Raw genomic sequence first — 288,358 nt, 5'->3', positions numbered from 1 at the left:
TGGTAGATGGAATTTTTCTAGTAGGTATGAAACCGGCTCCCTGACAAAGCAAAGGATACACTCTTTGCCTAAAATATAAACAAATGTAGAACCAACCTGGGCAGAAATCTTCCAGATGACATTGAAAATCAACAGTTTCATTTACTGCCAAGGGCTCACTCTCCAGGTAGGCACACAGGATGAAAGGGAGAAGCAACATGAAAATACCTTGAGGCCATTGCCTTATGTCAACATAAACATTATCATAATAATAAATACAGAAAATTAAATGGTTGATAAATGATAGCATCTCAAAGTAGATAACTCTTCCTCTCTTCCCCTCCTCTCTTCTGCTCTGGCTCATCCTGGGGCAGAGCTAGGCCCAGCTCAGCTTTCTGCTCATCCTTGCTGATTTAATTCAATGAGTCGACCCGCAAACACAGCCAGCGTTCCAATAATACAGACCAGCATGAAGACCCCAAGAAGGAGGTGGTCCATCACCATTGCAACATACTTCCATTCTTCGGCCGCCTGGGAAAGAAGAGGGTGTTAGACGGAATTTCTCAAAGGTGTTTATTGGTCTCCTCGTGTTCATGTTCATGCGGAAACCCTGGTGGCTTAGTGGTTAAGAGCTACGGCTGCTAACCAGAAGGTCAGCAGTTCGAATCCACCAGGCGCTCCTTGGAAACCTGATGGGGCAGTTCTACTCTGTCCTATAGGGTCGCTATGAGTCAGAATTGACTTGACGTCAATGGGTTGGGTTTGGTTTGGTTTGGTTTATGTTCATGCTGTGCATCACCAAGGGCGCTTCTATTGTCCATCTCAATGTCCTACACCACTGGGTGGCATTAAAACCAGTTGCTATTGAGTTGATTCCGACTCATGGCGACCCCTTGTGTGTCAGAGTAGAACTGTGTTCCATAGGGTTTTCACACATGTTATCGATATTACTATGGATTGATTGCTTTGGGTTGGCCTTTCATCTGAGGTGCCTCTTGGTGGACTCTAACTGCCAATTTTTTGGTGAGCAGCTGAGTGTGTTAACCATTTGTACCACCCAGGGACTCCATTATGATCTTTATTTTTGAATAGATTATTCAGAATGTGATGACTTGCTAAGGTGGCCTTGAGGTGCTCATCAAGGCACATCTTAGATTAGTAGCTGCCTTTTGGAAGTCAACCTACTAAACCCTAGCCAAACCCATCCATCTGCACCCGTGCATTTGATCATTTAACCCCAGAGATGTGGATTTCCAGCCCAGAGCTTACATTGTTGGACTCCTGGTCTGCCTTCATGGTCTCTGCAATGTACTTGACGCCCTCAATGGCACTCTTCACCTCCGGGTGTTTGATCAGGGGAGAATGGAAGCCCATGGGAGGGGGCCCTGGCTTCCCAGAAATGTCAGAAATATCAATGTCTTCTGTAAAAATCTTTTTGTCTCTTTTTTCTCTGGATGGCCTTTTCATTGTGGAGAAAAACATGATATTTGGAATAGTGTCGATAAAAACCTAAAATAAAAAAGAAATCCATGAGTGACAATTCCTGTTCAGGGGGCAAGCATCAAGTTCTGTTTTTTTATTAGCAATGCTACCTTGAGTGAGTCATTCAACTTCTCTGGGCCTCAGCCTCCTTGTCTTTAAAATAAGAGGACTATACCAGATTTTCTCAGATGTTCCTTCACACATATGCAGTGGTTTGTCAAGTTACCATGGTTAACAGCAATGACTGTAATGTGAGAAGCTCGCCACAGGAGGGAGCCTGTGTGAAGCCACTGGACTCGCAAGAAACCACTGAAGCTCAAGCTTGTCGAGCCCCTGCAGGCACCGGCTTCTTCCAAGGCCCTGGGAGAGGCCCTGGCAATGTGTTCTCAAGGTCCTATGGTTAAAGAGAGGCCACTCTCCCCCAAAATATATAGGCTTCTGGCCTCACAAAATAGCTAGATTGTTTTCTTCCATTCCTTGTTCCTGAAGACACTGCAACGTAGGTATTGCTAGGAGTTGCCTTGCAGTCTTTACAGAAGTAGGGGCTGTTAATTTTCTCCAAAAACAGTCCATCACAAGCAGTCATTCTTGATTCTGGACAAATTTTTTGCATTCTGCACAAAAGATCCCGGACTTTAATGTCTCTGTGAAGTTTTATATTGTGTATTAACACATTTTAAAATTCAGTAATATAAACATTTGAGACCAAGTTCCTCACTAAACTCACTTTTGGACAATCTCTTATCAAGCCCCCACCTACCTCCGTCTCTAAACCTTTTCCTAGTTCTCAGTAGATGACTCTAGTAGCAAAAAATAAGCAGGCTGTTCATAAAACAGAAGATATACACACAGAAATCTCAAGAATTTCACAGCATTTGAATAAAAAGACAGCAGACTCATTAATCTTCTCTAATCAAAAAAATTCTTTCAGCTTGAATTTGGAGTGGTATTTGTTCTGTTTTCCTTCCCTCCCTGGAAAGGCTGTAGTACATGAGTTATTCATTCTAGAAAGAGGCCAAAGAAAGTTCCTTCCAAAATTCTCCTATAGCCCAGAAAGGACTGTCAGCTCCTAAGTACCCACAGTGTTACTGGAATTCCATTGGTTATAAGAAAGGGAGCCTCCTGTCCACGTTCTGAATGTTGTTATAATAACCTTAAATCCTATAAGGTATAAGTCACTACTATGCTTTCAAAATACGTAGGTGTAAATAATCATAATATGAACTTAGACATAAAAACATGTCTATATTTGTGAGGCTCTCTAACATGAACTGTAAGTCATTAAAAACCTGTGAATTATAAGAAAGTTACTTAGAAAATTTCTGAACTTAGACCTAGAAACACAGAATTATGTAAAGAAAGTGGTAAACAACTTTTAAGTTGACTGACCCGACAAAAAACATGCTGTGATAAAAGAAGACATAACATAGTTCATCTTTGTAAACTAGCCTTGAGACATAAATCTAAGCAACCTCCTTAATCTCTAACCTTGAAGAAAAGATGTGTCATCCGGCTAATCTCTAAATCCTGGAGAAAAGACATAACATTCTAGTCTTTTACATCACACTGGCCCTTGTTTGTGAAGCCAAGGTGACAAATTCTCACATAAATCCTCAATTTCTACTCACTGTCTGAGAAAAGGCAAAGGTAAACATCAAGAGACTGCTGAGGCTCTGCCCACTGCTGTTGACCTTGGACTTTAGCTATGAGGGACCTCTGCCAAGTTTCAGCTGGTTAAGGCTTCCTCCGGAGACCTCTCATTAAACGTAAAAGCTTCAAGTCTAAAGAATTGGACTCTAGTCATTGAACTAACATTGTAATTGTTAAATCTGATTCTCTGGTTTTAAATGAATGTTTTGAGGTCTTATTTATGAGCTCTGCCATAGCTACCTTGCAATAAAGTAAGAAAGTTTATGCATGACAAACCTGAGTAACTATTAATTTTGTAAGAAAAAATCCTATAGTCACACGTCCTAAAGGGAAGGCTGCCCTGTGTGCGGTTTGCAGGGGCTTCACCCACCTTCCGCACCCACTCAGGCATGACATGTGTGCTGGGTGAGCGGTGGTGAGTGTTGATGACGATCACAGTGATGATGATGGACGTGATGACAAATACCATGGTGAACAGCATGTATTTCCCGATTAGGGGCACAGCACTGGAGGTGGATGGGATCAGTTCCACGATGACCAGAAGGAACACGGTCAAGGACAGCAAGACAGAGATGCTCAGAGTCATCTTCTCTCCTGGGAGGACAAGAAGAAACACTACAACCCACAGAAACCCAAGGGTGAGAGGAATGTGACCAGTATGTTCTCAAAGCATTATTCTAGATTCTTTGATTTTTTTTTTTCTGCAGTATTTCCTGTGTGACCCTGGCATCTTAATTCTACTATGGCAAGTGGCAAATATTTCCATTAGAAGCTGCCAAGCAAGAAACGGCTGCTTCATCTCATGCCCCAGAATCCCATTTCTTGGTGGAACCCAGGGAACCGAGAGGGGTTCTGGGAAGGCAAGCTATACCTGGGGCCGCAGGTTCTCCCTCTGCGGCAGAATGTGTGAAACCTCACAGAACTGAACTTTAGCCTGGCCTACTTGTTGCCCAGCAGATGGATGGGTAGCCCTACTACTGCTGCTGATGGGTCGTATATTTATATACATATATTATGTAACTATATATAATTGTATATATTATATAAATTATAAAATTATGTATTTATATGAATTAATAATATTATATAGGTTATATATAATTTTCTCATTATGGAAGCAAGTGGCAAGACCAAAAATGAGGAAAGGACAAAATCTGCAGGGTCAAGTTCTTCTTGGCATACTAATGATTTCACACCTCTCACTTTCTCATCTCATCTAAAAGGTAATTTGTCTTCTCACTTCTTTCTTGTTTTTTTTTTTCCCCCTCCCTTCCTATTAAGAGAACACGGATTCCTCCCGCATCCAACTCTTCAAGCCCTATAATTTCTAGGTGGACAATTCCCTGTCTGAGTATTGGTTGGGCAAGTACGGCGGGAAGGTGGGGGGTTGAATGACCCGGGGGTGTTTTTTGTGGGGAGTCACCCTTTTTAGATGCAGTAGAGGATGGTGGAAGGGACTTTGCTTGAGTTGCTGTCCCTGTTTTTGTTCTTGGGAAACCCTTGGGTTCCCCTGGTTTCTAGGGTGGAGGATTTTAACTAGTAAGTTATTAACTACTCCCATTTCCTATCTTGTTGACAACTTTTTTTCTTAAAAATCTTTTTTTTTTTTTCCCTTCCTGCTCCCATGAGCTAATGCAGTCCACAGATATGTGTGTTTGGTAATTATACCCTCACCCCGGAAAATGCCAGGAAAGCCTCTTGATGGCAAGCTGCTGCTAGGGGCAGTTCAGAGTCTCCGATCGTCACATTCAGAGTGGCACTCTTACTTGGGTTACAACCCGCCCCGATGAGGCTTCCAAAGGATTTACCAGGCAGCTGAGGAACTGTGGAGCTAGTTTATTTCCGAGTCCTACATTCCCTGATGGAGTGAGACGTGGGGGCAGGTGATAGTCTTGAAAACAAGCACACCAAATTTCATTTCTTCACGACATTTCCTCTCAACTGCTCCTCCTCCTCCATTACCCTCCAAAGCCCCTTCTGAGTTTTCTAACCCAACATCATTAACCCTGCAGCGTTTGGGGCTGTCATTGAAGATGTCCCTTCTGCCCTTCAAGGAGCTGACACTCCGTGAGGCTGAAGCAAACTTGTAAACCGAGAACGGAAATGAAGATGTCAGAACAGAAGTACATTCAGGGTATGGAGATGTTGGGAAAAAAAAGTCAATTCTACCTGAGTGGTTAGGAAAGCCTTCAAAAGGAGGCAACAAGGTGAAAAAGAAGGCATAAATACAAAACATTTATCGTTACATCATATTTCCTGATTCACAATAATAATGTTGTTGTTAGTGACAATTTTTGACTCATAGCAACCCCAAGTGACAGAGTAGAACTGTCCCATAAGGTTTTCTAGGCTATAATCTTTGTGGGAGCAGACCACCAGGGCTTTCTCTGGCAGAGCCATTGGGTGGGTTTGAACCGCCAACTTTTTGGTTAGCAGCTGAGCGCTTAACCATTGGACCACCAGGGCTTGTTAACAACAATAGCTGACATCTGTCAAGCACTTAGTCCAGTCACTGTCCTAAATACTTTACAAGGATAAATAATTTCATCTTTATAGCCACTCTGATTGGTTTTCATAGTGTTTCCTATATTCATTTTAAGAAGCTTCATTTGATGGAAAAATTGAGAAAACATCTGTGCATGTTATTTGTTTAAAAATGAGCACAGCCACTAGGACATATGCTCTGTGGGGTGAGGCACTGTCTATCTTTTTGTGTATCTTATGACTTCCACAGAATAGTTGCTCAACAAATATTTGCTGGATGAGTAAATGAATAGTCTTTTTGTCTCTTTGTTGGAAAGTTAGATGTAATCTTTTAAAAATCATTTTTATATAATTGCTCCCTGATATGAGTTCGAGGGTCTCCACCGTCTTTATTTTTCCCCTGCTTGTCTGCCAGAAATTGTCTATGAGCCGTGACTGGCTAGCAGGCGTGTATGCCTTTCCCCAACTTTTCTGTAGGTTGTTGGTGTTTGACAAAATTAAGTCACAGATGTGATTACTCAGTAGGATGGAAGCAAGTTGTGCAGGCTGATATGTGAGAAGGGATTGCCACTTGGTCTCATGTGGCAAAGATACTGCCACCTGGAAAACAGGCAAAAGTGATTTTCAAGCGATAAGCAGTGGGTAGAAGAGGCAAGGCTGGGTTAGTCAGTGCACAGACAGTGACATCATAGGGAAAGTGGGCACGAGGAGAATCTGTTCACACGACTCCTTCAGCACATTTCTCAGGACAAAGCAGGTATTTGGCAAATAGTTAAAAAAAATAGTTATTAATGGTTAATTCAAGTTAACCAGTTGCTGCCAAGCTGACCTCAACTCCTGGTGCCCCCATCTGTGTCAGAATAGAATGGTGCTCCACAGAGTTTTTAATGGCTGATTTTTCAGAAGAGTAGATTGCCAGGCCTTTCTTCCAAGGTACCTCCAAGTGGACTCAAACTTCTAACCTTTGGGTTAGCAGCCAAGTACATTAACTATTTACACCACTCAAGGTCTCCTCTATGTTAACTAAACTGAGCTATTCATGTGCCTCTTTTGGGTCATATTCAACTCTCTGTCTGTGTGTCTGCTCCAACTGAGAGTTGCATCCACAGTGACTTCCACCACTGCCCCTGGTTACTCGGCAAATGCATCTTCCCAGGGATGATGATTTGGGTATACCTGCCCATGTTTGTTTATTAGCACATGACTCTTCCTGGCTGTCCCCAAAGTAGCAGGCCAAGACCCATCAGGGCAAGCAGCAGTAGTCATAGCAACTGCACCCACCTGAGTCTGTGGGCAGGTAGAACACCAGGCCGGTTAGGAAGGAGAAGAGCAGGCAGGGAATGATGACGTTGATGATGAAATAGAGAGGCAGGCGCTGCATGACGAAGTGGTAGGTGATGTCTAGGTAGGGGGTGGCGGGGCAGCAGGCATAGAACACCCAGTGCTTCCAGCCCCGGGACTCCTTGATCACCCACTCCCCGCTCTCCATGAAGTTGCTCAGGTCAGGCTGGTCGCTTTCCTGAGAAGGTGGAATGAGGTTTTGAAAGCCCAGCCAACACACGCTGAGAAGGGCTAGGATTTCCTAATCAGCTGTGACAAGGCAACAGACTCCAGCTCTGTCTGTCACAGACCTGGAAACGAACCTGGGTCATTTCCACTTTGGGGGCTTAGATTCCTTTCCTATAAAATAGAGGGATCTGGACTATTGGGATTCTCCATTTTAGCTACACAGTTGAGTCACGTGGGAGATTTTAGAACATAGTGATTGATGCCCTGATATATAAATGAGCCAAGACGGCCTCCAACTACTGGCCCCGGGTTATTTCTTCTTAACAGGCTGAGGCCCATTAGCTCAAAAGCCCTCCTTTGCCAAACTCCAAATTTTTACATATCCGAATGTTTTAAAAGTAGCCTAGATAATCAAAGTTGTAACCATTTACAGACTGCCTGCTTTACATAGCCTTCATATTATTATTATTATAATAATAAGTACAGAAAATTAAATGCTTGATAAATGATAGCATCTCAAAGTGATAACCCTTCCTCTCTTCCCCTCCCTCTTCTGCTTTGGCTCACCCTGGGGCAGAGCTCGGCCCAGCTGAACTTTGTACTCAAAACTGCACCCAACATCTGCTAGCAACTGCCAGGTTGGTTCCAACTCATGGTTATCCTATGTGTGTCAGGGTAGAACTGTGCTCCACAGGGTTTTTGGAGGCTGACTTTTCCAAAGTAGATTGCCAGGCCTTTCTTCCAAGGCACCTCTGGTGGACTCCAACCTTGCATGAACCTTTTGTGCCACCAGGGGACTCCTCTGCTAGCTATTGATAAGATCAACTCTGTAGTTATAAAGACTCCAAGTTGCTGCTTCCCTTTTGGAGCTCTCTGACCCAGAGACTCCCCACCTTGCTGCTGAGGGACATTGCCTAGATACATAAGCCCCCTTCTCCACTCCCCACCGCTCTTGGGGTTCTCTTGCCCTCTTCCCCTCCTGATGGCCCTCTGTGTGCCTTGCCTATGGAAGATCTCATTGCTGCAAGGAGTTCTCCGGCAAACAAATCTGTCAAATCTCAGCCCCAATAACCAGCTTGCTTTGCAACAGTGCCATCTTGTGGTCATATCTTTTTTGCTTGATCAGCTCCCAAACCCCTCCACCCACTATGTGCCCTAGACCCACATCAGGCTGATTAAATCAGAATCCTTGGGCCCGAGCCTGGGCATTGGGTATTCATTTAAGGTCCTAGGTGGTTCTCATGCGCAGCGTATCAAAATCTCCCATGCAACTGAGAACCATCAAACTAAAAGATTCCGAAAGTTCTAACTGGTACTGAAAGCCAGTGATCTCTAGAGGGTGGGAATTCACAGACCTGAATCATAGCTTTCCTGAATTAGACCTCATCACAAGACGTCACCACGTACCGCGTTGATGACCACTACAGAGCCATCGTGGGTCCAGGTGCCCAGCTTCATGCTGCAGTTCTGTTCGTCAAAGGGAAAGTGGGTGACAATGATCTCACAGTAGCTTTTGAAGATGGCTGGAGGCGTCCAGGTGATGTGGCCAGTGTAGTCCAAGAGCACTTTGGTAAACTTGACAATGGCAAAGTCACCATCTGCACTACAATTGGGATAAAAGAGGAACATGGCTCCAAGTGACAGCTGAGCCTTCAGTTCTGCTTGGGAATGTTAACAGGAGACAGCTGTTAATTATTCAGGTGCTAATTATAGAAACTTTCTTTTGGGCAGCGTAGATTTTTATCTTTCACAATGTTTCTGAAACTTGTCTGATAATAAGAATCATTGGGATGCTTGGGGCGGGGGGGCAATCCTGGGCACTACCTTAGCCCTGAATCAGAATATCTGGGGGTAGCATATGGGAATCTACCTTTAAAAGAAATAACAGGTAACACTGATGCGGTTTATCCATTCTTTTTTTTTTCCCCCAATCTTCAGTAGTGTTTGTATTGTTGCTCTCCATCTGTCCCCTCCCCAATATACTTTGAGAGCCTACTGGTGAAAACAAAAACCAAGAATGTTTAGTAAAGTCACCTCCAGTGGCTCATTACTGTGATACACAAGTTGAGGAAGAGGTCCACTACCTTGATAAGAACTATTGAGAACTAGGTGGGTGTGGTCACAGACTAGGAGGCCTCTAGGGCCTGAGAGGTGAGGAATGAGCCAGGGTGCAGTAAGAGGAGGCTGGACTCTCATCTGAAAAAGGCCACCTCTCAGCTCTGCCCATGGTGACCATTGGGAACAGAGGCCTCATGTGGCCAAGTATTTGGATTCTTCAGGAGAAGCTGGAAATCCAGATTTTTTAATGTAAAATTTCCAGACTTTTAAATGTTGGAATTTTTAGAGAGGTGATATTTCCTGATTTTTCAAATGTTGGAAATAATTTCTTATTTAAGAAAAAAAGGTAGGAGCTAAAAAGTAACAATAAGCCACCTGTGCAGGCCTCATTCAGTGAGTGGTTACTTGCCCCACAAACAGCCTGTGTTTGAGGGGCTTGGCAGAGAGCAGAGTATTAGAACGAGTGTCCCGTGGGTAGGCTAGGGTCTGTCTCAGTGGGATTTGGGGACCTAATGTTGGTCCCTCACATCGTAAGGCAGGGGACTTTCTTCCCTGGGATTTTTCCTGGAGACTGATTTGGGCTCTTTATCCAGAAAACTATGTGGTTTGGACCCTCCCAAAAGAGCCTGTAAACAGAAAACTAAACCGGTTGCTGCCAAGTTGATTCCAACTCAAAGTGACCCCGAAGGACAAAGCAGAGCTGTCTCACAGGGTTTCCAAGGAGCGCCTGGTAGATTCGAACTGCCCACCTTCTGGTTAGCAGCCATAGCTCTTAACCACTATACCACCAGGGTTTCCAAAAGAGCCTGTAGAGAGCCTTAACAAGTGGCTGCGGAACTGATTCTGAGTCATGTCAACCCCCGTGTGTGTCAAAGTAGAACTGTGCTCCATAGGTTTTGGAAGAGGATCACTCGGCCTTTCTTCGGAGGTGCCTCTGGATGGACTCAAACAGCCAATCTTTCAGTTAGCAGCTGAGCTCATTAACTGTTGGCACCACCCAGGGATTCTACAGAGGGCTTTAGGATTGTCTATGTCTCTCCCTGTACCCAGGTAAAACAGGGTTCTCTCCCCAGCAGGGTGTTCCTGGGTGAACTTGTTAAAAGGCCCAGAGGATTTTAATTGCTTCCTTCAGATTCTTACTGAAAAAGACACTGAAGACAAGACACTCTGCTCTGTCAGTATATTTGTCCCAAAAGGTTAAGGAAATGATCGGGTAATTTGGTTGAAGATTGAGTTCCAAGTGTAACTGGAAAATATGTGGTAGAAAATCAAAGTTGGGGACTACCGGCCTTCAAGGGTATCCTTTTCATTTCGTAGCCGTGGCCACCTTCCCTGGTATCTCCGAGAAGGCACAGCCTGTCCTCCCCCAGACACATGTTGTGTCATGTCAGGCCGTAAATCCTCGAGGCCCGTGTGGAAGGCTCCTGCCTGAGAAGGATGCTCTTTGAAATGAACATTCCCTGACAAATGAAGGGCATATGATAATGAAAGTGTCATTAAATTAGAGGGCCTCGAATCGCATTATAATTTCACAACAAGCCGTCTGTCATGGAGCCCAGCGGATGGTAGCGCAGGCATCCCGGGCCTTCAGCAGCACGAGGCGTCTGGGGATGACGTGTTGGATATGATGAATAACCACCCCGGAAGGCACCGACCGATTTGGTAGGAAGGACATTTAATTCCAAGCAACTCAATTATATCAAGTTTGGGTTCCTTGGATAGTTGCCACACACCCTTCAGGAGCTCTCAGGGATTAAATGTCCCCCACCCCACCACCCTGATTCAATTTGGCTCCGATAATTGTTTCTATTCATAACATGAGACACCATATGGCACCCCTAGCGTGTCAACTTGGCTCTTGGTTTTTAAGGGTTATTTAATGTTAACTGCAGTGTGAAAAGCATAAAAGCCGGCAGCCTTTCCACTCGGCACTTCAGCTCCGGAACGGCCCTCCCCGGCTCCCACCCCCATCCGTCTTGCTTACTTGTTATAGAGAACGAAGTCTGGACGCCAGATCTTTTCGGAGGGAACGTGGATTTTTTTCACACCGCCATAGTCTTCTGGATTCCATTTTAGGTTGTAATCCACCCATTGCTAGAAGCGAAGACATTTAGTCAATTAAAAAGCTAAAAACTTAAAAAAAAAAAAAAAAATGTAGGGTTATCAAGAGCTCTGAGGGGCAAGTAATTCAGACACTGACAGATTTGTGCTCCTGTAAGAAAAGTTTGATTCAGAATTCAGCTTTCACTTTAGTAGACAATAACAGCTAAACATTTATGTAGCACAAAATCTATGCAGGCACTGTTTTAGGCACTTTCCTTCTATTAACTAATTTAATCCTCACAACAACTCTATGAGAAAGGAGTAATCATAGACCCCATTTTACAAATGAGGAAACAAAGGCACCCCCAAGGTTATACAGTGGGAGGTGGCTGATCCATCACTCCACACTGCCCACCCCCACACCTCCCCAGGAAAGGAAAATGATGGTAGCGTGAGCATATTCCTCAAGCAGGCAATATCAAATAAAAAATAACTGCATACTTTTCTATATCCTGTTTTGTTGTTAGTTGCCTTCGAGTTGATTCCAACCCATGGCAACCCCATGTGTGCACAGTAGGACTTCTCCACAGGGTTTTCAAGGCTGTGACCTTTCTGAAGCAGGTCACCAGGCTTGTCTTCTGAGGTGTCTCTAGGTGGGTTTGAACCGCCAGCCTTTCGGCTAGTAGTCAAGTACTTAACCATTTGCGCCACCCAGGGACTCCTTATATATGTATATGTTCGATACAGCAAATTTGTGTAACAGAAAGAGCTCAAAGTAAAAAAACATGACCACCTCAAAACATCCCCTTTCAATATTATAGTATATATCCCTGTAACCTAAATTGATTTGTTCTGGGCCCAGGGTGAAAAAAAACAATATAATGTAACCGTCTAGCAGAATTACCTGTTTCAGACGAACATTGGTTGTCACGATCTGATTTACTTCATCCTGAAAAAAGATAAGGTCCATCACTGTGGGCAGAGAGGGAGCCGAGGGGAGCATGCCTGGGCGTGAGGTGTGGGTGCTGTGGGAGCCTGGAGCTCTCTTCTCTCACCACGTTGATAAGCTGAATCAGCTGCAGGCCCACGGTGACCTCCACGGCCTGGCGGTGGTCTTCCACGGGCCGCACCACGCTGTTATAATTTTCAAATAGCTTTGCCACCAGACGAGTCTCATGCTCGGAGCCCAGGACAAGGCCAGCTAAGGCAGGAAATAGCATACACGCTCTCAGGTTCTGCTCCATCATCCCACTCATGCTAACGAGAGTAATTGAGACTCAGTCAGGTAATGGCAGGCATGCAGGCCACCTTGTCTAAGGGCTCCCTAATGCAACTATTAAGAAGCCCTGCTGGCGCAGTGGTTAAAGCACTCAGCTGCTAACCAAAAGGACTGCAGTTCAAACCCACCAGCCACTCCTGAGAGAGAAAGATGTGGTAGTCTGGCCTGCTCCAGTACAGGTTTACAGCCTTGGAAACTCTATGGGGCAGTTCTACTCCGCCCTATAGGGCCTCTATGACTTGGAATCAACTCGACAGCAGTGGGCTTTTGGAATGCAACTATCATTGCCTTAAATTACTCTCTGCGCACAATTGCTGATGTGGTCTCTTCCCAGGCAACACTGGGGGCATGCCAGATTAGCAGGACACTTGTATTTCGGCCACGTGAGATTCCTTAACACAGCTTCTTGCTGAATCAAGTTTGTCAGGAACACAGCACACACAAGAAGAAAGGGCCACATGAAAGCCAGCCTCGGTGAGTCACATTGTGGTGTAATGAAATCTCAGACAAACTGGCCTCAGATCTCATGATGCTGTGAACAGCCGGAAGTTGTTGCTGGCTGGTACATGTCCCCGTTAAGTTGTTAAAACAGAGTGAAAATTGTCGTCTTTATTGACTTGGGCTTGGGACTGCTATTTGAAACATGAGTTTTGCTCTCCAGAATTGAAGAGTAATATCATTTTACACATCCAATATCCACAGCTCTTTTGTGTCCAATATGTTGTTTGGTCTTTGCTAGCTTCAGGTGGGAGTTCCTGGTGGTGCAAATTGTTAATGTGCAGTGTTGCTAACCAAAAGGTTTGTGGTTCCAATCTACCCAGAGGCACCTCAGAAGAAAAGCCTGGTTATCTACTTCTGAAAAATCAGCCATTAAAAATCCTAAGAGGTAGGAGGAGGAAATGGAACGTGTGGCCAATTGCCTCCATGAACAGAGCTGCCTCCTTTGCCGTGAGACCAGAAGAACTGGATAATGCCTGGCTACCATTACTAAACATTTTGATCAAAGATTCTATAGAAGACTCCTGATCAAAAGGGGGGAAATGTAGAACAGAACTTCAAATTCTCATAGACTACAGACTTTCTGGAGCCTTGGAGGCTGAATGAACCCCTGAAACTATTGCCCTTAAACTGAAACTATCTCCTGAAGTCTTTTTAAAACCAAACAATAGTTTAGCTTAATTAGTAGAAAAAGTCTGCCTTGAGCATTATACTCTTATGGGATCAAATTGACAACAGCACTTGAAAAGATTAGATATGAACCTTAGGGGGCAGTGAGTTTATGTTAACGAGGGAGGAACAACTAGAAAATGAGGGTGAAGGTGGTGTCACAGCTTGAAGAATGTAATCAACGTCACAGAATTGCCCATGTAGAACCATTGAATTGGTGTATGTTTTGCTCTGTATATTCCCAACAACAACAAAAGAAATAAAAGGAAAACCCTATAGGGCAAAGTTCTACTCCAACACACATGGGGTCACCACAGTGGTGTCACTAGGTGGGTGTGGGGGGTATGGACACAAAAACAACTGTTTATAAAATTTTTGTGCAGTATTTCAGCAGAAATTTATTTATTTTTTAAATAAAAATATCTCTGTAGTTAGTTATAAGAATAAGAACATTTTTCATAAGCCCAGTTTACACGTATCAATATACCTACAAGGCTAAAATTCCATGTAATTTACTTTTTGAACCTTCTAATGTGTGTCTCATTGGCCCATAAAGCTTTATTAAAGGTCCAGTCTTTGTATCGCCTCACTTAACTCTTACAATAATCCTAGAGGTAAATTTTACCTCTACTTTTGTTGTTGTTATTAGTTGCTGTTGAGTCAGTTCTGATTCATGGTGACCCCACTTGTGTAGAATAGAACAGCTCCATTGGATTTTCAAGGCTGTGACCTTCCAGAAGCAGATCGCAAGCTATGTCTTCTGAGGTGCTTCTGGGTGGACAGAACTGCCGACTTTTTGACTAGTCACCGAGTGCTTAACCATTTGCACCACCCAGGGGCCCCTGGGTGGTACAAATGGTTAATATGCTTGGCTGCTAACCAAATGGTTGGAGGGTCAAGTCTAACTAGAGGCACCTGAGAAGAAAGACCTGGCGATCTACTTCCAAAAAATTGGCCATTTTCCTGGAGCATAGTTCTACTCTGACACAAGTGGGTCACTATGAGTCAGAGTCGATTCCATGTCAACTTCTACTTGACAGATGTGAAAACTGAGGTTCAGAGAGTTGAGCAGTATATTTGTGGCTTCCCAGCTAGTTCACGGTGGGATTATAAGCCAAGGCCAGTCTGACACCAGGGCCTGTGCTCATTGCCTCCTCCCTAAAGGTAAATATATTTATTTCTGTTAGGATTTTTAAAGCATTATATGTAGTTTAAGTATCTTCATTGTTACCTTTGTGGACTCCATGTGGAGAAACCCCATCTTAGTGTATCTCTTTATTTTTATTTTCCCAATTGTTCCAATCCAAAAAGGTTCCAAGGAGGCCCAAGGTGCCAGGCTACATGGGACTTTGCCAAGCTTTCACATAACATCTCCCCAAAACCACCTGCATTCAAGGGTCTTCAAAGGGTGTGCTTTTTGAAGACTCAATTTTTCCAGTAGCCCCACTGAGCCCCGGGGACATGGCAGTCCTTCTGCCTTCCAGGCGGCACTGGCATGGATCATGGAGTGCCTTGGCCATCTTAGGTCCTGGCAACTTAGAGTTTGAAGCTATAGATTTGACATTGCCCTGGGCTCCTTATTTTGAAGTATCTGTTTATTCCAGCCTGACAGGAAGAACAGACCAGAAAGCAATAAATAGAGCAGATGGTTGGCTTTACGTAGCAGGAAAAGCATGCAGGCCAACCCTATGGTCCACTAAGGGGAAGAGGATGGGAGACAGGCATGGTCAGCATTCCAGTGACATTCACTTCTTCCTCTCCCACGCAGCCAACCTACAAGGCGCCCTGTCCTTCCGTGAAGAATTTCTGAGGAGTTTCCAAGGAAATCTCCATTTTTAAAGACTACATTTGGATCATTGGTATTCTTTTTTTTTTTTTTCTCCCCAAAGCAGGCTAAACCAAAACCAAACCTGTTGTGGTTCAGTCAATTCCAGCAACCCTACAGGACAGAGTAGAACTGTCCCACAGGGTTTCAAGGCTGTAAATCTTTACCGAAGCAGCCTGCCACATCTTTCTCCCACGGAGCAGTTGGTGGGTTTGAACCGCCAACATTTTGGTTAGCGGTCAAGCAGTTTAACCACCAGAAATCCTTTCAAAGCAGGGTAGAGGGATAGAAAAACTACAGAAATAGAGAAGTCAGGAGTCTATGATTTTCTTCCCAACTCCAGTAACACGGTCTAGATTCAACAAATCTTTAAATAGGTAGGCTGTATATAAACAAACAAATAATTAATGTCAGGCTTCCTTTTTGGCAAAATTATATTGGTAATCTTCTTTACTCAGATGGTGGTAATATTAATTCATTCATCAAATATTTACAGAGCATTTACTGTGTGCAAATAATTTTTTTAGGAGCTTGAGAGATTCAGAGGGTACTCCGACACCACTCCTGTTTGCCTACCCTCATGGAGATTGCCATTTGTCGTTTACAGAAATAACTGCGAACAAGTTAGAAAGTAACATGCCTTAAGGTGGCAAGGAAGTACTTGGGATTCCGGAGGCGGAACAGGAAAAGTTTGCAGTGAAAGGTGCTACATAAATAGAACCAAGATCATTACGTGTTAAGTTAATCTAGGAAAAAATGTCCCTGATATGAATGAGAACTTTGCCCACAAAGGATTGATTCCAAGTAGGGGAACTCTGCCACAATTTCAAAGTGTTCTTTTTGTACCATAGTGCTTCAAATTATAATGTAGGGAAGAACCACTGAATTGGGCAAAAGGAATTTTGAACTCTTACCAGTTACTTTGGATAACTCTTATCTCAGTCTGATACTAGGTCTCTCACTATCTTTGGTTATTTCAGACTGTGTTTTCTGACTGTGCATGTAACAGATGGAGTCTCCAAATGACCATATCCCCAAATTTACGAACTAAGCAACTTTCTTAAAAAAAAAAAAAAAAGTTTTTGTTTGTAAGCAGCTTTCAGGAGATCAGTTCATGTCTTTCAGCTTCAGTTTCCTTATAATGAAAAATTGAGGATGTTACACTGTATGATCTAGCTCTAAGGTTCTATGAGCCACTCATGTGACTCAATACCAGCAATCTCTAGGTTTAATCTAAATATATATCACCTACTTCAAACCTTTAATAGGCAAACATGCATTTTTGGAGGTCCGTGGTGTTTTAAGAGATCTCCTGAGGATTTTTATATGGATCTCACATAAGAATTTTATTGAGGGTGAGTGTGGTGTTTGCAAACACACACACCCATGCACACACATAACCTACACCAGGCCAGCTTTGGTTGGATCAGGTCCAAATCCCACAGGATATAATTTATCTGAGTTTAGGCTATTTCCTTCAACTCTGCTATTGAAAAAAATTAATAATAAAGCTCTTTACCCCTTTTGCCCCAAAGTCCTGTGTTTGTCAAAGCAGTATTAGAGAAGAGAAATCACAGAACGTAAGGCACCTCGTTTCTCAGCTGGGATGTTATCACCAGTAAACTTTTATATTAAGCCATCAGCAAACATCTCCCATTTCCTCCCACCGGAAGTTTGGGATTCGGGGTAATGTTTCAGCTGTTGTCACACATTCCAGAATGGGATGCAGGTCACAGGCTGTGCCAGGCTTTACAGTTCCATCTCAAACTCCAACCTACATGTAGTAATGTCCCTCTTTAAAAAAGTAGGTGGGAATACTTTTATATGAGCCTTTCTTTCCTTCTAAAGTCAGAAGTTTAAAAAATTACAAAATATCTCACCTCTACAGAGAAAGTTTTATTACAATTATTAATAGATCTTGCTCACCAGCACATGTAGCTGTCAGTCAATCCTCTTCATTATCAGAATTCTCCTAGAGCAATAGAAACCAAAACCAACCCAATCCCACTGCTGTTGAGTCGATTCTGACTCATAGCAACCCTACAGGACAGAGGAGATCTGCCCCATAGGGTTTCCCTGGCTGTATATCTTTACTGAAACAGAGTGCCACATCTTTCTTCCTCAGAGCAGCTGATGGTTTTGAGCTGCCAACCTTTCGGTTAGCAGCCGCGTGCTTTAACCACTGCACCACCAGGCCTCCTAGAGCAATAAAAGGCCTTCTTAAATATATTTTTTGAGATTAGAAGTCGCCACTCTATGTCCCTATAGTTCAAATATAAAGGCAGCTCCAGAAGAGTAAAAGTGGTGCCAAGTCTGTTCATATGGCTGGGTGAGTCAGATGCCAGCTTAGATAGAGGGAGAGACCTGAATGTCTACTTTATAGGCTTCAGCCAGGCAGCTCCTATTTTAATTAGATAACACATACTAAAAATCTGTATCCCCAAACCAAACCAAGATTGGCAAGAAATTGACAGAGCAGCCTCTGGCTCGTGAAGCCTTGTCATTCTGTGTCCCCATCAGACAAGCAAGGCTTTGACTTGGGGGCTTCTAGTGCTTCAGCCTCATAGGAGAGGACCCCCACCCAAGCACTTACCTGAGCAGAGGCCAAGGAGCAGGAGAAGCGGCTGGTGCTCCATGGGGCTTGGGCACACTAGTGACACTGTGGTGGCCTGTGCGGCTTACTGGCACTCTGGCTGGATGCTTGGCTGCCAGAGAGATTGGAAAGTGGGTCTGCTCTGTGGAGCTATTGTTTTACACCACCTGTTTGTGGGAGTGACAGCTGGGCTGCCCTCAGCTCTGGAGCTCAAGGAGTCACTGAGGCCTTACACTATCTACAGGTGTGCCTCATTTTACACAATTGCACTACTCTTGAAAAGAGTGTAAACTGCTTCATATTTAAGGTGCACCACGAGTGAGGTATCAATAAAAAACTCAAAGTAAGGAAAGACTTATTTTGAATAGCGAGCAGCCCCCTCCCTATGGTGTAAGTCAGGATCTCCACTATTTGGATTGACTTAATTAGGGCCATTCGGACTGATCAGATAGGTGTTTGTGTAACATTCTGGTCATCCTAAATTGCGAAAGTTCACATTCTACAAACACGAGAACTCATTTCCTCTGGTTTAGGGTTAGCCTGAGAATGTCTGGGGCTTTTGTGACCTACTTTGAATGAATTTGAGAAGTGCGTGGTTGGTGCTGAATCCGCTGCTGGAGGGTTCTGTGTTTGATTGGGTTTAGCTTTTAACAAAAACAACTTCTTCCATAAACTGATTTACTGGCCCCTGGAGTGGCTGTTCTAACCCCTGGGCCTGGATCAGGCAATATCTATCCCAAGATGGGCCACAAGCTGCAGCAAATTGCCCCTCTTCCCACGTACTGTTATTCAAGTGAAACTCAGAGGAAGGGTCCAACCTCGTCAGCAGCTGTTCCAGGCCCCGGCTTCTCTCCATCCATTCCTCTGCCCACTCTCACCTCAGGGAAGCAACGAGCAGAGTGGTTCAGCTTTTCTACTCCTTTGTTTAAAAAAAAAAAAAAAAATCCTAAAAACCAGCAGTTAGTAATTACACAGTCTGAGAAGCATTTTATTTTTTTTAACCAAAACTAGGCTTCTTTGGAGGGTTTCAGATGGGTTAATAGAAGGAAGCAGTTATTTAAAGATATCCTGCCGAGTTCTTCCTTACCGCCTTCCCAACTGAATCAGGTGAGGAAGGGTCTCTTCCCTCAGGCCCAAGGACAGTATCCTTGGGCCCTCCACTGGGTCCAAGCAAATAATTAGAGAAGGAGCTTGGAGGGTAGAAGAGAGAAGCTGCAAGCTCATGTTATAGTCTTCTGTTTAAATCACCGGGGCTCAGCTAACTGTCCACTAAAAAAATTGGTCCTCTCTTTTCCACAGCATAGCATTATAGCTGCCTAGCCAGGAAATACATCCTCCCCCCATCTTGCTCCTTGCATCTAGATGGAGCCATGTGACTGAATTCTAGCCAATGAAATGTAAGAAAAAAATTTATGAGATTCACAAAACCTCCCACCAGAGCTCATCCATGCTCTTCAATCCTTCTGACTGGCTGGAATGAGCATGACCCCCAGGGTAGCCTCAGAAACTACTTATTTGAAGGTGACTTCATGGAGGAGAGTATCCCACTGGCCTGGGTACCACCCAGCATTATTTCATGGGTGAGAACAAAACATTTATTGTGTTATGCCATTGAGATTCTATTTGTAAAGCAGCTAAAACCAAAACCAAAAGCCAAACCCAGTGCTGTCAAGTCGATTCTGACTCATAGCGACCTTATAGGACAGAGCAGGACTACCCCATAGAGTTTCCAAGGAGCACCTGGCAGATTCAAATCGCCCACACTTTGGTTAGCAGTCGTAGTACTTAAACACTACGCCGCCAGGGTTTCCCCAAAGCAGCTAATGTTACCATAATTAATACAAAATTTAGTCCCTTGAACTTTAGTCCTGTGGTTAAAAATAAATTCTAAAACATGTAGCACTGCAGAGGGAGGCAAGAGTATTGATACTGGAGACTGGAAAGATGAAGAAGACCCCTGTTAAACAGTAGCAAATTATTTAGTAAGACTGTTGTTTGCAATTACTTGATGAGCAAAGTGTCTATCCAGCTTGTAGCTCTGGGAAAAGAGATTGGAAAACATGAAGTTCCTGTGCATTGGTTCTTACTTTTCTTAGCAAATCAGTACAAAAAAAAGAGTAAAGCTCAGGCGAGAACTGGCTGTTTCAAGAGCATAAATAAAAGAGACTACAGCAAGTCCAGAAACTTGGAGTCTTCTCCTTTGGACCCCAAAGAGTAATTGTTCTCTGGCATTCCATGGTATATTCAACAAAAAAGAGGGAGATCATCAATGAGATGGATTGACACAGTGGCTACAAAAATGGGCTCAAACATAGCAATGATTGTGAGGATGGTGACGGGCTGGACAATGTTTTGTTTAAAGGTCGTTTTGGGTCACAGTTGACTTGATGGCACATAACAAAGGGGGGGAGCAGGATTTCCTGAAGGCTTGGATTGGGGATGCAAGAGATAGAGAGGCATTAAAGATGATTTGCAGGGTTTTGGCTTGAGCATTAGGAAGGGCTTAGGGGACAACAAATGAGTTAGGGATGGAGCAGATTTAAAGGGGAAAGTCAAGAGTTCTCTCAGGGGCCATGATGAGTTCTATTCAGATATCTGAGTAGGCAGTAGGAGTTATGATTCAGGGAAAGGTCTAGGCTAGAGTAGATGGTGTTTAAACCCACGGATGGAAAGGATCAAAGGAATGAGTATAGGCAGAAAAGAAAACTAACATTAAAAAGTTGGAAGGAAGAGGAGGAAGCAGTAAAGAAGACTGAGAAGGAAGAATCAATGAGGCTGGAAGAGATTTATCTGCCCATCTGGAAGCCAGGTAAAGTATATGTACATGGGAGAGCGAGTGATTCCCTATATAAAATACTGCTAATTGGAGCTGGTAGATGAAGATAGAAATGGCCATAGGACTTAGCAATATGGACACCGCTGGTGACCTCAACAAGTATAAAACCTGACTGGAGTGGATTTAAGAGGAGAGGAATTAGAAGGGCTTTGTGGCAAAAGGTAACGAAAAAACAAGGCGCTAGCTGGTAGGGAAGGACAGTAAGTCCTCTGGGGGCTTTTTATATGTTTGTTTCCTTTTGTTTTAGGATGGGAGAAATAACAGTATGTTTGTCTGATGACCATAATGATCAAACAGTAAAGAGTAAAAAATAGATTATGTAATAGAGAGCTGGGAGAAAACACCCGTGGAAATGTTTTCAAAGATGGGACTTACTACATATGCTTTTCTATAACTTGAAAAATATAAATAAAGTATATTCCGAGTCAAATAATGTGGCTCTAGGAAACCCTGGTGGCATAGCGGTTAAGTGCTACAGCTGCTTACCAAAAGGTCAGCAGTTTGAATTCACCAGGTGCTCCTTGGAAACTCTATGGGGGCAGTTCTACTCTGTCCTTTAGGGTTGCTATGAGTCAGAATCGACTCGAAGGCAGTGGGTTGGGTTTTTTGGGGGGTTTTTTAGGTCTTCATTTTTAATGGCTTGGCATATATTCTTTTTGATTGTACCATAATTTGTTTAACCAATCCCTTGTTATTGGACACTAGGTTAATTTATTTTTTTTTGCTTTTTATAAACAATCCTGCGGTGGACATCCTTATACCTATAAATCAGTCCAATTTTCTGATTGTTACCTTAGGATATACCCCTAGAAGTGGAATTGCTGGGTCAAGGAATGAAATCATTTAAAATCTTAACGCATATCAAATAGCCCAAATCTCCATTTTAAAACCAAGGAAAGTTCTTAAAACAAAGCAAAACCAAACCCACTGCCGTTGAGTCGATTCCGACTCACAGCAACCCTGTAGGCCTGTCCTTATCACAGTTATATTCTTCTGTTCTGCCTATCACAGTCGCCTACTGTTAGATTCAGTATGTGATTATCCGATTACCCTCGGTCTCCCCAACTAGGCTGCAAACCAGGGAGGGTGGAGAGTGTGTATGTTTTGCTCGCTGTTCTGTCCCCAGCTTTTGGGGAGCCTGGCAAATAGTAGGAACTCAGTAAATACCTGTTCATGCATGCATGAATGAATGAAGAGCTTAATTCTATGAATAGGATGTAAGATCACATTATATATTGTCATTTGGGGGTAAAATGAAGTGAGACTAGAAATCACCCCAGTGCCATACAGGGCACCTGGTATATAGCTCCAAAAGTGTTTATAATTAATGAATCAAACAATGCATGAATTAGATGTATCACTAAAAGTCCACTTACTTGTGTGGCTTAGTAAGTGGAATAACTGTAGATCCTCCCAAGATGACTTCCTTGGAGAAAGCAGTCTGTGTTTACATTTTGGTCCTTTTTCCAGTAGCCTCGCCGCTCCTTGGCCAAAACCTTTTCCGGTTTCCAGCATTGAAACGCCTCAGTTCACTGGCCAGCAGGTGGCAACAGAGAGTTATTCTAAGTCGTATCAAAGCGCCTGAGGCCCTCGCCAGGCTGGGATACCGTTTGTCTTCCCCTCAGGGTCCACAACGACCAGCGAGCTAGCCCACCCGGCTCCTGTCCTGGGGGGCCGCGGAGCGGAACAGGCTGCTCAGGGTCATTCCCAGGGAACCCCCGGAGCAGCAGTCTCTCCTCAGGAGAGTCAGGAAATAGGGATCAGCTCTCAGCCCCTGAAAGTCCAACTCTGCTTTTCTGTAATTACAGAGTTTACCGGTCCAAGGAGCTCCATAGTGGACAGCTCAGGGGTCACGTGAAAGTCGTTTGAAAATCTGGACTTCTTCGGGCTGTGAGATTTTATCCAGGTCACACCAACTGACCTGAATCTGTCTTTGTCTCAGCCTGTCTGAAACAACCGTTTCTTTTTATTTTGCCTTTCGGCCAAGCTCAGTAATTATTGTTTGTGTAATCAAGGATTACATAAATGCTTCTTGTTACAAACAAAACGGGCTCCCACCAGATGTCGATGCTGCTTTTTTTGGTGGTGGGAATGGGTTTACCCTTCCCGCCCCCCTCCTTTGAGACTAATCCAAAACCCAAAACAACCAAACCCCTTGCAGTCGAGTCCATTCCAACTCACGGCGACCCTATAGGACAGAGTAGAACTGCCCCACAGGGTTTCCAAGAAGCTCCTGGTGGATTCGAACTGCCGACCTTCTGGTTAGCAGCTGTAGCGAATGGAAGGGAGGAAATCACCATTTGTTGAAATAATCCTTACAGCAACCCAGTGAGGTGGATGTTACCATGTCATGTGTCCAAGATTGCTCTGGTTTTAAGCAGCAGAGCTTACCAGGATATGAATCTGAAATTTCTGATTCCAAGTACAGTACTTCTTCCACTACACTAACGGTTCAAACTGTGCTCCAAGAAGCCCCTGTAGAGGGGGTCGTAAGAGAAGGGAAGGAGGAGAGATGGTGGAAAGGGGAGGGGTGGCCTAAAACTGGTGCTTCTGGCCTCCCACCCTCTCTTCATCTAGAACAACTGTACTTGTTTCTAAGTAATAGACTTTATTTTTTAGAGCAGTTTTAGGCTTACAGAAAAATGTACAGAAAGTACAGAGGGTTCTCATATACCCCTTCTGCTGCACTTCTATTATTAACTTTTGGCACGTTTGTCACAATTGAACCAATATTGATGTATTACTATTTTTTTTTTATTTTATTGTGCTTTAGGTGAAAGTTTACAGTACAAATCAATTTCTCATTCAAAAATTTGTGCACAAATTGTTTGTGACATTGGTTGCAATCCCCGCAATGTGTCGGTATTCTCTCCGTTTCCACCCTGGGTTGCCCAAGTCCATTTGTCCAGTTTTCCTGTCCCTTGTGCCTTCTTATCTTTGCTTTTGGGCAGGTGTTGCCCATTTGGTCTCATATACGTGACTGAACTAAGAAGCATGTTCCGCACATGTGTTAGTTTTATAAGCCTGGCTAGTCTTTGGCTAAAAGGTGGACCCTGGGAGTGGCTTCAGTTCTGAGTTAACAGGTTGCTTGGGGGCCATAGCCTGATACATTATTATTATTTTTTTAATTGTGCTTTAAGTGGAAGTTTACAAATCAAGTCAGTTTCTCATACAAAAATTTATATACACCTTGCTATATACTCTGAGTTGCTCTCCCCCTAGTGAGACAGCACCCTCCTTCTCTCCACCCTATATTTTCATGTCCATTCGGCCAGCTTCTGACCCCCGTGCCCTCTCGCCTCCCCTCCAGGCAGGAGTTGCCCACATAGTCTCACGTTTCTACTTGAAGTCTGATACATTATTATTAATATAGTTTACATTGCAGTCCCTGGGTGGTACAAATGATTAACACACTCAGCTGTTAACAAAGACATTGGTGGTTTGAGTCCATCCAGAGGCACCATGGAAGAAAATCCTGGCAATCTACTTCCAAAAAATTAGCCATTAAAAACCCTATGGAGCACAGTTCTGCTGTGACACACGTGGTATCACCATGAGTTGGAATAGACTTCATGGCAACTGGTTTACTTTCTTTGCTTATTGTTTACAACACTGTGTTGTACATTTCTATGGGTTTTAACAAATGTGTGATGAAGTGCGTCTATTATAGTTGATTTTTAAAAAAAGAAAGAATATATAGGGCTTTCACTTAAGCTTTATTTTAAGAAAGGATTCCTTTAAAAAAGAGAAAAAATGTTGGAGAATCATCTTGTGGGATATATTCACTCTGGGGTACATTTGGACACAGCTGACTCATGATAGAACTAAGTGTGTCCTGAGACTATAAAAAAAAAAAAAATAAATAAGGCAATGCAAATTTAGCAGGGGTGAAGCTAGGCCTTGGTCACTGCAGCTGCAGGGTCAAACCAATTGATTAATTCAGAAAATGCTCTGACAGCAAAGTCACTCTAAGGGCGGCTTCTCAGATTCTCCGGGACAGAGGTAAACTAGGAAAAAGGAATATGATGCAAATTCTTTTTTTTTTTTATTATTGTACTTTAGATGAAGGTTTACAGAACAAACTAGCTTCTCATTAAACAATTAGTACACATATTCTTTTGTGACATTGGTTACCAACCCCACAACATGTCAACACTCTCCCTTCTTGACCTTGGGTTACCCATTACCAGCTTCCCTGCCCCCCTCTGCCTTCTAGTTCTTGCCCCTGGGCTGGTGTGCCCCTTTAGTCTCATTTTGTTTTACCGGCCTGTCTAATCTTTGGCTGAAGGGTGAACCTCAGGAGCGACTTCATTAGTAAGCTAAAAGAGTGTCGGGGGACCATACTCTTGGTGTTTCTTCAGTCTCCGTCCAAGCCAGTAAGTCTGGTCTTTTTTTGTGAGTTAGAATTTTGTTCTACATTTTTTTCCAAGCTCTGTCCAGGACCCTCTATTGTGATCCCTGTCAGAACAGTCAGTGGTGGTAGTTGGGCACTATCTAGTCGTACTGGACTCAGTCTGCTGGAGGCAGCGGCAGTTGTGGTCCATTAGTCCTTTGGACTACTCTTTCCCTTGTGCCTTTAGTTTTCTTCATTCTCCCTTGCTCCAATACAATGCAAATTCTAATGTGCTCTACTCCTACCCCTTACCTGCAGCTAAAAAGTATAGTTTGAACTTTTCTTTCTTATGCTGAGTCTGGGTAATAGCAATCTGACAGGAAAACTAACAAAACTTGAGAGGCTCAGTTGAATGACAAAAGAAGAACTAGGGCAAAGAAAAGAGGAAGTCGAGAAAGAAAAGCCTCTGGCTGGGTATCTGTAGAGGTTAGAGGAAATAGAGAGGATAGAGAGGGAATTAGTCAGAGAGCTTGAGAGTGAAAGAGAAGGCTAAGCATTATTTTAAGAAGCTTTGCTGGATATTTAAAACTCATTTTACCACCTTTGGCATTTTCTCAAGAGACAGAAAAGATTTGAGTTGTTTTCAACTACGTTTTTTCCCTACAAAGTGGACTAATCCTGGGTTTACATATGTTACATAATCAAACTTCTATCTTCGCTGTGATTTGGTGTGATTAAAACCATGAATGTTTTTCACTTTCCATTTTATCAGCTGCTTGACTTTCTATTCTGAGAGGTGTTAACTGTTGTTAACTGGTAAACATTGTTATTCACTTGTGTTGCCTAAATAGCTTCTAATTAATTTTTGTTTGGACCAAGAATGTTCTACTGTTGACACAGTGACAGAAATTATTAAAAAAAAAATTAATAAAGAACTCACTTCCCAAAAAAACCCTTAAACTAATATTATAAAAAATAGCTACCTCAGCAGAGACACAGAAAACTTAATTTTTTTTTTAATGAATTTCCTCAAAGCAGTAATTGCTTTGGTAAAGAGGTTACTTAAACATTATTTTTCACCTTTCATGGATGTTTCAGAATAGAATTTTCCTATTATCTTTTAGTGGAATTAATTAATTTCATTGGTACAAAAAAATGCAATTACATCAGAGACTGTACTTAGCCCTTGAGATCTTGTGTCTAGTTGGATAGTTACTATATTCATTGCGCAGTGAAAAATTATGAGCAATAATCCTTTCAACTAAAAAACTGTAGAGATGAAGGTTTATCAGGGCTGTCAGAATATCATAAAGAGACAGTACAAGAAATTCTAAAATGCTGTTGGAGTTTTTCAGTCACATCCTCTCACTTCCACACCCTCCCCGATCCTTTAAGACAGTGGTGTTAGCTGTCCACTAATTGTTGATGACTAAGACCCAAGCCATGGTCTTTTCAATTGCTCATATGTATGTAAAAGCTGGACAATGAAAAAGGAAGATTGAAAGAGAATTGATACATTTGAATTGTGGTGTTGGTGAAGAATATTGAATGATGACTGCCAGAAGAATGAGCAAATCTGTCTTGGAGGAAGTATAGCCAGAATGCTTCTTAGAAGTGATGTTGGAGAGACTTCGTCTTGCTTACTTTGGACACATCAGAAAAGACCAGTCGCTAGAAAAGGACACCATGTTTGGTAAAGTGGAGGGCAGTGAAAACGAGGGAAACTCTTCATGAGATGGGTTGACACGGTGGCTGCAAGCAACAATGGGCTCAAACATACCAATTGTGAGGATGGTGCAGGAGTGGGTAATGTTTTTCTTTCCGTTATACAGAAGGTGGCCATGAGTTGGAGCCCGCTCCAGTGACTAAAACAATAACCATTAGTACATGATTCTAACAAAGACCTGCACACCCCTTTGGCTGAAAGGTGGCCAAATATCAAAAAATTAGTAATCTTGGGGATAGCCCTTTGTCTTTTCCAAAGCAAGTAAAGTCTTCTGAATCCTTTTGGGTGAAAATCGGCAAAGAAAAAAGAGAAGTTATTAAAGTTTTCTGATATATCAGTGAAATATGCCTGTGAGGATGCTACACATGATAATAATCCAAACATGCTGTAGTTTAGTCCACAGATGTGTGAAGTAATAAACGCACCAGTGGGTTTCTCTAGAGAAAGTCAGCGATATGCAGGGTCAGTTTGACAAGGGCAGTGATCAACTGTGATATTGTTTACGTTCTTGCTTTTATCATTTTCTTAAATTCTTTGTAATTTCATCTTGTGACTGCTTAGTTCATTATGGATTAGGAGGATGGGTCTTGTATGTTACTGTACAACTGACAGGTTCATTTTCTATTCTGCAGCTCAAGGGAGAAGAGTCTAGATGTGCTTGAATGCTGATGGAGTTTTGCCTTCTCTTTTGTTATGGAGGCCTTACAACAAATTAATCATTTGTATCAGCTCCATAATTACCTACCTAGATTTTGAAGATAGGCCAGCCAAGGCTGAATTTTATTCAAGCACTATTTAATCTGCCACACTACTCTTAAGTATATCAGTGTATAATATGGCCATCATCAGTACTACCTAAACTGTAAATTTCTATGTGTCCCTTCTGTGTGCCCTGATTCAATGCACTAGTGGTGCTGCCTTGGTTTTGTCACAACTCCAGGCACATTTGGTGTCTGGAACTCCTGGATAAGATGGTGCATCTGCCTGGAGCTTCAATTTTACTTGCAGACTTGGAGAAAAAAAAAATGTAATCAATTTAACCATTTATTTAATATGCTCCAGTTCTTTATTTAATTTGCTGTGAAGCAAACAAAATTATGCACTAGTTAATTTTTTTTTTATGATATGACTAAAAACCCAATATTGACTAATAATTACAGCGATAGAATAACAACTTGCAAACCATGAAGTATGTCTACTTAGCTGTCAGAGTTCCAGCCAGAAACCAACTGGTGATGCTGAGAAAAAAAATACAATGACATGTATCCTGCAGACAGATGGGACACAGCCCCACCTGGCCTCCAGGTAAAGCAACCCAAGCTCTACTCCCATCTCCTCTGTCATTGGACAGGAACTCTAAGGACTGTTGGAAGAAGGAAAAGGAAACCTTCAACCCAAAAGATCAAGATCCATCTTGCTTTGTGAGATTTGGAAAAACATGATGCTATGAGCAAAGGCAGAGCCATTGAGAAAGCTCCTTCCTCCCTTGGCTAACCCTACAATGGGCAGGGGTTACCTGAAGCACAAGATTCCCCCAAGTGCTGTTTCCATTACTATCCCAGACCTAGCCATGGCACCTACTAGAGTCCAACCTTTGATTGGGACCACGCTTTAGCAGCCCTCAGTGCACTCCGTGGCCCTCGCCAGCCTGCCCACTGCAGTGACGCAGCCTTGCTCAGGTTCAGCCTTAGCCCTGCTAGAGAGTTTCTGCCCTTGTCCCTGGTCCAGGTTTCCAGACCCTGTCTTTATGTGGTCCACTCCCAGGGCTGCCTGGGACCCCAGACACAGGCTGGGTTCAACTGACATATCATTCAAAGCCTGATTTTTCTGTGACTATAAATAAGATTGCAAAAAATTCTAGGAATGCTTAAGATACAGGACCTCAAAGAAAATGGGTGCTATTTGTGGCTTTTTTGAGCAGTCAGGGGCCTGAGCAGTCAGGGGCATTGGTGGCTCAGTGGTATAATTCTCACCTTCTATGCAGGAGACCGGGGTTGGATTCCTTGCCCTTGCACTTTGGCTGCAACCACCATCGTCTGTCAGTGGAGGCTTGTGTGTTGCTATGATGCTGAACAGGTTTCAGCAGAGCTCCCAGACTAAGATGAAGGAAGAAGAAAGGCTTGGTGATTTACTTGCAAAAATCAGCCAATGAAAACCCTATGGACCACAAAGGTCAGATCCACAACCCATCAGCTAACAACAACAATGAGTAATCAGTTCCTGGACACCCTAGGGAAGCATTCATTCTCCCCTGCCTTTAGAGAGCCACCAGCAGATGCATTTGAGAAGTGGGACATCAGTGCAAAGCCAAGGATACAGCCCCCATGTGAATTTCCCCTGCAAAACTGGAGACAGTAGACATATCCAGACACCTAGTAGGATTCATTTACTGGGTTTGAAGGCTTAGAACCGTAGTCTTGTGGGTCTGTATAACTTAGTTCTTAAAGGTAATGTTCTACATCCTAGATTGCTGAGTGCCGTCTAGGGTCTTAAAATCTTGTGAGCGGCCATCTGAGATACAACTTTTGGCCTCTTCCCATCTTGGAGTAAAGGAGAGTGATGGAAACCAAAGACTCAAGGAAGAAATTAGCCCATAGGACTAATGGGGCATGCAAACCATAGCCTCTTCTAGCCTGAGACTAGAAGAACTAGATGGTGCTCAGTTATCACCATTGACCACTCTGATCAGAGACACAATAGAAGTTCCCGGTTAGAATGGAAGAAAAATGTAGAACAAAACTCAAATCCATAAAAAATACCAGACTTACTGGACTGACAGACTAGAGGCACCCCTAAGACTATTGCCCTAAGATACCTTTTTAACCTGGAACTGAAGCTACTCCCAGAGGTTACCTTTCAGCCAAATTATAAGACAGGCCTAAAAAATAATAACACTCGTAAGGAACGCACTCCTTTAAACAGTCAGTTATAAGAGACCAAATGGTCAACATTTACCCAAAAGCAAAGATGAGAAGTCAAGGTAGGGCAGGGAAATGCACTGACGGAAACAGGGCAGGCAGGTCACAGAACAATCTTTGTGTGAGTTGTTGAGTGGGAAACTAACTTGCTGTGTAAACTTTCACCTATAACATAATAAAATATTAAAAAACAAAAACTGGAGACCGTGGTCTTCAGAAGGTACATGTCCTGCTGGAATTAGGGAGAAATTCCGTATAGTTCCAGGTCCCCAATCTCCTAACCAAACACTATGGAATTCTTCCCCCCCTCCTCCCAATCTGTGCAAAATGTCAAAGGAATAAAACATTTTTCTTTCTTAATAGATCCACAAAGTGGTAGGGACAATTTTGTGCAGCCTGGCCCTTTTCTCTATAGTCTTAGTCATCTAGTGCTGCTATAACAGAAATACCACAAGTAGATGGCTTTAACAAAGAGAAGTTTATTCTCTCACAGTCTAGTAGCCTACAAGTCCAAATTCAGGGCATCAGCTCCAGGGGAAGGCTTTCTCTGTCAGCTCTGGAGGAAGGTCCATGTCATCAATCTTCCCTTGGTCTAGGAGCTTGTCCATGCAGGAACCTGAGGTCCAAAGGACACGCTCTGCTCCTGGCACTGCTTTCTGGTAGTATGAGGTCCCCATGTCTCTCTGCTCTCTTCTCTCTTTTATGCCTCAAAAGAGATTGGCTCAAGACACAATTCAATCTTGTAGACCTCATCAGCATAACTGCTGCTCATCCATCTCATTAACATCATAGTAGTGATAGAATTTACAACACATAGGAAAATCACACAGATGACAAAATGGAGGAAAATCACATAATACTGGGAATCGTGGCCAACCAAATTGTTACACATATTTTTGGGGAACACAACTCAATCCATGACATCTATTTTTCAGTAAATTGTTTTTGGAAATAGGTAAAGTTGTTCTGGGGGGAATTCACTTTTATATAGCTTGTTTTTCGTTTCAAGAAAGATAAAGACACTTTTGGCTGGTGCTGGAGAAACTGAACTCAGAGAGTGTGAGATACGATGCCTTTTCAACTTCATTCCGAGGATTTGTAAAATGGGACACATAGTCCCAGCTCCACACCTCCTTCCCTGTTCCTCCCGCACCCCCTTTCTTAGACACCCAGGGAGCTCACGCAGACATGAGAAGCCTTCCTCTATCACAAGGCTCATCACTGAACTGAGTGAGGGGCTCAAGGATGACCAGGGTCCCCTTGTCCTGGACTGATAACTGCTGTCCATCACCTGCCTTCTCCTCCTTTCTCGTGCCCCTGTGGCCTTTCAGGATACATGCTGGGTGGGAAGAAATGCACTACAAGGGGTCACTAATTTGAAATTTGGTTGTGATTGCCTTTGATTTTAACCAGACCAGTTCCTGGCCTAATTCAGTTAATTCAAGATTAAAGTAGAAGGGTCTGACCCTTCCCAGACAGCCCCTCAAGCTCTGCTTCTTGCAAATGTAATTCCCACCCCCCCAGACTAGTCTTCAGCTTAGGTCCTCTACAGAAGCATAACTGGCAAATTTGGACGATTCTACTTTTTTTTTTTTTTTTAACTTCTGTGTTCACTTCTGTTCTGAAAGCTAAGTAGCATGTTGGTTTAAGGAGGATCTTGGACACTTATTAGAGCTATCACCCTAAGAAAGCATTTCCAGTGTCTGGCTCGGTGACAAACATTGCCACCCTCCCTGTGGCAGAGGGCTTGTGTATCTCTTTTCGTCCTACACCAGAGCTCCATGTTGTACTTCACGTATGAAGACTGGTATATTGGAAATGGAAACTCATCCCTGAGATGCAGTCAGCTCATCTCTCTTCTCCCATATGTTTTAGGAAGGGCGAAGAAAGGTTCAGAGGAACTAAGCTAAGAGTTGGGTTCCAAGGAAGAGCTAAGAAGCAAGTTTTAGGAACTGAGAGGTTGTCAGAGACCCAAGAGAGACACGCCGGGGAGTTTCCTAGGGGTCAGTGTGACCTGAATCACTACGGGGAACCTGGTATCTGGGAGAAAGCTCCCTGGGGAGTGCAAACAGTTTGCTCTCGACTCTAACCTAAAGGTTGGTGGTGTGAACCCATCCCGGGGTGCTGTGGAAGAAAGGCCTGGTGATGGATCTACTTCAAGTAAACCCTATGGAGCAGTTCTTTTCTGTAACACATGGGAACACATGGGGTCTCCATGAGTTGATATTGACTTGACAGCAAAGGGTTTTTTTTGGGGGGGGGAGGTTATCTGGGAGAAAGATCCATGCCTTCAAGAATAATGGGCTGAAGGACAACTCTGGATACCTTCAAGGGGGATTGAGTGAAGATGTGGGCTGGGGTTTGGGGCTGGGAGTTGGAGAGAGAAAGCAAGCTGAGGTTAGAGAGGACATTCAGGTAAGCCGGCCAAAGCTGGGCTGTACGGGGACCTGTGACCATTCCCGCATTCGTTGTGTTCAGATTTTTTTCACAGAATGGGGTAAATACACACCTTTCCCTCCCCATCTGCCACCCTCAAGGAGGTGCCCCTGTTTGGGGGCACAAGTGCTCCTATGTTCCATTTTGTAAAAATCAGTTTCATCACCCTAAATTTATGCTTGGTGTGTTCATGGTCTGCATTTATGCTCTCTGTATTTGCCTTTTCAAAGCCAGGCTCTTCTCCAAAACTCCACTCTGGCAGGAGATCAAGGGAGGGCCCGATGCTCTCCAGCTAATGATAAAATTCCACAGTGAAGCCTTCCCAGCCTTTCCCAGAAAGAACCCAGAATTAGCAATCTGGCTCTGACAGCTGCAGCTTATGGCCCCCAAACAGCCTGTCCACCTTTTCTGAGCAACATCCCTGCGCCCGCCACAAGAAGGACTGGCTTGGCCTGGCGTGGGCAGGTGACGTGGTCGCACACGCCCCCAGGCCCTTCTGTGTCGTCCCCACAGGCTGCTGTCTCGGAGCCCCCCTGCGCTGCCGCATCCACCATGCTGCGGCTTGCTTATTTGGACATATTCATCACCAGCACCCCCGAGATGAAAGGCAGGAAATGTGCAGTTCCAGTTCCCATGGCAGAAGCAATTGGACCACATCCCATCCCACTGGCAGGGCAGTCCTGGGATCCTGAAGGCAAACACAGCACAGGCCGACCTCAGGCCCAGGGTTGGGTCTGGCAGGGGACTCTCTGGGTGCTGCCCGCCCTTATGACATCTGTCCTCACCACGGACCAGCCGCAACCTGGCTCACTCCCTTCATGGCCTAGACTGCCTGTGACCAAAGTGACCTCCTTAGAAGGTTACTCTCGCTGGGACGCTCACTACGGGAGACCTCTGCCCCTGAGAGAGCCCACTTCCTCTGGGCTCCCAGGCCCTGGCGGCCTGCCCACTGCTGAACTTCCCTGCCCCTGCATTTTCCTGTGAGCAGGAAGAGCCTCAAGGGCCTTGGGGCAGAGGTTTGGAAACCCCCAGTATTCTAAAGGAGGGGCAGATGCTGACCTGCCAAGACCCAAAGCAAAAATAAAATAAAATAATGCCAAGGCCATGTTTGCCCCAAGTGACCGCTGGCCCTTCCCACAGCCACCCCAGTACCCTCCATGGCTCTTCTATAAATACACCATCTCTTCCGTAAAACATAAGACAGCATTGCTTCCACCCGAGCGCAGGGCGTTAAAACATTGGCAGAGTTATTTGCTCTGGACCAGAAAAAACCTTGCAGGAAGAATTCAGTTTCTTTTCCTCCAGGTGTGTGCCATGTGGTGGGGTTATGGAGGCAGCGGGGGCCATAATTGTCCATTTCCTGGCTTTGGTGCCATTAAACCAAGCCCTTGCTCCCCCTCATTATGCTGCAGGAATACCTGTTGTGCATTTCATTTCCTTATGGATGATTTTTTAAAGTGGCTTGAAAGAACCTGATCACATTCAGATGTGTTCCATGAGAAGCTGGCAATTTGAAAGTGCAGTAAGACCTGCTGACGGTGCCCAGATAGAGCCCGACTTCTTGTTCAACAGAAGCCACTAAAGACAGGTACTCAGGGATGATAATGTCCTTTAGTGCCTTTGTCTGGAGCTGCTCATTAAGGTAGGGACCTCCTCAATGTTGACAGGACAATCCCTTCCTGTGTGTTCTGGGAGAACATAATTGACTACAAAACCTTTTTTTTTTTTGATGTCGCCACTGCTAGATACAAACCTAATTAGCAGCAGAGTAACAGAGATGAATCCTGAGAACATGGAAATACCACGTTCTACAGCTAATCAGACCCCTAGAATGATGACACATGTCTTCAGAAAAGTGGGATTCCTGTGACAACAGGAGGCTGGAGTTACTCTCAGACTCTACGTGTTCTACTGATTTCAGAGCCTCCGTCTGGGCAAATTACACAGATTTAGAGGATTAACAATCAGAGACCAGTTCTGTCTCTCAGACCTCTGGGTCTAGGAGCATCACAAATTCATTCTGAGACCGGAGATATTCAAAGGAGGTTGCCCAGTCTTAATTCAAGTAGAGTTCGTTGACCCTTCCTTGGACTCTTTCCCCAAGTCTGGATGGATTTAACACCCTTTGTATCCCATTATCAAACCTTTCTCCCTAGGACTAAAGAGTCATACCTTTTGAGTCTCCTGGAGCAGGAGCAACAAGTAATATCAGGACACAGAGGGATGCTCTGGCCCATTCCTACCTCAGTTTAAACAATTAATATTGCCAGGCAACTGCTAAAAAGATGTGCAGAGAGAAAAATACCAAGTTCAGAAGGAAGTACTTACTTGCCTAGTGATGGAATTGTTAGGATAATGGGATTGTGGTGATTATTAATTATTGCAAAGTGGATCATAATGCTAGGAGAGTCAGTCTAGGCTCTGGGAACCTTGCTTTTAGTCATAAAAGTCCCATTTAGAAGTACAGTAGGCCACCTCCCTCTTATCCGTGGTTTTGCTTTCCCAGGTTTCAATCAACCTTGGTTGGAAAATGTTAAATGAGTAGCATGATGAAATCTCACGCCTTCCTGTTCCATCCCGCCCAGCAACCACATTCACATACTTTTATTACAGTATGTTATTATAACTGTTCTGTTTTATTATTAGTTATTGTTGTTAATCTCTTACTGTGCCTAATTTATAAATTAAACTTTATCATAGGTATGCATTGTAGGACAAAACATAGTAGATATAAGGTTTGGTACTATATGAGTTTTCAGGCAACCATGAGGGTCTTGGAACCTATCCCCCAAGATTAGGGAGCACTACTGTGGCTTTGTAACTGGATGGTTGGGCTTGAATCAAATCCATAAAAAGCCATGCGGAAGGCTAGCAATGGGACTTCTTAGGGCGTCAAGGTTTACCCTGGTCAAGGTACCCTGGTACCTTGTTGTTTCAGGATGTCATGAGGTGGCCATATGACATGTTATTTCTCAATCTGCTCAACTAATCAGTAGGAAAAAGCCCCCCTGATAGAGGAAGCCTGGCTATTGGGGCAGGATGGATGGGCAGGGATCCATTGAGAAATCTGAAGACGTTTATCCTTTTTGACACTTGAGGAACTTTGTCCAAGTATAGTAGGTCTGGAAAGAAGAAGTGTGGAAACCTCTGGAATCAGAGCCCGGAGGCCTGGGAAGACAGTCAGAACTTTCAGTTGTAAGCAACAGAAATTGATGGCTGTCTTAAGCAGAAAAAGAATATGTTGAGTGGATGTGAGATGGCTCCGGGTCATGGAGAGTAAGCTTAAGAAAGAAAGCAAGAAGCATGAGGGTTCTGCCACAGCCAGGTCCACAGGCAACATCACACCAGAAATCTAATCTGATGAGGACTCTGCAATCCCTGTTGTGGGTCTCGGAACATTATATCAAAGCACAGGTATTGCTGGTGCTGGGCCTGACCACTGTGGTTGATCAGCTGCCTCTGCTGTCCCTGGAGACACAGCACTCCACCCCCTCTGTGACCCCCTTCTCCTGCGATAAACCTTTCAAGGTTCCTACCACCGTGTATCTCACTCAAGTCCAGATAGTACCTCTAACTGGCCAAGCTCAATTGCTTGCCTATGTCCCTGCCACAAAATGATACATATCCACTATGCCTGAGCTCTGATGCTGACTCTACCACTTTCCAGAAAGGACACTACTTATTGTTTTTTTCATGTCACAGGGCTAGAATGAAGCTTAAGTGAGATAGCATCCTGGGCCTCAGAGGTTTTTCTTTCCTGTCCCTGTAACTAATCTTTTTGTTCTAAACTGAGAGTCTAATTTAGTGGAATATCCAGGCCCTTCGCCGCTCCTCCTCCCTCAGGCTGTGGCCATTTTTATCTCTCGCCTCAGAACCTCCATCTGGAGCCCTGGTCGCTCAGTGGTTAAGATTTCAGGCTGCTAACCAAAAGGTCGACAGTTTGAATCCACCAGCTGCTCCTTGGAAACCCTATGGGGGCAGTTCTACTCTGTCCTATAGGGCCACTATGAGTTGAAATTGACCCCATGGCAACAAATTTGGTTTGGTTTTGGTTTTAGAACCTCCATAGGGTGAGGAAAGGAAGGGTTATGAGGCAAATTCAAAGCAGCCATTGCTTTGGAGAGTGTTTAGAGGGGAGACAAGGGAGAATTAGTGACCGATAATACCACCAAGGCGAAGCAATGAGAATTGGTTAGAAAATGGTAAGTGCCTGCCAAAATTATCAATCCCAACATGCGAAACAAAGCTCTGACCAGGGTCAGAAGCTGGCATGGGGAGCAAGAGAACCTCCGTGAGCAGGGGGGCAGTCTTTCTGATGCAGGATAGAGTGACAGAAGCCAAGTAGTTAGAGTTCCTCCTCCAACAAGGTAAGAAGGAACTGAGTGGGCTGAGGAACACTGAGATTTTTGAAAGATTATAACAAGACTTCTTTGTTTATCTTCTCCCCAGTTTCTGCAGCCCGTCTGCAGTTGGGATAAATTCAGCACAGGAGGAAAAGGCAGCATTTCCTCCTCCTCTCTCCTCCCATTTTAGGTGAGAGGAGGAGGTAGCACGGGGGATAGAGAAAGATCTAGCAAGCTCACCAGCTGGTGCTGCTGCTGGGCTGAACAGAGTGCTGAGCGATCTTGCTCTCACTCCCACAGAGCAGGGCCCAGAGTAAGAACAAGAGGTACCCTCTCTTATCCCCTCCCCCAACTCCTTGCAAATCAGGTTGGTCTCAGGCATAAAGGGAAACGGTAGTCTCCTGTGCTGTAGGAGCCAAAGATCCCCAAAGCCCGTGTGCCCCAAACATAGCTCCACTGAGCAGGCTCGGAGCACGCAGCTTCTGGCCGGAGCCACGTTTTTGGAGTGCAGTACTGCTTTCAGAAGAACTCATTTGAAATGCAATCCTGTTGCCTGGAAGCAGGTAATGTTTTAACAGCTCAATCCCTTCACACAGACTTGGGCATCAGATTACTAAGAGATAATTATGGGACCCTTCTAAGAACGAAATCAGGAGGGAGTTGGAGACATTTCGGTGCCACTGAGGTAGCCGGGGGAAGGCATGCAATGATGGGTGCTCTGGGTGTAGGGTCAAATGAGGCTTTTGTATAATAAAGGGCACCTGGAAGACTGGAATGGATGAAGAATGAGGAATGGGCACTGGGGATAATCACATAAGGACTCATCATCACTTGGACGCAGCCCTGTAGCCCAGGAAAGAAGCTAGAAAGCTTTGGATCCAGCTCTTCAAGGCCTTGTTAAAGCTTGCTCCCTATAGGCTCTGTGTTGGCAATGGGGATGGTGGTGTGAGCTCAGAAGCCAGCCCACTTCACTGGGGAGAAATAACTCTTAGAGCTAGCCCCAGGGAGAGACTTAAGCAGAATTTTATTTATCATTTATGCTTCCTAAATGGTTTGTTTTTAAATTTGGTTCAATACCTTGCAGCTCTGGAGACAAGGTACACCTACTCCTCACTTATCGACTATCTTGCTATTCAGCATTTCGAATTTGTGACAACACTAAAAAAACCCTACTATACTTTGCACGTGAATAAGGTAGCAGGCATGGTGCAATGGCTACAGCGCAATCCCTCCTTGAGAAGGGTCTCCTGGTGGCCTCTAGGAAGCTGGGCTGAGCAGCTCCACACCCTCCTCTCCCTCCTACCGCCAGGGGCTGCAATGCGGTGCTGGCCTTCATGGCCATAGCCTCTGAGTCAGGGGGCACCTGTTCTGGGTTCCCAGCTCCTATGCAGTCTGAGGCCCTGCAGTTCAAAATTGCTGTAGGGTGGTATAGAGGAAAGAAAGAGGCATCAGAGAGGGTGTTTGGAAGAAATGCGTGTGAATTTAATGACATCCTACACTGAGCCAAACTGGGCCTGAAGCCTCCCCAATGATGGAGCTGATTTTTTGGCCAGGCTCCCAGTGCCCTTGCAGGAAGCCCTAAGCCTCAATGACTCACCAGGCCCAGAGAGCAGGGCAGGGCTTGCAGGGGTGGGAGTGAAGCCCTGGAGGTAGCTCCATGAGGGAAGCTCTGACCCAGCACAGGAGGAGGGTGAAGTGAGTAAGCCATAGGCCCTCTAGTCACACGGCCAGCTTTACCCAACTTTGTCTCCTCCAAGCCTCCTTCTCCGAAGAGGAATAATCCATAACTGGATTCCTTACAGTGATGAGCACATCAGTAAATCTTAGCTGTTATTATTTCTATGATCGCATTTTCGAAATAAAAACATCGGACAAATGGGTGGTCTGAAAACAAACAAAAAAACCCCTCTGTTTTCACATAACATGGATTTTCGCATAACAACCTGATCTTTGGAACCTAACCATGTCAATAAGTGAGGAGTGGGTGTACTTCAACTTAACATTGGTTTGTTTTGTGCCTTTTAGGAACAACACAAGAGGCTGCTGAGCCTGGGATGGTTGGACAGTTACCCAGCCTTGCTTCTAAGTTCCTGACGGTCACTTTGAGCTGCAGTGTCAGCACTCTGAGAGGAGGCCCTGACAGATGAGCTTTCGACAACCAGCTGGTGAACATCCTTTGAGGGTACTTTGCCCAGCAAGGCCCCTGGGTGCTTTTGCTGTATTTTCCAAGGAACATTTCCTAATGTCCTGAAGAAGTTTTCCTTCAGGAAATCCATACCTTCCTTCCCTTCTATTCTCCTTGGATTAGAACATGAACAAAAGTATCCATTCTAAATGTGTGGCTAATTGCCTCCATGAACAACTGCCTCCTTTGCCATGAGACCAGAAGAACTAGATAGTGCCCAGCTACCATTACTCAATGTTTTGATCAAAGATTCTATAGAAGAATCCTGTTCGAAAGGGGAAGATGTAGGATTTCAAATTCTCATGGAATCCAGACTATCTGGACCCATGGAGGCTGAAGGAACCCCTGAAACTATTGCGCTGAGATAATCTTTAAACCTTAAACCAAAAACTATTCCCTGAAGTCTTCTTTAAACTAAACAGTTTAGCTTAACTAGTAAAGAATGTCTGCCTTGAGAACCATCTACATGTGATCAAACTGACAACAGTAACTCGAAAGATTAGACAGGAAACTTAGGAGGCAGTGAGTTTATTTTAATGGAAGAGGAACAATTCAGAAAAGAGGGTGAGAATGGTTGTACAACTTGAGGAATGTAATCAATGTCACTGAATTGTACATGCAGAAATTGATGAACTGGTGCATGTTCTACTTCGTATATTCTCAACGATAACAAAAGAGTATTCATTCACCTGGTCACTGTTCTCAGTAAGCGTACCAAGAAGTAAAAGCTGTTCTGACTTCTACTTTAGAGGGAGGAAGATCAGTCTATGCAGACCGGGCCAGGGCCTGGTTAGAATCCAACAGTGGAATTGCCATATTTTCTACCTTGAAGTGGCTGTCACCTATGAGTATCCACTGGGCTGCTGATGTTGTCTGACACCCAGCCTGGGGATCGTTAATACAGTTTGTTGTCCTGATAATAAAATTATAGTTACATTGTTGGTTACTATTTAAAAATTATTGCCATTGCTCTTTCTCTGTAGACTGAACTATGCAGATCTATATACTGCTTATCACCATAAGTAATGGTCACATTTGGTTTGGTTTTCCTTTGGGTGCATACTTCAGTTTGTGGACAAGCTGAGAAACAAAATGCAGTCATCGGCCATTTGGCAAATGAGGGCTGGTCCACTGGTTCCTTTTGGCTTCTTATTGAGCATCATGGGATTTGGTTGTTACTGAGTCCTGACCGGGTAAGAGGGCAGGAGGAACTGTGAGGAGCTGCTGTCATCCTTGTGAGTAGGCCCAGCCTAGGACTCAGAAACCACCATTGCCCAGGAAGTCCTTGACCATGGGCAGGATGAAAACCTAAAAAGGAGCCATGGGAGGTAGGTGGCAGAAGCACATTGTATACTATTTGATAAATAAAGGCATTACATCTAAATGGTTATTACGCTCTGCACATATATACACATGCATACAGATGTGTCAATAGCAGTATCTTGTGGTGGTGGAATGTACATGATTTTTTTTTCTTTTTTGTTCTATGATTTCCAGATTTCTGCACTGAGAATGTCTTACTCTAGTAATAAAGCAATAAATTTTAGTTTCTTTAAGAGAAGAAATACATTTTTATTTTAAAATAACATGTAGAGTAGAATTTTTTTTTTCTAGAATTACACCTATAATCAGTGTGTCCATCCATCCATCCTTCCACCTGTGTATATGCCCAGAGGGTATCTGGAATGATGTTGACCAAATGTTTGTAATAGTTGTTTCTGGGTGGTGGGATTTCAGATGATTTTACTTGCTTTCTTTGTACTTAACTCTACTGCTTGGAATTTTAAATGATAAATATCTAGAAAATTTTTTTAAAAATAATTTTCATTGTTTTTTTTAAGGAAAGGCATTGCTGAACTTTTTGCTTGCATGCACATAGGTGTCTGCCCTTCGGTTCTGAGATAGCCCCCATCACCCCAATCAGGCTCAGCACGACTCCAACACTGTGAGGCCACCTGCTGAAGCCAGGGTGTGTGTGCAGCTAGTGGGGGCAGGGAGGGAGTTTGCAGGCGACACCTGGTCTCCATTTAAATCTCCAGCCCGCACCTTGAGCCTTTGAAGTACGTTTTATGACCAGCTGTCCCCCAAACCCCCCGGGTCTGTAGCTGGCTGGGGCTCTGCATTCACAGGTCCAGGGTGAAGGCGACGCGCCCTCAGTGCCCCCTGCCGGTCTGCGTTGCTCCTGGCTGCAATTCTCATCCTCCCGCCGTGCCTCGCACACTCCCTCCCCCGGAAACTGGGGCAGGGGCTCCTTTGGAACAATCTCCAAGGGCGCCTGGGTTTGGAATTCGCTGAAAGAGTAAACCAATCCGTTGCAGTCGAGGCAATTCCGACTCACAGCGACTCTATAGGACAGAGTGGAACTGCCCCATAGGGTTTCCAAGGAGCGGCTGGTGGGTTCAAACTGCAGACCTTTTGGTTAGCAGCCTGAGCTCTTAAACACTGTACCTCCAGGGCTCCTGGATGTTGCCAAGGTCCGCTAAATGTGTACAGCCCTTGTGGCGCAACGGTTAAGCAGCCAGAATGACTGTTGGGTTCGAACCTTTTGGTTGGCAGCAGAGCACTTTAACCATTGCGCCACCAGGGCTCCTCCTGTAAAGATTAAAGCCTAGAAAATTCTACGGGGTAGTTCTACGCTGTCACATGGGGTCGCTGAATCAAAATTGACTCCAGGGCACCCAACAACAGAACAGACAGGCCAACCTTTCAGGTTTATGGATTCGCAGAGCACCTTCCAAGTGTTGGAGAGGAGCAGAGCGCAGACATCACTCTCTCCTCTCACCCTGCCGTGGGAGTGTGAGCCACACAACAGCTCAGGCAAGCAGCTGACGTTCTTTATCTAGTAGAGGCGGAGATATGCAGACACAATGACCTAGCAATCCGCTCTTAGGCACGTGTCTTGCTTCTGCAGCTGTCTAAGGATGATCATAGCGGTGCTTTTCCTAAAAGCCCCAAACTGGAAACAACTCAAATACCATTAACATTTATAGCACTGTATTTTTATGTAAATAATGACTGCTTTTACAGTCTTTTGCCAATCAGCCTCCCCTGTCCCCCACCCTGCCCGTATTTTCTCGAGCACCGCTATAAAAAAATCTGGGGAGGGGGGCTGGGGAGTGGGAAGCGGTTGGCAAATGTAGAAGGCTGGCTTTATTTGCGTAAAAATATGGTATATGCCCTAAATAAATCGAGGTGTATTTGTACAATGGAGTGTTTTACTAGCTGTAAAGATGAACTAACCACAGCTAGGTGCAACCACGCAGAAGTGTCTCACAATCATAAAGTTGAATAAATACAGCAAATCCAAAAAGAATACACACAGCATTATTTCATTCATGCAAAGTTCAAAAACAAGCAAAACAAAACCATATTTTTTAGGGATGTATGCATAAGTAGTAAAAATATGGGAAAAAATCAAGAAAAATTATTATAAAATTCAGGATAGGATCAACCATGAAGGAAGGGAGGGAGCTGTGAAGACCAGCATTCTGCAGGGTGAACAAGGACTCCTGGGGCTCCTGATCACCGTCTTATCCTGGGCCTTGGTCATAAAGATGTTTGCTTTATCATTATTCATTAAACTATTCAATTATGTTTCATAGACTTCTTTGAATATATGTTATATTTGACAATAAAAACACTACAAAGTAAAATGTAGCAGAGGGGTTTTTCTTCTTCCATGTCTAGAAACTGCCCCTTCTTTTACCCCTTGTGTTGTTAGTTCCGTTTAGTCGGCCCCTGGCTCACGGTGACACCATGTACAATGGAATGAAACTATCTGATTCTGGGCCAGTCTAATGATTGGCTGGGGATAGGACCTTTGTGATCCACAGGGTTTTCATTGGTTGATTTTTCAGAAGTAGATCACCAGATCTGTCTTCCTAGTTCATATTAGCCTGGAAGCTCTGCTGAAATCTGCTGAGCATCATCGCAACACGCAAGCCTCCGCTGCCAGATGAATGATGGTTGTTCATCAGGGAGGAAATCGAACCTGGATCTCCCACATGGAAGGTGATAATTCTACCACTGAACCACCAGCACCCCCAGCTTTTTTACCTATAGGATTCCTTTATTTCAGAGATCTCAAGCAGCCTTTTTGCTCAACTATGATCAGAGTCGTAAATTAATATGATTCTCCTTCCCCCCCTTTTTTCTTAAACCAAGTTCTACTGTGAGTTTAGCTTGAATTAGATACTGGAGGAGCTTGGCAGGGGTGGAGCAGGGGGGTGGTCAGAGCAAGAATGTCTTGCCCCAAGAAGACAAAGTATTGGAAATAACAGTGAAAACACGGTGAAGCTATAGAAGCTTCAAGTGCTGTGGAAGTTCCGAGGGGAAGGAGCTCAGTGAAGGTTGGAGTAGCCTCGATCAGCTCGTGCTGGTCTTGAGGATGGGTGGGTGGAGACAGAAGGGGGGGTTGGAAAGAAAGGATATAAGTGAAAAGTGGCAAGGAGTCTTGGAGAGTTGTGGGCAGGCTGGAGAGGCCTGCCTGTCCAACACCCAGCTCATCTGGGTGAGTAGTGGAAGCCAAGTATTGCTGGATGGACAGGGTAGCTCAGGAGGGTTTGGAAAACCAGGAAGATGAGTTTGTTACTTCGCTTCCACCTTGTTGCTAGTGTAGGTCTAATCATCAAACAAGTCAGGGCTGCTCCAGACACATTATGGCCTAAACAATCAATAGAAGAAAAATGAACTAAGTAGACATGCAAAACGCTTGGAGAAAAATAGGTAAGTAAATATGAAAGAATTCAAAAATAAATTCTTGTTAGCTGCTGTTGACTCAGCCCCTAACTAATGACAACCCCATGCACATTGGAACTTTGCCTGGTTCTGTGCCATCCCCATGATTGATTGGAGATTGGACTGTTGTGATCCACAGGATTTTAACTGACTGATTTTTGGAAGTAGAACTCCAGGCCTTTCTTCCTGGTTCATGTTAGCCTGGAAGCTCTGCTGAAACCTGTTCGGTATCATAGCAACATGCAAGCTTCCAGTGACAGACAGGTGGTGGCTGCACTTCAGATGTATTGGCCAGAATTAAACCTAGGTCACCCACAAGGGAGGCGGGAATTCTACCGTTTCGCTACCACTGTCCCCAACCCAAATAAATACAATTAGGCCCATTGCCAAACTTCATTAGAAAACAATTCCTATGTGCCCCACTAAACACATTCAATGAAGTCCACAGGGACTTAAACAATTGTTCCTGCATGTTGGGATAGAAGAGTGAGGCCGGGCTGTGGAATCATTCGCTAAATAGCAGGAAAGATAGAAAACAAGGAGAAATTTCCTGATTGAAGATTCATGAAGAAAACACTGTCCTTGGTCTCTCTCTGGAGCTCCTCATACTCCTGAGCTAGCCCTCTTTAAACATCACAAAGGTGTCCTGATGTGGGGGACCTGTGTGCTTTTCAAATGTAGCCTCACTCTCTTCTTGCTGCACTTCTCACTAAACAAAAGCTGAATTCCAGCTAACTTCTAAAGAACTATCCCTGGAATATGACCTTATGTAATTCTTCCTTTGATGTATCAGCTCCCCTCTGGTGCTATTTGAAAGAAGAAAAATAATTTAAAAACTAAAATGCTGCAATGCGTGTACATATACAGGATGGAAAATTTGCCTCTTGAACAGCTTGAGCAGAAAACCTTGCATTCCCATGGCAACCAGATTCCGCTGTGACCACGCATCCCTGCCAGTTCACCCACCCACTTGTGAGCAGAGATGCTGCTCCCATTCTCAGCTTTCCTGGCAAACACATGGGGCCCAGATGATGCCACCCATTGCGGTAGCTTCATCAGCTCTGGAATTGCTAGGGTAAGGCTCTGTTCTAGTCTCTAAAGGACATTTGTGAGGACCCATCTAACCTGGGGGCAGGGACCAGCTTGTCCTGGAAGTCACTGAGAAGCAGGGGACTCTTGAACAAGCCTTCCTGTGGAAATGCAAGACACCTGCAGGCTAGTCAGAGGCTCAGAGCATTGGGATGATTCGATGGGATTCAAAATAGTTATCAGCTATTGACAAAGAAGTCAACCCTTTCATAATCACAAGAACTGATCCCACATTTGGTTACAACTCAAATAATTAGATCCTTAATGCTTTATTCCCTTGAACAGACATTGTGACATGCTCTATGTCATCTTCCCCTTTGGCCTTTAGAACAAGTATATCTTTCAAATGTATCTTAAGGGCTTGGCTGCTAACCAAAAGGTTGTTGGTTCAAAGCCACCAACCGCTCCACAAAAGAAGGACGTGGCGGTCCACTTCCTTAAAGATTACAGTCTTGGAAACCCTGTGGTGCAGTTCTGCTTTGTCCTATGAGTCAGACTGGACTCGACGGCAACGGGTTTGGTTTTTTGGTTAACCTATATTTGAGGGTCCCTGGGTGGTGCAAACAACTAATGTGTTCGGCTGCTAACAGAAATGTTGAAGGTTTGAGTCTACCCAGAGGCACCTCGGAAGAAAAGTCTAGTGACTTACTTCCAAGAGATCAGCCATTGAAAACCCTGTGGAGCATAGTTCTTGTCCAACACACATGGGGTTGCCACGAGTCATAGTCGACTTGATGGCAACTGGAACTGAACTGAATCTCTGTATGGTAAGGCCACCTTCCCCTTTCCTGCTGAGCTTCATGAAGTCCCATCTTCTCTTCAGGAGTGACGTGAGGCCTATCCTCCCCTGCTGACCAGCAGGAAACCTTTGTAGGGGTCTACAGTATAAAAGACAGCCTATAATTTTTCTGTGTTAAGGAACTGGCATGTGGTGGACCAAAGACCCTGCTGGCCAGCATTTTCCTCATCCCTCTCACAATGCAGTTTTTATAATTAGCAAGTCTCGTTTTTAAATTCCAAGCCTGAGGTCTTTTCTCCACAACATTGTAGAATTCCGTGGGTACTCTGAGACCTAACTGTACTCTCTGCCTTTTGGATTGTCTTTGATTGGGCCAGGCTTCTGGTATAAAGAAAACATGCTAGGCAGAAAGAGATTTTCCAGATTCTCTATGGGTCGTAGAGATTTCTTTTGTTACCACTTTGAGAAGGTATAAAATGGGCGGGAAGTAGCACCTTCTAGCAGGGTGAATGTCTCTGCATCTTAGGCTAAAGCTGTACTGGGCCATCCTCTCCTTGGGCCATTTTGACACCCCACTGTAGAGTGGTCAGGAACATTTGGCATTATGTCTTACAAGAAATTTCCACTCAGAATGGGCTTTGACTAAACCCTTTGCTTTCCTCCATTATAAAGGTGGACCAAGAGGAAAGCACAGTGGTTCATGGGGCAGGAAAAAAAAAAAAAGAGTTTGGCATAACCCAAACTCAGCTCCTAGACCTGGAGCAGTATAGATTTTGCAGAATGAAAATCTCTGACTTCCTTCTGCAGAGGGACAGCTCTACAATCTGAGAAACTAGCAGCAGATCAGAGTAATGTTTGAGTAGAGGAGAGAGGGAGACAGAGACAGACAGGGAGAAGGACCCAACAGAGGGAACTCTTAACTTTTTACTCATGCATTTGACCAGTATCCCAAGGAACTCGGATTTTCAAATAATGCCTGTATTTTTTCTTTCTTTCTTTTTTAAACTCTCTAAATGATAGGATGAAGTTTCTTCTGTTTGGCAGCTATGTTTTCTCTTGTTACACCCAGCCAGAACTATAAGGATTCATGCCTGTCTTCACAGACTTTTTTAAATCTCTGTAATTAATGTTAATGACAATTAATTCTTAATGGAACCATGTCAAGGAACACGCTGATAAAATGCTCATTGATCATTTGAATAACCTTGACTCTGCGAGGCTAATTGTCCTTTTTCCTTGGTTGCTTGTTTCATAGACAGTGCATTGGATCCTGGAATTCTATGATAATGCATCAATTTCTTCTCCCAGACCTGGGGAAAAACCAGGGTGTTTCCACAGTGGAAACAACAGGGAAATTAGCTACCCTGATTGATGTCTCCTCCCACTTTCTGAGAAAGCCAGGAAATTACTAGATGGGGATTTCCTCTGGTTTTCCAGTAGCATCATCAGGAGCAGGACTTGTACCTGGTGAGCATTCACTGAGCACTCATCCTGTGCAAAGCACCATGTTAGGCAGCAGGCAGGTGGTAGGTGGCCTTTGGGCTGCAGGGCAAGAAGGCATTCTGAATTATTCTACTGCAACAAAGTGGGTGATATCTTTTTCCTGGGCGCCTCAGTGAACATGCCCGCTGTAGATAGACTGGTGGGTTACAATAAACCCTCCCTCTTGGACAATGTAGAAAATCACTGAGGCTCCCCTCCACAGGGCATCTGGCCCTTCCTAGAGGCCTCTGATGGTGGCATGAGGACATTCCAGTATGGGAAAGCCTGGTTGCCTTTTCATTCACCATTCACTTCCAGATGTCAACATTCTACTTTAGGTGCCTAGAAAAAACAAAACCAAACCTGTTGCCATCAAGTTGATTCTGACTCCTAGTGACCTTATAGGACAGGGTAGAATGGCCCCATAGGGTTTCCAAAGCTGTAATCTTTATGGAAGAAGACGGCCACGTTTTTCACCTGCAGAGTGGCTGGTAGGTTTGAACCATGACCTTTTGGTTAGCAGCCAAGCACTTACCCACTGCGACACGAGGGTTCCTTTGTAAGCCTTGTTGTTATTAGGTGCCATAGAGTCGGTTCTGATTCATAGCCACCCTATGCATAACAGAATGAAACACTGCCCAGTCCTGTGCCATCCTCACAATCATTCCTGTGTTTGAACCCCCTGTTGCAGCCACTGTGTCAATCCATCTCCTTGAGGATCTTCCTCTCTTTCGCTGACACTATCCTTTACCAAGCATGATGTCCTTCTCCGGTCCCTCCTGATAACATGTCCAAAGTACACGAAAGGAAGTCTTGCCATCCTTGCTTCTAAGGAGCATTCTGGCTGAACTTCTTCCAGGACAGATTTGTTCATTCTTCTGGCAGTCCATGGTATATTCAATGCTCTTCACCAACACCATAATTCAACGTTATTAGTTTTGTTGGTATTCCTATTCATTGTCCAGTTTTACATGCATATGAAAATACCATGGCTTGGATCAAGCGTACCACCTTAGTCCTCAATTACATGCCTTAGCATTCCTTAATTTCTCATGAATCATTAATGCATTTATCTGAATCAGTATTTTCAAAACAAATCTTAAGGGAAAAAATGTTCTTAAGGGAGTGAAGAAGTTTGCAGAAACACAATGATTCCCACACACAAGTTGATAGTTTGTTTAATTGTCTAAAGTTTTTATTTTTTAAATGCAAGACTTTTCAGAAGCCTTAATAAGTATGCTAACATGATTGTAGTTTTCATAATAACTGGTATGTAATATTTTCCAAGCTTATTTGACTATGGAACCCTTTGCTCTTGAAATAACTGTTGACTCCCAATATATCACCAGACTACCTGCTCACAAACGGAGCTAAGTTTATTAGAAATCAATGCAGTAAAAGAGAACTCCACTGAGTCTAAACAGTGTCTCAGAATAAGGAAATTCAGAGGAGGATTATGTACGGTTTTGGGGCGTGGGTTCAGGTGGCTTAAGGTGGGTCTTTCAAGGCAGAGAGAATACAATAGTTTAAGATTGGTGACATGGTGAGGATCTTGAAAGTAGTGTTAATAGGTAAGCTACTGTGTGGTAAGCAAGCTGTTTGCCCAGGTGAACAGTCTATTGTCTGAGATATACTGATCTTCAAGAATTGCCTGAAGCAAACAGTGAAGTTATTTATTAGTTTACATTTGTACCCTCCTGGGCAAAATTTTTCTGGAACAAACAACTGAGTCGTATTGACACAGGTAATCTCTGTTCTTAGACTTTCTGTTGCATTGTTGTTGTGAGGTGCCATCTAGGGGATTCCAACTTGGAGAGAACACATGTGACAGAGTAGAATTGCCCCATAGAGTTTTCAAGGAGCGCCTAGTGGATTCGAACAGCCGACTTTTTGGTTAGCAGCCATAGCACTTAACCACTATGCCACCAGGGTTTCCAAAAAATTGGCCAATGAAAACCTTACGAATAGCAGCAGAACATCATCAGTGCGAGATGATGAGCCCCACAGGTTGGAAGGCACTCTTAACACCACTGGGAAAGAACAGCCTCCTCAAAGTAGAGTTGACCTTAATCATGTGGATGCAGTAAAGCTTTTGGGGCCTTCATCTGTTGATATGGCAGGACTCAAAATGCGAACAGCTGCAAACATCCTTTAATAATCCGAACATGGACTATATGACGTATGTATGCTAAAGGAGGACAATGAACAAGGGAGACCGAAGAAGAAGTGATGGCTTTGAATTATGGTGTTGGTGAAGAATACCGAATACACCATGGACTGCCAGAAGAATGAACAAATCTGTCTTGGAAGAAGTACAGCCAGAATGTTCCCTAGAAGCAAGGATGGCGAGACTTTGTCTCACATACTTGGGACATGTCATCAGGAGTGACTAGTCCCTAGAGAAGGACATCATGCTTGGTAGAGGATAGGGTCAGCGAAAAAGAGGAAGACCCTCAAGGAGATGGATTGACACAGTGGCTACAACGATGGGCTCAAACATAGCAACGATTGTGAGGACGGCGCAGGACCAGGCAGTGTTTTGTTGTACACAGGGTTGTTATGAGCCAGAACCACTTCTATAGGCCCTAACAACAACAAGAACAACATGCAATTTAGGATAAAATTTGCACAAGGAAAGGAAGCTGTGAAGGCAGAGTCGGGCTTAGGTCAGAGACTGGCAGGTGAGAAATAGGACATAGGGGTAGCCAACAGGAAATGATGTCAGTAACCCTGGGGTTACTGCACACAGGAGGCATTAGGATTCCCTGGGCAGCTGTCTGCACAGGCCCTGCCCACAAAGAGTTTGATTTAATTGGCTGCAGTAAGGTCTCAGCTGATACTCATGTACATACAGGACTGAGAAACATGGGGCTAGTAGTTGCCAAGGTGTGATCCTCAGACCAGCAGCACCAGCATCCCCCGGAACTTGTTAGAGATGCAAATTTTTGGATTCTTCTAACTCAGAAATTCTGGGTCAGGGCCAGCAAACTGTTTCTCAAGTTCTCCAGGTGATTCTGAAGGATGCTAAAGTTTGAGAACAACTTTACTGGGCTAAAGCAAGTAGAGTCAGAGAAGCAGGCCACTAATGGGATGAGGGCCTGGTGTCCTGAAATTTATGATTATGTTTAATGCTATGCCCTGGTGCTGAGCAACAGCTTCTTTTACTCCTAGAATCCTGGGACAGAAACACCTGTGCTGATGTATGTGAACTTAACCTTTGTATGCCCGTATCATCTGCTTTCTGTTTGGATACCAAAAAAAAAAAAAACCCCAAAACTTTTGACCAAATTATTCCTCACTATAGTTTACCATGTATTTTCCTTGGTAAGGATAAAAACCACCTTAGGAAAATGTCCATTCATATGGAGAAGCAAAGGAATTCAAATATCAGGCCAGACTTGATTCTTTGCCTGGACAGGGCCAGGCTTGTGCCCAAGATGTGTCTGTAGACACATTAGAGGAAAACCACTAGTCTAAAAACCAAGATGTTTGATATAATGACAACCAAAATATTTTTATTTTTTAAGTACAACATTCCAAGTTCATGGCATTTTACTTCTAGAAGGTCCTTTTGGCTAATTCCCTCCAATGAGTCATTTTAATCCCTAAAACATGACCCCCTCTGCTTTTTTGTGTCTGACCACAGTTGGGATGGGGGACTAAGCAGTTATGCTTCCGAACTACAAAAAGATCCTAAGATAGCTTCACATGCTGATATTTTCTGCTACAATATAATTTTGCCCCTATTTGAAATACAATAAAACCCCCAACTCTTTCAAGTGTTTACCAGGGTTCCAAAAACCAGGTCAGGGACACGGTGCTTAGACCTCGTGGTGTTGTTTTGTGCTCTTTACTTGAATAAGCAATAAAGGAAAACACATTGTGAAATATGTTATGACTGAAATACTGTTTTGAAATCTGTCTTCAGTAGGAAACAATAAAACTCATATATCGGGATTATCCTTACAATATATGGTGATGAGTCTTAATTTTTTAGATTAGCTGTCTTGATTTTTGGGTTCAATATGTGTAAATATCAATTGAGTCAAGATCTCTGTGTGACATGCAGGGTTAGTGAAATATAATTTACTTTAAAATTATTTGAGCATTTGCTGAGAGGCACTGATGGCTTTAAAAATGCAGAAGTGTTGGAACCAACGAACGTTTGAATCTATAATAAAAGCATTAATACAACCTTTATTAATACAATTGCTAATTGGTCTTAAATGGGATTTGATGTTTTAGTTATAACCTAATTCCCTGACAACACATAACCAAGGGAAAACAGCAACGTCAGTGTTTTTCTTCATTACCATCTGGGAAATGTATCTGCTGTAGATAAATGGCGAGACTCTGAGGTGTCAGGGTGAGATCATCACTTGTTCCAGAATGACTAGCTGTGCAAGGAATTGGCCCAGATGAGGCCCAGTGCACAGGATGCCATGGTAGCACCATCACTGGCGTCATCTGAGACCGAGGGAGCAGTAGTGCATCCATGGCAGAGGATCCCAGGGCTCTTCCACGCTGTCTGTCTCATTATAGGTAATACACGCTCACCCACAGGGCACACAGCTGAGTAGTTAGGCTTTTGCTGCTTCCATGTAAACTCACACTGGGTCAGTGTGAAGTCATTTTCATTGCATATCTCCTTTCTCTATTGGTCAAGTTAACCCAAAGAAAGTCAAGCACATCCTCACTGTCTCCTTTGAGCCTTCTGTAGAGGTAGGACACTGAGGCCCAGAGGCAATAACATGCCCGGTAAGCAAAAGTACAAAATGCCAGTCTGACTAGGTCAAATTGACCCAGCAAGTTCCTTGGGAACTGGAAGTCATCTTGTTCCCAGACTGTTATGGATCGTGTCCCCCAAAAATATATGTTGTAAATCCTAACCCCTGTATCCGTGGTTGTAATCCCATTTGGGAATGGATGATTTTTGTTATGTTAATGAGACAGGATTGGTGTAGGGTGTTATCTTAAATCAATCTCTTTTGAGATATAAGAGACTTAAACAAGCGAGTGAGAGAAGCAGAGGTGGGGAAGATGCCAAGCCACAGGAAGATCACCCAGGAGCAAAAGCTCAGAAGAGACAAGGACCTTCCTCCGGAGCTGATAGAGAAAGAAAACCTTCCCCTTGAGCCGGCGCCCTGAATTTGGACTTCCAGCCTCCTAAACTGAGAAAATAAGTTTGTTAAAGGCACCACTTGTGTATTTCTGTTATAGCAGCACTAGATGACTAAGACGAAGGGCTAGCATGGTGCCGGGCACACAGGAAATCTTTGTGTCATGAGGAGTGCAGATGCACCAGGGGCTGCAAGGCAGAACTAGGTCTCTTAGTACGGAACCCTGACAAGGCTGCACTGTTCTCTGCCTTCTACAATCCACTGCAGTGCAGGCCATCAAGGCTCACAATCATATGTTCAGTGAAAGTGTGACACGTGATACTGATAAATTCAAAGATCACTACTTCAGCTGATAAAAGGAAATGTCTTTCACTTAATACTAACAAATGTGATTATCTATTAGTATTAACAATCTTTATATTGCAAATCAAGTTATAAAGCCACTTAAATGTTTCCATAAGAGGTTAACTTTCCAATGACTAAAATACACAGTTGGGCGAAGTTTTGGGTACCCTGATTTTCCAGTGTGCTTTTTTTTTTTTTTTAATTTCTGCATTTTACCAATAATATCTTATTAGCTTTGGGGAGATAAACTCTAAAATATTTTGTTAAAAATGAATAGCATTAGAACTCTGAACTCAATTTACTCAGAGATCTTCCATCTGAGCTCATCAAGTAATCAAAACCATTCTAATAAATATCCATTCTTCCACTTACAGACATGTTTTAAAATTCACTGAAGAACCACTTCCTCTGGGCAGCTGGCCTAACTAACTGGCATTAAAAACAAACAATGTGGAAAAGGGAAAATCTCTGATTTCTCAATAATTTCTGTAAAACTATACACAAAATACTAAGACATGGACACTTTACACTCAGGCAGGGAATCTGCAGTGCTGCCAAACCTGTGGGTGATCATGGAGAGGTTTATTTGGCTCTCCTCCCACCCCTGACCGTGGTGGTAACACATAGAAACCTCTGCCTCTTCATAAAAGGTCACGGTTTAAGAAATCTCCCACTGACCACAGAAAGATTACAGTATATACAAAAGATTATTGAGCAAGGGCCTCCCTGAGCAACTGGGAATTGTTTCTTCATTTCAAAGAAGTATCACCCGACTGTCTCAGAGTGTTTACAGATGATGTAGCTGTTATTTCTATCTGCATGTCCTAAGGGTGTGAACCACACATTCAGCTAGTTAAAAATGTACTGAGTGCACATATTCACTGTGCTGATAAACAACAGCCTTGTCTGAAGACACACTCAAAACCTTACCTGAACATCTGCTTAATACCCACTATGACCAGATTGGGGTGTGTGCCTCAGTATTTGCACAGACATTGCTACACAGCTACAGGTAAATGTCTAATTTTAGTAAAGTACCTACTCCGAAGTCAATCATGTATGTCTGTTTCTTTTAGGGGAAAAATAGAGTGATTACATTCTAGTAAAGCACATTCCTTTACAACTGTTTGTCTCTTTTAAAACAACTTCGTACAGAACAGACTTCAGCCATGAACACGTAGGATGTACCTGACCCAGGGACAGATTGATTTGATCAGAATTCTCTGACAAATGTATTTCACGGGTCAAAAGCCTCCATTTTAAACAAAATTTCTCTTATATAAAACAATTTTGTAAAGTACATTCTCTGTACTTTACCAATCTGTGTATCCAATGTTGCCTAGCTCAATGACATTTTTCATAGGTCTGAGACTGTGGCTGAGAAGACAGCTATGATTGTCTCCCGAATGTTTACGAATGTAAACGTTAATTAAAGCATATCATCAGCTTCCTACTATACCCTAGAGGCAAAAATATGGAAAAAAGTCCACACTTCTCTCAGTTCCCCTTACCTTTTTGAGATAAGCATAAAGGACTGAGACGGCAAAAACTGAAATGTGTCTTGTATTCTTCTATTTGTAAAGCAGGGTACAACCTGAGCTCTGGAAGGTGCTCATGTGACAGATAAAGCAGCAGACTCTGGGGGGTCATTTGCTCAAAGTCACACAGATGGCTCATGACAGTACCAGGCCCAGAACCGGGTTCCTGGCTCTGGCTTTGACCACCCTTCTCCTTCTCCACAGGGGGTACTCATCTCTCGAAGTTTTGTCAACTCATTTGTAAGGAGGCAAAAGACATTTTCGTCAAACTAAATACTTAGAGAAGGTCTCTCTTTTTAATTAGCCTTTTTTTCTTTTTCTATTGGTTCCAGAGGGAATGCCTCCCCTCCCTTTAAAAGGCACAGGGAATATTCTAAATTTCTGCCAAAGTAGTACAAGAAGAAAAATAATTCCCGTGAATTGGTATACTAACTCTAAGCAGTGTAATAATTATTATTTAAGGAACTCACCACAAAAATTCTAATAGTAAACAAAAGAGGTGAGGGGGGTACTCAATATTAAGTGAACGGTCAAACACATTTTCCCAAACACTCTCAATAACTGGAAAAAATAAGCTATAAATATTTTTGGTTTCTAAAAGCCAAATTTAATAAATTAACATATGCATGCCAGATAAAAATACAAAATCACAACTGAAAACCAATAATAATTTAACAGCAAATGCTCTGTTGTACATTTTTTATTGGTATGATAACTTATTAAAGTAACAAATCCAAAAACACATTTTGCTTTTGCTGCAAAGAAAGTACTCTGTTATAGAAGGACTAAAGAAACCAGAAATAACCATTTGAGAAAAGTAGGCATAAGATATAGTCTATGGCAATGCAAGGGCCAGAGGTGCTGTTTTATCCACTTGTGGGTGCATGTTTGAATAAGTATCAGAGACCAATGACACAGAACCCGAAAGCAAAGTCACAACAGGTTTACTCTGTGAAACATGCTGACTTACAACCACAGACTACCCAGGACGAAGGGGCTGTGCAGGTTTGCTGTTTTCTTTGAATGGGGTTCTCTTGCCATATAGGGGGCTAATCATGCAATAGCTTGAGTTTCTCTTAACATGATAAACACCCAGGATACTAGAACTGGAAAGCGTGTGTTCACTGTTTTACAAGGACAGCTGAGCAGCACTACAAAAACAACAAAAAGTTCCTTCATTTTAATCTGGTTATATGCCCAAACCTCTAACCAAGAAATAATTCAGCTATAAGAGCCAATTAAATTACTATAAAACATTCCTTCATCTGTAAAACATTTCTTTTTTCCCCTCGAATTAAAAATTTAAAATAAAATGTCTTCATTTTTGATAAGCAGCTCCACCACCAGTCTCTGGTATCGTATATCATTCAACGCAGCCATCGCGTCTAGTTCTGGGGATCTCATAAGAGTTGGTCCAAAAACAATTCCAAGGTTCTCTGCATTCATAAGATTCTCCTTTTCATGAAGGGTCACTCTGAAAAATACCAGGAAAGGAATAAATGACTTCGCAGAAGCCATGCGGTTCTTCATTGTGCTTGAGCACTAAAAAAAGTAAGATTCACAGTAACAGTTTGTGCCCACTTAAAATGTATCAGCTCTTCCACTAAATTATTCCTCTGTACTTCTCCTTACCCACAAAAGTACTGACTTTCCTTAAAGTAAATTACATTAATAAACAATTTAAACTTTGGGTAACTCACTGGGTTTCAAGCCTGAATTAAAGCTTTGGACTGTGTGGGCTGAGTTCTATTTGAGGTTTATCTGCCACAGCCTAGAGCTGCAGGGGCAGGTGTGCACATAGCAGAGAAAAGCCTGGGTCATCCTGGTGATCCCCCGCACCCTTCCTTTGGCTATCTTGTTTCCCATGGAGTGTATCTGCAAGTCCACCAGTTTATTGAGTGCCTGGGGAGAGAGTAACAAAAGGGAGTAATAGGAAATAGCTCAGGGCATGCACCATCGTCAGGGTACCTAAGCATTCATATTGTTTTTACCACTATGGTAATTGCACAGAGACTATAATTTGGGACTTATTCCTTTGTTTTAGAGAGGAGTACTTAATTGTATCCGAATATGAAGCAAACTTGATTTGCCAAGTGAAGCTGTAAGCGTATTATACAAAGGCTTGAACTCACGGATCTTTTAAAGAGGGAAAATGTGGATATCCCTGCACTAACTATTCACTGCTGTGTAACTCATGAGTTACATAGAGATGTTCAACTCACTGCAGTGAGATCTAATCTCCTACTCCAAATAAAAATTATGCAAAATAGATGTCAAGTTCTGCTGTCTTTTATGTTTCTGATTGGTCTTATAACTTTTAAACCTTTAAAATTTGGTCACAAAATTTTGAAAACTGTTTCAATTTGTAGAGATTAAGGGTGACCAGGCTGGGAAATAAAGCTACGCTACTTTAAAACATTAGACCAGAACTAATTCAAACATTATTTTATTTTCCATTCTTCCCTTTCCCTACTCCACTACTTTTTATGCCAGTTTTCAGCACTGGCAACATTAATAACCTAAAATCCTATCACTAAGTGCCTACTTGATAAGCACATAAGAAGTAGCTTCTTGCAGGGTGCTTTTCTCTTGCTTATTATATGCTAGTGTCCTTACTGTTTTGTTAGGTGCCATCCAGGTGGTTCCAACTCACAGTGACCCCATGTCCAAGAGAATGAAACCCTGCTTTGTCCTGCACCATCCTCACGATCATTGCTATATTTGAGCTCACTGTTGCAGCCACTGTGTCAATCCATCTCGTTGAGGGTCCTCCTCTTTTTCGCTGACCCTGTACTTTACCAAGCATGATATCCTTCTCTAGGGAGAAACATCTTTACAGCTACAACCTTTTCCCCTTCCATAAAAATTAATGCACGTCCTCCTTAGCAAAATATAGATATCTCTAGCATATTTGCAAACATATACTGGAACTGCAAATACGTTTATGTCGGAATCAAATCTGCATTCAGTATTGCAGTGCAGAATTTATTTTCAGCATTCCCTCTCAATTAGGGCCACTTCACCCAAGAAGACAATATAGCTATGCGTTTTTTTATTCATTCAATAGATCATGTGCCCTTTCTTTCACCTTTCATCTCATTTTATTCTTAACACTGGGATGCAACACAAGTATAAGATTAAATGTCTGTAACTTGCCTCTTCAGATGCGCCATGAGGTACCGGAGGGTTTCGCAGTGAGCAGGCGGCAGTAGTTTCAGTGCTTCGTGAAGGGTTTCCAATTGCTCATCGGGATCCATAATTTCTGAAACAGCAAGTTGAATACTAAGGGGAAAGTTAACAGACTCCTGATACAAATGGTTCATTTAATTTTCTTGTGGTGCTTTAAACCTGGCGAGAAATGCTCTCTTACAGATCCTTGCCCACAGCTTTGGAAAATATTTTAAAAGTTCAAGTCCCAGATTTCCAAAGGCTCTGACTTTCAAATTGGCAACACTGTTCACTCAGACTTTTTTGGGGGGGGCGGGGGGAAGAGAGGGAAGCATCTAGTTTTTTCATTTGAATGTTTTAGAGTCTGGTAACTAGGGAAAAAAAGACTCCTGGTTGCACAGTGGTTAAAGTGCTCAGCTGCTAATTGGAAAGTCAGCAGTTTGAACCCACAAGCTGCTTGTGGCAGAAAGATGTGGCAGTCTGCTTCTGTAAGGATTATAGCCATGGAAATCTTATGGGGCAGTTCTACTCTGTCCTATAAGGTCACTATGAGTTGGAATCTACTTGACAGCAATGGGTTGACTAAGGAAATTAGACACTGGATACATAGGGTTTTTGTTGTTGTTGTTAGTTACCATCAAGCCTTCTGACTCATGGTGACCCCATGTGTTACACAGTACAACTGCTCCATAGGGTTTTGTTGGCTGTAATCTTAACAGAGGCAGGTCGCCAGGCCTATCTTCTGTGGTACTGCTGGGTAGGTTCAAACCACCAACCTTTTGGTTAACAGTCAAGTGCAAACTGTTTGTGTTACACTGGGACCTCAATATATAGGGTATAGGTATAAAAAATTCAGACTCATATGTAGACACAGATTAAGAACTTATATATTAAATGAGTCATCTCATTACAGGCTTATTATAGTGATGTTATGTTGTTCAAAATATTTGGAAAATTCTATTTTAGCAATAGTGTATAAGCCAAGCCTCTCCCCCTTCTCCATGCCACCTCTACCAAAGTTTTATTACTTGATATTCACGATTTTTTCTTTTTAAACCAAGAAATACATCATCTAACATTTGTTTCCCTTATTCATTAAGCTTAAGTTTTAAATTACTTTGGGTTATATAAAAAAATCAAATCTTCTGTCAAAGCACAAAAATTTTCTACTACTTAGGATATTCAGAAGAATGTACTGCAGACTTTGAAGGCAACTCCAAATGCTTTGAGTGATGACAAGATCCCTGAAATAAGTGTGACTCTTCCAAAGGTGCAAACTTTGAAGGGGGCCATCGTCATTTGGATATTTTCACTCTGCAAAAATCTGGCTACATTCCCCTGAGTCACAGACTGCATTCAATTCATCAAACATTCTAACAATCAGAAATGACAGACATCTTCGGAATTCTGTGCTCCCCAAAAGAGCACCCTAGCACATTCCTGCTTCTATCCAAATGTCAGGAAGATAGGGTGCTTTTAAATGCTGGGTTTCCAGACAATTGCAACAGGACCCCATACTGCTGAGCCCTAATGAGGAAGCAGCTTTGAACTGCAGGGAAGGCGACACTGGAGCAGAATGGAACAGTCAGGACACTAGACCAAGGAGCCTACTCTTTCTATCTTCTACTTCTAGAAGAAACTAACTTAATGGCCATGCATTGGAGTCAGGTGAAAAATGAGCCTAAATGTGAAAAGTTCTTAGCATTGGCAAACACACAGAGATGAGCAGATTTGACAAATCTCAGAATGTGAACAATGCCTAAAACTTTTTAATTCAAAGAAATTTTATATTTTACAATCCCTGGCCAAATCTTCCTCAGTTTCTGGTTTACTTCTTTGCAATAAAAAATGTATTATTTGCCATTTGCCCTGATGATGCATGGTCTTCGAACCCTGGGGCCTTTAAAGAGTGCCAATTCATAGGATAGTAATACCATCTCCGATACTGAACTTCAATTATTCAATTGCTAGAATTAAGAGAAGAAAATTCCATTTGCTATCTACTTAATTTTTGCCATAGAATTATTAATTTGAAAATGACACTATTCTGGATATTGATAAAAGAGTAATTCAGTTTCCACTTAACTTCCACAAAAAATCTTTGTAGGGATAATGTGAGGCAGTGTGAAATTAAACATGGTGCTGGTGGGGTAACAAACAAACAAAATTCCCTGCTCTTGGGGAGCTTACCTTCAGTTGGGGGGTAACTGACAATAAACAATGAATATGATAAATAAGCAAATTTAACAGTATATTAGAATGAGGCAAATGCTATGGAAAAAACAGCACAATAAAAAGCACTGTAAGTACTGGGGGTTTGCTATATTAAATGGGGTGGTCAGGGTAGACCTCAATGAGAAGGTCTTGAGCAAAGACCTGAAAGAAGTGAGGGAGTGAGTTGTGTGGAGATCTGGGCGATGATGGTTCCAGGCAGAGAGACAGCACGGAAAAGACTCTGTAATGTTTCAGGAAAAGCGAGGAGCCAAGCGTGGCTGAAATAGAGTGAGCAAAGAGGTGAGCAGGAGATGAGGTCAAAAAGGCACTCTATCATGTGAGGTGATGCAGGCTATTCTAGGGATTTAATGTTTACTATGAAAGGAAAGGGTCTGAACAAAGCAGGGCTAAGGTCTGGCATACATTTTTCACATATCTCTCCTTTGGCTGCCATGTTGAAAACAGGTTAGAGAAGAGCAAGAGTATAAGCAGAAAGACCATTCCAGTAACTATTATAAAAATCCAGATGAGGAATGACAGCAGTTTAGACCAGTGAAAAGTGATGAGAAGTTTTGGATTCTGGATGTACCTGGAAGATCGAGTGCACAGGATTTCCTCCTGAGGGATGTATGAGAAAGAGATGAATCAAGAATGACACAAGTTTTGGGCTTAGGCACCAGGAAAGGGGATGGAGTCTCCATTAACTTAGATGAGAAGGATGTGGAGAAGACCAGGAGTTCTGTTTGAGATGTCTATCAGACAGCCAAATAAACACGCTGGCTGTGGATTAATCTGGTGTTCAGGGAGAAGTCTAGGCTGGAGATATAAATTTGGGAATATATGACAAAATGCATTGAATATACTGATATCAAAAGTGAGAGATTTTCCTTAGAATTTATTTCTCCTTTACTTCCACTTACAGGAATATTACCCACTACCAATTTTTCAAAGCATGCAGATCTTTAGCCCTGACAAGACCATAGCATAATCTAAGAGGGAGATACACAAAATGCAATGCATTCGGAGATGAATGACCATCATCATCAGGACGATGGTCAATGGGAAAGAGTTAAAAGCAGGCAGATTTCTGTTGTACACGAGAAGGCTTTACGGCTATCACATCTGTCCACCAGTGGACTGGCTGCTTATTGAAGCACAGAATTTGTGGTTATTGGGAATTTCAAAAAGAATGTGGTATAAAAGAAATCTAGCTATATGACCATGCATGGATTGAATTGTGTCCCCCAGAATTATCTGTCAACTTAGCTGGGCCATGAGTCCCAGTATTGTGTGATTGTTCACCATTTTATGTGATTTCCCCATGTGCTGCAAATTCTATCACTATGATGAAATGAAATGGATTAGTGACAGTTATATTGATGAGATATACAAGATTAGATAGTGTCTTAAGCCAATCTCTTTGAGACATAAAAGAGAGAAGCAAGCAGAGAGACGGGGGAACCTCATATCACCAAGAAAGCAGCACCAGGAGCACAGCGTGTCCTTTGGACCTGAGGTTCTGCGCTGAGATGCTCCCAGACCAAGGGAAGACTGATGTCAAGGATCTTTGTTCAGAGCCGACAGAGAGAGAAAGCCTTCCCCTGGAGCTGGCACCCTGAATTCGGACTTCTAGCCTGCAGGACTGTGAGAGAATAAGCCCCTCTTTGTTAAAGCCATCCACCTGTATTTCTGTTATAGCAGCATTAGATGACTAAGACAGACCCCTATGAGTATCTAAAAACTCTAAGATTCTATGGTTCTCCTCAATGTAAAATTATAAGTTCACTCATCCAACAAGTATTTATTGAGTACCTGTTAAGTAAGTGAGGGACTATGAGGCACCGTGGACACAAATAGGAGTGAGAGTTAGTCTAGTAGGGAAGATAAGACATAAATATAATGCAACATGAAAGAAAAAGGCTGTAGAAAAGGCCTGGGCCAAGTGTGATGGGACTACAGAGGAAAACAATGGCACGCGGCTAAGAGATCCAGAGAAGAAGAGATGGCATTTGAGGAGGGTCTGGAAGGATCTAGAGAATTTGGACATTGTGGGGGCAGGAAATAAACACTCTGAACCTGTATCAAGAAACAATTAAAAGCTCTTTTAAAATATGTATTTTCATTTCTTAATGAGAAACTCAAATACAAGAAGAATAAAATTTAGCTAAGCCAAAGGGGTGAGTCAGTGGCAGGGTTGAGGGCAAAACTCAACAAGTTCTCATACCCACGCTTCTCTTCAGGAAATTTTAAGATGTTTGGGACAAAGAACCCTGGGTTTTATTTCAGAGTTTATCTGACTCATTCAAGGTTATACACCAACTGAGTCATGTAGCTTAAGTTCTTCTGGGAAAACAGGACTCAGACTGCCTGACCAGAGGAAGATTTCCTACACTCAGTACTATTAGCAGCTCGATTTTGGTAGCGTTGTTTATTCCTCGTTGTCAGGAATCATCCATAAATGCTAGTTATTGAGCACAGGCCCAATGAGAAACACTTGTTTTCTAGGCCTTTATATTCTAGCACAGCAATTTCTTAACTGGTAGGGAGAGGAAGCAAGGAAGAAGGGGCGTGTAGACCAAGATTGCAAGGTAGGTTCACACAGGAGTTTCCCGGGGATTATGAAGATCTTCGAGCCTCTAGATGGGATGACTGGGCCTCCTCCACTCCTTGCATCCCTTTTCCATTTTCTGTTTCCACTCCCTTTTAGCTTTCAAGTTGCAGGTTCCCCAAGAGAGGCTGTAGAAAACAGCTTTTGCACGAGAAGCTTTAAGGTAAACGCTGATTTTTTGTTGGCAAGAGATGCTAATGAATGCCAGAGACACCGGAGACCTAAAGAAAGAACATGGCCCAAGTCCTTTTAGGGCCTGAGAGATAAAAAAGTTTAAGAGGAATGGCTTCAGGTGGAGTCATTTCCCTGTTCTTCATTTGGAAGGGGTTCTTCTTCTTTGTCGTCTTTCTCTGTGTAAGTCTTTCGTTCCTGGTTCAATGAGGTGAGCCAGGCAGTATGGCACAGTGGAGAGACCAAGGGCTTTGAAGTTACACAGATGTGGATATGAATGCCACTGCTATCTTTCCTAGAGGTGTGACCTTGGACAATTTACTTATACCCTGTTTACACCTCTTCTTTTCTATAATAATATCATGGATGTAAAGTGCCTAGCATGATTCCTAGCACATGGCATATACTTTGTAAATGTTAGCTTCTCTCATCTTCTTTATCCTGCCTTTTAAGAGAATGACTGTATCTGTATCTCTAAAGAATGAAACAGACTTCACTGCTAGAAAAGACATGTACAAAGACCCAGTGTTCCACAAACAATTATATCAATATCAAACAAGAACAAGGATTATGCCAAGGTTTTTGGTGTCACAGACATTACACATGAAAAGAGTTGATAGTACAAGAAGAAGGAATTTCTACCTTGATTTGGGGAAGTTTCTTTCTTATGATGTGGTTTCAAGAGCTCTCCGGGGGGGTGAGATAAGGGAGCTTGCTGATTTCAGACAGGAAGGCTGTTTCAGACACAACCCGTGGAACAATGACAAATGGTTTGTAAGCTGAATAAGAATATTAAAATAGGGAACATTTTCCTCAGCAAAATAGGGTGCGTGTAGAGAAAGAAGGTGAAGTAATTTGGGAGTGTGGAGTAAAAGGCCTTGGAATCTACCAAGAAAGGCTCGGCTTTTTCTCTTATTAGGTGAGACGGTAGCGTAGAGTTCAGAGCCTGAGTTTTGAGTCCTTGTTCTGTCCTGTGCTAATTGTGTGCTCTTGGGTCAAGCACAGAACGAAGTTTCAGTTTTACTACCAAGCACGATGGGGATAGGAACATCTATCCAGTCCACCTTAGTGTTGTCCTGGGGATCAGAGCAAGCTACCAACCAGCAGCCCTTTACAATGCAGGTATGTGTGAAGTGCTTTCTAGACTAGTGGCAATCGGATGTGTTCTCTCTCTGAGGAAGAAACCTTTGCCTCACAAAACAAGAAACAGTAAGAGCCCTCAGTTTCCATGATAGGCACTGAGTCCATTCCAAGAGAGAGGAGTTAAATTCCTATGGTAGAAACCTAGGCTCTTCATGCTTTCTAACAGAAAACATTGTAAAAGTCAGGGTAATTCTCATGGCTGTTCTCTAGACCAGGGCTTGAACTAGCCTGAAATCAGGATTACATGAAACTAACCACAAAAATTCTCAACAAGAGCTCTGAAAGGAAAACTAAAAATTAGAACAAAGAAAGCTTGTACTTCATAACAAAGTCAAAAAGCAAATCAGTGTTACTAAGGAAATGATGTTATTATTTAAATATTAAGGCAGCATATGGCTTTAAAGAGAGAAAAGCAAAATGACAGTCTATCTTTTCTAAAAAACAGTAATCCCAAAACTTAAAAAATCTGTTAAGAATTCCTTCCTTTAAAAAATGAGATGTGAATTACAGGTATGATTTTTGCAACAAAAACAAAATTTGGCAAATAAGCCCTTGCTTCTTTTCATTTTTTTCTCAGAATTTAAAAAGTAACTTCTTTCTTCATTATCTGAAATGGTGCTCTATGAAGTGTGATTTACGGCACTACCAATTGTGATCTGTTCGTTAATGGTCTGTCCCAAGGTAAGTGTGGAAATTGAGAGCGTGAATTCAGAAACTTTTATGGCAATCTGACAGAGTCATTTTTCTGTCTGTTGCATCTAGTAACAAAACATTGTTTTTGTGTTTTGTAAGTTTTTTGTTCACTTTATGGTTATTCATTTTTATTTTTTATAAAAGTACATATGTGAGAAGCACTACAATAGCCTTATTTTGGAAAATGAGATTTAGCACATTACAGAGAAACTTCTCATGGCAGAAGTCACAAATGACCTATCTTAGAGAAAAGTGTCCGCAAAATTCGTGGGAGTACATTAACCAAGGAAAGAGGCAAAGGGGAAATATTTCATAAAATGTATTTAAGATATTCACCAGGAGAGCCAGGAAAACGGTTACCATGAGGAGGCATTTGTCAGGTTGTTCTGAACGCAAACATTCATACTTACTAGCAGACTCTATGAACTTAGGGTAGGCATCATATGTGATGAGTGGGATGGGCAAATCCCTGAAGTACAGTTTGAGCGCACCAGTGATAACGTTGATATCTTCATACATGTTCACAGAAATATCTGCTTTCTCACCATCTTTTAAGAATGTTAAAAGAAATAAAAATAAATAAGTTGACCCAGAGCACTGTTTAAAAAAAACATGTTTGTGTATACAATTAGTTTTTAAAGATAAGCAAACTTTCAGTTTTTAAACATCAAATTTAGGGAGCTAAATTATATATAGTAATGACCAATTTTCAGAGGGACAGCAAAGTTTGTGCTGTGAAGTTACTCGTTTTTCCATGCTTTTTACTACTGGGGGGAGGCGGCGTGGGAGAAGGGTGAGGTCAATAGAAATATGTCCCAATTTTTATGCTACTTGAGGCTCCTAGGGGAATGATGTACATTTGCTTTTAAAAAAATAAATAAAAAATAAAACAGAATGTGAAAAATAGCCCCAGAAGCAATCCCAATCTACAGAAGAGGAGACTGCTAGCACAAAAGGCTGTCTTTGTCTCACCCCAGGCTCCTACACATAATGTTTGGATCTTGCCTGAGCCCGGGGGGAGGGAAAGTAGTGAAAAGTAAATAAAACAAAACTTTAGAGTTTTGAAATAACAAGAATAGTAGAAATTATAAAATGGGGCAGTGCTTTAGCAGTACTGACATTGGAGACTCTCCAGCAAAGCTTGCCTGCCTTCTGAGTGGCCCCTGCTGTACACATCTGCGTTTAGTACTTTATTTTGTTAAAACATCTTTTTTATCTACTAAAGATTTAATTAGTGTCTGCTCTGAGCTACATCTTATCCTAGATTTCTTTGATTTAATTTGGCTTATAAAAGATTTCAATGGGTTCAAAAGCAGCCTCTTTTAAGATGCAAACACCTCCACTATCAGGCACATCCAAGTATGAACTGAACTAGGTCACTGCGTCCTTCTTTCACACGTGGTTTGAAATCAGATGCAGTGGCAGTACAAGCTGGGAGGAAGGGCTTTCTGGAAGGAAAAGTGAATTGACTGCTTCAGTGGGGGATGCCTGGGGAAGTATGAAGGTGATGGGGGCCTAAGGACCTGTAGATGGGGGTGGGAATCATGAAGAAAGGTAGAAGAATGCCAAAGGCAAATACCAACATTTTTACTCAGGAAAGAGGAAGAGTAAGGTTCCTTATATTTTGCCATATGGCCCCTGTTCCAATACCAATTAGTTGTTTTTCTAGAAGAATTCAGATTTCAAATACCCTGTCCCATTATAGGTCCAATTTTTAGAATGGAAAATAAAGTCACCATTAATACAGTTGAGTTACATGATGGGTTAAATAAACAGGATTTGGATGCTGGTCTGAGAACCTTCTACTACTCAGGTCATTTCTTCTATGGGAAGATACTGTGTTCATATCCCAGTCCACTCTCCCTTCACTCAGTATTCTCTAAGCTCTAGTACCGTTCAATGCCTCTACAGGGTCTGCCTCAGGGCCTTTGCATACTCCTCCTTTCGCAGAGCCTTTACATATCCTGTCTTTGCTACTCAACCTATATACAGCCAGCTTCTATTCACCTTTGAAGCTTTAGCTTAAATATTTCTTTTTCAGGAAGACTCTTCTGATCTCCATCATCCCCCCATCCCCACCCCACAGTCTAGGTTAAGTTTCTTCAGTTATTGTTTCCCTTATGACACTGATATCCGCCAGGCGCTCCTTGGAAACTCTACGGGCCAGTTCTTCTCTGTCCTATAGCGCCACTATGAGTCGGAATCGACTCGACGGCACTGGGTTCTGGGTCTTATGACATTTTATTAAATAAATAATCATTGTGATGTGAACCCTACATGAGTGCCAGGACCAAGTATACATGGCTAACTGCTGTATCAAAAGTAAAGAATATTTATTAAGTAGCTGCTTAATAAATATATTTGAATTAATGAATCAACAGAAAATAGATTTAAAAAGCTAAGAGCCTAAAAGGTAAACATTCTGGGACTCACCATGTATATTATAATTGAGCTGATTCTTTAGGAAGCCGCTTTTTCATTAGACTATATATTCCCTTCCATCAGTCTTAAATATAAACATATTTTTAAATTTGCTATCCACACATTATATCCTAATAGTGTTATGAAATACTGTGCACTCTGTAGCATCTTTGTTCCCTGATTGTTTCACTAGTTTTGGTTCCTAACTCTTAGGCCAGACTGGGGCTCTCCGGGGCCAAGGCTCAGGGTTTTTATTTGCTTTGACCTTCCCACAGACCCTGCACGGTATGGATCACAGAAACATTTGCTGTTCCAGCAGAAGACAAATGGGGCAAAGCTGTAATGACATCTGCTGGCCTAGGGGTAGTTAGCTCTCCATTCAGTGACTGTCTCCTACACTAGGGAAGGTTTTTAAAATTCTGCTTTTTCTCCTTGACATTTGAATTAAATGAGTTCATTCCTGCATTCTATGGATCCTGTCTTTTTCATAAGATTTTTTTTTTTTTAAAGAGTACTTTTAGGTTTACAGAGAAGCTGTACAGAAAGTAGAGTTTCAATTTATCTCCCCTCCCCCTACCATTGTTTCTCTTATTAACATCTTGCATTCCTGTACTGGAAACCCTGGTGGCCTAGTGGTTAGGAGCTACAAGCTGCTAACCAAAAGGTCAAGCAGTTCAAATCTACCAGACGCTCCTTGGAAACCCTGTGGGGCAGTTTTACTCTGTCCTATAGGGTCATGGTGAGTTGGAATCAACTCTGCAGCAGTGGGTTTGGTTTGGTTTTTTATTCCTGTAGTACATTTATTACAACTGAACCAATACTGATACATTATCATTATTAACTAAAGTCCATAGTTTACATTAGGGTTCACTCTTCATGTTGTATAGTCCTATGGGTTTTGACAAATACTTATATGTTATGTGTCTACCATTAGAGTATCATACAGAATAGTTTCACAATCCTGCAACTGCCCTGTGCTCCAGCTATTCATCCCTTCTTTATGACAACTACTCATCTTTTCACTATCTCTATAATTTTGCTTTTTCCAGGCACATACTGGATGATTCCATATTGTTGGAATCATTCAGTATGTAGCTTTTTTGGACTTGCTTTTTCCACTTAGCAGTATGCATTTAAGGTTCCTCTATGTCTTTTTGTGGCTTGATAGTTCTTTTTTTATTGTCAAATAATACTCGATTGTATGGATGTACCACAGTTTATCCATTCATCTATTGAAGGACATCTTGGTTGCTTCCAATATTTGGCAATTATGAATAAAACTGCTATAAACACTCGTGTGCAGGTTTTTATGTGGACATACGTTTTCATTACACTTGGGTAAATACCTAGGAGCCTTCTTTTTTTCCGTGGATCTCATTATTTGACGATTAAGCCTCCCAGTGTGATTGCTCTTAATTATTTCAAATCCACTTTGCTTCCTTTATTTGATAGCACATTCCTTTGAACGCTCATGAATTTTGAGCAGCATTTCTGGTTCAGAATTAAGTTATCTGAGCCACTGTGTTAAAAATCTTTACATCATTCTCCAGATCCTACACATGACTGCAGGTACACATCACTAGGGTCAAAGCCTTGACCCCAACGGTGTAGCTATTCGCAACAAGCTGAGCTCTTCATGAATTTTCAAATCTGTTGTTGGTGATTTGAGGGCATAAATAGGCTGTCTTATATCTTTAGCGGGAGGAAACGGTGTCATTTATTTGCTTTCTGGGGTCCATGGAAACACTTAGTTTCTTTGTCAGTGTTGGCTTATTTCTGAGAATCATGGCCAGTGGCTGGAAATGGACATGCTCAGTTGCTGCCTTCCAGAAAATAAAGATCCTTTTGACATTTAACTTGGCATGGATTCAGGATTGTTTTTCTTGATGCTTATTTGGGTTTAACACACCTCACTTTTATTTTTGTTCTTATCGAATACTTGGGCTAGCCTAGATTTCCTTTTATCAGGTTGGGTAAAAGTCACAATTTAAGTTAAATATTTAATTTCTTTTTGTCTCCTGCCTCTGTTGCCTATAAGAGGCTTGTGAATAGGGGAGGAGTGAGATGGAATTAGAAAAATATACTTGCAAAGGAAAGAGGCTCTTGAAAAGATCACTACTCTTTTTTTTTTTCATTCTTATTCTGTTTTTACTTTCAGTATTCGGGGCAATAAAAAAAAAAAAAAAAACAAACCCAGTGCCGTCAAGTCGATTCCGACTCATAGCGACCCTACAGGACAGAGTAGAACTGCCCCATAGAGTTTCCAAAGAGCGCCTGGTAGATCTGAACCGCCGACCCTTTGGTTCGCGGCCGTAGCACTTAACCACTACGCCACCAGGGTTTCCATTTGGGGCTATAGCTCATCTTTAATATTACCTTATTCCGGTACTTAAAGACAAATTTGAGAACCTTGAAAACAGTTCTTTAACTTAAATATTCTTTAAAAAAATTAATAAGTGCCACTGTGTTTCCTCTGCTTGGTCCCCTCCTCCCAGAGTGGGGCGGGTTATGTGCCAGAAGGCCCTCGTCTCCTCTCAGGCTTCCCCCCCACCACTCATGAGCCAGGACCTGGATCTTGGCTCACTCAGAGATGGTGACGTGGGTGCAGAGAACAGATGACAGGCAGAGCTAGTGGATCAACTCAAGCCAGGGAAATTCAAGATTTGTAATGACTTACAACCCTTCCCTTTTTTCTTTATGGGTTTTGGTAAATTCAATCGCTTTCTATGTATTTTGGTGAACACAAACCAGCCTTGGTTACTCAAATATTGGTAATATTGTTAAATTTTATGCTTCTTCCCTATCCTAAAATTTGACAGTTTAATACCTACAAATAATGAAAAACCTATAACAAATTATAAACTAAGAACCTGAATCTGTTTTATTTGGTATAATAATCATCAATAATTTAGAACAATAATGGAAAAAGAAAAAAAAAAAAACCCATAAGAAAAAGTGCTTTTTTGACAAAAAGTATCATTGCCTTAAGGGAATGAACATGCTGAAGAACACACCTCTGTCAAAAGCCATCTTGACGTCTTCAATCAGGTCACTGAATCCTGACACTCGGTATAGTCCTTCAGAATTTAGACCTGGAAAGGAAAACCATGTGAGCTGATAAGTCTCTTTGGAATTATGTCTTTACTTCGAGGCGATGTGGCAGAGAGAATGATGAAGTATACATGTTTAGAAACCTTGTCACACTTTTCTCCTGAAATAAAACCACTTCACTCACACTTCGTTAGCTCTGACCTACTGTCACCTGAGTGTCTGTAATCTGGCTCATCGTCTTGTCTAATCAGAGCAAACACATTACGCCTGAAGGGAAATCATTTATTGCCCCAATTATGTAACATGTTACATAACAGAAGACTAAGGTAAACTATATTAATAGGCTTGCAGCAGTTCTTCCCAAGTGGGGAAGAATAATTAGAGTGTTGCTCTGGTTTTTGGCCTTGGGTAATTTTAACAGAGTATTTACACCTTTGCTCTTAGACTTAAAAAACAATATGAAAACTGAACTGAATTGGTCTCTGTGGCAACTGTAGTAGACTGGAAGCGTCTTCGGTAAGTACATTTTTAAGCACTTTCAAAAATAACTGGTTTCAAAAATAACCTTGAAATCATGCTGTTTGATAACTTGTTAAATTAATTCATTTTAGACTCTCAGGTCATTTGACATCTGAAACCACTCCACTCAGAAGACAACCAGTGTTGTGTAATGAGGCACCTGGAAAGGTAACAGGACTCATTCGTGGTGAACGAAGACTTGCCTAATCTGCAGTGGAAATGCCTTACCTCTGGATTCAATTTCTCTGATGCACATGTCCACCACCATAGGCCGCTTAGTGATATGTGCTTTTACGAGCGTTGTGAGGTCACAGCTGTACACCTTTTTGACATGCTTCAAGTCTGGCTTACAGTCATTTGGGACCATCTTGGAACACTGCTTATGAACATTCAAACCACAATCTACAAAAAAGAATAAAGAAAGAAAAAAATCATTACTGTTTTCACAAGATTTGAGCATTCTGGAGTGTTTATTTTAGCAAAAGACATTCCAGCTTGAATTAGGTTTAAAAAAGCCTTCAGCAGTTCCTTCAGAATGGGGAAACATTCTTCTCTTTTTTCTCTTGGAAAACTCTGGTTATACATCAGGAGACCAGAATCCTAGCTGACGCATCATCATTTAACAGCTGTATGATTTCAGGATAATACAAAAAAGGCTGAAAACCAAAATTAATAAGTGTTTACTTACATGTTTACAAAATGTAATATCAGCCAGCCAACTAAAAACTTAATCCACTTATTTAAACCTACATACAAATTAATTTAAAGTGGTATATGGATGTATTTTAAGACATCTGACATGATATGGGATTGGACCTCCAAAAGTGACAGTACGCAGGGGCCCTCTTAAAATGGTGCTGCTCACATTTACTTATTGCCACATTCACAATTCTTTGTATAGATATAAAGTAATACAGAATTCATCTCACGTGAAACCTGTACATAGAGCAAGAGGCAGTTGTCCATACAGAACCAAGGGGTACCGTGTGTTTTAAAATCAGGAAAGGTATGTGTCAGGGTTGTATCATTTCATCACACTTATTCAATCTGTATGCAGAGCAAATAATCCAAGAAGCTGGACTATATGAAGAACATGGCATCAGGACTGAAGGAAGACTCATTAACAACTTGCCATATGTAGATGACACAACCTTCCTTGCTGAGGGTGAAGAGGACTTGCAGCACACTTGCTGATGATGATCAAATACTACAGCCTTCGGTATGGATTATACCCTCAGCATCGAGAAAACAAAAACTCTCACAACTGGATGAATAAGCAACATCATGATAAATGGAGAAAATATTGAACTTGTCAAGGATTTCATACTACTTGGATCCATAATCAACGCCCATGGAACCAGGAGTCGAGAAGTCAAATGATGTATTGCGTTGAGGAAATCTGCTGCAAAACATCTCTTTAAAGTGTTAAAAAGCAAAGATGTCACTTTGAGGACTAAGATACACCTGACCTAAGCCATGATATTTTCAATTGGCTTATACACATGCAAAACTGGACAATGAATAAGGGAGACTGAAGAAGAGTCAATGACTCTGAATTACGCTGTTGGCGAACAATACTGAATATACCATAACTGCCAAAAGAATGAACAAATCTATCTTGGAAGAAGTAAAGCCAGAATGCTCCTTAAAAGCAAGGATGGTGAGACTTTGTCTCACGTACTTTGGACGTGTTATCAAGAGAGATCAATCCCCGGAGAAGGACTGCTTGGTAAAGTATAAAAAAAAAAAAAAATAGAGTCAGTGAAAAAGAAGAAGACCCTAAACAAAATGGACTGACACAGTGGCTACAACAATGGGCTCAAACACAGCAATGACTGTGAGGATGGTGCAGGACCGGGCAGAGTATTTTGTTCTGTTGGACACAGGGTCGCTATGAGCTGGAATCAACTTGATGGCACCGAACGACAACAATATATAATTCATCTAGTAGCTAAAAATAACTATTATTTTTACTTCCACTATTACCACCAGCTAACATTTATTGAGGGCTTATTAGTGCCAGGCATTTTTCCAGCTGCTTTATATTTATTATGTCATTTAAACTCAAAAAGCTCTATAAAATAGGTACTATTATTCTTCTCATTTTATAGCCGAGGAAACCAAGCACAGAAGTCTTAAGTAATTTATGCAAGGTCATGTGTTTAGTACATAGTGGAGCTGGGATTCAAGCCTCAATATGGTTTTGGAGTTCCTGATTTTAACAACTATACCGTATCACTTCTACTGAAGTCAGGTTTTTGCTAAATTAAAATTTTACTGGATTATACCCTGTAAGATGCCAGAGCCCATACATTTTCTAGTTAACACCTGAGACACTTACACTTTTCAACAGAAGAGTACAATGAAATTTTTAGAATAGAGAAAATACAAATATTTTGCTACATTAGGCTGAGAAGTGATAAATCATAAGCTGAATAATTCAATTAAAGTAAATCATTGTCATCCTTATGTTTTTAGAAACATAACTCATTTGCTTTTAAGTTCATGAAAGCCAGGTGTTGATGTCTTATAAATCAAATCGAAGTGGGCAGATAAAATTTACAGCCAGGTCCTAATGAAACCAATTTGAAAATCATACAACGTCATGGCCACTGTCTGTGATCCTTGGGCAAGCCATAGTTTTGCTTGCTTTTTTGGGCAGATATTCTTATGAGATGTTATGAGAATTAAATAAGCCAATGCATTCAAGCTGCTTTACATATTGTAAATGCTGATCAGAATTAAGACTTTCGGTAAAACTTACCAGCTGCAATCTAGTTATATATGCTAACAGAAATTGATAGACACAAGGAAAATTATCCCAAAATTTATAAACAGAATTGTTCTTTAGTTAAACATGTAGACAATGTTAACTTGAAATAAGAACTCTAAGGGCTATGGTGCCTCCAAGGGAGGAATCCATATGTACTAAGTACCTCCTATGTGCAAAGATAGGTTAGGTGTAGAGGGAAGCCCAGGCCCTATTACTCTGGGTCTTGCTGTGTCTGTAAGTAAGTGAACAGCGCTAGAGATGGCCCTGCCAGTGCTAATAGTGCCCAAGCATTATCATCACTAAAGAACAGCAGCTTCTTCTCTGAATACATAAATGCTTCCAGAGCCAAGGGCTTAATCTACACGGTCTCAAGAATTGACCCAACATTTTTCTGTACAACCAAATAACGTGCAAATGACCTCATAAACAAAAACCCAAATTCCTCTTAATATCCGTATTAGGTAATATATAAAAATTTAGATTCAATTATAGGGCAAATCAATGGCAAAATGTCCACTTAAAAGACGTTATGGTTTCCCATGAACACTTTAATATTTTCAGTAATTTGTACAACTTGCAGTTAGATGTAGAATCTATTAGCTGTGTGATCTTGAGTGAGTTACTTAGCCTTCCCATGCCTCAGTTATATAAAATGGGGATAATAATAGTATGTTTATCTACGAGGGATCATGTAAGGCTTGAATGTTAATATGTGTAAAGTACTCCGGAAAGTCCTTTACACATAGTAAATTATAATTATCTACCATGATTATGCAGCTGTTATTATTTAGAAGAACGAAACAACATTTTGAGAGGCCTTTCCTATGTCGTACCCCATAGCTCATTACACAGTATTGGCATAATCTGCTTGTCATGGACTGAACTGTGTCCCCCCAAAGTATGTGTCAACTTGGTTAGGCTGTGATTCCCAGTATTGTGTGGTTGTCCTCCATTTTGTGATTGTAATTTTATGTTAAAGAGGATTAGGGTAGGATTGTAACACCCTTACTAAGGCTACAACCCTGATCCAATGTAAAGGGCATTTCCCTGGGGTGTGGTCTGCACCACCTTTTATCTTACAAGAGATAAAAGGAAAAGGAAGCAAGCACACAGTGGGAGACCTCATACTACCAAGAAAGCAAGAAAGCAGCACCAGGAGCCTGGCATGTCCTGTGGACCCGGGGTTCCTGCATGGAGAAGCTCCTAGTCCAGGGGAAGACTGTTGAGAAAGGCTTTCCTCCAGAGCTGACAGAGAGAGAAAGCCTTCCCTTGGAGCTAATACCCTGAATTTGGACTTCTAGCCTACTAAACTAAAAACTAAATAGGCTGTGAGAAAATAAAGTTCTCTTTGTTAATGCCATCCGCTTGTGGTATTTCTGTTACAGCAGCACTAGATGACTAAGACACGGCTTAAACTCAAAGCAAATTCTGCGTTTGTCAGACATGATTACCAGGTCCTGAAAAAGGACTTGGACGACTAGGGTTATAGATGCTTCTACGTCTACACGGTTCTAAACACATTTCATTTACTTAACAGTATCTCCAAGTATAATATCTCTTGCTTTAAGAGGTAATCCACCATTCTTCTCCTGACTGCTTTTCAAGGTTTTTTCATTGTCTTTGGTATTCACAGTTTTGATTATGATATGTCTGGGCATGAATTTCTTTGAGTTCATCTGCTTGAGGATCAATCGGCTATTTAAATCTACATGTTTATTTGGGAAGCTCTTAGTCATTATTTTTTGAATTTTTTTTTTCAGCCTTGCATCTCTTTTTCTGAGATTCCAATGACACAACTGTTAATTTTTTTCTTATTGTCCCATAGGTCTCTGAGGTTCAGGTCACTTAAAAATCTATTTTCTCTGTGTTGTCAGCCTGGATACCTTGTACTGATCTTCAGGTTCACTGATTGCTTTCTCTGTCGTCTCCATTCTGCTGCTGAGCTCATCCAGGGAGTTTTGTATTTTTCGGTTCTAAAATTTCCATTTGGTTCTTTTTTTATACCTTTATTTTTTGATATTTCCTGTGGTTTTTTTTTTTTTCCCCACTTGTTTCAAGAGTGTTCATCATTGCTAGTTGGAGCACTTTTATAGCTGTTTTCCTTGTCTGATAATTCCAACAACTGTGTCATCTTGCTGTTGGCATCTGTTGACTGTTTTTTTCACTCAAGTTGAAATTTTACTGGTTCCTTGTATGGTGAGTAATTTTGGACTGTAACTTGGACATTCTGAGTGTTATAAGACTCTGGTTCCTATTTAAATCTTCAATTTTAGCACGTAGTTAACTTGTTATAGGTTTAGAATGCACATCCTGGCTTGCTTTTGTAGGCTGTAGTTAAAATGTCAACTTGGTTTACAAAGCCTTTGCAGGGCTATTTGCCTGCCCTGCTTATGTTGCCAAATGACAGAACATTATCCCACATTCTCTGCAGTGGTAGGTGGGGAAGGAGAGGGCCACCACCCAGTTACTGCAGGGCCACCACCCAGTTACTGCAGGGCTTCAGACTGACTCGTTGGAGAGGTGTGCTGTGTGGCCTGTTACTGCTGGGTAGGGATGGTAGTCAGAGTTGTGGCCATGGTCTCAGCTGCCCCATCACTGCAGGTCAGGGATAAAGACAGGGCTCTACCCATAGATTTGAGCTGGGAGAGCACTGCTTTTACTGCAGGGTAGGGATGAAAGTCACAGTTCCATCCACAGGCTCAGCCAAGGAGGGGTGACACTTTCTTACTGCAAGGTAGGGATGGAACACAGGGCTCTGTTCACAGGCTTGTAGAGTGGGGTGGAAAACAGCATTCTACCCACAGACTACTGCTGCAGCACCCACTGAGGAGGAGGAGAGAGGTTAGCCTGGTGCCTGCCTGGAGGATGGCAAGCATGGCTAAAAAGTTTCTGTCCTGCTGGGCCACTGTTCACCCAGTCCTTCGGCTAAGAAGAGCAGGCTTTTCTTGGGATTATTCCTTGCTTGCCCTATTGGTGTTTATGGGCTGTGGTTCCTCTCCAGTGCCCAAGCTGAGATATGCAGGAGGTTAAAAAAAAAAAAAACTCAAACAAAACAAAACCTGGAAGCTCACTGCTGGGTTGTTCCGTCCCCTAGTCAACCCTTCTTTCCACCTTCAGAGTCTTCTTGTAGTTATGTATTTTGTCCAGGGTCTTTAGTTACAGTTCTTTGGAGGAATGAAACAAAATATATTTATTCCATCTTGTCCAGAACTGAAAAAATTCTTACATGGTATTTTAAAAGCATAAAATTCAGTAAAGTTTCATATTCTAATAATAATGTTGATTCATTTCATACTGTAAGTATGTACACACACTTGTCCCAGATTGAACTGGAAGGGGCTCTTGGTGGCAACCTACCTGTTATGGATTAAATTGTGTCCCTGAAAACATGTGGGCCATGATTCCCAGTATTGTGTGGGTGTCTACCATTTTGTGATCTAATGTGATTATCCTATGTACTGTAAATCTTAACCTCTGTGATGTTAATGTGGCAGGATTAGAGGCAGTTATGATAATGAGGCAGGGCTCAATCTACAGGATTAGGTTGTATCTTGAGCCAATCTCTTTTGAGATATAAAAGAAAGAAGCTAGCAGAGAGGAAAGGGACCACTAAGAAAGCGGAGCCGGGAGGAGAGGGCATCCTTTGGACCTGGGGTCCCTGTGCTGAGAAGCTCCTAGACCAGGGAGAAGGTAGATGACAAGGACCCTCCCCCAGAGTCGACAGAGAGAAAGCCTTCCCCTGGAGCTGGCACCTGAATTCGGACTTCTAGCCTCCTAAACTGAAAGCATAATTTCTGTTTGTTAAAGCCATCCACTTGTGGTCTTTCTGTTATAGCTGCACTAGATAACTGAGACACTACCCCAATATTTTCATTTCACAGATGAAAATAATGAAGCTAAGAGAAGCTAAATGACTTGTTCAAGTTACTCAGCAATAAGGTGGTGGCACTGAGATTTAAACCGTGGTTTCCTGATTCTCAGGGCCTGTGCTCTTCCCATGAGCTATATAAATCACTTTTCACCAGCAGTACACCATGTGCTCTGAGTTATTTTTTTCAGTGCTGGAAATGAATGTTCTATTTTCAAAGTCTTGTTCAATAATGTATATTGTACTCTTTACTTGCTGTATGTACTTGAGCTTAAAAGACATTGCTATATTTTACCCAAATGAATTTCTTACAGATATCCATATGTGATTGATCTGTCATATTCCTTCCTTGTGTATACACCCTAATTGGAAATTCAGTAGAAAATAAAACAGTAAAATTTTGATGCATGCATATGATATCAAACTATCTGAATGGCACTAAGCATCTGATATTAACTTCTTCCTTTGATTGTTTGGTGTCATCTCTCATTTCAAACATCAGCAGGCTCCTAGGCTTATCTGTGATTCAGGGAAAACCAGATTAAATGATGACTGAGCTCAGATTTAGGTATTTAAGGAAGAGGGAATGTTTTATAAACCGATATTCTCTCTTTCATTTGTGTAAGATGAAACCTTGGGACAACAAATTATGCTAAATACTGGAAATAAATTTCAAAGGTCAAATTTTGTGTAGGACTGGATATGAAGTCCTTCGGAAGACTAAAGGATAGGACAAAGTCATGAAAATAAAGCATTTTTTTATACCCTTAAATTCACGGTGCAATACACCAGCCCTGAGCTTGTTCTGAAAATTGCTGCTTCAAGGACTAGCTGTATATCAATATTTCAGTTTGCCATTAAGGCTTTATTTGGTTTTCATACTTATTTATTAAAGTCATATAACTCCTATATAGTTCCATTTCTCCCAGGGAAGTGCTACACTAAAAATGGAAAAAAAAAAAAAAAAAAAGAACCTTCATAAAAGAACATTTCATTTGTTGTATCTCTTGCTTTGGAAAGTTATTTTTATGTTACTTAAGCCACATTTTGCCCTCCCAATTCCTCAAGTTAATAAGCAGAGAATAAACATATGAAAAAGAGGAGTGAAAAATCCAAATCATATTTTATGTACTTTATTTCTATTACTTAGACTACTAACTTAAAAAAAAATAAACCCATTGCTGTTGAGTCAATTCCGACTCATAGCGATCCTACAGGACTCACAAAGTTTCTAAGGATTGGCAGGTGGATTTGAACTGCTGACCTTTTGGTTAGCTGCCAAACATTTAACCATTGCACTGCCAGGGCCCCTGACTTTAGGCTACTCTAAAATTTTCTGTGGCTTGATTTCTCTAAAACACCTCTGTACTTTAGAAAGCACAGAGATCTATTTTTTGAAATGAGTATCTGATACTATTTATATTCTATTGTTAGGCGTAAGGGGTAATATAATTATGCCAATGTGCATTTTGCAAAGAAAGATAATTATTCTTCCCTGATGGAACAGGAGAAAAGTGGGGTGCAGAACTCAAATTCTAGTAAAAAGACCAGACTTCATGGTCTGACTGAGACTAGAGGGGCCCCAGAAGGCATGGCCCCTGGACTCTGTTAGCCCCAAACTAAAACCATTTCTGAAACCAACTCTTCAGACAAAAACTAGACTGGACTATAAGACACAAAATGATACTCATGAGGAGTGTGCTTCTTAGCTCAAGTAGATAAAAAGTAAAAGAGACTAAATGGGCAGCTCCTGTCTGGAGGCGAGACGAGAAGGCAGAAAGGGATAGAAGCTCGTTGAATGGACACGGGAAATCCGGGATGGAAAGGAGAAGTGTGCTGTCACATTACAGGGAGATCAACTAGGGTCACATAACAATGTGTGTATAAATTTTTGTATGAGAAACTAACTTCAACTGTAAACTTTCATTTAAAGCACAACAGAAAAAGGAAAAAAAAAAAAAGGAGAGAATCTGTGATTTGGGCCCACACTTTGGGCCAAACTAATACCTCTCTTGTTACAAACAGCTTTCACATACTTTAATCTAATCCTAATAATTCTCCAAAAGGTAGATGTTCTTGCCCATTTACAGAAGAAATAACTTTAATGTAGACTGGTTAAATGAATTACTTCAAGGCAAAAGGTAAGAGACGTTAGTTTCCATAAACATCTGTCCAGCTGGGAAATAGATTACACATTCAAGTTCAGTATTTTGAAGAGTTTAAAGGTCTATCGACAATGGAGAACTGTTACTACTCTAAGAGTGGTGTGGAGAAAGCCACCTGACAGGAACTATGACCTTCGGTTGAGGGGTGAATCCAGCCTGTAATGAACTCTCAAAGATGGGGACTCACTACACTGACCTTTTCCCCTCTCTCCTCTACCTCCTCATTGTCTGAACTCAGCTGGAGTCCAGAGAGCAAGAGAACCCACCGATGTAGTCACAGAGGTGAGCCTCCCAAGGCCCTAAGGCAGGGTGGAAAATGGATCTGGAGGCACAATTGGAAGATGTCCAGCACAGTTACGGACCTCAGAGAGTAGTCTGACAGTTTTGACTATATGACTAAAAACAGAACTCTTCGCATAACTATTGGGAACAAGGTAAATATTTTGTGTGATTAAAAACTATTGAGTGGACTTGCGTGATTAAAAATTGTTGAATGAAGTAAAAAAAAGATAATTATTCTTCTATAAGAAATTCATTTTAAGTAAATAAAAATTTTTTTTGTTTTTAAACACACCTCTTAGTCTGCTCCCCCACCCAGAAAAAATGGGAATAACCCATACTCTGATATACATCATAAGTCATTACTGTCATAAGCAAATTTTTTTTTGAATATTAATGGAAACATTGTTTTCAACTAAAAGGGGCTACACCAAAGTTTTCAGCAAGCCTAACTGTTTTTTCACTAGCTTAACAGGACAAATTTAACTTTTCTGGTAGTGAATCAACGCAGTAATTCAAATAAAGGACATTACTTCCACTTCTTTCCTTCAACCCAAATTAAATGTTTATATACTTAAAGTAATACATTCTACAACTAGGAAAAAAAAAATGCTGCCATTTCCATTTGGGGGCAGTAATGATAATGGTACACTGAAAAACTGAATCCACCGTAACAAATAAACCAAAACCAAACCAAACCCATTGCCGTCATGTAGATTCTGACTCCTAGTGACCCTACAGGACAGAGTAGAACTGCCCCATAGAGTTTCCAGGGAGCACCTGGTAGATCTCAACTGCCGACCTTTTGGTTAGCAGCCATAGCTGTTAACCACTATGCCACCAGGTTTCCCTGTAGTAAATAAAAAAAACCCATTGCCAAGTCAATTCTGACTTGTAGTAAATAACCAACACTAAATAGATGTGTCTGATTTAAAACAAATATCACCCTTCTTAATTTCTTGGAATATTCTGATAAGAGTAAAATAAACATTTAATTCAGGAATGCTGGTAGAATAATGGTCTTTTTAAGGGGAGAAATGTTTGACAGTCTCAAAGATTATATGATAGTAATAGGTTCCTTTAACCTATAAGCTTTCATTTCATACAGAAAGAAAAAATAGTTTGGGGAAACTATGCTTTCTAAACAATGACCACCCTTTGAACTCTACTTTTAAAGGTTATCTACTTCAGTCATATCGAGTCCATAGGTAGCACAAGTGGGTAAGTGCTTGATTACTAATCAAAAGGTTGGCAGTTTGAACCCACGCAGAGATACCTCAGAAGATAGGTCTGGTGATCTGCTTCGGGAAGGTCATAGCCTTGAAACCCTATGGAGCAGTTCTACTTTGCATGCATGGAGTTGCTATGAATTGGAACTGACTTGATGGCGACTAACAACAATAACACTTCAGTCATAAATATTTTATTAACAGGAGGATTGCTCCCAAACTGTAGTTAGATCTTCCCTGGCAACATTATCTTACTTTAAAGGAGACTAGAGTGAGGGAGACTTTGGTAGATGAGAGTAAGTTTAATGCCTAATATGTTCTCTTGTGGAGTTCCTGGGTGGTACAAATGGTTAAGCACTTGGCTGCTAACCAAAAGGTGAGCGGTTTGAGTCCACACAGAGGTGCCTTGGAAGAAATGCCTGGCAGTCTACTTCCAAAAAGCCAGCCATTGAAAACTCTATGGAGCACAGTTCTACTCTGACACAAATGGGATTGCCATGAGTTGAAATCGACTTGACAACTGTTATTTTTTTTTTTTTTAATGCTCTTTTGTATTGCTGTTTTGAAAAGATGCAATGATTAGCACCCACATGGTCATCCCTGCTGTTCCCTCTGATGTCCTTATTGGATCAGTGTGGTCAGCAGCAAGTCTAGAGCTTTCTGTCCTAAGGGCCGGATTCACTCTGATTCCATAGCAATTTTGCCAGTCTGGTGGTTGAAACTCCACCCAATATTTCACTCAATGTTTTTAAAAAAAAAAAAAAGGAAGTGGCAGTGGAAAGATACAAAATTGCTGCTTTTGGCAAACATCCCTTTAAGAATTCCTGACACATTCTCTTCTGCCTTGGGGGATTTTTTAAAAAGGGAAATTGAACAAAGCAAGCTGTCTTAGGGATCACAAGCATTTCTTTTCTGAATAGCAATGAGCCTGCCATTTTTCCTTGTAAGCATGTCTTTAATGTTTTTTTTTTTTTTTTTTAAAAAACCCATTGCTGTTGAGTCATTCTGACTTCTAGTGACCCTACAGGACAGAGTAGAACTGCCCCACAGAATTTCCAAGGAGCAGCTGGTGGATTTGAACTGCCAACCTTTTGGATAGCAGCCATACCTCTTAACCACTGTGCCACTACGGTTCCCTTTAATGTTTAGATGGTATATTAGTGTATTAGTTTCCCATTGGTGCTCTTTAACAAATTACCGCAAACTTAGTGGCTTAAAACAACATAAATGTATTATCTTACCAGTTCTGGAGGTCAGAATCCAAAATCAGTTTCACTGGGCTACAGTCAAGGTGTTGGCAGCCTTGTGTTCCTTCTGGAGGCTCTAGGGGAGAAACTGTTTCCTGGCCTTTTCCTGCTTCTAGAGGCTGCCTGCGTTCCTTGGCTCGTGGTTCCCCCCTTGATCTCCAAAGCTGTAACATCTTCTATCCTAACTTCTGCTTCTGTCCTTACATCTTTTCTCTCTGACTGATCTTTCTGCCTCTCTGTTATAAGGACTGATGTGATTACACTGGGATCACTCTGATAATCCAGGATAATCTTCCTATCTCAATACCGTAATTTATGTCTGCAAAGTCTGTGAAAGGTAATATAGTCACAGGTTCCAGGGATTAGGAAGAGACATTTTGGGGAAGCCATTATTCAGCCTAACACAGCTAGCTCATTAAAAAAAACAAAACTTAATTCTTTGCTTTCTCTTCTGGATACATTAGATGGCTCAAGGGCAAGATGAGCCTCAGAGTGACTTCGGACCTAAGAATCTCACTGTCAATCCAAAAGTAATTAATTATTTTAAAAAACAGAACTAATTTGAATTCAATTCCTTCACATTTTAAAAAATGGGATCTGTTCTTATATTACACGTGAACGTGACTCAGATTACACAAATATAATCCTTTCAAGGACAAGGAAAAAAAAAAAAAACTCAAGGCTTTTCTTTCAATCCCTGCCCTTTACTCACATTAAGAAGTGAAGGCTATTAATGTGGGTGGCTGCAGAGATGGAGATAGTTTTATTTCTCCTTCCCGTCTCATATTACTATTATAATACATGTTCTAAAACATTTCTTTCAAACATGATTCAGGATTGCAGCATTTTGCTAAATATTATTTATCTGTGTTGTACCTGTTCTCTGCAAACAGCTGACTCAAAATTCTTATGAAAATGGCCTTCATTCTTCCAAAAAGTAAACGATACACACTGTTACTCTAGTAAACGAAGAGCTTTTATGTTAGTGACAGTCACAAAATGTTTAGAAAACTGTTGCAGAGTCTCAGCTGGTGAAGGCTATCTCACAAAGGGAAACCAGGCTTACTGAAACCATCATTTCTTGAGTAGGCGATTTGTACTTTAGAAAGAACATGCCACTTGACTTTGAAGAACCACAACAATGTTGATGATCCATCAACGTTTTATCTTCTACTTTGTGGAAAGTGGGAGGCTCAACCATCCTAATGATGGTTCCTCATCCTGGTTCTGGGGAACCACCAGCCATAACAATAAGACTTTCCTCATTTACTCTCCTGGCAAAGAGACATATACATGGGGTTGTTCATCTAAGAAGAGGCAGGGTTCGGGCTGGACTCTGAGCTGAGTCTCTCCTTGACTTAGTAGTTTTCTAGGGCTGCCATAACAAAGTACCAAAAACTGAGTGGCTTATAAGAACAGAAATGTACTGTCTCACAATTCTGGAGGCTTGGAGCTCCAGAGCAGGGTGTCCTCCGTGTTGATTGCTTCTGAGGCTTTGAGGAAGACAATCTGTTCCATGCCTCTTTCCTTGGTTCTCGCGGCTCCAGGTGTTCCTTAGTTTGCAACTGTAACATCACATGGCATCCTTCCTCCGTTTGTCTCTCTCTGTCTCTTCTCCTCTTTTATAGGATGCCATTCATATGGCGTCAGAACCCACCCCACTCAGGTATGACCTCATGTTAACTGATAACATCTTCAAAGACCCCATTTCCAAACAACGTCACATTCACGAGGAATGGGGGTTAAGACTTCAATATATACTTTGAGGGGACATAATGTAATCCGTAACATGGACAAACACTTTTGCACAGTTCAAAGTCAGCACTTTTGGAATTCTCATCCCACACTGGTGGCAGGGATGTCCTTGAAAATATGCCTGGAAGCTTTTATGCACCTCTGTGACGCTAAGGGGTGAAAGAAGAGTGACTTTGAACATGCACATGCAATGCACATTGCACCTTGCTTGTGTAAAGAAAACATAATTTAGAAATAAGAAAAATCAGACCTCAGAAGCTTTTGCAAATAATGGACAATCAAAAAGTTCCACTGAAAAATCATGTGACAAAAGAAATCAAGATTTTTACAGTGGTAAATCTGACAGAATTACCGAAGTTACTATCCTGGAATATTTTATTCTTAGTATACTTCTCTAGTGTAAAGCTTCACTCTAAAGGCATGTACAAAAGGTATTTTCTGGTTCTATAATTTAGATAGTAGAAAGAAACCTACATGTTTAAAATTTAAATGATTGTTTTTAAGCTTATGCCAGAATTTAGAGTAGTTTGAATGAAGGGTTTTTATCAGTATAGTTGTTCTATATAAATGAATTTTACATGATGTGCCTAATGACTTTACCTTATAAAGCATTTCAATAAATCCCTGAATTAGTTATTTCTTTATGTGTAAATCTTAAAGTTTTACCATAGTCATACTTTATAAAAGGATTTGGTATATTCAAGATTTCAAAATGTCACAAAGAAAACTGTGACTAAGTAGTTTTTCAGAATTTAGCCAACATCTTTAAAGATAAGCTCATAGATTTTTAAAGCTTCAATTTGATTTCACAAAAATTTAGTAAGGACAATCCAGCTTAACAAGTTATCTTTAAAATTCAGTTTCCAAGGCAACAATCAGAAATTTCTGTACACTGTGTTTAAAAAAAAATCCTTTTTATAAATTTAGTTACCGCAACATTAAAGGCAATTGTTAAATGTAACTGCTTCACTTTTAACCTCTTTTATCAGATTTTTTGAACAAGTTAACCTCTCTTTATAATGGGCTAAATACCAGGTTTTTTAATACCAGGTCCCTAGTCTGCTTCCATCAAGGGCAAGAAGGCCTTAAGGGCAGACAAAATCATATTGATTTCCAAAATGGAAGCCTGAGAATCTGGCCAACTGCATGTGCACGAGAGCAAACCCTGATCCAGCCCAGCACACGTGCATGACAGCAAACCTCCACTTACTCAGTGACGAGCTAAGGGAAGGGCTCTTACCTGCACATTTCACTCCCTGAGCAATGAGCCCCCACATGAAGTTCGCACAGTATTCACACCAGTGTGGCCCTCTAAATGTATGGACCTGAAAAAGAGTAAAGTGGAGAGAGAGGAAACACATGGATGAGGACATGGTTTCACAGCAAAACACCAACACTGATATACAAGCCAGAGTTACTACTGAAGAGGCAAGACGGTTGCATTTAGAAAAGCCTTGTGTAAGTGGAACTGACAAGCAGTTAGAACTTTTTTTTTTGAGCTTTATTTCCTTTTTGTGTTTTACAAACAGTGATAAATCAAACCAATATTCTGTCATTTACTTTTGAAAACAATTTCTACAGTGATGTTTTCCAGCCAGTCCCCTCAGGCCACAAGCAGCTTCATCTATGTGACATACAAATACTGGGGTTTTCTGTGTACTATGACATGAAGAGAAGGAAAAGAAGCAATATAGAGTATGTCTTGGGTCCTGTGAGATTCTGTCAAATGACCCATCTTCTGAGGCCACCGTTAGGGTCACAATGTCAAAGATGGTACTTATTGACTGGTCACAGCTAAATCTTCAAAAAGGACCCATTTCTATTCAAAGCAATTCTGTACTTGTCATGTTAACAAAGAGAATGAATGTATTTTAGAAGCTGTAGAAGCACCAGTTACTAAGAAAACATGTTTGACTATAGTGATTATTCACTAGTCATTCTAGCTCATAAAGGTTTTACTGCATTTGTCCCTGGGACAGAAAGAAACTCCCCAAGAAGATTCAAATGCTAATATATCTATAGACTTTTATGCATAGGATAGAGAAGGCATTCTGGCTTAACTCTGGTGAAAAAAATATTGGTGGAACAGAGAAGCAATGAATCCAAACCCCAGCCATTAAATATTAAAAGAAAAAAAAATCTTGAATATTATTAGTAAAAATTTAAGATTTCTAAGCAAATATTGGTCGAAAATGTATTCAAGAAATAAAAGGGAGAAGGCACAAAAAAGTCATTGATCTGTATCAAATTAGATTTACTTGTGATAACTTATCTATATGATTTCCTCCTGCAGAAGACAGTAAAACAAGAATGAAAATCACAAAGTGATGATTTGGTTACAACAGAAACATGTGCCAAAACAGTTATTGCAAAATAAATGAAATTCGCAGCTAAGATTGTCATTTTTACCACTGTTATATTTATGTATTAAACACGTTTTAGAAACCAAGTAAATGATTTTGATCTATCGATCTATCTATATCTTATTTCTTCAAACTTAAAATGCCATTGAATGTAAGACATTTCATTAATGAAAAAAACATGCTAATTAAATGTGACAAACCATTGATTATAAGCTAAATTCCAATTTAAGAGATGTTAAAATGTAAAAAAAAAAAAATTTACATATTACTATCAGTGAAATAGGGTATATCAGAATTCAAACTAATATTATTGGCCATAATATCCATTTAAGGCTGCAATGCATAATCTAGGTTTCATTCCAACTGGGTACGTGCTTGTGACTCTGGTCACTACACCAAGTGAGTTTGGGTACAAAATGTTATGGTGATTTTTTTTGAAAAGTAGGCCATAATCCCTTCCATGTCTTTTATAAAAAATCATCAGGAATGCAGACACCATTGCTTCTGGATTTTAATGATGTTCAGAGCCTGTAAATTAAAAGTATTTCCTGAAGTTCGAGAGAGAGAACCCAAGATCAGCATTCAGAAACTGAGCGATGTCTTTGCCTCAGTCTATGTCCCCAGAGGGAATAAAACGGGATAACGGATGTAGCCTTGTTTTACTCTGTTGGGACCAGCTGAAGTAGACAGCCTTGACTCATACAAAAAGAGTTATATAATCACGAAATAGCTACAGAATTATTACTTTTAGGGAATGTCTTTAGAACATAAACTGACTTATAGGATGACAGATTGCAATATAATCCAGTATCACTTACTATGGGTAATAAAAATACAATAAAAGTCTTAAGGAAGTCCCAGGAGTTATTCTGTACCTTACAATACAACTATCATATGATAAAGGGTCTTAAAAGTCATATTGGGAGAGCAAAATACAGTAGATGGTATGAAATAACTTAAACAATAGAGTTCTTGGCAAGTAGCATTTAGCGCTGAGATGCTATAATGAACCAATTCCCTTTCTCAGCTGAAAGTAGTAATGAATGTGGTATTGTGAAAATCATGGGGCATTTCTTCATATTACATAGGCTGAAGAAAGGGTTCTAAGTGTCTGAGCAGGCCCAACCAATCCAATCAACCAGTTGCCATCAAGATGACAATGACTTATGGTGACTCCATGGGTGTTAGAGCAGAACTGTGTTCCATAGGGTTTTCTCTCTCTCTCTTTTTTTAATAATTTATTTTTTGTTACTGTTGAGAATATACACAGCAGAACATACACCAATTCAACAATTTCGACACGTACGATAAAGTGACACTGATTACATTCTTTGAGTTGTGCAACAATTCTCACCCTCCTTTTCTGAATTATTCTTTCTCCATTAACATAAACTCATTGCCCCCCTAAGGTTCCTATCTAATCTTTCAAGTTGCTATTGTCACTAAAATATTGCTTAGTTTTAAGAAGAATTCAGGGGAAATTTTTGGTTTAATGTTTAAAGATTATCTCAGGGCAATGGTTTCAGAAATTCATCCAGCCTTTGTGGCTTCAGAAAGTCTAGAGTCCCTGAGAATTTGAAATTCTGTTCTACATTTTCCCGCTTTTGATCAGGATTCTTCTATAAAATCTTTGATCAGAATGTTCAGTAATGGTAGCCAGGCACTGTCCAGTTCTCCTGGTCTCATGGCAAAGAGGAAGTTGTTCATGGAAGCAATTAGTCACACATTCCATTTCTTCCTAGTATTCCTGACTCTCCTCCCTCTGTTGTTCCAGGTGAACAGATACCAATTGTTGTACCTTGGATGGCTACTCCATAGGGTTTCCAGTGGCTCCTTTTTTAGAAAGTAGATCACCAGGCCTTTCTTTCAGATGCCTCTGGATAGACTCAAATGTTCAAACTTTTAGACTGCAGCCAAGGATCATGCATTTATCTCAGAAAGCAAACTTTAGGAAATTTTTATTTATACATTTCATTCCTGGATAACTTCTGATGGCATCCTCAGCCATTTGGGGCTGATTATTTTTTTAAACTGCTTAGAATGTAGATTAAGTAGCTCTCCAGGAAGCTGTTCTAGAAATAGGCCTTGCAGCACTAGACGTTTACTAACTTTCTGTTTCCACAGGATTTTACTTGGTTCCCTTTTGTATTTTTATACCTAAAATTTATATTTCTTAACTTTCCTTTGCTTTGACCTTTATCTTCTATCTGGATTGTAATTTTTTTAAAAATTAATTATTGTAGCCTTTTTGTTCTTTTTCCCCCTTGGAGGTCATCAAAAACAAAGAGATTTTGTTAATTAATTAATCATTTTATTCATGCATAAACATTTATTAAGTAATGAGATATACAGAGATAAAAAGGAAGTGGGCTTGAGGAACTCACAGTGGGATTCTCCCATTAAATGCAGTGTGAAAATGTTCTAATGAAAGTGTCTGCAAAGTGTGAGGGAAGGTGGGGGTAAGGAGCTGCTCAGGTTAAGAAGTAACCCATGGTATAGAAAATGTTGAATGGGAACCTGTTTTGCTGTGCATACTTTAACCAAAAACACAATTAAAAAAAAAAAGCAGTGGCAGAAGAAGCAACCCGTGAGAGGAGTCTTGCGGAATGAGCGGTGTCAATCAGGTGGGTTGACTGGGCCTGTGGGGTAGAACAGGTGTACATGCTGGCGGTGGTGGGGGGTGCGAGCACAATGGGAAAGGCCCTTTCAGGCAAATCACAGGCAAAGAGCCCGGAAAGAAACAGTGAGGTGTTTGGAGAGCTGCAAGGAGTCCAGTATGGGTGGTGGTGGGAATGACTGGCTGACAGGAGACTTGTAAGGCAGACAGGGCCTTTCCCATGCCCATAAATTCAGGCTTTGACTAGTGAGCAGTCAGGGCCATTGAAGATTTGTAGGAAGAGTGACAAGGCTGGAGGAAGACAGACTAGGTAGGATGCTATGGTAGCAGTCTAGGTAAGAGATGAAGGGAATGTGAACTCCGGCAGTAACATCTGAGAGAAAGAGGCAAACGAGTTATTTAGGAGGCAGAATCGACAGCTTGGTAACTAGCTGAATCAGAGAGATGAAGGAGAGAAGAACCTGGGCTAACTTTTATGTTTTTTTTTTTAATATGATTTTTATTTTAAATCGCCTCAGAGTTTTGTTTTCATGAGTTTGTGTTTTAGTTTTCATGTCTCTTCTCATACGCCAAGGTTTTCAGCTCTTTTTTCTTCCCGTTCACTCCTCTTCCTATTTCTAATCATTGCTGCTTAGTGGACTAGGAAATCTGATAACAGAGCTTTGCTAACACTGGATGTAAATCCAGAAACTGTGTCATCTATTTTCCTGTTTGAAGCCTTTAAAAAAAATCTTCCGGCTGCTTGTCTGTGTTTCCTGTAGGTGAAGCTGAAGAACAGTGATCTTGTGATAAATGAGGTGTGAAGTCTATGCTATCCAATACGTCTTCAGTTAGTGTGTCTTAGAAGCAGAAGCTAGCCACTGTTTTTGGTGTTTACTGTATGAACTTATACCGGAGCTTTGGAAGGTGGGGGAGTGACCAATTACTTTATGAACAGTACCATTCTTTTCCTTAGAGTTATTTAAGCAAATTATCAATTTAAAAACACAGAATTCCTTTGTGGAGGGTGTTTTGGTAACAGTGTCGCTTGAAAGAGCAATCTCCTTCAGTAGATCACATTATTAGTAAAGTCAGGGATGGCCCCAAGAAAGGGCGCCCTTGTAAGTTGGCCACAGGTATTTTTTCTAGGCCACCGCCAAAGCTTTTGGTACATCTTGACAAAGGAAAGTGACAAAGGACATGGCATGAATTTACCTTAATGAATCAAGGGCATAAACAAGTAGTTTTAAAGGCCTTTTCTCTTGAGCAACTGGAAAAAAAGACAACTTTATCACGATGACATTTGGAGATTGCTTTGTGAAAGAGGTGTGACTGTGCACACTCCTTTCATGTTAATCACCCTAAAAACAGAGATGAAAGATTAGGTTAATTAATGGCTCTCCAATAAAGTCTCATCACAGAGAAGGCACTGGGGAGAACAAGAAGGTTGGAAAGGACTGTAGGGTGGGACATGGTGGGCTACTGAGAAGCCCATGTGGCACAGGCCAAGTGTCTGTCGCGTGTCTTCTGGGCAATGACCAGCGTAAAAATTGAAGCCATGTCTTAATCAGACCTGCTGTTGTACTGACCGAAACTCTGGTTTATACAAGGAAACTAATGCATCTGGTTATTATCTATCTAGCAAAAAAAAAAAAAAGCACTCACATCTTTGGTTTGAATGCCAATAACAGAAATAGCAGAAAAGAAATCCATGGTACGGGAAGATAAAGACGAATTCAGCATATCTTCATCATTCCTTCCAATCCAAAACCCTGCCTTTGGATATAAGCATGAATGCACACAGGCAAAGAGCATGCCTTCACAGCTTGCTGCCAACATGAACATTAGGGGAAATGGCATTCTGCTTGGGAAGGCAGCAATGACATGTTGGCAGAAGCTCTTCATTTGGGAGGCTCTGATGAGTCAGCTCTCCAGCATGCCATTGGGTGACGAGGGGAGAGAACAGATGATCAAAATCAAACTGAAAAGAACGTAGGTAGGCAGGTAGCTGGGCAGGAAAGCCTTTTCCTCCTTTTTTTTTCATTTTTATTCTAGGCAACTAGAATGTTTTAAGCATCCAATTTTAGCTTCACCAAGATAGTCTTTGAAATTTGCAGTACAAAAGATTTGAAGTTTAGAATTTTAGCCCTACTTTTGCCACTTCAGTTTAAATATTCTGATTTATACTATTAAGCTATGAAAAGAGAATGTGTAACACTGGCTGTGACCACTAGCAGCAAATATTGAAATTTGGTAAGTGTTCCCTGCAACAAGTCATGGGGCGAGAGGGAAAGGGGTACTTAAAATAGGAGATCTTTAGTAGCAAGAATTATTTATTTAAATCTAGTCAAAATGAACTGCGGCCTTAAAACTCTTGAGGAAGATTCTATAAAAGAGCGAGGTTTTGGGGCCAGGTAAGCCCCCAGCACTGACATTATGCCGACCTGCCTCATTCCTCTTGTCCTGAAGGAATGGATGTGTAATGTAGGGACCACACCAGGAAAGGCAGAAGAAACCATCAAGCGCTTGGTGAAGCACAGCTTTAGGCAATGATCGGAGCTGGTAAGAGCCTGGAATAGGAGGAGGGCACACCCACTGGGCAGCGGTGGTGCACAGAGGAAGTGGGGGAGGTTCTTTGTGTGCGGGGAGGCATGGGATGGCCTAAGCAGAGGCCCAGGTGCTAATATAAGGGCCTCCACAACTCGCTGCTACAGATGACTGTGCCGGGGGGCTTTTGCAGTCTCTGTGAGTCACATACTTAACCACACAAATAGTTAACACAGTCAGAAACATCACTTCGAACAGGATGACAAATGGCAGAAAATCGGTGGCCTAATGTTTCAAGAGTGAGAAAAATGTTCTCAATTGAGGGAGATACAGTAAAAGTTTACTAGACATCCATTGGCTATACCACAAATACATGATGTTCCCTTAAATGTGAGAAATAACTACAGGTAAAAGCTGATACATTATGGTCCGACTATAGCCACCAGGACAACACTAGAGTTTAGTTCTAATCCCACAAGAAGAACACTGTAAAAACAATTCTTATTGATTGGTGTATGAAACAATACTTTAAACATGAACAGAACAAATAATAAATCATCAATTCCAATCATAATACATTCACCACAGTTCTACACAGGGCCATATCAACAGAGTTTAAATTTCATTTTGGCTTCCTTCACTATCTAACCCTTTCCCCTCCAACTCCCCCTGCCACACACCCATATCAGCTATCCCAGTGAGGGAGTTAATGAGGCACAGACAAGTGAACTTACTTGCTTTGAATCACACACAACCATTATTAATGTTGGAATACAAAACTAGGTTCTAGTGTCAAAATCAAGGCTCTCTGTTCTAAGCTGAAAGAGTGGCCCTTTACAGGGAACCACCACTTGAAACCCAGGAATCAGGAAGTAGAAATATCGAGGTTCTCAAAGTAACCCTTTTATTTATTTTTTGATCACGCTACGGAATACAGATTGTATAATACGTAACAGTAAACAGGACCAATAATTAGAAATACTTTCCATTTCAAAATATGGGTGTTTGAAGTATAAGAAAACCTGAAACTTTAAGGTTTAGGTTTTTTTTTTTTTTTACGTTTTAGACGCAAATTTCCTTTCCTTTCATAGGAACTCTAGGAAGAGTGTTATCTTTAAATTTAATCATGGTTAAAGTTTAAAAATGTCAAATGCCATAACCTGAATCACTTTCATCTTGAAAGTTTAGCCTTCTTACTGGAGTGAATGAGTTCACATTCAAATATCAGGAGTAAAAATCAACACAGTGAATCAATATTTCAAAATAACAATCCCCTAAAGTTTTATCACACAGGTATAACAGGAAAAGAAAAGAAATGAACCAACTTGGTTGTGTAATGAAAATCACTTTACAAACCACAATTGTGTGACAGAAAATCTCTATCCCTATGTTATAGATTGGTAGACTGAACAACGAGAGACAGAAGTCCCAGATCAATCCACATTATATTGAGATCCACAAATCCTCCAAGCCAGGACTGCACTAGTGTTATCGTTTCCACACAACTAGGATTCAATTTCTCCTTGGCTTGGTTGGTTCCTTTTTAAAAGTATCATTGTCCTAGTTTTCTAGTGCTGCTGTAACACAAATGCCACAATTGGGTGCTTTTAAAGAACAGAAATTTATTTTCTCACAGTTCTGGAAGCTAAAAGCCCAAATCAGGATCCTGGCCACATATCAAATCTTTGCTTGTAGGTAGTCCCAGGCCTTCTTTGGATCCTGGGCTTGTGGAGGGTTCTTGTATGGCATCTTTTTCCCCAGTATGTGCTCGAGTGTCTCTGTGTCTTTGCTGTTCTTTATTTGACTCAGAAGTGATTAGGTTTAGGATCCACCCCACCCTGGTATGATCTCAGGTGATTAATTGCATTACATTAGGGTGCACTATGGAATATGATTACATTACATCCACAGGTACAGGGGCTAGGATTCCAACACATATTTTTGGGGGACACAATTCAATACCTAAGTCATCTAAAGAACTGCTGTCATTACCATATGAATGGCAGTATTCCTGTAATATAGGAGTGCAGCAGTTAAAGCACTCAGCTGCTAACTGATGGGAGGAAAATGTGGCAGTCTGTTTCCATAAAGATTACAGCCTTGGAAACTCTATGGGGCATTTCTACTCTATCCTATAGCTTCATTATGAGTTGGAACTGACTTTACTTGAGTTTAGTGGTACAACGGTTAAGGGTCTGGCTGCTAGCCAAAAGGCTGGTGGTTCAAACCCACCTGGCGGCTCTGAGGGAGAAAAGACCTGGGGATCTGCTCCCGTAAAGATTACAGCCTAGAAAGCCTTATGGGGCAATTCTACTCTGCCACTTGGGGTTGCTATGAGTCAGAATCGACTCAATGGCACCCAACAAGATCAACCTTGTAATATATCAGGGAAAAGATTTTCCTGCACAAGAAATTATTAAATTGTGTGGTTAAAATTCCTGGAACTACTGCCCTGAAATAATCTTTAAAACTTAAACCAAATTATCTCCCCTGAAGTCTTCTTAAAACCAAACGATTGTTTAGCTTAACTAGTAAAAAAGGTCTGCCTTGAGCATTAAGCTCTTTTAAGAACTATGTATATGGGATCAAATTGACAACAGCAACTTGAAAGATTAAATAGGAATCTTAGGGGGCAGTGAATTTATGTTAATGGAGGAGGAACAACTTAGAAAATGAGGGTGAGAATGGTTGCACAATCAACGTTACTGAATTGTACATGTAGAAGATGTAGAACTCATGTATGTTTTGCTGTGTATATTCTCAACAAAATACATAGAATTTAATAAAAAGAAACAAACATCTTTTTAAAGCCCTACTAAAATAGATTCCTGATTTTCCCTCTTGTTTCTCCTCTATTTCATTGATTTCCGCTCTTTATTATTTCCTTCTTTCCATTATTACTCGGTTTATAGTTTCTTAAGGTGGAAGCTTAGCTCATTGATTTAAGATCTTTTTTTTCCAATGTAAACATTTAATGGTATAAATCTCCCTACAAGCTCAACTTTATCCACATTCCACAAATTTGATACATTGTATTTTCCTTTTCACTTTGTTCAAAAATATTTTCTAATGTCCCTTGTGATTTCTTCTTTAATCCATGAGTTATTTAGCAGTATGCTGTTAAATTCCTACAATATGAGAAATCTTCCAGATATCTGTTACTGATTTCTAATTCAATTCTGTTGCAGTAACAGGACATGCTTTATATTATCTTAATCTTTTTACATTTATCAATACTTGTATTATGGTCCAGAATATCGCTTATCTTGGTAAATCTTCCATGGTCACTTTAAAAAGTATGTACATTCTACTATTGAAGGGTGAAGTACTCTATAAAAATCAATTATGTCAAACTGGCTGATAGTGTTGCTCAAGTCTTCTATACTCTTACTAATTTTCTATTTGTCCTATCACTGTGACAAAAGTGGTGCAATCACCAGCTATAACTGTAGATTGGTTATTTTACATTTCAGTGCTATCAGTTATTGTTTTATATATTTTGGACTTCTGTTGCCAGGTGCACACAAATTTTAAATTATGTCCTCTTGATGAATGTACCTTCTTTATTCCTATTAATGGAAATCCCTGGCGGTATAGTGGTTAAGTGCTATGGCTGCTAACCAAAAGGCTGGCAATTCAAATCTACCAGGTACTCCTTGAAAACTCTATGGGGCAGCTATGAGTCAGAATCGACTGGACGGCAACTGTTTTTTTTTTTGTTTTTATTCTTAATAATATTCCTTGTTCTGAAATCTACTATGTTTGATATAAATATAACCACTCCAATTTTCTTTGAATTATTGTTTGCTTCCTCTTACCTCTTTGTCTCTTAATATTTAAGGGGGTTTCTTGCAGATAGCATATAGTTGTATTCCAATGGAGTTTTTATACCATTTCCATTTACTGTAACTATCAATATGATTTATATATATATATATATAATATGAGCCCCCCCCCCAGTTGGATTATATATATATAACATGAGCCCCCCAGGCTGGAAGGCACTCAAAAGGTGGCTGGGAAAGAGCTGCCTCCTCCAAGTAGATAGAGTCGACCTTAATGATGTGGATGGAGTAAAGCTTTTGGGACCTTCATTTGCTGATATGGCATGACTCAAAATGAGAAGAAACAGCTGCAAACACCCATTAATAATCGGAACCTGGAATGTATGAAGTATGAATCTAGGAAAATTGGAAATCGTCAAAAATGAAATGGAACACATAAACATCAATATCCTAGGCATTAGTGAGCTGTAGTGGACTGGTATTGGCCATTTTGAATTGGACAATCATACAGTCTACTATGCTGGGAATGACAACTTGAAGAGGAATGGTGTTGCATTCATCGTCAAAAAGAACGTTTCAAGATCTGTCCTGAAGTACAACGCTGTCAGTGATAGGATAATATCCATATGCCTACAAGGAAGACCAGTTAATACAACTATTATTCAAATTTATGCACCAACCACTAGGGCCGAAGATGAAGAAACAGAAGATTTTTATCAGCTGCTGCAGTCTGAAATTGATCGAACGTGCAATCAAGATGCATTGATAATTACTGGTGATTGGAGTGCAAAAGTTGGAAACAAAGAAGGATCAGTAGCTGGAAAATATGGCCTTGGTGACAGAAACAATGCCGGAGATCTAATGATAGAATTTTGCAAGACCAGTGACTTCTTCATTGCAAATACCTTCTTTCACCAACATAAACGGCGACTATACACGTGGACCTCGCCAGATGGAACACACAGAAATCAAATCGACTACATCTGTGAAAAGAGACGATGGAAAAGCTCAATATCATCAGTCAGAACAAGGCCAGGGGCCGACTGTGGAACAGACCGTCAATTGCTCATATGCAAGTTCAAGCTGAAACTGAAGAAAATCAGAGCAAGTCCACGAGAGCCAAAATATGACCTTGAGTATATCCCACCTGAATTTAGAGACCATCTGAAGAACAGATTTGACACACTGAACACTAGTGACTGAAGACCAGATGAGTTGTGGAATGACATCATCCATGAAGAAAGCAAGAGGTCACTGAAAAGACAGGAAAGAAAGAAAAGACCAAGATGGATGTCAGAGGAGACTCTGAAAATTGCTCTTGAGCATTGAGCAGCTAAAGCAAAAGGAAGAATTGATGAAGTAAAAGAACTGAACAGAAGATTTCAAAGGGCCTCTTGAGAAGACTAAAATATTGTAATGACATGTGCAAAGAGCTGGAGATGGAAAACCAAAAGGGAAGAACATGTTCGGCGATTCTCAAGCTGAAAGAACTGAAGAAAAAATTCAAGCCTCGAGTTGCAATAGTGAAGGATTCTGTGGGGAAAATATTAAACGATGCAGGAAGCATCGAAAGAAGATGGAAAAGGAATACAGAGTCATTATACCAAAAAGAATTAATCGATATTCAACCATTTCAAGAGGTGGTATATGATCAGGAACTGATGGTACTGAAGGAAGAAGTCCAAGCTGCTCTGAAGGCACTGGTGAAAAACAAGGCTCCAGGAATTGATGGAATATCATTTGAGATGTTTCAATAAACAGATGCAGCGTTGGAGGTGCTCACTCGTCTATGCCAAGAAATATGGAAGACAGCTTCCTGGCCAACTGACTGGAGGAGATCCATATTTATGCCTATTCCCAAGAAAGGTGATCCAACCGAATGTGGAAATTATAGAACAATATCATTAAAATCACACGAAAGCAAAATTTTGCTGAAGATCATTCAAAAATGGCCACAGCAGTATACTGACAGGGAACTGCCAGAAATTCAGGCTGGTTTCAGAAGAGGACATGGAACCAGGGATATGGTTGCTGATGTCAGATGGATCCTGTCTGAAAGCAGAGAATACCAGAAGGATGTTTACCTGTGTTTTACCGACTGTGCAAAGGCATTCGACAGTGTGGATCATAACAAAACATGGATAACACTGCAAAGAATGGGAATTCCAGAACACTTAATTGTGCTCATGAGGAACCTTTACATAGATCAAGAGGCAGTTGTTTGGACAGAACAAGGGGATACTGATTGGTTTAAAGTCAGGAAAGGTGTGCGTCAGGGTTGTATTCTTTCACCATACCTATTTAATCTGTACACTGAGCAAATAATCCAAGAAGCTGGACTATATGAAGAAGAACAGGGCATCAGGACTGGAGGAAGACTCATTCACAACCTGTGTTATGCAGATGACACAACCTTGCTTGCTGAAAGTGAAGAGGACCTGAAGCACTTACTAATGAAGATCAGAGACCACAGCCTTCATTATGGATTACACCGCAACATAAAGAAAACAAAAATCCTCACAACTGGACCAATGAGCAACATCTTGATAAACAGAGAAAAGACTGAAGTTGTCAAGGATTTCATTTTACTTGGATCCACAATCAACAGCCATGGAAGCAGCAGTCAAGAAATCAAAAGACACATTGCATTGGGTAAATCTGCTGCAAAGGACCTCTTCAAAGTGTTGAAGAGCAAAGGTGCGCCTGACCCATGCCATGGTATTTTCAATCACATCATATGCATGTGAAAGCTGGACAATAAATAAGGAAGACCGAAGAAGAGTTGACGCTTTCGAATTGTGGTGTTGGCGAAGAATACCGAACATACCATGGGCTGCCAAAAGAACGAACAAATCTGTCTTGGAAGAAGTGCAGCCAGAATGCTCCTTAGAAGCAAGGATGGCGAAACCGCATCTTACATAGTTTGGACATGTTGTCAGGAGGGCTCAGTCCCTGGAGAAGGACATCATGCTTGGCAGAGTACAGGGTCAGCAGAAAAGAGGAAGACCCTCAATGAGGTGGATTGACACAGTGGCTGCAACAATGAGCTCAAGCATAACAACGATTGTAAGGATAGCGCAGGACTGGGCAGTGTTTCGCTCTGTTGTGCAAAGGGTTGCTATGAGTCGGAACCGACTTGATGGCACCTAACAACAACAACATCATCAATATGATTGTGTTTGTATCTACCATCTTGCTATTTGTTTTCTACATATCCTGTTTGTTCTTTATTCCTTTTTTTTCTTTTTTGCATAATTTTGGATTAATTGCATATTTGTTATGATTCCATTTTATCTCCACTACTGGCTTGTTAACTGTAATCTCATTTCCTTTTACTTTTTTGGGTTTGCTGTAGGGTTTACAATATACATCTTTAACTTTCCACAGTCCACCTTCAAATAATATATCATTTCATGTACAGTGTAAGATTTTTACAGCAGTATACTCCTTCTCCCCCTCCCCGTATTTTATGCTACTGTTGGCAATCATTTTACTTGTACATTATAAACTGTATAATACATTACTATTTTTGCCTTAAAGAGTTAATTTCTAAAGATGAAGTATAAGACAGCATAATATCAATTAAACAAGGTTTGAAAAATAGAGATATAATATTACAAATATATTCCTCCTACTAAATTACAAAGTAAGCAGAATAGGACTAAGGTTTAATCAGCAGTTAAAAAAGCAGGGGAGAGTGAATATATGATACAAGTGACTAAAAAAATTGCCTTTAAAATATTAACATGTCCCAAATGTAGAAAACCAAATCTTGAAAGTTAGATTACTATGTGGACACATAAACCAAAGTATTAAGAGAACAGAATTCTAGAAAAGCTGTTTTTTTGTTGTTTTGTTTTTGCTCTTTTAGTGTACATTCTTCCTTCGGGTTTACGTCCTTAACTTGTTGTGTTGATGTAGGAGTCACATGCCTGCCTGATTCTCTACTGAGGTCAATTCTGGAGATACTGAATCTTCTAAAATATTGTTAGTAAATGGACACAGATGCTGGAAATAATCAATACCATATCTGATGTAACTGTCTGCCAGAGGGTCTCAAATTAGGGTATTGGCTGGGAATAAGAATCAGGATTGGTTCTAGTGAGGGAAAGCCAGGCTCCCTCTTAAGGTCTTTAAAAGTAACAATCCTATAGCTTGATTTCAAAGCCTTGTTTGAGGTTCTTTTTGTTTTGTGTGTTTGTGTTTTAATTCCATGAAAGAAACAGGACATCTAGTAAGTTCCACTAACGGCCTCCTGGGGAGAAAGAGAAACTTGTAATTATCTCCCCAAATTTTAACCTACTCTCTAAATATTTCAAATTATACTCAATTCTGGCTGTCAAACTGATTCAGGTAGCGATGTCATTTTAGGTAAAAACCATTTGACATATTATACTTGTATGCTGAATGCAGAACCACGAAGAATATGGCATCATTATACACACACGACGCATAATATTATAAGTATTATAAATGGTCAGTGTTCATGCATAACAACATTACCGTATTTCTTACATTAATTCTTCTCATTATATTGCTATTTTCTTTCTTTTCAGTTAGTCTGTAAATGTCCTGAGGTCAAGGATCGTATATGACATATTATTGTATACCTCCCATGTCTAGCAAAGTGGTATGCACATGACACTTGTTCAAGAAATATTTCAGGAATGAATAATAGGGAAACACAGCACACATGTTAATCTTGTCTTAGATCAGAGGAATAGTGGGTGCATTGTTTCAGTATTGTTAATAGGACTTTTTCTCTGAAGATTTAGTTTGTATGTTCACCAGTGACTCATCACATGTGTATTAAAAGAGTCAATTCTGGGCCCATGTGGACATGGTAGTGACCTCTGCTATAGACCCAAAGGTTGGAAAGAAGAGTGCCCTCAATACAAAATGATTCTCCTACCCAAAACATTTTTTAAAATGATACACTAGAAATTTTTAATGGAAGAAATAAAAAACATACTGTTACAGTTTTACAAATGGCAATTTGTAACAGCAAGGCAGTACAATGGGGAGAAGCAAAATTTTGAAATTTGGGGAATAAAAGGTAGATTATGAAACATTTTGAGAATTAAGGATCACGGTCTGTGAGAATAATACATCATGGGTTTCTCTTAAGTATAGTGGTTTAAATTCTGTAATTCATAAAACTACTATGAAGATAACAAAATGTATAAGAAAACATTCTGCATCCCACTTTTATGAGTGGCATCTGGGATCTTAAATGCTAGCAAGTGGCCATCAAAGATGCATCGATTGGTCTCAACCCACCTGGAGCAAAGGAGAATGAGGAACACTTGGGTCGATATGAGCCCAAGAGACAGAAAGGGCCATATAAACCAGGAATCCATCAGCCTGAGACTGGAAGAGCTAGATGGTGCCCAGCTACCACCTATGACTGCCCTGACAGGAAACACAACAGAGAATCCTGATGGAGCACGATAACAGTGGAATGCAGACCTCAAATTCTAGTAAAAAGACCAGATTTAATGGTCAGACTGAAACTGGAGGGACCCCGGAGGTTATGGCCCCCAGATCATCTGGTAGTCCAAGACTGGAACCATTCCTGAAGCCAATTCTTCAGACAGGGATTGGACTGGACTATAAGACAGAAAATGATATTGGTGCGGAGTGAGCTTCTCGGCTCAGGTAGACACACGAGATTATGTGGGCAGCTCCTGTCTGGAGGGGAGATGAGAAGGCAGAGGGGGACAGGAGCTGGCTGAATGGACATGGGGAATACAGGGTAGAGAAAAGGAATGTGCTGTCACATTAGGGGGAGAGTGGCTAGGGTTACACAGCAAGGTGTGTATAAGTTTTTGTATGAGACACTGACTTGAATTGTCAACTTTCACTTAAAACACAATTTTAAAAATTGCTATAAAGAAGGACATGTAACTATGAGCAAACCAACAAGAACCTTGTAAAATTTTTCTTTTTAGGTTATTAACAGCAGGTAGTAACCTTTCTGATGACCTTAATGGTTAGATTTTCATTCAGGATGTCTGAACCAGTTCCCCAGCAAGCATTACAAACCGGGTCTAAGGTCGAGAAGGCCACAATGCTGACGGGCAGTGTAGAGGCCAGCAGAAGCACATGAGACTTTGTGTCCTCCTTACCAAGAGCAGGAGTGAATGTTCACCATTTTCAGTTTCCACAGCATCTAATTAAGTATGAAACCAGAGAGCGATAGAAATACAATGCCTACAGGGACCTTTCAGATGATCTTGTTGAATCTCCTAGTTTTTCTCCATCAACCCTTTCTATGTCTGACTGCCCTAGGCAGAAAGAACTTACACTATACACAGATTTTTGCTATTTTTATCTTCTCTTACAACTGACCCACATTCAGAATAGGGAACTGCATTTTTTCTTTATATATACATCTAAAGCGCCCGTGGAAGCAGCAGTCTTGAATTTGCCTGTGTCCTTTGAGGGAAAGAAAAGACCAACTTCAGCAGAAGTGCTGGCCATTACATCCCTTCAGTTTGTATCGAACAGCAGAATGTCTGTTGGACAGGATCGCCAAGTTCACTATTACCGCACTATCCTAGGAGGTCTTTATATGTATAGCGCTCATGGAAGCAGCAGTCAAGAAATCAAATGATGTGTTGCATTAGGCAAATCTGATGCAAAAGACCTCTTTAAAGTGTTAAAAAGCAAAGATGTCACTTTGAGGACTACGGTGCACCTGACCCAAGCCACAGGATTTACAATCACCTCATATACATGTAAAAGCTGGAAAATGAATATGGAAGACTGAAGAGGAATTAATGCCTTTGAATTATGATGCTGGCAAAGAATATTGAAAATACCATGGACTGTCAAAAGAATGAACAAATCTGTCTTGGAAGAAGTACAGCCAGACTGGTCCTTAGAAGGGAGGGTGCTGAGACTTCGTATCACGTACCTTGGACATGTTATCAGGAGGGACCAGCCCTAGAGAAGGAAATCATACTTGGTAAAGTAGAGGGTCAGTGAAAAAGAGGAAGACCCTCAATGAGATGGACTGACACAATGGCAGCAACAACGGGCTCAAACATAGCAATGATTGTGAGGATGGTGCTGGATCGGGCAGCGTTTTGTTCTGTTGTGCACAGGGTCGCTATGAGTCGGAACTGACTTGACCACACCTATCAACAACAACAAATACACAATACATACGTATATACATATACACACACATTGCACACACATATACTAAATCTGCTTAATTTCGTATTTGAAGAAAACACTATTCCTTTAAAATGTTTATGTTGGACATTCCATGCTCATATTCACAAGAGAAGCCATGATGAGTGACATAATTGCTAAAGCTTAATAATGAGACAGTCTGGGTGCCTTTTCCATTTTGTCTTATCACATTTATCCTTTTTCACATTATAATTGACTCAAAACAGTATTCACGATCCTGAGCATTTAACATGTGAACACATATTCTTCAGTCAAATATTGGATAACACGATGACATCTTGGGTTTATTTCATTTTTAAAAATTGCATGAATCTGGTTAAAAAGAAAACCCTGTGGTAATAATTTGGTCCTAAGATCATTAGAAATACCTATTTTTGTGGTACAAATTTCCTGGTCATGACAAATGGTTTCAAAATAACAACAACAAAAGGTCCCCCATGCCATATTGTGTACTCATTTATTTAGTCATTTAACAAACACTTCTTGAGCCTTTACTAGGTATTTTGAACAGGGAGTAGGTATTTTACTAGATGGGGGGAATGGGAGAAAGACTGAAAAGAGAAAAGGGAGGTGGTATTATAGTTGGTGGGAAAATACAAAGAAGGTGGTAGCAGGCACGGTCCTTGAATGTGACATTTCACTAATTGTTAACATAACTAGCTTTTAAAAATGTTGTTTTATTTGTCATTAATCTTAGTTCCTTTTCAAATCATCATATTGGAAATTTGTCCCTATATAGGCTTTAATAAGGTTTAACAACGAAAAATGTAATAATTAATACAATTAACGCATCCCTGATTAAAATTAGAGAATGTTAGAGCTGTATGAACGTAGAAGTCATGTAGTTTAACATTAAACCTATTCATTTGTTGGTTCATTTTGTATTTTTTCTCAAATATAAATCAAATTAAAGACCAGAGGGCTTGAACTTGCCTGCACCCTTTGAAAGAAAGAAAAGACCATTTTCAGCAAAAGTGCTGGCCACTGTGACCCTGCAGTTTATCGGGCAGCAGAATGTCTGGTCTGTTGGTCAGGATTGTCAAGTTTACTATTATCATACTATCCTAGTAGGTCTTGAATCCGTAATTTTATAACATATTATAAGACTTATGTTAAAGTGTTATTTTAATTACTGTATCAATTCACATTTCAGGATTCACTGCTTGCATATGATCTTGGCAATATTAAATTTATTAGTACAATATCTAATATCTTTCAATCACATATAGAATGCGAGTATGTGAAACTCTAAAATGAACTACTGAACTACTCACCATGTCAAGACCACCTTTAAAAAAGAACCAAACCCTATTTGAAGTATCTTTTATAATTCTTAACACTGTATTCTTTTAATTGTTCAATTTGCGTAGGTAGCACATCTGTTATTATTATTATATCTAATCTTGGGTATTTATTTTATAGAGATATCCGAATTAAACAACATACCAAATGAAACATTTACTAGTTTAACTTGGAGAGAAAGAAGTACAGACGATTTCATCGTTTTCTGTGGTGCGTGAAAAATGCAACTGCTCTTATATAACACCTAACTCTGACTGAGAGCAAGGATAGAAGAGCTTTCTTCAGCCCCCACAATCATGACAGAGTACTCAATCGCATCATAATCTCTGCAACTGGACAAAAAGAAACATAACAAAAACCCCTAAAAAGCCCAGGATTCAGATTAACCCTTAAGTCTAAATTTCTTGGTATGAATTCAGAAAAAACAAATCACCCATATTTACCCACTCAGGAGTAATGTGGAATAACAAAAACAGCGGCTACCATGGACTGAGAGCCTACTTGTACCAGCAACTGAGCTGATATGCAATGCTAAAACCAATTTTTTCTGATGTAGACACGAAGGTTTAGAGATTAATCAATTTGTCCAAGGTCATATAATCAATAAGCAAGCTCCTAGAGGGCAAGGAAAAAACAACAAAACAAAACCCAAACACACTGCCACTGAGTTGATTGCAACTCATTGATGGCAAGGGATAGGTCTTATCATTCTATCCCTGTAGCCTCAGAATGTAGGAGGCGATCATGGCTGACAGAGTGCCTGTGTTTTACTTTTAATCTCAGGGTTTTTTTTAAATCTGTTCAAGGAATTATCTGTGTGTGTGTTGTGTTAGGACTGAGGCAGTTCTTAAAATGAGAGACTGATCCAGGGTTGTATTAAAATTATTTTTGCTCTAACTTATGTTGACAACTTATAGGGTAACAGTTTGTAAAGGATGTACCTCGAATCTAACATTTACCTCTAACATGATGATGATCTCCCTAGATGATGTAACTATGCTGCTTGTTATATATTCTTTACCAAATCCTTGTAAGTAACAGCAAAAAGGGGATGTGGGGGACCATGTTACATAACACAGCAAAAATGTGAAGCCCTCCTGTTTTTCTATTAAAAAACAAAAACCTTAAAAAATAAAAGTGTGTCTAGAGTTAGGTCCAATTGATTTTTTTTTTTTTTTTGGCTTTCACCTCAGTGAGTACTGTCACCAAAGGTATAGGGAGACACTCTAACTTTACCCCTTGAAATGAGATCTGGCAGCTGTTCCAACACCAGAGCATAACAAGGAATTCAAGAGGCAAAAAAGAAAACCACACTGAAATGAGGCTGGTGAGTGGGCTCATGGCTAGGCAGTTCTATCATCACGGAAAATAGTTAATGGCAAGGCTACTTGTATGGTTATCATTTTGTAAATGTTTAGGGTTTTTCCCATAACAAATCTCTGAACTGTACATACTTACGTATCACAGGGACCTTCTAAGTGAACATTTGTGTGGGAGTGAACTGCTCCAGCCACAAAGTCCGAATTCTTTTGGGGATGTTTTTGGAACTCACATGAGACTTTCCCCCCTTTCTTTCATCTTATTTTATAATGCCACCACACAAAAACATTTTTTTTAAATGACAAGGTAATTTTAATGGGAAGAGTCAAATTCTGAGACTTCTGACCTTATTACCAACCCTAAAAAATATGTAATGCAACTCACTGGTCTTAATTTTTTTGGCTCCAGAGAAGAAGAAATCTACTTTTCACAAGTTTTCTTTTTTTAAACCAAGAATTTTCAAAACAGTTTGGTTATCTAGGCAGGAGTCATAATTGATTCCAGTCAGCACTTTCTGGATATAGAGAATTTACTCATCAAAGTCATGTTTTAAGTTAAAATTGAGAAATAAGTGGAAGATAAAACAAAAACCCTAGAAAATGTGCTTGTCTATACAAATTCTTAAATAAACCAATGACTGGTTTTTAGTCAATACTGATAGAAAGCGTGTATGATAAACTTGAAACGGTATCCTTACTAGGTCAATCTGCTCCAGCTTGAACAAACCAGGGGGTACATCTTAGGAGATGTATTTTAAAATCTCAGCTGCTTCCAAACACTGTGAATACAGTTTCTCATTTAGGAGCCTAAATGACTATTATTGTGACCTAAGAGGTACATGACTTTATGCTTGCAAAATAATTTATTTGGGGTCATTTTCCTAATGAAAATTCTGCAAGATCAAGTTGTATGTCATCATGCAAAAAGAAACAGAGGCCTAGTAACCTGGATGCGGTATTTAGGTTCATAAATGGAGATGTGGTTGACAGAGGATACACACATGATTTCTATGTTTGCTAGTAAGGTATTAATCTAATGAGCTCTCTCAGTTTAATTTTAAATCGGAGATGCTGGTTGAAAGGATAAGGTCCTCAATAACACAGTTAAAGAGGAAAAAGAAGGCGTTATGGGGCTTACCTTGAAATATTAGCTATCTATTATCATACATTTTGGAAACTTTTTTTATTAATTTATCTTTTATCTTAAAATGGTCTGGAAATTTTAAAAAATCCATCCCCCCACTGTGGAAAAAGAAAAACATATTGGGGCTTAGTATTTAGTACTTGAGTAAAATAAATGCTGGAATTAAAAATAAGGATGAACTGCAAATTTGGCATGAAACTACCTAGTACAGAACCTGGTGCATTCCATGTGCTGAGAATATTTTGAATAAATTAGTAAATGGAAGATCATGATTTCTATCTTTACCACCTTTTGAAACCAAATACTCCCTTTCTAATATCAAAGCTAATGATATTTTGCCTAAACTAAAAATATTCACATCATGAGAACTTCATCATAAAGTTGTATAACTGCTGGGAAGTTACCATGGAAATGCCAGTGCATCCACCTATTCAGTGGAACTGGCTCTCCTTATGCAGAGCCTCCCACTGAATGTTCTCGGAGTTCGGCTGTAAAGGACCGAACTTCACGGCTTTATGTTGTGCTATAAAATACATGCAAGATCTATACACAGCTTTCATCAACACACATACCATCCTGATGTAAAAAAATGGACGTACAGTTGATAAAACATATTAACACAATAATTAAAAACTGCACACACAAAGATGAAGGCAAATACTCAAAAAGTGAAGAGGCTGCTGGTGTCAGCAGCATGAACAGTCCCATGGTGGCCATCCCCCTTTCATCACGGTCAACTCGTTAACAGAGGAGAAAAGACAGAAACTAAGGGAAATGCAGACCATCTGCTCAATCCAGGTGAAACAGCACATGCCTCTTATATCCAAAGCTTTTTACCAGAAACTGAACAGAGAGAAGATCTAATTCTCCCAGGAAAGAGCCAACAAAGGTATTTAGACACATTTACATCACAAATAAAAAAAACACCAAAATCACTGTTAAACGAGATCTTTCTAATATCAGCCAAGGCTTTTATCAGTGAGCACATACTGGTTAAAAAGAATGTTAAAACGGCCTTAGAGAAAATGTGGTTGGATTTCTATTAGCTTTATTCAGGTATTTCTTAACTAAAATCAAGCTTAAAACATTCTCATTCCTTAAACAGCAAGAACATCTTAGTCCAGTCATTCCAGTTTTAAAAAGGCATCAGAAGATGTTCCCTTAATATCCTATTTCAAGTAATGTGCATTTCTTTTCTTATAAGAAAGGTTAGAAACAATTATTCTTACCTTGAAATTGTGAACCTTTTCATATTTTGGAATTTGCTCGTTTTCTTTCAGAGTTGCTCTTCTGACAAGTGATGTCAACTGCGAATAAGCAAAGAGTTTCAGAGGTTGCCAGATTGTCACAGACGACTTTTGAGAACCCAGTTTCATTCCCAAGGCTGCTATCAATAAATCTTGCTGACGGCCCTCTTGTTTTGATTTGTGAACTGTAGCTCTATTAGTTTTCCTCCCCGACCAAGACTCCTTGGATGGCATTTTGGAATTTACAAGGAAGAAATGAAACCTGTATTGATCTATGTCTGTGGATGAACTCTACTGAGCTAACAAATGAGCATGCTGCCAGCCAGCGCAGAACCCTAACCTACAGAGAGCTGCAGAGAGACATCACGGAGAGGTGGAGGAGGATGATGAAGCACTTCTTATAAAAAGAGGTCGACTAACCAGACAAATTTTTCTTGCTTCCTTTTTTTTTTTTTCCTTTTAAAGGGCTCTATATTTAAGCTTCTGAAAACTTCAGAGTCTGAATAGACAAAAAAAGTCTACGCTAACATAAACACTCAGCATCTCTCATCCCTTTTAAAAGCCATGCAATTCTGACAAACGTTACATTTCTAAAAGCTTTCTTCCCTAGTCAATATATTAATGTCCATTCTGAATGAAAGATTCCTGGACTGCCTGCAGCCAGTTTCTAGCAACAGACACCCCGTGAAGCCCCCCGGCAGGGAGCGGGGGAGGGGAAGGATCTGACAGGGAGGCTGGATTAGACTGGCCACGGTAAGGAAGGAGATAACCAATGAAAACCAAGCAACAGTATTTAAGTACAGTACTCCTCAACTCCCTCTCTTTCTCCCTCCTCTCATGCAAGATTTTCTTGCTGGCTCAAGGAAGCGGGGGAGGGGATCAGTGGGAAGATAACAAGCAATGAATGAGTCATGCATCATTACAAAATGAAAAAAATTTTTAGGCCTACTTAACAAGTAGAGGAAAATTAACATACTGTACTAGGTTTCTAAAAGAATGCTCCACTGCCAGGTAAATTATCAAAGGCTAATTTATATTCCTCTTTGTGCATGATAGACTGAGGTTAGTTAACTAAACACTGACAAATAGTGTAAGGAATAAAGAAAAGGGGTTTAACTAGGCATCATCATTTTTCACACAGAACAAGGAGCATGCATGTAATATTACCAACACCCTGGTCAGTTTTGCCTCTGTCTACGATGAGTAATTTTGTTGTGGATCTACACTTGAGTAGATCAATCATTATTTTAATTCTCTAACCTCAACGTTCTTTATTTAAAGAGTTTTAGGCCAGGTTATAGTGGGGGTGAGTTGGAAATAATTTCTTAATTACACAGGTACCAGATGCAGTGTAAATGTGTTTGTAAGACCTTGAGTCTTTGTTTGCTGATGCAGAAAGAGGAGTGTAGGGTAAGCGGCTCCTAAATTTAAAAGGAATACTCACATTTTTTACTAAAGTGCCACAAGAAGCTTAAATTTTCCCACTTGTCCTTCCCTAACAATCTCCCATCTGACTTATTTTTCCTCTTGCTATAGTAATATGGAAACCCTGGTGGCGTAGTGGTTAAGTGCTATGGCTGCTAACCAAAGTGTCGGCAGTTCGAATCCACCAGGCGCTCCTTGGAAACTCTGTGGGGCAGTTCTACTCCGTCCTATAGGGTCGCTATGAGTCGGAATCGACTTGACAGCACTGGGTTGGTAGGTTTTTATAGTAATATGGAGCCCTGGTGATGCAGTGCTTAAGAGCTACAGCTGCTAACCAAAAAGTTGGCAGTTCAAATCCACCAGCCACTCCTTGGAAATTCTATGGAGCAGTTCTGTTCTGTCCTACAGGGTTGCTATGAGTCAGAATCAACTCCATGGCAATGGGTTTTTTTTTTTTTTTTTGGTTTATAGTAATATAATTAAATTTAATCAATCATGATTCTAATATTATACTATATTTAAAGAATCTAAACTCTGCATTTAAATTAAACCAGTCTATCTGCCTACCATCAACAACTTACCTCAGATTTCATTATGTATAGAGTATGTGTCTAATACACATTCTAGTAATTAGGGCATGAAGTGGTCCTTAAACCAACCTAGATATCTGAAATACTGAATGATTGATTTTTCAAACACCCCTGAATTATTTTTTATTTGAGTGGCTAGTACTTTCTATTCTTTTAAAAATATTGCTAAATAAATAAAAGGCAGAAATTAATATTTACATCTACAGACATTTCATTTCCATAAATTCATAACCTTAGATGATTAATATGACACAAAAAATGCTCCTATTCCAAGAAGAAATGCAGTTGAAGAATGTCTCCTTGCCTAACCTGAATTACTCTCCAGCTTAAACCTAGTTTGTCATGTGATGACTAAAAATACAAAGGCCAATCAGCTCTTTAGACTTGCACAGCCTGAAGTGAAGTTGATCCAATTCTCAGCAGGCACCAAACAAAAGAAAACAAAAACCCCAAAGGCAAGTTCAATATTAATTTTTTTTTTTCTCAACAACATTACTAAATTAAAGAAAATAATCATACATGTGGCCAAGTAGCTTTTTTTTTTTTTTGCTGAGTAGTATTTCTGATGAAGATTCTGTGTTAAAGATCGTCCCAGTCCTTCAGCTGTAGTAACTGAAATCCAACCAAAGCCTAAACAATATTCATGGTACAGTCATCAAAAAAATTCATGGCCGGGTAAAGGTGAACATTTTGTTACTAAGTCTGCTGCACACTCTGCGATCATATTGTCTTTCCTAAGCAATTTTTCTACTTAATCAAGAAATACTGGGTTAATTCCAATTTGGACTGCTACCTAGGGCAATGAGGGGATAGAAAATGAGAGCTCAGGATGTTAACGGTGGGTTTGGCCATTGTTACTCCTTCAATACGGAAGCTACCCCATTTCTCCATTAATTTTGCTGAAGAGCTTGCAAGTCACAAGAAATGCTAACTCTCAAATTCTGAACTAGTTATCAATGTTCTAATGTTCTAGATAATGTATATCACTCATCCTCATATCTATCTACTTAAATAGTTACAGAAAAAAACCAAAACCAAACCCAGTGCCGTCGAGTGGATTCTGACTCATAGCGACCCTATAGGACAGAGTAGAGCTGGCTGGTTAGCAGCTGTAGCACTTAATCACTACGCCACCAGGGTTTCCTAAATAGTTACAGAATCTATTAATCATGGCTATTACTCATTAATTATTGAACACTTATGCTCCAGGTACCACGCTAAGCACTTTACATACGGCATCCCACTAAATCCACAGAAAAACCGTATGAGGCATATATCATCCCCATTTTATAGCTGAGAAAACTGAGGCACAGAAAAGCTGACTTCACCAGGTTGTTCAGCGAGTAAGTGGTATGCTTAAGAGTCACTGGACTCTTAAACGCTATGTTATATCCACCCAGGTGAGGAAATGAGAGGAAACTCTGGAGTCTGAGGTAGTTTTTCTCCTTCTCGCTGATTCTATTCAAGGTAGCTTCTCTAGTTAAAATAGATGGTAACACTGCTAAGAAGAATTGGTAAGAATAAGTGATAGTAACTAGACCTCAAATTTAGCATGCAGTGCATGTAGAAGAAAATGCAGCCCTCAAGGCTCAATTCAAAAACCTCCTCCTTCATAAAGCCTTTGGTGATTTGCACCAATTGAATGTGAGCTCACCCTCCTGTGAACCCAGAGCCCTTCACTTGTTCATTAACTATAAGACATTCTTCCTTATATCACAGTTATCTGTGTAGCTGTGGCTCCTTCCCAGGACTGTCATGAGCAATAAATAGTGCAAAGAATGTGAAGCACCTAGCAATGTTCTGGCACTTCAACAAACCCGACAGTCTTTCCTTTCTACTTTGGATCCTATCCCCAACCCTGTTCCCTCAACTAACATATGTATCATGGTATATCTTTTAAAAGACAGAATTATAACTAGAATTTGAGAAATTGGGCAGAGATCATAATACAAAGGGAAGGTAAGGAGTGTTCAGGCATGTTTGTGTGGTATAGACCAAAAGCAGATTATAACAGAAGATTCTACAGAAGAATCCTGATCATAAGGGGGAAAAATGTTGAACAGAATTTCAAATTCTCATAGAATCCAGACTTTCTGGAGCTACTGAGGCTGGATATATCCCTGAAACAACTGCCCTGAGATTATTTTTAAACCTTAAACCAAAAACATCCCCTGAAGTTTTCTTTAAATCAAACAACAGTTTAGCTTAATTAGTAAAGAATGTTTGTCTTAAGCACTGTGCTCTTTAAACAACTATCTTTATGGGATCAAACTGACAACAGCAACTCAAAAGGTTAGATAGGAAATTTAGGCAACAGTGAGTTTATGTCAATGTGGGAGGTACAATTCAGAAAAGGTGGGTGAGAATGGTTGCACAACTTGAAGAATATAATCAATGTCACTGAATTGTACGTGTAGAAATTCTTGAACTGGTGTATGCTTTGCTGTGAATATTTTCAACAACAACAATAATTTAAAAGAGTAGGAAAAAACTGTGAGGTGTTAGGGATATAGCCCCTCTCATATTCTGACTCTATGAAAATGGCTTAACTTGGGGGGGGAGGGGAGGGTCTAAAATGACAGGGCACACATCCCACAAAGTCATTCTTGCTGTAAATACCAGCAGTATTTAGCTTTCTCTTTTGATTGGGAATCTCTGTCCTCTCCTCAGACCTGACTCTATCCATCCTTGATACTGATGTCACTTCTACAGTTCATCTGAAAGAGGGTGACTGGCCCGGCATAAAGGGATAGGGGATGGGCAGATTCCAGAACCCTCTCTGTTTTTCTCTTTGCCCATGCCACCTGAAATATAGAGAAGTGGACTATAAGAATGATAAAAGGGGCGTGGGGGAGGGAGCAGTATGAGAAATAAGGAATGGGTGGGGGGGGTGGGGAATGGAAGGGGAAAGGAATATACTCATTTTTCAAATAAGGAAATTTCCACCACTGACCTCACTAGCCTGTTGTTTGACCAATAATAATATTGGATTTGTGCTGAGCCAGCCTCTCATTTTCAGCAAGTGTAGCCCAAAAGAAAATTCATGGGCTTTGGAGCCATCGTTTATGAGCTGTGTCATGCCCTTGGTCGAGCTACTGATGTATTTCAGTCTTTGTTTCCTTATGGGTAACATGGATTTAAAATATTTGCATTATAGAATCATTAAGAATTAAATGAGATAATATGTGGGAAGCATTTTGCATTATTCCTGGTACACAGAAAGTAATCAATAAATGGACGTTTCTTCTCCTTTCCCGGTATCCAAGGGCCTATATTTCCAAGATCACAGTTGGTATAATGTGTGACTAGGATACAAATTAAAGGCCCAAGGTTACTGTCCTACACAGTGTGAGCTTCATGTCAAATTATATCCGGGTGGCTTCAGGACACATCTTAAGGATCTCCATTCTGCAATCTTCACCTTAGTCTGTCCTGGCAGTCTGACCCCCTGTACTCAAGCTATGGAGTAACACTTTTCTCTCCACCTTCCCACCATCGAACCCTGCTTACAGGAAAGGGTCTTATCAACTTACTCACAAATGATTGATTAAAATTTCTTTTCCAGGAGTATCTGGATTTTGAGGCCAAGACTTAAGCCAAAGAAATAAATCTCTAGCTACTGAATATCAGGCCTCATTAATGGTAGCAGTGTTCTCCAAGGAACTGAAAGGGCTTCACGCAATGCACAGAGTCATCTCCTTTGTAATATCATTGTCATGCCATAAGACTAATGAGCACAGTGCTCTGGGGTTAACCAAGCTAAGTCAACATTTCATTCACAAAGAGACCGTAAAGGAATATCCTGAGACTTGGGGAGGTGAGGTAAAACTGGATTAACTCTTGTGGTAATTACCGTCACTGGTTTAGGTTTAGTGAAATCCTGAAATTTCTAGAAAATGTTAAAACTGAGGTATAAATAAGTTTTTTTTTTTTTTTTTTTTTTTAGAACTTCCAATAACAAGGTATATCATGAAGATTTATGGGTTCAAGCAAACTCAACTCACTATAGTTACACAAATTATTCCTACCCTCATATTCCAAATCATTATTTGTAACCTTAATTTCTCTCCATTACAGCCAAGTGCAGAATATATTCCAGGGACTTAACAATAATACTGTCAGCTTCCATTAATTAACTGACAACTAACTGCATGGCACCATACTAGTAAATGCTTTACACGTATGATGTAGGTTAGTTGTCAAAACAACCAGTAAGGTAGATATTATAATTCTCATTTTATAGATGAAGAAGCGGAGTGTCAGAGAGGTGAAGTACCTTGCCCAAGGTCATCTAACTTGTATGCAATGGAAATAAGATTTTCAAATTGTGTCTTTCCTCTAGACTGCCCTGCCTCTCATATTATCTGTGGTTAACATGAAATTTTGAAAGGTTATTATCTGAGTAAATTTCTGAGTTATTTATATTCTAGTATCCCTCGGATTGCTTGCCATTTTAGCACTACTTATATTGGAATTTATAGTATCTACCAGACTCTTTTTTTTTTTTTGTACCACCAGGTTCATCACTTAATGAAAAATTTCAAATGCATTTTAAGTCAACCATGAAAGACTTCTATATCAGAACTCCATAAACTCCTTAAGTTGTGCTGGGATAAATAACTTTTTATGTTGCACAGGAAATTCTTACATTCTGCCAGGGCTCTAAATTTTTACGCTTCTGGCAACAGTAATATCATAATTCTTAACTCAGTCTTCATGACATAGCTCCGCTAGTATTAACATATTATTCATTTAGCAGATAACAATAAAGCACATCAATGCATTCATTTCAGTGTATAACAAATTTAAATTACTCTATACTAACATTTCCACTATCGAATCTTGCACACTCTAAAATGCTCCCTGACACATATATCATAATATTTAAACGTTAAGACATTTGAAAACACAATTCAAACAAAAAGTACAGCCCTAACATTTCTTTTGTGTAAGAAACAACAACGATGTGATAAATTCTCCAAGAGACAGTTTGAAGGGAGCGTTTGCACTGCATGAGGAACACCAAGCTTGGGAACACCAGCCTGGCTGAGGTTCAAACTCATTCAGCACACAGTGATGTCTACAAGGGAAAGGCCAGCTGACCATCTCTAGTGAGTCCTCACAAAGTAACTCTGGCAAATTTTTTTTGGGCTTTGATCTGGCAATCAATAATGAGGACTCAGAAACTTATCTGGCCAGCACAAGGAGGTTATATGTTTCTCAAAGAGAGATTAACATTATAATACCAAGCTCATAAAATTGATAGGCAAAACCAGAATGCCAGTTGTCTAGTGTACAACAAGATATAATGAGATATAATTATCACAACGTGGGTAACCAACATGCTCTTTTTTGGTAGCACACCTACAATAGAAGCAAAAAATAATTACGCAATTGATGAAAATGAAATCAGAACAAGCGAAGTGGGTTAGATGAGCTGAATAATTAATGGCATAAAGCGATCTGTGGAATCCTCCACAATTAAGATAGCCTTGCCAATGGACTGGAATACTCACTGTCCATTTCACTGGGCCTTCTTCACTTCAGGTCAGTGCTTAGGTAAGCATAAGCAACTTCTACCTCTTTGGGTTTCCTTTTTTTTTTTTTTTTTAATTTTTTAAAGGTAATTTTGAATATCAAATATCTTATATGTCAATCTTGAAGCTAATTCTCAGGACACAATCCTATTTTTTTCACTTACAGATTCCTAGAGGATGCTAGACTGTGGCCTGATATACTGTTTAACAATTTATATGGTAAGCGGTGCTTTGGGAAGATAAAATAAAATAAGTGGAAGATGATGTCCTTGTCCTGAATTATGTAGCCATGTTAATATATGCAAAATTACATAGTAAGTTCACTGCCATTTACGACTATATGGTGATGATCATAACAACATTTTTCACTGGGTCTTCTTAATAAAAAGCTGAAATCTGTCTCCATGAAACTTCCACTATGTTTTTTCCCCCTAGATGAGTCTGAGAGGCTACTTGGGAAGATGTGTCATTAACATCTTTATGTTTGTTTACCCAACATTTTTGATGCTTATTACTTGTCAGACTTAAACACTATTATTGTTCTGTAATAATAGAGAAGACAAAATTAGAGAAGCTCAAACTCTTTATCAATAATTAGACTTCAAATCCAGGGCAAAACTCTCAAATTCTAGATGTTTTCACTTTTTTGAAAAGCCTTTTATTGTATATACATATTGAATATACAACTTAAAAAGCATACTCGGATTAATGTTAATAACACTGTTTTCAGATTTTAAAAGCCATATGAGGTTAGTAAGTTATTGCATCTCGGTGAATATTATCCACCACCAGTTTCACAAGGGCAAGCCAGTGTAACTGAACAAAAGTTAAGAACTACGTTTTTAGTTTTATCGTCCCTCCAGTGACTTCTGTTGAATAGGCTAGGATGAAGTCTCTGTGATTTGGTTATTTTTAAAAGGAAGTGTTTTAGGCTTAATTAAACCTAAGTTATAGGAGCAGATTTCCTACATATGACAAAAATAAACTATAATTTGACCAGATTATTCCAACTGTAATTTATTTTAAATATTCATTTAAAGCCTCAACAAGGATAAACATTGACTCATCGTGTGAAGTAAAAGATTTGTGAAGTTCAAACGCACCTGTAAAATGAAAACCCAATCTTATTACTTGAAATATGGCAACAGTGGCCTAAAGGCAAAAGATTTAACTTTCACAAGCAATTACTGTGTAAGAAGTGTAAGTATCAGCTTAATTCACAGATGTGTTAATTGTCCACCTCACTGCCTGACATTAACTTGTCTTTTCTTTTTAATGACACTGCTATGTTTTATTCCAAAATAAGCTTTTCACATACCCATAATATTTCATTTTATAAAATTCCTATTGTCTCAAAGGATTCTAATGAAATTAAGAACTTTAAGAAACACCCACGTGGGTGCTCTCCTTTATATGGAGATAATCATTAGATCCTTTTTTTATGTATACTGCATCCCCTATGGAACTTGACATCTTATCAGTTATTTGAGGCACTTGGGCCCTTCAGTGACCAGTAAGTTAGAAAACAAAACACAAAAAAATGAGGCTGTACCAACTGGCTTTGTGAGGAGGAAGAAGAAAAGATTAAAGGATGATTTAATATGTCTCTTGGTGACATTTTAATGTATTGAGAGGAATCTCCACCCATATGTTCCTCCATAAAAGACAGGTCAAGAGGAGATGATTTAACCACACGATTGAAGATTAGACTAATAAGGTAGAACGTTATTTTAGGCTATCTGGCCAGTAGGGCCTAGACTAGTGCTTTACTAGCTTTTCCACCAAAACACCCCCTAGGACAGAGGACAGTGAATAGAAACCGAAGGGAGTGTGTCTCCAACTCCTTGTAATGACTCATGCTTGCTTTATATAAAAATGTTCCAATTAATTACCACTGAGTAAAGCTGATGCTCTAGAAGATGTGTCATATTTATCTTTAGGTTTAGCATATCCCTGCCAAGTAGCAGGGAAGGGCATGTTCTAGCTTCAGGAAAACAGGCTTGGGTGCCTGAAAGAGACCTTAGGAAAACCTCTTCTAGCTCTAGGCCTGATTTTATAATCATGCTGCTTATCAAGAAATAACCTGTGAACCCATACATCTATGGTCAACTGATTGCTGACAAGGGTGCTAAGTCCATTCAATGGAGAAAGAAGAGTCTCTTCAATAAGTGGTGCTGGGAAAATTAGATTCCCACATGCAGTAAAATGAAACAAGATCCATGCCTCACACCATACACAAAAACAAATTCAAAATGAATTAAGGGCCTAAATGTGCAAACTAAAATCATAAAGTTCTTATAAGAAAACGCAAGGACAATGCTGTCAGGCCTAGTTTTAACAAAAGCACAAACAGCAAAGAACAAAATGAACAAATGGGACTTCATAAAAATTAAAAACTTTTGTTCATCAAAAGACTTTACCAAAATGTGAAAAGACAAGCTACAGACTGGGAGAATATCTTCAGAAACCATATCTCTGATAAGAACCTAACAACCAAAATATATGTAGAACTTTGACAATAATGAAAAGACAAATAATCATAAAATGAGCAAAGGACTTGAATAGACATTTTACCAAAGAGGACATTCAAATGGCCCCCAAACACATGAAAAGATACTCAACATCATTAGTCATCAGAGAAGCGGCGATTAAAACGCTATTAAGATACCATTCACTTCCACTAAGATAAAAAAATAGCTAAGACTAAAAACAAACAAACAAATTTTGGAAAGGATGTGGGGAAATTAGAACCCTTATCCATTGCTGGTAGGACTGCAAAATGGTACAGCCATTGTGGAAAACAGTGTGACGGTTTCTCAAAAAAACTAAAAACAGAACTACTGTATGACCCAGCACCCCTAGGTATATACTCAAGACTTGAAAGCAAAGGCTCAAAGAGAGACTTGTACACCAATGGTCATGCAGCACTACACACAATAACCAAAGAGGAGAAACAACCTAAATGCCCATCAACAGATGAATGGATACACAAAATGTGGTGCATATATACAATGGAATATTACTTAGCCAGTAGAAGAAGTATCGATACACGCTACAACAGGGATGGAGCTGGAAGACATTATGCTGAGTGAAATAAGCCAATCACAAAAGGAAAAACATTGTATAACCTCACATAAAAAGAAAAGGCAAATGCACAAAGACCAAAGTATATTAGTGGTTAGCAGGGACTGGGGCAGGGGCGGGGGGGGAGAAGGAGGTTACGCTTATGGAGAACCGAGTTTCAGTTTATGCTGATGGAAAAATTGCATTGATTAAGGGTGGGGTTCACAACCGATTATTGTAAATGCTGACAAAAAGTTGTACATCTGTAAAAAGTTGAATCGGCAGAAGTTGTGTGACAGACATATTTACAACAATGACAAAAATAAAGAGCGGCTGCTGTGGCTGCTTACGTACAACCAAACATCTCACGGGATTTGGTTCCTTGGTTTGGAGATTTAGGGCCATGGTTTCATGGGATATCCTCGTTAACTGGCCTAAGAATATGTTTAATGCCTCTGTTCTACCTCCTACTTCATTGCATACTGCCTGGGGTCTTAAAAGCTTGCAAACAGCTACCCAAGGCACAATAACAGCCTGATGCAACAGAGGAAGAAGGAGAATCAGGAGTAGGAGGAGGATATGGAATGTGTGGCTAATGGCCTCCGTGAAAAACTGCCTCCTTTGCCAGGAGACCAGAAGAACTGGTTGGTGCCTGGCTACAATTATTGAACATTCTGATAAAAAAAATTCTATAGAAAAACGCAGAACAGAATTTCAAGTTCTCAGACTTTCTGGAACCATGGAGGTTGAATGAATTCCTGAAACTATTGCCCTGAGATAATCTTTAAAATTTAAACCAAATATATCCCCTGAAGTCTTCTTAAAACCAAACGATAGTTTAGCTTGACTAGCAAAAAAAGTGTCTGCTTTGAGCATTATGCTCTTTTAAGAACTATCAATGGGATCAAATTGACAACAACATGAAAGACTAGATACAAACCTTAGGGGACGGTGATTTTATGTTAACAGGGGAGTGACAACTCAGAAAAAGAGGGTGAGAATGGCTGCACAACTCGCAGAATGTAATCAATGTCACTGAATTGTATGTGTAGAAACTTGAATTGGTGTATGTTCTGCTATGTCTATTTTCAACAACAACAAAAAGTAAAGAAGTAATCTGTGAGGTAAATGGCTTAATATACCTGTTGTAATTCTACTTCACAATAATGTTAATTACTGTATTCTTCTGCCAATTTGGTTAAAAAAAAAGAACAGGCCCAGCTCTTAGTGGGCCCAAATATGTGTCCACTAATCACTATCACTTATATAGAATTTTAGAGTCTACAAAGTGCTTTATCAATACACTATTTCATTGTATTCTTTCATTTCTGTTTTTCAGAAGGAAACAAAAATTCAGTGACGTTGAGGAATATGCTCAGGGGCACATAATTGGTAAGCAAAGCAGCCATGATGGAAACCAAGGCCACCTAGCTTCACACAGCATCCTCTTTCCACTCTGCTGTACTTCCCTCAGAGCCTGGGATATGATCACTCAACATCTAATGAGACTGACTCCTTTCTTCTTTCATTGTTGTAAAAATATATATAACACATTTGCCAATTCAATGTTTTTCACGCAGATCCTTTGTTAGGTGTCTACTGGGGGTTTATGGGCAGTTACTGTGCAGGATGCTTTTGGTTGGTTGGTTTGTTTTCACATTGGCTTTTCCTGCTCCTTAAATAAAAACAAATCAATAAAACTCCCCTCAAAACCAATGAATTAAGACAGTAGTCTCTTGAGCAACTAATTAAGCTATCTTTAGAAATAGGTAATTAAGCTTCCATTAAAAGTTACCTAACAGACATACACAATTTACAAGGTAGAAAGTCATTTCAGTCTCATGGGTAAACAATTAACCAGGTCTTATATTTATAACAGAGACTCAGGATGGCCAATGTAGTGAGTATATAGTCAGGATGAATTTTATCTTTAGAAGAACATAATATAAATAAATGAGGATTTTGGGTGCTAGACATGCAGCCTGAGAAAGTGCAAATGCTTTCTATCATCCACAAATTCATTAAATGAAAATACAAAAATGCTTAAAGTATGTATACACAGTACTAGGCTCTCATAATATTTTATTCATTGAACAAATTTTATTGAGTGTCTACTATATACTAGGCATTGGTGAAACTGTGGTGAATAGCAGAGAATAGAGCCCTGAGCTATTTTTCATAAGGAGGAGGTATTAAAGAAATAATTACATATTTAATGAATTAATTATAATTGGGATAAGTATTGGGTAGGTAATGGACTTTTTCTATCCTAAGCTGCTCCCTACTCTCACAGTCCTACTGAGACTAACAGGTAACTGCTGAACTTCCTCCACTCCAGATCGCTTTCTTCTTCCAAAATGGATTTGCCTTCAAGAGCCCTCTAAGGTTCAAACCACAGTGTAGTTCACCTCATGAAATCAATCCTGAAGTCCAGTTGCTTGCTTCTTTATAAAGTTAATTTGGAATTGAAGGTAGCAAAGGAATCACCTCTTTGGTTATTGTGAATAAATGACTCTTACAGCATTCTTTTTCTACCCAGAAGTAAAATGTAGAGAGAGGATGGAAAAAAGGGGATAGGCATTTGGCTAAGCATTCAGTTCTTCTCTGCCTGACACATTCAGCAATTACCTAGTTGTTCAGAAGCCTAGTTTGGATTATTAGGACCAATCTTGTTTTCTAAATACAAACAAACTAGCTGGCAACATTAGAGAATACAAACAGACTAAGGAAGACTACAAAAACATAACCCAGGGCCGCCTATAGGACAGAATAGAACTGCCCCATAGAGTTTCCAAGGAGCGCCTGGCGGAATCGAACTGCCGACCCTTTGGTTAGCAGCCATAGCACTTAACCACTACGCCACCAGGGTTTCCATAGTTAAGGTATAATTCCTGCCAAGAATTTGGTAGAGTTCCTAAAACATAGACGGTCTTCAATGAATTTGACCCAAAATGATCGGTAAGTATAAATCAAATCCTTTTATCAGAAATAATGCGGACAGGGAGCTGCTGATACTAAACCCTCCCCCTCAGTATGCCTAATTCTCTCCTCCTCCACAAAGAGGTTTGCTTGTTTACGTATTTAACTAATGGGGAACCTAGTTCCCTTTGCTTCATCTAGTACGTGGCCAATTCTTTCTCTTTTCGAGAGAGCTGTTCAAATGCAGAGTTGCAAACCTTTCAAGTTAATATAATCTAAAGCAGAGGAAACAGTTAAAAAAAAAAAACAAAACCATGTGACCCACCTTAACTAACTTACTATGTTATCATTGATTAAAAGCAGTATCATTGCTACAAAATGATACATTTTGTATTTAGTATCTCAAAGACTAGGCGCTTTTAAAAGTGAAAACAACAAAGAAACATTATTCAATGATGACATGGATTGTTGCCACCAACAGTAAAAAATGTAACAAAAGCATTCACTTAAAAAATCTTTATAGAACTTTCTGTACGAGATATTTTAGTTTTTTTTTTTTAACATCATACTTTATATTTTAATGTCTTCCATTTAAGACATGCATTTGACAGGAATGAAAATAATTTGTCTTGAAATCCTATAGTAAGTTACAGGTTTGAGTTAAAAGAAGAAAAAAAAATTTCAAAGAAAAAACTTTGAACTAGTCTTATTAATGTAGATATTGCCCAAGTTTCCTTTTCCTTCTGATTTTCTTGAAACTCGTCATAGCAGAGGGTTTTCATTCATCCATAAACTTTCATGCACTTTGCACTAACAGTGGTTTTGGTCTGGCATATTAAACTACAATGACTCAACAATCTTCAGAAGTCAAAAAAAAACAAAACTGCAGTTCATGAAGCCCAAGCCTTCTTCACATTTCAGGTGACACATGCTCTCTTGGTACAACAAATGTTTTCAGTTCAGTCTCATCCTTTAGTCAGCTATGTTGCTAAGATACCGATGTCAAAATTTTCTTTCTAATATATTTTCAATTCATATTTGCACACATTTTGGCTGTCAAATAAGGAAACAGTTTTTAAAATACCTTTCTTCCTCCCAACTCCGGCCAGCTGTTACTTTAACAAAAATCTAGCTATAAGAGAAAAAATTAGCTAGTTTCTTTGTATTAAATCTATTCTGACACTAGAATACTCAGTTATGTGTCTGAGGTGTTCAATGCGGCTTATGAATGTGCCATGATTTCTGCCTGCTCATTCTTTCAACATTCATTTAGCACTTGCTATGTTCCAAACGGAGCCCTGGTGGCTCAGTGTTTAATTGTTCAGCTGCTAACCAAAAGGCTGGCAGTTCGAATTTACCAGCTGCTCCTTGGAAACCCTATGCGGCAATTCTGCTCTGTCCTACAGGGTCCCTATGAGTCAGAATCAGCTTAATGCCAATGGGTTTTTTTTTTTTTAAATGTTCCAAGCATTGTGTTGAGTGATTAGGCTGATGCTAATGATGATTATCAACACGTCACTACCACCACCTGGTCATTATTGAGAGCCTTCTCCGTGCCAGGCACCGTGACACATGTTCTACATACCTTATCTCACCTCATCCTCCCAACAGCTCTAGGAGGTAGGCACTATCATCATTTCACTTTTACAGATGAAGAAACTGAGACTTGCCCTAACATTCCCATACCTAGTAAGTGGAGCTGAGATTCCTTTACAGGTAGTCTTGACTCAAGAACCAAGCTTTTAACCACTTAACACTGGATTTAACTGCTTCAAAACATATGGGAAAACTGCAGATTTTCCATTGCCTTTATGCACTTGCAATAAAAAAAGAACACATTTTACTTAAAAATACACTTGATGTAGTAGTACACATTAGTAGTTTTATTAAATCTTCACCCTTGAATACATGTCTTCTTAACACAGTTTGTGTTGAAATGGGAAGTACACAAAAAGCACTTTTGCTGCATACCAAAGTACTGTGGTCCTCTGGAGGAAAAGCTCCCACGTGATTGAGTTGCAAACTGAGCTAGCTACTTTTCCACATAACGCCATTATTTACTTGAAAGAATGATTAGCATAAATTTTGGTTATTCAGACTTGGGAATTTGGCATTTCCTCAAAAATGAACAAAGTAAGCCTGTCACCTCAAGGAAAACAACTGACAATCAATGTAAAATTCTGTTTCAAGTGAAAATTAGAATTTTGGGAAACTTGTATCTGCCACCCTGAACTTGACAGCTTTCTGGTACTTAAAAGCTTGTTCTGATGGGATTGGTTGGTGATATTAACAAATGTGATTTTTTGATATCATGTAAGGATAGGTGTCAACATTTGGAAGACCTGAATAACTCAGTGAACCAATATTTTCCAAATAACGAATGCATGATGTTACAAAATCATGCATGAGTAAATAATCCATTCAAAATTCAGAATGAGCCAATAAATTTTAATATCACAGAATTAAGAAATGCTTGTTGATATGGTTTCCAATTCCACATTGCAAGTAACCTTTAAGAAATTACTACATGTCCAGCTTTGGTGTAATAATACATCCACAATTATCTGAAAAGGCTATTGAAATACTTCTCTCTTTTCCAAATACATATCTGTGAGGCCAGATTTTCTTCACATACTTCAAACAAAGCAGCGTATCACCACAGATTGAATGCAGAAGCATTTATGAGATTCTGGCTGTCATCTATTAAGCCACACATTAAAGAGATGTATTGTTATTAGGCGCTATTGAGTTGGTTCCAACCCATACAGCCCCTATGCACAACAGAATGAAACACTGTACAGTCTGTGCCATCCTCACAATGGTTGCTATGTTTGAGCCCACTGTTGCAGCCACTGTGTCAATCCATCCTGTTGAGGATCTTTCCCTTATTCGCTGACCCTCTACTTCACCAAGGATGACGTTCTTCTCTAGGGCTGGTCCCTCCTGATAACATGTCCAAAGTATTTGAGACAAAGTCTTGCCATTCTTGCTTTTAAGGAACATTCTGGCTATACTTCTTCCAAGACAGAATTGTTTGTTCTTCTGCAAGTCCATGGTCTATTCAATATTCTTCACCAACACTGTAATTCAAAGGCATTGATGGTTCTTCAGTCTTCCTTATTCATTGTTTTGCTTTTGCAGGCGTATGAGGCGATTAAAAATATGATGGCTTGGGTCAGGTGCACCTTAGTCCTCAAAGTGACATCTTTGCTTTTTAACACTTCAAAGAGATCTTTTGCAGCAGATTTGCCCAATGCTGCTTCCATAGGTGTTGACCGTGGATCCAAGTAAAATGAAATCCTTGACAGCTTTGGTATTTTCTCCGTTTATCATGATGTTGCTTTTTAGTCAAGTTATGGGCATTTTTTGCTTGCCTGATGTTGAGGTGTAATCCATATTGAAGGCTGGCATCTTTGATCTTCATCAGTGAGTGCTTCAAGTCCTCTTCACTCTCAGCAAGCAAGGCTGTGTTATCTACATATGGCAGGTTGTTAATGAGTCTTCCTTCAATTCTGATGTTGTGTTTTTCTTCATATAATCTGGCTTCTTGGATTATGTGCTCAGCATACAGATTGAGTAAGTATAGTGAAAGGATACAATCCTGATGCACAGCTTAATCCTAATTTTAAATCACACAGTACCCCCTTATTCTGTTTGAACAACTGCCTCTTGGTCTACATACAGGTTCCACATGAGTAGAAGTAAGTGTCCTGGAATTCTCATTCTCCAAAATGTTATCCATAATTTGTTATGATCCACATAGCCAAATGCCTTTGCATAGTCAATAAAACACAGGCAAACATCTTTCTGGTACTCTCTGTTTTCAGCTGAGATCCATCTGACATCAGCAATGATATCCCTGGTTCTAAGACCTCTTCTTGAATCCAGCTAGAATTTCTGGCAGTTCCCTGTTGGTGTGCTGCTGCAACTGTTTTTCAATTATCTTCAGCAAAATTTTACTTGTGTGCAGTATTAATGACAATGTTCAATAATTTCCACACTCTGTTAGATCACCTTTCTTTGGAATGGATACAAATATGGATTTCTTCCAGTTAGTTAGCTAGGTAGCTGTCTTCCAAATTTCTTGGCATAGATGAGTGACAGCTTCTAGCACAGCATCCGTTCATTGAAACATCTCAATTGGTATTCTGGAGCCTTGTTTTTCACCAGCTTCTTCAGTGCAGCTTGGACTTCTTTCTTTAATACCATTGGTTTTTGATTTTATGCTACCTCCTGAAATGGCTGAATATTGACCAATTCTTTTTGGTACAGTGACTCTCTATATTCCTTTCGTCTTCTTTTGATGCTTCCTACAGTGTTCAATATTTTCCCCATAGAATCCTTCAGTATTACAACTTAAGGCTTGAATTTTTCCTTCAGTTCTTTCAGCTTGAGAAATGCTGAGTGCGTTCTTCCCTTTTGGTTTTCTAACTCCAGGTCTTCGAACATTTCATTATAATACTTTGTCTTCTTGAGCCGTCCTTTGAAATCTTCTGTTCAGCTCTTTTACTTCATCACATCTTCTGTTTGCTTTAATTACTCCACATTCAAGAGCAAGTTTTTCAGGGTCTCTTCTGACATCCATTTTGGTCTTTTCTTTCTCTCCTGTCTTTTAAATAATCTTTTGCTTTCTTTATATATGTGGTCCTTCATGTCATACCCCAATTCATGCAGTCTTTGGTCATTAGTGTTCAATGCATCAAATCTGTTCTTGAGATGGTCTCTAAATTCAGGCGGGATATACTCAATAAAGTAAGAGATTTACAGAAGTGTAAAACAATGAATGCCACTCTTCTAACTCAATTTTTTTGTTTCGTAAAGTATGGCCATTTTTAAGAATAATATTATTATGTTAACATGTAATGGGTTTTTTTTTTTTTAAGAAAATTAATAGATATTTTAAAGTTTGCTTTAATTTCCAATATAATAAATACCAGTAGATATCACCCACATAAACAAAAGGTCTTTAAAGTCTTCAATAATTTACAAACTGTACAGGGTCCTGAGACCAAATAGTTTGAGAATCACCAATCTAATCCATTAGTGGTAATCTCAATCTCTTTCTCTCTCACAAATACACTCACTCACTTACACACAGACACACACACACACGTCTGTGTATATAGAAAGATAAACATATCAGTGTAGATGTGTGGGTGCCCCATGATGATTCTACTGAATCTCTATTCTTTACAAAGCTTTATTGGTGAGAACAATGATCTGATTTGGCTCTTTAATCAAAAACTATCACTGCATATTTTATAGCCTCTTAGAAGTTTATTTTATATTCAATACAGTGCTTTTCCATTTTCTTCATTATTTTATTTCAAATCTTAAAAGTACTACCATTAGTAATAACACATTTGATTTTTTGCTTTTATAATTATGAATACTAATCCCTATTTATTATTATTGGCTTCCCTGCTTCTGGTAGATACCAAAGAAAATCATAAACCATTCGAACTGTGTTAAACAGCTGAAAGTTTTTCTTTGTTTTAAATTACAATAAACTCTCTATAGTAAGTTTTACATAAAGTCTCTGGTGTTTTGATTTGAAACACGCTGCACCTACCTTAAATTTTTTTTTTAATTTAAACTCAGAGGTCTTTTGTCAGTTTCAAAGAGCTAAGTAAGCTTCAGCTTTGACAATTAAATGCTAATAAGCACTTTGAAGGCTGAAATGAAGATGTCAACTTCAATTTAAGTCAACTGTTGAAAATATAAAAGTGTGCTGATTTATCTTAAAATATAAGACCAATGTGCTTTATAGTATTATCATGTCTTAGTTATCAATGTATTTCATTGACATATAGATAAACTTTATTAACCATTTAATATAGTTCAATTATAAAAAAAATTTGAGGAATTTACTCAGATCTCACGTATACTGCTATTGGATAAAATTTACATATTGAATTATTATTAGCTTCACACATCAATGTGTGATTTACACCATCACAAAAGTATAAACCCATTCTTATTTATTCTTGTTGTTGTTATTTCTATGAGAAGAACAAGACTTAAATTTGTTTATCTGTAGTACTTAAAGAAGGGAGGGTAACATTTGAGACTAGCAACCATTAGAGAACTAAGCTACACTCCAGGAAAAGACATTTTGTTTTATTTTTGCATATTAAAAAGCTCAATATTCATAGGGTTTCTTATTCTGTAAACTGGGACTTTTTATTCTTTTAGCGTTGGATAAGAGTTTATTTAATAGATTGAATGAATGTAAGAGTTTCAGTTCTAGAGTGACATGCCTCAGTGAGTCAAGGGCCCATATGAACCATGCTTTAGCTTCCTTTGGACAGGTGCAAGATGTTTTAACTTCTCTCTTTCAAGTCATCCAAAACCAAACCCAAACCCATTGCCACTGAGTCGATTCCAACTCACAGCAACTCTACAGAACAGAGTAGAACTGCCCCATAGGTTTTCCAAGGCTGTAATCTTTTATGGGAACAGACTGGCACATCTTTCTCCCACAGAGCAGCTGGTATGTTCGAACGGCTTACCTTTCAGTTAGCAGCTGAGTGCTTAACTACCAAGGCTCAAGCAATCCAATTTCTCAAAATACAGTGATCCACTTAGTCTAAATACACAGTGTAGTTTAGGCTCAATGGTCAGTCTCTACAATGAAACCAAGGGGCATTTGATTTCATTTTGAAAAATAAGGAATGCACTATTAAAACACGCCTAGTATCCCTTATGGAAACCCTGATGGCACAGTGGTCAAGTGCTACGGCTGCTAACCAAAGGGTCGGCAGTTCGAATCCGCCAGGTGCTCCGTGGAAACTCTATGGGGCAGTTTCACTCTGTCCTATAGGGTCGCTATGAGTCGGAATTGACTCGATGGTATTGGGTTTGGTTTTTGGTTTTAGTATCCCTTATAGGTTTGCTATGAGTCAGAATTCAACTTGATGGCAATGGGTTTGGTTCTTCTGGATTGAGTATCCATTGATAGGAATCCTAGTAGCACAGTGGTTAAGTGCTCGGCTGCTAACCGAAAGGTCGTGGTTCAAACCCACCAGCAGCTCCAAGGGAGAAAGATGTGGCAGTCTGTTCCTGTAAAGATTTACAGCCTTGGAAACCCTAAGGGGCAGTTCTACTCTCTTCTAGTGGGTGGCTATGAGTCAGAATCAACATGACAGCAATGAGTTTTGGTTTCATCCCTTGATAACTTACCATAAACCTATCATCCCAAAAGATACCCATGTTACAATAATACCTACTCCAAAGGATTACTATATAAAGTTTAAAGGAGATAATCTGGGTGATGTATTAGCACAGTTCCTGACATATAAAGGCTCAATAAATGTTATTTATTTCTGTTACTATTTTTAGTTTTTCAACCCTTACTGGGGAACTAGAAGAGGCCTTTAATTTCCTGAGGCCAAAGGATATTATGTGACTGGCTCAAAGAGACATAATCCTAGTTGGCCTCAAAGCCAAGACTATACTTAAATCTGCATTTATTTTCAGCCTGTTCTACCTCTTGGGAATAACAAGTACTCAGAAGTATAGAATATTAAGTCTGAAAAGCCTCTTGAGGATTTTTCACATGAATTATGGTTAGAGAATCTTGCCAGTTAAAACGGATTTAGAGGTTCTTCATGAAGCTAGGTCCTTCATTTTACAACTGAGGCCCAGAGAGGTTAAATGATGCACGTATAGCCACATCATTAGTTATTTTAAGTCAGAAATGAAGATCCACATCTCTTTTCCCAATGAGACTTTGAATTAAAAGAAACTTTTTTTTTTTTGTATGTTTTGGAGGGAGGGAGAAAATGGCTAGATAATTAGTATACATAACATGATAATCAAAGCTCCTTTAGAAGCACTTTTATTAGAGGAGGGAAGGTGGATCTTTGTGGGAAATGAATCATAAAAAACTAAGAAATTAAGAGAGGAAATCAAGAGCAGAAAGAGAGCATTTGAACCAGATGCTGTAGATTACTGTAAAGCTATGGACACTAGCATACAGGACTACAGAAATTCTTTTATGAGTCTTAACACCAGATCAAATATTAAAGATCAGTTACTATTTAAGTATCCTGTTCTAGGGAGAAAAAAGTAAATTTAGCTTACAGGTTTAGAAGGCCCTGGGTGGCACAAACGGTTTGCACTTGACTACTAACTGAAAGGCTGGTGGTTCAAACCAACCCAGCAGTGCTCCAAAAGAAAAGCTTGGCAATCTATTCTGTGAAGACTGCAGCCAAGAAAACCCTATGAAGCTCAGTTCTACTCTGTAACACATGGGATTGCCATGAGTCAGAAATGAATCAATGGCAATGGGTTTGTTTTTTTTTTTAAATAGGTTTAGAATATTTTTGTATGAAATTGAAAGTGATATGTTAACAACACTTGTTTATGATCCAATATCACTATAAAATTTAAAAAGGAAATATTAAAAAAAAATCGACCTCCTTACAATAACTATGAATATTACTTCCACACAAAAACAGCTGTCCTATTCATTCATTAGGTGAAGGCATTTTGGGGGCTTTACTTATAAGGGACTATTCACACTGAAATAAGCAGTAATTAGAATGTTATGTCCACAAGATAACAAAATAGGTCTGGTTTAAATGACTGCTTCAGCTAAGTCCCTCTGTGCACAGGGCACATGGATATTAAGGAAATTCTTTCCCCTCCAAATGTTAGAACTAAGTTAGAACTAGGTGATTCTAGAGAGTAGACAAGCTTGGCTATGACTACATACAAATCTAACATACAAAGTTCTTATATTCAATAAATTCAGAAATACACTTTTCTCATCTAATAAGTTTTGTACATTTTAAAGATAAAACTCTTCCAAGAAAAACAACTGCAAATGCTTTTAACTTATCTCCAAAGTTAATGAACTTGTAAACTTAAACTTCTGGTTTGTTACGCTTCTTCCTAAGAAATACTGATTTTTAGGGCACTAATTTTTTAAATATTCTGGCAACAATTCTTTTGTTTGAAGGAGAAAAGACATTATGCAGGAATAAACAAAATTCTGACTCTAGAAAGTCTACTGCAAGGACTCTAGCCAAAATGCTAATCAGAACTAAGCAAAAGAAACATTTTTATTTAATGTTATTAAAAAAAAAAGATTATTTAAAGAAGATTTATTATAAATACACAGATGCTCAAGAAAACATGCAGAAAAAAGAGCACTGGTTACCAGCCACTAAAGTGAGCAAGCTGTCTTAGCAAAAGAGTTTTTCTATACTTCAGCTTCTTTATCCTTTAAAATGATGAGGATAATTTACTTTTTATCATCTGTTATTTAAGACAGAAAATTAGGTTCATGAGCAGATCCATGGTTTCTTGTTCAACTCTCAACAAGTGTCTAGCCCGCAACAGCTACTCAATATAAAATATAGAATGTAAATATTAAAGGATTGGCTAAATAATTGTTATATATAAATAATGGAATATCATAGAGAAATTAAAATGATAAAGCAGAAATATGTTTATTCACATGGAAAGACTTTTCATAACCTAAGAGTCAATAAAGTAAGTTACAAAATAGTATGTTCCTGTTCCCTCTCTCTTCCCGCCCCCCCACAACTGTGTGTATTTTACTGTATATAAATTATACCTCAATAAAGTTGATTTAAAAAAAATTCTTGGAAACATGAAAATATGAGTCCATTTATAAATTTTCCCAGTACAAGGAAGATCAGAACTTTTTCAGTGGATAGGGAACTACAGTTTTTTCCTGACTATGAACTTGGGCAGCAGTCCAAAGGCAACCAGAAGTTACTAAGCAAACTACACTGAGAATAGGGACCTCTTCCTGTTGAGTGGGAGAAAAGAAGGGAGGTGTAAATCTCTTAAGAAAGTGTTAAACAACCTGCAGCTTATATAAAGGCCTCTGCTTTTGGACGGAAATTTTGCAGCAAACCACGCTGATCTTTTACAAAATGTTACTGGTAAGTACAAGCTGTAGTAACTTAGAAATGCTAAAGGGAAATATTTATGTTGGACAGGATGTAAACTTTAATAATGTAAATTAGGTAGTCAGCAAACCTATGGCAGTTAGTGAACTTTCACTGAATAGTTTCAGAAGGTAAGGAAATAAGAAGATAACAGGGCTGATTCACTTAAGCTACTGAACAAACCACAACAAAAATAATGTAGCAGCACACTTAAAAGAAGACATATAAACAAGGGGCAAGATCAGTAGCCATAGATACATAGTTTTTGTTGAAAGAATCTAATTATTGCAATATAATGTTCAGGTTTGAGCATTTTCGACCATTTGTTGTAAACTGAAGCAGGTCCAAGAAGAGTTAAGGACTAATTTATGAGGTTTTATAAAAACAAGTTCTCTTAAGTAAAGGTTCTAGGGCTGATAGGTCCAAATGTTAAAGGAAAAGAGACGATTCCAAAAAGAGGAGATATGATGGAGCAAAACATGTAAGATGAAAATTACAGACTGAAATAATTGGGCAGGAGATCTAATGTAATGATTTGCTGAAACTGTAGAGGTGATTCTTTTAGAACTGCCCACAAAGTCAGCTTGTGGGCAACATGGGAAGCCCAGAATTATTGCTTGATAGTTTCATCTTGCTTTGGACCCCAAAATGGTATTACCCTCCTTAAACCAGCAGAGCTGATTTCTGTTTCAAAGTTAAATGGATGGAGATTTGCCACTAATGATTATTTCCTTACCAAAATAAAGACTCTGAAATAGCAATTGTGAGAAAATTTCTAAAAGCTTCCTTTTCCAATCTCCAAACCAGTTATTTAAAAGTTATTTTATTTGTTTAATTGGCCCATATAATTCTTCCAAAACTGCAGCTGGCTTGGAAAATTACAATTTGGTCTTCTGCTGGCCTGGTTCTTTGAAGCTGAAGAACTGCTGTTTATCTTTCATCTTCCTCTTTCCATCTGGTTTTCCCCAATGATTTTCAATTACTCATCCTTTCTGTGGGTGATAAGATGGAAGTACGATGAGATTCACACAGATAAGTTCCTGGGCCCCTTTTGAGCTTTCTTTAAACATTACAACATGGGATTCTCTAGTGGGATCTAGACTGCCCCAATACATGACTATTACAGTTACAAGCTTGGGGAGATGTCACTCCACATCCAGCCACTATGCTCACAAATTATTTTATGTCATAAAGACACTTTTCTGTACCTGAAGTACTTTAACTGTGGATAATGGTCTTCCCTCCATTACAGGGACATTCTAAGGCTTTTACAATTTAGAAATAAATACATAAAGGGAAAAATACGTAGTATCAAATCCAGTTGAATTATCATACTTTCCTTTCTTAGTCTCAGGACTGGTATATATTAGGGCCTTGGATTTGGCTGAATTAAATATTTTCAGTATTTTATTTACTCATTTATTTGTTCATTAATTTAGTTAGTCCAACTGTTTACATAAAACTCAAGATGCTGAATCAGAAGTAGAACAATACTGAGGGATTAAAGTCTTGAAACTGGTATGGAATGCCAGAATTTCATTTTAATTTCTAATCCACGATTCTGAAAAGTAGTGCTCTTGTCTACAGAAGTGTTTTCTGTAATCTGCTGGGGTATTACAGTAGCAAACTCAAATCTGAGTAAATTCAGTTTAATATTTACTGAATTCCTATAAATACTATATACATGATACAGGTAGCTTGCCTCCTGCTATATAGATGCCTGAATGTTAATTAAATAAGGCAGAAATAATGAAAACATTAAAATGTAAGGTCTTTGAGGCAGGGCTTATATCTTCTACATATTTTATCCCTTCCAGAACCTAGTCTGCTTCCTTGTATAGGGGAGGCATACAATAAATGCTGAATTAAGTGCAATTAAGCTTAATAGGAGATGAGAGTTAGTTCATGGAAACTGAAGTAGAAAAGGGCTCTGCTCTTGTTTAATTTCTAAGAAGACTTTTGAATAACATGAAGAAATCGTCTATATAGACGGCTACTGAAAGATTATTTAGAAAATGGAGTGTGAAGATATTAAGGGAAAGGGAGAAAGAGGGCTTACCTAGCTGTAGCCAAGAAAATAGGTAGACTTAGAAGTTAGGGGGAATTTGGGAGATCACAATGGGCTCAACATGAAGTGCACGTTCAATAAAAGCTCACTGACAGGTACGGAAGCAGGCTACCTGTCTTACATCCAGATAGAGTTAAAGTACTGGTCCATACTAAAATGCAAATACCACAGAAAATAACACATTTTAGTACATTTTGGGCAAAGCCACATGCTTCCTGGTTAGAGATAATAAGAGGTAATCCAGTATTATTAAAAGAGAAATTATACTTTCTTAATGAAGCATTTAGAAATCTTTCTGATATTAAGTTGAGAATTTAAAAGGCAGTTCAAGCACTGAAAAGATGGATCCTGAAGAGGAACCTGAACATATTATCTCTAGCAAAGGCTAAGGGATAGTGCTCAGAACAATGAGCGAGCACTGGTTGACTGCTTCATGTAGTACTTAACACAAGGAAGGCTACATCATAAATCTGATTAATTTCATAATCTGATTAATGCAATGATATCCATAGCCCCCTTTTTACAGATGAGTAAATTGAGTCCCAGGGAGGTTAAGGGCTTGTTCAAGACCACATAGACTAATTTATACTGACCATGCAGGCTTTTCTTTTTTTTAAACTTTACTTGATTTCTTAAGGAAGATGTTCACAAAGAAGGATATATTCACTCATAGAAGTCTGTATCACAGTTATAATTTTCCTCATTAATTACTAAATTGGCATCTTAATGCAAATCAGTGGCTCTGGGCACATCTGGCAGTTCTCTAAAGCCTGTTCATCCCTGGAACCACTGATCCTAACTTTGCACAAACTATAGTAAAGACCTGAGTTTGTAAATTTGACTGGGGAAAAGAGGGAGTAGGAGGTGGATAAAGGCAGGGCTAAGGAGAAGAACAAGAAGAGGAGTACTGCTTGGGGAGGAATAACAAACAAAAATGTATGGGCCCCTAAACTGGGAAGGTATGAAATCAAGAAATCAAAAGTTTTATTGTCCCCCCCCGCAACTCATGGTGTCCCTGTGTGTGTCAGAGCAGAATAGTGCTTCATAGGGTTTTCAATGACTAATTATTTTGGGAGTGGATTGCCAGGCCTTTCTTATTAGGCACCTCTGGGTAGACTTGAACCTTCAACCTTTTGGTTAGTAGCCAATCATGTTAATCATTTGTATAACCCAGGTGTTAAACTCAGTAAGTCTCCTTATATTTCTTTTTTAATTGTATTTTAGATAAGGGTTTATAGAACAAATTAGTTTCTCGTTGAACAATTAATACATACATTGTTTTGTGACATTGGTTGCCACCCCCACAACATGTCAACACTCTCCCTTCTGGACCTTGGTTTCCCCATTACCAGCTTTCCTGTCCCCTCCTGTCTTCTCATTCTTGCCCTGGGCTGGTGTGCCCATTTAACCTCATTTTGTTTTATGGGCCTATCTAATCTTTGGCTGAAGGGTGAACCTCAGGAGTGACTTCAGTACTGAGATAAAAGGGAGTCCGGGGGGCCTTACTCTTGGGGTTTCTCCAGCCTGTCAGACCAGTAAGTCTGGTCTTTTGTGTGTGTGTGTGAGTTAGAATTTTGTTTTAGATTTTTCTCCAGCTCTGTCCAGGACCCTCTATTGTGATTCCCGTCAAAGCAGTTGGTGGTGGTAGTCAGGTACCATCTGGTTGTTCTGGACTCAGTCTGGGGTAGGCTGGGGTAGCTGTGGTCCATTAGTCCTTTGGACTAATCTTTCCCTTGTGTCTTTGGTTTTCTTCATTCTCTCCTGCTCCAGACTGGGTGAGAACAGAGGAGTATCTTAGATGGTTGCTCACAAGTTTTTAAGACCCCAGATGCTACTCGCCAAAGTAGGATGTAGAATATTTTCTTTATTTAAACTATGTTAAGCCAACGCAGCTATATGTTTCTTTAGACCATGGTCCCCGGCCCAGTAACTGGGTCCCCCTCAGGGAGTTCGGATGTGTCTATGGAGTTTCCATGCCTTTGCCTTGGTCAAGTTATGCTGGCTTCCCCAGTATTGCATACTGTCTTACCCTAAAATCAACAGTTTTCTGCAGATTGCTTCATGCCAACAACTCCTTTGGTACTGTTATTTTTATTCATGATTAAATATGGCCTTCCTATTGATTTCTACATTGAGATTATATGGATATAGATAATGTGCTACATTTTTTTTTTTTTAAAATAAGTAAAAACATTTAGAATAGTTTCTTTGTCAGAGATTAAGTCAATTAGCAGACCAGACCATCCATGCCTCTTTTTCAATTTCAGGAAATAAAGATTCCTCTTATTTTACGGAGGCATCTAAAGAATTCCAGTAGCTATGGCAGCTTTTGGTAGGGCCCCAGTTACATTTCAACTTCAAATTTCACAAGGCTTTTCAATATATATGTAGTCTGGTGATCCCCCAAAAAAGTCTGTAGAAATGGAAGTCAATGTAAAAGAAATTCCTTAAAGATAAATTAATATGCCAATATATCAAGCATTGTATTCATTCCAAACTTCCAGGGGAAGAAAAAAAATACACACACACGCACACAGATATACACAGGTTATTTGGCTTGGTGAAGTTCGACAAAACCAAGACCTTCATTTTGAACATCCCTGCCATCACAGGTCATCCTTATATGAGACACAGATTTGGAGGTTAGACTGCTACATTCAGAAGTAAAGACTTCTTGGCTAGATCCAGAGTTCTACCTCACAGCATAGTTTTTGAAACACCAACGACATATTTTACTTGAGGATTTATATTATTAACAGTTACATGTGACATTTTATAAAGTATGGTTTTTGGGAATTTAAAATCATATTATTAATAAACAAAATTATCATAAAAACAATTGCATTTGGCCACTGGTCAAGTATCTCTTGAAGTAAGCATATATTCACTACTTGGAAAAAGAGACTGTTCAAATACAAAAAAAAAATTGTTCAAATATGGTTCCAAGATAAACAATGGGAAAGAAGTAACTTTTAAAAGTTGAAAAAACAACAAAATAAATAAAATTATATTTAAATAAATAAGAAAGAAGTTGGGCTTTTAGCCAGTCTAGACTACCAAAGTTAAGTCATTTTAGAAGAGAAGTAGTCTGGCTTCTCAACATGCTGCAAGTTAAATATCTCTCTGTTTATTTGTTTATTTCCTTAATTATTTAATGAAAAAAATTACAGGTATCACTTGGAAAAAATTTCCCTCACAATAGGCCTTGAGGTTTCCTAGGAACATCTAAGAACATCAGGATTCACTTCCTGTGGCAAACAACTTCATGGCCATAAAGCCATTCTGCCAACCTTTCACAAAAGCTCAGATGCACAACTTACGCCCTAAGGACTGCAAAAAAAAAAAAAAAAAAAAAAAAAACACCCGGAATTCTCATTGTACAATTTTAGAACAAAGAAAGACTTTAAGGGATCATTTGGCTCAAAATTTTCCGAAACATTATTTTCCCAAACTGCCCTTAAAAGTGGAGGGAGTGAGTTTCAATTAAGTTTGGGAATATTCCTGGAGAGCCAACATGCACATTAGGTCATTAACGAAGCTGAGAAGGTCTACGAAAAGGAAATAGGCTTTTTTTTTTTTTTTTAAACTCAATTTTTATCAAACCAATTTGACCACAGAACTCTTTCTGCAACAAATATTAAAATTTTGTGAAATTAATGTGTTACAGAAAACCCCCTATATGTAATATGAAGAAACTGACGTTCAGACAGACTGTGATTTTTCCGTCATACAGTTAGCTGGTGGGTAAGCTAAAAAACAGATCTCACCTTTCAGGAGCCCATTTCAATGCTCTTTCTAGTGCACTGTGCTATCTCTCCTACAATACCTATATTCCTTGAAGGACCACAGACTATAAGAACCACATCTTAGAGATCATCTAGACCAAAGTCCTCCTGTTAAAGGTGGGAAAATGCAGAAAAGTGAAGCAGTTTGCCTAAGGTAACACATAAATTCAATTCCTATGCTAGAACTAGAATCTAGCTCTTAATTCTAACACTAGTATCCTTTCCACAACAGCATATTAACTCCCACAAAGCCAATACTTTTTGCTTTGAGGTAAAGGAGTTATAGAGAAGGGGGTTTTCTAGCTATTCAGGATGCAGTAAAATATTTATTAAATCATACTTGTGTCAGTAGGTATTTTAAGTCAATTAAAAAAAATTCTCTTTACTTACAAATGTCATCCACTGTGACAGGGAATCAATGTTTCAAGCTGTTGAACAGGTCATCATCCCTGTCCTGTTGGATGACACCTGTAAATAAAATAAATCTATTTTTGAGTGAGTAGATTTTAAGTCAACTAGATTTAAGATGCATGCAATTTAAAGCAAAGAGCAAATTTGAAAATGATTCTTAATCATGTACTGCTGGAGAAAGTTACTTCCCAATGCCAGCTATTTCACTCTACATAGCTATCACTGGCCATCAGCACAAGAGAATCCAGGTAATGCAACATGTAATGCTGCCAGAAAATACAGGAAACCATGTATGCTAGAGCTGAGAATCCTCAAGACATTACCCAACTCAGTCTCCTGCCTCTGTGAACAAATGTTCCATAAATAAAGGTCCCATGAAGTTTAATAATGACTAGCCCAATGTCAAATAGTTAAGTGTCCTTAGGTCAAGTCCCACTGATGTTGTAAGGTATATACAGAACACATCAGCAAAGGTGATCAACTCTGAAAGGCTCATAGGTACACATTTTTAAATACTTTACATATGTTAACTTAGAATATTCTACCATAAAATATAATGTCAGTATTAGATACTTAAATACAAGCTTTATTGAAAAGTGTCATGAATGGAAAATCAACGTCAGTGAGAAAATGGGAACTACAGAGTGAAAAGAACAACATTAAATACAGCACGCATTTAGGATTTTAAATTCTGGCTACTTCCAAAAAGGACTTGTACCTCCCTACAAATTTAAGCATACGAAAAACCATTTTCTACAGTCTCTAATTTAAAATGTTGATTTTTTTCCATAGCCACAAAATGCTGCTCTAAGGAAGACTTGCCAGAAACTAAAATCCGGGTTGGACAACGAACATTCTAACTTTTCATTCTGTACTTAAACACTCCAAGACGACTGGAAGTATTTTAAGATGATGCTCTGAGGTAATATGGCTGTTAAAATAACATTACCACCAAACTCATACTGAGTGCTTACTATGTGCCAAGGCTGTTTACCACACACTATGTAATTTAATCCTCACAATGAGTCAGTTATTATTACCGTTTTACAAATAAGGATATCAAAGCACACCACAACTAACTTGCCTAAGTTCACTCGACTGATAAATCGTCAGAACTTGGATACATGTCCATTTGGCGACTGAATCCAAACTCAAAAAATACACAATTCTGCATTTTTTAACCTAATAACCGAAGATTATTGAAAATACAAGAATGCATTAACACAGTTCAGATAGAATACATAAAATTCCCCAAATAAAAAACCCAACAATACAAAACATAAGGAAATTCTCTCACTCTCTGTCTTGGGGGTAAAGGTGGAGGTGGCTGGGGATAATTTTTAAAGTAAAATAATCTTAATGCCAAGGAATTAAAACTTCAGATGTTAACTTGAAATATATCACAATTAAAATATGACAACTGAAAAACTGTCTTTTATAATTTAAGAAAAGTATCTTTTCTTGACCATATGTTATGTTTCTGACCAAAATCCCTGAACTTTTTTTTACTACGGGTCATTTTCCCAACATACTTTTAAAAACTGTGAAACTGACAAAAGAGGAAATAATCTGGAGTACAAAACAACACCTGACATATTTTAACTGAAGAAGAATTAGATATATGCAAATGTAGCACCGCAGAAACTAGACATTAAGAAAAATCCACATCTTTTAAAGTACTATGGAGAAGTCAATCTCTTCTGGCAACAATGGCTTTCTTAAAAAGACCCCCAAACAGAAAAAGATAAAGTGTGGTTTCATAGTAGCTTACCCTTTTCTCTGATACCCCATCCTGGCCTGTAGAATCTTTCTCATCATGTGTCTCTTTCAGGACTGGCATATGTTTTTTGTATGCTGGCTCTCTGTTTAAAGTTGTGTATCCTATGTGCTCATAAATTGGGTTTATCGTCATCTTGGCAATGTATTCTGCTGCCTTGGTTTCAATATAGAGAGTAATCAATCCATCAGTCACCAGATCGTGGATGGACTCAAAGCGTTTCTCCCCAACAAAGTGCTTTCCATCGTAGTAGAGCCTGAAGTTTCTGGTTTGACTTCCAAATCTGCCTCAATGAAATGGGAAAGATGTTTTTAAGAAAAGTAAGCAAGTGAATTCTTTCTGAAAAAAATTAAAAACTATTGGTTTGTGTGTGTCTTCTTTGTTTGTTTAAACAAACTGTGGCTAATCTCTGTGAATCATCTGGAAAATAGAAAATTAAACTTTTGAACAAAAAGAACGAACTGGCAACAACTAGGGATAACAAGACAGAAGTATGCCTACCCTAGAAGGAAAAAAATTGTTCTTATTTATCTTTCTAAGCCACTTCATCATGCCTGCAGAAAAACACAAAAACGGGAAAAATAAACCTCATGCTCTATTAGAAACATTCTATATTCAATAGGTCATCTCCATGATACATGAAATCTCCACATTGACATTTTCTCTTCAAGTTGATGGATAAAGATATTCCATGTGCTTTAGACTCAGTATTCATGTTTTTTAATGGGAAAGCTGCATTTAGGACTCATCTGAGAATGATGCCAGCAATCATTTCAGCAGAGCTGATTCCAGAACCTGAGCCACCCAGGGCAGGATGGCACATAAACACACTTTTGCCATTTCTGGCCATGGGCCAAGGACTTGCTCCTCCCTTTTTACATAGTCGTTCTCTGTGTCTGCTTGTTAAGTCTGAGTGAGAAACGTTTGCAAAACATAGGACACATAAGTCATAAACTATCGGGCTCTGGAAATTCTGTTCTCAGTTTCGGGTCATGCTTTGGTGACATGCTTTAAAAACCAGAGAAAAGTGGTTAACTTTTATAATAATTTTAGTATTTGCTTCCTGCAGCAAATCTCAGAGACAGATGGAAGCTGGTATGACTAATAACATCAGTGTCCTTGCAAGAATATACAAGCAAGAATTCAATGAAAGTTAATAACAGAAAGCACCAAGGGCTGCCAATGTCATGGTCTTATGATGGTAGCCCCAAGTGAGCCTAATCAAAAACTAAACAAACCAGAAAGGATACATTCGATTTCATTCTTAGGAAATCCATGTGTCACATGTTAAAAATACAAAGAACAGGGTTTAACTAAAATACTATAATGATAACTTTTTAAGCAAAGTATTTAAATATGATTGCAAGCTTGTTATAAACCAATACTACTCTAAAAGCCCATTGCCGTTGAGTCAATACAGACTTACAGCTACTCTACAGGACAGAGTAGAACTGTCCCACAGGGTTTCCGAGGAGTGGCTGGTGGATTCGAATTGCTAACCTTTTGGTTAGCAGCCGAGCTCTTAACCACTGCATCACCAGGGCTCCATATATTACTCTGGTATAGGTTATATGATAAAGGATAGGAGATGAAAAATTTTTTATGATTTCATTTTTTAATATATCCTTAAAAAGGAAACATTTAAAAAATAATAGTCTGAGTTACTTCTGTTTCTGTGGTTCAAATTACACCTTAATAATTATTTAATCTAGAATTTAACAAACTGTCCATGTGGTACTTCTTCTAAAATATAATTTATGCACTTTTAGTTCTTTAAAAACAATCAAATTTTGACTTATAGTCAAGTGAATTACCCATATAATTCTACTTTCCCATTCTTGATTTTCATCCAATGTTAAAGACGTATTTCTCCCAAGTAAATTTTCACTCTAATGTAAGTCTAAAAAGTTAGGAAGGTAAAATTTCTAGATCAAAGGTAAACATAAGTTTTTTCAGTTTAATATACTACTTTAATTATATTCTTCTTTGCTAACATATATTACCTGTTATTTACAAATAAATGTGGAAAGCAACTTCTATAATGATTTTTCTAAGGTTCATACAATAAACAAACAGAGCATTGTTGACCAAGTCCCTCAATATCCTGAAGCTATTCAACGAGGGGTCAAGACCATTTTACTCCAGCCAGGGCTTATGATTTTACTGTGGAAATTTCCACAATGGGTATGGTACTTAAAATAAAAACTAAGCAATGGCGTCAAGGAGCCCTGGTGGTGCAATGACTAAGCACTTGGTTGTGAACCAAAAGGTCGGCAGTTTGACTCTACCAGCAGCTCCGTAGGAGAAAAGACCTGGAGATCTGTTCCCATAAAGATTACAGCCTTGGAACCCCTGCCGGGTAGTTCTACTCTGTCCTACAGAGTTGATATGAGTCTGAACCAACTCTATGGCACATAACAACAAGCCACGATGTCAAGCATTTTTCGTTTGTCTTCTGAAATCTGAGAGGCGTGGGGAGCACGGGGTGAGAAGGAAAGATGGTAGAATGGGCCTCACCTGCGCTGGGAATGGTTCGTTTGAAACAGGAGACAGCCTACAGTTAGACTTCCTAGTGAGTTACAATGGAGCTATTGCTAATCCATCCAAGAGGATTTTCTGACTACCTCTACCTGGGCAAAAAGATTAAAAGCAAGCTTGTCCTTTTCTCTTTCTCAACTTAGTGACTTTAAAAACTAATATCCACGATTTCCACTTCCTCCTCAGCCTGCACTTCAACTCTAGTCTTCCAGTCTAATCATACTTCTGCTCTTAAGGGGGCTGATCATATAACTAAAATAACTCATCATATGGTTTGATTAAAACTTAACCTCAAAGGACATAAAAAAGAATTTCCATTTTAGAATTATGATTGATATTTTTTAGAAAAATTGCATTATTTTTATTAATTAAGGGAACTGAAGAATTTCCCTGCTCAGAATCATGACTCTCTTTTACTTAGGAAGTTACATAAGGCATCACATCACAGAATGCCAGAGATTTCTCCTCTTTCTCAATCTGAATGGCATATGTTGTTAGACTTTGTAGAATCGGAAGCAGAGAAAGAGGACAGAAAATCTTTGAGCAAAGTGGGGAATGAATGTCTATGCTATGTAAGAATAAAAGAGAGAATGCCAAATGCAAAGGCAAAGAAAGAATCCTTCCTTACAAAAGTTTACCACTTACAGATTGTCATTTATTCAACAAACAATTAACGAGACAACAAGGCACTCTGTTAAATATCAGGTGTTCATAATAAAGTTCTGTTCCCTTGGTAACCCCAATGGGAAGGCAAAATAAAACATAAAACTATATCAATACAAAGACAACGTGAAATGATGAATTTTTTTTAAAGCTCATCTTTAGGTTATTTTTTCAAAAATAACTATACAAATGTGTACAATCCTGTTTGGTATGGAAAAGTCAGATTTCTTTAAAGTGATTTACAAAACTAAGTGAAACCAATATGTCTGTTACACTATGAAAACCAAGAAATTCACCTGCTAATAAAAGAGCCTTTATACACAAACTTACATAAGATCTTAGAGCTGCTTCTTATATTCAAATACAAGTACCCTCGCAGCCTTAAAATAGGCAAGGGGCAGGAGGCAGGTGCGGGTCTTATGTGCTTGACAGAAAAACCTCAGGCTTTGGCATCAGACAGATCTGAGTTTAAATTCTGGATCTGCTACTTCCTAGCTGGATGACTCTGGGAAAGTCATTTTTTATATTCTACATTTAGAAAAAGGGAATAACATCATCTATCTCACATGGTTGTGATAATTAAGTCAGATTATTATTTAAGTCAAAGCTAAATGTATAGTAGGCTCAGTAAATGGTAGTTCGCTTTGTTTTTCCTTCTCTGTTAGCTTAAGCCTCTACAGAGAATGAGTTACCCAAGTAAAGACAGAAAAGATATTCGATAAATGTGCATTGAAGAGCACTGAATAAATAACTGGTAATAAGTACTGCCAATAAAGCAACATCTCTGCATTAGTTTATTTTATAGTCAACAAAAGGTGAGGAAAAGCTCTTCGTGAGTTTTTCTTCTGGATGTCCAAAAAGAAGTTTATACTACTTGGTTATACAGAGTAGGGTTGCAACAGAGTGCCAAGAGGGAAATAGAGGGGATCTCCCATAGTACCCTTGGGAGTTAGGTCTCTGAATTCAAAGGAGAAAGGTCAGTAAATACACTAATATTTAAAGCAGGACATAATACTAAATGGATTTAGTGACAAATGTATCTACTCTAGACTGCAGTGTACTGAGTTGTAAAAATGTAAAAACAGTGAAAGCTAAATCATTTTACCCCCATTTTTTATGAGAATTTTCTTTTCATGCTTTCCTATTTGTATTATTTGCCTCTGCCCTTTATTTTTAATAGCTGCTCATTCCTTGGTGAACATGCTTGAAACTGTATAGGCCCAATTTTCACCTACAAGAGTTCAGCAAGACGAAAATTCATTTTCTCCAAAGTGGTACTGTAGTTAACAAACAGAAAAGAAAGACTGGGATAATCTGCTTTGAACAACTACTGTTGAACATAATTACCACTTTCTAAAAAGAACGTCTGTTCTCTACTTAAAAAGCTGTTTAATGCTGTGCCCAGTTGCATTCAGATGAATTTTAAAATACATATTTCTAACATCTAACTTTAAAAGTAAACAATACCCTTAATATTATCCCTTCTTTTTTTTAGCAATTGAATTGTACTCATAAAAAAATTCAGGTTAGAAACTCAAAATAATGAAAATATATAAAAAGAACAGCCTTTGGAATTTCACTTTTTTTTTTTTTAAATGAAGAACTAGTTATGATTTGAGGGCAAAGTACTTTCAAATTGTCTCTTCAAAGGAAAGCTCCAAGCTAACAGATGTTTTCTGTTAGCAAACAGAAAATAAAACATATACAACATACTTGTCTAAGTTAACAATAAAATGTTAGATGTATTTCCAGCAATCAATATACAAAAACAGTTTTATTTCTCATAAATACATATTTGTGTGTTGTTTACCAGGGTGAAAGAAGCTAATCTAAAGATGAGATACAAGTATCTTATCAATGCATGTAATCATAAGCATACCCTTGGAAGGAAGGTTAAAACAGAGACAAAAATATGACAAGGCATTGATTAGATATTAAAAAATAAATTTGTGTAAATTCTACAAAGTAAGGAAGAGAGCACAGGACTATATACAATTTTTAAATATTTTCTCCATCTAAAATTTCGTTAGGATGCTACTTCATTCTATCTTGTTACATAATTTGGGATGACAAAGTGGGGTGAAGGTATTCAACTGTATGAACTCATGATGACGTTCCCTTGGCAGAGTAAATCATCTTCAAGCTACAAAAAAAAGTACACTTTAACTTACTAAATGATTTATTTTATAAAGGAATTTTAAATTAATTTGTTTCCTTGTCCAGTAATGCCTTCAAAACTACAATAAGATAAAACTACGATAAGATGAAATGACATTATTTACATATATAGACTGAGGACTTCTGGTCAAAGATGGCAGACTGAGCATACTCATCTCCTCTACCACATGAAACTCCTACGATAACAATTAAAGGATTTTTTTTTTAAAAAAGGTAGAAGCCCATATACCTAAATAATTTGGGAAACATCAGCAATAAAAATTTGAAAACTGAAAAGCAGAAGAATGATAATTCCCTTAGAAGAGCTAAGATAACTGAATCTTAAGTCAGCAGTGGAGAAAGCCAAGAAGCAAATCAATTTGTATAACTAAGCCTCCAAAGGTTTTGGTGGCACCAGGTATCTCTGAAAGAAGAACTGATATAAAAAGATTAGTTGAAAGTCTGTTTAAGAAGCAACCACCCCTTGTCCCCAATGTCACCCTTTCCTCTCACCCTGGTAGAAGACTTAAGATCTGTTCTCTGGATTGGGTAAAACAGAGAGATTCTGACCTGAGGAACACAGGCAGAACTGAAGGCAGAGGTACCATTTTGAAAAGTGAAAGTTTTAAATACCAAAGGCTGAGACCTCTATCTCTCTTCCCAATCTGGTTACCAGAAGAATTACCCTGGTAGTACAGTGGTTAAGAGTTCAGCTGCTAACCAGGAAGCTCGGCAGTTCAAATCCATCAGCTGCTTCTTGGAAACGCTATGGGGCAGTTGTACTGTCCCATAGGGGCGCTATGAGTTGGAATTGACTCAACAGCAATGGGTTTTTTGGATAGGAGACTAGAAGATTCTTCTCTGGGAACCTAACCAGCCTAGGAGAAAAGACGTAAGGATACAGACATCAAGAGCTCCCCAGTAAAACAGGTGGTACAGTGATTAAGAGCTCGGCTGCTAACCACAAGGTAGGCACTTCGAATCTATCAGGCCAATCCCTGGAAATCCTATGAGGCAGTTCTACTCTGTCCTATTGGGTTGCTATGAGTTAGAATTGACTCAGTGACAATGGGTTTTTGGTATATTTGGCAAGCTTACCCTATGCTGTGAGAACTACCAGTCCGCTTTTCAGTGCCAAATGCACCTAAAAACAAGCAGTCAGAAGAGTTTGAAGCAAGATGGTCAAATGAACTGCATACTCCTGAACTCCCACAAAACAAGACAATCAGAAACTGGCAAAACCAACTTTGTCAGAACTCTGGAAACCAGTCAAACTGTTACAACAACTAAGCGAACACTGAATCAAGAAAGCCGCTGTCTAAACAGTAGAAAAGTTTTGTTTTTCTACTTGCCTGCACCCCCACCCACTTCCCAGCTTGGCATGGCCACCTTAAAGAAGCAGCCGCCTGCACTTCCAGAGAGGGAGCCTACTCTCTGGTACTACATGGAGCAGAGCAGACTTTATTCACAAATTATTGTGTATCTGTTCTAGCCTATCTGGGGTCTGTCAAAAGGACTGAAGCAAGGTGCTTATCCTAGTCTGGCCTGTGTCCAAGCTCACACAGGGCTAAGGAGCAGCAGGCAACAACTTAAGACTGTAATTATAGCCTGCTGGTATATAAACGGAAACCCTGGTGGTATAGTGGTTAAGAGCTACAGCTGCTAACCAAAAAAAAAGGTCGGCAGTTCGAATCCACCAGGCACTCCTCGGATACCTAAAGGGGCAGTTCTACTCTGTCCTATAGAGTCACTATGAGTTGGAATTGACTCGACGGCAATGGGTCTGGCTTCTTTGGTTGGTGTATAAATAAAGGCATACAATAGGTCCCAAAAGACTGGAAAAAAGAGCTGGGGACACAGTTTCTTTTGGAAATTAAGGTTTTGGCAAGGACTGTGTATATGGGAAGATTGAGAAAGCCATGCACACGCATAGGGCAAAATGCATGCTCAAAAATTACCTGTGAAGACTCTATGTTTTCGTAGTGGGCTGACCCCTAGTCTCAGTGCAAGCTGGGCTAAGTGTTGAAGGAGGGTCCAACACAAGACCAATTACCAAAGAGGCTCCCCCACCCCTGTCATGTAAGGAAATCTCTATCAAAACACTAGCTGAACACAAATTAAGGAAAAAAGACTTCAGTGTCCACACACATCTACGAATTCAGTCTTTGCAAAAATAGTTAAGGGAAGTCACTAAACAGACTACTACAGACTGAAACAATTAAAAAACAGAAAACCCTGAGGAAGACAAAGAGTTTGATTTCCAGAATCACCATATTTAATATTCAAATGTCCAATTTTCAACAACAACAAAAAATCACAAGGCATACTAAAAAATAAGAAAAGATGGCCTATTCAAAAGAACAAAAGAAAGAGAAACACCTTCCCTGGAGAATCCCAGAAAATGAATTTACTAGAAAAAGACTTTAAAACAACATTCAATATGCTTAAAGAGTTAAAGGAAAACACAAAGAATTAAAGGAAGTCAGGAAAACAATGCATGAACAAATGAGCATATCAATAAGGAGAAATTATAAAAGGGAAGCAAACAGAAACGCTGGAATTGAAAAGTACATTAGCTAAACGAAAAATTCACTGCAGGGGTTCATCAGCAGATTTCAGCACACAGAATGAATCAGCAAAATGGAAGATAAAACAATTCAAATTATCAAGTCTGAGAAGCAAAAAGAAAAAGAATGAAGAAAAGCAAACAGAGACTATGGGGATTGTGGAACACTATCAGGTAGACTGACGTGTATTATGGGAGTCTCAGAAGGGGAAGAAAGGGACAGGAAGGATATTTGAAGAAATAATGCCTGAAAACTCCCCAAATTTGATGAAAAACATGAATCCACATATCCAAGAAGTTCTAAGAACTCCAAGTAGGATAAATTCAAAGAGATCCACACTGAGACACACTATAATCAAACTCTCGAAAACCACAGACAGACCATCTTTAAAGCAGCAAGAGAGAAGCGAATCATCACATACAAGGGATCCTTAATAAGATTAACAGCCAATTTCATCAGAAATCATGGAGGCAGAAAGAAGTAGGATGACATATTTAAAATGCTGAAAGAAAAAAAAACTGTCAACAAAGAATTTGGCAAAACTGTCCTTCAGGCATGAGGGTGATATTAAGACATTTCCAGATAAACAAAATCTTGCCATAAGACCTGCTCTACAAGAAATGCTAACGGGAGTCCTTCGGGTTGATACGAAAGGACACTAGACAGTAACTTGAAGCTGTATGAAGAAAACAAGATCTGCAGTAAAGGCAATTTCATGGGTAAATATAAAGTCTGGTTTTGTTATTTTTGGTTTGTAACTCTACTGCTAGGGCCTATATCATTTGGAAGAAAAGCACATAAAAATAATTTTAAAATTATGTATAAAGGACATAATGTGTATAAAGATGTCATTTGTGGCAACAACATAAGGGGGGAAGAGAAGTGGTATAGAAACAGATTTTTCATATATTATTGAAGTTAAGTTGGTATGAATTTGAACTAGGTTGTTATCATTTTAGAATGTTACATGTAATCCCCTTGGTAATCACAAAGAAAATATCTAAAAACATACACGTACACACACACAAGGAAATGAGAAGGAAATCAAAATGGTTCACTACAAAAAATTAACTAAACACCAAAGTAGGCCGTACTGGAGGAAATGAGGAACAAAAAAGGTATTAAACACACAAAAAACAAAGAGTAAAATGGCAGAAATAAGTCCTTCCTTACCCGTAATAAATGTCTATTAACAGATAAATGGATAAGCAAAACGTGGCACATTCATACAATGGAATATTATTCAGCCATAAAGAGAAATACGGTTGTGACACACGCTACGATATGGATGAACCTTGAAAACATTACGCTAAGTGAAATAAGTCAGTCAGTCACAAAAAGACAAATATTGAATGATCTCACTTTTATCAAATATCTAGAATAGGCAAATGTATAGAGACAAAAGTTTATTAGTGGCTATCAGGGGTTGTCGGGGAGGGGTGAACAAGAAGTTATTACTGAAGGGGTACTGAGTTTCTGTTTGGGGTTGTCTTAGTTATCCAGTGCTGCAAGCAGATGACTTTAACAAAGAGAAATTTATTTCCTCACAGTGAAGTAGGCTAAAAGTCCAAATTCAGCAAGTCAGCTCTAGGGGAAGGCTTTCTCTCTCTGTCAGCTCTGGAGAAAGGTCCTTGTCCTCAATCTTCCCCTGGCTGAGGAGCTTCTCGAGCAGGGACCCCAGGTCCAGAGGACGTGCTCTGCTCCTGGCACTGCTTTCTTGGTGGTATGAGGTCCCTGTCTTTCTGCTCGCTTCTTTCTTTTATATCTCAAGAGACTGCCTGAAGACACAATCCAATCTTGTAGACTGTGTCCTGCCTCAAACAACAACTTCCGCCCATCCTCCTTCATTAACATCATAGAGGCAGGATTTACAATATATAGGAAAATCACACAATACTGGGAATCATAGGCCAGCCAAATTGATACACACATTTTGGGGGAACATAATTCAATCCAGGACAGGGGTGATAAAAAAAACTTTTGCAAACGGATACCAGTGTTGGTTTGACAACATAGCGAATGTAATTAATGTCACTGAATTTACACTTAAAATGGGAGAAAAAGCCTACAGCAAACATCATATTTAATTTTTAAATACTAGACGGCACTGGCTTTTTAAAATAACTTTATGTAAAACCAGCAAAAAAGAGCAATTACGCAAGGATCACTTGCAGCAAACTGCTATCAGAGCTCTCAGTGAAAAATTTTAAAGCCCTTTTTTAATAGGAGTAGTCAATCTGTAGCTTACAGAATGACCACAATTGAGAGCAGAAGCAGAGCCAGAAGCTAACACAAGTGCCTGTAACAAGAGCAGATGGGGAGCCGGAAGGGGAGGAATACTCACTCAAAAGATGACAAGAACCATAGGGCAGCTATTTTAGCCTGGGGGTAACATGAGACAGTCATAGGAAATCTGTTCTACTAGACTCAGGGCAGACAGGACAATTTAGGGGTGAAAAAGGGCAAACCAGAGGAAATACTCAGTATATCTAACAAGGTAAGCAAAAGGTAATATATACAAAAACATATAAGAGTAGTTCAGTAAAAGGAGGATATAGATTAGGAGTATCAGAAGGAAGATCCACTGAGACAAATAGCCACCATTCCCTCACAGCAAATCCAAATACATCTCTTTAAGCAAGGCAAAAAACGTATTTACCCTGGATATGTATATTGAACATGTGGCTATTTGAAAAATTGTCCCAATTCATCCCAAAGAAGGTTTCTGAAATCTCAGACATTCTCGAGCAAGTATTAATTGTAAGTATACTTTTTTTTATACATGTAAGGTTTTGATTTTCTCTTCAGCCTAACTCACAAGTGATTGTGGTTTGGTTTTATTGACAGAGAAGAGCTAAATGTTTATATTTTCAGTCAGTAGAGGATAGATATAAACATGATTAAAATATTGACAGTGCAACATTTCTGGTGCAAAGGGAAAAATAAAAGACTTCAATTACGATAATTTAAAACAACATCTACACTGAACTCTAAAGCAACATGTTTGCTTACATGTCCTTTATAAAGTTTTTAACTAATATCTTCCTTTGATTCTTTTTTTTTTTTTGTCATAAAGGATAGAAAACTGAAAAAGACATAGAAGTCCATATCTGAAAAAACAACAAAAAAACCCTTCATTTTATATGAGATGTTCATTATTAGCCCCAGTAGAGTATAATAAAGAGCCTAGTTTGTATTCCAAGGATAAAAATGTATACTACATAACACATTAGCTTCCCTATGTATTGGGTATGCCATTTCACTAAAGTATATTCATGATTTTAATGTTGATATGGCATTTACAGTGTAGATAAAAATATAATTTATACCATTATAGCTGTATATTATGTATATGGTTGTGAGATCCATTATAATTCAATCAGGAAATATGAAATTTGACCAACAGATAGGAATTTTGAAGGCTTATTGATAAATAGAATTAAGTGGTGTTAGAATTAGGAAAACTGGAAGCACCAACACATATGACCATTAAAGGTTACATAAAAGTTTGATGTTGTGTAGAAAAGTGGAGGATGGAGAAGGAAAGGAGAGAGAGGGATTTCTCTTCCCACCTTCTGTTGGTGTATTCGAGTAAACTCTAAAGTTAGTGTATTCTGAAATCTGTATGTTCTAGCAAAATCTGGCTAAAAAAAGGCTGGATAACCCTTTGGAACCTCAAGCTTTTCTTATTTAAAACAGATGTTCCATTTTTTAAATCCACTGGAATTCAGAGTATAAAAAGATAATACTACTGAAATAAGCAGTATCATAATCACTTTGTATAATTACTAACAGCACATTACAATCTAAGAGAAAATGCACCCACTGTTCTGTGGAAGAGTTCCATTTTTAAATGCTTACCCTTTGAATAGCTGTATAGAAAACCAGTTGATTCTGGCTCATGGCAACCCCATGTGTGTCAGAGTACAACTGTGCTCCACAGGGTATTCAATGGCTAATATTATTCAGAGGTAGATCACTAGGCCTTTCTTCCAAGGTGCCTCTGGGTGGCCTTGAACCTCTAACCTTTTGATTATGCTCTATGGTGTTTGGTGATATATTAATAAGTGCTATCCTTGGAAACCCTGGTGGAGTACTAGTTAAGAGTTCGGCTGCTAACTGAAGGTCAGCAGTTTGAATCTACCAGGAGCTCCTTGGAAACCCCGTGGGGCAGTTCTACTCTGTCCTATAGGGTCACTATGAGTTGGAATTGACTCGATGGCAATGAGTTTGTTTTTTGTTTTTTCATCCTTGGTCAAAAAAGTCAAGGAATTGCAACAATTTAAAAAAGTAAAAAAAAAAAGGAAATGCTGGATTATAGAAAGTTGAACAAATTATCAGTTTTTGTGTGCACATGTGTGTTCATTTTGTTTTACTGAAAGACTTCTCAGAGCCTTTAAAAAATCCCCAGGTCAGGGATATAGCATTCCAAATTTATTCAACCTTACTTCTGCAACGTCTATTAATATCTTGAAGAATATATTACATGAAATACAGTTTAGTAAATACTTACCTTATATCAAAATAAATTTGTGGTGGATTAAAAAGTTTAATGCTTAAAATATGTCATAAAATCTAAAAGAGAATCAACATAACTATCAAATCTCTTGTAGGGGTGGTGTTTTCTAGGCTAAAGAAGAATGGAATAAATCACTAAGAAAAAAAGTCACTGAAAGTTAAATAATGTAAAAATTTAAATATTTGTCAAAGACCAACAAAAGTAGAAAAAAACATTTACATTAAATGCAATAAAGGGTTGCTATATTTTTATATATAATATATAAAGAGTTTAATGGATACAAACAGGTCACTAAGAGAAAATATAACAAGTAACTTCCTTGCGTGCATTCACTATTGCCCTCTTTGGCTGTCTTCCCACTGAAACCAAAAAGAAACTCAAACTTGGGTCATGTCACAACCGAGCTTAAGCGTCTGCCACGGTTCTCACGGCTCTTAGGATAGAGAGCTAAATCCTTATTAACACGGTCTACAGGAAACAGATTATGCGGCCTCATTCATTCATACTTTGGCTCACTGCGCACACCAGGCACCGCCTTCTTGCAGTTTGGAGGCACCAGTGGCTCACTCCTGCATTTGCTGGTTCTTCTATCTAAATAGCTCTCTCCCTTATCCACTCATTCTAACCTTCTTCCCTTAGTTTACTCTCATGCATCCTTCAGATCTCAGATCAGACTTTGCTTCCTCAGAAAACCTTTCCTGAGCCCTGGTAGTACAGTGGTTAAGAGCTCGGCTCCTAACCAAAAGGTCAGCAGTTCAAATCCACCAGCTGCTCCTTGGAAACCCTATGGGGCAGTTCTACTCTGTCCTATAGGGTCACTATGAGTCAGAACTGACTCAACGGCCATGGGTTTTTTTTTGGGGGGGGGGAGGGAAAGGGGTTAGATTAGATCTCCCTTATACTGCCATAGCTCTCTCAGTCTGTAATTTTATATTTGTGGGACAATTTGATTAACATGTCTTTCACTACTTGATAAACTGTAAGCTCAAAAAGGCCAGGGATCTTGTTTGTTTTGTTCGTCCTTGTAACCCCAGCACCCACAAGAGTATCAATACAATTTTCTTAAAAACAAAGCTCAATAACAAAAAATACATATAAAAAAATGCCAAAAATATTATTTGTCTTTGGGACGGTGAGGATACAGGTAATACTTTCCTTCTCCTACTTTTCTACATTTTACGTATTTACATAGGACATATGTTAATAAAAAACAAAAGTTTAGGGATGGATCTAAATTTAAACAAGTAACATAATAAGTAAAAATCTGAGTTAAAAAAAATTAGAAGGTGAAACGTCAACTTATAAAAGATTAATTTACAGCAAATTTCCCAGATATTTACCAACCACGGAAAATGTTCATGATACATGGCTAAGTGAAAAAAAAAAAAAAAAATACTGTACTTGGTATGAAACCATTGTTGTATAACCCAGGAAAGTCCTAGAATTTCAAATTAAAATTTTAACAGTGCTTATCTTTAGGTAGTGCTATTAGAGGTGATTTTTAATATTATACACGTGTTAGGGGAAAACTAGGTCATTTCTTTAAACAGGTGCATTTACAATATGGCTTAATTTGTGACACATTTTCAGGGATACAGCTATTTTTTCAAGTAAAGGATGCCTTATATTAAACTGCCCATTCCCTACTGGGTCATATAAATTATTTTCTATAGTTTGTTTTATTAAAGCACACCTCAGGGTCCTTCACATTAACTGGAATTATTATACAATTTTTTTTAAAGCTTATGTTACTGACAACACGGTAATACATTTTAAAGTAAATTATGCTATTCTTTTTATCAATATCAATTATCTGTTATCATACAGCTACTAAATTCTACTGTTCTCATCATGGGCATTATCACCTACTCTTAGATCCAGAAAATTTCCCCAAAAGTAATTCATAACCTTAACTAAGAGTAGCAGAAAAACATGTTTGAAAAAATCATTCTGTAGAACATTATTTTTCACTTATTCCAAATAGCACACAACAAGAAGGTTTGCAGGAAATGAAATGAAACCATGGTAACCAACTAAACCTATCATGAGCTATCAGATCAAAAGAACACATAGTACATTACACTTCACCGCCTACCCACAGCATAATCCTTCCCTGGTTCCTTTTGATCCTTCTTCCTAAACATGAAGAAAGCTTTCATATTTTAAAAATGTAAAAGCCCCTTCACCAATATCAACTATCATTTTCTGGCTTTACCTAGGAACTTTTTGGCTGAGTTCCCTTTAAAAGTGAACCTAATATTCTCAGATTCAATTAGGAATTGTTGGTTCTTTTCAATCATTAGCAAAATTGGATTTTTCACGTCAATGAATTTTATCATTTTCTAATATACAGCAATAGTTTCTTCATACTAAATCTTTGCTTCAGAGCTGTAAAGATTAAGTAACATTTTCACAGGTATCCCTTGCTTAACAGAATCCTACCATCATTGTAAACTCAGCCATAATAAATCATAACCACATTTACAGAATATGGAGGAAGCCCATTTACCAGCTGGTCATCCATTCTATCACCTGTCATCAACCTCCATCTTAGGCACTGAAGCTAAATTCACAGAATCTGGTTCAATGTACTCTTAAACCACCAAACATCAGCTACAGCTAAATAAACAAGGTAATGATGGCTTCTGTCAAGTATTTAGCTGTATGTTACACAACTATATAGCCAGACAGACAGTAGGGCAAACTTTTGCAAAGACTAGAGAGATCACTTTTGCTGTTTTGGATAGTCATCACCTAACAATAATGATTTAAAATAAGATACAATATACATACATGCCATAAAAATATATGTATGTTCTAAAAATGAAAAATTTCTGGAAGGATAGACAAAAATTGTGGACAGTATTATCTCTACAAGTCTGTGGGGGGAGAGTCCTGGAATTTATCATTGTATACACATTTCTCTTACCTGAATTCTTTTCTTCACCCTGCTCAAAGTGTTGTTTTGATAATCAAAATAAAGATGTAATAAATTACACGGATGCAAATATGCTTTATTTTTTTATAGATAATTATTGCTGCTTTTCCTTATAAGTCATCCGAACTTATTATAAAATTATTTATACAAGTACAAATGATCACCAAATACTTTTACAATGGATTTCTAGTTTAAATTATTAAACTTTAAATACACTTAATTTGGCTTTTTTTTTTTTAGTGAAAAGTTTACCTACAGAGTTAGCTGGCGTAAATCTCTTCCTTCAAAGCTTTAAACAAAGATTTATCTGCTTTATAAAAATGATAATGTGTTGATAACTTAAAAAAAACTCACGAATTTAAAAACAAAGAGTTTACCCTTGAGTCATAACCTTTGTCAAATTAAATAAAGTGCTACATGATTTATTATTATTTTTTATTGTTGCTATCATATTTTGTTTAGTTTTTTATTTTTGAGTGAGTTAAGCCTCAGTTTCCTCATCTGTAAAATGGGAAAAATAATAGTATCTACCACATGAGTTTTTTGTGAAGACAAAACTGAGTTTTCCAAACTGTACGCCATGAGTAGAAGTTACAGGTGTGCCAAATATCAAAACCGTCCAGCCTGTTTGGAGATCGGGAAGAATCTGAAGCAGCTGAAACCTTTGGGCCAGTCAAACCTGGCCATGATCAATATCAGTGTATGATACATCATTTTCTGTGTGTGTTATAACATGAAAAAGGCTGGAAAATACTAAAAGAAAATTCATATATTTACTGTAGTGCCCGGCGTACAATAAATATTCAGTAAATGTAAACTATTATCATATTTATAAAACTGTTTGCCTATTTTGGTATGCCAAGCCATTCACAGAAAAGAAGTTACATTATCAACACATTCTGGGGCTTTATCTAGTTGCCAAAAACTAGACTGTCATAAATTAAGAGAATGTAGTACATTTCCTATTGCACCTGAAAGTACATGCACAAGTCAGATTCCTGTTTCCCTTTGCAAAGTAGGTACTCAGTGAGTCTGAGTCATCCCTCTCATACCAAAGTTTCTGTTGATTAGCCCAAAATGTACTTGAAACTCAACTCCAATCTAAATGAAATATGCAACCAAATTTGTCCTAAGTGCCTTAAATATACAACCAACAAAAATATCTTGAAATCAGCTGTTTAAAAATCTCTCTACCTCCTGCTTTAAACTCATTGCTATGTATGCATACTATTTGGACAGAAAGAAACCATGAAACCCCTCCTGAGGATAAAAAGCCTGAAAAATGAAGTATCATTATAGAGAAAGGTGCAAATCAAAACCACAATGAGATAGATACCACTTCACACCCACTAGAATAGTGTGATGGTTACTTTTATGTGTCAACTTAGCTAGGTTATTAAAAAACAAACAAAAAATTTAAACCTGTTGCCGTCAAGTTGATTCTGACTCATAGTGACCCTATAGGGCACAACAGAACTGCACCACAGGGTTTCCAAGGAGTGGGTAGTGGATTTGAACTGCTGACCTTTTGGTTAGCAGCTAAGCTCTTAACCATTGTGCAACCAGGCCTCCTGTCTAGGCTATAAAGCACTCAGTTATTTAATCAAACACTACTCTAAGTGTTAGTGTGAAAGTATTTTTTAGATGGTTAACATCTACAATCAGTTGACTATAAAATAAAGGAAATTGCCCTCAATAATGTGGTTGAGCCTCATCCAATCAGCTGGAAGGCCTTTAGAGCAAAAACTGGTTTCCTGGAGAAGAAATTCTTCCTCAAGACTGCAGCATCAACTCTTCCTGGGTTGCCCTACAGATTTTAAATTTACCAGCCTCCACAATCATGTGACTCAATTCCTTAAAATAAATCTCTTTATATATATTATACATAAAAAGAAATTATATATATTATACACATACATAATATATGAAGACCTATATATGTGTATATATGTCTCCCCTACTGATTCTGTTTATCTCGAAACAGATTCACAGCCATTCTAGATGGCTATAATCAAAATGACAGATAACAAGTGTTGGCAAGGATACTGAAAACCGAGAATCTTTATGTATTGCTGGTGGGATTATAAAACGGTGCAGCTAGTTTGGACACTAATTCGGCAATTACCATAAAAATCAGTTGCCATCGAGTGACTTATGGAGACCCCATGTATGTCAGAGTATATACTGTGCTCCACAAGGTATTCGAGGGCTGATTTTTTGGAAATAAATGGTCAAGCCTTTCTTCTGAGGTGTCTCTGGGTGGACTTGAACCTCCAACCTTTTGGTTAGGAGTAGAGTGCATTAACCATTTGTACCACCCAGGGACCATATGAGCCAGCAATTTCACTTCTAGGTACATATCCAGAAAAATAAAAACTTGTGCACAAATATTCACAGCAGCATTATACATAATAGTCAAAAAGCTGAAACAACCCAAATGTCTATCAGCTGATTAATGGATAAACAAAATGTGGTATATTCATACAATAGCCTGTTATTTGTCAATAAAAAGGAATGAAGTACTGATACACTCTACAACATGAATAAATCTAGAAAATGTTATGCTAAGAGAAAGAAGCTAGTCACAAAAGATCAGATGTTGTATGATTCCAGGTACATGGAATGTCCAATACAGGCAAATCTATAGAGACAAAAGTAGTGGTTGCCTAGGGCTAGGAGAATTGGGGCTTAATGCGGAGTGACTGGAAACCTTGGTAGTATAGTGGTTAAGAGCTACGGCTGCTAACCAAAAGGTTGGCAGTTTGAATCCACCAGGCACTCCTTGGAAACCCTATGGGGAAGTTCTACTCTGTCCTATAGGGTTGCTATGAGTTTGAATGAATTCGACAGCAATGGTTTTTTTTTGGTTTGTGGTGTGACTGCCAATGGTTATGGAGTTTCTGAAGTGATTAAATGTTCTAAAATTGATTATGGTGATGGATGCAGAACTTTGGTAATGTACTGAAAACTACTGTATTGTGCACTTTAAATGGGTGAATTGGTATATGAATTATACCTCTATAAAGCTGTTTGAAAAAAGAGGACCGTGCAAGAACATGTGAAAGTCATGCTTGCAAATAAAGTAAGAAAAAAAAGTTGCAATTCTGTAGTGGAAACTTTGCCACAGGATAGGTAGTTTCATTGGTCAAAAATATCTATGTGAACTTGCCAAACAAAAAAGATGTGGTAGATTTTCTTCTTTTCGCCCCCCCCTCTACTCCCAGCATTTAATTCTAATTTATTAAGTGAAAACAAAAAGTAACTCACAGGCTCTTAATATGGTGATGCAGTGGTTGAGTTCAGCTGCTAACCAATAGGGTGGCAGTTTGAATCCACCAGTCGATCCTCGGAAACCCTGTGGGGCAGTTCTGCCCTGTCCTACAGGATCTCTATGAGTCAGTATCGATTTGATGGCAAGGGGTTTGGTTTTTCTGTATCTCAAGTTTTCTCTCACTGTGCACAGATCACAGAAGGGAAGCCATTAATCAGAAGGTTACTTGGTGAGGGTAGAGTCCAGAGCAAGAGGCAATGAATGAATCAAAGGTCTACATGGAATTTTTCTCAAAGGGTGTTTCACAGAGATACACCATGAGAAGAGGATCTCATGCTCAAATGAGTCTGGGACTGCAACATGCCCCTATTAACAATACCTATAGGCTCTCAGAGATGTTGCAGGAATGAAACCCAACTGATTAAGCTTACTGGCAGGGAGACCAAAATGGCTGCTTGAAACCATCTCCCTAAACACTTCCAGTATTGACCAAAACTCCCAAACTTGACCCTGGATGGACAATGGAACACTGGCCTTTGTAACATGACTTTCAATTTATTGTTCCCAAGGCTGACCAATCCTTCTTCTAATGAATTATTTAAATAAGTTGGTATATTCAGTTTATAGTCAAATCTCCAGAGATTTAGGAGGCACTGTCTTTCATTTTGACCCAAAGTTGCAGCTAGCATCTTCATTTCTTCTCAAAATGGAAATAACTCTATTCATTTTTTTCTCTAATTGTTAAAATGATATTCATGCATTGAAAAAATAATCAAGCAACTTAGAAAGGTACAAAGGAGTAAAATCACCTTTAAGTTCATCACTCAGAGATGATCTCTATGAATATTTTGTGATCATCCTTTTAAACCTCTTTACTTTTACTTACATATATACCCACAGATTTATAGTTTTATATAAATAGTACTATTTTACACAAACTGTTCTGAATAATGAATTTTATTTCTCGATTAACACAGGCTATATTATCTTTCAGAATTTATCAAACAAGAAATGTGACATATATTTAAAGAAAATATAAAAAATATGACCAAACATTATGCTTTTTTAGTTTTTAAGTTCTCATTTATTCTCTATTACCTGAAATTTTTCCAAATACTTTTTATCTTAATGATCAGCATAAAAGCAACAGGAATGTGCCAAGAACTGTGTGTATAAGTCATGCTCTAGAATGTGTCCAAACATGTCCCAGAATACCTGGATACAGGATTTAAAGATTTTAAGAATCTCGTATATATGTCACCATGTGCTTCTCCCAATTTAGAGAAGATGAGTCAGATTCAACAGAAATGTCTCTAGAGTTACCAAATTTAGCATTTCTCCTCAGAGTGAGCCATTAAAAATCTGTACTCTTGAAACTCTTTTAAAAATCAGTTCTCCATAGCCAAAAGAAAACTGATTACCTCAATAATTCTGGTACAACTTAGTTCCCACCACCCTTTCTCCTCACCGTATTATTGTTCCCCCAATGATCTTTCTAAGTTGCACATGTAGCCATCACTCTTTTTTTTTTTAAAGCCTTGAGTGATTCTCCATTTCCTACAGATAAAGTCTAAATTCTTAGGCATGAAATACCAGAGCTTCCTGGCACACCTAAGTTTCCTGCCCCCGCCCACAAGCAGCCTACCATACATCAAATGCTCCATGCTGTGCCACATGTCCCTAGCTTGGCCGCTTGTTCTTCCCCAAATGCTCACTTTCATCATATACACCGTCCTATCTGGTAAACTCCTAGACTATGTTTAAGAGCCCTCAAATGTCTTCTTTCTTGACCCACTTGGATAGTACCTAGCCAAATACAGAAGTTCAAAAAACGCTGTTGTTTTTGATGACTCACTTATCTGGGGAATTATTTTAATTACCCAATTTGACAATAAAGACCAAGCCACTAACTTCCAAGAGAGGCCTTGACAAATATTAGTGACACACCGAGATAAATATTTTAAGGATATATGTTAGTCAAAAGTACTATATGGATTTCACTGAGCTAAAATCATTAACATAACTAAGTTTTTCATCTCATCTTTAAAATACCGAATTATTTTAAAGTCATTTCGGAAAACAGTATTTTAAATCAAATTTTTAGAGTATTACAGGCAAAAGAACATCATCAAAACACAATTTACAGTCCAGAAATAAACCCACACATCTATGATCAACTGATTTTTGACAAGGGTGCTAAGTCCATTTGATGGGGAAAGAAGAGTTTCTTCAATATATGGTGCTGGGAAAACTGGATTTCCACATGCAGAAAAATGAAACAGGATCCATGCCTCATACCATACACAAAAACAAATTCAAAATGGATTAAGGACCTAAATGTAGACTAAAACTATAAAATTCTTACATGAAAATGCAGGGTGAATGCTGTCTTGCCTAGCTTTTAACAATGGATTATCTAATATAATAAAAGTACAAAGAGCAAAAGACAAAATAAATGGGACCTCATAAAAATTAAAAGCTTTTGTTCATCAAAAGACTACCAAAAAAGTGAAAAGACCAACTGGGAGAATATCTTTGGAAACCATATATCGGACAAGATCCTAGTAACAAAGATGTATGTCAAACTTCAGTAACTTAACAAAAAGGCAAATAATCCAACCATAGAAACTGTTGAACTGGTGCCATGTTTTGCTCTGTATACTGTCAACAACAGCAAAGAATTCATGGTACAGTGTTTATGTGATTCATAGCATAACAGTAATTTATAGCCAGCAACTGTTTTGATAGGTTATAGTTCAAGAAAATAGACAAAAATATGGAGAAAACTGAATTAGAATTTCATTACAGAATTAGAATCTAAAGAAAAAAGTGAAGTTAAATTCTAGAACTAAATAACAATATCTGAAATTAGAAACTCAGCAGATGGGTTTAACAGCAGATCAGAAATAGCAAAAGATAGGACTAATGAACTGAAAGATAAATAGAAAATATTCCAACTGAAGTTCAGAGAGAAAAAAGTCAGAAAGTCAGAAAAGAGCAAACCTACAGTAAGAGAAATACTAAAAGGAATTTTTTAGGCAGAAAAAACATAATGCCAAAGTAAACACAAAATTGCAAGAAGGAATAAAGAGCAATAAAAGGGGTAAATATATCGGTGAATATAAATACTAAATATTAACTATTCAAAATATAATTAGGTCTTGTGGGGTCTACAATATATGCAGATATAAAATACCCGAAAATAGTAAGGAAGAACTAAAGTGTTCTGAGGGTCTAGCATTAGGAAAGTAGTAAAATATAGTGGAGCTCTGGTAGCACAGTGGTTAAGAACTTGGCTGCTAACCAAAATGTTGGCAATCTGAATCCACCAAGCTCCTTGGAAACTATAGGGCAGTTCTATTCTGTCTTATAAGGTCACTACGAGTTGTAATTGGCTCAGCAGCAACGGGTTTGGCTTTTTTGCTATAAGAACACAGGTCTTAATCTCTAACTATCAAAAGATAGCTCTTAAGTTAATATATATATAAAAAAAAAAGGAATAATTAAAAAAATTGATTTATCTAAAGTAAGACAACAAAAGAAAGAAAAGGAAAACATAAAACAGGAGGGTCAAATAGGAAATAAATAATAAGGCAATATTTTAAACCCAAATGTATCCATAATTACATCTACTATAAATGGAATATGTACTTGAGCTAAAATTAAAAACTTAAGAACACCATAAATAGGAATAAAAGACCACCACAAATCTGTAGAAGACATTTCAATTTATACATAACCAAACAATTAGTACCAAGAACAAATAGCTGTTATGAATAAACAAGAAAAAGCTGTATAACACAACAGAAGTAAAGGCAAAGGGTTTGAAAAGGATTTCCCAGAAGAGAAAATACGAATGGTCTATTAATGTACGAAAAGATGACGAACCTTGTTAGGAAGGGAGACATACAAATTAATCACCAGACAACATCAGATTGGTAAAAGTTGAAGTCTGACAGTATTAAGTGCAAGTATGAAAGGGAAACAAAAGAAACTCTCATGCGCTATTGTAGAGTATATGTTAGCACAACTACTTTGGAAAAAAATTGGTATTATCTAATGTCGTAGATTGAATTGTGTCCCCCCAAAATATGTGTCAACTTGGTTAGGCCACGATTCCCAGTTGGTTTTCCTCCATTTTATGATTGATATAATTTTCCTATGTGTTGTAAATCCTAATCTCTGCCTGTGGTTAATAAGGCAATATTGGATTATGTTAAAGAGGATTAGGGTGGGATGTAACACCCATCAGGTCACATCCCTGATTCAATGTAAAGGGAGTTTCCCTGGGGTGTGGTCTGTACCACCTTTTATCTAACAAGCAATAAAAGCAAAGGGAAGTAAGGGGGTGGGAGGGGACCTCAGGCCACCAAGAAGGAAGCACCTGGAGCAGAAGGTGTCCTTTGGACCCAGGGTTCCTGCGTGGAGAAGCTCCTAGTTCCCAGGAAGATTGATGAAAAGGACATTTCTCCAGAGCCGACAGAGAGAAAAACCCTTCCTCTGGAGCTGATACCCTTAATTTGGACTTCTATCCTACTAGACTGTGAGAAAATAAATTCCTGTTTGTTGATGGCATCCACTTGTGGTATTTCTGTTATAGCAGCACTAGATAACTAAGACATCTAATAAAGCAAAAGATGTATACACTCTGACTGAGCAGTTCTACTTCTAAGTAAATATAATAGAGAAATTCTTACACAAGTGTACCAGGATACATGTACAAGATTAGAGCTGTTTATAAAAGCTCCAACCTAGAAGCCACCCAGATGTCCAGCAATAGCAGTATGGATATAAATTATAGTATATTTAATTAATGGATTGTTACATAGTAGTAAAAATAAATTAATCATAGCCATGTGCTCTATCAGAGCTCTAGTGGCGCAGTGGTTAAGAGTTCAGGCTGTTAACCAAACAATCGGCAGTTTGAATCCACCAGCTGCACCTTGAAAACCCTATGGGGCAGTTCTACCCTGTCCTATAGGGTCGCTATGAGTTGAATTGACTCAAAGGGAATAGGATTTTTGTGTGTGTGTGTCTACTATATCAAAGATAAATCTCAGAAACATATTCTATTTATTTGAAATTCAGAAGCAAATAAAAATAGATTACGTAGGGATACAAACTTATAAGCTTAGAAAGAAAAGCAAGGGAATGACAACCACAAAATTCAGGATAAGACTGCCTCTGTGTGGAACAGGGGGAAGCAGGATGGCAGCGGGGGGGCACACAGTACACAGGGGATTCCAAAGGTAATGGGTGTTTTCTTAAAATGTATGTTGGGTACATGACAGTTATGGTATGATAATATTTAATAATAAGGATAATTTAAAAAAATGGGTTAACCGTATGTCTTCATTTGTCACTCCATACAGCACTGAAACTAAAAAGAGAATTTTTTCTTCTAGTGAAAAAATCATATAAAGCTTTGTAAAATATTTTTTAAAGGGTTAGTTGTAAGACTATGAAAACCATAAGGAAAAAAGTTATCAATCAAACCTTTTAAATTATTTTAGGTTACTCATAAGTGATATTTATTATGCTATTTCATTAATCTAAGCATTGTCAAAACCAAAATACAGAAAAAACCCAAAGTCACCTTGAAAAAGTTCATGAGATCCTGTGCCTGGGCTAGCACATCATGATTTCAATGACACATTGAAACCATATGGGTGCCTGTCTATAGGTTCCCTTTGTACAATAAACTTTCACTGAGCAGCTACCATTTTTCCAGAACCAAGGACTCAATACAAGCAAAGGCAGCAAAGTCAGACAAGGCCTGGACTGGAATTCAAGATGATATGGGGCGTGGGAGAAGATGCAGAAGATGAAAGTCAGACCTTAACCATAAAAGACCTTATATGCCATGTACTGAGAACCTCCTGCATGACTGCAGAAAACTGACACTATGACAGCACAATATAATAACATTCCTCTAAATATCACCTCTGATTATACACAAACATTCTCAGTGGAAGATTAAGGCCCTCTGCCCAGAGGTGAGGGGGAGATGTCAGTGATGAAGGGAGGTGTGTTGTTTGAAACCTGGTGCCCTACTCAATACTGCACCTTGCAGATCACTGCATCAGATGTTAAGATTTTAAGACTGATCATTTATGTTACTGTGAAGCACACATTGGAGGGAACAAGCAGGCCACACAGTGACTGAACTAGCTCAGGAAGTGACTTGGAGAAGAAAAGTAAGGGAAATATTTGAGATACACTTAATAAATTACTTTGCTGGGTTTGGCTGTGGGAGATGAGCAAGGAAAAAAGTCCTCTTAACCATTAGGCCAATACTGGCATAGTACCTACTGCTTTCCAGGATGTATAAAAATGTTTGAAACATGGAAAAAAAAAAAAAAGTGTAGCTCCAAAATGCAAAAGAAAACCTACAAAACTAAAATTAACTTCAAAAGCAAAATTACAAAAAACAATTCTAAACAACCTTAACAAAAAACAATATATATTAAATGTAGCATACACTGTTTGATATGATATAAGCTACCCATTGCTGTCGAGTCGATTCCGATGTATAGAGACCCTATAGTGCAGGGGAGAACTGCTCATAGGGTTTCCAAGGCTGGGAATCTTTCCAGATGCAGACTGCCACACCTTTCTCCCATGGAGCTGCTGGTGAGTTTGAACCGTCAACCTTTTGGTTACCATTCAAGTGCTTTAACCATTGCACCAATGGTGCTGGGGCATATACAGGTCTTAAAATAGCCCTTAGGGAAAAATGAAAAATGATGACTTGGCTTCTTTCTTATGGAACTGATTAGACAACAGTGGCACAAGCTAATACAGGGCATACAGATGTTACAGCATACGTGGGAGGAAAAGCGGGAGTTCTACTCTGGACGTACTGAGGTTGACATGCCTACGGAACAACCTGAGTTCAAGGACTTATGCCTAATTCCTATTTTTGGAGCCACTGGTTGCCACAGTATAGTGAACAATTATTGCTACTGACGAGACAAACTGGGTGTCTCCAAATAGATTGTTCATTACGTTAAAAACAAATCGATGTGAATTGGGAGAGACATCAGCTGAAACGGTACCAGAAAAGAGTAATAGATACGCCAATACAACCTCTACGTCTACTCTGTTTAATACCCCTCAACACACACCTAGTTCAAAACAAGGAAAAGGTCAAATTTCTGCACATAAATTACAGTGCGTATTTGCAAATTCCTTTCTCTACCCCCACCACAGCCTCTTGTGCCCACTATTTCTTTTCCATGTAATGATTTTACGGTGATTTTCAATGACAAAAAAAAAAAAAAAAAAAAAGGCTGTATGTCATCCTAGACCTATAAGTTAAAAATGTTCCCATCAATTTTATGTCCATCTATTTTCCAATTTCTATTTTAGGACTTATAGCACCACAGTCGGTGGGAAGTGATTATAAACTTAGAGTCATGAGCAGCATGAGAGAGGGGAAGAGGGCAGGAATGACGAAGAACTTGGAGTTTTTGGGTGCTGCATTTCTCCAAATTAAGTCCTTGGCCCTAGGTTGTTTGTCAGCCAGCGAAAACTGCATGACGGCCATGTTACAACTTGAAAGGCAATATTGTGTAATGGAAAGTACCTAAACTTGGCAATGAGGCAGAACTGAGTTCAAATTCCACTCATTAACCATGTGATCTTGGAGAGAGGTAGGAAAGACAAGGAAGGAGAAAGAAGACAGTGTTAGATAGATTTCTCTCCCTCCACTTACCACAACTCCTTCCTCCTTATTCACTGGCCTTTACATCAAGGCTTATTACCTCAGACACTCAGATGATGAGATTATTTGCAGACTCCTATAATGGGTCGGAGTGGGTTTATAGTCACAAAGGGAAACCCTGGTGGCATAGTGGTTAAGTGCTATGGCTGCTAAGCAAAAGGCTGGCAGTTCAAATCCACCAGGTGCTCCTTGGAGGTCGCTATGAGTTGGAATCAACTTGACGGCAACTGTTTTTTTTGTTTTAATAATCATTAAGGAGCCCTGGAGTTTCAGTGATTAAGAGCCCAAGTTGCTAACCAAAAGGTGGACAGTTCGAATCCACCAGCGCCTCCATGGGAGAAAGATGTGGCAGTCTGGTTCTATAAAGATTCCCAGCCTTGGAAATCCTATGGGGCAGTTCTACTGTCCTATAGGGTCACTATGAGTCAGTCAGCTCGACAACAATGGGTTTGGTTTTGATTTTATAATCATAAAATGTTAGCAGTAAGAAGACGAAGAAACCAACTACTAGAAATTCTGTGATTTGCCCCAAATTCGTGTTCTAGTTCGTTAGTGGCAAAACTAACATGTATTTGAATTCCCAGCCTAGTTTTCTTCCCTGCATAACACAATTTAAACCCAAGGAGCTGTAAAATTAATTAATTAAAGGTTGATTTGCACTTAATAATTTGTCATAAAAAGCAAATTTCCATGAACTCCCATACCAAGTCTATTCTCCAAGTATGCAGTTGATTCAGAATTCAATATTAAATATAAGTAAATTAATTCATTCCTATTTATCATAAAGATTAACGTTAAATCTTGTGGTCAGAAATAAGAGTAACCCCCCATATGCATGTGAAAACTGGATAATGAAAAAGGAAAATGGAAGGAGAATTGATACATTTGAATTGTGGTGTTCGCAAAGAATATTGACTATACCACGGACTGCCAGAAGAACAAACCACTCAGGTTTTGAGGAAATACAGCCAGAATGCTCCTTAGAAGTGAGGATGGTGCAACTTCATCTGGCTTACTTTGGACATGTCATCAGGAAAGACCAATCACTAGAAAAGGACATCATGCTTGATAAAGCAGAGGGTCAGCGAGAACGAGGGAAACCCTCCATGAGATGGGTTGAAACAGTGGCTACAACAACAGGCTCAAACCTATCAACAACTATGAGGGTGGAGCAGCACCTGGCAATGTTCATTCTGTTTATGTGTAAGGCTGCCATGATTCGGACTCAACTCCACAGCAACTAACAACTGTTCACTCACACAGGCGTAGGTGTTTGGAGGAGTTAGACATGATTGTATTAGAGTTGTAAGCACTAATATCAGCTTTTCATTCTTTTTATCCTTTTTAAGGTTATGGCTACCAAAAGAAACATCATTTCTTTGACCTCTTCCTTAGGAAGTTGCTACTTACGTCTCTTCCAAGAATGAATGAATGAATGCATGAAGAAGCATACGGAAGAATGAACAAAGACAATGGATAACTATTCCAAGTCTCTGCAAAGTCAGCAATGTAGAGTGACTAGAGTGCAGTCTCTGAAGCCAGAGTGTTTGGGCCCAAATCCCAGCTCCATGAATTACTAAACCTGTGACCTTTGGCCAAGTTACTCAACCTTTCCGTCCTCTGTTTCCTCATCTGTAAAGTGGGGATAGTAAGAGTAGATACATCATAAAAGTTGTTGTGAGGATTAAAAGAGGTTAGAGGCCTGGCATGAGATAAGCTCAATGGATAAGCATGTTATTGTTATTACTGTTATATTATTGCAGGGTTAATGGGAATATTTGGTTCTGGGCACTGGAGTACAAACTAAAACAGTCAAAATGCTTGGCAAAATTCATTGACTGGAAAGAGCCAAGAGCTCCCAAGAAAAGCTGCTTCAACTGAAAGCCACAAAGATCTTTTCTCTTAGTCCCTTCCTTATTCAAGAAATACATGGGAGCTGACACAGCAGGAGCAACGGCAAACAAGGGTAAGATGCAGTGGAAGGAAGCGGCTACTATAAAAATGCTTTAAAGGTTTTTCTATTCTTAATTAGTAAGCTGAGTGCTGCCATTCATGAGGAATTTTTAAAGGTCTCAAAGCTATTAAAATGGTAATTAGGCCCCAAGAAAACAAGAACCAATTCAATTACATGCTGGATGCTTTTAAAATTTAAAACCCCCTATTAAGAGGGTTTTAAATGAAGCACAGTTATAATTACAGGTCCACAACCAACCTTAAAGCCAAAGTATAGGTTCCTGGCTGACGCTGGCTCTCCCGAATGAGGTAGCTCCCCTCAGCCACACTCAAGAGCTGGTCTGCTGCTTCTCTGGAGATCATGCCATGGAACCTAAGAAACAAAGTCAATTCAGAAACTGTATGCTTTCTACTTTTTTCATTAAAACAAGATAAAACAAAACCCCCTACCTTCTGCTGTTGTTTTCTAGACAAAGTACTGCCACAATGGAAGGGAGCGGTTGGGAGCAGTTGTGCTTAACTACGCTTGTATTTCTCTGGGCCTGGCCTCTGGCCAGCTTCTCGATGGTGACTAGAACAGCAACAAAGTAGCTACCCAATCCACTTAACAACCACAAAATCAAAATGCACATCCATCTAAGGGTAGATCAGTCATTCTCTTGAGAGGACAGTCCTTTTTTTTATGTAGCCATTTGACCATATGGACATACTAAAAAAATGTACAGAAATGTGTCTCATTTCCTTTCTTCACACTAGTGGCACTGCTCCAAAATTTTGGCTTCCAGTCTATGTTGGCAATTTTCCAGGATCCTGGGTTGCCCTTAATTGGCATGATTGCCCAATAATGTGCATAATGGGCATTACTGGATACTCAAGCCAAAAGCAAACAACTGTAATACTTGCTTTCACTCCCTGCTAAAACCCTATCTTTGATTAACAAAGAAAAAAGGAGCAGAAAGAACAAACACAAATAACACACTCTTTGTATGAACAGATTTATCTATAACACTGACATAAAACACTGAAAAAGAAAACAAATGTCAGTGGTGGCTGATCATCATATTAAAAATATAAAACCACCTTACAGCTATATGGTGATTCACGGCTTATCAAGAACTTACACATACATTATCTCCTTAAAGATAACTGAACAGAGTGATGGCTCAAATGAAACTCTGCAGCTTTTACTGGCATAAAGCAAAACAAAAGTCACATGAATTTGGAATGATATATTTAGAAGGTCCTAAAATGGTACCTTATCATTTAGGAACTTTACTAGGGGGCAAAGAGCAATTTTTTTTTTTTTTTTGGCATTTTCCTCACGGTAGTGGTTCAGTCTTTCTTAATTTAAGTCTTAAAACAGGTCATGGTAGGTATGTTCCAATCATGGCTGTTAAAACAGGCAGGTATAACAATGGGTTCCTGGGATTTATTATCTCTATAAATTCCTCAGTCTTTCGGAACCAGGTCCAGGCTCAGGCCCAGACTCTGAGTACTGAAAGGAAGAATATGATAAACTATCTCTATATTAGCAATGAAGACACTGGATTAGTTTATTAGTATATATTTTAAGGTTCCATGACATCAATTAACGAAGTTAGCATATTTTAATATCTGTTTGTTTTTTTTTTTTTTTAAATGACTCAATTTAAAAGAATATCCCTCGGAAGGAAACACATTTTGGAACAAAACTTGACAATGATATTTAAAGAACCTTAAAACTATTCATACCAGCTGATCCAAAATTTCCACCCCAGAAAAAGCTTTCTGCACTAACTTTCTTATCATACTACTTTTAACAGGGAAGTTTAAAAGCAACCTAAATGCAAAAGCAGAAGAGTGACTAAATAAATCGTGGTACAACCATAAAGAAGGTCAATGGTTTTCAAATTCGAATCATTCTTCCCTCAATTCCGAAGTGTCTGAGTGCCATTCACAAAAGTCTTCAAATTTTATATTTATATAGATTTAAAATAATTTAAAAATGTTTGCTATGCATATTATTATCTGATATGATCTCAAGTCATGAAAAACAAATGATTACGTGACTATAGGTGATTTTTATTTTTTCTTCCCAAAGAGCTATATTTCTCTTTTTTAAAAAAAAATCAGAAATATTAAGGAGTTTAAAATTTTTACAGTATGTTTCATAAAACACAAAAATACTCACTATTAACATTAAATGGAAAGATCAGACTACAAAATTATATCTGTAACTACGAAGAAATGGAGATTTTAATTCTTGTGGAATCCAGACTTTTGGATCTATGGAGGTTGTAAGTGGCCCACCCAAATAATTGTCCTAAGATACTCTTTAACCTTAAACTCCTAGCTGAAACTGGTATCCTGGAAGTCACCTTTAAGTCAAATAATAGCCCAGCTTAATTAACAATATCGATATCCTAAAGAAGGTATCCTAAGCATAAGTGAAATGGACCGGTATCGGCATTTTGAAATGGACAATCACATGGTCTACTAGGCAGAGAATGACAAATTGAAGAGGAATGGTGTCACATTCACTGCCAAAAAGAACATTTCAAGTTCTATCCTGAAGCAAAACGCTGTCAGTGACAGGATAATATTCATACGCCTACAAGGAAGAGCAGTTAATATGAATATTACTCAAATTTATGCACCAACCACTAACGCCAAAGATGAGGAAATTGAAGATTTTTCCTAACTTCTGCAGTCTGAAATTGATCAAACATGCTATCAAGATGCATTGACAATTACTGATGAGTAGAATGCAAAGTTGGAAACTGATGTAGGATGTAATATTGGAGGCATTATACCCTGTCCTAAAATGTGACCCAGCTGAAGCTGGACTCACAATGACTTATCAACTGGGCCCTGAGGTATAAAGACAGAAGCTAAGACAATCTTGGAAAACATCTTTTAGGGAACTTTTCAAATAAACAAATCATAAACAGAGCACAAATGACCCACATACTTTCTACTCTTATGTTTTTTTATTAGCATTTAGTGAACAGTAAGATTTGTTGGACAAATGAAGACCCTCCTGATTGTCTTTACTAAAACCTGTACTACTAATTATTAAGAAAGACAATTCAAAATGCAGAATCGCAGTGATTTGACAGTTTCTAGCCAATCTGTGAAAAGGTGAAGCTTTCAATGGTTTTGATCAATGGATGTCAGAAATACTCTGAACCTTGTCTTGAACATAGAGTAGCTAAAGCAAACAGAAGAAATAATGAAGTCTAAGAGCTGGACAGAAGATTTTGAAGGGTGGCTCAAGAAGACAAAGTATTATAATGAAATGTGCAAAGACCTAGAGTTACAAAACCAAAAGGAAAGGACACACTCAGCATTTCCCAAGCTGAAAGAACTGATGAAAATATTCAAGCCTCAAGTTGCAATACTGAGGGATTCTACGGTCAAAATGCTGAATGACGCCAGAAGCATCAAAAGAAGATGGAAGGAATACACACAATCACTATACCAAAAAGAATTGGTCAACGTTCAACCATTTCAGGAGATAGCATATAGTCAAGAACCGATGGTACTGAAGGAATAAGTCCAAGCTGCACTGAAGGCACTGGTGGAAAACAGGGTTCCAGGGATTGAGGAAATATCAATTGAAATGTTTCAGCAAATGGAGGCAATGCTGTAAGCTCTCACTCATCTATGCCAAGAAATGTGGAAGATAGCTACCTGGCCAACTGACTGGAAGAGATCCATATCTGTGCCCATTCCAAAGAAAGGTGATCCAACATAATGCAGAAATTATCAAACAATATTATTAATATCACAAGCAAGTAAAATTTTGCTGAAGATGATTAAAAAATGGATGCAGCAATACATCAACAGGGAAATGTCAGAAATTAAAGCCAGATTCTGAGGAGGATGTGGAACGAGGGATATCACTGCTGACGTCAGACAGATCATGGCTGGAAGCAGAGAATACCAGAGAGACATTTACCTGTGTTTTATTGGCTCTGCAAGGGCATTCGACTGTGTGGATCATAATTCCCACTGCAACAAATGGAAATTCCAGAACTCATGTGGAACCTTTATGTAGACCAAAAAGCAATTGTTCAAACAGAACAAAGGGATACTACATGGCTTAAACTCAGGAAAGGTGTACATCAGGATTGTATCCTTTCACCATACTTATTCAATCTATATGCTGAGCAAATAATCAGAGAAGCTGGACTATATGAAGAACATGGCGTCAGGATTGGTGGAAGACTCATTAACAACCTGTGATATGCACATAACACAACCTCACTTGCGGAAAGTGAAGAGGACTTGAGGCACTTACTGATGAAGATCAAAGACCACAGCCTGCAGTATGGAGTACACCTCAACATCAAGAAAACAAAAATCCTTACGACTGGACCAATAAGCAACATCATGATAAATGGAGAAAATGTTGACTTTCAAGGATTTCATTTTACTTGGATCCACAATCAATACCCATGAAAGCAGCAGTCAAGAAATCAAACAACGTAATTGTCTTGGGCAAATATGCTGCAAAAGACCTCTTTAAATTGTTGTAAAGCAAAGATGTCATTTTGAGGACTGTGGTGTGTTTTACCCAAGCCATGATATTTTCAATCGCCTTATATGCATACAAAAGCTGGAAAATGAATAAGGAAGACCAAAGAATTGATGACTTTGTATTATGGTGTTGGGGGAAAATCTTGAATATATTATGGACTGTCAGAAGAACATAGAAGTCTGCCTTGGAAGAAGCACAGCCAGAGTGCTTCTTGGAAGCAAGGATGGTGAGACTTTGTTTCTCATACTTTGGACATGTTATCAGGAGGGACCAGTCCCTGGGGAAGGACATCATGCTTCACAAGGAAGAAAGTCAGCAAAAAAGAGGAAGACCCTTGATGATATGCATTGACACAACGGCTGCAACAACAGGCTCAAACACAGCAATGACTTTGAGGATGGCACACCACCGGGTAGTGTTTCGTTCTGTTGTACATAAGGTCGCTATGAGTTAGAATCGACTTGATGGCACCTAACAATAGCAATTAGCAAAGACCATTTTGCCTTGGGCACTGTGCTTTTTTAAAGAATCATCTATGTGCAGTTTCAACAGAAAACCCGAAAGTCAGATTAGACTATGTTTTTGGGTAAATCAGTAATTACCTGTATTGTTCTTCAAGAAAATGTTGTATCCCCATGAGTTATTATGTCAACGCTCTTTTGGTCCTGTTTCCTTGGTAATGTATAATTACAAACGAAAATCTGGATCATAAAAATCTGTAAAAGATCTTTCTTTGGAACACTGTTGACTTTCCAGTTAGAAATGCTGCCACAATTTGCAAATCATGTATTAAATAAACTTCAATCCATTTCTACTACTGACTTAATATGATTTTCGTGTTAATGCTATACAGAAATGGATCTCTCAATTTTAAGCAAGGTGTTACTCAGTTTCCATGTACTGGATTTTTTTTCTTCCTTGCTACCTCCTGTTATTGATTTCAACTTTTATAGTGTGGTGGTCAGAGAAAATGCTTTGTATTATTTCAGTGTTTTAGATTTTATTGAGGCTTGCTTTGTGGCCTAAAATGTGGTCTGTTTTGGAGAACGACCCATGTACATTGAAAAACAATGCATACTTTGCTGCTCTTGCATGGGGTGTTCTGTATATGTCTTTGAGGTCAAGTTGGTTGATTGTGGCAATTAGATCCTGTGTATCTTTTCTGAGTTTCCTTCTAGATGTTCCATCCTGCATAGAAAGTGGTGTGCTGAAATCTACTATTATTGTGGAACTGTCTATATCTCTTTCCAATGCTGTTAAAAAAAAATTTTTTTTCTAGAGTTTGTGTATTTTGACACCTTGCCATTGGCTGCCTATATATTTACCATGGTTATGTCCTCTTGGTGGATTGATCCTTTAATCATTGTATAATGGCTTTCCTTATCTTTTATGGTGAATTTGGCCTTAAAGTCTATTTCATCATAGATTAATACTGGCACTCCTGCTCTTTTTTGGTTATTGTTCTTTTTTTTTCTTCATCCTTTAAGTTTTAGTTTATTAATATTTTTGTGTATATGGTGCATCTCTTATAAACAGTACATAGATGGATTTTTTTTTTAATCCATTCTGCCACTGTCTGTCTCTTTACTAGTATGGATTTAAGCCATTTACGCTCCATGTGATTATCAATAGGTTACTGCTGTCCTTTTGTTGTTTTTTTTTGTGTGGTGTTGAAGCTTTCTTTGTATGCTTAACTTTCTGTGATTTCTTTTTGTTCGTGCATGTTCTTTTCATTTCTTTCATTGTTGTTGATTTTGTGAATACTAAGACTTTGTTCTTCTTTTTTCTTTTGATGAGTAGCTTTACTAAGTTTCTTTGTGGTTACCTTGAAGTTTACCTTTATCTGCCTAAATTTAAAGCAATCTTTTATTTCTTGATACCTCCTTGACTTCCTCTCTATACGAAAGTTCTGTAACTATACCGTTTATTCCCCCTTTTTGTTTTGATGTTGTTGTCATTTGTAGGTTGATGTCTCTGGTTCTTTGTTTTCAGTCTTCTGTTTTTTTAGAATTCTTTATCTGGGTTGGTATCTGGTTGATGCTGCACCTATGTCCTAATCTCAGGTTGTTGTCAGTTCTCTGTCCCAAGAAATCTCTCTAGTATTTCTTGTAAATTTGGCCTGGTTTTTACAAATTTCCTTAATTTCTGTTTATCTGGTAATGTCTGGAAATTTTGCTATCGTCAATATTTGAGAGACAGTTTTGTTGCATACATAATTCTTGGTTGGCTATTTTTTTCTTTCAAGATTTTATATATGTCATCCCATTGCCTTCTTGCCTGCATGGTTTTTTGCCAAGTAATCAAAGTTTAATCTTATTGGTTCTCCCTTGTAGGTGACTTCATTTTTCCTGAGCTGCTCTCAGGATTCTTTCTTTCTCTTTGGTTTTGGCAAATTTGATTATGTCTTGGTGACTTTCTTCTGTCATCCGTCTTATAAGGGGTTCGTTTAGTTTCTTGGATAGATATTTCTCGTCTTTCTTGATATAAAGGAAGTTTTCCTTCAGCAAATCTTCAACAATTCTCTGTGTTTTCCATGGCCTGTCTCTGTCCTAGAAATCAGATTGTGTGCAAATTTTTCCTCTCGATAGTGTTCCACACATTTCTTAGGCTTTCTTCATTCTTTTTTTCTGATTTTTCGTCAAACTGGTGTTGAAGGGATTTGTCCTCAATTTCACTAAGTCTGCATTTCAATAATTCACTTCTGCTCCTACATTCTTCTATTAAGTTGTCTATTTCTGAAAAGTTACTGTTAAACTTTTGGATTTCTAGTTGGTGTTTTTGTATGGTTTCTAATTGTCTATTTATTTTGTCATTTTGTACTTGTATTGTTTTCCTGGATTCTTCTATTGTTTTGTCTGTGTTTTCCTTAATTTTGTCTGTGTTCTCCTTGACCTCTCAGAGAACCCTCTATATTAGACTTTTCAATTCCTTTTCTGGTAGTTTCATTACCTTTTCTTCCTCCGGAAGGTTTTCTGGTGCTTTATTTTTGTTACTTGCTGGAGCCATCTTGACCTGCTTCTTTATGTGATTTGATATTTATTGTCTGCTTTCTCTGAGGCATTAAGGGGTTATTATATTTATTGGTTTATTGTATGTTTGTTTGCTGCATCCTGATTTTTTGATATATCCGAGTAGGCAGAGTGTATGTGCTACTCTGGTTGCTAGTCTGGCTGCACTGGAGCTCTCGTTTCCTGTCTCCAGATGGGTGGGGCAGTGAATGGGTGTGTGAGATGGTTCTCTGTTCGCTGGTCTTGTGGGGCAGCTGAGGATGTAGCTAGTGCTTCTGGTGAGATGCTATGTCTGTTTCGCTGGTCAGCTGGGTGTGGGTGCAGGGGGCATTCTCACTGGTCACTGAGTTGGGTGTTGTCTGTGCATACTGTTGGTTGCTAGTGCAGAAACTCCCACCAACAGTCCCAGGCAAGCTGGGCATGGTCCCTGGTGGTCTAGGCTGCAGGGATATGTGTGTGTATGTATGGAGGAGGTTGTGTCATTGATTACCTTGTTTCACTTTGGGTGTGTTTTCTCAGTTTCTCTGTGTCCTGATGGGAATTCTGTGAAGCTGCCTTCTGTGTTCCTCAACCAGGATCAACAATGTCCTTCTATCAAGATGGCCCTGTTGTGCAGCCCAGTTGCTCAGACACTTTTCTGCTCCATTCTTTCTTGTTCACTGTTTTCAGTTTCTTCTTCCATTAACTGTTTGTTCTTTATCTAGTTCTTTATCTCTTCTTCTGATGCTCAGGGTTCCAGGACTGACATCTGTATCTGTCTTACTCGTTTTTTCAGGCCTCTGCTGCAGAGACACAGCATGTTGTATCCGACTAGTCTGCTGTTTGGGCTCAAGACTCTCCTTTAACGTTTTGTGGGTATGTTTTCCCATGCTATTTTCTTCTTTATACTTGCTTTTATTTTCTGTATTTTTCATCAATTAGAACAATTATATTTGTAATCAGGAAAAAAAAGTAAGGTAATTTAACTCCTTCAAACTGGAATGCCTCCTTTATCTTGCTTTTATTTATACTGACAAAGTTGAATTTTACCTGAGTCCCTTGTTAAAAGAAAAACCCTCACTCTTTTACGTGAGAAGGTTTACTGTAAATAACTGACAGAGACAGACTTAATGATATACTCTGTTTGAGTAACTTTAGAAGAGATGTTTCCCACAGATTGGCAAACCAAAATAAAAGATATTACCCATGAGTATGATTATCCATTAAAAAATCATCTCTATGTGACCAAAAGGTCAATAATTGCTCTAAAGCAAAGATGAGAAGATAAGGAGACAGGGAAACTACCGCACTTGAAATCGAACAACCAGAATGCTATTAAAGAGAATGTCGACACACCGTGAAAAATATAACTAATGTCACTGAACAATTTGTGCAGAAATTGTCAAATAGGAACCTAATTTGTTATGTAAACTTTTACCAAACACACAATAAAATAATATTAAAAAAAAAAAAAGAACAAATGTTTCCCTTCCTTATTTCCCCAATCTTCCTCCTCTCCTTTAGCTTAACCCTCATCTCACTCTTCCCCTCCTAGAGGTCTCCTAGGTTCCATGAGGTCTTTGTGAATCACTAGCCCATCCCAGTGGTCATCCCCACAGATTTCTTTTAAATGTATCTCAGTTCTTTGCTTTAGCAGAGTTGGAACTCAGATTTAGTTCTTATTTCTCTTTCCCTTGTAATGGTCTCATTACAATAACCCGTTCCCCTTTTTCCATTAGTCCTTCCCCTGTTCATGTACTTTCCTGTTTCTTACTATAACCTTTTAAATAAAAGTTGCCCTTACCTGTTTTAACATTGTTTGGTAAAAATTTTTTTCTTCGACAGTACTAAAAGCATCCATTTACCTGTCTTTCTTACATAATCCAATCTATAAAATGTTTTCTGATAATCCATACTTACTCTCTTCCATAATACTTTGGTCTGTTTTCTACCTATTGGGAAAGAAAAAGAAAAAAAAGGTATATTTGTGAAAATACAAATGTATAGAACATAACCCAACATTTTGTATATGTGAGAAACTAAAGCATATATTAAGATAATAAATTAGAATAAGATTAAGATTAAAGATCAATGTCTTAAGTCCCAGTTTTACCAGCTGATGCTTTTGCCATCTGTATTGCTCACTTGATCTCTCTAAATCCGTTTCTTATCTATGAAGTACTGTGTATGTAAATAGAGTTGAACTAAACTATCTTTCATTTCCAGAATTTAATGATTCTGAAAAAATATTTGCATCACTATATCCAAAGAGCAAAGCAAAACATCCAAAAATGTAATGCCACAATTGTGTCACAACAGATTGTAGCTTTCTCTCCCACTCTAACCTACTATTCCTGTTACAGCCTCCATTTTGTTAACATATTGATATAATCTTGCCATTTTGTTCTCCCATTAGCATTTCCCTCACCACTGGTGATCTTCCACTAACGTTTCTTCACTTATGTGATCATATTTCTAACTTCTCATAACACAGGGCATTAGAGATAATCAGGACTAGAAAAAAATTCTCCTTCCTTCTACAGATAATATATGTGTTAGCTGAAGCTAAGAAAAAGCCCAGCAGAATAGATTCTGAGGAATTTTTACTGGAGTAGACAGAAATATAGAAGTCACTTGCACCATTCATTGAAGAAACATTTATCAAATGACAAATATGTGACAGGAATTATTCAATCTGCAGGGGAAAATTGCTGAATAAGACCAAATTGTCATTCTTTTAGAAATTACATTCTAATGATGGGAGGCAGATGATAAAGAAGTAACAAGAAAATGTGTAAAACAGACAAAATAGGAATTAGCGATAAGTGCTATGATGAAAGTAAAACTGGACAAGGCAAAAGAAATAACTAGTGAGGTGTTTTAAATTGGACGGACAGGAAAACCCTCTTTGAGGAGACATTTAAACTGGGTTTAGAATGACAGAAGAAGGCAATCCTAATTGCAAAACCCTAACAATGGAAAAAGCTTCTCCTTAGGAGGTACCTGGGTGACACCATGGATGATATTTATTGCATCCTTGCTATGTGCTATGTGTTTTATATACATTTAAACTTCATTTAATCCTCATAATTGGTTAGGAATTATTCTACTTCATCCCCGTAAGAATCGTGCTATCACTCTGATTTTACTGGTAAAGAAACTGAGCGCTATGGTTATGTGGCCCCTCCCCCTTACCTGTGAATTTACTCTTGTTTGAGAATAGTTTTTTTCCTTTGTTACATTAATGAGGCCATACCAGAGTAGGATGGGTCCTAAAACTAATACCTAAAAGGGAGTACAAACACAAAGACACAAGCAGGGGAAGACAGAAGCCATGTGAAGATATAGCCAGGGAATGCCAGGGGCTGCTAACAAGGAAGGACCTTCCCCTAGAAGGATCCTTCTCTAGAGCTGATTCCGATTTGGACTTCTAGCCTTCAAAACCGTGGGAAAATAAATTTCTGTTCTTTAAAGCCACCTACTTGTGATATTTTTTGTTACAGCAGCACTAGGTGCTGATATACCAAGTATCAAAGAGGTTAGATAACTTGCTCAAGGTCACAAGTGGTAGAGCCTAAGGAAAGACTGGGACTGTTACTCAGAAATAGGAGAAAGGACCCAAGCCCTTTGTTTATTTCCCACTGTCTCAAATGAATTAAGTTGAACATGGCAGCTCTCAAAGCAACTCAAAGCCTAAAATTTCAGTGATCATCTCCCTTTAGCCTCTACACAGAGCCTTCCTGCCAAGTTCTTTCCCAGGTTACCTACTCCCTGAGAATCAAGGTCTCATATCGTTTTTAAGAAACTTGAAATATTTATTCATAGCAGAAAAAAAGATTGTGTTTCAATGGAAAACTATGTATCATCTACAGCACATTCTACTGGGTTGTCAGATTCAAGCCTTGCTTATTAAAAAAAAAAAAAAATTGAGTTATTTTGGAACTCTATGGGTAACTAATAGATATGAGGAGCCCTGGTGGTGCAGTGGTTAAGAGCCATGGCTGCTAACAAAAGGGATGGCAGTTCGAATCTACCAGTCACTCCTTGGAAACCCTACGTGGCAGTTCTACTCTGCCCTATTGGGTCACTATGAGTTGGAATCAACGCAACAGCAATGGGTTTGGTTTTTTTTATTTTTATGGATATGAGTCAGAACCGACTCAATGGCAACGCATTTGGCTTGGTTTTTTAATAGATATGTGAAGCCCTGGTGGCACAGTGGTTAAGAGCTCAGCTGCTAACCAAAGGGTCGGCAGTTCGAATCTACCAGTCGCTCCTTGGAAGCCCTATAGGACAGTTCTATTCTGTCCTATAGGGTTGCTATGAGTTGGAATCAACTCATTGACAATGGGTTTGGTTTTTGGGTTTAACAGATATGCAGGAACCCTGGTGGCAAAGTGGTTAAGCATTCAGCTGCTAACCAAAAGGTCAGCATTTCAAACCCACCAGCTGTTCTGTGGGAGGAAGATGTGGCAGTCTGCTTCCATAAACAATCACAGCCTTGGAAACTGTATGGGGTAATGCTACTCTGTCCCATAGGGTTGCAATGCGTTGGAATCAATTCAAAGGCATCAGGTGTAATGGATATGTAAATTCTGTCCTATCTGGTAGTGATTTAATTGACTTATTTCCTTTTACCCTCACTGTGGAAAAAGCAATTTTGTATCTATTTGCAATTCGCCCCAACATTCTTTTACTCCATATAAATTTGTGCAGTTCTGACTTTTCCTTTGAACTAGTTATAACACCTACCTAGTTCCCTCATGTCATATGAGTAAAACAAATTTCTTAACATGTATTCATTTTTATATCTGTATGGTGGTTATGATTTTTATCTTTCCTAAAGGTTAATTTTAACAATGCTTTACCCTTCAGGAATCTTCTGTTGCCTGCTAAGATTGTAGTAAGGTTATTTATTGTCTCCCCAAGGTAAATTCCACTTGACTTATCTCATTCTGTAATTCCTTTGCTCATAAAACTCACTATACTAAAAATACACCAGTTGTTTCTCCAACTACAGATGATGGCTATTCTATTTTTAGGTCCAGGGCTTATTAGAGTAGGGTCATGCATCTGCCTGAGAGCAAACTGCTGCTTTTGAGATAAAAACTCAATGCTCAGGTCTTAGCTTACAGCATTAATTTAAGGCTCAACAATACCATATGACAAAATGTTAGAACAATTTAGCAGGGTCTGTTAAAATAAAAAATGTACAAACCCTCAGTATTTATTCTAGAGGAACACTTGGCATATGCACACAGAAGATATGCATAAGGATGTTCACTGAAGCACTGCTGAATATAAATAACTTAAATATACATCGATGGGGGAGTGTCCAAGCTGCTTTACAGTATTAATAATAGGCATAGTCTGAAGGAATGATGTAGACCTATAGGGGCTAAAACGAAGAAATCACTAAGACAAACTATGAATACAAGTTATGGAATAATAATACAGTATGACACCACTTAGGTAAACACACACAGGCATACAATACCATAATACATATGTACAGCACACAGAGAGAGAGAAACATCTAGAAGTATATACATCAAATTCAAATTGTTACCTCTAGTAAGGTGGCGTAAGAAACTAAAATGAGAAGGCCATGAGAAAGGCATAAAAGAGACCTTAGTCTTAGCTGTAATATCATATTTTTTTAAAAATAATGTATTCATGTATTACTTATGTAGTTAGCATCACTTTTTAAAAATAAACATCAAGATTAACTTTTGTGCGATCCATTATTGGAGCCTCAAACACATTAGAATGGGGTCTCCCAACATTTTGAGAAAAGGAGCTCATGGCCTTACCCTCAAACCATGAGATCTTTGGAGGTGGTTGAAGGTAAAGTATTTTATTAGGCTATGGGGCTAAAGTAAAAGGAGAGGTGAATTCTTGAATACACTGTACTCACTGATGAAAATTCTGGATAAGCAGAAAGAAGAAGAGGTGATGGCAGAAGGGACTGGTGGTAGTGAATGGTGTGGCAGTCTGTGAGAGTTAGAAAGCTACTAAGTTTGAGGGCACAGTCTCCACAAAAGACAGCTCCTACTTCTGACACCAATATAAGTTTGGGGGTTCCCAAGACCATTGTTACTTCTGATATCAATTTTAAGTCTAGGTCCCCCAAGACCGCCCTCAGATGCAATAATTCCCTAGAAAAACACAGAATTCACTAAAAGTTGTGATACCCACTGTTATGATTTGAATTGTGTCCCCCTAGAATATGTGTTGGAATCCTATCTAACCTCTATATCTGTGGAAATAATCCCGTTTGGGAGGAGTTTTCTTTCTATCCTAAACATAATCACTTCTGAGTAATAAGGAACACAGACATAAAGACAAGGGAGCACAAATCAGGGAAGACAGATGCTACATGAAGATTGCCAAAGACCTGAGGAACATCAGGGCTACAGAAGCTGAAAGAGAGAAGGATTCTCCTCCGAGAGCCAACCAGAGACAGCCTTTCCCTACAGCCAGTGCCCTGAATTTGGACTAGCTTCCTAAACTGTGAGAAAATAAATTTCTGTTCTTTAAAGCCACCCACTTGTGGTATTTTTGTTACAGCAGAACTAAGAAACTAAAACACTTATGGTTACAGTTTATTATAGGGAAAGGATACAGATTAATCAACAAGTGGAAAAGTTGCCTAAGGCAGAGTCCAGCAAAGTGCCAAACACTGACGTTCCACTGTCCTCTTCCCATGCGGTCAGGATGTATTACTTTCCTGGTTTTGACGTGTGCAGATATGCATGGAGTACTGCCAACCAGGGAAGCTTACCTAAGCCACAATGTTCAGAGTTTTTATTGATACCACTACTTGGCTACTACTTGGCAGTTTAGCAGTTCAAATCACCTCGAGGCACCTTGGAAAGCCTGGCAATCTACTTTCAAAAGATCACAGCCACTGAAAATCCTATATACAATATGGTTAGTTCTACTGTGAAACACGTGGGGCTGCCATTAATCAGAATCAACTTGACAGCAACTGGTATGGTTTTCTGGCTTATTACCTAGGCATGACTGACTGACTACTCATGTACCTGTCTTCAGTCTCCAAACCCTCCAGAAGGGTACCAAGCCTACATTCTAAGTCATATGGTTGGCCTTTATGGCATGGCCAGCCCCCACTCTTAAAGTATGGGTATAGCTAACTCCCATCCTAAATCACATTATTAGACTACCCAGTGTTACCCAAGGCCCCCAAGGCAAACAAAGACATTCCTACCAAGTATGACATTTCAAGGATTTAGAGATTACTCTCCAGAAGCCAAGTGCAAAGGTCAGACCTCCTTTTGGGCAAGGTTAAATTCTTTACTGCATGCAGTCTATCACATTTTGAAATCCAAGACAAAAACTGAAACACTGATTACAATTATCTGACGGTCCTATATTAAGTCCACAGTACGCTTCTATTAATTGCCTAACTAATCATCTTCATAACACAAATGTTTTGGCCTTATTTTGCTAAATAATTATTTTGCTATACCCAAAAGAATTCTTTGGACTAAAAGAATTAGGTAAACAATGGTGACTAATACAGTGCCATTATAATACTTAGTATGTCCAAAATAAAATTCACACACCAATTGAATCTCTTCTGCATTGTTACAATGGAAACGTCAAACAAAAGTTATACTTAAACTAATTCTCTTCCTCTCTTATCTAAAAAAATAGTGTTTAAATGTTTTGCTGGTGTCTAAGACATCATTAATTAAGTACTGATTTGGAATAGTCTTTTCAAACTCAGTAGACATTACTCTGGTAGATAATCAAATTCAAGAGTTAGTAATAAAAATGATTATTAATGATACTAAGTTCATTTATTTGCAAATATATCAAACTAGAAATTTAATGTTACATGCAATAATAAGTATATATAGGCTTATACAAACATTTGTACTTGTATCTAAGTTTTAAAAGCTCATAAAAAATGAAGGGACTTTTACAGAATACCATCATTTGAAAGCAATGTGACTAAGTAAGACATGTTTTGAAATGAGTACTCAGGTTAAATTATATGTTTCGCTTTCTCCAATTTTCTATATTTAGTAGTTAATGTTTTTTCATGATACCATATCATGAGTGGGAAAAATAAGGAAAGAGGAGAACAACAACAACAAAAATTCTAACTAAAAATAAAATATGCTCATAAAATGTTTTACAGTTTAGTTTGTGTAAATGTTACACGTCATGCTACCAGAGAAAAGAAAATTTTAAATCAAGCTACCAATATTGAATATGACATAAAGTACATAGTACAATATGGGAATTCAATAAACAACTGAATAGCAGATGAGTCATTTTAAAATATTTTAAATATCAATGAAATTCACATTTACTGCACGGTTTTATAAACAATGAACAATTCATATATAAAACATTTTAATCAAATTCATCAAACCACACTCTTTCAAATTAAAGAAAAGCCTCATTTCTTATACCTTATTTTCCACAAAAACAAAAAAAGCTTGTTTAATAGGAGATTTGAACAACAACAGAAATAGGAGATTTGAAAACAGCAGAATTAAACAGTAGAAGTATTATAAAGGTTAATTCCCTTCCTCCCTCCCCTACAATGTTATAGACTCAGATTTCCATTTCTTTTAAGGACACGCTGTTCCATGGCTACTGTTCAAAACAGTTGTTCAAAAGAAATTATTCTGTATTTTAAAAGTATGCACTATGGAGGTTATGCAACAAGAACAGTTAGAAAATTCCCAGAACGCTTAACACAGCTCTTGCCAGTCAGTGGTACTAATCTGGTCGAAAGTTACAAGAATTCATTATTACTTCACTTCTGGTTCACACAGTAAAAAATGGTGAAAGTCGGCGGGCAATTTAGCACTTTATATGTCTGGAAGTTTCATGTGCTTAACAGGGCATTACATATATGAAATCCTAAGAAATAATATGATTTTCTTGGCCAAATGTTTTTTTTTTTTTTTCAGGTAGCAGTCTAGAGATTATTTATATAAAGGCTAGACACAAAAATACAAATATTTACTTTCAAGTGTCAGATCTAGTTTTTCATTGTTTTTTCAAAATGGCTAAGTTATTTGAGCAGTAGAGGGGAAAAAGCGAGAAAACCTTACATTTGGTACTTGCTTCCTACAATCCTACAGCAGTAGATTCGAGTTAAAGCCCAGTGAATCATGCAATGCTCAACTCTAGTTCTGAATCTATTTTAATTTCCTAGGAAAGCAGTCATGTAAATTCTGTATGTATACTACTATAATATTTAAATCAAAATTAGAAACTGAATGACAAATCCTACAGGTTTCTCATTACAAATTATTTGTTATCATTATATTAAAATAAAAAAGTTTATATTTAAATGACAAACCAAAGTAAGCTTTGATTTTTGCTAAAGATAATTTTCAGAAAAATCATGGCTCTCATACAGTTATAAAAATGAACACACATGCTATGAGTTGGAATCGATTTGATGGCAGTGAGTTTGGTTTTTGGTTTTTTTGGTTAAAGATTTTATTCTACTCATAATCATTTTATTCTGCTTATTTTATTCTACTTATTAATCAATGAGAGAACCAATTCAAAAGACAATCTGAAGAACAGATACATTTATACATCAGGAATTCTGAATTAAATGTGCAAATGGAGGGGAGCCCTGGTTGTGCAGTGGTTAAGAGCTCAGGCTGCTAACAAGGTCAGCAGTTCAAATCCACCAGCCACTCCTTGGAAACCCTACAGGGTAGTTCTACTCTGTCCTATACGGTCGCTATGAGTCCAAATTGACTTGACGGCAACAGGTTTTTTTTTATGAGTGCAAATGGAGGCAAAACTGACTTTTCCACAGAGGTGGGGAACTTGGAGTGGGGACGAAAAGACAACTGAATCTCCACTGAACAAGATATAATATGTATATCTATAGACAAAAATTATTTTGTACTGCTATGCTTTACAATTTGCAGAGTTGTAAAATAGCTCAAGACAATGGAAGATTAGAATCAGATAACCTGGAAGCATGTGTTGTATGTAGAAAATGTAGATTTCCACTGAAGCACAAATTTTTCTCTACACTTTTAAAATTATTGTGTTTTTTTCTCATTATATTTTACACCATAGAAAAATATTCATGTGCATCACAGCTAAGCTTCAACAAGCTTATAAAAATTAAGCTTCCAAAAACTTCATGGGAAAAACTGACTGAATGCCAGCATAGTGGAACAATATATACCAAAGAACTAAATAGCTTTGGAAGCAACTGTAGGGAAAAGAGGAGGAAAATAAGAATCAGAAATGTTATGAACTAGAGAGTTTTAACTTTTTTCTCTCAGTTAACAGTAAGATAAACATCCAGATTCCTGCCCTTCCCACTCAGTTCTATAGCATTCTTGGCGGTATTTGGACCAAAGTTAGAAGTAGAAGAATGCAGCTTGCTTTCCATTGCCTTTTAGGCCTTCTCCAGGAAAATTCGTTAACCTTCAACATATTGAATAAAGATAGCTTTCAACCTACCTTCAGATTTTACTACTGCAATAAGGAATATTTACAGAATATTTTTAAAGCTCTATAAATACTATTTAGTTACTTAATAAAAACCAGTTGTTTAGCTTGTTGAGATCAGTTATTTTTTGTATTCATAGATTACAGTAGAAAAGAATAATAGACAAATAAATAAATTCTTTGTATTCACTATTTTCCCTCCTTAGGTTCAAGTACCAACTAGGAAGCAGGGATTAAAAAAAACGAAAAACAAACCCGTTGCCATCAAGTCGGTTTAGCTTCATAGGGTTTCCAAGGAGTGGCTGGTAGATTCAAACTGCTGACCTTTTGATTAGCAGCCAGAGCTCCAGGTAGTAGGGACAGATGGGTAGAAACCACCAATCTGTTTATTTAATAGTTAACAAGTAAAAGGGTTCCTTCTGGAATTGCAATTGTGGTCAATTTTATAAATGTACTTCTAAAGCGTATCTTACTATTGAATTGCTCATGAACCCTGAATTTTTAAACAAGCACAAAAGATAACAGTAAAAATAAGTTGAAAACTAGCCTCTGAGTGATATGCCGCTTTTTAAATAGTTGGTTTTAATAATTTAATATGTACTACCATTCAACATTCATAAAAAATGCCTTCCTTGTATCTGCAAAGCATATTACAAACGTTAAATAACAGATGATCACAACATCCCAGAGATGTATGAGCATGATAATCTTTATTTTTATGAAACCAAAAGTTGAGCTATATTGCTGGGTCAGCACACAGTAGCAATCAGTGACGAAGATGAATTTTCAATTAAGGAGTGTTTGCTTCCCACTCCTGTACCAAACTCTAATGCTTTCACCTAGCAGAATATGTCCTCTAAAACAAAGTAAATGTAAAACAAGCATTTTGTACCTCTCGTTCATTCATTTACCAAGTCTTTATTAACCACCTACAATGTGTGACACACTGGGCAATACTGATATGAACAAAACAGACCAAAATCCCTATCCTCGTGGAGTTCATGTTCTAGTAAGGGAAGAGAGCAATAAACAATAAGCATAATAAGCAAGTAAACTATGCTGTTACAAGATGAAAAGTGTTATGAAGAAAAGACAAAAGTAGAACAAGGTAAGGATTATGAATGTTGTGGGGTGGTAGAGTATAATTTTAAATAGGGTGGTCAGCATGAGCCTCACTGAAAAGGGAAGACTTGACTAGACTTGCAGGAGGTGAAAGAACCAGACGTGGATATCAGAAGAAAGAACATTCCAGGAAGAAGGGTTGATACAAGGGCTCTGAGATGGGAGCACGCTGCTGTATCTGTGGAACAACAAGCAGGCGGGTGTGGCTGATACAGAATGGGAGGAAGGAAGAGCCGGGGAGTAGCAGGAGACGAGTGCAGAGGCATAAAGGAGGTGGGGAGACCATAAAGGGCCTTGTAAGCCATTGCAGGGACTTGGCTTTTACTGTGAGTGAAATGTAGAGCCAATGCAGAGTTTTGAACAGAGGAGTGACATGATCTGACTGAAGTCTTAAAAATATCACTCTGTATTGAGAAGAGACTATGAGGAGAAAGATCAGTTAAAAGACTACTTCAGTTACACTGGTAAGAGATTACAGTGTTTTAGGGTAGAATAATTTACTATAACAGAGACTCAAATATATAATTAGACACAATAGAAGTGTATTTCTTGCTTACATAAAATTCCTGCGTAGGTATTGAGGTTAGGAAGACAATCATCCTCCATGTAGTCATTTAGGGACCCAGATACCTTCCATCTTGTAGGTCCGTCATCTCCTTGAACAGATCTACTTATTTTCATTCGAATTCAGGCAGAAGGGGAAATAACATGGAGAAGCTTACATGGAAAGTTTCAATGGGTCTGTCATTAAAGTTCATTTCTGTTCTACTAGAGGAAATTTTGTCACATACAAATAACTACCGACAAGAAATTTAGTCTAGCCATGTTTCAAAGAATGGAATAATGAATTCTGTTAAGTATCCATCAGTTTCCATCATAGGTTGCCTGTGAGTGACAGCCATTGAGATATTAAGAAGTGGTAGGATTCTCTACTACTCTCGAAATAGATCCAATAGGATTTCCTGATGAATTAGTTGTGGGATGTGAGATGAAGAAAAAGTTCAAAGATGACATGGTTTTTGATATGGGCGACTGGGAGTAAGGAGCTGCCATTAAATGAGATACACAAGGCTGTGGTAAAAGAAAGTTTAAGAAGGAGGATGGAGGTCAGTTCTGTTTCAAATGTGTTATATTTGAAATGTCAAACATTCAAGTGGGAATGTAGAGCAGGGAAATAGATATATAATCTAGAGTTTCAAAGAGAGGACTGAACTGGAAATATTATTAATGCCTAAAACTGGTAAGATCACCAGGGAATAAATATAAGTAGAAAAGAAATGAGGAGCAAGGACTGAGCCCAGGGGCACTCCAACATCGAGAGGTTAGAAAGAAGAGAAACCAGCAAAGGAGATTGAGGCACCAGGAGAAAAACCAAAAGAACATAGTATTTTGCAAATGAAGTGAGGACAATGTATCGAGTAATCAAATGTGTCAAATGCTGCTGACAGGATAAGCAAGAGAAAAACTGGCTACTAGATTCAGCAGTGCGGAAGTCACTGGTGACCTTGCCAAAGTAGCTCTGGCGGAGGTGATGAGTAAAAGCCTGACTGGAATGAGTTTAAAGGAAAATGGGTGGAATAGGATTGGAGGTGGCAAACACAGACAACATTTTCAAGGTATTTTCTCCAGAAAGAGAAAGATACTGGACAAGATGGATGGAGAAAGTGGGACCAAGAATATTTTTTAAAATGGGGGAAGTAACAGGATGTTTTTGGACTGATGAAAATGATCCTGTAGACAAACTGTCAATGATGCAAGAGGAGAGAACCGCTAGGATTTAAGTCCTTGAGTAGATGAGAGGAAACGGGATCTGCTGTAGTGGAGAGCTGGCCATCATCTATGATAACAGGCAAGAATGCAGAATATATGGACACAAATGCTGATGGGTGGTTAGATGTCATGGTTGGAGTCTGTGGAAGTTCTCTCCCAGCTGCTTCAGTCAAGAGTAAAGTGGATACGAGATCATCATATGAAAATTAGGACAGGGAGTGAAGTATTGGAGGTTTCAGGTGAGAGGAAATGGTTGAAATGGATTAGGGAGGCAGAGTGTGATGACCAGGGAGTACGAGTTGAAGTTCGTATATTTCACATGAAGCCTGGTCAGCATTTGATTTTTCCCCAGCTACATTCAGTTTCTCGGGAGCATGTGCAGAGCAGGAAGAGAGGTAGATTTAAACACGACTGTGGCTTTGCCAAGCAAGTATGACATGAGGGAAGATCAGGGGAGTTGACTGGTTCCCAGAATCTACAAGACTTTTAAAAAAGAATAAAACATAAAAAAACTGAAACAGCAATAGAAAAACAATGCATGAATTAACTGAAAATCTTCCTCTCATTCAATCCCATGACCATCTAACCATCAAGTTCTGTGGATTCTACTGTTTACATATTCCTATGTCCTGCCCCTTTGACTACTCCCAGAACAATTCTTTACTTTAGGCCCTTATCATTTTTCACTAGGATTATTGCAAAGCCCACAAACCAGTCTCTCTGTCTCTAATTTGTCCATCCTCCCCTTAGTCCACATTGCATCAGAATACTCTTTCTAAATCTGAACCTGATCATGTTTTTCTCCTGCTTAAAACTCTTTAGCTTCTTATAGTTACAGGGATGAAATCTTAGTCATCTAGTCTTGCTATAACAGAAATACCATAAGTGTGGATGGCTTTAACAAAGAGAAATCTATTTTCTCACAGTCTAGGAGGTCCAAATTCAGGGCACGAGCACCAGGGAAAGGTTTTCTCTCTGTGTCAGCTCTGGGGGAAGGTCCTTCTCATCAATCTTCCCCCTGGTCTAGGAGCTTCTCAGCACATGGACTCCAGGTCCAAAGGGCATGCTTCCCTCTTGTTTCTTCATTCTTGTTGGCATGAGGGCCCCGTCTCTCTGCTCGCTTCTCTCTTTTATGTCCCAAGATACAATCTAATCTTGTAGACTGAGTCTTGCCTCATTAACATAACTGCTTCTAATTCTGCCTCATTAACAACATATAGGTAAAGATTTACAACACATGGCAAAATTACATCAGATGACAAAATGGTGGACAATCATGATGGAAAATCATGGTGGACAAAAATGGTGAGACTCATGGCCTAACCCAGTTAACACACATTTTGGGCGGATACAATTCAATCCATAACAAAATCCCAATGATATAAAAAGAAGTGTCTTCAGAGAAGTCTTCCTCCCATCCCTATGTTCTCCACACTGTCCTGCTATCCTCCCCTTTTAGATAATTATTTCCACTGGTCTTTAGTTTAATCCTTCCTGTGTTTCTCTTTTGCAAAAATAAGCTATAACCTTATTTTTTGGTATTATAGCCTATTCAACCAGTCTCCTATGAACAGACATTTTAGGTTATTTCCAGTATCCTGGTATTATAAATAATGCTAAAATGAAAAACTATGAGCATATGTTATTCTACATTTGTACAGGTAACTCATCATGGTAAACTCCTAAAACCTGGACTGGGTAAATGCAGATATAGTTTTGTTAGATATTACCAAATTCTCATGAAGTAAGCTTAGTTATCTAGTGCTGCTGTAACAGAAATACCACAGGTGAGTGGCTTTAATAAACAGAAACTTATTTTCTCACAGTTTGGGAGGCTAAAAGACAGCAATTCAGGGTGCTGACTCTAGGGAAAAGAAGGCTCTCTGTCAGCTCTGGCACAAGGTCCTTATCTCTTTTCAGCTTCTATTCCCAGGTGCCTTGACAGGCATGTGTCATGTATCTTCCCATCCATTTGTGCCCGCTTGCTTAATCTGCTCTTTTAACGTAAGAAAACTTTCTCCCAAATGGGATTATAACCATAGGCATAAGGGTTAGGATTTATACACATTTTGGGGGGGACACAATTCAATCCATAACATAACATTAGTACCATCTCACATTCCCATTACCAACATATGAGGGTCCCTGTTTCCTCACAGGCTTGCCAACTAAGTGTTTTTCTTCAGCTTTTGAACTTTTACCAATCCAAAAGTAAAAATGGTCTCTCCATGCATTTTAATTTGTATTTTGTTATTATGAGTGAAGTTGAACATCTTTTCATATGTTATTATGTATCATATTGTTTTTGTTGAGCTGTCTGTTCATTTCTTTTGGTCATTTTTAAAAAAATCATGATTAAAATTTTTTTTTCTGATGGAAAATTTAATGATGCTACAACAAAGTCTTCAAACTTTGTGGTAAATGATAAAGAATAAAACAAAAAATAAAATAGCAATGAAGAGCAATGTATGAATTAACTGGAAAAAATACTAAAATCACTTAAAACTATACTGTTACGGTCTATACTCTGTCCCAAACAGTCCATTAAAAAGTGGCAGTTACATCAAGTAAAAAGATTATTAAAAAAAAAAAAGGCGCTCAAATTCTAATTTTATAATGCCAATCAGGACAAATGGATAGTCTCACAAATAACTAAGTCATTGAGGAAGGTCAAAGATTGGGAAAGAGATGATTTACAGACTGCACTGTACCCGTTTCACTACACCCACCTCACAAGTACAGGTTATCCTTCGAGGATGAGGGGCTTCCTGTTGCAGCTGGTACACTGCAAGAAGACAGAAAGCCAAAGATGTCAGTTTCCCTTCTGAAGAACTCTGAATACATTAGCAATTGCAAATGGGTGCTTTTTATGTTTATAAAAAGAAGAAAAAAAAAACTGTGAAACAGTCCTACTTGCGATAAAATTAAAATTTGTTATGAACTAAGCAAAGAAAGAAAACTAAACTAAATTTAGTGAAAGCTCGGGAGCAAGCACAAACAGAAAAATCACAATCCACACAAGTTCCTTTTTACCTTGTAACAAATCAGTGCTGGATATCTGGCTCTGTTCTCCACAAAACAGTCGTTTATTTTCCCCAATTTTTTGTGGATATATTACATAAAGCATGTCTGTGATACAAACCAATAATGGTTTATATATTTTTAAAGCATATTACTGTGTCACACTTGAATCTAAAATTAGGATTTACCGGGCTAGAAGTAACAAATATGGTCTTTTTCTCCCTTTTATATTGCAAATATCTACCTTCAAAGACATTCTCCCCTAAAAACAAAATGTCTGAGCCAAGGTTACCACTGCCTGTTCAACTAGGGCAAATGTAGCAAATGAAAGAATACAGGTACTGAAATAATTTGCCAAAGGAGCGGATAATTTTCAAGGTATCTGAAAACGGATCAGTGAAGATTACACGGATACTATTACTTCCTTCTAACCTCTCTTATGGCTTTTTGATTTGATATGAAGAAAGAATTAATAGCATGTGTGGTTTCAAAGAAAGTGTGTTGATATATGTCTATCTATTAGTGAGAATTTTTTTCTATTTCTGTATATGTACTCACATATAATTAAATTTAATACTGTAGTTAAATACTTTAAAATTTTGTCTACATAACATCAAACTACTCAGACATCTGGGATTGTCAGGTAATTGAATGACTCAGATTTCAACTGGATATAATTATACAGACTATATTTATTCAAACATAACACTAGAAAATATATAAATATATATACAATTAGACCATATGTATGTGTATGTGTAGCCACTGCCGTCGAGTCAGTTCTGATTCACAGCAACCCTACATGACAAAGAAGAACTGTCCCATAGGGTTTCCAAGACTGTAATCTTTACGAAGGCAGACTGCCACATTTTTCTTCCTCGGATCTGTGGATCTGCAGTTCAAACTACAGATCTTTTGGTTAGCAGCCACGCACTTAACTACTGCGCCACCCGAGCTGATGTATATGTATACATATGCATACATGTATATGACAGTTGCCGTTAAGTTGATTCCGACCCATGGTGATCCCATGTGTGCAGATTAGAACTGCTCCATAGGCTTTTCAAGGCTGTGGCCTTTCAGAAACAGACCAGCAGGCCTGTCTTCTGATGTGCCTTTAGGTAGGTTTGAACCACCAACCTCTCAGCTAGTAGTCGAGCAATCAACTGCTTGTGCCACCCAGGCTGTGTGTGTGTGTGTGTGTGTGTGTCTGTTTGTCTGTCAAATACACAGACACGCATCATGTTATGTATTGTTATGTAAAGGCAACAGAGCACCGCAGTTAAGTATCTGAACTCCTGAACCAGACCACCTGGGGTTTGAACACTGGGGCTCTGCCACTAACACTGCATGCTATTTTCCTCACCCATAAAACGGGGATAATAATAGTTTCTACTTCACAGATTATTGTAAGGATTAAATAGTTTACTATATGTAAAAGGTGTAAAATAGTCCCTGGCACACAGTGAACACTCAATAAAGATTAGCAATTATTATATGTAGACCAATCACATTACTACATAAAATTCTTTATAATATTTGGCTCTTAAGATGCATCTTGAGTTTATCACCAAAACATAACACCAGGCTAATGCTATAATTTAAAGCTACTGAGAAGATACAGATTTCCTGTTTAAAAATAAAAAAACAAACCAAGCACTCCCTCAGGTTCCTGATGTTTGAAACTCCACTGATAGAAATGTATTCTTTTGCCTTTTTTTCCTGGTTGCAAGAATCCTTAAGAGATGTAATACATTAAAATGGCTTCAGATATCCACATTTCATTGAGAGTTAGCTTTATCAAAAATACTTCTGTGAATATAGTTTTATAAATTAAAAAAAGATATGAAGGGAGTAACTCTGAAATGAGGATAGGAAGAAAGAGCCCTGAAACCAAGTGTGCCTGGCCCTGAGAGTGACAGTCCATGTGTATCACCCAAATATGTGTGTAAATCTGCATTCTCCTTATGACAAGCCAAAATACGATTTGCAAGAAGGGAAGATTCTTCAGGTTCTCTTCCCCATACTGTTAACTATAAGATGTGAATGAAAATTCAGTGCACAGTTCTTTGATCAATAATTCTCAAAAGATTAATTGTTTGCCACTGGCAACAGGAAATGCTCTGAAAAGTACTGTAACCTATGGAAACACAACTAAGAGAATTGAATGGTAGTCAAGAAGGGCATTAAAAGCTACTAGAAAAAAGTAAAATGTTAATTTTGATTCAAAGCACAAATACTGTAGTATCTGGTTATCATCAGAAAGACATCATGTATTCAGTAAGCAAACATTAAAATAAGCCAGTATGAAAAAAGGGGTGATAAATATCTTCACATGAGAATTGGTCCAGGTGTTACCCTTTTATTTTAATCAGAGTTTCAAAGGGTATTAATTCTATCTCATAGAGAGGAGTTTTTTTAGACAAATGCCTACTACTGACTGGCTACCAGTGTTTAGTCTATTTTTAAAACTCACTTTTAATAAAAAATTTACAGGTTATTACTGGGGGGTGGGTTCTTTGGATATTGTATAACGAATATGACAAATCTGGATTCAGGGAACATCTATCAAAAGGATCATTACAAAATTATACACAGCAGTAAAGTCTAATTAATGCAGACCCATCCCCCTCAAGTTGGAATTTTTCGGAATTTAAAGTGGAACTCAACTGAAATTTAAATTGGCACAATCAATAAATGATTTTCCAAAAATTAATAGCTAACTTCAAGATGAGTATATGATTAAAGTACTTAACATTTTTTCAATTACCTAGAAGCATCAATGCTTACATACTTACATACATCGTTAATCTAGTTCAGAGAGATCACAACTTGGTACCGTAAGGTCAAAACTGGCTCTAGGTCTCACATCTTTTGTTTGCTGTCTTTTATATTTGAATTTGTTTTTAATGTTCAAAAATTAAGAGGTTTAACAACAATAACAAAAGCAAAAGAGAATTCCAGCTTCCCTTGTAAAGTAAGAAGATCGGACATTAGATCCAGAGTCTTCCATAGCAATAGTTAAGGAGGGCCAATCACAAGCCCTTCCCTACAGACCTGGCATCCATGCTTGACTTTCTCAAAGTTCCTGCCTCGGCTGCTTGCCTCATTCATTACATGTAAGACTACTGGTTTAAGGGATATAGATATAGAACAGTAATAAAACTGTACTTGTTTGGAAAGAGTCTCCAATTTAGATTTCTTGCTAACTCTACTTCCCTATTGGGTCGTATTTGTAAGGTTTTGTAATTTTTTTACAAGCTCAAATGAATCAAAATTGGAGAAAGCAACAAAGGCATAGGTAAAATAAGTTTCTTACAAAATCACAGAACAAGCCATTTATATCCCACTATGCCAAAGACCAAAAAAAAAAAAAAAGGAAATTCTAACGTGCTGCACCTTTCCACAGTAAAATTAAACTGTCCTTTTAGTTTTATAGATGTAATACAAAATAAAAGTGACCAAACAACACTGTGAATGACTTCTTGTACATCCTTACATAGACCGACCATGCTTGATTTAAAAAGAAAATGTCCATCCATTTAGATTTGATTACCATTTGGGGAATATTTTTTTTTTTAATAACAAAAATAAAGTTGCATCACAGGGGAAGATGGTGAATGTTTTATGGTTTGTCAGTTCCAAGGACTGTCAGCAGAATTTATTGTCAATTATCAGCTGTAAAGCAGACACAGGTCTGGCTCTAAGATTAAACAAAATGGTCACGGTACTGGACAGGTCCTATAACCCCAGTTATTTAAAATTGCAATCTCTATCGATGAAATAAAGGTGTCAGAGGCTTTTTAATCTTAAAAATTTTTCCTATTTAAATGCAGAGAACCCTGGACAAATGAACTTCTTAAAGTACTATTAATAAATACCTTACTGGTGATTACTCACAGCTAGCTGAACATAAAATGTAAAATTGAGAATGAAAAGGGCAAAGGAAACAAAAAAACCAAACTCAGCTTACATAACAATTTTTTCTAGAATCAGAATCTTGACAAACACATTTAACAGTCTATATGATCATCATAGCAGCTTTAACTTTTTTCTCATGAGTTAAAATTTGCAGGTATTCAAATTATTGAAAGATCAACACCATGAGTTTAAAAGAAAAATTCATAAAACCAATTTTAAAAATGCACCTTTCCACTTGGCCTTAACACAGTTTAATCTTAATATTTCCCCAAGTCAAAGGCTTTTTTTTGTTTGTTTTCATTTGAGAGTCAGAAGATAAAAAGGCTATTCTAATTATTCTAATAATTCCCTCCCTGTTTCTATTATTAAAATGATAGTGGGGAGTTCAAGTACCGGAATCATTAAGAGTAGGTACTGGAATCATTAAGAGTAACTACAAAACTCAGTAGCAAAATTGTCACCAAAAAAAGAAATACGCCATTTTTCAAGACAAATGGCAGCTATTATATAAGACATTTGAAGATACAAAAAATACAACTTGCATATACTACATTTACTAATCAATATTCTTCAAGGGGAAAAATCACCATCATAATTCAGTAACAGTCTCAGGCTTCATAAATGCTCTTACATAAAAAATGTGTAGGGCACGAGTCAGAGCAAAGGGGAAAATGAAGAATTGAAAACCAGTAAATGCAGAAGCGAATTTTAAATAGGCTTCCAGCCAATGAGATTATGAAACAAAATCTTTAGGAGGTAAGAACATTAGTCATTTTTAGACATTCTTAGAACTATGCTCCCCAGAAACAAAAAGGCACCAGTGGGGGAAAAAAAGCATCTATGGCAATACTTTTATAGACTGTTCATATTTTATTTACCATAATTAGCCCAAAGTAGCAACTTATTAAAATAAAACTCTGTTGTTCTGGAAACATAAAGCGAACAAGAAACTGAATTGCTGCTCCTTTGGTCAGCAAATTTCAGCAACTTTACAAACACAAAATTTACAATAATTCCCAACATTTATAAAGATGTTAATAATCTATATTTAAAGTACAGGTATCATCCTTAGGTTGTTTACTGGAATCTACAAACAAAAATATCTTACAGTACTAGTCTCTTCAACAATACATTCATTAATGTAAAGTTTTTTTTTTTTATTATATTAATCCTATTTTCACTTTAAAAAATCTGAAATACCTTTTACTTGATGAGCTAACGTTCCCTGGAAAACAAGCGAGGGAAAATAAATAGGAAAGACTAAGAACCTTGACTCTGAAGAAGGAATGTTTTATTCTAACGCGAAGTTTAAAGAGCAACACAGAAATCAAATGTGTTTCTTTTACATTTTGGAAAAGCAATTCCTAAAAAAGAAGATGACTTTTCTTTTGTCTCTTTCATCCATTCTTTCTATTAAGATAGTCAACAGACTTATCATCACTTAATATACTTTTTTCATCTAAGGAGCCCTGGTGGCCCAGTGGTTAAGAAGCTCGGCTACCAAAAGGTGAGCAGCTCGAATCTAACAGCTGCTCCTTGGAAACCTTATGGGGCAGTTCTGCTCTGTCCTTATAGGGTCGTTATGAGTCAGAATTGACTCCATGCCAATGGTTTGGTTTTCATATAAAGGATCAGAATCTAAATTCTTAGTTATCAGCCACTGTCAACAAGTGGTCTCAAGCTCCACTGTATGGAATTCCATGTAACCACAGGGGAATGAGATACATTCCAGACATGCAAACCATATACAGACTTTGTGAACACACTCCTGTCTCAACACAATTACTTCTCCTATGCCATTCCCAAATCCTGTTGTGAATTAACTTTTCAATAATGAGTACAAAATGGAGTGAATCTTGTTTTAACCCTTTATATCTAATATTCCTAATATTTTTATATGACTTGTAAAGTAATATAACCCATCCAACTTAAAATTACTTGTATACTTACAGTAAGATTTCCAAACAGGAGGTCTATATTCATCTGTATCTGAAAGAAAAAAAACATTAAATTAACATTACTTAATAGTTATCCTTTTAAATGAGATATTTTAATCATTAATTCACTTAATATATATTTGTTGAGGTCTATTTATCCTAGGCATTACACTAGGCACTAAAGGGCATTCAAAAATTTATTAGTCTTGGTCCTTATTTTTTTGGAATACAGTTTTACAAAGATGTTCAAAGAAAGTCACTTGTGTTTTTCAACTGCTTATCACATAAAACATCATGGTTACTTTTTACCACTGGGTCTCATTTATTACAGTCACTGAGGTACTAGTCAATAGTCTTTTGTTTCAGATCCCTGAAATCATTGGACTTTTTATTTTTCAGTCAAATTGACCAGGTAACAATTTTAATCCCCAGAAATGTATTTCTATATTTTCTACCACTACATTTGGGGATTTCAGAAGAGCAGCAAGGCACAGAATTTAGTCCCCATACATTTTGGACAATCAAAACCAGGAAATAAGAAACACTTCAATGGAAGGGAGTGTATCTAGGGAAACACAAAGAACATGAGGTGAACACCTGCTCTTCAAGTTTATTTCCCACATTCTGCTTGAGTCAGGATATAGGAGACAGTGTGAAGAGGCAGTGTAAAGAGATGGAAAAACAAACATGTATGGGAGATGGGGAAATTAGAGAAAGGAGAGGAGCCAGCATGGCATGGCTATTTATCAGGAAAGCATAGCTGAGGTAGAATTTTGCCAGCCAAATGCTCTGCTTGCAAGGCTATGTAGCCACATCAGCAGACACTGCATTTTGGCATGGGCAGGTGTGGCCAGCCACATCACCTGGTTCTGCTGACGTCCAACATAAACCCATTAGGGAATTTGATCCTAAAAATGCTGGTCTCTAAGGAGGCACGAAAAGTCCCAGAAAGTTAACCAAGAAAGTTGAATCTAGCATATATAACCCAAGTAAAAATAGTCATAGGCTCAAAACATTCAACTCTCAACCTTTAAAGAGCAATCACACTTCTTTTTTGATTTATTATCATAAACTACCCAAGTACTTCGAGTCAGAGGGCTACAACAAGACCGCTAATGATACGCATAAAAACATAAAAGGAAAACCAAAGGCACAAGGAAAGTATTAGTCCAAAGGACTAATAGATCACATGAACCACAGCCTCCACCAGCCTGAGCCCAGAAGAACTAGATGGTACCTGGCTACCACCACTGACCACTCTCACAGGGATCACAACAGAGGGTCCCAGAAAGAGGTGAAAAAAAGTAGAACAGAATTCAAATTCACAAAAAACGACCAGACTTACTGGTCTGACAAGAGACTAGAGGAACCCCCAAGGCTATGGCTCCCTGTATATCCTGCTAACTCAGAACTGAAGCTATTCCCAAAGTCCACCTTTTAGCCAAAGATTAGACAGGCCTATAAAACAAACAACAACACACGTGAGGAACATGCTTCTTAATTCAATAAAGTATATGAGACTAAATGGGCAACATCTGCCCAAAAGCAAAGAGAAGACGACAGGAAGGGACAAGAAACCTGGAGGAATGGTCATGGGGAACCTGGGGTGGACAAGAAAAGGGGAGAGTGCTGACACATTGCGGGGACTGCAACCAATGTCACAAAACAATTTTTGCATAAAATTTTGAATGAGAAACTAAATTGTGCTGTCAACTTTCATCTAAAACACAATAAAATTTTTTAAAAAAGTAAAAGGGAAATTCTAAGGTGACACGGACATTTCTTGGCACCCGGTAGAAGCATTCAAATATGTTTGCTTATTGAACAAATAAAAGATTACATGAAGAATGAATGAATGAATGCAGCAAATATACGAATGAGCAATTATTTAGGAAAACTGCCATCACATATGAACTTACCTACTGATGATATAAAGTTGAGATGAAACATGTCCTTAATACAGTCATTGTTCTGGGGCTACATATTTGATTTGCTAGGGTGTGTGTGCGTGTTTAGGGGGTTAATTATGTTGAAGTTTATATTAATAAGCAAATCATAATTAATTCAATGGAATTGAATTAATTTCCAATACTAGGAAAATTTTGCCTATTATCAAGTCATTTTGTGGTGATATCAGCCTGGCTTCCAGGGAAGGGAGGGAGGCTGGAGATTCAGTTCAATCATGTGGCCAATGATTCAATCAATCATGCCTATGTAATGAAACTCCCAATAAAAACTCTGGCCAATGAAGCTCTAGTGAGCTTCCCTGATTGACAATACATTGATGTGCCAGGAAAGTGACAGGTCCTGAGCCCGTGGGGGAAGGACATGGAAGCTTTACATTTGGGACCCTCCCAGACCTTGCCTTATCCATTTATTTTTTTGTACCCTTTTGCTATAATAAAACTGTAACTGTAAGTATAGCACTTTCCTGAGTTCTGTAAGTCATTCTAGTGAATTAGAGTTTGAGGAGGTAGTGCGAACTCCTGAATTATAGCCAGTTGGTCAGAAGTGTGAGTGTCCTGGGGACCCCCAAGCTTGCAACTAGTGTTTGAAATGAAAGCAGTCTTATGGAGGATTGTGCCCTTAAATTGTGAAGTTTGGCCTGACTCCAGGTAGTTAATGTCTGAATTGAATTGCAGTTAATTGCAATCTCTTAAACCTTTAAAAGTGCATAGCAGGGTTTCTGTCAAGGCAGAGATTAAGGGAACATTTTAAAAATTATTTCTTATGTTTAGGGGAGGAGATCTTAGGTCACCCTGACATGGATCTTTTTTGTTGAGAGCAGAGCTACTTGAATGTTCCCTTAGTTAATTAAGCAAAGGGTAGACACCACTGCCCTTAGGACTGGGAGGGAGGGTCCCAGTGGCTTAGAAAAACATGCCTCGACCTCTTAATATGCAGAATTTGTTACAAGAGTCAAGGAGACCAACTTCCTAGGACTGTAGGCAAGACACATTACTCCCATCTTTGAGTTCTGAGATTCAGTGCTAAGGAATTCTGTCATAGAAGACTTTATAGCCCCAAACCAAGTCCCACTGACCAGGAAAGACAAAGACACCCCTGAAATAAAATGACCCTGAAGAAGGACTAATTGAAACTGGTGATCTAGGAGTATACACAAGGGCTTATGGGTTTCCTAGGGAGAACAGATTCTGGCCCAGCATAAAGCTGATGCTGAAATGTCTCTGACCCCAGCTTCCCTGGCACACTAAATATGTGAACTAAAAAAAAACAAAACAAAAACCTGCAATCCTGACCTCCAGCTGGTGTTACTGCTGTGGCTTGGGCCATGGTCTGACCAGAAATGACATCCCAGCAGCAGCTAGGTAAGCACCTATCAACAAACAGTACTGGGCTGGTCTACACCATTGACAGAATGATAAAGAGAAACGGTATACTATTAAGACTGCAGTTCTTCTAGCATTTGGAAAAGGGTGGGACCACTTTGGGGCTAAGTGCGCCTCCTAGGGTTCAAACTTGGATAATTTAGGAGTGGGGAGAGACACCTAAAGAGGGTGATATTTGATTTCCTGCTAATTGGGGCACTAATTAATTTTTAAAAATGTATGGGAGCATGGAAACCCTGGTGGCATAGTGGTTAAGTGCTACAGCTGCTAACCAAAAGGTTGGCAGTTCGAATCCGCCAGGAGCTCCTTGGAAACTCTATGGGGCAGTTCAACTCTGTCCTATAGGGTTGCTATGAGTCGGAATCGAGTTGATGGCACTGGGTTTGGTGTTTTTTTGGTTATGGGAGCATATTTGGCCCCTGAATTTATATAACAGGTCACGCCAGTTCCTTGTGCATACCTTTCTGACCCAGCAGTTCTAATTTATTCTAAATAAATTATTCTAAAAATTTAAGAATGTTTGAAAATGTTAATATAGAAGAGTAAAATATATATATATATATATATATATATATATATATATATATATATATATATATATATATATAGAAGAGTATCACTGTACTATTACATTTAAGACTGAAAACCTGGATTCAATCTAAATTCTCAACAATTGGAAACCAATATAAAAAATTGATACATTCAAATTTGAAGATCCCTTCACTATATCGAAAGGATTCTGTTTTTTAGTCTGTTCTCCTTTAAACATTTTACATCTTTGAAAACAGTAGTTCTCCAATTTTCTGGTCTCAGAAATCTGGATTCTAAAGAGTTTTTAATTTCTATCAATATCAACCATATCAGAAATTAAAACTGAGAAATGTGAATAGTATTTACTTGTTAAATAATTGTAAAATAATAATAAGCCTATTACATCTTAACATACGTATTGATGGAAAGTACATTTTTCAAAACAAAAAATTTGTTTGACATTTTTCAAGTCTCTTTAATGTCTGACTTAATAGAATGCAGCTGTATTCTCATATTTGCTTCTGTCTTCAATCTGTTGTGATAGTACATGCCATGTAGCTTCTGGAAGACTCTACACTTGTGAGAGAATGAGAGTGAAAAAGGCAAACAATGTCTTAGTATTATTATGAAAATAGTTTTGAGCTTGTGGAAACTCTGAAAAAACCTTGGGGACTCCCAGGCGTTCCTGGACCATACTTGCAGAACCACTGTTTTAAACCATGCTTTCATTAGCATATCTTTTATTCTCAGGGTGGGGTAAGATACATTTCATATAGCAGAAGAAATTAAAAAATTAATTAAGAGGAAATCATGTGTTCTTTTAGCACAAAGCATCAGCTTGTTCAAAGGAAGTTATCACGGGGCACTTTGGGCACCAAATATCTGTGATCTATCTTCCCAAAGGTCAGTGGTTTGAACCCATCAGCCTCTGCGGGAGAAAGATGTGGCAGTCTGTTTCCATAACGATTACAACCTTGGAAACCCTATGGGGCAGTTCTACCCTGTTTATAGGGCCGCTATAAGTCGGAATCAACTCAATGACAGTGGGTTTGGTTTGGATTTTTACCTTCAGCTGGATGTTAAAGATGCTCACCACTTCTTTTTGATTCTGTCAAAAAATCCCACTAGACCCAGCATATAAACGTGTTAGGCTTCCATCACAAGAACATGATTGACAGTGAGAGTCAGGTAACCTGTGACTCAAGGACAACTCATCAGCTGCTTAAAATAATCTCAGCATGGTATGGACCAGTGTTTAAATTAAGTACATACCCACAAAAATCCATAAAAAGGCTTTCTCCATTGCCTTTAAAAGTCAGTAATACTTTTCATATCTAATACAAAAGACAATCAATTTTACAAAAATATCAAAGTTACACCAGCAGAGAAAAATGCTGAAATAATCAGAAAGTTTTATTCATTTAACAAATATGTCTTTGAGTGGCATAGACAATTAAGTGCTGGGCTATTAACCGAAAGGCTGGCAGTATGGAACCCACCCAGAGGGTTCTCAGAAAAAAGGCCAGGCTATCTGTTTCTGAAAGGTCACAGGCATAAAAACCCTATGGAGGGTGGTTCTACTCTGGAAAACAAGGGGTGGCTATGAATTGGAATCGACTCGACAGCAACCTGTTATGAGGTAAGGACGGCATTTACAAATTATGCCCAGGTGTAGTTTATGCCTGCAAGAGCGGTAGGAAAGAGAATATGAATATTATTATTTACAAACAAAATAATATAGTAAGATTACTCTAAGTTTTGTACACCATCATCTTGACAAAATGCCTGGCCCAGAGTAGGAATCCAATAAGTACTGCTGAACTGATGAAAGAATAAATGGAAAAAAAGAACTACTTTTGGCCGATGTCAAGAAGGACAAACGAGATAGTTCCATCTGACCAGGGCTAAGGAAAGGGGTGTGGAAATAAGAGGCAGAGGAACACTAAACAGAGGGAACACAGTGAATAAGAGCACAGAAACAAGAAAGTTCAGTAAGTATTTGAAGAGCAGCGAATAATGCAGAGTGGCTGAATTACGGAAAACTTGAGACTTAGGCACTGGATGGAATCTAGACTGAGTTGTCCAAGAGGCATTCATAAGCAACGCCCCATGGATTTTCCTCTGCTTTGTTCCTACTTCCTAGATGTATAATGCTTTGTTCATTAACATATCTGTTTTTGTCTCACTGGTCTCCATTAAGGGGAAAAACCAAATCTTAGCTTAATTTCCTAGTTCCTAGCCCATCAAAGGCAAGCATCAATTTTTGGTTGCATGAGTGAGTGAATAACTAAATTCGACCAAAACATGGTCAGACCATCAGGAGTTGACAATAAAGCAACCATGCTTGGAGAGCTAGTTAAGAGACCTGATCATGTTGGTAGGGTCAAGAATGTGCAGAAAGTGTTTATTACCAGAACAGTGGCACAGGGGGTGGTCTTGAATGAGGCAGAGAGGAAGCCTACAGTCAACCCAAGTAAATTCTCAAGAGTCAGAGAAAACAAGGCAGGCAGCAGGAAAGACAAAGGTAGAAGAAACAGCAAGGACCGTTCACAAACAGGTGAGTTATACTGATAAATAACTGCTGCTAAAGGCAAATTATGTTCAAGCCATTCTAATTTTATGGGAACTGAGCCTAAATGGGGGCAAGGTCTCTTCAGAAATCCTTTTCAAAAATCCTCTCAACCCATTTTCCTAGAATATACTGAAAGTCTAAAGGATCCATGTGGAAACTGAATTCCCTAAGTAACCAGGGTCATTTCACTTGAATTGGCCCTGGAATACCTGAAATGGATCATATGGCTGGGATCCTGAAAAGAAGCAGAGAAATCTGTCACTGGTTACGACTGTAAATTTAAATGTAGACAAAGATAAGGGTGAGGTTTAGCTAGGAAAAAGTTGTCAATCAAAAGGCCTCAAGAAGTACCTGGCTTTACCATGCAGTATTTACTATGGTGAAGAACCTAGCGTTCAGCCTTCCATTTCAGGGTTGCTGACTCTTGCCAATCAAACTTACCCATCTAAAATGGGGCACAGATATTCCTCTTTGGTAACCTGAAGCTAATGTTCCCCATTCAAGTAATCTCTTGCTATATCAGGATCCTTAAAAGCCAAATTAGTAATCAGAAAGCTGCTTGGTGAGTCTAGATTAGAAAACTATTTCCACAGAATATGGTGGGACTGCATTAACCTGAGAAGCCAAAATCGGTAACCTCTGGATTCAGTGTTCCTTACCCTGCAGAATGCTGGCGGCGGGGGGGGACCCATAACTTTAGGTCTTCTGGTCTTTCTTTGGTTAATCTATAGGTTTCAATCCCACAGACTCTGCGGATCAATTGGTTTTCTGCTTTAGTCACCTCGATTAGTCTTGGGCTATCCCAAACCCTCAGTCATACATCCAAACAGGACCTCTCCTGGTTTGTTGCCACACAGGGTGAATCACAAATTTGCTAGAGTAATTCCTAGAGGGCAACTGCCCTCTCACTCTTGAGAGTGTTTCACTATTTCGCCATGTATTGTCAATAAACAAACAAACAAAAAAACAAACTCAGAGACCCTACAGGACAGAGTAGAACTGCCCCCTAGGGTTTCCAAGGAGCTGCTAGTGGATATGAACTAATGACCTTTTGGTTAGTAGCTTGAGCTCTTAACCACTTTACCAGCAGGACTCCTTTGAGATTTCACTCAAACCAAACCAAACCCACTGCCACGGAGTCAGTTCTAGCTCATAGCGACTCTATAGGACAGAGTAGGACTATCCTCTAGGGTTTCCAAGGCTGTAAATCTTTACAGAAGCAGACTGCCGCATCTTTTGAACACAGAGCAGCTGGTGGGTTCAAACTGCAGGCCTTTCCGTTAGCAGCCAGGCGCTTCAGTAAAAAATAAAACTAGTAAAATATATCTAGGATAATACCTTTGATGTTACATATTATAATTTACAACATTAGGACTATTAAGGAGGTACTCAAAAATGTGCGTTTACTAACTGACAAGATGAAATCTCCTTATAAATACCTTAAAACGAATTTTTTAATAAACTTAAAAGATTGTATGATTGAGTAAACCTTTATGCTCTCTCCAACTAGGGCCTATGTATACCTATAGATGCTGTTGAAAATGACTGGCCTTTGGAAACAAAGAGAAAAATGTATTTCACTCTTTTTATTACATAGTTTTGTGCATCATTATATATTTATGTCATATGCATTCTTTGGTTTAGAACAATACTCTTCTGGTGAAGTTTAAATCTGCCTAACTTTTTATTTTAAAAGATAAACAGTTCATTCTAGAACACACTAGAGTGTTTAACTTTTTTTTTTAATAACTTTTATTAAGCTTCAAGTGAACGTTTACAAATCCAATCAGTCTGTCACATTTAAGTTTACATACATCTCACTCCCTACTCCCACTTGCTCTCCCCCTCTTGAGTCAGCCCTTTCAGTCTCTCCTTTCTTGACAATTTTGCCAGCTTCCCTCTCTCTCTATCCTCCCATCCCCCTCCAGACAAGAGTTGCCAACACAATCTCGAGTGTCCACCTGATATCATTAGCTCACTCTTCATCAGCGTCTCTCTCCCACCCGCTAACCAGTCCCTTTCATTTCTGATGAGTTGTCTTCGGGGATGGTTCCTGTCCTGTGTCAACTGAAGGTCTGGGAAGCATGGCCGTCGGGATTCCTCCAGTCTCAGTCAGACCATTAAGTTTGGTCTTTTTATGAGAATTTGGGGTCTGCATCCCACTGATCTCCTGCTCCCTCAGGGGTCCTCTGCTGTGCTCCCTGTCAGGGCAGTCATCGATTGTGGCCGGGCACCAACTAGTTCTTCTGGTCTCAGAATGATGTAGGTCTCTGGTTCATGTGGCCCTTTCTGTCTCTTGGGCTCTTAGTTGTCGTGTGGCCTTGGTGTTCTTCCTTTTCCTTTGCTCCAGTTGGGTTGAGACCAATTGCTGCATCTTAGATGGCCACTTGTTAGCATTTAAGACCCCAGACGCCACATTTCAAAGTGGGATGCAGAATGATTTCATAATAGAATTATTTTGCCAATTGACTTAGAAGTCCCCTCAAACCATGTTCCCCAGACCCCCGCACTTGCTCCGCTGACCTTTGAAGCATTCATTTTATCCCGGAAACTTCTTTGCTTTTGGTCCAGTCCAATTGAGCTGACCTTCCATGTATTGAGTGTTGTCTTTCCCTTCACCTAAAGCAGTTCTTATCTACTGATTAATCAATAAAAAACCCTCTCCCACCCTCCCTCCCTCCCTCCCTCGTAACCACAAAAGTATGTGTTCTTCTCAGGTTTACTATTTCTCAAGATCTTATAATAGTGGTCTTATACAATATTTGTCCTTTTGCCTCTGACTAATTTCACTCAGCATAATGCCTTCCAGGTTCCTCCATGTTATGAAATGTTTCAGAGATTCGTCACTGTTCTTTATCGATGCGTAGTATTCCATTGTGTGAATATACCACAATTTATTTACCCATTCATCCATAGATGGACACCTTGGTTGCTTCCAACTTTTTGCTATTGTAAACGGAGCTGCAATAAACATGGGTGTGCATATATCTGTTTGTATGAAGGCTCTCGTATCTCTAGGGTATATTCCTAGGAGTGGGATTTCTGGGTTGTATGGTAGTTCTATTTCTAACTGTTTAAGATAACGCCAGATGGATTTCCAAAGTGGTTGTACCATTTTACATTCCCACCAGCAGTGTATGAGAGATCCAATCTCTCCGCAGCCTCTCCAACATTTATTCTTTTGTGTTTTTTGGATTAATGCCAGCCTTGCTGGTGTGAGATGGAATCTCATCGTAGTTTTAATTTGCATTTCTCTAATGGCTAATGATCGAGAGCATTTTCTCATGTATCTGTTGGCTGCCTGAATATCTTCTTTAGTGAAATGTGTGTTCATATCCTTTGCCCACTTCTTGATTGGGTTGTTTGTCTTTTTGTGGTTGAGTTTTGACAGAATCATGTAGATTTTAGAGATCAGGCGCTGGTCGGAGATGTCATAGCTGAAAATTCTTTCCCAATCTGTAGGTGGTCTTTTTACTCTTTTGGAGAAGTCTTTAGATGAGCATAGGTGTTTGATTTTTAGGAGCTCCCAGTTATCGGGTTTCTCTTCGTCATTTTTGGTACTGTTTTGTATTCTGTTTATACCTTGTATTAGGGCTCCTAGGGTTGTCCCAATTTTTTCTTCCATGATCTTTATCGTTTTAGTCTTTATGTTTAGGTCTTTGATCCACTTGGAGTTAGTTTTTGTGCATGGTGTGAGGTATGGGTCCTGTTTCATTTTTTTGCAAATGGATATCCAGTTATGCCAGCACCATTTGTTAAAAAGGCTATTTTTCCCCAGTTAATTGACACTGGTCCTTTGTCAAATATCAGCTGCTCATACGTGGATGGATCTATGTCTGGGTTCTCAATTCTGTTCCATTGGTCTATGTGTCTGTTGTTGTACCAATACCAGGCTGTTTTGACTACTGTGGCTGTATAGTAGGTTCTGAAGTCAGGTAGGGTGAGGCCTCCCACTTTCTTCTTCTTTTTCAGTAGTGCTTTGCTTATCCGGGGTTTCTTTCCCTTCCATATGAAATTGGTGATTTGTTTCTCTATCCCCTTAAAATATGACATTGGAATTTGGATCGGAAGTGCGTTAAATGTATAGATGGCTTTTGGTAGAATAGACATTTTTACTATGTTAAGTCTTCCTATCCATGAGCAGGGTATGTTTTTCCACTTAATTATGTCCTTTTGAATTTCTTGTAGTAGAGCTTTGTAGTTTTCTTTGTATAGGTCTTTTACATCCTTGGTAAGATTTATTCCTAAGTATCTTATCTTCTTGGGGGCTACTGTGAATGGTGTTGATTTGGTTATTTCCTCTTCGGTGTTCTTTTTGTTGATGTAGAGGAATCCAAGTGATTTTTGTATGTTTATTTTATAACCTGAGACTCTGCCAAACTCTTCTATTAGTTTCAGTAGTTTTCTGGAGGATTCCTTAGGGTTTTCTGTGTATATAATCATGTCATCTGCAAATAGTGATAACTTTACTTCTTCCTTGCCAATCCGGATACCTTTTATTTCTTTGTCTAGCCTAATTGCCCTGGCTAGGACTTCTAGCACAACGTTGAATAAGAGCGGTGATAAAGGGCATCCTTGTCTGGTTCCCGTTCTCAAGGGAAATGCTTTCAGGTTCTCTCCATTTAGAGTGATATTGGCTGTTGGCTTTGCATAGATGCCCTTTATTATGTTGAGGAATTTTCCTTCAATTCCTATTTTGGTAAGAGTTTTTATCATGAATGGGTGTTGGACTTTGTCAAATGCCTTTTCTGCATCAATTGATAAGATCATGTGGTTTTTGTCTTATTTATGTGATGGATTACATTAATGGTTTTTCTGATATTAAACCAGCCTTGCATACCTGGTATAAATCCCACTTGATCAGGGTGAATTATTTTTTTGATGTGTTGTTGGATTCTATTGGCTAGAATTTTGTTGAGGATTTTTGCATCAATGTTCATGAGGGATATAGGTCTATAATTTTCTTTTTTTGTAATGTCTTTACCTGGTTTTGGTATCAGGGAGATGGTGGCTTCATAGAATGAGTTGGGTAGTATTCCGTCATTTTCTATGCTTTGGAATACCTTTAGTAGTAGTGGTGTTAACTCTTCTCTGAAAGTTTGGTAGAACTCTGCAGTGAAGCCGTCCGTGCCAGGGCTTTTTTTTGTTGGGAGTTTTTTGATTACCGTTTCAATCTCTTTTTTTGTTATGGGTCTATTTAGTTGTTCTACTTCTGAATGTGTTAGTTTAGGTAGGTAGTGTTTTTCCAGAAGAAATTCATCCATTTCTTCTAGGTTTTCAAATTTGTTAGAGTACAATTTTTCATAATAATCTGAAATGATTCTTTTAATTTCATTTGGTTCTGTTGTGATGTGGTCCTTCTCATTTCTTATTCGGGTTATTTGTTTCCTTTCCTGTATTTCTTTAGTCAGTCTAGCCAATGGTTTATCAATTTTGTTAATTTTTTCAAAGAACCAGCTTTTGGCTTTGTTAATTCTTTCGATTGTTTTTCTGTTCTCTAATTCATTTAGTTCAGCTCTAATTTTTATTATTTGTTTTCTTTTGGTGCCTGATGGATTCTTTTGCTGCTCACTTTCTATTTGTTCAAGTTGTAGGGACAGTTCTCTGATTTTGGCTCTTTCTTCTTTTTGTATGTGTGCATTTATTGGTATAAATTGGCCTCTGAGCACTGCTTTTGCTGTGTCCCAGAGGTTTTGATAGGAAGTATTTTCATTCTCGTTGCATTCTATGAATTTCCTTATTCCCTCCTTGATGTCTTCTATAACCCAGTCTTTTTTCAGGAGGGTATTGTTCATTTTCCAAGTATTTGATTTCTTTTCCCTAGTTTTTCTGTTATTGATCTCTAGTTTTATTGCCTTGTGGTCTGAGAAGATGCTTTGTAATATTTCGATGTTTTGGACTCTGCAAAGGTTTGTTTTATGACCTAATATGTGGTCTATTCTAGAGAATGTTCCATGTGCGCTAGAAAAAAAAAGTATATTTTGCACCAGTTGGGTGGAGAGTTCTGTATAAGTCAATGAGGTCAAGTTGGTTGGTTGTTGTAATTAGATCTTCCGTGTCTCTGTTGAGCTTCTTACTGGATGTCCTGTCCTCCGAAAGTGGTGTGTTGAAGTCTCCTACTATAATTGTGGAGGTATCTATCTCGCTTTTCAATTCTGTTAAAATTTGATTTATGTATCTTGCAGCCCTGTCATTGGGTGCATAAATATTTAATATGGTTATGTCTTCCTGATCAATTATCCCTTTTATCATTATATAGTGTCCTTCTTTATCCTTTGTGGTGGATTTAAGACTAAAGTCTATTTTGTCAGAAATTAATATTGCTACTCCTCTTCTTTTTTGCTTATTGTTTGCTTGATATACTTTTTTCCATCCTTTGAGTTTTAGTTTGTTTGTGTCTCTAAGTCTAAGGTGTGTCTCTTGTAGGCAGCATATAGATGGATCGTGTTTTTTTATCCAGTCTGTGACTCTCTGTCTCTTTATTGGTGCATTTAGTCCATTTACATTCAGGGTAATTATAGATAAATAAGCTTTTAGTGCTGTCATTTTGATGCCTTTTTATGTGTATTGTTGACAATTTCATTTTTCCACATACTTTTTTGTGCTGAGGCGTTTTTCTTAGTAAATTGTGAGATCCTCATTTTCATAGTGCTTGACTTTATGTCAGTTGAGTTGTTACGTTTTTCTTGGTTTTTATCTTGAGTTATAGAGTTGTTATACCTTTTTGTGGTTACCTTATTCTTTACCCCTATTTTTCTAAGTAAAAACCTAACTTGTATTGTTCTATATCGCTTTGTATCACTCTCCATATGGCAGTTCAATGCCTCCTGTATTTAGTCCCTCTTTTTGATTATTGTGATCTTTTACCTATTGACTTCCATGATTCCCTGTTATGTGTATTTTTTTTTTTTAATTAATCTTAATTTGTTTGTTTTTGTGATTTCCCTATTTGAGTTGATATCAGGACGTTCTGTTCTGTGACCTTGTGTTGTGCTGATATCTGATATTATTGGTTCTCTGACCAAACAATATCCTTTAGTATTTCTTGTAGCTTTGGTTTGGTTTTTGCAAATTCTCTAAACTTGTGTTTGTCTGTAAATATCTTAATTTCGCCTTCATATTTCAGAGAGAGTTTTGCTGGATATATGATCCTTGGTTGGCAGTTTTTCTCCTTCAGTGTTCTGTATATGTCGCCCCATTCCCTTCTTGCCTGCATGGTTTCTGCTGAGTAGTCAGAACATATTCTTATTGATTCTCCCTTGAAGGAAACCTTTCTTTTCTCCCTGGCTGCTTTTAAAATTTTCTGTTTATCTTTGGTTTTGGTTAGTTTGATGATAATATGTCTTGGTGTTTTTCTTTTTGGATCAATCTTAAATGGGGTTCGATGAGCATCTTGGATAGCTATCCTTTCGTCTTTCATGATGTCAGGGAAGTTTTCTGTCAGGAGTTCTTCAACTATTTTCTCTGTGTTTTCTGTCCCCCCTCCCTGTTCTGGGACTCCAATCACCCGCAGGTTATCCTTCTTGATAGAGTCCCACATAATTCTTAGGGTTTCTTCATTTTTTTTAATTATCTGATTTTTTTTCAGCTATGTTGGAGTTGATTCCCTGGTCCTCCAGATGTCCCAGTCTGCATTCTAATTGCTCGAGTCTGCTCCTCTGACTTCCTAGTGCGTTGTCTAATTCTGTTATTTTATTGTTAATCTTTTCGATTTCTACACGTTGTCTCTCTATGGATTCTTGCAACTTATTAATTTTTCCAGTATGTTCTTGAATAATCTTTTTGAGTTCTTCAACAGTTTTATCAGTTTGTTCCTTGGCTTTTTCTGCAGTTATCCTAATTTCATTTGTGATATCATTAAGCATTCTGTAAAGTAGTTTTTTATATTCTGTATCTGATAATTCCAAGATTGTATCTTCATTTGGGAAAGATTTTGATTCTTTTGTTTGGGGGGTTGGAGAAGCTGTCATGGTCTGCTTCTTTAAGTGGTTTGATATGGATTGTTGTCTCCGAGTCATCACTGGGAAACTAGTTTTTCCAGAAAATCCACTAAAATAAAAATGCAGTCAGATCCCTATCAGAGTTCTCCCTCTGGCTCAGGCTATTCAGATGTTAATGAAGCCGCCTGGGGAGGGTGGGGGAGGGAACAGAGAGATAGGAGAGTAGCACCTCAGAATATAGCCAGACTTGCTTGTCTTGCTTGTAATGACTATTATATCTGAGATTCCCGCGGGCGCGTCGCCTATGTGTGCTGGCTGTGTAGAGATTGCCCCCGGGGGGTCTGGCCCGCTGGAGTCACGGTCAGATCCTCCGCTTCCAGCCCCACGCCCAGCGTCAAGGCTCCCCTACTGGGACCGTGCACTCTCAACTCCAAAATCAGTCGCTGCCTCCCAGGGACTTCTCGTCCCTCCAGCCACGTGGCCGTGCCGCCTCCGAGAACCAGTTGGGCCTCCTCCCGGGGTTAGTTCAGATGGGTGGAGCAGCTCCCCGTGCTCGTGCCGTGACCAAGTGTCCCGGCTGGGACGCTGTTCTCCCCGCTCCAATACCAGTCGCTGCCTGCCAGGGACTTCTCGTACCGGCTGCGTCTCACGCCGCCTGTGCGACCCGGCTGGGCCCCTTCCCGGGGTTAGTTCAGGGGGGTGGAGCAACTCTCCGTGTTTATGCCGTACCTGCGTCCAGTCCAAATCCCTGCGGGACGGTTCCCCCGCTCGGACGTTGCTCTTTCTGCTCCAAGACCAGTCACTGCCTCCCGGGGACTTCTCCTACCGGCTGCGTCCCATGCCGCCCATGGAACCGGCTGGTCCCCCTCCCGGGGTTAGTTCAGGGGGGTGGAGCAGGTCTCTGTGCTTGTACCGTACCTGACTGGTAAGCTGGCTCCAGGCTCTGGAAACAATCGCTGCTTCCCCGTATTAGTTCGTTCTCCGTCTCTAAATCTGTGTTTGTTGTTCAGGGTTCGTAGATTGTTATGTATGTGATCGATTCACTTGTTTTTCCGTGTCTTTGTTGTAAGAGGGATCTGAGGTAGCATCTGCCTAGTCCGCCATCTTGGCTCCGCTAGAGTGTTTAACTTTTAAGCTGTTGTTTTAGTCTCAAACCAAAGACTTTTACATATTTTTAACACTTTAATGAACTGTCTCAAAAATGAATATGTTGCAATTTAAATGAGGTTTAGGCTAATGAAGCATGGACATTCAAGAACTGTGTGATTAATGTTTTAAAATGTGTTTATCTCAGACTGCCTTTGGTTCCGAAAATTGACAATTTTGATTTCTGTAAAAAGAATGACATTTATTGACGAGCAAAGGAGGACTCTTTCCTTCAAATGAAGACCCACCTTTCAACCAACTGGTAAGTGGCTCCCTGCTTTAATCCAAAAATGCAAGGCATTAACGATTAATCCCCCACCTGTTGTTGTTCTATTTCTGTACCAAATTTGGACATACCAAAATAATGAGCTGCCTGTGACCAAAGAACTCTATTTCACTATAAAGTGATCTTTTAAAAGATCACATGCATAAAATGCACTATATATGCCAAACAAGTACTACTGTTAATACTTCCTGTCGATTTAAAAAAATTAATTTTGTCGTTGTTGTTAAGAACCCCTGAAATTATCGCTCTGAAATAATCTTTAAACCTTAAACCAAAATATCCCCTGAAGTCTTCTTAAAACCAAACCATAGTTTAGCATAATAGTAAAGAATGTCGGTCTTGAACACTGATTGTGCTCTGTCAAGATCTGTGCACATGGGATCAAACTGACAAAAGCAGCTCAGAAGATTAGTTAGGAAACTTAGAAGGCAGTGAGTTTATATTAATGGAGGAGGAACAACTCGGAAAAGGAGGGTGAGAATGGTTGCACAACTCAAAGAATGTAATCAATGTCATATAATTGCACACATAGAACTACTGTTAATATTTTAAAGAAAGAGAGGAAACGAACAAAATCCTTACTCTAAATGAAATATATTTCTTGGAAAACAAAAATTCACTGTAAAAATAAAATGGCTCATAATGACATACACAATTTTAAACAAATGAAGAAACAAATAAAAATGAGCTTTGCTAGATTTCTGAGTACTTCACATCCATGACTAAACTTCTTTCCTAGAAAATGCTTCAAAATGTGGAAAGAACGCAGTTCAACTAAGATAATTAAAATTCACCCTACAAAGTCCTGGCTAAATGGGGTCAGTTAAATTCACCCTTAGAAGAAAACGAAGTCATTAAAAAAACATTCCAAGTTGAAAACTCATTTGTCATGATTCACTTTTGACAGGAATAAACTACTTTTAAAACCAAAGATAATTGTTTTCAATTCTTCAGAGAATGATGACCCAGAGCTCTTAATACGTGGAAAAAAACTTCTGAGATTGTGCAACTACAATGCTCACATGTAACTTCATCAAAGAGCTCCAAAAAACAAATACTTTCCCAATGTAGTGCTCAGCTCTTCACCAAGCACCCACAGCTTGGCCAGACAAAGCCTCCTAAATGAAATATGAAGCAAACTTGGAAACCTCTCCTATTTAAACCTCAAGCTCGGCCTTTTATTAAAGGCCTAAGCGATGTTTCCTCTAACCAACTTGGCAGGCTTAGCAAACAGGCTGCACAAACAAACTCCTTCTGCTTACTCAAATCTTTTCATTATACTCTTGGAAACAAAAAGCTATACACAGGAACTGGGTCTTTCAACTCAATCCAAAGGTAGGGGGGTATCATTTTCCAATCTTCTATTTCGTCTATAGAACAAGTCCTATCTCTCTGAGGTTTTCTCCTTGAAAAGTTTGGTAATTTCTGATAGTGTTTATCCTAACATGTTGGCATATTAACAGAAAGTCCTCAGATAGGCCCGCTTAACTACAGGATTTCTAATAAGGTACTTCAAGAACAGATTTAGCTCCTGCCAAGCCTTTCAATCGCATCTCAACATTCTCAAATGGCTCCCATTTGGGTTTTGCTGGTTAAGTTAAAAAAAAAAAAAAAGTCACCTTTACTAATATGACACATTTCCTGAAAACCTCTACCCCAGAAATAGAATACATACATAAAACTCAACAATGGCAACAAAGTACACACTTCTATTTGACTTCCCTGTATCTCAGAATGTCTAAAATTGAAACACAATAAATAAATTTTTGGAAACCCTGGTGGCGTAGTGGTTAAGTGCTACAGCTGCTAGCCAAAGGGTCGGCAGTTCAAATCCACCAGGCGCTCCTTGGAAACTCTATGGGGCAGTTCTACTCTGTCCTACAGGGTCGCTATGCATTGGAATGGACTTGACGGCACTGGGTGGGTATAAATTAATTTTTTTATGAAGTCCTTGTAATTTATCCTTAAAAGACTATACCTGATGAACATCTTTTTCAAACCCAACAACTTAAGACTTTTAATCGTCCACAGTGCCTGAAGTTCCAATGTAGCCACATGAAAACTTCACGGAATTTTTTACTTTTTATAAATACAAGTTCTGGAAAATAACCAACTAAAACTATACTTTTAGTAGGGATTTTCCTAGCTAGTTCTCTAAGAACTCAGTTGTTTCAAATGTCCTCACCACCTTCAATAGAGACAGTATATATCCTTCTTGTCCTTTTCTTAACAGGAAAATTGCAAACAATGTTTTCCTGCCTATTGCTATTCATCCTTTGGGAAAAATTATTCCTAACCGATGCTTTTCCCATACTCCAACACAGTTTTGGAGCAATGACTCACTTGGATCCTTGCCCTTGGAAAAGGAATCTACCACCATATTTTCAGGCCTAGGAGTATGCAAGAGAACATGTTTATTAGGCACACATTCATAAAGGAGTTAGAATTCCCCAGCGCCGAGAGTTAATATGTCACTTTGCCAGCAAGCGTTAAAAGAGCAACCTTTCAAAGTTTTGATTTTTACCAGTTTTTTCAAGCTTTATTAAGAGGACAGGTATTCAGAAAACAGAATACACTAATCCTTAAGTGAAATTCTATGAAAAAAAAAGACAGAAGGCTCGTATTATTAATATTTTAACACCACAGGTAACTGAAATAGGAAAAAAAAATCACAACATTCCTCAACTTATCATGATAATTTCCTAACAGCAATGCATTTTTTTCAAACTGGACTTTTCTCGAAAACCCACTCAATCACTTAAAAAAGAAAAAGTGGACTTTTGAGGAACACAGAGAAGTTGATTTTAGATTACAAACCACAGAGCCTGTCCACAGTTGCATCCTACAAGGCCTAAAATGAGCAGGTAATGAACTGATTGTCGTAAATAAGTTCCTGCAATGGGGGCGATGAGGAGCAATCAACTGAAAGTATTGTAACAAAGGGCCACCATCTGTTTCTCAACTCTGAAATCCAAATGCTTTGAAAACTTGAAGTATTTTTATAACTCATTTGGCAATAAAACCTGATCTGACCCATTTTGTAGCAAAAACCTTACCTGAACAGACGTGAGAGTATTTAGTCTTTACTAATCCCACTTAGCATGACCATTCAATTCACTACAGAAATATTAATATGATCACAGAGTGATGCCTCAAACACTGCTGGGGTGTTACGGAATATATTACATATCTATGACCCGTTACCATCGAGTCAATTCCAACTCATAGCGATCCTACAGGAGAGAGTAAAACTGCCCCCATACAGTTTCCAAAGAGCACCTGGTGGATTTGAACTGCTGACCTTTTGGTTAGCAGCCATAGCTCTTAACCACTATACACACACACACATATATACATACACATATATATGAAATGTATTACCTTTCTGAATTCTAACTCACATCTGGCCCCAAGATAAGGGGGTATAGACCTGCTACTGTTATTAATATTTACGAGTGATCATGCTAAAACATAAGTCAAAACATGTTACTCGTCTGCTAGGTTTCACCAATGGCTTCCCATGTCACTCAGAATAAAATTCCAACTCTTTACAACTGCCTACAATATTGCTGAGGCAGGCAGCCTCAGAAACTAACCTTTCTGAGAGACACCTGCTCTGGCTTATCCTCCTACACCAAGCAGAATAAGCTGCACATTCTTCTAAAATTGTCCTTGACAAGATAACCACAGAACGGGACATAGATGGCCTCAACCCGCCTCTGGGTAGAGACTGAACATCCTAATGAAAGAAAATCAATCTCTTCCTCCATTCTGGGGATTGAACCTTTGTCTAAAGAAAATGAACATTATGCTCTTTTAAGATCTACCTATATCATCCCCAAGCTCTGAGCACCTGCCTGAAGGTCAATGCTGAATATTCATGATGGATGTGCATTTCCTTGTCTGCTCTCTGTAAAAGCCCACCTCCCCAAGCTGCCTGCAAGCAACCTTGGAGGCAACAGCCTTGTTAGCGCCTGTCCTTGTACAATGAAATAAAGGCATCTTTCCGATCTCCCACCTCAGCCTCTTGTTTATTGGCTGTAACAAGTCACACGGGGCAAAACCTGGGTTTTTAACCCAGCAATATTTCTATTCAATGAGGACCACGCTGGCATCACGTGGTAACTTGTTAGAAATGCAGACTTTTATCAGAATCTGATTTTCTCAAGATCCCTAGGCAATTTGTACACGTATCCGTTTCAGAAACACTAACTTAGAAGATCTTAGATGATCTGCCCTCCTTACCTCACTGAGTTCGCCTCCTACTTCTCTCCCTTACCCACTCTTCTCCAGCCTCTTTGGCCTCCTTGCCATTCCTGAAACATACCAGACACACTCGTACCTAGCTGCTGCCTCAGTATGGAATGTTCTCCCCCAAGATCACTACGGCTTGCTCTCTTCCCCATTCAGGCCTTTATTCTTAAGTTGCCTTCTCAGTGTTGTTGTTAGCTGCCTCTGAGTTAGCTCCGACTCACAGTGATCTTATGCATACAAAATAAAACATTGCCAATGCCATCTCCCAATTATGCTATCTAAAAATTTCAGAACACTCTGATATTTTGTATTCTCCTCTGGGTTTTATTGTTTTATTTTAGTACCTGCCACTATCTAAAATATATTTTCACCAATTTATGTTGTTTTTTGTCTTCCTGCACTACAATATAAACTTCATGAAGACAGGGTTTCTTTTGCCTGTTTTTCATTACTGTATCCCTAATGCCTAAAAAAAGCAGTTCTCAGTGTGATCTGTGAACTCTTGAGGGTTCTTGAGACCTTTCAGGGAAAACCATGAAATCAAAACTATTTTCCTAATAGTACTAAGAAGTTATTTGCCTTTTGACATTTGCATTGGTGGTGCAAAAGCTATGGTGGAGAAAGCTGCCGACAGCACAAATCACGGCAGTGGCAACCAATTATATTAGTTGTCATTGTATTCTTCACTGCCATGTACCCACAGTTTAAAAACAAAGTTTCATTTAAGAATGTCCTTGAAGCAGCAATGAAAAAGGATTAATTTAATTAAATCTTAACCATTAAGTACATGTATTTTGATATTCTGTATAACAAAATGGGAAGTATGCATTAGGTGCATCTGTGTGTACTGAAGTAGACGGCTGCCTTAAAGAAAAGCACAAATGAAAGAGTTGTGTGTACATTTACAACAAAGACCAAAAAAAGAAAAAAAAAGTAGCTGCTAAGGCTACTCATGTACAACCAAATACCTTATGGGATTTTGTTCCTTGGTTTGGAAGTTTAGGGTTATGGTTATATGGGATATCCCAGTTAATTTGGCCTAATAATGTGTTTAGTGCTTCTGTTCAACCTCCTAGCTCACTGTGTAGTGCTTGGGGTCTTCAAAACTTTCAAGCAGCCATTCAAGGCACAACAATCGGTCTCTATTCATCTGGAGGAACAGAGGAAGGAGGAGAGTCAGGAATAGAAGGAGGAACGGAATGTGTGGCTAACTGCCTCCATGAACAACTGCCTTCTTGGCCACGATACCAGAAGAACTAGATGGTGCCCACACCGTTATTAAACATTTTGATCAAAGATTTCATAGAAGAATCCGGATCAAAAGGGGGAAAACGAAGAACAGAATATCAAATTCTCATGGACTCCAGGCTTTCTGGAGCAATGGAGGCTGCATGAATCCCTCAAACTATTGCCCTAAGATAATCTTCAAACTTAACCAAAAGTATCCCCAAACAATAGTTTAGCTTAACTAGCAAAGAATGTTTTCCTTAAGCATGATACTCTTCACAACTCAAAGAATGTAACCAATGTCACTGAAATGTACATATACTATCTTGGATTGGTTATGTTTTTGCTGTATATATTCCCAAGATCAAAAAAAAATTTTTTTAAAGCATAGTCAAAAAAGAAAGAAAAGTGCACGTGAGATCATTCAAGTTGTGAGCTGAACAAGCTGCTATTTTCATAAAATGCCATTTTAATGTGGAAAAATGACTGCCAAATATGACTATTCAGACTTGGGTATTTGGTAGACATGTCCTCAAAAAATGAACAAAGTGAGCCTGTCACTTCAAGGGAAATAACTGACAGCATTTGTTGCCAGTGATAAAATTCAAATTTTCAAGTGAAAATTAGAATTTGGGGAACTTTGTATGTACCACTGGGAGCTTGATAGTTTGCTAATATTTAAAGACTTTTCAGATGAGATGGATGATGATATTTTTGGATATGATTTTTTAAAAATATATTGTATAATGAAATGTATTAACATTGGAAGATTTGCATAACTCAATGAACTGATGACAGACGTATATTACAAAATCATACACTGATAAATGATCCAAAGTATTGCATTTTTCAACAAGCAATGAGTGCGCCACTCCCTCCCTACATGCGGTATTTTCATAAGCATGCTACGCTAATTATTTTTTTCATAACAATAGCACACTTGCAAAAATAACTTGAGGAGGGAGGGAGCAGCGGGCAAATAAACATAGAAGATGCACATTATTTTCATAAAATACAAGACAGGCCAACGGATTTTAATGTAATAAGAGTATGGAAAGTTCATTTACATGGTTTCAGGATCTTTACTGCAATTATCCTTTAAGAAACTATCATTTTTCAAGTTTTGATGTATCAAAGAATATCTACAATCATCTGGGTAGATTATAAAATACTTTCCTCTCTTCTAACTAGATATCTTTATGAGGCCAGGTTTTCTTCATATACTCTAATCAAAACAACATACTGTAACAGATGAATGTAGATAGGAGAATCTAGCTCTCTTCTATTAAGCCAGACATCAAAAAGTTTGTAAAAATGTAAAAGAATGTCACTGTCCTACTTTTTTTGTTTCAGAAAAGTTATTTTTTATAGATTATATTATTTACACCAACATATACTAGGTTTATTATTAATTTAAATAACCCAGAAAACAAAAAAAAAAACCCAGTGCCGTCGAGTCGATTCCGACTCATAGCGACCCTATAGGACAGAGCAGAACTGCCCCACAGAGTTTCTACAGAGCGCCTGGCGGATATGAACTGTCGACCCTTTGGTTAGCAGCCGTAGCACTTAACCATATTTTTTAAATTACTCAATTTTAACTTACAATACACTAAATAGCAATAACTATGACCCACATAAATAAATGCCCTTTAGGGTCCTCAATAAAGTCTAAAACTATAAATGGGTACTGAAATTAAAAAGCTTGAGAACCACTGGCCTAGAACAACACCTAGTAAGTAGTAGTAAACATCTGTTGTACTGGACACTTAAAAGGATCCCAGCTCTTGTTAAACTCTTTTGTTGTTGTTAAATGCTTTTACATGTATTTCATTTATGCCACACAAAAACCTTATAAAGTAGGTGTTATTACTACCACCATTTTACAGATCGGAAAACCAGGTCTTGAGGCAGGTCAAGGTATCTGGTAAATCACAAGCAGTAGAGCTAGTATTTGAACCCAGATCATGTGACTACAGATCCCATGCTCCTAAGAACTATTGATACTAGGTTAGAAAAGAGGCAAACAGTGCAAAGCCAGATGACTACATCTACATAGATCAAGGCAATAAAAAGGACTCAATATACAAATCCAAATAAGTTGGGAATTGAAGAGAGACAATCTGAGGAGGTTCATATGAGAAGTAAGGAAAGCCAGGACAATTTCTCAGAGGCAGAATACAGGTATTTCAGAAAATATTTCAAGTGTGTCACACAAAAGCCCAACAATTACAAAAGCTAACGAATGGATAATAACCCTGAGATGTCCATTAGATCCCAGTCCAGTTTCCAAGGATAGTAGAGCAAGCTGGGATGCCTTATGGCCAGGTGCATTCATGATGCTATTAAAAGTCTTCTTTTGGCTGTTGGGTTTCCCTGTAGCTCACTGCTTGAATATAAACTTCAATGAAATTTTTGGAATGTTATGTGCTCCCCATTTCCGACGACAGTTGTCACTTCATTAAATCTATCAAGTCCAAGAAGTGCCTCCTCTCAGGCACACATCCTGATTAGCTTAGTGACAATAAATGCACTCATGGTCTGCATTTTATGAAGGAGTACTATAAGGTAAAGTACAGTAATCTCTTCCCAACTTCAAATTCTCCTAAGCAAAAACTTTTTGACTACAGCTACAGTAGTCAAAATGGCCTGGTACTAGTACAACAAAAGATACTTTGACAAATGGAACAGAATCGAGAATCCAGATGTAAATCCATCCACCCATGGTCACCTGATCTTTGACAAAGGCCAAAAGTAAATTAAACAGGGGTAAGAATATTAACTGGTGCTAACAAGACTGGATGTCCATCTATTAAAAAAAAAAAAAAAAAAGAAACAAACCTCTCACCATACATAAAACTAATTGAAAATGGACCAAAGACCTAAAATATAAAACCAGAAACAAAAAAGATCATGGAAGAAAAAACAGGATCAATGCTAAGGGTTCTAATATATAGCATAATAGGATACAAACCATAACTACCAATACACAAATACCAGAAGATAAGCTAGACAACTGGGATCTTCTAAAAATTGAACACTTATGCTCATAAAAAGACTTTATCAAAAGAGTAAAAAGAGAATCCACAGACTGGGAAAAAAATTTTGGCTATGATATAGTTAACAAAGGTCTAATCTCTAAGAACTATAGGAAAATCCAATGCCTCCACAACAAAAGGACAAATAATCCAATTGAAAAATGGGGAATGGAGGAGGCGGGGCCAAGATGGCAGAGTAATCAGATGCTTCCGGTGATCCCCCTTACAATAGAAACCCCCCCAAAAAAAACAAGTGACACGATTGTATTCATGACAAGCTAGGATCCCTGAACATCAAAGGCAAACTTAGAAAACAGACGGGGCAACAGGGGGAGGGAGGGAGAGATGGTTCAGAAGCGGAGAGGAGTTGCCTGACCTGAATCGCCAGGGACCCTTAGGCACCATCCCTGGAGTGACGATGGCAGAGCTCCAGATGCAGTTTCCTCAGGGAGGGACAGCCAGCCACACAGCTACTCACACCTCCGAAACCAGAGAACAGCGCTCTCGGCAAAGGCAAACTTCTTGTGTCTATTTTACCACACAACCAGCACCCAAGCCAGCTTTAGGGGCTGTCAATTTCCCTGGACCTGAGAAAGGTCCCGCTGAGGGCTCTGAGCCATTCTCCCAGCCTTAGAGAAGGAATAAATTCACAACCAGGGGAAAAATAATTTGCCAGCTCCACTAAACTGGGGAGCCCAGGACAGAAGCAGCCCCTGTCCAGGCATAAATGGTCCACGGACTTTGAATACCTTCCCCGCTGCATGGATCTGTGTGGGCCCATTTCAGGAGAACAGGTCCTTGTTGGCAGTCTGCAGTTGTTTCTGCTGTGCAGTGGAGAGGTGGGTGTTTCATGTTTGACACAGCTTTGGCTATTAAACAGGGTCCTCACCTACCCATGTTAGGGGCCTAAGGACTGGTGGCTCCACCCACATCACCTAGCCACCTGCAACAGTACTCCAAGGATAACTGGTACCTCCCAGTCCTTACAACCAAAAGCATTGGGTGCCCCTGGTTCGTGTGCAGAATCCACACACCTGTGCACTCTAGGGAACGGGGACGCGCTTTCCACACAGACACTCAGGGGATGGTTGTCAGCCCCCTGCCTTGTTCAGAACGTGACCCCCTGCTACAACCAGATACCGGTACCTACACCAATCATGCCGGCCCTGCTAAGAATGTAGGACAGAGCCTGTACCACACACTTGATGATCAACCACCTGGACACCTAAGCTGAATCCATACAAGAAAAGTAAATGGACTCCTAGGCTCACATACCTGATAAGAGCTCTAGACATCTGGTGACAGAACGTCAGAGCTTCAAAGGTGAAAATAATAAGCTAGCTCACTCGAGCAGCCTATTTGGGCATATCAAACAAAGCAAGAAGCTACGATACAGTGAACAAACATAAAATAAACAAATACAATAACTTATAGATGGCTCGGAGACAAAAGTCAGTATGAAATCACACAAAGAAGCAGACCATGATCGCTTCAGCAAGCTCTCAAAACAAATAATCAAGCGATCTTCTGGATGAAGGTGCCTTCCTGGAATTACCAGAAGCACAATATAAAAGATTAATATACAGGACTCTTCAAGACATCAGGAACGAGATCAGGAAGGAGATCAGACAAATCACAGAACAAGAGAACGAACACACAGATAAAGCAACTGAAGGAATTAAAGAGGTTATTCAAGAACATAATGAAAAATTTAATAAGCTGCAAGAATCCACAGAGATACAGCAATCAGAAATTCAGAAGATTAACATTAAAATTACAGAAGTAGACAACTCAATAGAAAGACAGAGGAGCAGAACTGAGGAAGTGGAATGCAGAATTAGTGAGATAGACAATACAACACTTGGCACCAATATAAGTGAACAAAAATCAGATAAAAGAATTAAAAAAAAATGAAGAAACTAAGAATCATGTGGGACTCTATCAAGAGAAATAACCTACGAGTGACTGGAGTACCAGAACAGGATGGGATAACAGAAAACACAGGGAGAATTGTTGAAGATTTGCTGGCAGAAAACTTTCCTGATACCGTGAAAGATGAGACAATATATACCCAAGATGCTCATCAAACTCAACATAAGGTAGATATGAAAAGAAAGTCACTAAGACATATTATAATCAAACTTGCCAAAACCAAACATAGAGAATTTTAATAGCAGCTAGGGAAAAACAAAAAGTCACCTACAAAGGACAGTTTATAAGAATAAGCTAGGACTACGAGGCAGAAACCACGTAGGTAAGAAGTCAATGGGATGACTTATGTAAAGCCTTGAAGGAAAAAACCTGCTAGCCAAGAATCATAAATCCAGCAAAACTGTCTCTTAAATATGAAGGCAAAATTAGGACATTTCAAGATAAATGGAAGTTTAGGAAATTCATAAAAACCAAACAAAAACTACAAGAAATACTAAAGGGATTTCTCTGGTTGGAAACTCAATCATATCAGATATCAACCCAAGACTAGAATGCAGGACATAGCAACCAGACATCAACCCTGATAGGGAAACCACAAAAATAAATCAAGATTTAAAAAAAGCTCAAAACAGGGAAAGAGCTATGTCACTATGTAAAAGAAGACAACATTAAAACAATAAAGAGTGACTGAAAAAATATAGTCATAGACCTTTCATATAGAGAGGACGTCAAGGTGATATAAAGAAATAAAAGTTAGGTTTAAACTTAGAAAAATAGGGGTAAATATTAAGGTAACCACAAAGGAGACTAACAATCCTGCTCATCAATATAAAATAAAAGAAAAAAATTAAGGACTCAGCAGAAACAAAATCAACAACAACAAATAAGAGGAAAAGACAATATATAAAGATACACTGCTCAACACAAAAACTTAACCAGGAAAAAGAACAACACACAAAAAAAGACATCAAAACTCATACCAATCTATAATTACACGGAATGTAAATGGACTAAATACACCAATAAAGAGGCAGAGAGTGGCAGAACGGATAAAAAAAAAAATGATCCATCTATATGCTGCCTACAAGAGATACACTTTAGACTAAGAGACAGAAACAAAGTAAAACTCAAAGGATGTAAAAAAAAAACTTATGAAGCAAACAAAAATCAAAAAAGAGCAGGAGTGGCAATATTAATTTCTGACAAAATAGAATTTAAATCTACCACAAAGGATAAAGAAGGACAATATATAACGATTAAAGGGACAATATACCAGGAGGATGTAACCATATTAAATATCTATGCACCCAGTGACAGGGCTGCAAGATACACAAGACAAACTCTAATAGCATTGGAAAGTGAGACAGACAGCTCCACAATTATAGTAGGAAACTTCAACACACCACTTTCAGTGAAGGACAGAACATCCAGAAAGAAGCTCAGTAAAGACACAGAAGATCTAAATGCCACAATCAAACAACTTGACCTCACAGACATATACAGAACACTCCACCTGATAGGAGCCAAGTATACTTTCTTTTCTAGCACATGTGGAACATTCTCTAGAATAGACCACATATTGGGTCATAAAGCAAGCCTTAGCAGAATCCAAAACATTGAAATATTACAAAGCATCTTCTCTGACCATAGGGCCATAAAAGTAGAAATCAATAAAAGAAATTAAACACTTGGAAACTGAACAATACACTGCTCTAAAAAGACTGGGTTATGGAAGACATGAAGGATGGAATAAACAAATTCACAGAATCTAATGAGAATGAAACACTTCCTATCGGAGCCTTTGGGACACAGCGAAAGCAGTGCTCAGAGGTCAATTTATATCAATAAATGCAAACATACAAAAAGAAAGGGCCAAAATCAAAAAATTATCCCTACAACGTGAAGAAATAGAGCAAAAAAAAAAAAAAACAAAAAACCCTCAGGCACCAGAAGAAAGCAAATAATAAAAATTAGAGCAGAATTAAAGGAAATAGAGAACTGAAAGAGTTAATAAGACCAAAAGCTGGTTCTTTGAAACAATTAACAAAATTGATGAACAATTAGCCAAGCTGACAAAAAAACAGAAAAGGAAGCAAAAGACCCAAATAAGAAATGAGATGGGCAACATCACAACAGACCAAACTGATATTAAAAGAATCATATCAGATTACTATGAAAACTGTACTCTAACAAATTTGAAAACCTAGACAAAAATGAATGAATTCTAGAAATACACTACCTACCTAAACTAACAAAACAGAGGTAGAACAACTAAATATGCCCATAACAAGAGACTGAAAACGTAATTTAAAAACTCCCAACAAAAAAAAAAAAGCCCTGGCCCGGATGGCTTTACTGCAGAGTTCTACCAAACTTTCAGAGAAGAGTTAACACCACTACTACTAAAGTACTTCAAAGCATAGAAAATGACGGAATACTACCTAACTCATTCTATGAAGCCACCATCTCCCTGATACCAAAACCAGGTAAAGACATTACAAAAAAAGAAAATTACAGACCTATAACCCTCATGAACATAGATGCAAATATCCTCAACAAAATTCTAGCCAATAGAATTCAACAACATATCAAAAAAATAATCCACCACGACCAAGTGGGATTTATACCGGGTAAGCAAGGCTCGTTTAATATTAGAAAAACCGTTAATGTAATCCACCATATAAATAAAACAAAAGACAAAAACCACATGATCTTATCAATTGATGCAGAAAAGGCATTTGACAAAGTCCAACACCCATTCATGATAAAAACTCTCACCAAAATAGGAATTGAAGGAAAATTCCTCAACATAATAAAGGGCATCTATACAAAGCCAACAGCCAATATCACTCTAAATGGAGAGAGCCTGAAAGCACTTTCCTTGGGAACGGGAACCAGACAAGGATGCCCTTTATCACCGCTCTTATTCAACATTGTGCTAGAGGTCCTAGCCAGAGCAATTAGGCTAGACAAAGAAATAAAGGGCATCCGGATTGGCAAGGAAGAAGTAAGTGTATCTCTATTTGCAGATGACATGATCTTATCACAGAAAACCATAAGTAATACTCCAAAAAACTACTGAAACTAATAGAAGAGTTTGGCAGAGTCTCAGGTTATAAGATAAACATACAAAAATCACTTGGATTCCTCTACATCAACAAAAAGAACATCGAAGAGGAAATAACCAAATCAATACCATTCACAGTAACCCCCAAGAAGATAAAATACTTAAGAATAAATCCTACCAAAGATGTAAAAGACCTATACAAAGAAAACTACAAAGTACTACTACAAGAAATTCAAAAGGACCTACTTAAGTGGAAAAACATACCTTGCTCATGGATAGTAGGACTTAACATAGTAAAAATGTCTATTCTACCAAAAGCCATCTATACATACAATGCACTTCCGATCCAAATTCCAATGTCATTTTTTAATGTGGTGGAGAAACAAATCAGCAACTTCATATGGAAGGGAAAGAAGCCTCGGATAAGCAAAGCATTACTGAAAAAGAAGAAGAAAGTGGGAGGCCTCACTCTACCTGATTTCAGAACCTATTATACAGCCACAGTAGTCAAAACAGCCTGGTACTGGTACAACAGGCACATAGACCAATGGAACAGAATTGAGAACCCAGATATAAATCCATCCACATATGAGCAGCTGATATTTGACAAAGGCCCAGTGTCAGTTAATTGGGGAAAAGATAGTCTCTTTAACAAATGGTGCTGGCATAACTGGATATCCATTTGCAAAAAAATGAAACAGGACCCATACCTCACACCACGCACAAAAACTAACTCCAAGTGGATCAAAGACCTAAACATAAAGACTAAAACGATAAAGATCATGGAAGAAAAAATAGGGACAATGTTAGGAGCAGAATACAAAACATTACCAAAAATGATGAAGAGAAACCAGATAACTGGGAGCTCCTAAAAATCAAACACCTATGCTCATCTAAAGACTTCATCAAAAGAGTAAAAAGACCACCTACAGATTGGGAAAGGATTTTCAGCTATGACATCTCCGACCAGCGCCTGATCTCTAAAGTCTATACGATTCTGTCAAAACTCAACCACAAAAAAGACAAACAACCCAATAAAGAAATGGGCAAAGGATATGAACAGACACTTCACTAAAGAAGATATTCAGGCAGCTAACAGATAAAACAACAATAAAAAACCAGATACATGAGAAAATGCTCTCGATCATTAGCCATTAGAGAAATGCAAATTAAAACTACGATGAGATTCCAACAAGGCTGGCATTAATCCAAAAAACACAAAAGAATAAATGTTGGAGAGGCTGCGGAGAGATTGGAACTCTTATACACTGCTGGTGGGAATGTCAAATGGTACAACCACTTTGGAAATCTATCTGGCGTTATCATAAACAGTTAGAAATAGAACTACCATACAACGCAGAAATCCCACTCCTTGGAATATATCCTAGAGAAAAAAGAGCCTTCACACAAACAGATATATGCACACCCATGTTCATTGCAGCTCTGTTCACAATAGCAAAAAGCTGGAAGCAACCAAGGTGTCCATCAACGGATGAATGGGTAAATAAATTGTGGTATATTCACACAATGGAATACTACGCATCGATAAAGAACAGTGACGAATCTGTGAAACATTTCATAACATGGAGGATCCTGGAAGGCATTATGCCGAGCAAAATTAGTCAGAGACAAAGGGACAAATGTTGTATAAGACCACTATTATAAAATCTTGAGAAATAGTATAAACTGAGAAGAACACATACTTTTGTGGTTACGAGGGGGGGAGGGAGGGAGGTGGGAGAGGGTTTTTACTGATTAGTTAGTAGATAAGAACTACTTTAGGTGAAGGGAAGGACAATACTCAATACAGGGAAGGTCAGCTCAACTGGACTGGACAAAAAGCAAAGAAGTTTCTGGGATAAACTGAATGCCTCGAAGGTCAGCAGAGCAAGGGCGGGGGTTTGGGGACCATGGTTTAAGGGGACTTCTAAGTCAATTGGCAAAATAATTCTATTATGAAAACATTCTGCATTCCACTTTGAAATGTGGCGTCTGGGGTCTTAAATGCCAACAAGAGGCCATCTAAGATGTATCAATTGGTCTCAACCCACCTGGATCAAAGGAGAATGAAGAACACCAAGGTCACATGATAACTATGAGCCCAAGAGACAGAAGGGGCCACATGAACCAGAGACTTACATCATCTTGAGACCAGAAGAACTAGTTGGTACCCGGCCACAACCAATGACTGCCCTGACAGGGAGCACAACAGAGAACCCCTGAGGGAGCAGGAGGTTAGTGGGATGCAGACCCCAAATTCTCACAAAAAGACCAGACTTAATGGTCTGACTGAGACTAGAGGAATCCCGGCAGTCATGGTCCCCAAACCTTCTGTTGGCCCAGGACAGAAACCATACCCCAAGACAACTCATCAGACATGGAAGGGACTGAACAGTGGGTAGGAGAGAGATGCTGATGAAGAGTGAGCTATTTGTATCAGGTGGACACTTGAGACTGTGTTGGCATCTCCTGTCTGGAGGGGGGATGGGAGGGTAGGGAGGGTTGGAAGCTGGCAAAATTGTCACGAAAGGAGAGACTGGAAGGGCTGACTCATTAGGGGGAGAGCAACTGGGAGTATGGAGTAAGGTATATATAAACTTATATGTGACAGACTGACTTGATTTGTAAACGTTCACTTGAAGCTCAATAAAAATTGAAAAAAAAAAAAAACTTCACCCTAACCCTAACCCTAAAAAAAAAAAGCCCTGGCCCAGAAGGCTTCACTGCAGAGTTCTATCAAACTTTCAGAGAAGAGTTAACGCCACTACTGCTAAAAGTATTTCAGAGCATAAAAAAGACGGAATACGACCAAACTCATTCTATGAAGCCAGCATATCCCTGGTTTTACCAAATCCAGGTAAAGACACCACAAAAAAAGAAAATTGCAAACCTATAATACCTCATGACTTAGATGCAAAAAACCCTCAACAAAATTCTAGCCAATAGAATTCAACAACATATCAAAAAAATAATTCATCATGACCAAGTGGGATTCATACCAGGCATGCAGGATGGTTCAACATTAGAAAAACAATTAATGTAATCCATCATATAAATAAAACAAAAGGCTAGAACCACATGATCTTATCAATTGATGCAGAAAAGGCATTTGACAAAGTTTAACACCCATTCATGATAAAAGCTCTCAGCAAAATAGGAATAGAAGGAAAATTCCTCAGCATAATAAAGGGCATTTATACAAAGCCAACAGCCAACATCATCCTAAATGGAGAGAGTCTGAAAGCATTTCCCTTCAGAAGAGGAACCAGACAAGGATGCCCTTTATCACCATGCTTATTCAACATTGTGCTGGAGGTCCTAGCCAGAGCAATTAGGTTAGATAAAGAAATAAGGGGCATTCAGATTGGCAAGGAAGAAGTAAAACTATCTCTATTTGCAGACGACACGATCTTACGCACAGAAAACCCTAAAGGATCCCCAAGAAAACTACTCAAACAAATAGAAGAGTTCAGCAGAGTATCAGGATACAAGATAAAATACAAAAATCAGTTGGATTCCTTTACACCAACAAAAAGAACATCAAAGAAGAAATCACCAAATCAATACCATTTACAGTAGTCCCCCACAAGATAAAATACTTAGGAATAAATCTAACTGGAGATGTAAAAGACCTATACAAAGAAAACTACAAGACACTACTGTTTCTCAACCAAAAGAGACCTACATAAGTGGAAAAACATACCTTGCTCATGGACAGGAAGACTTAACATTGTAAAAATGTCTATTCTACCAAAAGACATCTATAGATACAATGTAATTCCAATTCAAATTCCAAAGACATTTTTTAATGAGATGGAGAAACAAATCACCCACTTCATATGGAAGGGAAAGAGGCTCTGGATAAGTAAATCATTATTGAAGAAGAATAACAAAGTGGGAGGCCTCACACTACCTGATTTTAGAACCTATTATGCCACCACAGTAGTCAAAACAGCCTGGCACTGGTACAGCAACAGATACGTAGACTAATGGAACAGAATTGAGAATCCAGACATAAATCCATCTACATATGAGCAGCTGATATTTGACAAAGGCCCAAAGTCCATTAAATGGCGAAAAGACAGTCTTTTTAACAAATGGTGCTGGGCATAACTGGATATCCATTTGCAAAAAAATGAAACAAGACCCATACCTCACACCATGCATTAAAAACTAACTCAAAATGGATCAAAAATATAAAATCTAAAACGATAAAGATCATGAAAGAAAAAATAGGGACAATGCTAGGAGTTCTAATACATGGCATAAACAGTATACGAAACATTACTAACAATGCACAAATGCCAGAAGAGAAACTAGATAACTGGGAGCGCCTAAAAATCAAATGCCTATGCTCACCCGAAGACTTCACCAAAAGAATAAAAAGATTACCTACAGACCGGGAAAAAGATTTTAGCTATGCCATTTCTAATCAGTGTCTGATCTCTAAGATCTACATGATACTGCAAAAACTCAATAATAAAAAGACAAATAACCCAATTAAAAAATGGGCAAAGGATATGAACAGGCACTTCACTAAAGAAGACATTCAGGTAGCTAACAGATTCACGAGGAAATGCTCACTATCATTAGCCATTACCCAGTGCTGTCGAGTCATTAGTGAAATGTAAATCAAAACTACGATGAGATTCCATGTCACTCCAATAAGGCTGGCATTAATCCAAAAAACATAGAATAATAAATGTTGGAGAGGCTGTGGAAAGACTGGAACACTTATACACTGCTGGTGGGAATGTAAAATGGTACAACCACTTTGGAAATCCATTTGGCACTTCCTTAAAAAGCTAGAAATAGAACTACCATATGATCCAGCAATCCCACTCCTTGGAATATATCCTAGAGAAATAAGAGCCTTTACATGAACAGATATATGCACACCCATGTTCACTGCAGCACTGTTTACAATAGCAAAAAGATGGAAGCAACCAAGGTGCCCCTCAAAGGATGAATGGATAAATAAATTATGGTCTATTCACACAATGGAATACTATGCATCAATAAAGAACAATGATGAATCCATGAAACATTTCATAACGTGGAGGAATCTGGAAGGTATTATGCTGAATGAAATTAGTCACTTGCAAAAGGACAGATATTGTATGAGACCACTATTATAAGAACTCAAGAAATAGTTTAAACACAAGAAAATATTATTTGATGGTTATGAGAGTGGGAGGGAGGGAGGCAGAGGGGTATTCACTAATTAGATAGTACACAAGAACTATTTAGGTGAAGGGAAAGACAGCGCACAATACAGGAGAGGTCAGCACAAGTGGACTAAACCAAAAGCAAAGCAGTTTCCTGAATAAACCGAACACTTCAAAGGCCAATGAAGCAGGGACAGGGATTTGAACACCATGCTTTCAGGAGACATCTAGATCAATAAAACAAAAAACCAAACCCACTGCCTTCGAGTCAATTCCGACTCATATCTACTCTATAGGACAGAGTAGAACTGCCCCATAGGGTTTCCAAGGAGCGCTGGTAGATCCAAACTGCCGACCTTTTGGTTAGCAACCGTAGCTCTTTACCACTACGCCACCAGTGTTTCCATCTAGGTCAATAGACATAATAAAATTTATTCAGAAAATATTCTGCATCCCTCTTTGGAGAGTGGTGTCTGGGGTCTTAAAGGCTAGCAAGCGGCCATCTAAGATGCATCATTTAGTCTCAACCCACCTGGAGCAAAGGAGAATGAAGAACACCAAAGACACAAGGTAATTATGAGCCCAGGTGACAGAAAGGACCAGATAAACCGGAGACTACATCAGCCTAAGACCAGATGAACTAGATGGCGTCTAGCTACAACTGATGACTGCCCTGACAGGGATCACAACATAGAGCCCCTGAGAGAACAGGAGAGCAGTGGGATGCAGACCCCAAATTCTCGTAAAAAGATCAGAAGGACAGCCTCCTGGAGGACACTGCCCCAACCCTGCAAAGTATTACCACCTAGCTGGCACTGTGTGTCTTTGGAAGGCCGTTCCATCGTTCTCTCAAGCCAGGTGCTTCAGGATGACAGGGAACCAGTGAACTCCATGAGCATGGGCCCATTTCTGCACTTCAAGGACTGCCAAAGTAAATCATAACTGCCAAACCATTGAGAATCATGGCCCAGCCAAGCTGACACACAACCTTAACAATCACAATCTACCCCTTGTCAATTTAACACCTGTACACATCTCCTTAAACTATAATCTCTGAATAAAAACAACTGTACAGTCATACTTGCACCTAACATGATGCAACGAACACACATACAACCAAGTATGTACTAGCCCATTTACATCTTATATTTTATAAGTGAAGAAAACAAAAATATTTCATGTACACATAAAAGGCCAAAATACTCATAACAATTACTGTCCTCGTTCCTGCAACTGATCATGTGGTCATAACTGGTATTTAGAACTACCTTCTTCCACCACCCATTCAGTACTCCCTTTGCCCTCAGCAAGCTCCTCAGCTGGTCATGCTTCTTTGCCCTATGGGGTGATCCGAACCTTCATTACTGAAGGATCTGGGGTATTAGTAGTCATGTCAGAATTGGGTTGCTGTAGTTTTCCCTTGACCTTAATCACAGGAAATTGTAGTACTAAGAAGACACCCTAAGTAATATCCTGTATTCCGACATACTCTTCTTTACCTTCAATATGTAATACCAATCCAATTTCTTCTAGGTACTCAGGAACAATCATACCACCAATATGGTAACTCCTTTCTTTGCCTGTTGACCCAGAGGCATACACAGCCCGAAGTGGCCTGGTGGCATTCTTAGCTTCCAGTTCAACGGAATCAGTGATTTGTCTCTAAAGGGGGGCATTCCTCCCTCTGGAGCTAAGACCTCTAGATCCACAGAGTGTAAGGCTGTGGGGACAGGAAGCAAAAATTTTGAGCGTGGGTCACTAGGGGCAATAGTAAGTGGTGCCACTCCCATTTCCACCCCTTGATCCCTGGACCCGTGAATCCTGGCTATGGGAGAAACAGCACAACATATTGGACACTGGTTTGGAACATATACAGCCTCCTGGAGAACACTGCCCCAACCCTGCAAAGTATTACCACCTAGCTGGCACCGTGTGTCTTTGGAAGGCCATTCCATCGTTCTCTCAAGCCAGGTGCTTCAGGATGACAGGGAACCAGTGAACTCCATGAGCATGGGCCCATTTCTGCACTTCATTTGCTGTGAAGTGAGTCCCCTGGCCCGAGGCGATGATGTGTGGGACACCATGACAGCACATAAGGCATTCTGTAAGTCCATGGATGGTAGTTTTAGCAGAAGCGCTGCATGTAGGGAAGGAAAATCCATATCCAGAGTAAGTATCTATTCCAGTAAGAACAAAACACTGTCCATGCCGTGAACGAAGAGGTCCAATGTAATCAACTTGCCACCAGGTTCCTGGCTGATCGCTTCATGGAATGGTGCCATATTGGGGACCCAGTGTTGTTCTCCGCAGTTGGCAAATTGGGCACTCAGCTGTGGCTGTAACCAAGTTGGTCTTGGAGAGTGGAAGTCCATGTTGCTGAGCCCATGCATAACCTCCATCCTTTCTACCATGGCCACTTTGTTCATGAGCCCATTGAGTAATGACATGAGTAGCTGGGAAAAGATGATGACTGCTTTCCACAGAATGCATCATCCTATTCACTTGATTGTTAAAATTCTCCTCTGCTGAGGTCACCCTTTCATGAGACACAAATATCTTCACTTCTTTGGTCTGTTCAGAGAGTTCTATCCACATACCTCTTCCCCATACTACCTCACACCATGGATTAGCAGTACACTTTTCACTACTGAAAGCAGAGTCATCAACATCTTTAAGACTAACCAGACTTGAGAACCAATTTAGAAAGCTCATCCTTACAATTTTGTTTTTCTAGAACCACTCTCGGTACCAAATGTCTTAGGCTGGGATGTCTAGAGAAGCAAGACCAGTAAAGCGTATAGATATATATAGAGAGAGATTTATATTAAGAAATGGTTCGCAGGATTGTAGAAGCTGGAATATCCCAAGTCCGTAGATCAGGATAGAGACTTCTCCTGATTCACACAGCCACACAGGCTGATGAACCCAAGACAGGCAGGTCAGACAGCAGGGTTCTTGCTCACAGGCTGTGAAAATTGACAAATCCCAAGATCAGCAGGCAAGACAGCAGGTAAGCTGCTAGCTCAAGTCCCTAGAACCAGAGCTCAGGCAAACTGCTGCAGGATCCAGAGCAAACAAAAGCCTGTGAGCCTTGCCAGAAAGTCCACTTATATTGGATGCAAGCCATACCCCCAAGGAAACTCTCTTTCAACTGACTGACCACTTACAGCAGATCCCATTGTGGAGGTGATGACATTATATCAAATCTCATCATGGAAGTGATCACATCATCATAAGACTGCCAAACCACTGAGAATTATGGCCCAGTCAAGCTGAGACATAATGTTAACAATCACACCACCTCACCCTACATTACTGGCACTAATTTAAAGAACAGAAAATAACAAATGTTAGAGCTGCTGTGGGGGGACTGGAACTTTTATGCGCTGCTGGTGGGAATCTAAAATGGTACAACCATTTTGGAAAATGAAATGGCGCTTTCTTAAAAAGCTAGAAATAGAAATACCATGTGATCCAGCAATTCCACTCCTAGGAATATATCCTAGAGGAATAAAAGCCGTCACATGAACAGGCATATGCACACCCATGTTCACTGCAGCATTATTCACAATAGCAAAGAGATGGAAACAACCCGTCGACAGATGAACAACAGATAAACAAACTATGGTATATACACACAATAGAATACTATGCAATGATGAACAATGATGAATCTGCAAAATATTTTACAACGTGGATGAACTGGAGGGCTTTATGCTGAGTGAAGTAAGTAAATCACAAAAGGACAAATACTATATGAGACTGCTATCATAAAAACTCATGAAAAGGTTTACACACAGAAAGAAATAATCTTTGATGGTTATGAGGGAGAGGAGGGCAAAGAGGGGAAAACACTAACTAGATAATATGTAAACTGTAACTTTGGTGAAGGGTAAAACAGTATGCAATACTGGGGAAGTCAGCACAATCTGACCATGGCAAAGTCATAGAAGCTTCATAGACACATTCAAACTCCCTGAAGGGACCGAGTTTCTGGGCTGAGGGCTAGGGACCATGGTCTCGGTGAACATCTAGCTCAAATGGCACAACATCGTTTATAAAGAAAATGTTCTACAATCTACTTTGGTGAATAGTGTTTGGGGTCTTAAAGGTTTGTGAGCGGCCATCTGAGATATATCTACTAGTCCCACTTCATCTGGAGCAAAGGAGAATGAAGAAAACCAAAGGTACTAGGGAAAGATTAGTCCAAAGGACTAATGGACCACAACTACCACAGCCTCCACCAGCTGAGTCCAGAAGAACTAGATGGTGCCCGGCTATCACCACAACAGAGGGTGCTGGACAAAGCTGGAGGAAGATGTAGAACAAAATTCTAACTCACAAAAAAAGTCCAAACTTACTGGTCTGACAGACACTGGAGGAAACCTGAGAGTATGGCCCCTGAAAAACCTTTTAACTCAGGGCTGAAATCACTCCTGATGTTCACCCTTCAGCCAAAGATTTGACAGGACTACAAAACAAACAACAGCACATGTAATTCAACCATGTATACGAGACTAAATGGGCACAACAGCCAAAAGCAAAGAGAAGAAGGTAGAAAGGAATAGGAAAACTGGACAAATGGAAATGGGAACTGGAGGTCAAGAAGGGGAGATTTTGACACATACCAGGGTTGGCAACCAATGTCACAAAACAATTTGTGTATTGTTTAATGAGAACTAACTTACTTGATAAACTATCACTTAAAGCACAATCAAAAAAAAAAAAAAGGTGACTATGCTATGCATATGGAACACCAGAAATAGACAAATACAACCTCTTAGTATGCAGAATATCTACAACAGTGGAAAACATGAATTTACCAGCATATTCTCAAAATTTTGGATTAAAGAGATCCTGTAAAGTTCCTATACATAAGGATGATAAATGATCACTAATGTTTTCTTTCTTTAGTCTTCTATCTTCATTTTGTATCACTGATTATAAAAAGAAAATTATGAGAGCTTTCAGAGTTTCACTACTGACCCAGGATCATCCTAACACTATTTTTTGCCTTAAACTCTTCAGTTTTCTCAATCACAAATTCTTCTACATGAAGTAAAAGTCTTCAGGTGGGAAAGAAAATGCTGGAGGACAATGATTATGCTCACTAGTATTTTCCACAGTTGAACAGGCTGCTGTCCAATCTTCATGCCTCCTTCCTGCCACAGCCCACGCTTCGACATATAGCATATAGAAGTAAAGTGACTCAATATTTTGCTGAATCACAGAACAGAAAATATGTATAAGAAACATTGTTACTGAGTGTCTTAGTATCCACAGGATACTATAGTCTTCTTCATGATAGTAATGACCAACTTAGCCTGCTGTCTGTCTGTTTGCCCAGTCACAAAACACAATTTTCTTAGGAAGGGCAGGAATCTGCAGCAGAAGGTGAGAAAAAATCCATCAGGATCAGGAAAAATTAATGACTGAAACAAAGTTTTGGGACTATTTCTCTACGATCATATTAAACAATTAAAAGACCAAGGATACCTGGGTGCTCCACCCCTGGGTGCTTTGGAAGAAGAACTATATGTTGTCTGCCAGGCTGATGTGAGTTTCAGGACTATGAGGACCTGTCTCACTTTCTGCTACTGGCTTTGGCAGTGCTCTGAGGGTTTGGAATCCTATCTCTACTAGCACTTATCAGTTATGAGCGTGACCCTGGGAAAGTCAATTAACTGAAATGATTGGCCCCCCCCAAAAAAGTTTAACTTGATTCCTAAGGTATCTGATACTAAAGAAATACCCAGGAAAAGAAATATAAATGTCACGAGCAAGATTTTCGTAGTCTTCAGAACATCTGTTATGCCATAATCTAAGCTATTACAGAGTAACATTGTTTTCTCTCATTCTGGAAGGAGCACTTTGTATCCTACTGAGCTTTTTCTGTAGCATGAATGGCAAAAAGAGCTAACAGCTTAACAAAATGTGATTATCTGATGCACAGCCAAAGTTATCTAATTTGATTCCAGTCAACACTTAACATCTGATATGATTTCAACACTCATGCAAATAACAATAGAACATATAAATGTATAATATATAAAAATCAAATTATATACTAATATATAATATGTACATAATCAAGCATGGGTTGTTGATTTTAGGTGTCATCAAGCAGATTTCAATTCATAGCAATACCATGTGATACAGCAGAACTGCCTCAAGGGTTTTCTATGTTATAATCTTCACAGGGGAACCCTGGTGACGCAGCAGTTAAGAGACTGGCTGCTAACCAAAAGGTTGGCAGTTCAAATCCACCAGCCACTCCTTGGAAACCCTATGGGGCGGTTCTACTCTGTCCTACAGGGTCGCTATGAGTCAAAATCGACTCGAAAGCAGTGGGTCTGTTTTTTTAATGGAAAGTGGGGACTACCATGTCAACGAAATACCTAGAGATCTCTTAAAAAATGTCAAAGAAATACCTAGAGATCTCTTGGATTTCCCAAAATGTCCTTATTTAAAAGATAACACTTCTGTTTTTCCAGTTTCTTCTTCAGGACTCGGGAAGAATACCACACCAATACCAAAAGTACGGGGACCTCATACCACCAAGAAAGATGCCCTGGGAGCAGAGCGCGTCTTTCAGACCTGGGGTTTCTGTACAGAGAGGCACCTAATCCAGGGGAGGATTGATGAGAAGGACCTTCTTCCACAGTTGACAGAGGCAGAAAGCCTTCCCCTGGAGCTGACACCCTGAATTTGGGCTTTTAGCCTACTTTACTGTGGGAGAATAGACTTCTCTTTGTTGAAACCATCCATGTGTGCTATTTCTGTTATAGCAGCACTAGATAACTAAGACACAATTTGATACTGAAAGAGTGGGGTGCCGCTCTAACATATACCTAAAATGTGGAAGCAGTTTTGAAGATATGAATGAATAGATGAGCAACAGCAGCAGCAGAGAACTTGAAGCGGCAGAGAAGTAGCAGCAGCAGAACAAGGAGACCAGCAGGAGACAGCGCTGGAGCCAACCCATGGAGCCAGAGTGCTGAGTGCCTGCGCGCAGGAGGCTTCCTGGTAGAGCAGGGTACCTCCAGGCACTGGTCAGTGGAGCTAGGCTTGATGACCCATGGAGCCAGAGAGCTGAGTGCCTGTGTGCAGGACGCTTCCTGGCAGAGTGGGGTATCTCCCGGCACTTATCAGTGGAGCTACTGAGATTTGGAACACTTGCCCCAGCAGGGCAGATGCAGGCATGAGGCTCCAGGGCCGAGAGGCCAAGAAACCAGGAAACAGACACTGAAGAGACAAGGAACACAAGAAGCTGAGCTGCCTCAGTCTCAAAAGGTATAGCCATGACCTCAGGGATTTCAAGGGGTGAAGCCATGGCCTCTGATGTTTCTAAGGGTGGAGCTGCTACTCAGATTAATGAGAACAGTGCACCTAAAGCTGAGGGAGTAGAGTTGCTGTCTCAGTGGGCCTGGAAGGCAGAGCTGAAGCCCAGGGCTGAGGGGCCTCCATTCAGAATCTGAAAAGTGTGGCCAATACCTAGAGCCTGAAGGGCAGGGTTATTGTGTAAATGGTCTCAGAGAACAGAGGATTATTTTCAAAGCTTTGAGGGCTAATGTAATGTGTTCTGCTGACTTGTTTGGTGCCTGTTATCCCTTCTTTCCCTCCATTTTCTCCGATTTGTACTGGAAGTGGTGAGCTTGTGCCTGTTCTGCCATTGTACCTTTGGAAACAGGTAATTTATATTCTAGATTTCACAGATGAAGAGGAATTTTTGGATTTTGGACTTGGAGTTAAGACTTTTGCTATGATATGATGCAATGAGTATGTTTTACCTGTTGGAAGGATGTGATTTTTGGGGGGCCAGTGGGTGGAACCTCATGGATTGAATTGTGTCCCCCCAAAACTGTGTGAATCGACTTGGTTGAGTCATGATTCCTGGTGTTGTGTGGTTGTCCTCCATTTTGTGACTGTAGTTTTGTGTTGACAGGATTAGGGTGGGATTGTAACCCGACCCTTACTAAGTCACCTCCCTGATTCAAGGTAGGGGGAGTTTCCCTGGGGTGTAGCTTGCACCACCTTTTGTCTCTCAAGAGATGAAAGGAAAGAGAAGCAGGCGGAGAGTGGGGACCTCGTACTACCAAGAAAGAAGCCCTGGGAGCAGAGCACATCTTTTAGACCAGGGGTTTCTGCGCAGAGAAGGAACCAGTCCAGGGGAAACTGACGAAAAAGACCTTCCTCCAGAGTCGACAGGGATAGAAAGCCTTCCCCTGGAGCTGACACCCTGAACTTGGGAGCCTACTTTACTGTGAGAAAATAAACTTCTCTTTGTTAAAACAAACAAAAAATACCAAAAGTACTTCACATACAAAATGCTAGCCCAGTATGTTTACTAAAATGAAAAGGTGGATAATGAGTTTATTTTGAAATAGCTAAAAGGAGTCTTCTTTTGTTTAACTCCATACTTGAAGCTGTTCTCTAATAAGAAATATTATTTATTATTCAAAAGGCAGGCTGAGTGATTTATGTCATGCAGCTGCCAACGAGCATTTTGTTTAAAATCCTAGCTGCACGCTTTACTGCACTAACATTGTTAGGAAGCCCTCAAGGGTACGAACACTAGGGTTTGGAAAACAAAAGGTCGTTGTTGCTGGAAAATGAAAAAGAGTTATCTGATCCAAACCACCATCAAGCACAGAGAAATGACAGCAAAAGAACATTTTCATGTGCCTCTATCAGCCTGTTAAGAGAGGATTATTACCTCCAATAAGACTTTTTAAATGCTTGTAATAGATCTGAACAACAAAAAATAAATGGATTTTACAGTTCGTAAGTGACAATTTTTTTTTAGTGACAATTAGAGCAAACTGTTTTCCTGTAATTTTTAAAATATTTGTTATACTCTTCAAAGACAATGCAAATACACTAACAGTAAATATTTTCCCAGCAACAACGAAATGCTCAAAAATAAATGGTGAATATCATTTCACTCATATCATTAGGATATACACATACATGAAACTGGTTTCTCTCATGCATATAAAATATATATGAGATAAACAATTTCAGAAACTTGAGTTCTTCATTACAAGTCTTATATCTGTAATTTTAAAGACAGATCTTTTGGTTTTCTATGTGAACAGGCCATAGACATGATGAGAGCAACACAGAACACAATGACACAGACTGGATTGCCCACCGGGGTTACCTATTCTAGGAAACTTGCCGAATAGACAAGGAAAACATGTTATGCATTTACTTATAAATGTAATTTTTTCTAAAAGCACAAGAAATTCTAAGAAAACCCATGAGAGCAAACAAATGCATACTATTAACCTCACCATTTTATTTCTCTACTGCTCAGTAGTAAAATGCTGACACAAACAGAAAACAGCTAAACAAATAATTAAAAAATACATATTTATAGTATAAATGCAAGTGTTCCCTCTAAAAGAAAAGTGTACCAGAGGGGAAAATAGCTCTTTTTTTTTCCTCGTCTGTATGAGTGCCACATTTTCATTTCAGTGATTTTTTTTCTCAACTTTTTATTTTTAAAATAACCAAACCTGCAAAAAAGCTGAAAGAACAGTACAACAAACATCTATGTCTCTTTTCTAAATCACTAATTGTTAACAATTTGCCCCATTAATTTCCTCCTCTGTCCCCTTTCTGTATACATACCCCTCCAAACATTTCAAAGTAAGTTGTAGGCGTAACACTTCACCCATGAATAGTTCACCATGTATCCTAAATACAAGAACATTCTCCTACACAGCCACAATGCCATTATCATATCCGAGAATTAACTGAGTGCCAGAAAACCATTTATCATCGAGGTCATGGACACCTTTAATTTTTATGTATTTTAAGTCATTTTGTGAGTAATTTACAGATCTAAGAATAAAACGATAGTAAAAAACAACATATTAGACATTTAACAAAAATGTAAACATGCAAGCCCAAATTTGTTTTCCATATTTTCCTGTTTTGAAAGTATAAACAGCAAACCCAAAATATGCACCATTCTTTGAATGCAACTAACTGCTCATCAACTGTCATGCATAAACCTGGGACACACCATTCTGGAGATGACACGGGAAAAGGAAATCTATATCACCACCAATCAGATAAAAATCCCATTCATTCATTCCACCCATCAAATACGTATTAAGTGCCAACTATGGATGAGATCTGGGTCTAAATTATATAGAAATAAATATGAGCAAGACACAAGTTCTTATACTTCAGAATATCATAGTGAAGGGATGAAGACAGGCATTAAGTAAATAATCACAATGTATTTGGAGAAATGCTAAAACAGAGTTGCTAGTGGATACCAGAAGAAAGTCCATTTGAAGTCCAGAAGTCCAGAACATCACCATTTACCATGTTTTATGAACACACAGCACATACGATTTTACATAAGATTCAGTGGGAATACAGGGAAAGAGAAACAGCTTTGGAAATAAAATTAAGTGATATAGGATAGTGAAAAGTATCATCATTTATCAACTGTAATGACTTGCTCTTATAATGGAAGGTTTTCTGGATTATACTCTAAGAACCTATTTTACAAGGAAAGATGAACTTATTAATATTCCTCAAGCCAGAATCTCAGTCCTCTACTCTCTTTTCTCCAGTTACTCAGGAAGCCTGTGTATTGGTAGGCTCTGGCTACCTTTAACCCAAAGGGTATAAGGCAATATTTAGGATGTGGACAGGATAAACATGGCACATCTTTATACAGCAAATTTTATGCCAAGATTTAGAATTGCTGTACTCAACAGCACACTCTTGCTTTTCTATGAGGGTCAATACGGTAATGGTGGCTGGGGTAGAGGGTGTAAAAGCCCTAGGAGTAGACATGCTCTGTACAAAGAATAACTGTAATTACTGTGTTTTTCTGTTATTAGGATATCATCTTTTCTCATTGAAAAATTCCTTGATAAATATTTTCTGAGACAATCAAAGATGTGAACTTGTGAATAAGCAACTTTCAGTTTTCCACTTGACAAGGCAATTTAACTTCTCAACAGACAACGCACCTATTGAAATACCTACTGAATGAAACATAAAAACATTATCCAAGCTAATGGCCATCCCTCCTGATGACTGGATGAACGTACCTTACAAAGCAGTAAAAACATTTCTTTCCATTTGTGTTAATATATTTATATGAGTCAGAATACGTATTTTTAAAAATTTTTTTACTGTGCTTTAAGTGAAAGTTTACAAATTAAGTCAGTCTCTCACACAAAAATTTATATACTCCTAGGAAACCCTGGTGGCGTAGTGATTAAGTGCTATGGCCGCTAACCAAAGAGGCTGGCAGTTCAAATCCCCCAGGCGCTCCTTGGAACTCTATGGGGCAGTTCTACTATGTCCTGTAGGGTCGCTATGAGTTGGAATTGACTCGACGGCAGTAGGTTTGGTTTTTTTTGGTTTATATACTCCTAATTGCTCTCCCCCTAATGAGACAGCCCGCTCCTTCCCTCTACTCTCTCTTTTCTATTTCACCAGCTTCTAACCCCCTCTACCCTCTCATCTCCCCTCCAGGCAGGAGATGCCAACATAGTCTCATCAAGTGTCCACCTGATCCAAGAAGCTCACTCCTTACCAGCATCCCTCTCCATCCCATTGTCCAGTCCAATCCATGTCTGAAGAGTTGGCTTCGGGAATGGTTCCTGTCCTGGGCCAACAGAAGGTCTGGGGGCCATTACCACCGGGGTCCTTCTAGTCTCAGTCAGACCATTAAGTCTGGTCTTTTTATGAGAATTTGGGGTCTGCATCCCACTGCTCTCCTGCTCCCTCAGGGGTTCTCTGTTGTTTTCCCTGTCAGGACAGTCATCGGTTGTGGCCGGGCACCATCTAGTTCATCTGGTCTCAGGCTGATGCAGACTCTGGTTTATATGGCCCTTTCTGTCTCTTTGGCTCATAATTACCTTGTGTCTTTGGTGTTCTTCACTCTCCTTTGCTCCAGGCGGGTTGAGACCAATTGATGCATCTTAGATGGCCACTTGCTAGCGTTTAAGACCCCTGACGCTACTCTCCAAAGTGGGATGCAACATGTTTTCTTAACAGATTTTATTATGCCAATTGACTCAGATGTCCCCTGAAACAATGGTCCCCAAGCTCCTCCCCCCCACCCGCCCCTGCAACACTGGCCTTTGAAGCATTCAGTTTACTCAGGAAACTTCTTTGCTTTTGGTTTAGTCTACTTGGGCTGACCTCTCCTGTATTGTGTGTTGTCTTTCCCTTCACCTTAAGTAGTTCTTATCTACTATGTAATTAGTGAATACCCTTCTCCCTCCCTCCCCCATCTCATAACCATTGAAGAATATTTTCTTCTGTTTAAACCATTTCTCAAGTTCTTATAAAAGTGGTCTTATACAATATTTGTCCTTTTGCAACTGACTAATTTCACTCAGCATAATGCCCTCCAGGTTCCTCCATGTTATGAAATGTTTTCATGGATTCATCAGTGTTCTTTATCGATGCATAGTAGTATTCCATCGTGTGAATATGCCATAATTTATTTATCTATTCATCCGTTGATGAGCACCTTGGCTGCTTCTACCTTTTTGCTATTGTAAACAGTGCTGCAATGAACATGGGGGTGCACACATCTGTTTGTGTAAAGGCTCTTATTTCTCTAGGATATATTCTAAGGAGTAGGATTGCTGGATCGTATGGTAGTTCTATTTCTAGCTTTTTAAGGAAGTGCCAAATGGATTTCCAAAGTGGTTGTACCATTTTACATTCCCACCAGCAGTGTCTAAGTGTTCCAGTCTCTCCACAACCTGTCCAACATTTATTATTTTGTGTTTTTTGGATTAATGCCAGCCGTGTTGGAGTGAGATGGAATCTCATTGTAGTTTTGATTTGCGTTTCTCTAATGGCTAATGATTGTGAGCATTTCCTCATGTACCTGTTAGCTACCTGAATGTCTTCTTTAGTGATGTATCTGTTCATACCTTTTGCCCATCTTTTAATTGGGTTATTTGTCTTTTTATTGTTGAGTTTTTGCAGTATCATGTAGATTTCAGAGAGATCAGGTGCTGACCAGAAATGTCATAGCTAAAAACTTTTTCCCAGTCTGTAGGTAATCTTTTTACTCTTTTGGTGAAGTCTTTGGATGAGCATGGGTGTTTGATCTTTAGGAGCTCCCACTTACCTAGTTTTTCTTCTGCATTGTTAGTAATGTTTTGTATGCTGTCTATGCCATGAGAATACATACTCTTTAATTCAGTGCAGTTTTCCAAAAGTTGACAGCTCAGTTCATCAGCATTTTATTCATTAACAAAGAAAAGTAATAGTAAACATTTGTTCCTGATGATATAGAATAACACTGTATTAAAAATGGACAAATTATGGAGAATATAAAATTCACACCAATTTTTTTTTTAATAACTTTTATTAAGCTTCAAGTAAACGTTTACAAATCCAATCAGTCTGTCACATATAAGTTTACATACATCTCACTCCCTACTCCCACTTGCTCTCCCCCTCTTGGGTCAGCCCTTTCAGTCTCTCCTTTCTTGACAATTTTGCCAGCTTCCCCCTCCCTCTATCCTCCCATCCCCCCTCCAGACAAGAGCTGCCAACACAATCTCAAGTGTCCACCTGATGTAATTAGCTCACTCTTCATCAGCATCTCTCTCCCACCCGCTGACCAGTCCCTTTCATTTCTGATGAGTTGTCTTCGGGGATGGTTCCTGTCCTGTGTCAACTGAAGGTCTGGGGAGCATGGTCGCCGGGATTCCTCCAGTCTCAGTCAGACCATTAAGTTTGGTCTTTTTATGAGAATTTGGGGTCTGTATCCCACTGATCTCCTGCTCCCTCAGGGGTCCTCTGCTGTGCTCCCTGTCAGGGCAGTCATCGATTGTGGCCGGGCACCAACTAGTTCTTCTGGTCTCAGGATGATGTAGGTCTCTGGTTCATGTGGCCCTTTCTGTCTCTTGGGCTCTTAGTTGTCGTGTGGCCTTGGTGTTCTTCATTTTCCTTTGCTCCAGGTGGTTTGAGACCAATTGCTGCATCTTAGATGGCCGCTTGTTAGCATTTAAGACCCCAGACGCCACATTTCAAAGTGGGATGCACAGTGTTTTCATAATAGAATTATTTTGCCAATTGACTTAGAAGTCCCCTCAAACCATGTTCCCCAGACCCCCGCACTTGCTCCGCTGACCTTTGAAGCATGCATTTTATCCCGGAAACTTCTTTGCTTTTGGTCCAGTCCAATTGAGCTGACCTTCCATGTATTGAGTGTTGTCTTTCCCTTCACCTAAAGCAGTTCTTATCTACTGATTAATCAATAAAAAACCCTCTCCCACCCTCCCTCCCTCCCCCCCTCGTAACCACAAAAGTATGTGTTCTTCTCAGGTTTACTATTTCTCAAGATCTTATAATAGTGGTCTTATACAATATTTGTCCTTTTGCCTCTGACTCATTTTGCTCAGCATAATGCCTTCCAGGTTCCTCCATGTTATGAAATGTTTCAGAGATTCATCACTGTTCTTTATCGATGCGTAGTATTCCATTGTGTGAATATACCACAATTTATTTACCCATTCATCCGTTGATGGACACCTTGGTTGCTTCCAGCTTTTTGCTATTGTAAACGGAGCTGCAATAAACATGGGTGTGCATATATCTGTTTGTATGAAGGCTCTCGTATCTCTAGGGTATATTCCCAGGAGTGGGATTTCTGGGTTGTATGGTAGTTCTATTTCTAACTGTTTAAGATAACGCCAGATAGATTTCCAAAGTGGTTGTACCATTTGACATTCCCACCAGCAGTGTATGAGAGTTCCAATCTCTCCGCAGCCTCTCCAACATTTATTCTTTTGTGTTTTTTGGATTAATGCCAGCCTTGCTGGTGTGAGATGGAATCTCATCGTAGTTTTAATTTGCATTTCTCTAATGGCTAATGATCGAGAGCATTTTCTCATGTATCTGTTGGCTGCCTGAACATCTTCTTTAGTGAAATGTGTGTTCATATCCTTTGCCCACTTCTTGATTGGGTTGTTTGTCTTTTTGTGGTTGAGTTTTGACAGAATCATGTAGATTTTAGAGATCAGGCACTGGTCGGAGATGTCATAGCTGAAAATTCTTTCCCAGTCTGTAGGTGGTCTTTTTACTCTTTCACACCAATTTTTAAGATGAAGCATTTTAGTTCAAAGAAATCTCATGCTTTTGGTTTTCTATGTTTCTAATAAATTAACGGTAAGTTTATGATAAATTAAATGTTTACATAAATTCAATGAAAATCACTGAACTCTAAAAAGATGGTGTCTTATAAGCCATTAAAAGAGATTCTGTGTAAAAAAGTATGACGCAAATGGTAGCAACCTGAAACCAAACACTAAACCCTTGATATAGAAAAGGGCAAGCTAACAAAGGAATAGTTTTAACGTGCAACCTACTCACAGAACACATTTATTATGCAAGCTTAGAAGCCAGTACATACAATAATTGTTCCTAAAAAGAAACCTTTAATGACTCTTTTCTTCATATACAATAGATTCTTTCTTCACAACCCTTCACAGGAATGGTGAAAAACCGAGTAATTTTATAACCCTTTAAAATATTTGGTTATAAAACTTAAATTTAGATTTTTGTGAGTCTGATTTAGTTTTCTACAGGAAGTTCCTTTTACTGCTTTTATTCCAAGACATGCCTTTGATTCCATTCAATGCTAAATTTTATAATGGGCCTAAGAAAATCAAACCTATGGAATGCTACAGGCCTAAACCTAATTTGCTCTAGATTTTACTGGATACAATTTCCTGTCTTAATCTTCTGTGAACACAACTCTTTTCACTGAAATTATTGACAGGATTTCACAAAGGGATAAACAAATATAAAAGTTCCCTTACCAACCTAAATATAATTTTAACAATTTCTTTCTCTAACAATGCAATTCAATATCCAAACTTAAAACAATATTAATGAAATGTTAAGCATGCAGCGATAAAAAAAGGTAGCCTAATTATGAGTGGGTAGATTCCTGTTACCCTTCACTGCTATTCCATTCAGTAGATCTCATTCATAATTAGAAATTCCAAACTACATTCTAACAATATCTTCCTGTTTTTAAATAGAATGATTACTTTAAAACAATTCCTAATGGCCAGTGTCCTACATACACATCAATGCTTTAAGATGTCTAGAGACTAGGCATACATACTACATGTCTCATAAATTACATAGGTACCCTTTTAAAAGTAAGTATATAACTGCTTATTGAATGGTGGGAGCCCTCTGCATTATCTAGATCTCAGTGTGTTTTCAAAATAACTTAAAAATCTTCCACAAAGACTCTTAGTTCCTATACTAGAAATGAACACTTTTCCAAAATGTTGAATTGAAGCTCATCAATCTTAAGGAAGCTTCCCTCAGTCTTTCTGGAAATCATTATTCTAAACTTTAGCATTTTTAGATACATAAACATCTAGATGTTCCTTTTAAAACTGTTGCAGAATTTCCTTAAGCTAAGGAAAAACAGAGGAAATAGGTAGGCAAGTGCCATCTTGTGGCCTCCCTGGAAAATAGTCTCTCTCTATTCTTCAGTACAGTTCTAGAAGCATATCATTGCAAATGTTCAATACAATATTCTCAACATTCAAAATGTTAGTTTCATTTAAATCAAGGCAGTCACTAAAAGTTAATTTTTCAGGCTCTAAATACCAATAACTGTCATGAATTACATTTGTGGAGTCGGGAGAGGATCCTTCCTCTACAGCATCTGAAACATTTACAGACAAACCATCACATCTGATCTTTAAAATATCATCATGAGTTAGCCTGGGAATCTAATATACCAATGGAATTTCAAAAGTACCCAGTCAGTAGGGAGGAAACCCTGGGGGCATAGTGGTTAAGTTACTACAGCTGCTATCCAAAAGGTCGGCAGTTTGAATCCACCAGGCACTCCTTGGAAACACTATGGATCAGTTCTACTCTGTCCTACAGGGTCGCTGTGAGTCAGAATCGACTCGATGGCAACGGGTTTGGTTTTTGGTTTCAGTAAGTAGAGAAGTTAGAATGTATCTCCTAATTTTGTAGTTGCAAAACAATGTCATAAAATAACATCACCTTGCCCAAAACAGGCCCTTTTTGTTGTTCATAAAAACTAAACCAAAAAGTTAACAAGACTTTTAAAATTCATTAGAACTAACGGATAGATATAGCCATAGAACCGCTGTGTGTGTGTGTGTGTGTGTGTGTGTGTGTGTGTGTGTGTGTGTGAGACAAGCAAAAGTCTGCAGACTGAGCTTAGGTACACAGTATACAGGGCAAGCTAACAAAGGAATAGTTTCAATGTACAGCTACCATAAAAAAAAAAAAAAACCATAGAACATACTTATTATTCAAGCTTAGCAGCCAGAACATAAAATAACTACTTTAAAAAAGAGACCTTTAGTGACTTCTTCTTCATACATAACAGCTTCTTTCTTCACAAACCTTCAAGAATGGTGAAAAAATGAGTAATTTCACAACCTTCTTTAAAAAACAAAATGAAAGACTAATAGAAAAGAATACTTGAGTCACAATGTTCATGCTATTCTCCTTAGACTTCAGAAATAAGTATGCTTTCATTATTTTAAATAATATTAAAGAGGAAATATTAATATCCTAAATTTACATCACATTTCCATATATACAGAGCCTCAAATTATATTATTGTCCCTGTGTTCAAAAACCCATTTTACTAACGTAAATAAGGAGAAACTGCTTTCATCTCATTTTTTATGCTGAAGGATCTGAAAGGATTTTAAAACGCTTTTATGAAGACCATACACTTAGATGAGAGCAGTTCCATACAGATGTGTCTACCTATTGACAGTCAGTTTTACCTTATCCGAGTGGTCTAAGACAACGGAGAGGGAGAGGCGCGTGTTAATTATAATGATGATGGTCTAAGTTGGGCAAGACCAAAAAAAAAAAAAAAAAACTCCAAAATTTTCACTTGATGAAGAGCACTAATATGCCAGGATGGAATGAGGCTTTCCCAGTATGTCAGTGAAATCGGGCTGTAATAAGTGATACCAAGCAAGAGTGAAGTGAAAGGCAAGTTTGGTGAATCTGCAACATTTCCTTGAACTAATGAGAATAGGTCCCCAATCAACAGGTACAACTAGACATAGGAGAGAGGACAGGATGTCATTTATTGTCAACTATATTCTCCACACCCTAGCATTATCTCCGCGATTACAGAAACCTTCAACTCCCTGGACTCCCCACCTCTCCTCTTCAGTCCATCTCATGCATCATCTTTCAGATAATCCTTTGGCAGTGTTAACACTAGTCTATTCATCAAAGTCATCTTGTTCTCCCTAGCTGCCTCAGCAAAGATTAACATCAGGTCAATCAGGTTTTCCATTTCTAACAAATTGAGTTTACAATTCAGGAGTCACCAACTAGTGGCCTGAGAGCTGCCTCACCCGTGGGTGGCCCGAAGATGTTTCCTTTGACCCATGGAGTGCTTTTTTACAAACCCTAAATTAATGACCAACATTTAAAATCAGGAAATTCCTCAACATTCCCTATTGTCTGTGTTACCTGTCAACAGTAAGCATCCGAGTTGTGGCCTCTGGTTTACATTGTTTCTTTCCTAATTTTTTTTTTCAGGGTTCTTTTTCCCTCTGCTGTTTTTTGGGGGAGACGGGGGTTTTACAATGGCAACCAAGATTGTGTCCTGTGATGTCATGGAGCAATGATAATTGCCTGCCTCTCCCATTTCCCTCTTAAATGGTGCTTAATCCCAGCTCTCGCATTGGGAAATGATGCAGCAATACCTCACCTTTTTGATCTAACTTCTGCCCTGCTGAGGGCAACTACAGCTGACCACTGGGTGGATGAATTGGAAGGATTTATGTTACAGTGTGGCATTTTCTTTATGGGGGGAAAGACCAAACACTTGGGGAATAGGGAAAAACGTTGTTTTGACCAAGTCTAAGTTGGTTTAGGAGTTGATAGCATTTCTACTTGTCTGCAAAACCTTCTGCATCCATTTTTAATAAAATTAGCACAGACATTACCATTTTGCAGCATTGCTAATAATTTTTTTCTAATTTAGTTTTATAAGTGATTATTCACAACATATGTATTATAAAAAAAAAAAAAATTGCCGTCGAGTCAATTCCAACTCACGGTGACCCTACAGGACAGAGGAGAACTGCCCCACAGAGGTCCCAAGGAGCGCCTGGTGGATCTGAACTGCCGACCTTTTGGTTAGCAGCCATAGCTCTTAACCACTACGCCACCAAGGTTTCCTTACGTACTATAATATACAGTAAAACCTGCAAAAGCCAGAACCTGGTAAAGCGGAAACTTGTCAGAGAAGGAAAACTCAAATATTTTCCACTAAAACAGGCAATAGAAAAGTGGTAATACTGCACCCTGTCAAAGGCAGAAAACTTGAGAGAGCTGGACAAACAAGGCAGTCCCACTGAGTTTCAGCTTTCCCAGATTTCACTGTACCTAGTTGCCGTGTGACAATGTGACAGATGATGTATCTTACAGCAGTCTTTTCAGGGGCTATGAATCCTTTTATAATAAACTGGAAAATAAAATGTGATGCCACTCTTTAGAGAAGAGACAACATATATAGTGATAATACAGTATTAAATGTACCAGTTTATCCAAGCTTTCGGCATTATGAATGTATTATTTTTATAATTAGAAAAAAAGTTTTAGCTTTTTATAATTTAGGAAAATAGATTTGAAATGTAGACTATAAGGGTTTGAAGTTACAGACTTCATTCTAAGCGGGACTTAAAATAATAACGTAAATCTGAAAAATTACCTCTTGATGGTATTTACGTTAACCTGTTGCATTTTCCCAATTAAAAGATGTAGATGACATTTGGCTACTATGAAGTTTTGGTGTCTCAATCTAGGAACTACTAGTTAAATGCAGTTTAACTGTATTTTCATAAGCCTAATGTTTAATTTTTTTTAAGTTAAATAAATATGAGAAATCTTTAAAAATTGTACCTTACCATCTAATACAGCAGCTGAAAATACACAGTAAGCAACATATTTAAAATTGCAGGCTTATTAGTTACTTTATTAATTAAAAAAACTACTTTGGGACATATCTTTTAGAAATATTAGTATACTTAAAAAATTAATATTAGTATACTTAACAAATTAATATTCGTATACTTAACATATATCAATTTTCCTTCTTCCCCTGGTAAGAGAAACAGCTTTTTACAAAACCTGAAAACACTGTTTGAAAATTCTGTTGAAATGTTTATCGACTTTTAATTAACTGAAAATTATTTCAAAACACAGATTTTAAATTTTTCAAATGCCTCTGTTTTCCCCAAGGCCAATTATTATACTTGAAAAACAGGACAAAAGGGGGAAATTTTTGATAAGAGAAGTTGGAAGGCATCTTGAGCTGAATGAGTTGTCATCCCAAAGGAAGAAGCCCTGAAACCTGTGTGTACAATTGCTGCTCCGTCCCTCCCATCCTTCCTGAAGTTGGCACACTTGGGTGAGGAGGGTGAGAGAAGACAGAGAGAGAAACACTAAAAGAGAGAGCAAGAGCTCCTCTGACTGGAGAGACCTAAGAACAGCAGATGTGAGGGGGGAGGAGGCAGTGCATGAAAGGGGCTTGTGGCTCTCCAGAGGACTGCAGAGCCATCTGTCCGGAAAATTCAGGATGACAGCCCTTTAAGTATTCTGCAAGTCTCCCTACTGTATAGCGTTGTCTGTTTCCTCCTTTCTTTTCATTACCGTATTATGAGTATATCCTGTTCCTTTTTCCTGTCTTTTTGAAATAACTTATCCTTTTAAGAGTGAACTGACAAGCCCAGAGAGCTACTTCTCATTCAAGGAATATAACTTTAAAGTCTCCAGTTAACTGTTAAACATGATGATGAAGAAAAAGAAACATAAATTGTGTTTTGGGGGCGCTCACCTTTAACTACATATTTTGCACACAAAATGAACACCTTTGTAACACACAAATGTGGAGATGGATATTAACAAATGCCACCAAAAGACTTAAAAGGGCATAGGAGTGGCACAGTCAATTTCATCACTAATTTTTTTCACTATTAAATGAATTAAGCAATTCGTGAAATATTCTATAAAGCGCTTACTTCACTTTTCTTTTTAGCTCACAGTTTAACACATTCCAGCACACTCTGAAAAACAATCATCAATGTGAGTTTTTGGTCCACTGCTTAGTGACTCCTACTCAGCAACTTTATTTAACAAGTTTTTAAGCAGAGGACTAATCTGCAAATGTCCTATGAACTTGGTGAACACACCAAGGTCTAAAAGGGAAGCTTAAACAACGAAGGACTTTCCTTTACCATCTCCTTACTAATGGCACGGAAAAGTCTAAGAGAAGAGAGAATAGATATCAAACCAGAAGTACGCATCATTTTCCTTAACTTGATCAGGGTCTCTCCAGAAAAAGGTTTCCATTTCCAGTTGAATACTGGACATATAGCAACATTAACAACAAACAATCAACCCATTGCTCTTGAGTCAATTTTGACTCATAGTGACCCTACAGGACAGAGCAGAACTGCCCCATAGAGTTTCCAAAGTGTGCCTGGTGAATTCGAACTACCAACCTTTTGATTACCAACTTAACCACTACACCACCAGGGTTTCCAGCAACAGTAAACAAACAACAACAAAAAAAACCAAACCCATTGCCATCGAGTTGATTCCAACTCATAGTGACCCTATAGGACAGGGTAGAACTGCCCCACTCGGTTTCCAAGGAGCTCCTGGTAGATTCAAACTGCCGACCTTTTGGCTAGCCGCTGTAGCACTTAACCTCTATGCCACCAGGGTTTCCAGCAACATTAAAGGGGTCAGCAAACCAACCCAGGTTAACGAGCCCTATGTTTACAGATACTTCTTAGCTTCCCTTCTCTGGTTTGACAGTTGAAAGAAGGAAGGAGCTTTTACAGAATATGAAGCAGTTTAAATCTAACCAGAATTTCACCAGAAATTCTTGATGAAAATTAAGCTGACAAAAGCAACTAAGGTAAACGTAAATTTAAATGATATACCCACATGTAATTCTTCCTTTAAAGACTAAAAATAAGATAATCAGGCAACAAAAGCAGTATATGAGAGATTCTGAGATGTAACTATTGCTTATTGGATTAAAGCATTATAAAGTTACAGAAAAAGTTAAAGAATGTATTTCTATGCCGTAAACGGTTAAAATACAGAAGTACCATCGTTTAAGAATTATTTTGTTCATTTAACAAACTTTTTTGAGCAGCTACTATGTGTAAAGCTCACTGCTAAGTATTGTTAAGGGATGCGGAAAACAGAAAAAAAAAAAAATGAATCCTGCCTTCTAGAAACCATCAGCCAAGAAAGGATATACCAAACATAAGATACTTTAACTATTATAAAAGGAACACATTAACAAACACGTTAGCAGGACAGTCACAGATAAAATGATAAAAAATTCAGTAGATGAAGGAATTCCTTTTGAATGGATGGGAGGATGGATGCTGGGAGATCAGAGCAACAGTACTGGAAATATGGAGAAGGGATAGGTATGAAAGATATTGAGAAGATCAACCTCAAGACAGAAAATTCCAATTCATAAAAAAAGACCAGATTTACTGGTCTGATGGAGACTGGTGGAAACCTCGAGATCATGGACCTTAGACAGTCTTCAAACCTGGAACAGCACCCATTCCTGAAGATCCCCTTTCAACCAAATGATATCCAAAAAAACCCAAACCTGTTTCCGTCGAGTCGATTCCGACTCATAGCGACCTTGCAGCCAAACAACAGACAGGACTACATATAAAGCGAACAACAACACTCGTTAAGAACATGCTCCTCAGGACAATCAACCATATGAGACCAAAAGGGCAGCATTTGCCCAAAAACAATGTTGACAAGGCAGGAAGGGGCAGGAAAGATGGGCAAATGGAAATGGGGAATCCAGGGAGGAAGGGAGCAGCGTTTTGTCACATTGAAGAGACGGTGACTAATGTCGCAAAATAAAATGTGTATAAACTGTTGAATGGGAAACTAATTTGCTCTGTAAACTTTCACCCAAACCACAATAAAATGTTCAAAAAAAGAAAAGATCACTCTCAAGAATTATCAGACGTAAGGGAAGAGAACAGAAAAAGGAAAGCTAAGGACTTGGGGCTGAGAACATGTAGAATCTAAAGTATCTATAGGAAATGCTGATAGAGAATCGAAACGAATGGAAGGATAGGAGTGGATACAGAGACTTGGGAATCATCCACAGTGCTTACAGCTGAAGCTTTTATATACTTCTGAGTGTGAAAGGCCAGTCAGTTCTTGAAAAGCACGGATATGGATATTCGGGGGAGCAAACCAAGGAAGCTGAGGAATAGTGAAAGGGAGGAGCAAGAGTAGAAGAACACAATGTCTTGAAAGACAAGAGAAAAAACCGTTTTAGAAAGAAAGCGGTATAAAAAATAACGAATAGTGTAGGAAAAGCAAATATGAGGACTGAGCAAAAGCCACTGCATACTGGCTCTTAATTGATCAGGCACTTCCAGTTGAACAGAAACAGACTGTAACGTGGTGTTGTCAACCTTTCTTTTCACTAGAGATGAATGACACTCACAACCACCACATCCCATGGGTTTACACAAACTACGGACAATTCTTTGGGATCATTGATGGTAACTCTCTCTCTCTCACACATTCTCTCTTTGCACGTGCACACGCACAGAACGTGTTAGAATACTGGTAAACAGGAATGACATTATTAGTGGATTAAACCTGAGTTATTCACAAGTAAAAAATTACTTTCAACATACCTCATAACTATGATAAAATACTTCTCTGTGTTACACCAATGCTCACTGCAGTATTATTCACAATAGCCAAAAGGAAGAAACAACCCAAATGTCCATCAACAGATGGAGAAGCCAAATGTAGTATGTCCACACGAAGAAATATTATTCAGCCATAAGGAGAAGTGAAGTTCTGATACATGCTACGGCATGGACAAACCCTGAAGAAATTATGTTGAGTGACATGTCAGAAGAAAAAGGGACAAATACTGTAGGATCACACTTACATGAAATATCTAGATTTGGCAAATGCACAAAGACCAAAGTTTATTAGTGGTTACTAAAAGCTGGGGGTGAGGAGAAAATGGGAGTTCTTGCCTAAAGGTACCAAGTATCTGTTTGGGGTGATGTAAAACTTGGAAATGGACGGTGGTGATGGCAGCATAATATGGTGAATGTAATTAATGTCACTGAATTGTACCCTAAAAATGGCTAAATGGCAAACTTTTATGACATATATATTTTTTTAATTTTTATTGTGCTTTAAGTGAAAGTTTACAAATTAAGTCAGTCTCTCACACAAAAGCCCATATACACCTTGCTACACGCTCCCAGTTACTCTCCCCCTAATGAGACAGCCCACTCTCTCCCTCCACTCTCTCTTTTCGTGTCCATTTCACCAGCTTCTAACTCCTTCTAGCCTCTCATCTCCCCTCCAGGCAGGAGATGCCAACATAGTCTCAAGTGTCCACCTGATCCAAGAAGCTCACTCCTCACCAGCAATGCTCTCCAACCCATTGTCCACTCCAATCCATGTCTGAAGAGTTGGCTTTGGGAATGGTTCCTGTCCTGGGCACACAGAAGGTCTGGGGGCCATGATCACCAGGGTCCCTCTAGTCTCAGTCAGGCCATTAAGTCTGGTCTTTTTATGAGAATTTGGGGTCTGCATCCCACTGCTCTCCTCCTCCCTCAGGGGTTCTCTGTTGTGTCGCCTGTCGGGGCAGTCATCGGTTGTAGCCAGGCATTGTCTAGTTCTTCTGGTCTCAGGATGATGTAGTCGCTAGTTCATGTGGCCCTTTCTGTCTCTTGGGCTCATAATCGCCTTGTGTCCTTGGTGTTCTTCATTCTCCTTTGATCCAGGTGGGTTGAGACCAATTGATGCATCTTAGATGGCTGCTTGCTAGCGTTTAAGACTCCAGACACCACTCTTCAAAGTGGGATGCAGAATGTTTTCTTAATAGATTTTATTATGCCAATTGACTTAGATGTCCCCTGAAACCATGGTCCCCAGACCCCTGCCCCTGCTATGCTGGCCTTTGAAGCATTCAGTTTATTCAGGAAACTTCTTTGCTTTTGGTTTAGTCCAATTGTGCTGACCTCCCCTGCATTGTGTGTTGTCTTTCTCTTCACCTAAAGTAGTTCTTATCTACTATCTAATTAGTGAGTGCCCCTCTCCCACCCTCCCTCTCCCCTCTCGTAACCACAAAAGACTGTTTTCTTCTCAGTTTAAACTATTTCTCAAGTTCTTATAATAGTGGTCTTATACAATATTTGTCCTTTTGCAACTGACTAATTTCACTCAGCATAATGCCTTCCAGGTTCCTCCATGTTACGGAATGTTTCACAGATTCCTCACTGTTCTTTATCGATGTGTAGTATTCCATTGTGTGAATATACCATAATTTATTTATCCATTCATCCGTTGATGGGCACCTTGGTTGCTTCCATCTTTTTGCTATTGTAAACAGTGCTGCAATAAACACGGGTGTGCGTATATCTGTTCGTGTAAAGGCTCTTATTTCTCTAGGATATATTCCAAGGAGTGGGATTGCTGGATCGTATGGTAGTTCTATTTCTAGCTTTTTTTTAAAAAAAAAAAAGGAAGTGCCAAATGGATTTCCAAAGTGGTTGTACCATTTTACATTCCCACCAGCAGTGCAGAAGTGTTTCAATCTCTCCGCAGCCTCTCCAACATTTATTATTTTGTGTTTTTTGGATTAATGCCAGCCTTGTTGGAGTGAGATGAAATCTCACTGTAGTTTTGATCTGCATTTCTCTAATGGCTAATGATCGTGAACATTTCCTCATATATCTGTTAGCTACCTGAATGTCTTCTTTAGTGAAGTGCCTGTTCATATCTTTTGCCCATCCATTTTTTAATTGGGTTATTTGTCTTTTTGCAGTTGAGTTTTTGCAGTATCATGTAGATTTTAGAGATCAGGCACTGACCAGAAATGTCATAGCTAAAAACTTTTTCCCAGTCTGTAGGTAGTCTTTTTACTCTTTTTGGTGAATTATGACTTATATTTTAACAAAATAAAAAAAAAGAAGAAAGCAAAACACTGCTCTGCACTGTGACTAGGAAGAAATGGTGCAAGTTAGGGTTAAAGAACAAGCAGACCCCGAGGGTATGGTCCCTGGACATCCTTTTTACTCAATACTGAAGTCACTCCTGAAATTTACCTTTCAGTCAAAGATCAGACAGGCCCATAAAACAAACAGTAACACATGTAGTTCAACCATGTATATGAGACTAAATGGGTACACTAGTCCTAAAGCACAGATGAGAAGGCAGGAAGGGACAGGAAAATTGGACGAATGGAAATGGAGAACACAAGGTAGAGGGTTGACACATAGGGTTGGCAACCAGTGTCACAAAACAATATGTGTATTATTAATGAGAAACTAATTTGCACTGTAAACTTTTACCTAAAGCACAATACAAAAGAAAAACAGGAGAGGAAGTGAAGATGGGAAATGTAGACTGCTCTTGGAGTAAACCTGTGGTAAAGGACAAAAAACAAAAATGCTGCCATGGAGTTGATTCCAACTCATAATGACCCTATAGGGCAGAGAAGAACTGCCCCATAAGGTTTCCAAGGAGTGGCTCTTGAATTTGAACTGCCAATCTCTTGGTTAGCAGCCACAGCTTTTAACCACTGCATCACCAGGGCTCCTTGATAAAGAAGAGGAACTAATAACTCATGATGGTACCTGAGAGGGTACCAAAGTTGAGAAAAAGTTTTATCACATGGAATGGTAAAGCAGGGCTGTAATCAGAGGGAAACAACCCAGGAGGGAGAAAAAAAACTAATGATGCAAGACAGAGAAAACGAATTCCCATGCTTACTGTTTTCAATTTTCTTGCATTGTAAATTTTTGTAAACCACCTCAAATTCTTTCTGGAAAAATGAAAAGCATTACTAAATAACAGGAATAAAATTGCTCTTTTATCCATTTAAAAATATGAATGTTGTTTACACTGTTGTTTATATCTGTTCTTCTAATAACCATATGAAAGCTAATAGGAACATTCACGTAATGCACAAATATATTATTACAAGAGAAACATTATATTGCTTTTATTTCCAGACCTCTAAAAGGTTATGGTTAAGTCAGCCATTTTCATACTGAATTTCTATTCAATTTGATTATGTTCCCTACTGTGAGGGTAAAGCATGAACAAACCAAGCTAATTTATGTGCATTTCCTTTGTATTACTGAAATGAAAAGGAACAATAGTTCAATGGAGTGGAATTTGTTATCTAATTAAGCCAAATAATTTAGAAACATCTGTTGGTGGTTAGTATTACCATAGTTAAACCTCAAAGAATCTGTTTCCAGTGAGATTTCCATTTTATTCAAGCCTTTGTGAATTTCCAGTTGGGGACCCATATTCAAGTATGGAACCAAGGAATGACAGAATGGCAAAATAAACAAAAAAAGATGAGAGGAAAACAGAGGGTGCATAGCATATAGATTAGAGCTTTTACATTAACTCCCAGATATGAGAAATGCAATAGACTGTACTGTAATATCAAACACTGACTCAAACATTTACTGAGTATCTGGTATATTATCAGACACTGTGGCAATTGTTAAGGATACAAAGATGAAATCCACGGTTTTCCCATTAGAGAATTTCACCTAATGGGGGAGATAGGATACAAACTATTATATTGCCACGTGTTAAGTGTTAGGGCAGAGACATGTAAAGGGCACTACAGATGCAGAAAAGAAGGGATGACTGACTCACAAAGGATGGACAGTCTTAGGAAGGCTACTTTGAAGAGATGACTATTCCAGCTGAATTGCAAGATGTGTGTAGAAGTGAGTCAGGCAAAGAAGGACTTAAGGAATGATGGTGCCAAAGCCAAAATGAGTGCAGCCTCAACTTGAAGAATGTAATCCATGTCACTGCATTGTACATGCAGAAATTGTTGCGATGGTGTATGTTTTGTTATGTACATTTTCACCACAATTTAAAAAAAAAAGAGTGCAGCCTCCTCTGGAAACTTCTTGTAGTTCAGCATGGTTGAAGAAATGTATATAAAGACAAGATGATAACAGGATGAGAGGCTAGACAGGTAAGCAGGGGCCCTATCTTGACAGCTTTATATGCAAGCTAAAGAATTTAGACTTAATGGTGATGGGTACCATTGGAGGATTTTAAGTAGAAAAGCGAATTGTTAGACTAAGCAATTTCCAAGAGGCAGGTTAAAGTTTCCAGCTATGGGCTCCAATATATAATAAGAACAATGCAAAATAATAAAGGAGGAAAAAAGATAAATGAAAGAAAAATTTTTAATGGATTTAAGGTTGTTCATAGGATAAATGCAAACAGACTAGTTCATTGTTATGTATTTAATTCTTCATTCATTCATTTATTCACTCAATCAACTTGATCTGACCAATCATCATGTGCCAGACATCAAGCTTACAGTCCTTGCTGTATTTTAAGTGCCATGAGGCAAGAGGCTATATCTGATTATTCACAATTCAATCTCCACAGCAACTGCTCCCAGACCTTAAGCAGTGATCAGATTAATCAACCCTGAATTTAGATGTTAAATGAATCAGTTTCTGTTATCCAGCAGTTCTCAGTCTCAATGGAAAGGACATGTGGAAGCAAATTGCAGTGATATGTGGCAAGTGAACGAGGTACCACAAAAGCCAAGAGAAAGAAATGACTAATTCTGCAAGGAGGAGTTGGAGACAGTATCAACGTCTTAGCTGGGTTAAAGAATGAAAAGGAGGCCTCCAAGAAGAGAAAAGAGCATGAACAAAATTACAGAGGCATGAAGGAGTTTGGTGCCTTTGAGGAACAAAGACTATAGTATTTCACTCTAGCTGGAGTACAGGGAATATGGTTGGCAAGTAGGACTTGGAAAGTTGGCTAAGAAGGTTTTTGAATCTTGAGGAAATCAGTGGGGGTTTTTTCCTAAGATTTTATGATTAAGTCAATAGCCTCCGAATACTTACTGGATAAACTTACTGGACACTTACGGGATGAACCCAGCACCACTTTTCTGGGACTTGCCACTCACTCCCTCCATTGGCTTGGCTGCAGTGGGAGCTGCCAAGTTAGTACAAGGTTTCCCTGCCCCCGCCCCCCGACCAGAGCTGACCGGACCAGGGATAGGTGCTCAACTCAGGTCAGACCTACTTGATCCTTCCTTGATATCTGTAATTGGAGCTGAGAAAGCAATCATGATCAGTCTTCCTCTGAGTCCTGGACTGTAACACATACAACTTGGAAGTTATTGGTCACACAGTCCTTCCACGTGGACTAAGGTAATCCACTGTGAGAGAACAAAGCAAATGCACAGAGAAGGAGCGAGGAGAGAGGGTTTGTCCATTCCCTGTAACATGTCAGTCCCTGGTTCTGCTTCAGGGGTTCAGTTCCATTTCTCCCTTAAAGTGTATGAGCTGCCCCAGTATCCTTCAACAAACCCCTCTTTTGGCTCAAGCTGGTTTGAGTTGGGCTTTTGTTTTCTGAAACCAAGAGTCCTAACTAAAACTTTCCACAACCACAAAAACACTTCGGTCCAAAAAACATGCCTTTGGGGGTCAGTTCTACTCTACAACATATTTTGAGAATTATTGGGTTAAAAAGCACAAAACAGAGGTAAAATCCGTAAGAGAATTTTTGTGTGAGAAATCCAAAGGACTCTGAAAATTCATTTCTTCGGTTACCTAGAGACAGACTTGATATGTCACCTGGGCAGGGAAGGGCGGTATCCTGGAAACCTGGAATAGAAAATAACCCTGTTTCCAAGATACAGAAAGCAGAGGAATTTCAAGCTTTGGGGAAAGTGAACACAGAGAAACTTATAATAAAGGCCAGTGACCTCAAAGGTCTGTGTAAAATAAAAAACTGGCTAACTAGAAGAAGAACAGGATCTGGAAGATATAAATCTGTGCACTAAAATGTCAAGCTCAATATGACAAGAGTCTACACTTGTAGCTTACCTAAACTGCATGTATTCTGTACCACAACCGTTCCTCACGTTACTAGGGCGGCGGGTGGGGGAGAAGGGCTAGAGGGACTGGCAAACAAAAGCAACAACAAATTGTGTCTGGTAACAGAAACGCAGTGTATGCTGCTACACTTCAGTGAACACACTAGGGCAACTGCACGAGAAAGGAGGATTTCTCAAAACCCTGAAATAAATTTTTACTTAAAACACTGGGATTCTTGAAGGATTAAGTCAACTGGAGACCAAAAAGATTTTTGTGGCTAGCTTGCTCTAAACTAATTTTTGGATTATGGCGTTACTTCTCACATGATCCTGAATTTCAGCAAAAAAATCTCCTCTCATGGTAAAATAAGGAATCAGTAACTCCAAAGTAACGTATAACTAAATCACCTTTCTAGAAAAAATACTCCAGGAATAGTTAGAGAAATCACACACACAACTTTTACATGTGAGTTTGTTTTGTTAGGGCAAACCAGAATTGGGACATATATAATATGAACATAACAAATCCTGAATTTTATTTCTGTCTTCCTTTATAAATTACAGAAATCTTCCAGGAATCTCTTTCTCTTTTTCTAGATGACCTCCTAAAGAAGAAGTAAGCATTATCTGTTGGCTGGGTATTTTCCACATTTTCAGAGTGTGACAGAGTGCCACAGTGGCCGTCAGAATTACCCAAGTCTATCTGATCTTTACTGTTAAGTCCTGGAACCAGGTCTCTACCGGAGCATTGTCAAAGTCTACAATGGCGCATGGCACATATTCAGCCACATGTAAGTTGGAATATTTCAGAATCACTTTTTCAAGTGAATCAACAGACTTATTAAAACGACAAATGAAGAAACTGTGCTGGTATCTCAGATCTCTGTTAATATTTACAATAATAATATTAGTGACAATATTAGCTACTCTATATCTTCAACCACTGTGCTAAAAAGCTTACATACATGGTCTCTTTTATTTCTGCACAAATGAGAGAAGGGAATTAATAGGCCCTGTTTACAGATAAGGTAATTGAGGCTAGAACATACAGCTGGCCCTTGGAGAGAAAAGGATGAAAACGTAGCACTCTTACTCCAAAGTCCAAGCCCCTTCCAGTACACTACATACTACAGAGGTACCATCCTCCACAAGCTTCCCACCTCACTCACAGTGAAATCTAAAGTTCTTACCATAGTTCATTAAAAAAATATATATAGTTCATAATAGGACTCATATAATCTGTGACCGCAACACCACTCTATGTCCCAATCAGCCCTCTCTCTGCCTTCATCACCTACCTCTTTGCCCTTGCTTACCTGACTCTACATTGGCTCTTCTTTCTGTTCCTCAAAACTGCCCAGCACATAAAGGCCTCAGAGCCTGTTCCATGAGGCTATTCCCCCACTTCACATGGCTCACTGCCTCAGTTCCTTCAAGTCTTTGCTCAAAATTCACCTTATGTGCAGGGCCTTCCTTGACTACTCTGCAACATGGCTCCATTCCCTTCATCCTGCTTTTTTGTTCTTTATAGCACTTGCCACCTGGTGCGTTATATAATTTTTTATTATCTATCTCCCTCCATTGCACATATAAGTTCCTTGAGGGCAGACACATACATACCTGGCACATATTTAAAAAAAAAAAACCCATTGCCATCAAGTCAGTTTCGACTCATAGCAACCCTATAGTACAGAGCAGAACTGCCCCATAGGGTTTCCAAGGAGCTGGTGGATTTGAACTGCCAACCTCTTGGTTAGCAGCCTGAGCTCTTAACCACTGTGCCACCAGGGCCCCTGGCACATATTAGGCACTCAATAAGTATCTGCTGAACAGATGAATAAACAAATCACGAAGTAGGAAAACACATTTCAATCTTCAGAGCAAAAATACAAAAATGAAAATGGCGCATTCCATGTTTCTACTTCCTTCTCTCACTTTACAGTAGTATCCATTTCTTCTAATTCTGAAAGTCCTGTATATTTACACTGTCATGTCTTATTATAGCACCTTCTACAGGCCCCTCTCAGTAATGCGCGGTGCTCTATATAAAAACGTTTACCACTTTCTTTTCTCTTACAGTGTTAACTCCCTGAACCAAAATGTCTGTCCTATGTCTTCCTATTTTAAGATCTTCAATCTATAAATTAAATTCTTTCATGCTATATGAAGATACGCAGAGCTAACCAAAAGGCTGGAAGTTCAAGTCCACCCAGAGGCACCTTGGAAGAAAGGCACAGAGAGCTACTTCCCCCAAAAATCAAGCCATTGACCCAACCTGACTATGGTCTTAAACCTTCAAACTCAGAAAACCAATCTCACGAGTTGTTTGGTTATGTCTAAGAAGTATTTGTAACTGTATCTCTTATGTGGTTTATTACATACATAGACATACATACATGCATGCACACGCATGCCTGAATGTACACATACATATAGATGACATCTACCTGCGCACACATAAACCAAAAAAAAAAAACCACTGCCATCAAGTCAATTCCGACTCATTGCAACCCTATAGGACGGAGTAGAATTGCCCCATTGGGTGTCCAAGGAGCACCTGGTGGATCTGAACTGCCGACTTTTTGGTTGCCAGTCGGAGCTCTTAACTACTACACGCTATTCATACCCATATACACATATGCCTATATACATATTTGTGTAACCATACACATATTTTTTAGCTATTATTTGTGTTGTTGCAAATTATATTTGTCATATCCTTTACCAAAACAACAACAAAAAAATCATTCATTGAAAACCCTGTGGAGCATGGTAATTGGGTTTTATTTTTAAATCTATATTTAGTGTGATACTTCTTGTCTTAGTTATCTACTAGTGCTACTGTAACAGAAATACCACTAGTGGATAGCTTTAACAAAGAGAAATTTATTCTCTCATAGTCTAGGAGGCTAGAAGTCTGAACTCAGGGTACCAGCTTCAGGGGAAGGCTTTCTCTCTCTGTTGCCTCTGGGGGAAAGTCCTTGTCATCAATCCTCCCTGGTCAAGAAGCTTATCAGCGCAAGGACCCCAGGTCCAAATGATGAGCTAGTCTCATGGCTCTTGTTTCTTGGTGGTATGAGGTCCCCTCTCTCTCCTTGCCTCTCTCTTCTACATCTCAAAAGAGGCTGACTTAAGACACAATCTAATCTTGTTGATTGAGTCCTGCCTCATTAACATAACTGCCTCTAATCCTGCCTCATTAACATCATTGAAGTAGGATTTACAAACACAGGAAAATCATGAGATCACAAAATGGTAGACAACCACACAATACTGGCAATCATGGCCTAGCCACATTGACACATATTTTGGGGGGACATAATTCAATCCATGACACTTCTCATAAGGTAATATGCTAAAGACCACACTTTAACGTAATGGTGTAAAGTGCGTTCACTGTGAAAGGCCTGCAGGGGAAACATTTCAGTCAGGCAGATGTTTCCATATCCCTCAAACGAACACCTATAGCACTTACCTGCCGTCTGTGGTACTTAGCATGAGCCACTTCAAATCCTAAAATTGTCTCTGCCAAAGTAATTTCACAGCAATTAAGGACTTAGAAAAAATAACAATGTTCTACATAAAAAGTACAAGATAGAATATGCTGTAATGGATAAAGATAAGATGCTAATGGCAGAAATGGGGAAATCAGAAAGGATTAGCAGTTTAAAGAGGAGGACGTTTTATATCTTTCAAATATCAAGTTTGTAGTCATAAAAATCTACTTAAGTACCAAGCAGTCCAATGAAATTCAAAGGTAAAAAGTCAGAGTGGAAAGGGAAAGGACCAACCTTCAGTGCAGCTGGGTTGAAAACAATAAGGTGGCCCAGTGCCATACCACTAAGCAGTTGGCAATAGGCCTGGTGTTACTCATCCTTCCTTCTTCCACACATTACTCAATTGTTGGCTTTAACTCTTTCCAAGAAGTGTTTACTATTTATTCTAAATTTAAAAGAATCATTCAGATCAGGTAGAATAATTTTTTACCCATCAATTTTTTTTTTTTTTGTCCCGGGGCAGGGGGAGAACTTTCTAAAAGAGGGAAAAGTTCTAGAAGGTTCCTGGATATAAAACCATTCTTTTAGTTTTTTGTTTTTGTTTTTTTTTTTTAACACTTCAAGTGAATAAGAAGCTTGAAGTAAGTTTTCTTTCTATTCAATCTGGTCTTTTTATTAAGCTTAGGTTTTTGTTTTTTTTTTTAACTACTAACAGCATTATTGAGATATAATTCATCTACTATAAAATTCACTCTTTTAAAGTGTACGATTCAGTGGTTTTCAGTATATTCACAAAGTATTCAATCTGTGTTTTAAAAATAAGGAGCAAAATTAGGAGTGTATATTTATAAGTTTATTTCATCAGATGTGTTTATTCACTATTACTTTTCAATGTAAAAAAAGTCACACCATCCTGTTTTCTTAGTCTCTTCCTACCTTGTTATTTAAAGATAACGGAATTATATTGATCAATAAAAATCAGCTTTTATGGGAATCGCTTTTTATTTAAGAATGACTCACAGCTGATAATTTGGTTGTAAGGCCAGGCTTGAGGTGTTTGCACAGAAAGTTCAGTGATTTCATTTAGATTGTATACTGCAGTTAAATAAAAATAAAGTTTTCTCAAGATGTTGTGATTCATACTTTGCATAAAACTGAGAAAATATCAACTGTCCTTGTATAGGATATTATTAGATGGACTTCGGGGAAAAACTACACACACCCCTAGCCCCAGCAAGCTACTCTTTACCATGGCTGCTGTCAAGATGATAGCAAACAATTAATTCTTAAATTAAACCAATCTGATCTAAAGTGTATAATTTATTATTCTAATGTCCCTCTTTCACAACTATTATTATATGACATACAAAGTAGGGCCAAACAGTATTTTTCTGCCTAGCTAATTCTCCTATGATTGCTTTAGCATAGTATAAAAGATGCATTCTCAATAGGGTGATATTGCCCCCAGTGAGGTAAAATTGGTTCTTGGGGTCAAAAACATCTTACTCTTTTAATGTATAAGACCCACTGCTGTCGAGTCGATTCCGACTCACAGTGACCCTATAGGACGGAGAACTGCTCCACAGAGTTAGTAGCCATTACGCCACCAGGGTTTCCCTTTTAATGTATGCAGTACAGATATATACCATCTATAATCAGATACAAGGAGCCCTGGTGGCGCAGTGGTTAAGAGCTTGGCTGCTAACCAAAAAGTCGGCAGTTCAAATCCAGCAGCCGCTCCTTGGAAACCCAATGGAGCAGTTCTGCTCTGTCCTATAGGGTCACTATGAGTTCGATGGCAATGGGTTTGTAATCAGATATAGTGTATCTGTGGTACTAAAATTTCACAGAGGAGGGACAATTAGGGATTAAAATGTCTAAAAAGGCTCCTGGGAGTGGGTAAATAATGAAAAAGGCTGAGAAACACCCACCTAAAAGAAACTGAAACTCTTATCTTGACATTTATGTCAAATTTTTGTAACTACACATATCACTATTTTCTATCTTCAAAGATTAGGCTGCTAAATGGGAATCTAATTTGCTATGTAAATTTTCACAGAAAACACAATAAAACGTTATTAAAAAAAAATAACCAAAGATTAAGCAGTTTCAAAAAAAAAAAAAAGCTGGTGCTTATAGGGTAGTTATTTACAGGGGCAGATGTGACTCAAAAGATTGCATCACCAGCATTCCTTCTGCACTGTATACAGATGGTGACTGAGTTATAACAACTATAATTTTTTATCTGTTACAGAGTACCAGATCTCCAAACATTAATAGACAAATTTTAAAGCTGAAATATTAAGTTTCTGCCACCAACAAAAGGGGGACTACGGAAGGGTATTTAAATGAGGATGATAATTTTAATGACAGCTGAAAGGAGAGAACATTCTCAGAAGCGTAACTGGGCTCTCACCACTGAACAACACTGCTACTTAAGTAACTCCCTCTAATTTTCTCTGGTGAACAACATCTGAAATTCTAAAATGTCATCAGAGAGTGTATTCAAGTGGGAGTTTCTGATACAATCGGTTTTTGGTTAAATAAATCACACTAAAAATGTTCAGCTGACTTTTTTTTTTTTTTAAGACCACAGAATAGAACAGAAATTTACACTAACATATACTTTTAATTCAGGGCAGTCATATGGGAAAACAGAACATTTCCTAATTGTCTCACAAAGAATATGCTATTAACTGCTACAAAGGAGCTCTACAAAGATGGTCACAGGTAGGTACGTCAGAGTAGTGAGAGATACCAATTAAAGTAGGATACTGAATATGTTTTCATGGCAGTAGAAGGGTCTGAGGAAGGCTGGTGGGAAATTACAGTCAGTTCAACAAGTATTAGAGGTCATGATAGCAGTGATAAGGGGCCTTGGTGGTAGAACGGTTTAGCACTCAGTCAGTCAAAAGGCCAGTAGTTTGTCCAGCAGCTACTCTGCAAGAGAAAAGACCTAGCAATCTGCTGTAAAGGTCACTCCTTAGGAAACCCTACGGGGCAGTTCTACTCTGTGATAGAGAGTGGCTGTCAGAATTGATTTGACAGCAAAGAACAAGGCAATGATGGTAGTGACCAAAGAGTTACGAGAGGAAAAAGGAAAAAAAGGAGGTGGAGGGGTTTGGGAAATGACAAAGTTAATTCTACCCAAACAGAGGAGAGACTTATTTAGAGTTCGGTCAGCCCAGCTGAACTGTCACTGAGTTCTCCGTCTTATCTGCTGGTCTGGGCTGTAAACCACAGCCCCATTTAGCTATACATGACAGAAATCGCTGCCAAGGGATAACCTGGCAGAATACTTATTCACCCAGCCATGCCAACTAGGGCTCTACTGCTGTGGCCAATGCGTCAGATACTCCAGCTGACAAGTCCCAAATTAGATGACCTGAGGCTTTCCTTCTATCCCAGCAAGTATTTGAGAACACGTGCTGCTCTACTGGGGAAGTTCTAAGGGAGCCTTTATGCAACTAGGTAGTGAGGTACATCCACTACTGTTCTGAAAAAGACTCGGAAGGGCCACCAGCATGTAAACTCTATGAGAGCAGAGGCTGTGTCTTTTGTACACTGCTGTGTTTATTGAACGAATGAGCAAGGTTAGTGAGCATACAGTAAACTGCATTTGTATAATTTTTAAGATTTGGGGATTTAAAAAGTATTTATATTAAAGCTGATAATTGAGAAGTAGGGCATCTGAAAGGTGAAGAAAAATGCTTACAAATTCCTGAGCTTACAAAAACGCACACTTCTTAACTCCCAAATGAAACTGTAAAATCAGGAATGATTGGGGTCTGGTTCTTCGAACACAGAATAAAACAGAAATTTGCATTAAAAATATTCTTTTAAACAGCAAAGGTGATTAATAGTGAGGATGAGAGATAGGACACTCTTCAGCTTAATGTGATGGGTATTTTACTGAGTGTCTACAATGTTTTTAACAAGTGGAAAAAACTATATAAATGTAAAATTAGGCAATTCAGAGGCTTTCACCTTCTAAAACCAAGCTAACTTTCATTAACTTTCTACAAAATGAACACTCTTTACATTTATAAAAAGCCTGAATGAAAATGCAAAACACAAAGCAAAAAACTAGACTAGACTGTATTGCTGGCTGGTCTAAACCAACTAACACAACCAACATACACAAAATAGTGTTCCCTCAGTGGCTATTCTGGGGAGCTTTTGGTACCAAACTATGCTGAGCTCTAACCTTCATAATTGGTAAGTCACATTTGTCTGGTTTCTTGTCCCTACCTTCTCCTCACCACCATCTCATAGAGTTTATTATCTCATTGTTCCTCTGAATGTTCTAAGGTGGTCATTAAGAGTAAATAGAAGAGAAATGAAGTCCTGATACACACCACACATGGATGAACTTTTGAAGATAATATGTTGCGTGAAATAAGTCACAAAATACTGTACGATCTCACTTATATGAAATAAGCATTTTATATAGGGCAATGGGTTTTTTTTTATAGAAACCAAAGAGCCCTGGTGGTGCACTGGTTAAGCACTTGGCTGCTAACCAAAAGGATGGTGGCTCGAATTCACCAGCTGCTCTGAGGAAGAAAGATGTGGCAGTCTGCTTCTGTAAAGATTTACAGCCTTGAAAGCCCTATAGGGTAGTTCTATTCCGACATACAGGGTCACTCTGAATTGGAATCGACTCCAACACAAGGGGTTGTTTTTTTTTTTGGTATAGTAAACCAAAGATTATTAGTGGTTGGGGCAAGTAGGAAAGGGACAGTTTTTGCTTAGGAGGCATTGAGTTTATGCTAATGGACAAAATAAATCGGAAAAGGACGGTGATAATGGTTGTACAACATGAAGAATGTAATCAATGTGACTGAATTATACATGTAGAAATTGTTGAATTGCCGAACGTTTTGTTGTGTATATTCTCACCACAATAATTAAAAAAAAAAAAAAAGAGTAATATAAAGGGATATGAATTACCCCTGGGTACTTCTCTTAACATATATAAAAAGCTATTCTGAATTTCTACTCTGTCCTATAGGGTTGCTACGAGACTGGGTTTTTTTTTGGGGGGGGGGTTATTCTGAATTGAACAAGCTTGATCAAATCTCCTTTTATTTATATGTAATGCAATGGTTCTCGAAGGCAGTCTATAGGTCTTCAAGCAAAGGAGTCTCCATTTTTAACAGGCGTTCCAGATGACTGATGAGTGGTCTGCAATCACACTTTGGAGAACAGCTGCTGCTCTATCACCGCTTAAAAAACAGCCTCTGCACGCAGCTGTGCTTTGCTTTGTGACAGATAAATGTTCCTAAAAATTGTAACCACATTAAATGCTATAAACTAATCTATTTTTCCATAGGCTGACTATAAAATGTTAAAGATACTTTATTTCTATCTGGTAGTTGTAGTTTCTTGAAGTTTACTTCTAGAGGTCAAATTCCATGCTCTTCTTTTTCCCATCCCCACTTTTAGCAGTTAAAAGATTTAAAATTTAGGAATCCTTTTAAAAAGCATGATTACACACTCCCTCTGTCCCCAGTTCATCTATTTTATTTCCCAATGCATCTGTTTTATTCACTGGGAATACCACTATTCTGGGAAGCAGTTGGCTTGTAAACCTTACCTTTAAAAACAAACCTAGAAAATGCAGAACATACCTCTAATAGGAAGATTAATTTAGTCAGAAACAGCTTTAAAGAGAAACACACTTCTGGAAATCTTACTGCTATGTATTAGCTACAACAGTGCAAGATAAATGTTCCTTCAAAAGAAAATACCAACTATGAATAAAGCCTTCCACCATTTCTAACTTTTGTATAAAAAAGTCCACATTTAAGGAACACCCTTCTACCAGATAATGGAGATTTGATACAAGATACTGGAAAACAACAGCAAGATTTTTATTATCTCTTTCAGTGAATGATGAAAAAAAAATTTTTTTTAAGCACCGTTGGAGAACCAACAAGAAGAAATGTCATTTCCAATACCTTGGGTGTCTAGGTGTAGTAAAAACAGCCCCAGACTTAAGACTGGCAAATTCTGTTCTCGGTTGAGTTTTGTCACAAATGGGCTGTGAAACCTTGGGAAATAACCTCTCTGAGTCTAATTTTAATTTATAAAATAAGATGGTTAAATAAAGTTAACTCTGATTCTAGCAGCTTGATTCACTGTGAGCTATTTACATCAAAAGGGCATTTCTGGTATGTGATGCCTATAATGTGCTTGACCAAATGATGTAATTAAAACTTAACTGGAAACTTGATATTGTGAGTAACTTACTTAAGATCGTCCTTGTGGCTATCAGTTACATATAATTGTACTCCACTTTTTTTGAAAATTTGAATACTTTGAACATTTAAATTTTCACAGATTTTCTTAAAGCGAGGTACCTAAGTACCACAGTCAATTTTGTAAAATGAAACACTATCTTTTCAGTCTGTCTTCCGAACACATTATCACTGCACTCTGGAAAACACACACACACATCTTTAAGTATTAACCACTAAAACAATAGAGCTAAAGTAATTACCGCACAGAAGCAACATTTTTTCTTAATGTTCAAAGATATGCTTAGGAGTACAGTTATTTCCCAGTAACCAACTTTCTTCTGTCTGCTCTCACTCGTCAGAGCAAATATTTTCAATTGTTACAAATATTAAGTTCACCGCTTATTCCTGTTTCCAAAGGAACAGACGCGTCCAAAAAATTCTCCAACAATCCAACAGGAAGCAGCACATGCGTCTGGCAATCCCAGGGAGGATGGGGATGCAATAGACATCATGGTCAAAATAAATAAACTTTCCGGGATCTTTATTTACCTACTAGAAGAACGTAGGTTTGCAAACAATCAGCTAACTTCTCTCCCAACTTGGCATCTTACAGATGTTTTACGTTTACAAAACACATAGAACTCTACAGCTTCTCAGCCCAGAATTGGCAAGGGGAGCACACGCCCATCGGCCCTGCCTGGAGAGAGGAAACAATGGGAGAGGCGCGAGGGAGCGAGCCCGGCGCCCTAGGAGCCCGAACGCCACCACCCCGACCCACGCCCGAAATCGCGCGCGGCGTACCCCTCCCCGACCCCACGGGCCCCCCCCCCCCCCGGCCCACCAGTCCCCGAGCCCCGGGGCGTGGCCCCACCTGCGACGGTGCAGGCAAAGGGCTGCACTTACCAAACAGGGTCAGAGCCATTGTAAAGGCGCTTGCCGTCTGCTTGCGGCCGCCGGCGATCCCCGCGCTCCTCCCAGGCTGGCCGGAGATCACTGCATTGGCCCGACACGCTCACACCTCGGAGGGAGCGGGGCGCCGGAGGGGCGTGGCGGGGCGCTGGCAACCAGCGAGGCTGCAGGCCGGGACGCAGGGGGCCGCTGCAAGAAAAGTTATTCAGGCGTTATTGTCAGGCGCACCCAGATACCCGCTAGCCCTCAGCTAGCCGGCACTTGTCGCTGCCATCTGTGTACTACGCGGAGCGTGCGCGCAGGCGGCGGTACCTGCGAGACAGGGAGGCTCGGCCGCCGCGCAATGGCAGGCGGAGAGGCGGCGCCGCAGTGGCGGCGGCGGCGGCAGGAGTGGAGCAGCCTCGCAGTGCCCCCGGCGGGGCGCGCTCACTCCGCATCCCGCGGCCTCGCAGACGCCATCTTGCGATAGTGTCTCCCACAAGATCACCCGCTTCACCTCCTCCCGCCTGCCCCTCCGGGCGGCCGAGCCGTATGCGTTCCCATAGCAACAGGCGCGCGCGGGGGCGCGGGGGCGCGCGGCCCTCCTCCCCCGGCCAGCGGGGAGCAGCTCTAGACCGTCAGACCGCCGCCAGGACCCGGGATGGGGCGGGGGCGGTGCGCCCTTTAGCGCAATCTCTGGCTTCTTTTGAATGGGATTTGGGGAGGCGCAGAAAGGAGACAAGCTGAGCTGTTACGCGTAGGAGAAAGAGTCACAGGAGGATGCTCCATGAAAAAAGGACTCAGGCAGGGTCGTCCAGGGATTGGGTTCGTTTGAGGATACATTTCTTCTCCTGGGGCCCTCGGCTTAGCGGACATTGTGGAGCTAGTGACCTAAAGCTGCAGGACTCGAGAAGGGAGCACGGAGCAGAAGAGACACTGAATGTTGCTTTCTTTTCAATTTGGATTTAGGAGCCACTACTAGTTCCGATCAGGGTGTTACGTGTGAGGAAACAAGAGTCGTTTAAAAAGCATCTGGGATTACTTTAAAATGATTTCGTAAAAGGCCAATGCTTAAAACTCATTTTCTTCCTTTTACATTATTCTTCTTTGATACTGTCACTGGAAAAATCAGCATTTTTCACTGATTGGCTCTTCTCCCTTACCACAAAAGATTGTTCTGTTCCCCTGAGCTTTTTGTATTTATCTGATAATCACCGGCAACATCTTTCTGCGATATTCTCTCCTTGCCTCTATCTTTGCCTTAATTAATGAGGAGCCATATAACACCTTGAGATTATCAACCAAAAGATGTTCTTGAAAAGCTCGGTTATGATGTGTTTGATCTTTTTCATTTCATGTATTCAAAAATTCAGTATTCTGTAGTTGCTGTATTTGTTCCCTGTTAATATTTTTTGTTGTTTGTCTCTGCTTGGGGATCATGTCTGTTTTCTCTTTGGTTCTCATTTCCGCCTACATGCACCTTTCCTCTTTCAGTTCCTCAGGTTCTCTAATATTATTTTCCTCTTCTCTACAATTTTCAACTGATTATTTCCAGAATATTATATAAATGTCTTCTATTTAATTTATCCTGGTGATCAAGTCCTTATAAAAATGAAAATTACTACTTCAATAGAAGCACAGTTAATTCATCATCATTATTTCATAGACGATTTAAGCATCAGAAGAAAAAGGAAAGTGGTTTGGAAGGAGGAGCCAAGGCTTTTGTTTGAAGTCAGTTAACACAAGGAAAAAAATATTGAAATAATCTAACAGGAATGGTCAAATGTTTAAGATGCTATATTCTGGAAATTTTCTGACGTAATAAAATGGCTCTCCGTTAGCCACTGATAGGAAAATAAATCTTCAAATTCTTAGAATTTTGAATTTTTAATGAAAACGACTCTTGATTTTTATTTAACCCCATTCTTTTGAACAGCCTTTTGCTCATGAAAATTACAAACACACAGCTCATGAAGATAAATGAGGAACTCAGAAGAACTTACAGGACAGATTCTACAACCATGTAAAGATTGCGACTAAAAGTCTCTATTCACTATCCCAACCACTGTCTATTCAACCTTTTTGAGACTCTAGTGAAAATACTGTCCCTCTTCCTGGAAAAATGCATATGTACATATTTACACTCACCAATATTTTTCCACACAAATTCAGGGGGATTATGGGCTATTCAGGACCCTAGGTTAGCCCCCAGGTGCCATTTGTAATCTCAGACAGTTTTTGCATTTATAATTAAAAAAAAAAAAATTTTTTTTTTTACCCTTTCACATTAGAACCATGGAATTTTTAACAGGAAGGAACCAAACTCCGTTTATTTATAGATAAGAAAACGGAGGCGCCAGTGGTTAAAAGATTTGCCCAAATGTATACACCTATTTAGTGGCAGAACTAGTAGAAAACCTTTGGCTTCTGTCGTTCCTGGCTACCTCCCCCACTCTCCATCCCCCATCAATTTAGAGGGTGCATGGTTTGAATTTGAAACGAAAAAATCTGTTTTGTGTTACAAGCAAAGTAGCAAGGAGGAATATCTGTCCTCAGCCTTTTTGCATGTTTGGGTCTTCTTATAGTTTGGGTAATTGAATTTTGTCCCAAAGAGTCTTTGTTTACAGGCTCTTCTGAAAACTATTCGTCCAACTATGCTGAGAGGAAAAATGCCTTTCTCTCTTTGTTAAACCGTTAGAGGAATACCAAAGCATCAAGGTTTCCCTCAGCTGGATGGTTCTCTCTGTCCCTTGGGGGGTTGCCCTGCGGACGAGTCAGAGAAAAATTAACCATCCAGTGCTCAGAATCACTGGCTTTAGTTACTGGATCAGCTTTTCACTAGTTGTGACCAAATACATGTGAATCCTCATGGCAGACGCTGTGTAAGCTAAAGTGGGGATCCTCCCCACCTCCACACACACACACCCCTTTTTCTTTTCTGTACGCCCCTCCAAAATTTATATACTTGATAAAAGTCCTATGTCTTGGAAACAGTTACTGATTTTTGTATATTGTATTATCCAGTGAGAAATGGACTGCGCTTCTTTTCTCACTTGGCAGAAAATAAAGTAATAGCCTGATTCAGTGTAAGGAAGGGTGTTCACCACTTGCGGTGATTATTATGGGTGGTACCTTAGACTATTTATAAAAAGGGGCTAAGAATGAATTGGCTCTTCCGAACATTTGTGCTTTCATTCAAAGATTTAATTTTGTGCTTAACACACAAGCATCTAGAATTTGGGCCAGATTTATTTGCTGTGTTACTTAATTAGTCTTTAGATTCTGGTTCTTATCTTCCTCATTTTTAAAATGAAGGAATGGATCTAGGTTATCTCTAATGTGCCTTTTAGATTTATCTTTCTTTCTGTGATATTTTCAAATATCATTCTATGATAATTTTACATTAACTGGATTATGGATAAAACAAAGAAGGCATTTTTATTTAAATGTTCAATATATTTAAAGTGTTGGTATATCTGGTAAATCTAAGAGCCATATTTTACATTTTTATAAATACATAATGTAATAAAGAAGTCAAGTTTTAAGAGCAGTGGGATGCAGACCCCAAATTCTCATAAGACCAGACTTAATGGTCTGACTGAGACTGGAAGGACCCCGGAGGTTATGCCCCCAGACCTTCTGTTGGCCCAGGACAGGAACCATTACTGAAGCCAACTCTTCAGACATGGATTGGACTGGACAATGGGTTGGAGAGGGATGCTGGTGAGGAGTGAGCTTCCTGGATCAGGTGGACACTTGAGACTATGTTGGCATCTCCTGCCTGGAGGGGAGATGAGAGGGTGGAGGGGGTTAGAAGCTGGCGAAATGGACACGAAAGAGAGAGTGGAGGGAGAGAGCGGGCTTTCTCATTAGGGGGAGAGTAATTGGGAGTACATAAAAAAAAAATAGCAAGGTGTATATGGGTTTTTGTGTGACAGACTGACTTGATTTGTAAACTTTCACTTACAGCACAATAAAAATTATTTTAAAAAAAAGAAGTCAAGTTTTATTAAAACACTGATACTGCTATTTCATCTACAATATGTTATACTAATGATGACATATTTATCGTATAGAGAAAAACCTTTTTCAGGTTTAATAGGATTAAAACTAAAAGTATGCACTAAACAATCCATTTCAAACATACTAAAATGGTTTCGCATTTTTATTTACGTTTTGTTGACTAAAGAGAACTTAGACAACGGAATTTTTTTTCCACATTTTAAACTAATGACTTATCACAAGTGTTCTGGGTTTTTGTTTTGTTACTCATTTAGCTCCATTTCCATTGGTAAACAGTGATTTGTTCCTCAGTTTTGAATGAAGCAGAAATTAATGAGGCAGTTTCTGCCTCACAATAACAAGTTAAAATTATAGCACTTTATAATTTTTTTCAGGTTTAATAGGATTAAAACTAAAAGTATGCACTAAACAATCCATTTCAAACATACTAAAATGGTTTCGCATTTTTATTTACGTTTTGTTGACTAAAGAGAACTTAGACAACGGAATTTTTTTTCCACATTTTAAACTAATGACTTATCACAAGTGTTCTGGGTTTTTGTTTTGTTACTCATTTAGCTCCATTTCCATTGGTAAACAGTGATTTGTTCCTCAGTTTTGAATGAAGCAGAAATTAATGAGGCAGTTTCTGCCTCACAATAACAAGTTAAAATTATAGCACTTTATCATATCAACACAGCTTTAAACACTAGGAATACCAGTGCTATTAACACAGTTTCCAAAATAGTGTAGAAGTTTGCTGTTGAAGAAAAAACTACAGAGTATTTCTGCTGATATGATAGAAATGTTTTCTGTTCCTCAGATACATTAGTTAAAATGTTAAAATTATTTATTTAGAATATTCACAACATGTGCCATATCACACTATCCTATATGAAATATTTGTTTCCATGGTGTGAATTTGTTAGGTGGCTTTAGTCTGTTTTTAAAAATTATTTCCTCAAGCATTTCATCTGTTTGAGTTTTTTTTTCTCTTTTATCTCATGCTTTCTGAATTAATACTTTACTGGATATTTGTACAACAAACAAACAAAAAAACGACTTGCCTTGGAGTTGATTCATAACGACCCTAAAGAACAGAGTAGAACTGCCCCATAGGGTTTCCAAGGAGCACCTAGTAGATCCAAACTGCCAAACTTTCCCTTAGCAGTTACAGCTCTTAACCACTACAGCAGCAGGGTTTCCTGGATATTTATGTAGCATTTCACGATTTGCAAAGAGCACCTTCAAAGGACAAAGCCATATGCATACCAGTAACTGAGGCAGCATTTGCCTGGAACATAAGGATTTAGGTCATAAAACTATTTAGGAAAAAAAAAAAGATATTTATGTCATAACCTGTAAAATTGACCTTTAAACTTAAAGCACTCAAGTTAACGTTTCGGAGACTTAATCATGGTCTGTTGACCACCAAAGGGTGCCTAAATTATATCCATAGGAGTAATATTGGTTCTTAGAAATGAAGTAAAACTCAATTTGAGTTACTTCAGAATTCTTAAGAATTGAAAACCTTCTCAGTTTCCCTACATGGTGGTGGAAAATAATCTCACTGAAATTATCCAAAAATGGGAGGCAGCTATTGGCTGGTTAGGCACAGATTTGGGAAGGCATATTATTGAGAAAATACTGCCCAGCCCTTATTATTATCACCTTTCAATGTGACAAGAAAGTACGTTTATAGAGGCTGTGCGCGCGTGTGGGCGTGCGCGCGTGGGCGCACAGGTGTGAGGCGAGGGGAATTTGGAATTCAAATGGAGAATGGAAAATTTTCTATCTCTGACACAAGATGACGGATTTCTTGTTAATTTCTCAGCTTGAAAAGGAAATTTTAGTAATAGGTGATGAGACCACAGATTAGAAAGCCACAGGTCCTTTTTTTTTTTTTAATTTGTGATAGATTTGTCAATGGGAAGAGTTTATTTTTACATCATGTCAAAATGGCCACCGGTTTGACGTGGCCCAGACAAAAGAAAGGGGTTAAAATATTTGTTTTTAATTCGTTTTGAATCCATGTTTTAAAAAAATATTTATTTCCTGGTAAATAGTATAGCGGATCTTTTGGAGATTTTTTATAGGCTTAAAGTCAAATATATTTTCAAATACATGGTAGATAAAAGTGCAGTGATCATCGCTGCTCTCAAGTAAAAGTTTTTGTTCTGAACTACAATCATATTATGGTCCTTTAAGCCAGCATTTCCATTTGAGTGTATTTTTCTGAGGTCATCAGGCATATCTAATGCACAGTGTGGCTAAATGTCTATTTAACTTGAGCAGTTGGATTTCTGCCAGATTTTGTCTTCAAGAGGATGTAAGGGGATTTGGCTACAAATCAAATCTCCCTAACATGGCCATGGTTTTCCTGGTTACTGTGGGTGTTCACAGCAAGGATGACTTATTCAAGTTGATTACATTGCAAGTTATAAATCAGCAAAATAGCTATGAACTCTGAGTGAGAATTACACAATCTCTGATTAAATAACAGAGATAAAAGAGAGAAGTGTATTTCCATGATTAAAATCACAATCTGGGCTCTAGCTTTGTCTACTCCTGTGATGGATTTTTCGTAAAGCTCCTTTATATTGTAAAATAGAACTTACAGCAGACATTTGAGACAATGCACCAGTTGGAATTTATTCATCCGCTCTCCATTCATTCAACAAGTATTTACTGAGTACCTATGATATACCAGCCATTGTGCTAGATTCCGGCAAAAGAGCCAATGATGAATCAACCATGCATCCAGATCTTTAAAAATTGCAGTTTCTGAGGACAGATAAGACTTGCAAAGGAGACGATGACAAGTGCCACAAGAAGGGTACAGGTTAGTCCTATGGGAGTTCAGAGAAAAGAAAGATTATTTCCAGCTGATGACATGGAGAAATGCTTCATGAAGGGTAAAGCTGTGTTGTGAGGTATGGACAGGAATTAGGCAAACAGAAAACAGAAAGGGAGAGGTAGAGCTTAGGTCTGAGGAAAGGGCATGAAGAGCACGTAGCATTTTGAAGTCTTCTTGATAATTTCAAAGTTTTTGGCCAACTTCCAGTCAGATCTTGTTATATCATCACTATTTTACTGCATAACGTGGCTGACGAAGAACTTCTACCTTGTCAGTTCTGCCATTTCTTTTAATTTTACCTGTGCTTGTATTATTAGTATGATTTTCAATGCATGGTTTCTTTGCAAGGATCTTTTTAAGACAGTTGTCCATTTGGTGAGGGTTAAAAACAGATAATATAATCCATAAATGCAATTAACTTCGCTGTGAAAACAGCAGTAAGTTGCAGTAGGCCAAATGCGAAAAGATATATCAAAACTCCTCTGTTAACCCCACCCCATAGTGGAACTCTCATTTTTTCCCCAAAAATAACTTGCTCATAATGCAGGTGACATGGGATTTTTTAACATACAAACTGAGAAGAGAATCTCTGCGAATCTGTATACGAAACACCAGTAAGGCTTTGTTTTCTCCTATGTTTTAAGATGACCAATAACTATAATTAAAAGTTCTGATGTTTTCTCCCTATCACCCAATGGGGGTCTTGCTTACCCCTTTGGGTATGCACACACTCCTTTGGAGACCACTGGTGCAGGTATTGGGAAACCAGAGCAAATATTTGTATAGTAGTATGGCAGAGATGACCTTCAGAAGGACGAATCTTATATCTGTGCGTAGAATGGGTTGAAGGGAAAGAAACTGAGTTAGAGTGGCTCTTAGTTCAAGCCCTACCCACTGTTACTGCAGTTCTTACCAAATTCTAAAAATTGTTATCCAAATTTTGAGCGAGCCTAGCTTTCAAGCAGACTCAGGAGACAACAGTCAAAACCTGTGACATCCTGGAAAAATGAGAGGGGTTAAACTTTAAAGAGTTAGAAAAAAGAAAGAATACTAGCCATAAAGACGAAAAAGAAATAAAAGGCATCTGGGCTGAAAAAGAAGTAAAATTATTTTTATTGGTGAAGGATATGATCCTGTATATAGAAAATTGCAAAGGGTCCACAAGAAAACTTCTAGAGCTAATATAGGAATTTAGCAAAATTTCAGGGTACAAAATCAACAAACAAAAATCAGCTGGGTATCTCTACACCAGCAATGAGAAATCTGAAAGGGAAATTAGGGAAACGATTCCATTTACAATAGCATTTAAGAGAATAAAACACCTAGGAATAAATCTAGCCAGTGATGTGAAGGACTTATACAATGAAAATTATAAAAAACTGCTGAGAGTGACTAAAGAAGACTTACATAAATGGAAAGATCTTCCATGTTCATACATTGGAAGATTTAACATTGTTTTTTTTTTTAAGATGTCAGTACTACTCAAAACGATCTACAGATTCAGTGCAATCCCAATCAAAATTCCAACAGTCTTCTTAATAAAACAAAACAAAAACCACACCCATTGCTGTCGAGTCAATTCTGACCCAATAGGATGGAGTAGAACTGCCCGTAGGGTTTCCAAGGAGTGCCTGGTGGATTCAAACTGCCAACCTTTTGGTTAGCAGCGATATCACTTAACCACTGTGCCACCAGGGCTCTAGTCTTGTTTATAGAAATGGAAAACACCAATCCTCAACTTTATAAGGAATGGCAAGAGGCCTTAAATAGCCAAAAGAATGTTGAAAGAGAAACAAAGGAGGACTGACTCATCCTTTCTGATTTTAAAACATATTGTACAGCTACAGTAATCAAAACAGTGTGGTACTGGTATAACAATAGACACACAGACCAATGGAATAGAATTGAAAGTCCAGAAATAAACCCACATATCTAGGGTCAACTGATTTTTGACAAGGGTGCTAAGTCCGTTCAATGAGGAAAGAAGAGTCTTTTCAATAAATGCTTTTGGGAAAAATTGGATTTCCACATGTAGAATAATAAAAACAGGATTCATGCCTAAAACAAACAAACAAACAAACAAAAAAAAAACCCACTGCTGTCGAGTCAATTCCCATTCATAGCGACCCTATAGGACAGAGTAGAACTACCCCCATAGAGTTTCCAAGGAGTGCCTGGTGGATTCAAACTGCCAGCCTTTTGGCTAGCAGCCATATCTCTTAACCAGTATGCCACCAGGGTTTCCATCCACGCCTCACATCATACAAAAAGCAAATTCTAAATGGAGTAAGGACCTAAACGTGCAATCTAAAACCATAAAATTCTTAGAAGAAAATGCAGGGGCAATGCTGCCGGGCTTAGCTTTTAGCAAAGGATTATCCAATAACAAAAGCACAAGTAGCAAAAAGGCAAAAAAAAAAAAAAAAAAATGGGGGGGACCTCATGAAAATTAAAAACTTTCGTTCATCAGAAAACTTTACCATTACAATAGCAAAAAGCTGGAAGCAACCAAGGAGAATGGTTAAATAAATTATGGTACATTCACACAATGGAATACTACGCATCAATAAAGAACAGTGACAAATCTGTGAAACATTTATAACGTGGAGGAACCTGGAAGGCATTATGCTGAGTGAAATTAGTCAGATGCAAAAGGACAAATACTGTTTAAGACCACTATTATAAGATCTTTGAGAAATAGTATAAACTGAGAAGAACACATTCTTTTGTGGTTACGAGAGGGGGGAGGGCGGGAGAGGGTTATTCACTGATTAGTTAGTAGATAAGAACTACTTTAGCTGGAGGGAAGGACAATACTCAATACAGGGAAGGTCAGCTTAACTGGACTGGACCAAAAGCAAAGAAGTTTCCAGGATAAAAGAAGGTCAGCGGAGCAAGGGCAGGGGTTTGAGGTCTACGGCTTAAGGGGACTTCTAAGTCAATTGGCATAATAAACTCTATTATGAAAACATTCTGCATCCCACCTTGAACTGTGGCGTCTGGGGTCTTAAATGCTAACAAGTGGCCATCTAAGATGCATCAATTGGTCTCAACCCACCTGGATCAAAGGAGAATGAAGAACACCAAGGTCACACCATAACTATGAGCCCGAGACAGAAAGGGCCACATGAACCAGAGACTTATATCATCCTGAGACCAGAAGAACTAGTTGGTGCCTGGCCCCAACCGATGACTGCCCTGACAGGGAGCACAACAGAGAACTCCTGAGGGAGCAGGAGAACAGTGGGATGCAGACCCCAAAATCTCATAAAAAGACCAAACTTAATGGTCTGACTGAGACTAGAAGAATCCTGGCAGTCATGGTCCCCAAACCTTCTGTTGGCCCAGCACAGGAACCATCCCCGAAGACTACTCATCAGACATGGTAGAGACTGGACAATGGGTTGGAGAGAGATGCTGATGAAGAGTGAGCTACTTGTATCAGGTGGACCATTGAGACTGTATTGGCATCTCCTATCTGGAGGGGAGACAGGAGGGTAGAGAGGGTTAGAAACTGGCAAAATGGTCATGACAGGAGAGACTGGAAGAAGGGAGCGGGCTGACTCATTAGGGGAAGAGTAAATGGGAGTGTGTAGTAAGGTGTATATAAGCTTATATGTGACAGACTGACTTGATTTGTAAACTTTCACTTAAAGCACAATAAAAATTATTAAAAAAAAAAAAAAACTTACCAAAAAAGTGAAAAGACAAGTTACCAACTTGGAGAATATTTTCAGAAACCATATATCCAATAAGAACTTAACAACCAAAATATATATAAAACTTTGACAACTTAACAACAACAAAAAGGAAAAAAAAATTATAAAATGGGCAAAGGACTTAAACAGACATTTCACCAAAGAGGACTTTTGAATGGCCTCCAAACACTTAAAAAGATGCTCAACATCATTAGCCTCAAAGAGATGCAAATCAAAACCACAATGAGATACTATTTCACTCCGACTAGGATGGCCGAGATTTAAAAAAAAAAAAGAAAAAACAGAAAATAGCAAATGTTGTTGAGAATGTGGTGAAACTGAAATTCTTATACACTGCTGGTAGGACTGCAAAATGCTACAGCCATAGTGGAAAATGGTGTGGTAGTTCCTCAAAACACTAGAAATAGAACTACCAAATGACCCAGCAATTCCACTACTGTGTATATACCCAGAAGACTTGAAAGCAGAGACTCAGAAACTTGTACACCAATATTCATTGCAGCACTATTCACCATAGCCAAAAGGTGCAAACAACCTCAATGCCCATCAACAGATGAGTGGATAAACAAAATGCCGTACATACATACGATGGTCTATTACTCAGCCAGTAAGAGAAACGAAGTCTTGATATGTATGGAGTTTGAAGACATTATGCTGAGTGAAATAAGTCAATCACAAAAGGACAAATATTGTATGACCTCACTTATATAAAAAGACAAGAAAAGACAAACGATTAGAGATGAACATTTATTAACGGTTATCAGGGGCAAGAGGGAGAGGGGAAGATGGCTGGTTAACCGTGATGGAAAAATCACATTGAATAAGGGTAGCATTGCACAGCTGATTTTATAATAGCTGTCAATAAGTTGTACACCTGTAAAAAGTTGAATTGGCAAAAGTTGTGTGATAGATATATTTACAAAAAAGAGAGAGAGAGATATGGATGGGTTAGTTGTAGAGCAGACCCTCCTCCCTGCCATCCATTTAGGAACCATTCCTTAGGCATGACGGAGAAAGAGTTTCTCAAACCTTTTGTTTCTTCTTAAGTGGAACCACAATCTATAAAACAGATGGAAGTGAACCTGCTTTGGTTCAATCCAGGGTTGAGGGTGAGGAATTATCATGAGGTACCCCTCTGGAACTTCTAGAGTCCCACAGCACATCTGGAAAAGCACTGGTCACTACCTCTGTGATTTGGGGCAAGTTTTTATCTTTTGGTGCCTCAGTGTTCTCATCTGGAAAATGGAGGAATCCTATCAGGACTCCTTTGGTTGCAGTTGACAAAAAAATAAATTGGCTTAAGCAACCAAAGGGAATTTATTGATTTTGTAACTGAAAAGCCCAGAGACTGGTTGAGCTTTAGGGAAGGTTGACCCTGCAGTGCAAAGGATGTCCCCAAGGACCTAATTTCTCTCTATCTCCTCATTCACTATCTTCACACACCACGGGAACCCCCAACCAGTATACCTCCATATTCTCCCCTTGTGGTGGTAAAATGGCTTCAGAAGTTCCAGACATCACGTAGTCCCACCTCTCCATCCTAGGGAAGAGACAGTCTTGCACAAGGCCTAGAGTATCTCCTGTCATTGGCCTGAATTAGATTATGTGCCCATCCAGGAAGCATCGCTGTAGCCAGGGAGGAAGGGTGAACACAAGCCAATCATAAGTTACCCTGAACCACAGTGAATGACTTTTCTCAGATTTTATGGCTGAGGTGAATTCCCAAAGAAAAACTAGGGTATATCTGGGGGAATAAAAAGGGAGCTGGTAGGCAACTAACACATGTGAGCCTTTTAGGATCATTCCAAGGATTAAATAAAACACTGAGTGGACAGACATTCAACAAATGTGTGTTCTCTTCCTCTCTCCCAGTGGATTATCTTCCTCAGTATTTTGTAAAAGCCAAGTTTTCTCTCAAAGTAGTGATCCAAGTCTTGTACAACCAGTCCTCTTCTTACTAAATAATTTCTTGTCGAATGGAAGAGCAACACCCTCCTCTTTTGCCTTGTAGATATTTGCTTCCCATACTATCTACAGTCACCAACACAACCTGTTGAAAACAAAAATTGTAATCAGTATTTTATACAGTGCCTTTTTTTTTTTTTTTTTTGCTTACTCGATGCCAAGCAAACAGTTGGACTGATTTTTTTTTTTCCATTAAATTAGCCGTTTGTTTTGGTAGCATGTTATTCAATTTTGAAATAATTTGGATCTTTTGCAAAATACATAATTGATTTAACACCAGGAAAAATTATTTTCTATATATTTTAGAATTTCCAGCTAAACCTGAACTGGGATTCCAAGTATGGTCATATCGGATGAGCTGGCAGACTTTGTAGGCATATACATACATAAAATAATATTCAGGAGTGGTTAGATGTGATGCTAATAATAGTAATTGGTTAATGTACGTACAGCTGCTAACCAAAAAGTCAGCAGTTCAAATCCATTAGCCACTCCTTGGAAATCCTAGGGGACAGTTCTACTCTGTCCTATAGGGCCACTATGAGTTGGAATCAACTCGACAGCAATGGGTTTGGTTTTTTGGTTTAAAAACTATACAGCTTATCATAAGATAAATAAATTCCAGGACTCCAGATGTTCTCATCTATACATAGGGTTATATTCAGAGAAAGAGTCCAACTGGCAAAAGTAATTAGAAAGGAATCGTAGTCTCCACTTGCATTTCACAAAGTGTATTACAGGGAATCTGTTAACTACCGCTGCTGTAGCAGAAATACAAGCGGATGGCTTTAACAGACAAAAGATTATTCTCTCACAGTTTAGGAGGCTAGAAGTCCAAATTCAGGGTGCCAGCTCCCAGTGAAGACTTTCTTTCTCTGTCAGTTCTAGGGGAATGTCCTTGTCATCAATCATCCCCTTATCTGGGAGCTTCTCAGGGCAGGGACCCCAGGTCCAAAGGACGCGCTCTGCTCCCGGTGCTACTTTTTTGGTGGTATGAAGTCCCCATGCCAAGTTTCAGGTTTCCATTTCTTCCCAATCAATGCCTTTGCTTTAACTTCAGACACTATTCAAGGTTGAGAATTCAGCTGGTGTTGTAATTCAGCCACTCTTACAATAAGGCTCTAGGTTTGGTTTTTGGCAATATCAGCTCTGTTACTACAAAAAATAAGGCTTTCTTTCAAGGCGCAACGGGAAATTTTCAAATCATTTATGCAGCACTTGAGCTTTGACCCTGAAGCCCTAAGCTCATCTCTTTTTTTCACCAGGTTGTCTAGTGAAAGTAGGACCAATCAACCAGCTTCTCATTATGACAAAATTGTAGAAAGGTATCAAACATGATAACCCAGAGCCTCACCTTTCACCAACACCTGATCCATTGGTAGTGATATTTTGCATATTTCTATTGTCACCTCATGTCATGGATTGGCAGCGCTCTCTTTACTACTGGAAGCAGAGTCATCAACATCTTTAAGACCAACCAGACTTAAAAACCAGTTTAGAGAATTCATCCTTAAAATTTTGTTTCTCTAGAACTACTCTCGGTACCAAATGTCTTAGGCTGGTTCTCCAGAGAAGGAAAAGCAGTAAAGCATATATATATATAGAGAGAGAGGGATATTTATATCAAGGAAATAGCTCATGCAGTTGTAGAGGCCATAATGTCCCAAGTCCATGGGTCAGGCTGGAGGCGTCTCCTGATTCATGTAGCCACAGGGGCTGGTGAACCCAAGATCAGCAAGTCAGACAGCCTGGCTCACAGGCTATAAAGACTGGCAAATCCCAAAATCAGCAGGCAAGATGGAAGTCAGGCAAACAGGAGGCCCCTGCAGAATCCAGAGCGAAGAAAATCCCACAAGCCTTGCCAGAAAGTCCACCTATATTGGATGCAGGCCACACCCCCAAGGAAACTCCCCTTCCACTGATTAGCTACTCACAGTAGATCCCATCATGGAAGTAATCACATTATATCAAATCTCATCGTGGAGGTGATCACATCATCATAAGACTGCCAAACTACATCATAATTGCCAAACCACTGAGGATCATGGCCCAGCCAAGTTGACACACAACCTTAACCATCACAGAATCCAACTTATACTGCACAAAACTCTTCTTAACCTCCCCCCCCCCCAGCTTTTCTGTCATACCCACAAGTGTTCTGGAGCAGAGCACGCTCAAACCCCCCAAATTCTCTCCCACAGCTCAGCCTATATGGCCTTCCTGCTGCTCTTTTCTATCCATCCTTCCTAATTTCTTATAACATAGATTAACCAAAACAAACCTGTTGCCATTGAGTTAATTCCAACCCATAGGGACCCTATAGGACAGAATAGATCTGCCCCATAGAGTTCTAAGGAGCACCTGGTAGATTTGAACTGCCGACCTTTTGGTTAGCAGCTGTGACACTTAACCGCTATGCCACCAGGGTTTCCGTATTATATAGATTGGCCTCTATGATTTCCATCTACTTCTCTCACCTTCAATCGTTGCCTAAATTTGTCACTATTAAGGGGATCCAGGAACTGGCTCAGCAAAGAGGAATCCTTCTCCCTGTTCTCCTGCCTCTCAGTTCTAGTCTTTCTTTGCCCATTATCTTGATCCTACACCACAAAAAAAGCCAAGAAACCTGGCTCTTTCCTTAGAAGGTATACTGGGTTGAACAGGGTGAGATGGCAAGAAAGATGGCCAAAAGAAAATTCTAATAAATTTTGTCCCCAGTTTAAAATAAGTACCAGGAACGGTGTGAAGTGCTTTGCATATATTTTCTCATACAAACCTCAGAACAACCCAGGCAGGTTTTGGAATCCAAAATTTCCGACTCCGAACACCAGTGCTTGGTTCACTAGAGCACGCTGCCTTTCTCCATAAAAAGGCTTAACCACAGACAGTTTCACCACTGGCATATTCGTACACATTGGTTTAATTTGTTCACTGAGTACCCTTTACTGTAAAAGTTATCCTAATACCATAAACAAACGTTTTGCTATAAAAAATTGAGTTTAGAGTTGATACTCTGATTTGAATCCAGTTTAGAAAATTCAACGTTCATTCATTTCACAAAACATTTATTGATGATAATAATGTACCAGGAGCTCAGATACACATAAAGATGAAATCCGGTTAATAAACAACATGAATTTACAAAACATTTGCTATAAACTTAACATTTCGCAAAGAATTTTGAAAGAAATTTTTTAAGTATATTTTGGTCAGACCAAATGAAAGACACATTATGTAATTAGAGTTAGACTAAATTCAAGGAGTGCTAGGGGAAGGTTAACTTGCATCTCTTGCCCTCAAATCTCTCTGAGTAATGGTGCCTGTGGAAGACAGCTGACTAATGACCAGAATGCCCCGACATTGCTCTCCCAGGAATTACAAGGGGTCAAAAATAATAGGTACTTCAGCAAATGAGTGACAGGATGAAATTTGCTTTACAGAAAAGTAAGATTTTTAAAATTCCAAACTGAGGTAGAATAAACAGCTTCCTGTTGATTTAGAAATTAGTATTGGATCATTATTCCCTGTCCTTGAGCACAGAGAATGTGACCCAGCCGGAGTTGGGCTCACAAGAACTAACAGGGGCTCAAAAGGATACATCAGCTGTGCCCTGAGGTATAAAGACAATAGCTAAGATAATCTTGGAAAATTCTTTTAGGGAACCTTTCACAGAAGCCAGAACACAGAAGACTTTCCATTCTTATCTTTTTCTATTAACATTTAGTGAATAGAAATTTGTTGGACCAATGAAGACCCTCCTGACTGTCGTTATTGAAACCTGTACCAACGATTGTTGAGAGGCACACTTCCAGATGCAAGGTCACAGTTTCTAACTGATCTGTGAAAAGGCGAAGCTTTCAATGGTTTTGCCCAGTTTGTAGTGTTAATATATACTGATGACTCTGTAGTATTCTCTGAACTCGGGCAGACATGGCTGTGGCAGCATGCTTGTCCGTTTTCCCTCTTCTGTCTATTCTGTCATATTCTCTGGCCTTGGGCAGACATGGCTGTGGCAGCATGCTTGTCCACTTCCCACTTTTGTCTTTTTGAATATATGCTGAATAAAACTCTTTTTGCTTTACTAAACTTTGTGATGTTTTTTCCTCTACAACATTGTTGAGTGTTCATTGTATCCATGAGTGACATCATTTATATTCCTTTATTTCTGAACTTGGGTGTCTTAGCCATCTAGTGCTGCTATAACAGAAATACCACAAGTGGATTGTTTTTAACAAAGAGATATTTATTTTCTCGCAGTCTAGTAGTCTAGAAGTTCAAATTCAGGACATCAGCTCCAGGGGAAGACTTTCTCTCTCTGTCAGCTCTGGAGGAAGGTCCTTCTCATCAATCTTTTCCTGGACTAGGAGCTTCTCTGTGCAGAAACCGTGGGTCCTAAGGACATGCTCGG

General features: G+C 39.0%; 2 protein-coding genes across 2 annotated transcripts in view; both read right to left on the bottom strand.

The window, feature by feature from the left end:
• Window positions 1-12,919, bottom strand: part of CHRNA1 (cholinergic receptor nicotinic alpha 1 subunit) — a 15,749-nt gene extending 2,830 nt beyond the window's left edge. The window contains exons 1-8 of the mRNA XM_023542827.2: window positions 12,261-12,919; window positions 12,110-12,154; window positions 11,147-11,256; window positions 8,512-8,707; window positions 6,877-7,114; window positions 3,482-3,705; window positions 1,249-1,488; window positions 1-510 (exon numbers count right to left, since the gene is read on the bottom strand). The exon at window positions 1-510 is cut by the window's left edge and continues 2,830 nt beyond it. Of these exons, the coding sequence (XP_023398595.1) occupies window positions 379-510; window positions 1,249-1,488; window positions 3,482-3,705; window positions 6,877-7,114; window positions 8,512-8,707; window positions 11,147-11,256; window positions 12,110-12,154; window positions 12,261-12,461 (1,386 nt within the window). The 5' untranslated portion in view covers window positions 12,462-12,919 and the 3' untranslated portion in view covers window positions 1-378. The remainder of the gene's footprint in view (window positions 511-1,248; window positions 1,489-3,481; window positions 3,706-6,876; window positions 7,115-8,511; window positions 8,708-11,146; window positions 11,257-12,109; window positions 12,155-12,260) is intronic.
• Window positions 12,920-52,101: 39,182 nt separating this feature from the next.
• CHN1 (chimerin 1) lies at window positions 52,102-271,519 on the bottom strand. Its single transcript, XM_064286970.1, has 13 exons — window positions 271,423-271,519; window positions 196,306-196,344; window positions 190,143-190,198; window positions 175,969-176,000; window positions 166,799-166,912; window positions 138,202-138,490; window positions 106,689-106,766; window positions 84,441-84,525; window positions 70,113-70,286; window positions 69,329-69,406; window positions 64,304-64,441; window positions 57,053-57,158; window positions 52,102-55,370 (listed from the first exon to the last, which is right to left on the bottom strand). The coding sequence occupies exons 1-13, from the start codon at window positions 271,439-271,441 to the stop codon at window positions 55,199-55,201; spliced, it is 1,380 nt and encodes a 459-aa protein (XP_064143040.1). The 5' UTR covers window positions 271,442-271,519; the 3' UTR covers window positions 52,102-55,198.
• Window positions 271,520-288,358: the final 16,839 nt, after the last annotated feature.

Source organism: Loxodonta africana, chromosome 6 (assembly GCF_030014295.1).
Source record: "Loxodonta africana isolate mLoxAfr1 chromosome 6, mLoxAfr1.hap2, whole genome shotgun sequence".
In the NCBI taxonomy this organism is placed as follows: Eukaryota; Metazoa; Chordata; class Mammalia; order Proboscidea; family Elephantidae; genus Loxodonta; species Loxodonta africana.
This window is presented reverse-complemented; position numbering and strand designations above follow the sequence as displayed.

Excerpts from the sequence above, each read along its gene's own strand:
- CHN1 (XM_064286970.1), bottom strand. Across the intron at positions 166,913-175,968 it reads CCAAAGTATTATGGAAGAGA|GTTCCATGGCATGATCTCCA; the intron begins GTAAGTATGGAT and ends TTTGTTTCTTAG. Across the intron at positions 84,526-106,688 it reads AAAAGGTTCACAATTTCAAG|GTCCATACATTTAGAGGGCC; the intron begins GTAAGAATAATT and ends ACTCTTTTTCAG.